Source organism: Malaclemys terrapin, chromosome 19 (genome assembly GCF_027887155.1).
Source record: "Malaclemys terrapin pileata isolate rMalTer1 chromosome 19, rMalTer1.hap1, whole genome shotgun sequence".
Classification (NCBI taxonomy): Eukaryota; Metazoa; Chordata; order Testudines; family Emydidae; genus Malaclemys; species Malaclemys terrapin.
The window spans coordinates 7,802,899-8,033,628 of NC_071523.1; the positions used below are offsets into that span (position 1 = coordinate 7,802,899).

The 230,730-nt window shown below is 45.3% G+C and overlaps 5 protein-coding genes across 6 annotated transcripts; 2 read left to right on the plus strand and 3 right to left on the minus strand.

Annotated features, from left to right (window-relative positions):
* Positions 1-36,717: 36,717 nt before the first annotated feature.
* Positions 36,718-159,134, minus strand: UBR4 (ubiquitin protein ligase E3 component n-recognin 4). Its single transcript, XM_054009407.1, has 106 exons — positions 158,979-159,134; positions 152,967-153,064; positions 152,262-152,365; positions 151,194-151,323; positions 150,927-151,066; positions 150,137-150,239; positions 149,243-149,384; positions 148,942-149,066; positions 147,962-148,086; positions 147,556-147,615; positions 147,251-147,441; positions 146,279-146,378; positions 146,058-146,195; positions 145,390-145,507; positions 144,768-144,955; positions 139,571-139,730; positions 139,341-139,426; positions 137,553-137,722; positions 136,426-136,708; positions 135,623-135,755; positions 134,994-135,073; positions 133,860-133,988; positions 132,413-132,595; positions 131,806-131,928; positions 131,464-131,693; positions 130,682-130,806; positions 129,821-129,918; positions 129,056-129,213; positions 128,123-128,332; positions 125,814-125,915; positions 124,292-124,392; positions 123,392-123,590; positions 122,835-123,023; positions 122,410-122,473; positions 117,774-117,965; positions 116,604-116,674; positions 116,324-116,471; positions 115,572-115,799; positions 114,976-115,146; positions 111,380-111,562; positions 110,884-111,042; positions 110,082-110,234; positions 109,179-109,406; positions 108,184-108,341; positions 106,776-106,947; positions 106,198-106,399; positions 105,014-105,177; positions 104,157-104,373; positions 103,551-103,767; positions 100,498-100,561; positions 99,875-100,009; positions 99,063-99,237; positions 97,714-97,854; positions 97,158-97,279; positions 95,608-95,719; positions 93,328-93,458; positions 93,008-93,185; positions 91,909-92,013; positions 90,861-90,998; positions 90,193-90,367; positions 89,212-89,308; positions 88,621-88,728; positions 88,047-88,163; positions 86,688-86,897; positions 85,710-85,859; positions 84,496-84,723; positions 84,287-84,365; positions 83,041-83,277; positions 81,355-81,523; positions 79,654-79,798; positions 78,726-78,811; positions 78,396-78,483; positions 78,058-78,251; positions 74,926-75,165; positions 73,827-73,965; positions 72,617-72,742; positions 71,812-71,940; positions 70,797-71,140; positions 69,903-69,993; positions 69,407-69,491; positions 68,805-68,932; positions 67,837-67,966; positions 66,511-66,668; positions 65,563-65,672; positions 64,304-64,445; positions 62,778-62,859; positions 61,667-61,840; positions 60,968-61,089; positions 60,335-60,532; positions 60,128-60,208; positions 57,610-57,697; positions 56,750-56,877; positions 56,143-56,250; positions 55,545-55,664; positions 54,521-54,711; positions 54,101-54,274; positions 53,349-53,448; positions 52,492-52,710; positions 51,821-51,934; positions 50,472-50,614; positions 49,676-49,801; positions 48,574-48,768; positions 46,294-46,518; positions 40,372-40,462; positions 39,270-39,432; positions 36,718-37,917 (listed from the first exon to the last, which is right to left on the minus strand). The coding sequence occupies exons 1-106, from the start codon at positions 159,113-159,115 to the stop codon at positions 37,853-37,855; spliced, it is 15,498 nt and encodes a 5,165-aa protein (XP_053865382.1). The 5' UTR covers positions 159,116-159,134; the 3' UTR covers positions 36,718-37,852.
* Positions 159,135-160,832: 1,698 nt separating this feature from the next.
* EMC1 (ER membrane protein complex subunit 1) lies at positions 160,833-186,618 on the minus strand. The gene is made up of 23 exons (XM_054009153.1): positions 186,477-186,618; positions 183,042-183,166; positions 182,407-182,472; positions 181,788-181,881; positions 180,044-180,172; positions 178,718-178,844; positions 178,039-178,188; positions 177,559-177,726; positions 176,294-176,365; positions 174,191-174,244; positions 173,228-173,350; positions 172,102-172,198; positions 171,099-171,215; positions 168,990-169,189; positions 168,621-168,770; positions 167,920-168,081; positions 166,882-167,001; positions 166,027-166,164; positions 164,747-164,920; positions 164,354-164,564; positions 163,798-163,882; positions 163,079-163,208; positions 160,833-162,408 (listed from the first exon to the last, which is right to left on the minus strand). Exons 1-23 carry the CDS (start codon positions 186,560-186,562, stop codon positions 162,229-162,231), a joined length of 2,958 nt encoding a protein of 985 aa, XP_053865128.1. The 5' UTR covers positions 186,563-186,618; the 3' UTR covers positions 160,833-162,228.
* A 223-nt stretch (positions 186,619-186,841) lies between these two features.
* Positions 186,842-197,831, plus strand: MRTO4 (MRT4 homolog, ribosome maturation factor). Its single transcript, XM_054009203.1, has 8 exons — positions 186,842-186,950; positions 188,308-188,366; positions 190,843-190,946; positions 191,437-191,518; positions 193,416-193,483; positions 195,602-195,753; positions 196,575-196,651; positions 197,395-197,831. Exons 1-8 carry the CDS (start codon positions 186,923-186,925, stop codon positions 197,548-197,550), a joined length of 726 nt encoding a protein of 241 aa, XP_053865178.1. The 5' UTR covers positions 186,842-186,922; the 3' UTR covers positions 197,551-197,831.
* Positions 197,832-200,159: 2,328 nt separating this feature from the next.
* AKR7A2 (aldo-keto reductase family 7 member A2) lies at positions 200,160-209,574 on the minus strand. Its single transcript, XM_054009202.1, has 7 exons — positions 209,280-209,574; positions 206,735-206,922; positions 206,067-206,171; positions 204,142-204,238; positions 203,229-203,328; positions 201,411-201,540; positions 200,160-200,777 (listed from the first exon to the last, which is right to left on the minus strand). The coding sequence occupies exons 1-7, from the start codon at positions 209,563-209,565 to the stop codon at positions 200,616-200,618; spliced, it is 1,068 nt and encodes a 355-aa protein (XP_053865177.1). The 5' UTR covers positions 209,566-209,574; the 3' UTR covers positions 200,160-200,615.
* A 2,115-nt stretch (positions 209,575-211,689) lies between these two features.
* Positions 211,690-230,403, plus strand: SLC66A1 (solute carrier family 66 member 1). 2 transcript variants are annotated; one of them, XM_054009489.1, is made up of 10 exons: positions 211,690-211,801; positions 213,426-213,518; positions 216,611-216,872; positions 222,220-222,349; positions 223,595-223,682; positions 227,691-227,842; positions 228,154-228,246; positions 228,964-229,149; positions 229,693-229,826; positions 230,069-230,403. In XM_054009489.1, exons 3-9 carry the CDS (start codon positions 216,703-216,705, stop codon positions 229,789-229,791), a joined length of 918 nt encoding a protein of 305 aa, XP_053865464.1. In that variant the 5' UTR covers positions 211,690-211,801; positions 213,426-213,518; positions 216,611-216,702; the 3' UTR covers positions 229,792-229,826; positions 230,069-230,403. The 2 variants fall into 2 exon arrangements, with proteins under 2 accessions (XP_053865464.1, XP_053865463.1); XM_054009488.1 differs by having other exon boundaries at positions 229,693-230,403.
* The last annotated feature ends 327 nt before the right edge of the window (positions 230,404-230,730 follow it).

Genomic DNA, 230,730 nt, shown 5'->3' on the forward strand with positions numbered 1-230,730 from the left:
ACTGACTGACTGGGGCCGGCGACGCGGGGCGGGACTCGGCATCGGCCCCCGCGCGAGACACCGCCCCGCCCCCTTTCCACCGTCGCCCCGCCCCCTTCCTCTTCTGCCGCGCACGCACGCCCCGGGCAACGCCGTCTTTTCCGACACGGCCCCGCCCCTAGAGTGGTAGCCCCGCCCACACGCGATGGCTCCTCCCCTCCCCGTGCCTTTCCATGTGCGCGCGCTAACTGTCTCCCACTTCCCTGCCCCAGGGGCACGTCCCAGCTGGCCGCTTCCTGGGAGCGGGGTGGCTTGAGCCGGGTTTCCCCGTGATCCCGTGGAGAAGCTGCACTGTAACCCCCTGCCCACAGCCTAGGCTGCGCATGGCTCGGGTACACAGCCGGTTGGGGTTCACCAGGGGCAACCAGCCCCTGCTTTAAAGAGGAGGGTCCAGAGCTAAGGCGTTCCCATTGGTTCTGCTTGTGAACAGCTGAGGGGAACACTGACCATGCCCTTGATCCCATTCAAGCCTGACATCCATTGAGGAAGCCATCAGTGAGGAACCATCAAACACCCCTGCCCCAGGAGACCTCTAGCCTGCTGAGCACCCACTATCACTCTTGGCTAGAAAGATGTTACTATGATTTCCCTACCTACAGGGGCTGCCCTTATAGTTGGCTAGAGGTACATCTCCACCTCATGTGGAAGTGGGGATCAGGCCACTATGTTCCTCCCACTCAAAGGTGGCTGATGTGAATCCCAGGGGAATCAGGGATGCTGGAACAATTTGTTCAGTGGGGATGCTGAGAGCCATTGAACCAAACTGCCTCAATCACTAATTAAATACGAGAGAGGGGGCTGAGCAACCTAGGTATTGTGAAGCCTGCATGGGATTCAGGCCCTTGAAAAGCCTCTTGTTTTCCTTGTGCTTTCCTGCCCTGCTTGTAAGGTTCACTAGAAACAGCTAGAGTTTCCCTGGCAGATGTAAACAGAGCTTCAATAACTAGGCTTTGATTCTGCCTAGTGCATAATTAAAATCCAGGCAGCCTATTCTTCTAGCTGCAAAAACTGGCCTTGCTTATGAAATAAACATTTCCCCCATTATTTGCCTTCTGCAGTGCCAGCATGCAGTTGTATTAGTAATTGTCTCCCTTGCGCTTGGTCTTATGCTATAAGAATGCTTAACAGGACATGGATTTTTTTATGGTACTTCATTGTTACAATTTTGAAGTAGGAGGAGTGTTTGGAATTATCACACACTAATATATTCTAATAATACACATTGAATTGCTATTTATTGCTTTAATTTAGTCCCAGTATTTGCTGTTTTGTGGCATTGCCTTCCGGACCCAATTTTGGAGTAGACATTAGGGCGCACCTGCCTAGATTAACAATAGGAATGGCATGTTTGCTTTCAAATTGGCCACTGACATGATCCTGTTCCCAATAAAGTTAATGGGACCTTTTGCCTCTGAGGCCAGAAAAATGCTTCATGCTGCAAATAGACCGCATTGGGAGTTGCCAGTGGTCAGGAGGCATTCAGCATTTCACATAATCATGCCCCGGAAGGGTTGGTTTACATAAGTCACATAATAGGACTGTGGTCTATGAAAGATTTATCATACTTCTCTATTTAAGTGTTAGACTTGTTACAATTATTTAATTAATAAGATTAGATTATATAATGACATATTTAGTTAATATTTGTATAATACTTTGGAGTGGGAAGCCTTATTTGCCAACTAATATTGATATTATACTATTACAATTATGTTATTATTAAATAAACATTCCCTACTGCTGCAGATCTGTTATCTCCAGATGATCATCTGAGCTGCTCAAAAATCAGAGGGATATTGTTTATACATGTAGTACCATAGGTGTGCATGACACTTTACAGGAAAGTAAAAACCTTAGGAGCCAGGTTTTGATTTCACACTAGTGTCAATTTGGATTTATTTAATTAACTTTAACAGAGTTAGCAATCTTAATCCAGATTTACTCCATTGTAAATAAAAGCAGATTTTTAGCTTGGTTTACCTATTTATTTTTACTTAATTTAAGACAAATTTGGTGGCAATATTAATATTTTTATTCAGCTTCTTGATTATGAAAAATATATTGCACTAAAGAACTACGTATATAAATTATAGTTTCTTTATGTGATAGGAAAGGTATGTTTCAAATATTACACTTTCAAAAGCTCTTAAACAAAATATTTTCTTTGAGAAATCAAATCACGTATCATGTTGACAAGAAGACATGCTGGGTGAGAGGTTTCAAAATAAAACACATCCTCTCAGGTGGACAGACACACTCACATACATGCAGTTTTGCCTCATGCCTCACAATGCACCTTAGGCGTGCAAACATTTGTCACAAAATAAGACTTGTTCTGTCTGTTTGCTTAAATAATGATTTAGGGTGGATATGCTAAATCTGCAATATTGGGGAAGGGCTGCATGGCTGCTCTATGACCTTGCAAGTAGGGAGAAGGATTCGAGTCCCTTCCAAACTCACACAGACCTCACAGTGCACAACCTCACAATACACAGGGAAGGCAGCATGGCTTAGTCAGTGCATCGAACACTGAACTGGGATTCGTGAGAAATCCTGTCCCTAATGAAATCAATGGGAGTGTTCCCATTGACTTCAGTGGGGCTAGGGTTTGCAAACAGGTTGCTTTACAAACCAAAATTTGAGACAGCTTCTTTATTTATTACAGCGGAAGCTATTTAAATTCTATGGCTCAACCAATGACTGTTTATAAAGCACTTTCAGATCCTCAATGGGAAGGCGTTCTAGAAGTGCAGTGTTGTTATTGTTATTATTCCACGTTTTCTCTGCAGCTGGCCTCATGCTCTGGAAAAAAAAATGTGACGTCGTTTTGTGGGTCTGATTGCGCTGGGTGGAGGCACTGTGTTAAAGAGATGGCTCAAAGAAACACTTTAACATGATTATCTCTCATCAAATATAAAACCCAGTTAATGTATGTTGAAGTCTTGTTCATTTTTGAGGCTACAATAAAACACCTTTCACCATTTGATATTTAAACTACCCTTAGCTAGAACTAATGATGTTGAGTAGCTGTGAACCCATCAAACTAAATTATCTTTGTATTTGATTTTTTTTATTCGTATGGTTATTTTCTGTGTTATAATCTAGAGCTGATGATCCCCTCCATAGGGGGGTTGAAAGGAGCCAAAAATCCATTGCTACGGTCAACATTTTGTTGGAAGGAGGAGGGTTGAGCCAATGTGACAGCCCCCAGCTCTTCTCTCTAAACTCATTGAAGTCAGTCGATGCAAATTCCAGGAGTATGGGGCTCTGTGGTTGCAGGAGGACATGGCTGTGTAAATGAAGCTGGAGAAGAGCCACTCTCCATCGCAACATCAAACCTGTGGGGATATTGCCCCTGTAAGATAATGCTCACCCTGTTGGCATTATGTTAGTGAACTTCCACACTGTGCTGTGAAATGGGGGATGATTGTCCCAGGCATAAGTGGGAAGTCTGAAGAAACCATACTGAGGTCCTAAGGGATAGCACAGACATATGAGGCTTCCCCATTAATGTCTTGGTCCTCCATAGATGTTCAAAGATCTGGAAATAAATATTAGAAGATTTGCAGGTTCAGAGGTTCCTCTCCATTTGATGGGGAGGCAACACTACCACCACCACGGTGTAGCAAAATCTCCAAAGCTTCTGACTGACTTGTGGCCCTCCTGTGCATTTTCCCCATGATCTGGGCTCTAATCTCTAGTACTTCTGGGTGCTCTTCAGTTGCCAATTTGTGTGAATGCAGGAGACAGCATGGGAGCTTCTTGTCGTCATACCTCTGAGGTATTTCAGGAGGACAATGTATGTTAGGGGACAACAAGCAAAGGGAATAGCTCACCAAGGAACTTTTCCACCCTCAGCATATATTGCACTGTAAATTTGCTACAATTGTTACAAAATGTGAGGATTTAGTAAAGCTGCAAGTGATAAGTTTCGGGTTATTAGCAGGGACAATCAAAACCCATTAATTCAGAAGATTGAGGCTTTTCTCAGTGATCTGGGTAATTCCCCAGAATCTAAGCTTTCATTACAGAAGAAGGAGTTTTTAGCTTTCTGCATATCTAAGGGCTGAATTTGACCCTTTGAGAAATACATAGCTACCTCCCAACTTCCTCCCAGGTCTCCTCCATGCTATCTGTGAAGATTGTGGTGTACACTGTACTAGAGAGAGAGAAGTGATCTCCGGAGAAAATGTAGTCAGCAAAACACCCCTGTGAACAGCCTAGGAAATTCCTATTGAAAACTGACATTTTTTTTAAGGAGGCAGGAAACCATTAGACAGCAAGAATGTCCCCATGTTTGGGAGGGTGGCAAAATGAATAACTAATCAATGTAATTAATGGTGATCTTTGGTACCTGTCCTGTGAGATTATGTGCACTATTGCAGTTTATTTGGCACATTTACGAGGCAACCATCACTGTAGGTCTGGGTGAACAGACGTACGGGGCCTGGATCCAAAACCCATTGAGTCACCGAATATCTTTCCGTTGACTTTAGTGGACTTTGGATCAGGCCCTTCCTGCATAATGTCACGTCTTGTAACAGACGACAGCCCAGTACGTGGACAATCACTGGATGTACCGTAGAACAATTCAACAGGAGGATGGGATGCCTTCCCCAAACAGTAACAGTGTTCATGTAAGATGCGGCTCACAAATTGGACCTGGTTCCCAACCGCTCTTTATCTAGCAAGCTCAATTCAAAGGGTCTTGGAGGCAGAGAGACAATTAAGCCCATTCAGTAAGAGGGTAGTATTAAACTGCAGCTAACTGGGCTACTGTTTCATTTTGTCTCCTGAAAGTGAATCATTTGGAATTAATGACCCTAGGAACAATTAATTAGGATTAGGTTCAGATTCTTCCGAGAAACAGAAAGCTTTGTTCCATAAGGATTTGCGCAACCACAGAGCTAACTCGCTGCCACAGAATTTCTGTCAAGCAGCCACAGTTAGCGAGGGGCTCTTCTCTAAATGCTCTTTGCAGTGCAGAATTAGCAGCTCACGGAATACCCCATTACTGCCCAGGACATTCCTATAGGGATTCCATTAATTCTTTCGGTTAGAAGGATCTCCACTGCCTGACAATAGCAGATTTAAATAGTGGTGTTCTGAGCAGCATTTATTTAACTGGAGAGAGAGGAAAATAAATCGGAAAGAGTTTTGCTTTTAAATAACTATCTAGCTGTAGCGGTGCGTATCTAAAAAGTAAATAAAAATAAAATAATAATAATTAATACAAAGCCAGTCATACGACAGTTGTTTTATTCAAAGAAGGATGTGGTCCGGTGGTTCCAACAGGGCCTGGCACTCAAGACTCCTGGCTTTTCATTACCCTACACCACAGAGTGATATCATTTTAACTCACTTTGCCCTGGTCGTGGCGGCACAAGGTGCAGTGCCATGGACAATCAGATCCCTCAGTCCTATATCTGATGTTGCCACTGACTTGCTGCTCTATCTTTAGTGTGCCACTTTCCCTTTCTGTACCTCAGTTTCTCCAGCTGTAAAATGGAGCTAATATTTACCTGCTTCACAGGACATTGTGGGGCTTCTTTCAAACAGCTTTGCAGGACACTAATAATGACATATAATACTTTGTGTTTACCCAGCACATCAGAGACACTTTAGAAATGATCATCAAAGCTCTCGTCACCCTCTGTAGGGAACAGGAGATAATTACACTAATTGTACAGATGGGGAAACTGAGGCACACAGTGAGGAAAGTGACTTGCTTAAAATTACAAAGTGGCCGAGCTGGGAACAGAGCCCAGGAGTCCTGTACTAATTACTAATGGACACTCCTTTAAGTGTATGTAATTATATATCACAGTACTGCAGCATTAGTTAGTATTTATGTATTTCAATCCCTAAAGCTCTTAGTGCTAAAGACACAGACAAAAATTCCATTGGATTAACATCCATTAAACTCTCCAGTTCACCCTCTCAGAAATGTTCCCCCTCTGCTCCATCCCATATCTGCAAATATGTCACCTCCACCACATATTAGGTTCTCCCTCCCAAATCCAGTCCGTAGATCAGTCGTCTCACCCTCTCAAGAGAAAGCCAGGAAGAACACACAGGCCTTGAAAGGCAACAAGTCCAGGCTCTGCCAGATCAAGGGGATGAGATAGAAATAAGTGCCAGTGCTGAGGGCCCTTCACTGAAAAGGTCCTCCCATTTAACCCTGAGCCCAGCAGTTTGGGCATCTCAACTGATCACAACTGTCATGGTATTACACTAAGAAAGAAGCGGGCTCTGAAGAAATCACAACTCAAACCTGCCTGTTCTGTGTACTGTACATGCCTCCGGGAGTTAGCATAAAAATCAGCTCCTAAAAATAAGATACTGAGCTATCAGAACCTGCCAATGGGCATGGTTCACTTTCCTGGGCTCCTCAGTTGCGCCCAGGTAATTCTGAAGATCGCACTGGATATAGGAACTCACAAAGGAAGTGTGAGGCTTAGAAAAGTGTTGCCCCTCTAGAAAGAAGGGCTCAGTGAGTCATGCTCCTCTTCTGTCCTTTTGGTTCCCAGTGGTGTTAACCAATCATTTCACTGCTGGTGGGGTGATGTCATGGACTAATTAAAAAAAACGTTTATGGCAACTTTTCTCTTTGTTCCCCTCTCCTTTCATAAGAACGGCCATACTGGGTCAGACTAAAGGTCCATCTAGCCCAGTATCCTGTCTTTTGACAGTGGCCAATGCCAGGTGACCGAGAGGGAATGAACAGAACAGGTAATCATCAAGTGATCCATCCCCAGTTGCCATTCCTAGCTTCTGGCAAACAGAGGCTAGGGACACCATCCCTGTCCATCCTGGCTAATAGCCATTGATGGACCTATCTTAAATGAATCTATCTAGTTCTTTTTTGAACCCTGTTATAGTCTTGGCCTTCACAACATCCTCTGGCAAGGAGTTCCACAGGTCGACTGTGCATTGTGTGAAAAAATACTTCCTTTGGTTTGTTTTAAACCTGCTACCTATAAACTTCATTTGGTGACCCCCTAGTTCTTGTGTTATGAGAAGGCATAAATAACACTTCCTTATCTACTTTCTCCACACCAGTCATGATTTTATAGACCTCTATCATATCCCCCTTAATCGACTTTTTTCCAAACTGAAAAGTCCCAGTCTTATTAATCTCTCCTCATATGGCAGCCATTCCATACCCCTAATCATTTTTGTTGCCCTTTTCTGAACCTTTTCCCATTCCAATATATCTTTTTTGAGATGGGGTGACCACATCTGCACGCGGTATTCAAGATGTGGATGTACCATGGATTTAGGTAGAGGCCATATGATATTTTCTGTCTTATTATCTATCCCTTTCTTAATTATTCCCAGCATTCTGTTAGCTTTTTTGACTGCCACCGCACATTGAGTGGATGTTTTCAGAGAACTATCCACAGTGACTTCAAGATCTCTTTCTTGAGTTGTAATAGCTAATTTAGACCCCATTATTTTATATGTATAGTTGGGATTATGTTTTCCAGTGTGCATTACTTCGCATTTATCAACACGGAATTTCATCTACCATTTTGTTGCCTGGTCATCCAGTTTTGTGAGATCCATTTGTAGCTCTTCACAGTCTGCTTGGCACTTAACTATCTTGAGTAGTTTTGTATCATCTGCAAATTTTGCCACCTCACTGTTTACCCATTTTTCCAGATCATTTATGAATATGTTGAATAGGACTGGCCCCATTACAGACCCCTGGGGGACTCCATTATTTACCTCACTCCATTCTGAAAACTGACCATTTATTCCTACCCTTTGTTTCCTATCTTTTAACCAGTTACTGATTCATGAGTGGACCTTTCCTCTTATCCCATGACAACTTACTTTGCTTAAGAGCCTTTGGTGAGGGACTTTGTCAAAGGCTTTCTGAAAATCTAAGTACACTATATCCACTGGATCTCCCTTGTTCACATGCTCGTTGACCCCCTCAAAGAATTCTAGTAGATTGGTGAGGCATGATTTCCCTTTACAAAAACCATGTTGACTCTTCCCCAACAAATTATAAGAGGTGTAGCCGTGTTAGTCTGTATCCACAAAAACAACGAGGAGTCCGGTGGCACCTTAAAGACTAACAGATTTATTTGGGCATAAGCTTTCCACCGGACTCCTCATTGTTTTTCCAACAAATTATGTTAATCTATGTGTCTGACAATTTTATTCTTTACTATAGTTTCAACCAGTTTGCCTGGTACTGAAGTCAGGCTTACCAGCCTATAACAGCCAGAATCACCTCTGGATCCCTTTTTAAAAATTGGCATCATATTAGCTATCCTCCAGTCATTTGGTACAGAAGCTGATTTAAATGATAGGTTACAAACTACAGTTAGTAGTTCTGCAATTTCACATTTGAGTTCTTTCAGAATTCTTGGCTGAATACCATCTGGTCCTAGTGACTTATTACTGTTTAGTTTATCAATTTGTTCCAAAACCTCCCTCTAATGACACCTCAATCTGGGACAATTCCTCAGATTTGTCACCTAAATAGAATGGCTCATCCTCAGCCGTGAAGACCGATACAAAGAATTCATTTCCTTTTTCCACAATGGCCTTATCGTCCTTGAGTGCTGCTTTAGCATTTTGATCGTCCAGTGGTCCCACTGGTTGTTTAGCAGGCTTCTGATGTATGTAAAAAAAAATTTGCAATTACTTTTTGAGTCTTTGGCTAGCTGATCTTCAAATTCTTTTTTAGCCTTCCTAATTATATTTTTATACTTCATTTGCCAGAGTTTATGCTCCTTTCTTTTTTCCTCACTAGGATTTAACTTCCACTTTTTAAAGGATGCCTTTTTACCTTTCACTACTTCTTTTACTTTGTTGTTTAGCCATGGTGGCCCTTTTTTGGTTCTCTTACTATGTTTTTTAATTTGGGGTGTGCCTTTAAGTTGAGCCTTTATTATGGTGTCTTTTAAAAGTTTCCATGCAGCTTGAAGGGTTTTCACTTTTGGCGCTGTACCTTTTAATTTCTGTTTATCTAACTGCCTCATTTTTGTGTAGTTCCCCTTTCTGAAATTAAATGCTACCGCGTTGGGCTGCTGTGGTGTTTCCCCCGCCACAGGGATATTACATTTAATTATATTACGGTCACTATTACCAAGCGGTCCAGCTATATTCACCTCTTGGACCAGATCCTGTGCTCCACTTAGGACTAAATCAAGAATTGTCTGTCCTCTTGTGGGTTCCAAGACTAGCTGCTCCAAGAAGGTGTCAAGAAACTATATCTCTGCATCCCATCCTGAGGTGGCATGTACCCAGTCAATATGGGGATAGTTGAAATCCCCCATTATTATTGGGGTTTTTATTTGTATAGCCTCTGTAATCTCCCTGAGCATTTCACAGTCACTATCACGATTCCAGTCTGGTAGTCAGTAATATATCCCTCCTGCTATATTCTTATTATTCGAGCATGGAATTACTATCCATAGAGATTCTATGGTACAGTTTGGTTCATTTAAGATTTTCACTTCATTTGATTCTACGCTTTCTTTCACATATAGTGCCACTCCCCCACCAGCACAACCTGTTCTGTCCTGCCGATGTATTTTGTACCCTGGAATTACTGTGTCCCATTGATTATCCTGATTCCACCAAGTTTCTGTGATGCCTATTACATCAATATCCTCATTTAATACTAGGCACTAGTTCACCCATCTTATTATTTAGACTTCTAGAATTTGTATATAAGCACTTTGAAAACTTGTCACTTTTTACCTGTCTGTCATTACATGATGTAATTGAATGGAACTCTTTTTCATTTGACTGTTTCTTATCAGCTCTTACCTGTATTTTATCATCTTCTATCCTCTCCTCCTTACTAGGACATAGAGAATCTCCATTAATAGAGCCTCCTCTAAGGGATGTCTCTGTCTGAACCACGTGTTCCTCCGCACCTGTTGGCTTTCCCCCTGCCTTTAGTTCAAAAACTGCTCTACGACCTTTTCATTTTAAGTGCCAGCAATCTGGTTCTGTTTTGGTTTAGGTGGAGCCCATCCTTCCCCTTTCTCAGAAGTTTCCCCAGTTCCTAATAAATCTAAACCCCTCCTCCCTACACCATCATCTCATCCACGCATTGAGACTCTGCAGTTCTGCCTGTCTACCTGGTCCTGCGGGTGGAACTGGAAGCGTTTCAAAGAATGCTACCATAGAGGTCCTGGACTTCAATCTCTTACCTAGCAGCCTAAATTTGGCCTCCAGGACCTCTCTCCTGTCCTTCCCTATGTCATTGGTACCTACATGTACCATGACCACCAGCTCCTCCCCAGTACTACACATAAGTCTATCTAGATGTCTCTAGAGATCCACAACCTTCGCACCAGGCAGGGAAGTCACCATGCGGTTCTCCCAGTCATCGCAAACCCAGCTCTCTATGTTTCTAATGATCAAATCCCCCATAACTATTACCTGCCTCTTCCTAATAACTAGAGTTCCCTCCACAGGAGAGGTATCCTCAGTGCGAGAGGATACCACGACATCATCTTGTAGAAGGGTCCCAACTATAGGATCATTTTATAAATAAATAAAGATATCCTATTTCCTAGAACTGGAAGGGACCTTGAAAGGCCATTGAATCCAGCCCCCAACCTTCACTAGCAGGACCAAGTACTGATTTTGCCCCAGATCCCTAACTGGCCCCCTCAAGGATTGAACTCACAACCGTGGGTTTAGCAGGCCACTGCTCAAACCACTGAGCTATCCCTCCCCCCTAAAGTTTGCCTCTGCTTCAGTTGGATGTTCTCCTTCCCTGAGACTTTCATCCTCTTCAACAGCACAGAGGCTGTCAGACCAGGTGTGGGACCATTCTACTGTGTCCCGAAAAGTCTCATCTATGTCCCTCTCTGTCTCCCTTAGCTCCTCCGGCTCAGCCACTCTAGTCTCCAAAGCCCATACACGGTCTCTGAGGGCCAAGAGCTCCTTGCACTGAATCCACACAGACACCACCTGCCCACAGGGTGGTCAGCACCTCTCTCAGGAAGAGGCCCTATCATTATGATTTGCATATAGTAACAACTAGAGGTACCAGCTGAGATCAGGGACTCCTTTGAGCTAGCCACTGGTCAAAGACAGAGAGAGACAGTCCCTGCAGGCCTTGAACAGTTTACAATATAAATAGACAAGACAGAAAAATGGTGGGAGAGGAAACAGAGGCAAAGAGAGGTGACATGTTTTGTCCAAAACTACATAGTGGCTTGCCGTTCTGCTAAATCCAGGCCTCCTCCAACCCCAGCAGCCTGATCCCGCCTTCACCTGCCCCCGATGCAAAGCAGGAGGCACTAAGGAGCAAAGAATGAGGAAAGAAACTGATGGGCATGTGGGAAGATGGACAAGAATATGCCTGTTACAGAACATGGCCATGGTGACTTCATGAGTGACTCAGACTCTGAAGAAGCAATGTGGTTATTTCACTAGGACAAGTGGGTTGCTTCTCTGTGCTTTACAGGATAATTTAACAGGCAAGGTGTGCTTCAGAGGGGAAAGGAAAGGGCAGATTAGTCACAATCACTGCTTGCCTTATAAGGGATACAGTCAGACTGTCTCAAAAATTCCTGTGGAGATCACATCATCACATTAAAAAAATACTTGGCGCCTTTAACCAAGCTATTACTATTGATAATTCAGAAAGAATGAATTACATCATCAATAGTTTATTTCATAATTGTTTGTTGTGTTGGTAACTATCTCCAGGAGGATGTAGTATGGGGAGTGTGCAGGTACAACTAGTTAGTTTGTTCCTACGGTTTCCTTTTTGCCCATATATGATATTTCTCCCACCAAAAATATGAATTTTAAGTGGGTTTGCCCTTATATTTTCCACTGGTTAAATGCAAATTGTGTCTAGGTGTGAAATTTACACAGGTAAAGTTATTGTCTTAAAAATGTCAGCTTCTTACTGAGCAGATACCTTCCCCATGTGTGTTCAGTGCGTGATCTGCTCAGCTTTCTGGGGGGGAAGTTGTTTTGTGAAGTATTTGGTTTTCGCTCACGTTAGCACTGCAGAACCAAACACAGCTATGGACACGCATGAGCAGGATTCAACTTTGTGCTCAGAATTCTGCCCTCAGTTACACCTCCACCTCCTTAGTGATGATGAAGGGCTTATACAGATGTGAAGGCCAGATCAAGCCCCATTGACTTAAACAAGAGTCGCTCCACTGAATTTAATGGGAGTTGTATTGGGCCCTAAGGAGTGCAGAATTTGATGTGCAGAATCGCTATTACTGGTGGTAATACACAAGCCCAACAGAACCAGGGGCACTGGCACAATTTGTACAGAGCCATTGTACCCGAACTGTAAACCCTGTATATAATGGAAACCACTTCAAGCCACAGGGGTGCTGCAGCGCCCCTCGCACCTCTAGTTCCATCACCTCTGGACAGAACACAGCTTGGCCTTCAAAACCCAGGTTTCTGTTTGAACTCGAACAATGTTCTACAATTATTTTGGTCATGACTCAATCATAGATTTGGCTGGTGCTTTAATAAAAGTGAGTCATCTAGCAAGAGGTAGTGCTTCTTTAGAGGGGTCCAACATGATTTCTTCCTCCTTGAATTCCTTTTTGAATACCTGATCCTAAGAAGTGCTGAGTACCCATTAACTCTGGTTTCCTCTTGGGAAATACTGACCCAGATAGGGATACAGGGAATATACACTACTGACCTGTGGATGAAATCCAGACCTCAGCTCACAATTCTTCAAATCCTTGTGCATTTAGCTTAGGTGTAGACTAGAGAAGGTGCCACACATTTAAAGTGAAGTTAGAAGATGTCCAACAAAAGAACAGGAGTACTTGTGGCACCTTAGAGACTAACACATTTACTTTGAGCAGAAGCTTTCGTGGGCTACAGCCCGCTTCATCAGATGCATAGAATGGAACATATAGTAAGAAGATATATATATACAGAGAACATGAAAAGGTGGGAGTTGCCCTACCAACTCTAAGAGGCTAATTAATTAAGATGAGCTATTATCAGCAGGAGGAAAAAAAAACTGATGTGGTGATAATCAAGATGGCCCATATCAGACAGTTGACAAAAAGGTGTGTCAACTGTCTGAAATGGGCCATCTTGATTATCACTACAAAAGTTTTTTTTCTCCTGCTGATAATAGCTCATCTTAATTAATTAGCCTCTTACGGTTGGTAGGGCAACTTCCACCTTTTCATGTTCTCTGTGTGTATATATATATCTTCTTATTATATGTTCCATTCTATGCATCTGATGAAGTGGGCTGTAGCTCACGAAAGCTTATGCTCAAATAAATTTGTTAGTCTCTAAGGTGCCACAAGTACCCCTGTTCTTTTTGCGGATACAGACTAACACGGCTGCTACTCTGAAACCCAACAAAAGAATGTTGCCATACATCAGTGACTGTTGAACTGTTAAATGATTCTGTATTCCTAAGAGCATTGATCTCAGACTGGGTTGGTCTTATTCCTGGTGCATTTTAGATTTCAGTGGCATCTCTATATCCTTTGAGATGTGTGAAGCGATGATAACATTCTGGAAACAGAAGCACCTGGAATAGACCCAAGCAGATGCTTGGGTGAGTTCAGTAGGAAAGGATTCTGCAGGTAAGAGAGAAGGTGTCACTGACTGTGCAACAGCCACTAATTACAATGGTTGAGACACATTTCTGTGCAATAATATTTCCTTGGAGTCTTCCTTAATATTAATTGTTTCTTTAGTAACCAATTATTTATGTTTGTAGAGAGTGGATACAGATGAATACCCTAGCAATATTAGTTACAATGAGGCTATATAGGTCACTGCACAGGTATGCGTTTGGGACACAGGCAATTACTTCAGCAATTTCTCATTTATAATGGTGGGAAGTTAGATCACTAATTCAGCACACGTCTCTATCATTTGAGTCTCATCACGGTTAAGTTTTTCTCTTACCCTAAATAAAGTAAAATATTGGTCTGATGAGTTTGTGTAACCACTGGATAATTAATGTCTTGGGGTTGATCTACTTTGACCAGATTTCTTCCTTGTCTTTCCTACAATTTTTTTAACTGAAGTTGAGCTTAAAGATGCTTTCAGCTGCAGTTGAAACCCAGAACTACGGTGAGCCTTGAGCTCAGTGGGCTGATCAGATGTATTTTTAGCTCCCTTTTAAGTCCCTATTTCAGCAATTGTTAGCTGGGCAGTTTGATTTTGGGGGGCTTATTTTGCAGATTTTTCAGCTGATTTGAAGCTGGATTTGATTTAAAGGTGCCAAATCCTGAGCTTCTCACTTGGCTTTTACTCTGACAAAACTCCATGGCCCATGATGAATGAGGGTCACCCGGTGGGGGGAAAAAATGTCCAGTTGCTTGGGCATTAGCCTGGGACATAGGAGACCCAAATTCAAATGCCTGTTCCGACACAGACTTCCCGTGTGACCTTGGGCAAGTCACTCTCTGGGCAAGTCTGCGTCAATGTAGAGCCACCACAGTAAGGACATCACGTTTGCATGTCCACACGACGCTCCTTGTGTCGGTGGTGCATGTCCTCGCCAGGAGCACTTGCACCGATTCAACAGTCAGTGTGGGGCATTGTGGGACTGCTTCTGAATGGATGGAAGCAGTCGATGTAAGCAATTCAATGTCTACACTGACACCGCATCAGCCTAACGACATCGACCTAAGCGCTACGCCTCTTGCGGACATGGAGTTATTAAGTCGGTGTAGTGGGAGAGTTACATTGGTGAAGCTATATTGTTGCGTAGATGCTTACAGAGTTAGATCGACGTAAGGCAGCTTATGTTGACCTAACTCTGTAGTGTAGACCAGGCGTGTGATTAATTCAGACATAAGCAGAAGAATCTGGAGAGAACTGATAGGTCAAAGTCTTTCTTGAGGACTGCCACGCTAGTCAAGATTTCTGAACACTTGCTACCAGTGCTTGGATAAGTGAACTGGGAGCTAATACTGTAGCCATTCATTGCTCTCTAGTTCTGCTTTTCTAGACCAGATGCATGATAGCCTCGGATTGTTTGGTTCTTCCCACTGCACCAGATCCATATGAAACCAAATATCCCTCACCCTTTCATTCTAGGGACCCGCATGCCCCACTTTGTGAATCCTTATTTAATCAGTTCATCCCTCCTCCAGCTGGCAGGAGGCACTTGTACAAAGTACTGTCATAACAGCTTTCTCACCCCCGGAGATCACGTTTTGTTTTTTTGCAATGTGCTTTGTGAACCCACTTACGGTCACTCGCAAGTCCTGCACCACAAAGCAGTGGCTGCGCCAAACGGGACTGCTTGGGCTTGACATCAAAAGCAGCAAACTTGTTAACTAGAAGAAACTTGTTCACGGGATTTATCCCATTTTAGGCTAAATTGGCTGCTCAGAATGCATAACACAGAAAAGCCGAATTGAAATGTTGTGTCAGCAAAGTGAGTCCATTAGCTGCAGCTGTTGGCGTGACTCTCTTTGGTATGTTCTAATACCTCGGTGTGTTTCTTAGCAGGGAGAGGTCTTTGGGTGGAGTGTTCTGAAAGATACACACCCAGTCTTCAATTATTCTAAACCCGCACTACAGGTGATGGCCCATAGCAGGTAGACTCTTCTATTGTGCCAGCGCATAATCTCAGAACTGCTTACAACATACAAAACATCAACAGGCTGAACCCAGGGAGGAACAAAGTGTGTCAGGGAAATAGAGAGAAATATATTTGACGGGGATCTGAATTGTTTAGACTGTTGTTTTTGTCAGCAAATGTGGGAAAGTATTAAGGAGTTGGATTCATCATATTTGATCGTTTAAAAAGAAATGATTAAACATGGATTGTTATGAGTTACTTCTCATAAGAGATTAAATATGTGAAACATTGCTCTAGAGTTTCTTGAGACATTCAAATGTTTATGTTCTAGACCAAGGTGATAGGTGTTTTAGTAATATCTAAGAAGATAGATAATAAAATGTCTCTCTTAAGGTCTGAAAGCTAGATTTGTCACACTTACAAGGTTGTATAGTATCTGACTCTACAAGAAGTCCCACTAGTTAGGTTCAGTAATACCTCACTTCATGAGCAGACCCGCTGAAATCTACAGGATTACTTGTCCAATAGGGTAATACTCAAACTGAGAACAGATAGCACAATTTGGTCCTGAATCCTGAATACACATAAGGAATCAAATCTGAAGGCACTAATAAGTTAGATCATTAGACCCATATTGCCAAATACTTTCTGGGAATACTAAGGAAGGAAAAATATGTTCACAAATCAATCTTTCACCCGGGGGATGGCGGAGGGGGGGTAAGCTTTTGATAGTGAGGTTGATTCTATCTTTTATTGAGTGCTTAGTGCTAACAACTAACCCGCCAAGATATAACCAATCCCCCTGGCTCGCTCTCTCTCTGGAGCACAGAACCATCAATGGCCTAGGGCAGGGTTCTCAAACTTCATTGCACCAAGACCCCCTTCTGACAACAAAAATTACTGCACAACCGCAGGACAGGGGACCGAAGCCTGAGCCCACGCGAGCCCCGCCAAAGTCAGAATCCCACCATCTCGGGCAGGGGGACCAAAGCCCAAAGTGGGGCCTGTAACTTGTGCCCCACTATCCAGGGATGAAGCCCTTGGGCCCAGGCTTTGGCCCTGGGCGGTGGCGGGACTCAGGCTTCAGCTTCTACCCCACCAAGTCTAATGCCACCCCTGATGACCCCATTAAAACGGGGTCATGACCCACTTTGGGGGCCTGACCTACAGTTTGAGAACCGCTGGCCTAGAGACTTGATGGCTGACCCAATGGTTGCGACACCATCAATGACAAACCAGAAGAGAAAACATGTAATTAAAATTAAGCATAAAAGCAGTGAAAGACTAGTAGGCTGAATATAAGCCTGGGAACTATGAGCTCCTGAGTTCTAGTCCTGACTCTACCATTCATTTGCTACATGGCCTTGGGCAAGTCACTTAACGATTTCAAACCTCTGAGGAATTGAGCCCCAGCACTAGGCCCTTAATCTTCCCATTTCCCAATCTGCTAAGGAGGGATAATATTTACCTCAGAGGGATGTTGCAAGGGTTATTTTGTTAATTTACCCGGCACTTTGAAAACGACAGCACTAAGAATTATTATTAATCATCATAAAAAAAGATTTCAACATCTAAATGCTTCAAGCTCAACATATACAACAATAAACTGCTTCCTGGTCTCCCATTTCATCCCACTTCAGTCCACCTAAAATGTTGTCGTGCTTCCCACTTCAATCACGTCATATCCCTCTACAATCTCCCTCCCTCCTTCCCGCATTATCGTCAAGCTCTTTGCATCCTGCCTTTATGGTGGCTCTCACCCCTTATTGCTCTCCCCATTTTCCCTTTGCGTAACCCAATCCACACACCTACACCACTCCCTGTGTACTACTGCTGGCCCAAGGCTGGCCATCCGATATGATTTGTTGTATATGTTATAGCACGTTTAATTTTTGTGTCCCTAAAATATTCAGCTGGAGCGACAATTCCATTTACTAATAGGGCTGAAAGGAATTGCTCAGAGATCTCATAGGGAAAGAAGACAGTTAAGAAGTCAGTTCAGAGCCTAAAAGCGACTTCTCCAACAGGGATGTGAGCTTGGAGACAACCTGCCCCAGGAGAGTTTGCAAGGTACCAAAGTATTTAGCTTGTACAGACAAACAATTCATGAACAAGCATGGCTGTAATTTTAGTGTGTGTGGGGATAGCCCCCCTACAAATTTCACGTGGAGAGGGGATAACACTTTTCCTCCCCACAGCTTGCAGGCCCCCACTTGGGGGGAGGCAGGGCCGGCGCAACCCATTAGGCGATCTAGGTGGTCGCCTAGGGCGCTAACATTTGGGGGGCGGCGACCGCGGCAGCCAGATCTTCGGCCGCCCCAGTCGTGGTCGGTATTTCGGGGGCGGGACCTTCCGCCAACTCTGTCGGGGGCGGGATTTCGGGGGCGGGACCTTCCGCCGACTCTGTTGGGGGCGGGATTTCGGGGGCGGGACCTTCTGCCGCCTAGGGTGGCAAAGAAGCTGGCGGTGCTCCTGGGGGGAGAGCAGGCACCAGGCCGGCTGCAGTTCAACATGCTCCTGCTCCAGCACCTGTGCAGGGGATGATCAGCAGGGATCCTAGTTTTCGGTGATAACCCCCCAAAATTCTCCCATCAAAATCCACGTTTTGTCCATGATAAAAATGAAACGTTGAACTTTAGTTTCCCGAACCACACTATACAGTGGAACCCCGTTTATCTGATCTAACTGCGACCGGGGCCAGATCGGATAATCTAAAATTCGGATAATCCAGAGAATGGGCAAAGAGCGTCAGGTCCAAGCAGCAGGGCTGGGGCTGTCAGTCCTGGCTGGTAGGGCTTAAGGGGCTTTGGCCTGACAGGCCCGGGTGATGGGACTGCTATCCCGAGCCCTGCAGCCCCGGCTCAGGCTATCAGCCCCCGTTCGGTTAACAGGGAGAGCCGGATAATGGAGGCTCGGCCAAACAAGGGTTTATTGTACCTGTTGGGTTTTTTTTTCCACAAAATGTGAAAACCCAAATTCCGCGTTTTTCCGTGGCAAATGGAGTTCTAGGCTCCCTGCTGATCAGCGAGGGGGCAGATGCAGATGCAGCCTCTTACCGCAAGGGACTGCTCCAATTCCCAGCTCCTGGAGCCCACACGCAGGCAGGGACGGGCCAGTGGGGCCCAGCCCGTGGGGCGGGAGCTGAGCCCACTCCAGGAGGGAGGCGGGTCTGCCCAGCAGCAGCTCCATCCCCTGCTGGAGGCTCAGGTATGAGGAGGGGGGACTTTGGGCGCCAGTGGGGAGAAATAGCACTTGGGGAGCGACGAATGAAGGATGTGTTGGGGGAGGGGTAAGGGAGATTGAGGGGTGGGGAGGAGGAGGAGGGTTAAAGGAGGTTGAGGGCTGGATGGGGCACGGGGTGGCACGTGGGGAGGTGAAGGAGGGCTAAAGGAGCAGGAGGGGTGGGTCTGAGAGAGGTTGAGGGGTCATTTGGGGCAGTGAGCGGGGTGTGGGGAGAGCTGAGGGAGAGGTGGGGTTAAGGGAAAAGGAGGGGTCATTTGGGGAGGAAGTGGGGTGTGTGGGGAACTGAGGGAGGCAGTGGGACTAAGGGAAATGGAGGAGTTATTTGGGGCAGGGAGTGGGGTGTGGGGGGAGCTGAGGGAGGGGTGAGGTTAAGGGGAATGGAGGAGTCATTTGGGGCAGGGATAGGGTGTGGGGGAAGCTGAGGGAGGGGCGGGGTTAAGGGAAAAGGAGGGGTCATTTGGGGAGGAAGTGGGGTGTGTGGGGAGCTAAGGGAGGCAGTGGGGCTAAGGGAAATGGAGGAGTCATTTGGGGCAGGGAGTAGGGTGTGGGGGGAGCTGAGGGAGGGGTGGAGTTAAGGGAAATGGAGGAGTCATTTGGGGCAGGGAGTGGGGTGTGGGGGGAGCTGAGGGAGGGGTGGAGTTAAGGGAAATGAAGGAGTCATTGGGGCAGGGAGTGGAGTGTGGGGGGAGCTGAGGGAGGGGTGAGGTTAAGGGGAATGGAGGAGTCATTTGGGGAGGAAGTGGGGTGTATGGGGAACTAAGGGAGGGGTGAGGTTAAGGGGAATGGAGGAGTCATTTGGGGCAGGGAGTGGGGTGAGCTGAGGGAGGCAGTGGGGCTAAGGGAAATGGAGGAGTTATTTGGGGCAGGGAGTGGGGTTGGAAGGGATGTGAGGAGAGTGAAGGGAAGTTTGGGGGTGGGGGTTGGGAAGGGTGTTTAATGGGAAGTGGTTGGGTGGGAAGGAAAAATGAGGTGAGCTTGCTTGGAAAAGGGATAGAAATTGGAAATTTGGAAGGAGAGGTGAGATAGGGAATGTTTGGGGAGGGGGGAGGTGGTTGGAGCCTTGTTTTGGGGGGGCAGTGTAGGAGCTAAATGTTGTTATAACTTGTACGGGGGGCCTCGGGGCTCATGGCACTATGGGGGTCTCCGTCCTCCCTCAACTTTGCTGGCAAAATCATTCCCTTGTGTTTATGTTAAATAACTCTGCCTTTCATTCGAAAAAGTTAGTGATGGGAAAACTCGCTGATCAAAGCAATTTGGATGAATGTTTGGAATTTTCACAACCTTGTGCTGAATTAATAAAGAAACGTCACTCCAGCCGTGAAGCTGCTGACACTCCTCTCTCGTTTGCTAGTGTAACAAATAGCTACGTTGCTAGGGCTTGTTTAATGAATTTCCTTTTAGCGTGTGTCGCAACCTCTAATTTTTATGTGCCTTGATATGAAGAACTTCATGCAATTTATATTTTAAAAAATATTCTTCCTTCCCCACAATCAAAAGAATCCTTTGAAATGGGCCAGTTCCTTTCACTATACCCACCTGCAAATTAGGAAGAAAAAGAAAAGCTGACACATAGAGAGAGAGAGAGAGAGAGAGACAAGGGGACAGTGCATCTCTCACTTGGGAAACACCATTCTGACCGTGCATTAAGATTTGAAGCTAGCCTGTGCGTGAGGTAACGTGCAAACATGCTAACGAAGACTTCTGAGACCTGAACACAAGGCCAGAGAGAGAGCGTGGCCAGTGGCTAGAGTTCCAGAGGAGAAGTTGCCACAGGCCAGGGAATAACATACACTGATCCTGGATGCTGCTGAATTTGCCGGCCCTCCACTAGGAAAATGTGTACTAGTTCCCCGCGGTTACTAACAACAGTTCAGCTCCACTGGTATTAGCAATGTTGGGAGTCCTAAATGTAGACAGCCCACTGGTTGCAGGTACCAGTTTAAGAACGGTGTCTATTTAGCCTTCCTCCTGCAGGGTCCCTCCTGTGCCTGGAACTCCATTTCTGATCTGGTAGACCATGCTCGCCCCCTCTCCTGCAAATCCTGCCTGGCAAAATCTTCCTCTGTCAGCAAACCCTACACCAACCCTCAGCACCACCCTGTGTTTTTTCTCACCCATTGATTTCCTGGTGCATTATCTGGGTGTAGCCTTATTAATGTTGTAGTTTCATTTTTGCACATAAACAGTATGTAGGGAGGGCCTGTGTCTCTTCTTTGTTCTTTATAGTACTGAGCTCCCAGTCAGTTCTCAATAAAGAAGCATTTTACTCTCTTTGCACTTGCCGTAGGAAAAAGGAACCACAATATCTTCTAAAGGAAATCAGATTGCTTCCAATCTAAGATTTTACCCTCATTGTTCCTTTTGTACGTTCTTACATCTCCAAAACATAAACAAAGGTCACCATTGAAAGTCCATATGGAAACTGCTTGCAGCTGTCATTAAATTCTCTCACTGCTTTCTTTGTTGCAACAAAAGCCATCGTCTTTTTTGTGGAGGAGTTATGCCAAGTGAGGTAAAGCTCTTGTGTCATGAAGATCAGATTCTCTCTAATAATTAGTCCACTTTATAACCTTGGAGAGTCTAAGAACTCTCCAATTTTTTATGTGAACTTTATCTTTCATGCCATCTGTTTACCTTATTTTTTTAATTGCAACAACTAGTCCAGGCAGGATATGAGAGTTCCCTCAAACTGCAACCACTCCGAATTCTCTTCTACAAGGTTAAAGTCAATGGCATCAAGTTCTGCTCTCACTTACTCTGATGTAAATCTATAGTAACTCTGCTGACCTCAACAAAGTTACTCTGAATTCACACCGGTGTCCACGAGAGCAGAATTTGGCTCAATAATTCTAAATTGGTTCTGACGCCTAGTTGCTAGGAGTTGGGATGTTTTTCCAACATCAGCAGTGAATTCACTAGCATTAAATGTCCAGGCTTTCTGTGTGAGCAGATCATGAATTTAGGATCTGTGAGATGAGGTAAAACCTGCTATGTGGGACTGTTGGTTTTGGCGGTGAGCTGCTGCACAAAAGGGACTGAATGAAAACTCAATAATACTTCTGATTTAGAAGTTCACATTACTTTTAATTTTACTAGGGAAGGAAATACACAAGATCCCACAAATGGGGTTTAAGGTGATGGTGTGTTCCCAAAAGGAAGATCTGCTTTCTTGCAGTGTGAAACCTCCTTAAATTCCTTACTGCTCAGAGGGAGGTGGGGAAGAGGCTTAGGAGGGGCTTATATAAGTATTCTGTATCATTTCCCCCACCCAGTATAAGTGGAAAGCTAGGAAACAAGGAACATTTCTGATTGATAACTCACTTCTCCTCCCTCCAGCCCCAGGGCTCACTAGGAAAAAAGAAATGAGAAGAACATCTTCTTTTACCAGACAGGAGATTTTGTGCTTCAGGTTATTGTGTGTTTTTGTAGATGATGCCGATTTAATGTGCTAACATCACCCTGGCGTCTCTTGAAGTTCTCAGACCCACATCAAGGGCAGGGAGGAGAGGGTGGCGTATGTGTTAGGAAAAACATGATGGAATCGGGGGTGGGGGGGTGGGAGGGAGAGAGGAGGTTATAATTCCCTGTTTGGCTTTGAGACCTGTAGAAACAGTGGCTGCATGTGCGTAAAACTGCTGAACAGCAGATTATCCTCGCTAGTAAAATGTTAATAAGACATTAGGAGAATACAAAACGTTTTAAGATGTCACAAATAAAGGTGACAGCTAGAGTTTGTACATTCACTGTGAGGCTGGCGAGGTTGATTTAAACATCAGAATTTGGGGCTGTTTAGTCTTTTGATAACTTACATAGTGCTGGCCATCCATTCATGTTCATAGTCCCTTACAAAGAAGAGCCATTGTCATCTCCATTTGACAGAGGGAAAACTGAGGTACAGAGACATGAAGTGCGCCTTGGAACAGGTCAGTGGGAGAGTAAGAAATAGAATCCAGGTCCCCTGACTCCCAGTCCCTCTCCAAAGGACCACACTGTCTCTGTAACAGCCCTACGATGGTGCTCCAGCGCACGCTCGTTCTGCTGGCCTTGGTTCTAGCCCTGTTGCTGGGAAGGTGGCTAGCCTACTGCTCCTGGCTCTCACTCATGTTAGTATGCATCACCTGGTCTTGGTGTGTGTAGGGGAAACATACCACCTTCTCTTCCCCACTATGTCCAGTCTCTGGGGGACATTTCTGCCCCTAACTTTGCTCAGTAGCAGAAGCTGGGGGATGGGGAGCGTCATTAATATGCAAGCAATAAAAAAAATGTTTTGCCTTCGGGAAAAATGGAACCTGGAACATTCAGAACCAAACTTAGCAGCACTCCAGCCCGAGGGGCACTTGCTTCTCTGTCCCATGGCATGGTATTGTACAGGGGCAAAAGATTACCAATGGAGGCTGGCACAATGGTAACCGCACTCCTGCTAGTACCACAGCTATCTGAGTAGGCATCTGGTGGTAGTATTGCAGAAGCAGAAGTGTTAACTAGCTAGCAGAGGACCTCACCCCCGCTGATTGAACTAACCTCGTTATCTCCAGACTGATTCTGGCCTGCATATTTATACCTGCCTCTGGAAATTTCCATTACATGTGTCTGACGAAGAGGGTATTCACCCACGAAAGCTTATGCTCCAATACATCTGTTAGTCTTAAAGGTGCCACAGGACCCTCTGTTGCTTTTTACTGATATCACAGTTCTGCTGGGCCGAGGGAGTGCACTGACCTAATGCAGTAACCTTTAATCAAGAGATTGCGGTTCATCTCGTAGCTTATATTATGACTGAAAATGGGTTCAGTGGGTTTGTTCAAGTCTCTCATAAGACCACCACACAACTTGGCACGATAAGCTGTCCGTGCTCTATAGAGGGCCTGGTCTGGAACAGGGTTGTAGTTAGAGCCGTCCCTAGCCATTTTGGTGCCCTATGCAGCCCCACCGTGGGGGGCTGTGTGGGGCCCCAGTCCTCCGCGGGGGGGCATTGTTCTTAGGGATCCACAGGGGGTGGGGTGGGCTGGCCCCAGGCCTCCATGGGGAGGGAGGGGAGCTGGCCCCTTCCTGAGAGAAGTGGAGTGACCCGGCCCCAGCCTGCTCTGCTCCCCTGGCTCCCAGGATTGGGGGCAGTGGGGACCTGCCCCCCAGCACTTACAGGCCGCACGGCTGGGAGCCAGAGCAATGGAGTAGGCTGGGGACAGGTCACTCTACATACCACCACCGGGGAGTGAAGGGAGCCAGACCCCTCCTGCAGTCCTCAGGGGAAGGGCTGGCTGGAGTGGGGGCAGGGTTGGGGTGGACCGGGGGTGGGAAAAGGCGGGGCTGGGGCAGAGCACAGGTGGAGGCTTTGGGGAAGGGATGGAGTCAGGGGGCTGGGGAGGGGCAGGGGTGGGAAGAGGCGGGGCTGGGGCAGAGCAGGGGCGGGGGCCATATGGAAGAGGCAGAGCAGGGGTTGAAGCAGCAAGCAACTGCGTAGGGCAGCAGGACATTTGGTGCCCCAAATGTCCTGGTGCTCCAAATGTCCTGGTGCCCTATGCAGCTGCACACTTTGCGTACGGGTAGGGACGGCCCTGGTTGTAGGTCAGAAGAATTGCTGGAGCTGTGTGAGGACTGGGGTAGCTTGCACAGTGTGCCTCTGAAGTACTGAAACGGCTGTTCCTCTGGTACAACAGCGTCAGCAGAGTTCAGCAACCTAGTTATTTCAGGTGTCCAGGACATTTTCTATACAGGGTGTTAAACTGTCCCAGTGTAAAATGGATCTCACACGACCACATCTCTAGGACTGTCATGAGGCTCAATTATTGTTTCCATAACATTTTAACCTTTCCCGATGAATGGTGCTGTATAAACACAAAGCCTCATTATGAGTGCAGTAACAGATAGGGATATATTTTCATTTTCATCCCAGCTGTAAACACTTGCATGGAAGGCAAAAGGGAACTTGAGTTAAAAGGAGGCATTAGTTGCGATGCAATTTGATTGCATTTCCATTAGCAATAAAATGCACCAGGGTATCCAGGGCCGGCTCCAGGCACCAGCCCACCAAGCTTGTGCTTGGGGCGGCACCTGGAGGGGGGCGGTGCGGTGCTCCGGCTGCCGGGGAGAGCGGAGCCCCGGCTGGGTTCTCCGGCCTCCCCCCGGCACTCTGGCCGCCGGGGAGAGCTGAGCCCCGGCCGGCACTCCGCCTTCCCCCCGGTGCTCTGGCCACGGGGGAGAGCGGAGCTGCAGTGGGCTCGCCGCCCTCTTCCCGGCGCTCTGGCCACCGGGGAGAGTGGAGCCGTGGCGGGCTCGCCGCCCTCTTCCCGGCGCTCTGGCCACCGGGGAGAGCGGAGCCCTGGCCGGGCTCTCCGCCCTCCTCCCAGGGCTCCGGCCGCCAGCGGAGCCGCGGCAGGCTCGCCGCCCTCCCCCCGGCACTCTGGTCGGTCAGGGAGTGCGGCCTGCGACCGGGCTCGGTGCCCTCCCCTGCCACACTGGGGGGGAGGGGAGGCGCCGGGAGGCTTTATTGCCTGGGGCGGCAAAAAAGCCAGAGCCGGCCCTGAGGATATCTGTAATGGGCCAAATTCTGCTATCCATTTTTGCAACCCCATTGGAGGCAATTGTGGTTAAAATGATGGTTTAAAATACAAGAGATCTGTGTTCCTTGTCTGGCTCTTTTATACTCTTCCTTTGTGACCTTGCTCAAGTCACAAACTCTCTGTGCCCCAGGTCCAGATGTGTCCGATGAGAACAGCTGGCTCGTCTGTTTAGACAGTACACTGTTCAGGGCAGGGACTGTCTCTTACGCTGTGTATGTACAGTACCCAACACAACAGAGTCCTTTTCTCAGTGGGGGCCCCGAGAGGCAACTGCCAGGAAGATTGCATAGATTAGGAAATTTTGACATAGAATACTATTCGTTTGGGTTTATATAATTCTCTCTTTGCTGCAGAAAACATAAGACCAAACGAATAGGTCTTTTCCATCTCTAGCTTCTCTGAGTACTGTCGCAAGTGTCTCTTGTATTGACTTGATTTGGGATCATGTTCGTGTAGCTTAGATATGAAAAAACAATAACATTGTAATGGTAAAATTCACCTTTTAGAAGCACAGAGCAGGACTTGGTTTAGCATCCAGCTCTCCCTGTGTGTAGCTGACCACTGCTATTAATGGGAAATCCACAGGAGAAAGGAGGGTAGATTATCAAAAGTGGAGTCTGGCCCCCTGGATCCAAAAGGTAATTTTTTCGTAGTTTGAATTTTGACTTGAACTTGGTGTCTGTCTGTTGGGAGCCCCTCTAGGTACAGAACTGTAGGGTATTTAGATTGTCTACTGGGGAGTAGCAATGACAGACTCAGCCCCACCAGAATTTGACCCTGTGGTTCTGGGGAGGATTATTATTCCAAATTCTGTGCTTAGATCTTAAGCCAGTTCCCTTAGCTCATGCTCTCTCTCACCCATTCTTTATCTGGCAGCAATTTCCCTTTGGGGATGTGTTGCTGCGTTTGTAAATGTCTTGGCGTCTCTTTTGTGTGAACAGCAGGCAGGTAATAGCTCTTTGCATAAGAGAATAGGAGAAAAGTTAGAAGAGGTTTTTTAAAAATATTATATTCTGGGCAGTGGAGAGCAAACCTTTCCACCAGTCACTTTAAAATCTCAGCATCATCTTGGCCTTTATCAGGACCAATACAGTTGGCAATGACATGAATGTAAAAGTGTAAAACTTACTTCCTGCAAGGAGGTACCCATTTCCCATGACATAAGACATCCTCTCACCTGTTTCCCCTTCATCTGGACTCTACCTACGCACACCCTCTTCCCACTATGCAACTCCCCCATTAAAGGATCAATAAATGTCTCCTTCTCTAGGGCTAGGGTGTGCAAAGTCAGGTGAAAGCCAGACAGGGAATTTTCAGAACAGAAGAAAGGAAGGTTTTCATAGGGAAAAGAGCCAGGCCTGTTAGAGTGGCCTAGATGCTTGCCTAGAACAACAGAGGAAAGGGAGCTCACACGGAAGTCCTAGATACTTGGTTCAGGGAGAGAGTGCTCAGAAACGAACCATGCACAAGGCTTGGGGACCAAGCAGGAGCGAAGGATGTAGTGCGGGCGGCAGGATATCCTTCCTAGGTCAAACGGAAGATAAAAAGACACACCAGTGCTGTTTTCCAAGACAATCTCCATACAATAAAGCCAGAACCATTCAAAGACAAAGAGGTGCAGAAATTTCCACACATTTTAACATTTTGGGATAAATGTTAATCTAGGTAGCGAGCCTCTAACACAAACACCCTGATTTCCTTTAGGAAACCAAGAAGGGACTCTATGTTTAACCCTACACTTTAATGAAAGGAAGCAAAGTGGATTTAGCAGGCACTTCCTCACTCTGTTGAACAAGAACAAACAACATTGTTCTGCTGTTTGTTTATTACAAGTGGTGAGAATGTGACCTTTTCACCATGAAAGAAAGGGTGCTGTTTTAGTTCTTGATATTTGACCTGAGCAGCAGACAACAGCATGACAGGTTCTTAGAGTCAGAACTTCTACCAGCTCCAATTCTTTGACTCAAAATATTGATCCTCTGCAGACCTTATCCAGGATGGAGATGTCTCCTAGTCTCAGCACAGCATTCTTGCTTGCCTGGGTTTTATAATCTTGATTCAGGGTGTTTCCCAGTGTTTAATCTCAGGGCTATCTCCTCATCAGAGCTGTAAGCATTTTCCAACATGCCTCCCATTTAGCATACATGCCTTCAAAGCAAGATGCTACCAGTTAGTAACATTAACAAGGTCTAGCAAGCTGTGGGCAGATAGGTAATTGAAATTTATTGTGGCAAGCAGTGCACATTAGCGCCCGAAGCAAGGATGAACAAACAGAGCACGTGTGGAGAAATGAGGGCAAGCCGGAGAACATGGCATTTGACTTGAAAGGGAAATCATGATGAAGTGCCTTTTCTTTGAATCTGTTTACACACCTTGTGAATTCTCTGTTTTGTCTTTTCCAAACCTTATTGAAGAGGTTCTTGTTATTCTAAACCATCATCCTTCAAGACACAAACCAACCTCTGACTGTGGGGGTAAGAGGAACCTTCTCCTGTGGGAAAGGCTATTTCCAAATGATCCATTATGCAGTTTCTTGCATCTGCACCAGGCCACTGATTGAGGCAGGATACTGGGCTATGCAGACCACTGGTTTCAGTTATGTTCCTGTTGCACAAGGAGTCAATACGGCCCGATAATCTGCCAGTGAAGCATTTTAAAAATTGTCCTACTGACCGCATCTGAGATTAGGGGATAAGGATAAATAGTTTTACTCCCCCGTACATTCTTGGTAAGACAAAGTGGTACATTCATACGATATGATTTTATAAAAGATACTTTAAAATAATTCAACACGGTTACTTCCAAGCCAAATATCACGTTTTCTCTTTGCCCTTGTGTTCTCTTAATCATCCATGCTTACGGCAAGAATGTGCATTTTCTGCTGTAAAGAGGCTTGGCTACCTATCAACACAGAGAAGCATGTACAGACCAATGTGACTTTGTAATCTAGACTCAGGCATGTGTCATAAACATGATACACTTTGGAGACGGCTTTCTAAAGAGGGTCTTTCCAGATACGCCTGGAACTTGCTTGAAAAGAACTGGGAAAACTTCATCTCTGAACTCGGTGGCTTTTAGGATAGATGTTCTAAACAAACAACTCTAATTTAAATATGAAAGTTGGAGGCAACCTAAAAGGCTGGACTCAACAATACACCATACTTTGGTCTGGTGGTAGCAAGGGGTGCTGCAGTTTAGCTGAGGTGCATTAGGTCTCTCTAGGGAAATTTATACAGCCAGTAGCTCTATGGTGCCATACTAGAACCAGTTCCTCAGTTCGATGAGGACCAGATCAGATGCCCTAAAAATGTTTGTTTTTTCTCTTCCGCCAAGAGGAGCATAATTCAGAAGTGGGAGTCAGAAGTTCTGCTCCTGATTCTGCCACTTAGTGGTTGACTTTAGGAAGTCACTTCACTTTGTGCTGACTGTGTCTTCCATCTGCAAAATGGGGAAGGTATCTATTTTACCTCCTGAGGGGTCATGAGACTTAGTTATTGTTTTTTAAGCACTTTGAGATCCTTCACAGAAAGCCACTATTGGACTGCAAAGTAGTGTATTACTCCCTCAGTCCATGAACGCAACAGCAGGAAGACACCACAAAATGGTAAACAAGAAACATTTTGAATTATTTGGTTCATCTACATTCTTTGTCAAAGGGATTATGCCTGCCAGTCTTGCTAAAAGAACAGAACAGAAGTAAAGCACAGAGTTATCAGACACATAGATGAACACAATATGAGAAGTGGGTTGTAGCCCATGAAAGCTTATGCTCTAATAAATTTGTTAGTCTCTAAGGTGCCACAAGTACTCCTGTTCTTTTTGAGGATACAGACTAACACGGCTGCTACCCTGAAACCTGACAATATTTTGGGGAAGAGTCACCGTGATTTGTGTGAAGGGAAATCATACCTCACCGATCTATTAGAATTCTTTGAGAGGGTCAACAAGCATGTGGATAAGTCAAAACAGTGTCCTAGGACTTTCAGAAAGCCTTTGACAAGGTCTCACACCAAAGGCTCTTAAGCAAAGTAAGCAGTTATACGATAACAGGGAGGGTCGACTCCTGGATCAGTAACTGGTTAAAAGATAGGAGACAAAGGGTAGGTATAATGGTCAGTTTTCACAACAGAAAGATGTAAATAGTGGGGTCTACCAAGGATCTGTACTGCTGTTCAACATATTAATAAATTATCTGGAAAAGAGGGTAAACGGTGAGGTGGCAAAGGTCCCAGACAATACAAAATTACTCAAGATAGTTGAGTTCACAGTTGACTGTGAAGAGTTACAAAGGGATCTCAAAAAACTGGGTGAATGGATAACAAAATAGCAGATGAAATTCAAATGTTGATAAATGCAAAGTAGTGCATGTTGGAAAATATAATCCCAACTATGCATACAAAATGATGGGTTCTAAATTAGCAGTTACCACTCAAGAAGTATCTAAATCTTGGACTCATTGTGGATAGTTCTCTGAAAACATAGATTCAATGTGCAGCGACAGTCAAAAAACCTAACAATGTTAGATCCATCAGGAAAGGGATAGATAAGACAGAAAAATGTTATGTCACTGTATAAATCCATGGTACGCCCACAGCTTGAATTGTGTGTGCAGTTCTGGTCGCTCCATCTCAAAAAAATTATACGAGAACTGGAGAAGGTACAGAGAAGGGCAACACAAGTGATTAGTGATATGGAACAGCTTCCATTGAGGCGAGATTAAAAAGACTGGGACTGTTCATTTTTGAAAAGAAATGACTAAGGTGTGTGTGTGGGGGGATATAATTGAGATCTATAAACTCATGAATGGTGTGGAGAAAGTGAATAGGGAAGTGTTATTTACCACTTCACATAGCACAAAAACCAAGGGTCACCCAATTAAATTAATAGGCAACAGGTTTAAAATATAAGGAAGTACTTCTTCACACAAGGCCCAGTCAACCCATTGCCAAGCACTATTGTGAAGGCCAAAAATATAACTGAGTTCAAAAAAAGAATTAGATAAATTCATGGAGGATAGATCCATCAATGGCTATTAGCCAAGATGCCCAGGGATGCAACCCCATGTTCCGGGTGTCCCTAAACCTCTGACTGCCAGGAGCTGGAACTGGACGACGGGAAATGGATCACTCAATAATTGCCCTGTTCTGTTCATTCCCTCTGGAGCATCTGTGTTGGCCACTGTTGGAAGACAGGATACTGGGATAGATGGACCATTACTCTGATCCAGCATGGGCTATTCTTATGTTCTTAAGACAGTGAACAGGTTCCACGACTGTGCAGAATTGTCTTTATATCCATGCCAGTAGTCTAATTAAAATGATATGGAAACTAGCTGTATTTGCACATGAGGAGATGTTGAAAAACATATATAATTAGCAAGAACTTCTAGTGGTGGCTGTAATTGTGTTAGAGAATTGAATGATTTTATTGTTTTATAATAGTGAAAGGAGAAAGATGGTGGGTTGCGTTAAGCCTTTAGAACAAGGACGGTCTTTTGTCTTATTGGTGCCCTGCTCCAACTAGGGCCTTTGGGCGATACTGCAGTATAAACACAGTAGTAATAAACCACAAGTGGTGGATAAGAGATGATTTTAAAGGAAGTGTGATATAAACTGAAGGGCAAGAAGCCAAATCTGTTACCTTCCAGATCAGGGTGTTGAAGCATTCTAGGAGGTGCAAGAGGAGATGGGTCCTATTAAAGATTACGAACAACAGGGATAATTGAGGATCTTAATCTGCTGCAGGCCAATGGGAATAGTAAATAGATGACAAAAGGAAGGGAATTCTGTAAGGGATCCATTTTTATATCAGATGATGCTAGCACAGAGATTGCAGAGTTGTCAGGCTATTCTGGCTATAAAGGGCCCTGGCCCTGTGAGCTACTCACATAACAAGAGCCATAACTTTTTACCGTAGCAGTTTGGATCATTAAACGCTTATAGCCACTATAACCATGAACAGGTTGTAATGGAGGAAGGGAGACACACAGATCAGCATAAGCAGAGATACCATACACGTTATATGATATATAGAGAGACCAAATGGTGGAAGAAGTGCTCAGATAAAATGGTGACAAGTGCCTGTATAAGAATCTAGATAAATGAATCTAAGTAGGGGGAAAAATGGACAGAGGTTCATTCTGGCAGCCGCAATTGTGGATGACGTCACTTTCTGCACAAGACAACAGTACCATTCATTTTTGTGTGGCTGAAGGCAGAGAAGTGGTTCTGATCATTCAGCGTAGGCAATGGAGCAATGCTACGGCCACCAAACAGAACTCAAAGCACCGTCGGAGCAGGGAAGTCCTGTGCTTGAAATACTGAAGAGCAAACTGCGGTTTGCCTCAGGAGGAGGAAGGCGGCCGCCTGTTTATTTTGGTGGAGACAAAACAACGTTCTAAACTGCATCTGGGCTTTCCAAAGGAGCCAACAGGGATTTGAATTTCAATAAATTGGGTGGCTGACTCCCTTTGGCTCCTTTGGAAAGCCCACCCAAAGCGCTTAACAAAAAAAACAGAGGCAGATAGAACATCTGGTTCATTAATGAAGGAAAATCAGCCATTGCAAGGAGACTGCATCATTTCAAGCCATATTGTAACTGAGACAAACCACTGCTATATTTCTTCCTGGAGCTCCCCTCAAGTTTACATTAATTGCTTGTTCTTCCAAAACCTAAATGATTGAGCCGCTTGTTCTCCTGGCCCCTTTGTTATATAACAATTGGAAAATCTTGTGGTGAACAAGGTGTACTGTTAAACCCCTTCAAGCAGTCCAGCAAAGCTGTGGTGGGAGGTTTCTGCCAATATAAACACATAGGCATGCTAGGCAAGTATATGAGATGTGTTCACATGGCTCTGAGGGTGCTGGTTCACGTTTATCTCCTTGTCTTTTTGCTGGCCCACAAGGCAGTGCCTCCGCATCTTTTTGAAAGTGACCCAGCTGTAGCTAGAGGAACTGGAGGAAGAGATAGATTAAAGGGATTTTGTTTGTATTATGGTAGCACCTACAGCCCCAGCCAAAGGACCCACCGAGCTTGGTACCGGGCACACTCAAAGCTTACATTCTAAATAGGTAAGACAGAGAAATGGAGGATTATTTTTCCCATTTTACAGATGGGAAACTGAGGCACAAAGATTCAGTGACTTGCCCAAGCGGTAGTTTGTATGGCATAGCTGGGATTTAACCCCCCATCTCCTGAGTCCCCTTAATGTGTTGTCTATTAAAGATGAATTCTTTGCCTTTATTGCACTGGAAACTCAGAACCTTTGTAAGGTATTTAAGTTCACGATGTATATGTTTATGCTCAGCAGTAGCAGTTTCAGTGTTTGTTTGAAAATACTCTAGGCAACTAGACAGACAAAACAGAGAGATGAAACTGTGAGATGCACATTTCTAAGAGGAAATACTAACGTGCAACGGGGCAGGGAGGATATAGCGGCAGTAAGGTGTGTGCTTCTAGTCACCACGATGTTTGTTTTCTAAAAAACATGTAGGTACAACAGAGAAACAAAAAGGAGGATTTCAGTGTGCAGAGCCTAGGGAAAAGATCTGCATGTCTGACTCCAGGAAGACAAGAGAACGCCAGACCACTCTCCAAGGTAAGTGTAAGAAAACTATTGTGAACCACAAGGAGCCACAATTAAGCTAAGGAAAAGTCAAGAAGTCGAGGGTGCAATTTCTTTGCAAAACATCAACAGTTAGTATTCTGGAATAGAAATAACATGACTGAAGTAGCAAAGCTGTTTATAACAACTGGAGCAAATGCAGAGCGCAAATACTAACATGAGAGGAGGGGATTTGGGCCAATGAGATCCCTGCTACACTAAAATCCAGATGGCGCTATTACTAGACACACCATACACCGTGTTCAGCTCCTGTAGCATTACCAGAAACGTACCAGAGCAATTACTCACAAAAGGATTGAAACTTTGTTGGAGGGAAAGCCTTTGAGAAGCTGATGGATTTCAGCCTCATCAGTGAGAGTGTTGTCATGATCTGATTATAAACTCCAGGACTTCTAAAGTTTCCTTGTCTGCAAGGGTGGGAAGAAGGGAAAGAAATAAGTTTTTAGAGTTCTCAAACTGCTGGCATATGAACAGGAACTCCTCTTAAAATTGCTAATGAAGACAAAGTAATAAAAAGTCACATTCTATTGGCAGCTGGAAACCTTGTTGCTAGGTCTTTTCAAATGAGCAACTTTCAGGTTCTTGATTGTTCACATGGTTTGGTTTTAATACGAGTCACAGAATCATTTGCTGCAATTGCAAAATCCAGCGTTGCAACTTCAGCAAAGGCAACAAGTTAATTCAGTTTAACGGGACTTTCCCAGTAGAGCAGGTGCGAAAGAAGAGAATATTGATGTTAATGGAGTAGGGACTGTGTCTTTGTTCTCGCTGTGAGGCACTATTTATAAATGTTAAATAATAAGCAAATCTGCTTGGCTTGTCCGATTGCAACCATGTCAGATCTGTGTCTTGGGGGAAGTGCTTGTCTCATAGATGCAGAAATGAAGCAGATCTCACAGGTCACACAGTTCATCCCAGATCAGCCAGTGAAGCATTGTTCACTGTTGCATGTTGACTCATGTATTATCCAGTCATTTTAGATGTCCCAAGCAATGGGGCATCCACCACTTCACAACTCTTCTATACCTTCAATTTCACTATCAGGATTGTCCCCCCTGATATTCAGACTAAATTCTCTTCGTTCCATCCTGTTATTCCTAGCTGTAGCCCTTCTTTCCTGTCCGAAATAACTCCTTTCTCTCCTTGGTGTCTGGCCCCCTTTAACATTTGTACAGTCATTAGGTCTTGTCCCAAGTCATCAATCAAGAATAAACAGGCTTGGTGAAGTCAGTTGCATCAGCCCCCAGTTGCTCTTTTCTGAAATTCCTCTCATTTGTCAATATCTTATCATGGTTCCCAGAACTGAACACTAAATTCTAAGGATGGCTCCACTCTTATGTCCCTGCCAGTAACTGTGCTATCCCATTGGGGGCCCTAAGCTGGAATATCCCCCCGCCCGACCACCACATAGTAATTAATAGGGGGCCCCCTTGAGCTGCTCGGGGCCCTAAACAATTGCTTAGTCTGTTTATGCCTAGCAGTGGCTCTGGCCCCTGCCCTATGAGTCAGGTGCATGTGTAACTAAAATGACGTTGGGCGTTACTGCTGCCAGAATGCACTGCAAACTCATGTCTTAGGTGACAGTGGAAAGCAAATTAGTCTTTTAGCACCACTGTCTTTCAGATTAGTTTTCTTTACACGTGGTAGCTAGAATTTTTCCAAGCTGATTTTTTTTGCACATTTCTAAATCTTCTAGCTCCTTTTATCGCCTCGCTGGTGGTCAGTCCCTCCCAATTTATTATGCTCTGTAGATGTGGTCAACACACTGGTTACTCTCTCTAAGATATTTAAGTAAGACCAGATCAATTATCACTCTTAGTTGTAGACTTCGCCACAATTTGAGATGTGTCATCACAGACTGGATTCTATGCCCGCTGTCCAGTCATAATCCCGCCTTTGGGACATTGTGATTTATACACATGGCAAAAGTTGCTCTGGTTTAAAAATAAAATATAATTAAACCAGTGCAAAATTCTACATAGATACTTTTTTGTTGAGTGGTTTATTGCGATTTACTTTAAATTGCTAAAGAACCTATTTAAGCGGCATCAAGAGAATCCAAAATAAAGGTCTACAGAGGATTTTGGTCTTGTTTAACTATATCACCTTAAACACACACCTTTAATTAAACCAGTGCAAGTTTGCGTGTGGACAAGGCCTATCACATATCAATACTGACAGAGAACCTTTAATCCCAAGCATTACTGTTATGTGGCAGGAAAAACAAAAGAAAAATGCCATGGTAAATGGGTAGGAGCTGGTAATATATTTGGAAGATTTATTTTTTTGTTGTTGATGGACGCATTATTTTTAAGCAGCAGCAGTGCCCGGCGGGCTAACTCTGCATAGATGAAAAGGAAACGTGATGCGTCTACCACAGAACCATGTGAAAATACATAATGAGCAGGTAGAGCACCAACTCTGTTTACACTGGCAATTCACCCCCAAGCTTCGCTAAACCACAAGAAGAGTACACCTTGTTCAGGGCAAAATCTGCCAAACATTATACAACGAAGACACAGACAAATAAAACCGTAGTCCATTTACAGATGGAAAGCTCGGGAAATTAGGCTGTGGGCTCTATTTATTGCTGGAGGGCAAAAATGGAATGGAAAAGAATATGGCTTTTTGATAACATTACAGCACGACATGTGGCAACGGCAAGCAGTGGTTAATTTCCTTCATAGCATTGTCAAATGATAAACAATGTTTTGTAGCGGTTACATTTTAATAATGAGCTCGGCTAATAAATAGGCTCCTTTTTTGTGAGGTGAGCGGTCTAAATGCAGTAGTAACACTGACATTATTTTTGTACCTGGTTCCTTAGATGCCATGACGACTGGCACGTTAGAATCACAGAAAGCCGAAGCTGACGTGAACAGCAGCACAGATTTGGGTTCTTGATACAAGCTGAGTCTTGCTTTCTACAAGTTACTCTCACACACTTTCTCATGAATTTCTTAATTATGCTGGCGTGAAAGTTCCTTTCCTTTCACAAGAAATTGGACTTTAGCAGCATCTGACTCCTGACGGCAATACACAGGGGTGCATCTGAAGCAGTACTGAACCATACTGGTGCTGGAGTTGTACTAGATTTTTTTTTTTTGTATTAGATTTGACAGTAAAAGCAGACTGGAGACTGTGAAGTCTGTCCTTGTAAATGCTCTGCAAAGAAGAGGAGATTCTTATCTGTGGTCTAGTGCTTCCCCAGCGGTTAATCTCCTCAACTGCACAGAACTATTACACTGCACTAGCCTTGTTAACAGGGAGCTATGTTGAGACAGACTTCCTTAGAATACTTCATTCTCCACCCTTGCCATCAGTGCCTTACAGAGCAAGGAAGATCTATAGATAGATGGAGCTTAATTTATCCCTCTGAAACCTCCCTTGCATTTCTCTTGAGATATTTTGCCTTGATTTATTCTTAGTAAACAACCCCACTGTTCCGTTGGCTATTCTGTACTCCAACCCCACCCCCATGAATCTAATCCGACAATTGGAACTGGACTGAGCACCCAGAGATACCTCCTATGGAGGTGGGTGAGAACGCAGTGTTCTGCCACCCATCTTCTTATCAATACATGCCCCAGGCTAATAATGGCATCAGATGGTCTGCTCAGTTATTCAGTCTCTGAACTACTGCTGACTGGTCACCCAATGCTAAGGTATGGGACTGAGTCTGATTCGCTGAAATTCAAGTTCATACAGAGACAGAAGGCTGGGGAAAGCTTTATTGGATTCCAGGTTAACCAGACTGAAGCTGGTTACACGACAGCAGAGATGATGGCAAAGGGACGTTACCAGCATGCATAACTTGCTGAGAAGAGCCAAGGCTGTGTTCAAAGAGACTGATGCCTGGATTCAAGCTAGGGTACACACCACAGAAGCCTGATACCATTAAAAGGACTGGCAGCCATCTTGACAGGCCTACTTTGTTCATTCCCCACATGGTTCTCAAAGGAATCAAAACTTTATCAGATACTAAGGAACAGGTTTTAATTGCAAAAATGTCCCATTTCCTCAACTCTATCCCCTGTAGAGGTGAGATCTCCCTGTATGGCAAATTACCCAACCCACTAGTGTGCATTCTTGTTTTGAAGACAGCCCTAGAGTGAATGGAATCTAGAAAGACCTCAGTACACAAAACATGCATCAATCATTTATAATATTAAATCCCAGCAGACTCAATGAAAGAAGAAACACACAAGGCGTTAAGAGAAATCACTGCAGTGGTGAAAGCGATCCTCTCTTCAGAATAACGATGAGGGAATCGCATAACATGCCGTCCTTGCATTCCATAGACCTCAAACACCCCAAAAAGAAAAAATCTGTTTTATACTGTATGAAAAACGAGTCAGTAAATGTAGCGTCACAAACTGAGTCCTTGACCACTACGACTCTGTTGGTTTTTACATGCTCCTCATCCACGCTATGGGCTGAAAAGAGAAACAGCACTAAACCCGAGTGAACTGCAATAACAAAGGAGCTCTGGTGTTTAGGCTGTCACTGCCTGGTTAAATTACTAGTCAAACCCACCTTGACCTTTTGTGTTTAATTTATTTAATTTCAAAGAGGTGCACACTAAAAAGTGTTAAGATTCACTGGCTGGGATTCCTCAGTCTGTACAAGTTCCTTCGATCGCCTAGAATACACAAGGCTTTATATATAGAAGCACTGAAATACCAGATAAAACAAGAAGCCTAAATGCCAAATCACTCCAAGAAAAAAAAAAAAGTGTCGAAAATAAAAAAAATGCAGCACTACTTGGGGGAGGGAAAGACTGCACAAGGAGGAACACAGAGATGGAAGGCAAGCTGCTGTAGATCTTTGCAAGTTGCTTCTCTGGGCTCAGGGAATGGAGTTCAAAAGATCCTTGAGGAAGCTGTCAGGGTCGTTGATTTCTGATAATAGTCCTGAAAAAAACAGCACGGATAAGATAGTCAGGAGCTGCCTGCCCTTCTGAATCACCAGGCATCTTTTGCCATCAGGACACCTAGCGCTGGATTCCGAAGGCAGGCAAGCTACAACTCATCACAGACCAGCCACTCAGAAAACTGTTTGAAAGCAGATCTATGCCAGGCTGAGATCTGTGAACAGCAGACCCATGTCAATCACGTTGGCTAACAGACTCACAAGGCCTGAAAAGACCAGTCAGTGCCAACCCCTAATGTAGACAAGCAAAGCTGCTATTTGCACCAATGACTGGGACTGATGGTTAAACTGGGGATTTCAGTCATGGCCTCATTTTAGGTGCACCGAATTCAGTCTGGTGCTTAACTTCACAACCTACCTACAGAAGTGATGTACAAATGCCAGGAAATATTGGCACTACACATACATTTAGAAGCTGATGCAGAAGAGTGGGGGAGCAGCGGTAGCACAGATAGTGCAGTCAAAAAGTTATTTGAGGATAGTGGCATCTTCTGCTAAGAGGCTCGCTGATGAGTAATAATGACTGCTAACTAGTAAGGACAGGAGTAGGGCAGGATAAAATGATTAAGAGTAGCTCTCCAGTAGGTGAGTTTTTCTGGTTTCCTGGAGATATGGATCCTGTGGAAGTGGTACCCTATCAAATACTTACAGACTTATAAAAACTAGGGAGAATCCTACAAAATATAAACCAACTTCAACAGCAGCAAGATGCCCCTGTTAATACGGAAGGGTAAGACCTAGAATAGAATAGGTGTCCAAAACCCCAGCTGCTGCCTTGTGGAAGACCACTCTACGTTAAACAATTCCACTCCTATGGCTTGTTTTACATTTTGTTTGTTCCTTATGTTTAAATGAATACAGGAACATTGTTGCTTAGAAGTTCATCTGTTCCTGTTAATTCCTCCGCAATCCTCTTTTGAAACTGGAATCATCTGCTGTAGTAATTGTGTCATTACAAATTCAATTGTGGAAGCAGCAGCAGCATATATATCCTACAACATTCTTCACTGGCAGATCTCAAAGCCCTTTACAAAGACAAGTCTCATTTATCTCCATTTTGCAGATGGGGAAATGGCAGAAGGTTAATTTTTAGGAAACAAGTGTATTTCACCCACACATCCCTACAGAGGTGAATGCAGATTGCAGAGAGAAACAGAAGACTCTCCAAAATGAATGCTTTTCCAAGTGACCTACGAGGCACCAGGTGCTCTAAGGTCCCGTCATTTCCCCCCACCTCCCACACACACATTTCTATAAGCAAGTTACATAAATTACATATTTCCAGTCATGAGTTACACAAAAACAACCTTTAAAAGGCAAAGTTAATACTGACCAGCCACATCCAAAAATTCAGAAAAGGTTTCAACTGGCATAAACTCCTCCTGGAAAGTTTTCAGGGCCTTGTCTGCAGCTTCATGTATTGGCATATCATTGTGTCGGATAAATTCAGCCAGAGAGTAGGACCAGCCTCCCTCTGTGTTACTGGTAGGCACCTTCTACAAGGAGGAGAAAAGGGACAAGTCAGTTTGTTTTAGCCTGTACAATAATGAACCCGTTAGAAAACGGACAGACAAGGTGGGTGTGGGAACATCTTTTATTGGACTAACTTCTGATGGTGAACGAGACAAGCTTTCGAGTTCTACAGAGCTCAGATTCAGGTCTGGGAAAGGTACTCAGAATGTCACAGCTAAATACATGGTCAAACAGTGCTGTGAGTTCAATAACCTGATGCCTCATGTTAAAAATGTTAGTTCATTCTGAAGCCTTGCCTTTGGGCCGAGATTTCCTGTCTCCTGTAAACAGGCCACACAGGAAAGGTGCCTAATACTCAGATTTTTCTATTCTTCTCTTATAGAGTTTTAAAAAGCACCCGAGAGTTTTCCTTCTCCTCCTCACCCTAATTAAAGGTCTGCTTCCTTTGGGGAGAGAGCTATATGTTAACTGGGCTTTGCTTTTACACTTTTCAAAAGAAGAGTGCCTCTTATCAATCCCTCTCTATCCCTTCTGAGTAGGGTCAGACATCCCAAGCAGTGTCCGAGGCCAGGACTTCCTTCCCACCCCAGCAACTAAGGCTATTCCAGCCATTTGCTCTAGTGCAGAATTGGAAACAATGCCTGAACAGAAGACAGAAAAACAGGAAGAGAAACAGGGGGTGGTGGGAGGGGGAAGAGAGAGAAGGGCTGTAAATCATAAGGCCTTACTACTTCAGTTGAACAACAGCTGGGGAGAGGGGTGATCACAGATGGACAGACATTGTACCACCCCTCCTGTTCCCATGAGCAAGCAGAGTCTGAAATTTAGAAGGGATTTAAAGCCCGGCCTACCCTTCAAAGGAACAGAGCAGACTGATTTTAACAGCATCCATAAAAACAAACCAAAAAACAAACCAAAAAAACCCAAACAAACCAACAACCTTGATTCCAGACAGACCTTACCTTGAACATGTTGTAAATGAGATCTACTAGGGCCCAGAAGAGAAGGCCAGAGCGATATGCTGAATACTCCTTCACTGCTTTATCTGTCAGTCTTGGAAGAAAATGAAATCAAGCTCTGAGTTAATCACTTTACTCTGCTCTGTAACTCATTTGATGAATAGCATAAATGCTCTAACAGCCAAAAGCCTATCAATAATACAGATGGGAAATGGTTTTGTGAATAAGCACTGTTCTGTGCTTTAGCATGTGGAACAAACATTTGCATTACCATGCCGGTCTAGGCTTAGACCTCTGTGCACTGTGATTCACAGCACTTGTAAATTGCTTTACAAGCTGTAACTAAACTCTGAGGTTTCCACTCCCTTTCACAGAAGTGGAAAATGGGCACGAGGGAGAAACACTCCCCCAAAGCCACAGAGCAAGTCAGTGGCAGAGCTGGAAAAAGAATTAATCAATCTCCAGTCTCCACTTCAATGCTCATTCTCCTTCAACCATGCTGCCCCTCTTATTCAGTGGTTCTGATACAATGAATAATTATGGTAGTTGTGCTTGAACCTTATCAGCAGGCAGTCTACATCCTTTACATAGCTAAAGAGCCTGACACTCAGCTGTAGTTTTGACTGGAATATCTGCCACCTTTTAAAAACTCAAACTAAGAGCAGCGTATTAACACCAGAGGGGCTTGACCCTGGTCAGTTTTAAGCCAGTTAAAATGACTCTTAACTTGACACTTGTAATTAATTGTTTTCAATGTATTATATTTACAGTGCTAGAGCTGCGCCTGAATCCCCCACCAAGTTTTGACCGTCTCCTGTCACTTGTGAAAGATTCAGACATGTTAAGAACACCTGGAGTGACTAACCATACAGAGGGAAAGAGGGAGAGGGACTGTATATAAAGTGCTGTCAAATGACCACAGGAAAAAATGTCTAGTTACGTAGTCTGGCAGGTATTCCAGACAAGTGAGAGTTGAACGGAGTCCTTCAAAGACACTGAACATTTAGAATAACACTTTGACTGATGGATAGACATCTGGAAGCCTGTGGAGGTGGCCAAATCCAGGGTTCAAGCTGAATCCATACTGTGTCTGTTTAGCTGTCTCAGAAAGGGACACATTCCATGCAAAGATGTACTCAGTAATAAAGTGTTGCTGAAAAACTCCAGTGAAATATTTCCATTTCTGTCAGATTACATCACACTCCCTGGCCCCCCAAAGGAGAAAAACCCACCAGTGAATGTGGGAATTTCCATCTCTGGTCAGACTCTGACTCTCTAGTATTGTCCCAAGAGTCCTCCTAAACTTGCTTTCAACACTCCAGTAACTGGAGGAGTGCTATATACTGTTAAGAGGGGGGAAAAGACAGGGATTGTCTTAGCTAAGAGGAAAAATTAAGCTAATCACCAATAGCCCCTGGCAAGGTGGGACGTATTGCCAACACTCCTAATGGATTTGGAATTCTCTTGCATAATTTGTATACGTACATCTGCCTTATTTCATCACATACTGATCCTGTTTGTCACTTTAAAGTTTAGAGACATCTCCCTCCCCGAACTGTACAGATTTACAAACAGTTCATCTGCCACTGCTGTGGATCAACAAGAGACAAAAGGGCATCCTCAGATTACGTACACAGCTAAAGTCCACCAAAGGTATAGGTCTCGCTTCATACACGGAGATTGTTTTATAAGCCATGTGTGTGTCAAAGAGACCTTCCCTCTCCTTATACCGTGTGCTTCGTAGGTGGGAGCCTGCTTGTGCGGCTAGACTCAATTATTTAAAGAAAAACCAATTAGTAAAGGTGACTAAATTTCCACGGGAAGAAGAGCAACTTAGAGTGAGGCTAATTCTGGATTCCCAAATAGTGTTGAGACAGAATTTCTTTTTATTTCAATGGTTTTGATATAATTGGACTCTGTTCCTTTAATTGAAAACTAAAAGGCCCTTGTGGGTTAAGTCTATGTGGCTGCCATCTGGAATGGCTACTCAATACAATAGCTGCTATATTTGCATTAACGTAAGCTGGTTCAGGCTCATCAGCTACGCATGGATTTCCAGCTGCAAGTTAGACATTAGCCGTTTGGAAGCCTCACTTCTTTCATGAATATTTTACAAAGGTTAAAGTCAGGAGCATGGAAAAAAATCCAAAAGATCCCGCCACTACCACCCCTCCAAATTTCACACAGATCCATACTGCGAATCATGTGTTTATAGGGTTATTCTTGCTAAAACTCTTGGTTCAGTAATAACCTAACACACGAGGCCCACTAGTCGAATCTTTTCCTGGGATTGGACTAAAGGCTAAAATTTTCTAAAGTGCCTCATTGTCTGTACTGATTCTTTTAGCATTATCAGCAACCTCTGAGCCTCAATCAGGGGTGTCAATAGGAGATGCACGTGCTCATCACCTCTGAGGATCAGGTCCTTTGGTACCATTGACAATTAAATTGTGACCCTTGTAGCTCCTGGACGGGAATGGGTTAGAGTGGTTCCTAATTTTTCTCTGGCTGGACATGGATGATATTGTTGGGCAATGGCTTAAGGGACTTGCGAACGCTCTCACGTGGGATATGGTGGGTTTCTGGTTTTGCCCTCACTATATGCGACAGTGAGATGCCTTCCATCAGCCCCAGAGAGCGATCCCAGTTGGCTTTCCCTGTATGTGACTGAAACGTAATCAGAACAAAGTGATGCTGAGCAGCTGGAGGAAACAACCAGCCAGAGGAGGTGGCACAGGTGATACTTGCTCTTACTTAAGTGGGTGGTGCATGTACCTTTGTTACTAAGAATTGCCATCAAGTGACCCCACTAGATCCTCAGTTGCTTCTAGATGCTGCTGTTTGTGCAGTAGCAAAGTGCTTTTCTCCCCATCTTCACTTGGAAAGGAGACTGCATCCTGGCCCGTTACACATGCCATTGTCCCCTCCAGATTAGATTGTTCAATTGTGCTCTGTATGGTGTTATTCTTAAAAAGTACCCAGGAACTTCAGCTAGTGCAAAATGCAGCAGCCTGCTTATTGTGCTTTGTCCTACACACGGAGCACATACACTCTGCTCCAGAAACTGCACTGGCTTCCAGTTAGGTTTAGCATAAAATGTAAGGTGCTGGTTTTAACTTAAAAATCATATTAGTGCATTAAAGGCCACCATATCTCCATGTTCCATCCCAACAGCTAAGGTTAGCTAGGACCCTCAAGCAAAAAGTCCCTAGGTTTGTCTATCTGAGGGGTTGAGTGTAATCAGTTGAATACTCTGAAATTCTCTCCCAAACAAAGGGGAAGAGAGAGCTCTTGCATAAGCCTTGACCTGAATGCTATCCTGTCACTGAGGCTTTTCGGCAGGGTAGATGGATGTAGAATTCTTGCTATTCCCATTTCAAGATGCTTGTTTTGTATATAGTCTCAGAAATATTTGACAGGTGCACTAAACACACTGGAAAAAGGGGGGAAAAAAAAAAGTTACTTTCTCCGTGGGTTTTCAGCAGCATTAAACCAATGAGACACCCATATCAATTCACTGCAGGACTTTGCTTTTTCTAGACTCTTTTGTAGACTGGGTGAAAGCCTGCAGTTTTCACACAGTCTTAGTTGTAAGGTGGTTGTGCTGAAGGCAGCCTGCCAGAGAACGTCTCCTACAGTAAGGCTGTGTCTACACTGCCACTTTTAGTACTAAAATTTTAGTTGTTCAGGGGTGTGAAACCCCCCCAAGAGACAAAAGTTTTAGCGCTGAAAAGCGCCAGTACAGACTGTGCTTTATTGCTGGGAGCTGTGCTCCCGGCGATAAAGCTACCACCGCTCACTCAGGGTGTTTTTGTTTTTTGTTTTAAATCGCCAGGAAAGCTCTCCCCGGCGATAACACGTGTCTACACTGCCCGCGTCACAGCACTGCCACGGCTGCGCTGTAACGTGGGCAGTGTAGACATACCCTTAACCTACTTTTCAAGAACTCCAGAGCAGAAGTGGTGGAAATGGATAGTGGGCATGAATCAAGGGCAGATTTAGCATGAACAACAGAAACAAAGAAATCAATACTGTGGACTAATGTCTAGTCCAGAAGACAAGGCTAGACGACCACTTCAATGCTATTCAAATGACTCAAACACACTCTTTAGAGGTCTGCTGTGTTGTGTGCTGCTGCACCTAAATGACTTTTACCAGGCATGTGATTATGGGACAGACTACTGGAAGAATGACTGATCAGTCATCTTAATGGACATTTCCCAAAATAGAATCACTTTATTCTTAATTATGAATTATTATTTAGAATGACACCTTTGGAAATTGCAATCTGAATGCCCTCGGCCCCCCTTCTTGGAAGCAAACAGTTTTTCGTCCACCAAGCAGGGGCAGTCGTTTGTTGTTATAGTATTGCTCAAATGCTTGATTGCTAATATTGTGTGTGTGGGGGGGAGGAGGGATAGAGAAGAGGGGGAGTTGTTAAAGGAAGCCTAATTTGCTTTTGTGGTGTGGTTTCAGGAGAGAAGTTAGATCAATTTTTGAGCCTTCTAAACTTGTCAGGATCACTTGAATGCTTCACTGACCTGATCTTTCATGTTCTGGTTATAGTTATCTATAGGTTTGGACCACGTCAGTTAAGTGAACTACAGCTGACAGTTTCTTAAATTGCAGTTCAACAAGTTAAACTGAACGGCTTCCTTTAGGAGAGAAGGAAATAAAAGATGAGTCCTTGGATTTTAAACCTTCTTTTAATTCCTTCACACAGCCTTCTTAGCAGATTTTCTCTGATAAAACAGCCAAGTGTTACCACCTCAGCACCCAACACCACCCACTAATTAGCCAGCACCATTGCATAAAGCAACAATGCTGTCTCATTGATTGTAACTTCCCAGTTCTCATCTACTTGATTCTCCTCTCATTGAGATTATCCTAGAAATAGATAAATTCTTTGGGATTGAATACGTAAAGCAGGTTATACTATTAAAAGCAATCTCCCTGGGAAAAATCTGTGTGTACTAATCTAACCTATTGGTACCAGGACCAATTCTGACCATAGGGAAGAGAGCAGAAGAAACTCCATATGCATAAATGCATCATAACTAGTGCATATATGTGCCTGCCTCCATCCACACGGATTTAAATACAAACATATATAGAAAAGGTTCATCTGGACTATTCCAAAAAATAAATATTCCTTTGTTTAGCACCAGACTAGAGCTGTCAAAATTAAAAAAATGAATCACAATTAATCATAGTAAAAAAAGAGAAACAAAAAGTCGAAGCATGAAAGGGCATACCAATGTTTAGCATATCTGGCCTGTAAATACCTTGCAACGCCAGCTACAGTGCCTGTTCTCACTTTCAGGTGACATAGTAAAAATAAGCAGTGGGCAGCAGTATCTCCCATAAATGTAAACAAACTTGTTTGTCTTCGTGATTGGCTGAACAAGAAATAGGACTGAGTGGACTTGTAGGTTCTAAAGTTTTACACTGTTTTGTTTTTAAGTGCAGTTATGTAAAAAAAAAATTCTACATTTCAACTGCACTTTCATGATAAAGAGTTTCCACTACATGTATGAGGTGAATTGAAAAATACCATTTCTTTTGTTTATCTTTTGTATAGTGCAAATATTTGTAATAAAAAATATCAAGTGAGCACTGCACACTTTGTATTCTGTGTTGCAGATACTGAAATCAATACATTTGAAAATATAGAAAACATCCAAAAATATTTATACATTTATATTGGCATTCTATTACTGTTTAAAAGTGTGGCTAAAACGGCAATTAATTTTTTAAATCAAGTTAATTTGTTTTGAGTTAATCGCTTGAGTTAACTGTGACTAACTGACAGCCCTACACCAGACATGTTGCTAGCAGCTCAAACAACTAGGACGGTAACACCACTAAGTTACTGGGCAGCTTCTGAGTGAATGGAAGGGTGGCAAAGGGGTGAGGATTACTGACCTGCTGGCTCCCCCTGGTGACACCACACGTGCATGTGCAATAACCAGCAGCCTCCTGAGGATCTCGACCCGCATGGCTTTCCACTTCTCTGGGGGCAAGATGTGTAGTGCCAGAACTGTGTAGTAATGGGGCCCATCCACCTCAAAGGCACTCTCCACCCATTTCTCCTTGGGATGCTCCATAAAACTCTGGAGGTTCTTTTCCTCTCTGGAAGTTGCTCGGGTTCTGGAATACAAGGGAAGAGTGAACAACTAGCCCTGGCAGCATGCTCTGTTACGTACAACCCAGTACTCGACAAAGCACTTCGAGATGTGTGTGTGTGTATGAAGCACTACACAACCAACCAACATTTTATTTCCTAACTGGAATCCGTTTCCCCCCAAATGTCTCCTTTGTCTCAGATTTTCCAAACACACACTTAGTGGTTGCAGACTAGCTTTTCCCTCCAGCAGTACAAAACAGCAGAAAGGTTCCCAAGGCAACCCATCTCTCTCTCGCCACTAGAGGGCAATGTTTATTAAAAAATCCCTTCCCTTTTGGGGGTATGGGGGAAGAATCAGATGCCAGCCACTTCAGCCAGAAGAGCTAAAATAACCAATCCCACAGGCAGCACTTAACCCCACTTAACCATAGATTTTTCCATGGCTAGATCTTTGTATCAGTTTGTGCTATTTATCCCGCCCTATAAGGGTAAGATATAGGCCAACCTGAGTTAAGAGATTCGTGGGCCCTGTACCCAGTGATCATAAAATGCCACAACCCAATGCACTGACTTGATGAGAATGAGGCTGCCTGCTAGGTATTACCCAGCATTTTGAAATTAATAACAAACCCCTATAATCAAATGAGTGATAAATCAGTATCCCCAGCAGATATGAATTGTCTGTAGGTTGTCAATGGTATGTGCATTTCTCATTGGCTGCATTCTGTAGGTGATCTTAGTTGGTCAGCAACTGCAGGACTGTTAAACGCTGCTTTTAAAAGAATCATTTCAGCAGGCTGTATAACACATTCTTATACAGCAAGGCTCTCAAATGCTGCTGAGCAGAGCTAGAGGATTACATAATTAACTCAATTTGTCTTCACACAAGGGAATTGGAGGAAAAAAACAATGGAGTGTGGAGAAAAAGATATTAAAAGCAATACACAAATTGTGTCACTGCCCAAGTGTTGACTGCTCCAGGGATAGACAGGCTGTGGTTCCATTGCATTTGATTTGGAGTGACTCTGGAATAAAGGGCTTAGATTCTAAGATGCCTTATCCAATTAATATCATCTCCTTTGCTACTGAAATAGGACAACTATGGACCTTACTTTTGTGCACCATTACCTCAAGCCCATTTGTTGAGAGACACTTTAGATGCTGGCTGTCTACATGTGTGTGCAGTTAGACATACTGACAGCTCAAACGGGGCTTGGAATTTAACTTTTGTAAAAATAAGCTTTTATATAAACTAAAATCAATAGAAATGTTTCTATTTTGTTTTTAAATTCCAACAGAGCAGACCATGTAGACATATAAACATTTCACTAAAGTATCAGCAACTCAAACCACAGTGCTAGCGTTTGAGAACTTGGAAGCAAAACAGACTAGTTTATTATCCAAGATCAGAGGTAAAAGGAAGGCAAGTTGTGAAAAATTTAAGTAGATTTACATTTTTCACAAACACAGGTGAGGGAATCGCTGGGGGGTTTTCACCAAAAATATGACAACCTCACAATATCCCTTTAATCTCTAATAAACCCTTTAACTCTGTCCAACGTAGAGATAATTATTGCACACAGAACGGAATTTGCTTTTGTTAAATCAGTCTCCAAATTACATGATCACAAGCTGCTGTGTTTTCTGTAAAACACAGCTGTAACAACCCGCCATAAGGATTTAATTAATTTTCTTTTAAACCTTTGATGTGGTTTCCCACCTTTCCCATCACCTCCCTTGTAAACCAGATAGTATGCACTGTAGCACTAACACATCCTGCATGTAAGGCTCAGGGTCAAGGTTTCTCCTGTTCACTGCTCCAGTGTCAACTTGGAATGCAACCGTGTAGCATTTCATACTCCAGAACTGCACCACTACTACTGAGAGATTTATCTCCTTTCCCTCTGCCATCTTTCCCTGTTCCCAACAAGCTGGTTAAGGCTTCCATCTCCCAAATACCCAACAGGAGACTCCACCGGCAGCTGTGCATCCATTTATCATTTGGAGACCTGCCCTTGGAGATTCAGTCTGTCGCTAACAGGAGGAAAGATAGCTAAGACACACAAAGAGATACTGACGTGTTAAGGACATAAAGCACAGTGTGAATTATATATGGAATGAGGTGTATGTTGCTCTCCCTTCCTCCTCCTCCGGTGTCCACACTGAATGACTGCTCCATAGCGAAACGGAGAAATAGTAGCTTAATGTCATGGACGTTGAGCTGGTAGGTGGGTTCCCGCTGCCCTGTGCACTCCTGGAGGTATGTGTTGTGTCTGGAGAAAAACAGTAATAGATTATATTGCATATGTATTCACTCCTTTGGGAATGCAGGTCAAAATTTGACTCCCACACTGCAAACAAGTCAGAGCTCAGAATTAAAATGCAAATACCATCCCCTTTGGCTTAACCCTGCAGAAAAGGGAGCTTTTTCATCTCTCTCGGGCAAATCCAATTCAGTGTGGGTTTCCTGAGCATGAGCGTCAGCACCACTTCCCCACTGCAAGGCCCTGGGATGCGGTTCCTTGGCTGACATGGTCTAGAAGTACAACTGATTCTAATATCTAGCACAACATTACAAATACAAAGGATAGGACTAGATGGCTTAGGGAATTGGTAATAGGATAGGACTGCTAGCAATTCAGCCCAATTGCAAGTACTAAACTGCCTTAAAAATACAATGTAGAGTGGAGATTCAACAAAGCCAAAACACAAAGGTCAATAAACACTCAGTAATTCAGTGAGAGCGCTGTGTACAGCTTCTTTGCAGCTATCACTAACACACCACTGCGTGGAGATGGGTTCTTTTTGGGAGAGAGGTACAAAAATCTCCAGCAACAAGGAGTTCATTTCTTAGATACCAACCCTGCAATGCCAGCAATCAGGGCTTACTAACCATTAGGGTTGCTATAATGAGGATTATAATTTTGGGCTCAGCTAGTGGTGGATGTGTTTTTCATGTTTCTACCTTACCAGTCTGTGCAAGACAGCACAACAAGTTACAATACGTCACTGATAGACAGACGGTGGTGTAGACTCTGGCGATCAGTAATGGGCTCCTAGTTGTTTGTAGCACTGGAAACTCCATTTGGAGCTTACAGTCAAACTTGTTAACATGTAGTAACTCCCCAGCTCATCTATTTTGAATACAAACCACCACTAAGAGTAATATTCTATACTCACCTTGCTAAGCAGGTTGCAAAAGCAGACTCTGGTACACGGGGCCCCCACACTGGTAGAAGACCATTGCACTTGGTGTTGGCATTTTGTAGAGCTGCACTCTCCCATTCTTCCCGGCCACGAGCCAGTCTGTATTGACAAAGAGGTTATACACAGAGGGGTTACAATTATTTAAGCTTTTACCTAACACCACCAGCACCCCACTCTCCTGGATCTTATACAGTGCTCTTCATCCATAGAGCTCAAAATGCTTTACAAAGGAGATCAGTATCATTATCCCCATTTTACAGATAGGGAAACTGAGGCACAAAAAGGGAACATGAATCACCCAAGATCACCCAGCAGGCCAGTGGCTAAGCTGGGACTAGAACCCAGACCTCAGAGTTCTAATCCAGCACTGGCCACGCTGCCTCCCATTACTCTAAGCATCAGGGGGTATCTGTTGGTCTTTAAGGTGCCACCAGACTCCTTGCTATTACTCTAAGCAGTAAATGAAAAGGGTGGCACTCCATACTTGCTTAGTTCCATCAACACCCTTTATAAACGGTGCTTTCCAACTTCACAGCACCATGCACTGATTTTAGTTAATGTTTGAAATTACCGTACTAAGGAGGCCATAATAAAATTGGAGGACAGCAGCTGCTGGATGGATGATGGAACAATGATCTCTGGATAAGCATGTTCATGCGGAGTTGCATTTTGTATTGGGTTGGACATTGAAGGGACATTAAATGCATATACAAAGCACCATGATCGGTAACTACCAGCCCAATGGCCCCAGAGACTGATCAGCCCTCACCTCACCGCTGCGAGATGACAATCGTAATGGACAATGTTGAAATGAGAGACCGTGCTGTATCCTTGCTGCTTTCGGGGCTTGTTCTCAAACTCTTCAAGGGCGACCCGCTTGGTGAAAGTGTAAATACCCAGAACCTTGGTCGGCTGTAACAAACCAAAGCTTTATTAGAGATGAATCAAGTCCTACTTGAGTTGTCAAAAAATTGCAGATGAGTTGCGGGCAAGCCATGGAAAATTGTGGAAAAGTAATAATGGACCTTATTATTTGTGGTGATAAAGTCCATTATTACTTTTCCGCTATTTTCTGCTGTCGGCTGTCTGGGATCGAGAGTGGGGCAGGGGCCCCCGCTGTCAACTGCCCAGGGCTGACAGCAGAGGCTCCTGCTCTTAGCCCCAGGACAGCCAGGACTCCTACTGTCAGGCCCCCATGGTGGGGCTCCTGCTTTCAAAACTGTGGTGGAAGCTTAATATTGCGGGAATCTGCCATTTTTGCAGTATTGCAAGTTACGTAGGCCCTTAGAGATGAAATATTGGCACCTGCAAGCATTTAGTGGTTTGCCACTCATTCAAGAGTTAACTGGCCCATATCTATAGGAAGGTATTAGGGTCAAACAAGCTTTTCCCAAGCATCCACTCACCAATTCACGTTTCCTACCTAGGAAGGGGAATCATGGAGACAATTAAGAAGTTAGGACTACATTATAAATTGGAGACAGAAGCCTCTTGGCAAAACATGCTCCTAGCAGAAGAGATGGGTGCAGATTACATTCTGCTGAGCCTATATCACTCCAGCTAAGAGCAGAGACTTCTAACCTGCACTTTATACTGAAAATAGAAGCAAACCACAGAAGATACGCAACATTAAAATCCATTATTAAGACTTGCACCAAGGTAAGTGAATGACCTAGGTGGGACCCTTCACTAAGGGTTAGCTATGGTTTCAAAGAGTTTTTTGTATTTGCATTTTTTGTACTATTCCCCTCCACGGCACCTGTGCAGGAGGGATTGTTACCAAAGCTGGGTCCTACACGAGATCTTCAGGAGCCTAACTCCTTACTGGAAATAAACATCTCATCCCCTTTTCCTTCAGAATTAGATACACAGGAGCTAAGCTTTGCAGGGACAACCAGCTCAGTTTCATGTAGATGGTGAGGGGAAGCCAGAGAAGAGATTTAATGAGCACCAGCCTCATTGCCAAAGTTCAGCAGAGAACTACTGATCCCAGGAACAAAACCTGAGATCACCTGGCCCTACAGTGTCACAGCATCAAGTCTCTGTCAGGCACCAGGGCGCAGACTGGTGATTTTCCTGATGTCACATGAGGGCTTTCCTGCTGCTGTTCTGCTGTACCTGGAACTTGTATCCTTCCCTGCAGATGCAGCAGGTCAGTCCTGGTTCTTCTATCAGCTCTTCCATCTGTTTGAGGAGTGCAGTCTTTGTCACCACCTGGCCCTTTTCATTAGTCTGAAAGAGAGAACAAGTCAAACATACTAGGAGAATAAAACCAGCGAGGAATTTATATTTGCTGAAGACCAGAGCATCTTAGTTCCTGGAAGCAGAGAACATTGGAACACAGAATGCTGCTCAACTATCACAGGCGTCTGAGCAGAATTGGGAAACTCCCATAATCTTGCTACTGATTCAGTCAGATTTATAATATTTTTGGACCTCAGAGATTTCCTGCAGTTCTATATTACAAAAGGCAACCACCAGCGCATGGAAAGCTGTTATATAATGAACACTAGGTGACAAGATTATGGTCAATGGACTCTTGCAGGCATAACATTGCTATAGTTGGAGCTCCCAAACTGCTAGCATCAGAGAGTGAAAGGATTTCCCACCCTGAGACAAGTAAATGACCTTCCCTCTTCCAAAAGTCATGCAAAGACCATGTGGCTGGAGCTCTGGTCACTCAATATTTGTCTTTCACTTAAAAAAAAATTCTTCTGGCATTTTTAGCAAGACAGGAATACGACATCCACCATAGACCATTGGAATCCATTACAGCGTATAGGCATTACCGTCATTCCCAGAGTGCCTAAGGCTTTTTGCCTCATTGCCATAGCCATGCGCTTCTTCTCCGCACGGGTCTCCTTTCGGGCTGCATCGATCTTCTTGTTCACCTCTGGATGTTCCCTTAGTGCCTCCAGCAGGTTCTCCGCTAACGTTCCAATACCTTCGTCACTGGACACTTGCTCCAATTTGTGCAGGTTTGTAATAGAATCTGTACCTATTAGTACCTGTTAGAGATTAAAATATAGCAGCTTCTTCAGGAAAAATGTGAGCAAGACCCAAACTATTTCATCTAACCCAGCCTGCAGCAGTCACTGATTGACTAGTTAGAGCTTTAGGCCACACCAAGTGTTTTAAGGGGAGTAGTTCACTGCAATGCTACAGGCGCCCAAGACTGGTGTCTCACAGTCTTCCACAATGCACCTGTATCATGCCCTAAAACTGCATACCAAGGCTACATATATTGAGTAACCAAGAGCTAAAAGGAGTTTATCATATAAGCTACTGAAGTGAAGCCCATAAAACACCTAGACTATGGGAAACCCATCACAGCCATAGTCTATAGTTCTACCTTGCACTTCAAAGGAACTGGAAAATTTAACAGAAAACAACGATCTTGAGCTAAAGAGAACCAGAGAGTACTTAGTCAGAATCTCTCTACTTCAATGGGCATTAGTTCTTTCCATAGTTATTTCAATTCTTCTTTCCAGACTAATGGATCAACTGGGTATGAGAACAACATTGCTCTCCAAACTCAACCACAGTACTACTATGAAAAGATTGATCTAGCTACAGACACCATATAAGCTCTCAGATACAAGCCAGCCACCTGCTTCCTGATCCGTTTCCAAGACTATCTCCTTACCTGTGTGGCAGGGTGTTGTGTGGCGAGCCCTCGAAGGAGCCTCAGGATGAAAGGAAGTGCTGGACGAGATAAAAATTTCTTCCATATGTCTGCATCCAAACTACACAGAGAAGGCGAAAATGTACAGCAGCTGAAAGATAATCGCCAGCACCGAAAGGTATCTAGCTTCCAGCCAACAGCCAGCTTGCACTACACAGGCTGTTAGGAAAGATGGCCACCTTTCCCTCATCCCCTCCACGCAAACAGATCATAAACTTACAACCAGAAGGGCTACTTTGTTCCCTCCTGTCTGAGCTCAAATATTTAGTTTAAATTTTAGATCTTTATTTATAAAACCTTCATGTGGTAACTGAAATGACATTCACACTCCCTCCTCCACACTGCACACACTATCAGCCAGCTCCTCGTTCAGTTGTTAGCTTCAGGTTTTGTTTTAGGCCCATGAGATGACCCTCAGTGTGAGCGCTCTGCTTTAGGGTGATGGATAAGATTCAGCCGGGAAATGAGGCCAATTGGTGCATCTGAGTAACCAAGCTTAGAGCTGGTAGAGACTTTAGGTCATCTAATCCACACGTGCCACCACTGTAGTTCTGTCCCCTCAAGAGTTCGTTCACCAGGGATTCATCGAGCCTAAATCTTTCCAGGGATGGAAGTCCTAACCCTCCCCTTGGAAGACCATGCCATTTGGTGATGATGAAATGAGATAAGGATACACATGGTTACCACACAACACACCACAAAGTTACCCTTACTTCTTTGCACTGGGAATATGCTTTTTCATGTAGTCGAGTGCATTCTGGGTAATCCCTTTCTGGAGGATGAGATCTTTCAGCTGATGCCCATTGCTGTTATTCTTTATGCCAGCTGCTATTTTACAGAAACAGTCCAGGAAAACTTTATCATCTCCACTGTGTTCCTCATCGTACCTGAGTGAGGAGAGGAAACAGCAGTGAATTCAGGCCTCTCCCCTAAGGACCCAGCAGATATACTGGTTCACTCTGCAGATCAACACACACACACATCAGCCCAGATAAGCTCTCCAGAACTCCCACCCGCCAACCAGACTCCTCTTCTCCTGCAAATATCCATTCGACTAACGGGAGCATCAAGGATGCTGATTTATTAAGAATTTTAATTTAATTGGTGCTCTTTGCTGATGTCACAGAACGTACTTGTCAAAGTTACAGTAGGGCTTGAATCGATCAACCAGGATCTGCATTTTCTCCATTTCCCCAAAGGACAGATAAGGGATGATGCGTAACAGGCCTTGCAAAACACTGGGATTGGAGCGGACAAAAGTGCTGTTAATCTGGTCCAGCAGCATTACCAGCTGATCCTTGTCACCAGTAAGGAGGAGGTTACCCTGCAAAAAGGAGAATGATTTATGTTAATCTATAGGCTTCAGGAAAGTCCTCCTATTCCAGTGGTTTACTGACTGTTCCCTATCCGGAGGAAATCAGAGCTTCTGGATCTCAGTAAGACAGCGTGATACAGAACAAAGACAGCAACAGTAGAAGTCTCGTGGTCACGGAGAAGCTGCATTTTTAGCACATTTCCAGGTGTCTAATGGAACAGCTGTATCAACCCATCTAATCAATACCTGGCTTTCTGCAACTGCTGTTAAAATGTTTTCGGGTCGAAACAATCTAACCCTAGCCCAAAAGAGGTCTGACTCAAGCAATAGTAGTTCCAACAGAGCCACTGGGCTAATGGTACCCTCAGGAGATGGAGAGAAGCCCCATTTCTGTGTTTCTGGTGTAACCACATAGTTCACATTAAGAACAGAAGTACTTGTGGCACCTTAGAGACTAACAAATTTGTTAATAGTTCACATTGCCAGTTATTCAGAAAACCAAGTGTGGTTTCAGAGTTCATAAAAAGGCACTCTAAAAGACAAGGCAGATTCACCTCTTTCCATGTTAGCTGATCCACCCACTCTGAGCCAACACACCCCTACAATGCAAAAGAGTTTGGTAGGAATCTTGCAACGCTTTTGGTTCAATGTTGCTCTTCCTCCTTCTGTCCCCAACACAATCTTTTACAAAGGCTGAATCTGCCAAGTACTGTCGTGTCTGATGGCACGGCTTAGACTCCTTGTAGAGACCGTGGAAGGTCTGTACCACTGAACAAGACATTTACAAGCCTTGGATGCCAGTCAGTATTTCCCTCTCCATGGCACCCAGAATAAACACTCACCTTGTCCTCACTCAGTGGTTCTGCATTAGACTCATCCAATATGATCTCCATGATGCTAAGTACCTGCTCCGCCACTGCTGCTCCTCCACTGTCCTTGCTCTCCTGCTCAGCTACCAGGGCCTGCACCGAAGATGACATTAGTCACTACAGCACCAACTGCTATCACTAATAGATGACAGAGGGAAAATAGGGCTGATGGTCCTTAGCTTAGACCAGCACGGAGAGGATATTTAAGCTCTCTTTTGGTTGCTATGAGGCAAGTATGACTGAAATTTTGGATATCTTAAATATAACTGAGCAGATGAAAATTTTTCAGAAGTCCTGGTAAATTTGTGCAAGAGGATCCTATTCATTACTGAGGAAGGACACCAATGTGAGGTCAGCTAAGGTGTGGATAAAAAGGTTGTGTTACCTGGAACGCTACACTCCAGATAACTCCGCTAATCACCTAAAGTGTGTATGGTCTCCATACTAACTCCGAATTTGTGTTCTTGATGCCACCATCAAACTACACTGATAGCTTTGGGCATGATTTACCATCCAGCAAAAGGTGAGCCACAGGTACCAAAATCCACCGTAGGCCAGAATTCCTCCTTACCAAATTCAGAGTTCCCAGCATGACATTCAAAGTGTTCATCTCAGGTTTGACCAGTTGCTGACGGTTCACTTTCACTTTCACACAGTAGCTGAACAGTTTTAGCAGCACCTTCAAAGAAACAGAGACTGTAATCCACAAGATATCCATGAAAGGGCTGGCAGGATGTAAGCGAACTTAAAAGCTCCAAACAATCTAGTTAACTTTCCAAAATCCCTTGGAAAGCACAAGATGTGACCTCTCCAAAAAAATTCACCCCAAGAAGAAGATGGTGATTTTCCAGTAAGATTCTCTAATATATAAAACAGTCATGCTAACAACCTGGGGCCTGATCCTGCAAACTACTCAGTGCCCTCAACTCCCACAGACTTCAAAGGCTTATTCCGAAGAAGTGTTAACAGAGGGGATTAAAAGGGGACAAGGAGAAAGAAGGAAACTGCTATAATTTTACTCGACAAAGATTAGTGAATTTAAACTCTGCTGCAATATGTGAGCTGCTGTACAGGACTGCAGTTGGTAGGCAGCTATTCTAAAAGAGGGAGCTTTCTTGACTGCTTGTGGATTTACTCTACCACACACAGTCTCTTTGCCATGAGTTGCTCAGACTCACTGTCAAGAGATGTCGGCCTTGTTTGAAATCCTTGATTCCAGTCAGTCGGTTCAGCATGCACTCCAGGCCTCCACACTGCGCCATCACACCAGCCATTTTATAAACCTCTTCCTCATCCTCCTCTTCATCTACAGGAAAAAAAGATTATGACAGAAGGGAGGCAGCAACAGCAACAGGACTATACAACTGCCCATAAGAAGAGAGGCATTGAAGTAAAAATGGAGATTAAGCAATTGCCAATGCCAACTACGGTCAAAGTTAAGCAGCTGGGCCAAATCGGAGAAAAATAACCAGGAGCAAAAATATTAAAGAAGGATTTTGACACACAAGTTCCTTCCATGTCTAACACGAAGTCTAAAGCTCTAAAGTGCTGCTGGCCGCAAGCTCCGGTGTACCAACTAACTTCAGAACTGAAGGTCAATATAAACAGTTGCTCTAATCTCAGAGACGTCTGAAGTCAGAGAAAAGATAGTCTTGTCATTAAAGCACTGGACTGAGTTTGATTCCAAACAGTGCCACAAATTTCCTGTGAGATCTTGGGCAAATGGCTTAATCTCTCTGCATCTCTATAAAATGGAAATGATACTTTCTGAACTCAGAGGGGGATTGTGAGGATAAATTCATTCATGTTTATGTCGTGCTCAGATACTACAATGAGGGGGGCTATATAATTATCCACATTGATATTATAAGATAGTGTTGATTATTTAATCTATTCCTGGCACAGGAGGTAAATATAGCAAAAGAATTGTTTGTCAGTCAAATATAAGCTCAGTGCTGTAAGGTTAATGGTGCCATACTTCCGTAGTGAGCCCCACACTCCAAATCTAATTCCAGTTTCTAAGGAACAAATACATTACCTGTAGTGGAGTCCAGCGACTCAATGAATTCTTCAGTCGCATCTCCTAGCAACCCTCGCATGCGGTAAATGATCCTCATTGGCTCCCCCTGGGGAGAAGAATTAGACAAGTGTCATGTTTGCTATGCTGGTGTCTCTGAAAATGCCCAGTAGTCCAATGATGTTTCCTTTAGAGGGGATGACAGACATTTAAGCTTCAGTTTCCTTTCACCCCAAAGCAGAAGATAATGCAGGGAAATTTTTGCAATGGCTCATTTCTCCACTTTTTAATCTTTCTAGAGTCTCTCCAAAACCCCATCTTCATCAAACCCCACTAAACCATCATTTAGTCTAGTCTGTTTCCTAATAAGGCCCATTACCAAACTGTGTGTCTAATTAACAGTTCTCCCTCTTACATCACCTGCCTTCATGACAGATTCCTTTAGTAATAGGCTGCACTGTGGTATCACATCAGTGAAAGACATAGCCAAGAAAAAGGGGGGAGGTGAGACATGTATGTCCTCAGAGAGGGTACCTGCTCTATAATCAATCTTTTCGGCTGATTCCATGGCACAACCCTGGAAAAGACTGGTAAATAAGTTGGATGGGGTGTTGCCCAATAAATCAGCGAGAAAGAGAGGCTAATTGGACTGGTGTTTTTAAACAGACAAACCTCCCAGCAATGGGAAATGAAGGAGAAAAGAGTAAATGGCATTTTGATGAGCTTTAAGTAAAAAAGGGTATTGGGAAGTGTGCAAACACCGTAAAGGACTAGCTGTCCCCTTCCTGCGGGAAGCGAGTCAGGTAGCAGGATGCATTTCCAGCCAGAAACACTGGCTGAGTGTGTATCACTGAACTTATCATTTTAACACTATAGGTCTGAATACAAAGAAGGAAAAAACCCGTAGCTTTGGGAACAGGAGACCTTGAGAGAAAAAACCTGTCAGAGAGCACACTAAGCCTAATGTGGAATAAGCAGTGCTTAATGTCATAGCAAATACATAAGCACAGGGAAAGCCCTGGGGGAAGATCTACTCAAAGGCCATGCTAGAGACCAGCAATTAACACCACAGGGGCCCTGGTAAAATGGCAGATGAACAAAAAAAGCTAGTGAGAGAGACAAGGGAAACAAAACAGGCCTGAGGTTAGCTTCTTGTGAGCCTGTCTATTTCCTAGGGAATGCAAGATGGAGCTCCAGAAGTGCTTTGGAGCAATGCACACAAAGGAAGACAGATGAAAGCTGTTAGTGACAGTAATGCTGAACAAACTCAGCCTTTCACATCCAGCAGTGCATCCTGGGAAAGCAATACACTGGCTACAGAAGAACATCGCACACAAACAGCACTTCCAAATGCTGAATACATAAAAGGAGTCTGAGGGGAGCACATGGAATATTCAGCCTTGCTTTTTTGGGCAGCTCACATGCACCCTGAAGACCAGAACTCACTTCCCCAACCGGTGCTGCTGCTTAATGGAAAAAGGTGACTATCAACTGGCTTCAGGCTTGATTTTGCACCACAAAGGTTTTTACTCACAAGCCTGATCAGAGGTGCTGCCCCAAATGAACAGCACTAGACTGCATATGAGCTAGGCACTGGTATTATTTCAAAGAAAACAGGATTTATTTGAACCTGCCGCAGCAGCATTGTGAAATGAAACACTGAGATCAGAAAGTGAAAACGACCAGTAAAGTTTTCTTGTCCGAGGTGAGCAAGATGCAAAGAGTAAACTGGGCATAAACAAGAAATAGAAAATAAGATTTAAAAAATCCTCCGTCAGCCTTAATCATCTCCAGTCCTATTAGCAGGAGCGGTAAGGCACACATTTTCTGCATGCAAGATGTACACTGACAGCTTCCTTTTTAGTGCTATCCACTAAACTAAACCCTCACAAACAAGGCAGACACCTCTCGACAGGTGCCCAAGGTGTCACAGTAGGCTGACTGCAGAATGGAAATAGAACAAACTCCTTCCTGCTGTGACAGCTTGGGTAAGTCCCTTAAACTCATTGTCTTTTTTCTGCAGAACTAAAATGGGGCAATACCTACCATCACCTCAAAGACACATTGTAAGGATTAACGTCTTAAGTTCTTGGAGATCCTTAAATGAAAGGCACGAGCAGTATAAAATACTATTGATATCAGATACTCTTCCTCCACAGACATTGAAATGCAGAATAATAGAGCAATCTGGTGTCCCAGGCGATACATATATCAAGCTGCCACATGCAGATGGAGTGTGAAGTGAAAGGCCGGGACATAAAATGCAGCTGTTTTTTAACAGAAGGGTCAGAAGAGTCCTTGTCTGAGAAGCCAGCTCAGATTTCTGCAAATGCATAAGCACAACACAGTCACTATTCTTAGCTGAGTCAGTGTTATGTGCTTCTAAGCCACCAGCATTGCAGGGATGAGTAACAGAGGCGCTTTCCAGCTCCCAAATGAGTGCATGGAGAGATCTTGAGCAACGAGGCACCAGAGGCAAAAGCTGACCCCATCTGGTATGGTTTTATAAAACACAGAGCAGGGGGCCACAAGCACATACCTCATTGGTGGGGCACCAGACCTTCTTGTAGACCTCAGCCACAGGAAGATCCAAGCTGATGATCTTATTGTTCACCAGAAGCTGAAAGGGGGGAAATAAAAAAATCTGAGCACAAGCTCACACCACATCACTGATGCTGATCACCAGCCTGACCAGAAACCTGCTCCCATGTTTCTCAGCACGTGGTCAGCAGTTGTGCATTCTCACCTCCATTCCACTGTCATCCTCTAATAGAGCCACCAGGTCGCAGTCCTGACAGATTTTGTTCTTGATGTCCCTCATGAGCGGCCCAATGCCAGGCTCATTACTGCTGTAGGGGTTCCCTGGCATCCTTCCCTGCAAGAAATCTTCCTGCTGGGGATCTTTCTCCAGCGTTACAAAGAACTCAGTCACTTCATTTTCTTCCTTAAGAGCAAAAGCAAAGGGAGAGTGGGTGAAGATTTCCCTAAACATGTCTTTCATCCTCATAACCGTTACCAGGATTTTCTCTAAGACAGTAGAATCACTAGCTCCCCCTGCTGTACCTACAGACCTCAGAGGAGACCTGATAATACCAGATCATCTTCTGTAAGCAAATTCCTCACTGCACACTAAGGCCAAGCCTCAGGCTTCTCACCTGCTCAGCACTGGTACAGGAACCCAGCACTGGTATGAGGTCCCAGAGTGGGGACAGCACACTAGTACAATTCTACACTGGTTAACGTCAAACCAAAAATCAGTGGAGTCAGCACAGCGTTGGGATCTGTTCTGCTGAAGTGTAAACAACTACTTTGACAAGCTTGTTTCATTCTGAGGACATATACAAGACCTGCAAATGACTGCAGGTGTCTGCTCACTTACTGGATAGATAATACTGCAAAGTCTCTCAAAGATGAAGACAGGAGTCCTATAGTCATCAAGGCTGTAGCGTTTAGCAGTTTCAATACACACTGCCATAAATGCCTTTGTTTCAGATTCTGTGCCTGCAAAGAGAAGGGAGTGTTTCATATTAATCTAATTTTTCAGTGGGCTCCGTTTAGCCCAACACATACATCACCTCCTCTTGCAGTAAGTAGCACACTTCAAGGCTACCTCTCTTCTGAAAAGTATCTGTTTAACATTGCTGGGGAAATCGCTATGGGTTCATGGTAACCAGGAAACCTCTTTGCACACTAGCGCCAAGAGAAAATGATCCTTTCATAACAAAGCATGAAATTCCTGGGAACTAATAAAGGTCTCTTCCAGGCATTTTCTTTAAAGTTTCCCTATGGCCAGGAATGGCAAGGGGTTCTACTTGCTAGGTTTATTACATGATGAAGGGAGGGGAGGCGAGAGAACCATTGACCTACATTAGTGTTTGTAATCCCATGGCTAGTATATATCATGCCATAGTTTTGAAATGTTGTACGATGTGCTTTAAAACCAACATGATGTGGTGGCCAAAGTCATGAAAATCCCTGTTGTGGGGTCCTTGAAGTTGTTCCTTTGTGGGGCTGCACTACAGGTCTTGTCTTCTCAGGTGATCTATCGTCAGGATTCCTGGAACCCAGTTGTGTCTACCTGTTGTCATATCCTCCAGCATCTCCAGCAGCATGTCCTGGGTCTCATCAATTAGCTTCGTTCTCTGCACCACCAGCTTCCTCAGGCAGAGATAGCCATTCAGGACTGTGCCCACCAGACGGCTCTTGAAGTGTCGTTTGATGGACTCCACTTCCACAAAGGAAGAGAGAAGCCCTACGAAAACAGGAGAGATTCAGGAACCAGGAGACTCTATTTGCTTTGTTAGCTACGTATTACACATGGCCAGCAAATCTAGAACTATCCTGTGAAGGGAACAAGAAAATGAAATATCCTGCAGTGACTCCTGATATCCAGTCTGTTACTTACCCAACCTACTCCTATATAAGCCAAAAGATTTAGGGTGAAAAGACGGGCCCATTTTTGGGATGGGGATGGCTTGTATGCTCAGGGCCGGCTCCAGGCACCAGCCCACCAAGCATGTGCTTGGGGCGGCACCTGGAGGGAGGCCGCCCTCCCCCCCGGCGCTCTGGCCGGTCGGGGAGAGCGGAGCCCCGGCCGGGCTCGCCGCCCTCCCCCCGGCGCTCTGGCCGGTCGGGGAGAGCGGAGCCCCGGCCGGGCTCGCCGCCCTCCCCCCGGCGCTCTGGCCGGTCGGGGAGAGCGGAGCCCCGGCCGGGCTCGCCGCCCTCCCCCCGGCGCTCTGGCTGGTCGGGGAGAGCAGGCCCGCGGCCGGGCTCGCCGCCCTCCCCTGCTGCGATCCCCGCCGGGGGCGGCGGGAGGTGTTTTGCCTGGGGCTGCAAAAAAGCCAGAGCCGGCCCTGTGTATGCTAGACCAAATATGATCAGAGAAGAGGAGAGGAATGGGAGCAATCAATCTCCCAAGTGTGGGGCTTATAACTTCCTCACTGAACTCCACTTGTGGGATTGGGGGCTCTTTTCTCCAGCCTAGGGAGTGTGTCTGAGGAGGGACTGGCAGTTCCACAGTGGCTCTTTTCTCTTGGCTACTCCCCTGGCCTCTTATGTTTAAGCCAGCTCTGATGATATTTACACCTACATTGGGGAACAGTTTGAAACCGCTACATGCTTTTGAAATGCAGTGAACCATGCTGCAGATCTTAATATGTGACCATTATATGGGGGGTGCAACTAGGTACCTGTGAGGCTCTTCAAGGCATATCCCTGCTGCAGGTCAGTGCTGAGTGTGGCTTCCTCCAGGGCAAGTAAACGAGCTATTTCCTAAAAAGAACAAACACCATCTACATGACAAAGCAGCAAAGCAAACTACAGGTGCCAGGAATGACCGGCTGATGCATGCTCGGCAGACTCAAAGCAAAAACACCATGTTTCTAATGGACACAATAGAGGACTGGGGCTGGCTATGTAAAAGCCAGAACTGCAGACCAAAGTAAGACGACAATCTGTCCACTGGTGCCCAAGCTGTATTCCTATTCTCATCCACTTACTCATCTCATTTCTATTACACATCTCTCTGTTGGTCAATCATCGCATCGCCATTGCTCAATACAAATGATGTGATGTCAGGATGCACCTGGTATGCTCCGTTGCACAGCAGGGGCATTGTACATAACTGTGCCTGTAACATTTTATTCAGCCTCTTCAGGTTCCGGTAGGGTTTGCTGTGGGCTAGGATTGGATTTCACTGCAATAAACTTGAGTATCAAGGGCTGCTGAAACCCAACGACTTGAAAACTGTAACGTAAAAACATTCCCTCCAATCAGCCCATAGTTCATGCTGGAGGAACTGGAGCAGACCTAATGCTTCTGCTCCGCGGTCACTATTTGCTCTCTGAGCCCGCCCAGTCCGTCAGCCAGGACATGGTGTTTGGGCACAGAGCTGCTGCCGAGTCAACGGACCAGACGTTTTTGCTCCTCGGCACAGTTGCCTGTGGAATACTTAAATAAAGGGAAGTGGCCAGCTCACATCAAGGCACGGAGCAGCTGGGGTTAAGAATTACTATAAGCCACTGCTGCCCATAGTGATGGGCGTCAGCTCAGAAATACCAACTTTATACAACTGATCCCACAGGGAGGAAAGAGAAATTCGGAATCATGCACAAAAGCAAACGGGTGCAGCTCTTAGAGCGCAGAAACCAGGCGAGGAGACTGACATTGTAGGGCTTGAGGGGAGCTGCAAGGTTCACAGGTGCCGACTTCCCTGCTTTCTCCTGGGTGCTCGACCCCCTCACTCTGCCCCTGCCCCCACTCCACCCCTTCCATGCAGCCCCGCCTTCTCCCACCCCACCCCCATTCCAACCCCTTTCCCAAAGTCCCCGCCCCAACTCCGCCCCTCCCTGCCCTATTCCAACTCCTTCCCCAAATCGCCACCCCAGCCCCGCCTCCTCCCCTGAGCATGACACATTCCCGCTCCTCCCCCTCCCTCCCAGCACGCTGCCAAACAGCTGTTTGGTGGCGGCCGGGGGGGGAGGGGGAAGCACGGGAAGATAGGCAGAGGAGCGGGAATGCAATGCATTTGGGGGGGAGGAGGAGGTGGTGGTGGGGTAGGGGATGAGGAGAGCTTGGCTGCCAGTGGGTGCTGAGCACCCACTAATTTTTCCCTGTGGGTATTCCAGCCCCGGAGCACCCAGAGTCGGCGCCTATGGCAAGGTTGGCACCAGCTTCCTCGTACTATTTACTTGGCTTCCTTCTTACAGATCTGTACCTTAGTGATGAGGTTGCCGACGTAGGGCAGAACGCCTCTTGCTGCCAGGTACACCTTCCAGTGGGCGGGCTTGATGAGTTTCTGATACAAAGCCAGGTACTCGGCAGCACACTCTCCAGCAATGCTCAGCTCATCCAAGTAGCTAACACAGGGAAACAGAAGTTAACTGCTTCCTAGTGACAAGAAGCACTCAGAACTTAAGGATGGTGCAGCAACCTGGGAAATAGCTATAATTTTTTTTTATAAATATGGTGTATGCCTTTGAGTGTTAACTTGCCAGGGAGTTAGCTCAAAAGGGGTTGTTAAAGGAACCAAATAAGAATGGTAAAATAATGGCCTAGATAAGGAACATCCCAATAAATACTCCAAACAAAAGCCAGTTTTATAGCTGTGAAGAAGCAACTCCTCAACTCCAGCCCTGGTGACAGAGCTGTTTTGCCAAGGCTGGGAAGAGAGAGATCAAAGGGAACACCAAACCATTAGAGGACCAGAAAAGGTTGGTGCTTGAGTGGACAGAGAGGCTGCCCAGAGAGTGTCAGTGGAAGCTGACAGGCTGGCAAAGGAACACACAGATAGAGAGAGCATGCTGTGAGCAGGACGGTCTGTTTGTCCCAGAGATGGGGATTAGCTGAGGGGAACTTACAAAACCTGGCAAGGATCAATTACGGTGCAAGACTTATCAATTTTACCCATTGCCCTGTGCACATTCTACCTCTGGGGGAAAAGAACAAATAATGCTTTGTTTTGAAGACTGTTTCTAAGTCATTTTTATCAATGTCCCAGTCACAGACCCTAGGAATGAAAGGGCTTACAGGTGTCCAACGCAGCTGAGCTGGTCACATTAACATGGATGGGGAATGGCCCAGAGGACCCAGACCGAGAGTGGCTGGACTATGTGGTTCCACCCACAGCGAGGATCAGGAAGCTAGGCCTGTCACCTAAGGGGTGCAGCACTTGAGAGGAACCGAAAGGGATCTCAGGCATGGTTCACCTTGTAACTGTGATAGATGGTAGGGAAACAAGGTAGGAGAAGAGCTGTAAGGAGGTTGCCTTTCCCCATTTGTGCTTTTTCTCCCCAATACCAGTTCTATCAGTGTTAAGTGCTGCTCCTGTAAAGCAGTAAATGCCCAGGGGAGCCGTACTCTAGCAATTGTGGTGCGAATTCTTAAAGGAGTGATGTGCAAGTTTTAGTGGGGATCAGAGAAATCAAATTATGTGATTCACTGTGGCGCTACAAAGCTAAGCACCTTGTGAGATACCTGGTAAGGAGATCGAGGACCTGCTGCTTCCGGCTGGGGATGGTAGCCAGAGCTTCCACAATAGTGCATGCAGCCTGCCTGGCAGCTTGGGTTGCAGGAGTAAACAGTACCTAAGGTGGGGAAATTAAAACACATGATGTCATTGGATGTGGATAGGTAAACCAGTGACAGTCACTAAAATGAGACCAACATGGGGGCAACTGGTGGCCTAGCAGTAGTGCTCTGTATTGCCATGCCAGAGACCTAGAGATTGTTGACATGGACACTTACTTCACAGCAAGCTGTGGTGTAAAAATCTACACTGTTTCAAAGCAGAGTAGCTCAAAGCGCACTAGAGAACTTTTGGTGCGTGGCAGCAGCATCCACATGGACACTTTGTGTGTAGCAGGCTGGTACAGAGTAGATTTGCACCCCAGCTTGCTGGGAACGAAGCGTTTTTGCAGACAAGCCTTTAGATGTGATTGGACAGGACAAAGTCAGTGGTGATCACAAGGTCACTCAAAGGTCCAGAGAGTTTTAAAAGAAGGCAGAAAGCTGGGAGTTATGTTTTTAAATGGCATTTCCATGGACCCAGCCCTAGGGGTATAAATACCATCCCACTCTGTCAGTCAGCAGGAAGGGCAATGTAGAGACCTTGTCCTGTCCCAGCTCCAACTGGTTCCTGCCCTTCCTGTTCATTCTTGAAAGCTTTCCCCTTAATCCCAACCTGCTATAAAGGAGTCCTTAAAGGGGCAACACCCCTTTTCTTTCAGCTATCCGACAAGGACCCCACTCGCATAAAAGTTGCAGTGGGCACAGCGTCTCCAAACCACAGCTCCTTTGACACCTCATGGTTTGCTTGAAGAGACACTACCAACAACCAGTTGTAGAGCTGGGAGATAAAAACCATCAATGATTGAGAATGCTACAATTCTTGGGTTGTGCACTGGATGCCTCCAGGATGTTTACCTGTCGCAACCAGTTGTTATGTCCCAGTTTGAGATCCAGAGGGCAGGTTCTCTTCCCATGTCGGCTCATGAACTGTTTCCATTTCCAAACATACTTTTCTGACAAGTAGAGCTGGCGAAGCTCAGTTCTGCTGGGAGCTTTCCCATTGGCTTCTGTACCTACAATATCAACACAGCTTAAGGGAACTGTCAGCTCCCATTCCCTATGAACACACCTTGTGCAAAGGAGCTCTAAGAGTTCCCTTTCCCTGTGAATACAACCCCCTGCTTTGAGGAAATAGAGGATTCCATGTAGCTCTGTTTTTTTTTCCTGCTGGAACCCTCCAAACCCCTCTAGGAGCACCGGGAATCCTCCTGTGCTCCCTTCCGCTGCCATTTTCAAACCTCCACTGGGCCAACCTTCCTTCTGGCCAAGAAATGCAACACATGACTTCCTTGGGTACTGCTCTCAAGTTGGCTGTGAGGATTGCTGTAGTACTTCCCTCCTGATGTTCCCAGAGAATATGCCCACTGCCACTGCAGCACTGCTGTGTCAGGTCTGAAGGAGTCCGGAACTCCAATTCCTCTCATGCTACTGCAATGTGCTGACACCAAGGCACAGAGTTGGCCCTTTAAGTACCCAAGTTGCATTAATGTATTATTTCTATAGTACATAGGTGTGCATAGCACTTTATACCCAAATCAACAAAGAGGCATGAATCCTCCAAGTGAGAGTAAAGAAGATCCATACACCAGGTGAGTCCTGCATATTATAATCATACTGTACAGTGATAATCACGTTGGTAAACTGGGAACTGCTCAGCCCATGAGCCTTGAGATTTTATAATTTATATTACGAAGGGATGGAGTTTTCAGAATTAATGATGTACAGACAATTATTCATCACAACAGCCCTATAAGGGAGGTGGTAGCAACCAATTCTATAGACTGCCTACTGAGGCAGAGAGAGATTAAGTGCCTTGCCCAAGACCACAAAGTTAGTCAGTGGCAGAGCCTGAAGTAGCACTCAGTCCTGGGGGCCCAACCCTGTATTCCCACCATTAGACCATATGGCCTCCAATGTCTGATTTTATTCCAAGAACTCTCTCGGCCACAGGGGTCGAGCCACAGGCCTAGCAGCTCCTCAGAGATGGCAGCGCTGAGTCTGCCCATTCTGCAGCTGAAGTAGAAGTGCAGAGATTATATCAGTTGTGAACAAGAGGGAAGGAGACAGGCAGCAGTTTTAGGACCCGCTAACTAGGTCAGCACTCAAACCTGGACACATACAAATGTTCTTTGCACAATTTCACTCCCTTTAGAAAAGATAAGTAAAAGGACAGGACTCTACCTCTAGCAGGGAGGCACTTTTTCCAGGCCTCATATGATGCTTTAGGGTCCCTCTTGAGCCAGAGCTGAGCCTGGGCATGGATCTCATTGCTGTAAGGTTTAACAGTGGTGAGCGCATCGACTGGGATGTCCTAGGAAGCAAAGGGAAAGCCTCAAGTCTGTAAAAAGCAACAGAGGGTCCTGTGGCACCTTTAAGACTAACAGAAAGTCTGCGACAGCCTCAAAAAGCAAATTTTGTTCCCGAGACAAACGATTCCTATGGCAGAACAATCAGACATGCCTGCACAATGGATAGGTAAACAGAGCTCTCCACAGAAGAAGAGGCAACTATACCAGCAAGGTTTGCTCTATGTAATCAGAACACTAGTTTCAATTATGTAAGTTTAGACCACTTTACTTCAGTGCAAATGATACTGAGCTATCTGTGTACATCCCCTGCTTTTTGTCCATGACACTGATGACCTATCATTTAAATGAGGATGCTTTATTCTAATATAAAAGGTTGATACTGTTATGGAGTTCCGTATCCCACGTCTGACATCGGACAATCCAAGTCAGACACCAGGGTCGTGACCCATTCACAACTGGAGCATGTGTCACACAGAGAAGTTGATCAATTTTTTGTCAAAACTTGTTAGAGCGCTACATGTACAAATGTTCGGTTGAGATAAACATCAATAGATGTACTTGCTTCAAAAAAGCTAGGTAAGGTCCTGTAAGAACCTGTATAAAGTAACAGTCACTGCCTTGAGGGCCCTCTTTCTATGCATCTTAAAGCTGTGCAGGAGAAAGTGGACAGACCCTTAGATATATCCACCCGTCACTGGATTCCAATGCATGTGGTCTTGTGCTTCTAGAGCAGCAGTGACCAGGAACTGGAAACCTGTACATACGGTATTTTTTTCCTGACACACTACTATGTCTCAGATTTCAGTCTCTTTGCTCAGTCCGAAGTGTCAAGGGAGGTACCTTGTTTTTCTTGCTGGTTGGAGCAGGCGGTTTGATCAGTTTTTGTAGAATTCGCAGACACATTAGGGTGATGTTCTCAACAACCACAGGAGTTTTAATGTTCACTGCCATCAAGAAGAGGCTGAGAGCTGAAAGGAGGACACAGAGATTAATGCCGTTAATGAGTATGCAGTAAGGCTAAGGGTATGTCTACACTAACTGCCAGATCGGTGGGCAGCGATCAATCCAGCAGGGATCGATTTATTGCATCTAGTCTAGAAGAGGTACTATTGCCATACACACAAATCAAGAGTCTTCAACAGAAGGCAAGATCTCATATCCTGGGTTGATCTATCACATTCTAATGAAGAGAAATGTGCCCGTGATAGGGAAAAGATCCCACTTCCCTTTGCCTCTAGTTCTACCCTCTCCATGTTCTCCTCCCAGCACTCCTGTTGTATATACTGCCCCCATAAAGCCTACAGCTGACTCCCCCACCACTGACCCCACTTACCAGCTCATCTGTGCTAGGATTACTACACTGTATCAGGAATTTCCCATTTCCACAGACACCTAACTCATGCTTTTTAAATTAAACCCCCTTACTAGTTGTTTGAACGTACCACAGCGCAGACGCAGCTCCCAGCAGCTATCTTCCTTAGAGATGGAATCTGTTAGCAGTAACATTTCATACTGGAGGCTGCTAGCCTGCAACGGAAAAATGTACAAAGCTTTACGAAGGCTTGAGGACAGAGTACAGTCCTTGCTGTTTCTTCAATATCTGGAAGCTGGGGTTCGAAGTACATTAATTTTGGTGATCTCAACTCAAAGCCTCTATCTCAGATGACTGGCAACCTGTTTGAGAGAGGCCCAGGATGGAGTGCTAAAAGTGAAGACTGAGATGTATTGGCAGTGCTGAGCAGGGAAGCTAGCCCACCATCACGTCGTGTGATGCTTGACTTCAGCCTGTGCCACAGTGCCTACCAAGACAGAAATGCCCTCCTGACTACGGATTGATTGGAAACACCATTTTACAGAAATCAATTATTAGAATCAAAAGGCCACTGGAGAGGGGCAGGGGAGAAAGAAGAGAAATAGTAAAATACTGGAGTTCCTCACCAGATCAGGGTTTGCCCAGTGTCCTTTCAGAGCTGCAGAAACCTTCCCAATGATTAGGTCATTCATTTGTTGTGTGGCCTCTGGATTGTCTCTGATTTCAGAAGCGAAGTAAATGCTATTAAACACTGCTTGCAGACATTTCTCAGATACACAAAGCGCCTCTCATTTCAGTCTGGTTCATCTAAAATTTATAGCAAGCCTCTCCAACCAGCACTTTTCTGACTAAGACCACAACTTGATAAATCAACTTCTACAGAGGAGGAAACTGAGGCACAGACATACTAATGTCCAACTTTCAAAGTAATTTATTTAGGATGCAAAAACTTGGGAGACCCTGTTCCCGATTTTCTGAACTGCTGAGCCTCCAAAACTCCTGCTGAAATGCTGAGCGCCTTCTAAAAACCACGTTTAGGCTCTCTCAAACTGAGGCACTCAAAAACTGTGGCTACTTTTGAAAACGTTGACCTACAGAAAGTCCGTGTAAATGGCAGAAATCGAGTTCAGGATAGCCAACTCCCATTCCACTAGGAACAATCTTATTACAAGTAGGAATGTGTGTGAACACTCACATACACCACCACAAGTCCAGAGCTTCCCAGAGCTCAGCTGTTAAACACAAATGTTTGTTTGAAGTGGAATGCTTATGGAAAAGCTGGATGGGCAAGCCCTAAATCCTTTACAATGCCAATCCGCGCTCAAAGTGATTGAGCCACAGTTAACATTGCAGTGGGAGAGCTCAACTGGTCTTTGGGTGAAACTGTGTTAACTACAGCAGGTGTCAATATCATTAATTATATGGCTACTTCAAATGATTTTCTGTTAGTGCATCTACCTCACTAAAACTGGAACCAACAAGTATGAAGCGCCCTAAGCAGATGCAGAACCGAGTCTAACCTGGTCAGAAGGCACATCAGCTGACGGACCTCCTCCCGCATCGTGGCAGCACCTCGGCGCAAGTTGTAATCAAACAGCTCTCGGATAAGGCCCTGGGACACAAGAATGTGCCTGATGGCAGAGTTGGTTGCCAGGGCCCGGAGCAGCGTTATGCAGTGCTCAGTGACGGCTGAAGCACAGCCATAACATTTTGTTGAAGATGTGTGGCCACAGCCTAAGACAGACAAAGCACGATATTGGCTGGCAGTAAATGTAGGCTGGACAGTGGTTCGGGATGATTTGGTTGCTGCCTCTCTCTGCTGGAGATCATATTCCAGGAGCTCCTTTCTAGAAGCAAAAACTTTCTGTAAACATACAAAAGAGAAAGAGGAGAAATTAAAACTGTGCAGGATTTAACCCCTCCTAAACTAACTTTTAAATGTCATATTTCAATGGAACTAAATGCAAAATGGTGAAGAAAAAGGAGAAGCAGCATATGATCATGATTTTTTAATTTATCCAGGTCTCAAGTTATGGTCACTTAATATATTTCATATAGAGACATTTTTATCCAAAGATCTCAACATACTTTAAAACGAGTAATTTATAAACCTCACACGGCACTTACGAGGTAGGTAATTTTTACCCCCATCTGACAGAAGGGGAAAGCAGAGAGGCAAAGTGACCTGGACAAAGTCACCACACATCAGTGGCAGAACTAGCAAGACAACTGAGGAATCCTGACTCCCAGGCACCTCCTCTAACCAGTAGACAACGCTCTCCCCATTACAAGCATTATGTTGTTTAAGGGTTTGGTCTGCAGTGCCTGAGAATTAACAGCTGTCGTAGCGTTTAGGAAAGATAGCTCGTGAGTTCACTGAAAATCTGCTACATTTCTTCTGCAGTGCAACCCTTATTGTTACTACGGGGGTCAATTTAGAACAGCCACAGCTCGCTTTGCATTTTTTAGATCAATTGTTTGAAGCAATTTAGGACGCTGGGTTGCCCAGATTCACAACGAAGTGAATATTCATACCTGAATGATCTTGGAGAGTTCATCAAAAGAATTCTTGCAGTCACCACAGTACTCCTGCGCTAGCTGTAGTATGTACCTGTTCACACTAGCTGAGGAGGAGCTGATCCCACCACTGCTACCGGAGTCCTCCTGAAACACAGGGAGCAGGGGAAAATAACCAGCAAGTTTACAGCAACAAGTAGTCAACGGGAGGACTATTCAAACATTAAGCTTTCTACTACGAAAACCTGCTTGAAAGGAGAGGCCCCTTTGCCATTCTCTGCAGTAACTTTGTAATATACTAATCAGGCAAGAGGAAGATTCTTCAAAACAGGCAAGACTAAACACACACAATGACACACTCTGGAAAATACCAGAGAGACTCATGTACCTGTAGACCACACACTACAGTACTGGCTAGTTTACCGACACGCAACTGGCTTGGCAAGCTGCTTCATATAAGCCTGGAGTGTGAAACCAGAATGACAGTTTCAGTTACAGAAGAACTGCATCCGAAGAAGTGGGCTGTAGTCCACGAAAGCTTATGCTCTAATAAATTTGTTAGTCTCTAAGGTGCCACAAGTACTCCTGTTCTAGTTACAGAAGAGGATGGGTTAGATAAAGGCAGTCTAAGAGCAAAGTCTATGGATTCACAGGACTCGATCTAGCCCTAGCAAAAACACATTCACTTCATTCCCTTCCATCACAATCCTGATCGAAATAATGCTGCTTTCTGGTACGCAGCATTAAGGTCAGTGTCTTATTAAGCCTGGTCTTGGCTAAGGTCAGCTGTGCCTTATTCTGGGATTTGTCTATCCCACATTACCTGTGGCTTTTCGGGAGCAGCCTCGTTTACTTTACACAGCAGGTTTTCCAGCTGCGGTCGGTGTCCCATCAGCTGATGATACACTCTGTCAGCCTTATCCAGAAGAGTGTTGATATTTGTTACTGCCTTAGAAGAAAGAAAGAAAAAAAAATTGATGTCACTTGCATTCAGAGAAGATTTTTATTTATGGTGGGTGTAACTTTAAATAGTGTTACACCCACCAGCAGAAACAGCTGTTGATTCGTCCATCATTTCTGCCTCTCAGTGTCTCTGAGAGGCAGTGCTACCTACAAGGCTTTCGGTATATGGGCTCCTGGAAGTCATCATGGCCACAAGTCAGAGCCTAAGCGCACAATATCTAGTTAGACAAACTTAAATTTGTGCATGTGGAAAACAGTATAGAACCAGGATTGTTTGTACTTTCTCCCACGCTGCCCCTCACAGTTGGGGGGGTTCGCCATAAACATCTGTGAAGCTACCTCGTTAACTTCCTTGAGAAACCTCCTTAAACTCTCCTTTGCCATGATGGCTACAAAAACCTTGCCATTCGTTAGGATGCTGGGGTGCAGATACCACTGCCTCCCATGCTGACCAATATTGGCTCGTTGCTTCCTTGTACTCCCCGCCTCTGTTGTCTCTTGTCTTATACTTAGATTGCAAGCGCTTTGGGGCAGAGACTGTCCTTTTGTTCCATGCTTGTACAGAACCTAGCACAATGGGGCCCTGGTCCATGACTGGGGCTCCTACGCACTACCCTAATAGAAACAACAAATAATAATACTGTAATCAAACACCCCTCTCACCACAGAGCCCTACATACATGGAACCGATGGATGCTACATACATGGCACTGGATGGTTGCTTTGCCAAGTGAAGGAAAGCCATTGGCTACTACTTTTTTAGAGTTGCCTGCCTGATGCAGCAAGACACCTCTAAGTGAGACATTGCGCTTTACATCCCCAGAAATGCTGGAGATGGGAAGGGGATCCTGTACAAGGCTCAGTGTCAAAGCAAACTTACCTCCATGATCAATGCCACGTCCTGCATTAGCCACTAAGGAGTGACATAAGGTACTCCCCCCTCCCTTCCAGGCACTAAGCACACTGCCTCTGTAACGCTCCCAGGTGGGATACCACCTCTGACGTCACTAGATTGTTGGCAAGTCTAAGGGATATTGTGTGTGTTGTGAAACTACTTGTACTAGTCTCACCTTCTTCCGATCCTCTTCATTTTCTATTGGATCCACTGCACAGCAAGGCTTGGCATAAAGCATGAAGTCAAAGCGAGCGTATTTACAGAACCCACAGGCATTGCAGAGGAAAGGATCCTTCTCATCATAATTAATGGATCTGAAAAGCAAATCAGAAGAATTAAAGGGGGGCAATAAAACTGTTTTATTGGAGTGCGTGTGTGAATGACAGTGGGGAAGGCTTTAACTTCTCTGTGTGCACGCACACTCTCTCGCACAAATGAGATGGATGGGCATTAAAACACCCAAGCTGCCACAATACCCATTGGTAGCCTCACAAATACCCGACCACTTGAAGCACATAGGGTGCGTTTTAACAACAAAATTTTGTCTTCATGTCCCGCTGTAAGGTAGTGTAGTGTGGCTGTGAGCGATCAGTATATATACACCAACAGGATCCCTCCTAATGAATTTGCAAAGCACCTTGGATCCTTCAGAGTTGGGAGGAGACACAGACTGGCTGGACAAGGAGACGGGACAAAGAGCCACCAGGAGGGGAGGGTACGGGACAAGGAGTTGAGGGAGACAGAAGGAAATTAATAATTCTATAGTCAGAGCAGGGTTTGAACAGTGGCAGTAAATAAGACCTGCGGCCAGACTGCAAACAATGAGGCTAAAACAAAACATTGAGTAGCTAGCTGCTCATTCAGCGAGCACCATCCATCCTGCGAAATGATTGAGACACAGGTCGTGTGGGAAAAAAACAAAACAGTATGTGATCATTAGTCTATATCATAATGCATATCAACAAAGGCATCAAATTAAGATTCCCTGGGCAACCTCAATTCCGCCATTTCCTAATTTCGGAGGGCTTGACTTTGCAATTTTTTTTTTTTAAATGTAGCTTTTTTGGATGTTATATTTGGTTTCTGTTATTTGGCTACATTCACATTATATCCCTGAAAGCCTGTTTTATACTTGTGGACTATTTGATTCTGATTAAACTACATGAATGTGCAGTTTTATTCAACAGGAGGCTGTTTGCTAAGCATCTGACATGGTACACAGTGCTAGGGGCCCTACAAATTACTGGCTCTGGCTGGAGGAATTATAACCTCACCTGCACTTGTGGCACTGGTACACATTCTCGCCACAGTTCCCACACACCCCAGGGTTGGCTGGGACAGATGCGCTGCACCGAGGGCACTGCAGGGTTTCTGTGGAGGCCTGGTAATTCTCATAGAAATCTGCAAATTCAATCATCAAGTTTGAAGCCACAATGGGCAGCGGCAAATCAATCTTCACCTCTGTCTGGCCTGGGGTCAGCTGTACTTTTTTGGCTTTGTGCCAACGGGCAGGCCTGGGAAGGAGAGGAAGAAACATTAATTTAACAGAACAGTAACCTCCAAAGACAACCATCTCAACTCAAAATCTATTTTAATCAGCACGAATGGAGAGCAGTTCTAGGAGTCATTTTCTTAGCTTGTATATTGATATATGTAATGTAGCCAGAAATGCACTTTAAGCCGTTACCCTCTTCATAGCAAGAGTCTGTTTAGGATTAAAGAGCTATTGAGGTCTCATGGAAAAAACAATTTTACAGACATTTTTTCTAGGGATTTTCACCTCTTTATTAGTAAAGTCATCGGTATGAAAACAGGATATTTATTTCTAAAGATCTCATCTGCTCCTACTCCTTATTCCCAACCTGAAGTTAGAAACCTCTCTTTGTGACATCAATCCTCTCCTAGGCAGCCACTTGTGATGTCACTGAGGATTAGAAATTCAAATAAGCAGCAGGATAGATTAATTCCTAAACCAAAAATCTGATTCTGGCAAGAACGTCTCAAGAAAGAAGAAAAGAAGTACATAAGAGAAATGGGCTAGACTGTGTAACATGTTAAAAAAGAGCATTTTTCTGGTGTTTAAAGCAGGGTATGGGAGTCAGGTGATCTGGGTTCTATTTTTAGCTCTACTAATGCCTATTGTGTGGCCTCGGGCCACTCACTCAACCTCTTTGTACTGCAGTTGCCCCATCTGTAAAAGAGGTAACCCTACCTCATTAATGAATTAAACAGTCACACCACTGATGTTGGTAAGGGCCTTTAATGTTTTTGGAGGGACGGAGACATTCAAAGTATAAGCTTCCATGACATGTCAGTGGCTTTAATATCTATCTTCAAAAAGCAAGCAAGTTATTTGCTTAAATTGTATCTGTGCGCACAAATTTTGCAGGCACAAATCAGACCTTAGGTTTTGAAATACCTAGAATTTGGATGGTCTCTTTGGTGCTTTAGAAAACAAAGATCCCAGTGCAGTCCCACTCAATGGTGCAACTGAGGCAGAGGTGAATAATACTCTCAGAAGGAATGCAAACACAAGAAGCCAGACAGACAAAATCAGCCAAGTAGTGGAATGGCCAGGAACATGACTTGAATCTGTTAATCTCAGCAGAAGCTGGGGCATTAAATTCAGGGGCCTACAGTTAGAATGCTTTATATCTGCTCACAGAACGATGATTACAGGGTTAGCAGCTTTGGGCTGTATAAGTAGGGGCATTGCCAGCAGATCGAGGAACGTGATCGTTCCCCTTTATTCGACAATGGTGAGGCCTCATCTGGAATACTGTGTCCAGTTTTGGTCCCCACACTACAAGAAGGATGTGGAAAAATTGGAAAGAGTCCAGCGGAGGGCAACAAAAATGATTAGGGGTCTGGAGCACATGACTTATGAGGAGAGGCTGAGAGAACTGGGATTGTTTAGTCTCCAGAAGAGAAGAATGAGGGGGGATTTGATAGCAGCCTTCAACTACCTGAAGGGGGGTTCCAAAGAGGATGGAGCTCGGCTGTTCTCAGTGGTGGCAGATGACAGAACAAGGAGCAATGGTCTCAAGCTGCAGTGGGGGAGGTCCAGGTTGGATATCAGGAAAAACTATTTCACTAGGAGGGTGGTGAAACACTGGAATGCGTTACCTAGGGAGGTGGTGGAGTCTCCTTCCTTGGAGGTTTTTAAGGCCCGGCTTGACAAAGCCCTGGCTGGGATGATTTAGCTGGGAATTGGTCCTGCTTTGAGCAGGGGGTTGGACTAGATGACCTCTTGAGGTCCCTTCCAACTCTGATATTCTATGATTCTATGATGTGATCAGAATCCAGGACTGTCACATATGTATATAACAAAGGGCTGCAAGATGATAGATTGGAGACATGCAGGGGTAGTAACCAAGCCAGATCAGGGGCACTTAGGCATTTTGAATTCCTCAACTAGATCAGGAAATAGTATCAGGGGGTAGCCGTGTTAGTCTGTATCTACAAAAACAACAAGGAGTCTGGTGGCACCTTAAAGACTAACAGATTTATTTGGGCATAAGATTTCGTGAGTAAAAACCTCACTTCTTCGGATGCATCCGAAGAAGTGAGGTTTTTACTCACGAAAGCTTATGCCCAAATAAATCTGTTAGTCTTTAAGGTGCCACCAGACTCCTTGTTGTTTTTATCAGGAAATAGAGACTTTCAGCACAGAGGAACTAAAAGATGATTCTCTGTAAGTCAGCTCAAGGACACAATCTTGTTACAACTTCAGTTTGTAAGACATCAGGATGCCTGGACAAGGCTAATTTCTACATTCTCAAATCTGTTATTTTATATGATGTGCCAAAAAAAAGAGCTTACTATAAACAGGGGTGAATAAGCTGGTTATCTCAGATTCATCAAGAGACTACTCTGTGTCAGTGAAGGCATTCTCTATTCAAAAATCCCAAGGAAAACACAGGGGTAGTTAGTACGCAGCAAGAATCTCCCTCTCTAGATCTCTCTCACAAGAATCATCTGCTCAGTGCATAGCCAGATTCTTCAATGGGACGCTATCAAACTCTTCAGTAGTGAACAGGATTTTAACCAATATTCATTATCCACATTTTCACTTCAGCTTCATTCCCAGCCCACATTACACTGTCCTGGGCACAGCAATTTTAATGCCAACAGACTTTCCACTCAGGAATCAAACACTACAGGAGTTTTACAGCCATGGCCATCACTAATCCTCTTCTCCCCACCCTCCAAAAGGGACCAGGGAGTTTCATCAAGTACACATCCTGATCAGTGCGCCTTAGGTGAGGAGCTGGAAGGTGAAATGAAATCCTCTAATTCAGGGAAGTGACATATCCTATGCCAGGAAGCAATCAGCACCATATCAAACTTGTATTTTGGCCAAGAAAAATATCCTGACACCACTGCCAAACCCGAGAAATACATACTTGTTTTTCAGCTCCACTATGGCCTGCACTGTCCTGTTGTTGTAATAGAGGTTGATAGTCCGGACCATTTTGGTCCTTTTCAGATCTCCTATCTTCACTGTCACTTTGCTAATAGTGTGGCTGCCAATCAGCTTCACCACCTGCTGGGTAGTGGTGTACCGTGTGTCCACCTTGATGGAAGACAGCTTGATGTACTGGGAAGAGAAACAAAAGTGCTATTAAAATCTTCAGCCAACACAACCGGATCCCAATGAATGGAGAAACAAAGCAATTTAGATGGCTATAAAGGCTGGGATCTCTACAGTCTGAAGGGAAGACAAACAGCACTGAGCACTTACACAGAAGGGAACTTCTGGATTGTTGCAGACAAGACAAGGATCACTCTCCAAATAATAGCCATCAAATTCCACCAGACCAGACAGCGTGCTGGATAGAGAAAACATTAAAAATATCTGTACTTTGGCATTCATTCTGCTTTAAACACAAGTCATTCAGAGAAGCAGAACAGATTTAGTTTGAGTGTTTTCTTAAGACCAGCTGCAACAAGTCTGTGATTTCAGCTGCGGCCCTACCCCATCACTATTTTAACAAAAGAAGTTTACACTCCCTTGTGGAGTGCAGCTGCAAAGTTCTTGTAATATGCTGGAGGAAAGACAGGAAGAACTCACTTGTAAATGTTGGAATTAGGATGGTTGGTAAGGATGTGGTTTTGGGTCCGGAGGATCTCAACAGCCTTTTGGGAGTATTCCTTCAACTGAAATACAGTTACACAAAGGAGAGAAGGTGGGAAGAAATATCTTTTATTGGACCAACATCAGCTGGTGAAGAGATAAGTTAAACAAGCGACTCGGGCAAGTAATATCTTTTCTGCACCTTCCAATTTAAAGCAAGTTTATGATTTTTAACAGCACAAAGGCCATACAGCCTCCCTCCCTATTGCCTGTTAGTTCCACAGCGGATGCATGCTCTATACCCACGAGAAGCAGACTTTTCACTGATACTAAAATTAGACTTCTACTGCAGTGATGATGCAACCCTTGGCTAACAAATGAGATTACTGTCAAATGTCTGTGGAATGCTCTCACCTCTTGTGCATATAAACACACAATTATCAGAGCAGCCCACGATACCACAGGCCCCTGATAAACCATACCACTTGCCCTTCTTTTAGTTCAACACTAATGACTACAATGTACTTCTTAGGGTTGAAGCAGATTGATACCTATAAATTAGAGCTGGTTAGGAAATTATTTTCTTCTGTGAAAAATAAACAAAAAACCTTTTGTTTTCCTCTTGTCAAAAAAATTTCTTCCAAGTTTTTCAGATTTCATTGAGAAAATGTTTTTCAGGTTTTATTTTATTTTACTTTATTTTTTTAAAGAAACCCCATTTTGGGGGAAATTAAAATGAAGTTTTGATGAAAATTTCAACACAGAAGTTTTCCATCAAAAAATGTTTCAACAGCAAATATGATCAGTTCTACCATTAAAGTTACTCTTAACCCTTGAAAAGGGCCACACATTTAGAAAGAAAGAAAAAAAAAAAAAGAAGTGGGGGAGAGGCCCTCACTTCAGCTGTTCCAGAGTGACACCATACCTTTTTCTCAGTCTGTTGTGTTTTCAGAGAGAAGTATCCCAAGAGATCCACAAACTGGGCAGCCTTCCTTCCATAGGCTGGGAGTTCTGGCCATATTGACCACATGAGATCTAACAGCAGCTCTTGCTGAGACTTGTTAGAGTTCCTGAAGGACAAATTACAAATCAAATCAGTTTCTGGAGATGAGTTTAGATATGCTTTTCGTACCCAGCTCTCATCGGAGTTACCCCGGTGAGAAATATACCGCTGTCAGTCTAGGCTGCTGCAAAGTACACACAACAAAATCACCTATGTTGTTTAATCACTCCTCTTCTCTCCACTGAACTAAGTCTAGCATCCTGCTGAATGGTCCTGTGACAACTAACCATAGAGGATTCAGCCCACAGAATTTTGCCCTATGCATAAATAAGAACATAAGAGTGGCCATACTGGGTCCATCTAGCCCAGTATCCTGTCTTCCGACAGTGGCCAGTGCCAGGTGCCCCCCAGGGAATGAACAGAACAGGGAATCATCAAGTGATCCATCCCCTGTTGCTCCTTCCCAGCTTCTGGAAAACAGAGGCTAGGGCAGAGGTGGGCAAACTATGGCCTGCGGGCCACATCCGGCCTGCTGGACCATCCTGCCTGGCCCTTAAGTTCCTGGCTGGGGAGGCTAGCCAGCCCCCCTCCCCTGCAGCCACGCAGGCAGCGCGGCTTGCACCTGCCCACCTCCCAGGCTTTCCAATAAGCCAGTCCTGCTGCTCTGAGTGGCATGGTAAGGGGGTGGGGAGAGGCAGGGTTGGATAAAGGGCAGGAGGTCCCGGGGGGCAGTCAGGGAGCAGTTGGATGGGGTGGAGGTTCTGAAGGGGGCAGTCAGGGAGCAGGAAGTGGGAGGGGGTGGGGGCCAGGCTGTTTGGGGAGGCACAGCCTTCCCTACCCGGCCCTCCATACAGTTTTGCAACCCTGATGTAGCCCTTGGGCCAAAAAGTTTGCCCACCCCTGGGCTAGGGACAGCATTCCCGCCCATCCTGGCTAATAGCCATTGATGGAACTATCCTCCATGAATTTATCTAGTTCTTTTTTTAACCCTGTTATGGTCTTGGACTTCACAACATCCTCTGGCAAGGAGTTCCACAGGTTGACTGTGCATTGTGTGAAGAAACACTTCCTTTTATTTGTTTTAAACCTGCTGCCTATTAATTTCATGATTTCAATGATATGTGCATCACTTGATAACAATGATAGTCTGCACCTCTCTAGAAGAAAGAAAGTGATCCTCTCATGATTTCCAAGTTGTACAGAACGGAACAGACAGCCCAGACTCCACACAGTAGAAACTGAACGTTCCCTTTGGGTTATGATCAAAATCCATAGCAGTGAATGAGCCATAAGTGCAGTTAACTGCAAAAATGGTGGAAACGGATCCTCAAGATGATGCTGTCAGCCTGAAGGCTCAAAAGCCCATTCTGCAGATGAACTGAGCACCAAGACTTCAGACAAATAAGCACTTTGTTGTCTGTCCATCTTAGTCTGTAAACTCCTTTGGATAGTCTATTTTGTGACTTGCACAGTGCTGAACACAGACTCAAGAGCACAACTCAAGTGCTAGAAAGCAGTGATTGACAAGTCTGTGCACTGTAATTCACCACACAATTTTATCTGCTACAAAGGATCCATCTATGAGAAAAACTGTGGCTTTGAATAGGCCCTTTAAACACACACCTGTAGATGTGGAGTGCCAGGCAGTGTGCCTGCCACCGCACCGAGGAGGAGTTGGACTCCAGCAAAAAGCAGCGCAGGAACTGAATAAGGGTTTCCTTATCAGCAAATTTATTCAGCTGGTTCACCAGAGCTGTGCAGAGCTGGTCTTCTTGGCTGCCAGCGCTCTCACCTGGAGAACAGCAAATGGCACAAGTCAAAAGAGCACAGGAAACGAGATGGATCAAATGCATCACAAGTGTGGCAGATGTATCTGTTTCATGGATGGCATGGCAGAAGAGAGAGACACACAACCCCGGCTGACAACTGTGTGAACTGTAAGTGTTCATTGACAGAAAACAAGTTTCTGGGTTGGGACTACAGTAGAACCTAAGAGTTACAAAACACCATAGTTACAAACTGACCAGTCAGTCAACCACACACCTCATTTGGAACCGGAAGTACACAATCAGGCAGCAGCAGACACAAAAAAACAAATGCAGTACAGTGCTGTGTTAAACGTAAACTACAAAAAAAAAAAAAAAAAAAAAAAAAAAAAAATATATAAAGGGAAAGCAACATTCTTCTTCTGCCGAGTAAAGTTTCACAGCTGTATTAAGTCAATGTTCAGTTGTAAACTTTTGAAAGAACAACCACAGTGTTTTGTTCAGAGTTACGAACAATCTCCATTTCCCAGGTGTTCGTAACTGAGGTTCTACTGTAGTTCTGAATGAGTGTGCCCTACATCTTTTATTCTAGAAAATGGAAGCTAGCATCTGTGACTAATGAAAGCGGTAAACATCTGAAAGGCTTGCCAGGGAGTTTTGGAAATGTACTATATTCCCAGGAGGATCCATACCAGCAGCCAGAATGGCTCTCCGAAGGGCTTTCCCTACCATAAGGGAGCCCGTAGAGTTGGAGGCTTCCTAGGTAATGATATGATGCAGAGCACTGGAGTGTTACACAGTGGAGAGCTGGGGGACTTGGAGCTGCAGGTTCAATACTTACAGGAACTTACTTTAAATGTATTTTCCCATGCACACAAGCGAGGAGGTGAGGGATAGGCCCTAAGAGGGCCCCCCAAATCATTCGCAGTCCGTGAGTGGGGAAAAGTTTGAGCACAGACACATAGGAGCTGCTGCTTAGGGGCTGAGTGTGCAGCCCCAGTAGCTGCTTCAGCTCTCACCAGTGCCACCTAGGGAGTTTGCATGGTAAGAATTGTGATATATTATGATCCCCATTAGAATTACAGACCCAGCCAATTTATTAAGCATTTGTGAAGCGTCTGTGAGCTCCTCAGCACTTCAAATTTATTTCAGCACCAATTTTAAGGAAGCTTGGCTCCATTCCTGACCCATTCCACTAAACATGCAAACTACAACAAAATTGGCCATGTGTCCGTAAGTGTTTCTTCTGCTCTGCACACGTGGGGCTCTGACAAGAGCTGTGCATGTCTCAGAGCCAGGGACAAATGCATTTCTATTACCAGGAGCCCTACAGAACAGGATAGTGGTACAAAGAAACTAACAGCTTGGAGGAGGGATAGCTCAGGGGTTTGAGCATTGGCCTGCTAAACCCAGGGTTGTGAGTTCAATCCTGGAGGGGGCCATTTAGGGCAAAAATCTGTCTGGGGATCGGTCCTGCTTTGAGCAGGGGGATGGACAGGATGACCTGAGGTCCCTTCCAACCCTGATATTTTATGATTCACACCTTCTCGTTCTTTTTCCTTTTCTTCCTTCTTGCTCTTTTTGGTGGAGGACTTGCTCTGCGTTGCTGGCTGCCCAGTGCCTGCTGGAGCTGACGTAGAAGAGGTGCTGGATGATCCAGAGGATGAAGTCACAGACAGCACTTTACTGCCGCACAAAGCACAGGACAGGAGCTGCAGAAGAACTGGTGACACTCCCTCGTCTACCAGAAAACTGACTTGTAGGAGAAAATAGAGAACAGCTGCGGAGGAAGGAGAGGAAAAAGCTTAACTCTGAATAAAATAAGTTAAAACCTCCCCAAAAGTAGAGCCCTGCAAATCCGTGGGTATCCGCTTCATATCCATGGACCATTTTGTGGACAGCGCAGATGCAAGAGCTCTGACTGTTAAGAGCCAGGCGGGCAGCTATGAGGAATGTGGAGGGGACCCTCCACCTGCCCTGGGTGAGGGTCTGAGGGGCAAGGACACTGAGCGGGGGGGACTGAGGAAAAGGGACACTGGGTGGGGGGGCTGCTTGGGCCCCTTCACAGGGCAGGTGGGGGGGTGAGGTGCAGCTCCCCGCCCAGCTCTTACCATGGCTGGGGTGCGGCTCCAAGAGCGCCCCCCTCCCCCGCCACCTCCCTGGCCAGAGGCGGGTCAGGAAGAGCTGTGTTGGCAGCTGTGTGGAGTCTGGGTCCCTCCACCTGCCCTGGGTGGGGGGGTCTGTGGGGCAGGGACAGTGGGCGAGGGATATGGGGGCAAGGACATGGGCCGGAGGCTACTCAGGCCCCCTGCCTAGTGCAGGTGGAGGGACCCAGGCTCCCCACAGCTGGCCGCAGGGGTGGCTCTCAAAGCCGCAGCCCAGCCCCAGTACAAGCCAGGCAGGCAGCCACGGCAGCCCCTCCACCTGCCCTGGGCAGGGAGCCCCAGCAGCCCTCGGGCAGCTCCACAGGTTGGTCTGTCACTCTCACACACGCAATGCCATGTCTCTTGCTCCCCAGTCCAGTGCTCTTCCACTAGAGCCCACTGTCTACTTCATTTCTTTTTACTTTCTCTAGCCACAGAACAGAAGCTACCAACAAACACTGATAATTAGTGTTAGCAACAAATCCTGGGCAACCCCAAGCTCTTCTTTATCCCTTCCAGCTCCCCCTGTGCTGAATGTCAAAACAGACACACTCTTTCAGCACAGAGCTAAGAAACCCTGGATCAAATCTAAGCTTACTACGAACTGCCTCCGTTCTCTAAAATACTGTCGCGGAGAAAACTCACAATCATCTTTAATGCAGAATTTCTGCCAGTTCACTGTTCGCTGCGTTGCGATCTCTGCACAAGCCTTCAAGTGTTCCATCTGAAATGCAGAGTAGCATGGGATTTAGCAGCAAGTCAACTCTTCTGCTGATGTCACCTTTTTGAAATGCAGCATGCCTCTCTCACTATATGCACATACGTTTTATCCACTGAAACACAATTCTCCTTACCAGGCTGATCAGTGTATCATACTGCAGAGCAGAGCCTGAACTTGCAGTGACCACACTTGCCCGCAGATAAATCCCTTGTTCTTCCAGGAGTTTTTTGATACCGCGAACATGAGAATCCAAAGTGTGCAGGTCTCGGAGCTGGCGGTACTTCTCCTTTGATCCACAGATGAAGAGAAGGAGTTTGCGGACTTGGCGGCGTACAAACGGAGTCTGCTGGATCATCAGGTACTAGACAAAGCATTCAACATGAGTGCTGTGAAATCAATAGTTGACCTATGTCATCACAGCAATCACAAGATCTCAAGGTGGGTCAAGCTAACATGAATATTATTTCCACAGGTAAAGAGGAAATGGAAATGCATTTAGCAGCTTCTCAGTTGGGGGAGGGGACAGCTCAGTGGTTTGAGCCTTGGACTGCTAAACCCAGGGTTGAGAGTTCAATCTTTGAGGGGGCCCATTTAGGGATCTGGGGCAAAAATCTGTCTGGGGATTGGTCCTGCTTTGAGCAGGGGTTGGACTAGATGACCTCCTAAGGTCCCTTCCAACCCTGACATTCTATGATTCTAAGGTACTGGGACCATCAACTCAACAAGTCTCAGGCAGAAGAGAAGTTGCACAGCAATGCTATGTAGTACTGGAGCTAGCGTTTATGAAACGATATCCTGCAGGGTCATTCCATGGCATAGTTATCCAAGCGACCTATGAGCTCCGGTTAAAGGCCTGAACAAGCCTTACTGAATTAACAGCTGCACTACAGGTTATGACAAATGTAGGAGGATGTGTGGCTGCTTGGGGAAATAGGTATGTGTGTACGTGTCTGGGGGGAACCCACAAATCTAAGCTGCCCGTTGAAATAAATGCACACCCCAAACCCATAATTTGTTCTAAACAACATCAGTGAAGTACTAGCAACACATTTTCACGCTAAACCACTATCTAGCAGAAGGCTCTTGATTCTAGACCAACAGTGTTGAATTATGGATAGTAACGGCAACACTGTCTGTGGAGCATGCGCTCCCATAGCTGCTTGTTTGTATAGACATATACAGTATTGAGGCGCTAGCCCTCGTACATGGGGGAGCAGGAGAAGGCTCTCAGATCAGTCACACCAAAGTTAGGGCTCTCCCAGGGAGGATACCATTATTTACTTCCTTTTCTTACCACCCAGAAATCCTACATCCCACTTCCAGGAGCACCATATGCTCCTCACCTACCTCAGACAGGAAGTAGAACCAGGAATGATCGAAGATGGGTGGTGGGATCCGGGAGTTTGTGTCAGCAATTTTCTTGATTTGATAAGGTAAGCGCAGCACCATCTCGGTCAGAAGCTGAGTATAGGCCTCAAAAACATCTGCTGCATGACCCTGAAGTGGAGAAATTCAGTGGGTTAGCTAGGATATGGAGCATGAGCACAGAACACTCCCATCTTCCAAGCATGGTAAGTTTGGTGGGGGGAGGGGGGAGAGGATTGCTTTTTTCCCCTATAATCAGAATGATCCTTATTGCTATTTCATTTATTCTCAATTGCACCTTTACAGCTAACATGAAAACCCTTGATTGGCAGATGAACACAAAACCAGCAAGCCCCTATGGTGAGTGTAATAAAATGTAGTGGTTATGGTGCAACAGGTCTCCCTGCCCTTAAAAATTTTAATGTTCTGTCCTTCAAACCAGAAAGCATTCTATCGTTTAATTATACTTCCATTCTACTGCACCTATGCATAAATCAAAGCCTTTGATGCCAGTGGAAGTTTACAATAAAGACACCATGGTGGTTAAACAAGTCTAGAATTTAGCTTGTAAATCATGACTGCAATTGGGCAAACACCTGCAAGGCATCCTTGCCATAGTAAACAGCAATGGTTTGTGGATCTTTGCCTGCCAAGCAAAAAAATTCACCCCACAGAGTAGTATCCCTTCAGAAAGATTCATGTTTAAACAACAGACAATGACAGCAGCTCCAAAGAATTGCATGGCTCAGGAATGCAACAACAAACATGGCTCTAGTGTCAGAGAGCATCAAGCAGTCCCAGATGTCAGTAAGGACTCAGGAGGACAAATTTTGAATCGATGGAGAGAGACAACAGCAGGCCAGATGCTAGATACTCCTACAGCAGTTTAGTAAGGAAGAGCTCCATGCCGGTGGTTAGATGTTGATACAGGTTATGATGGCGGCATGGTGCGGAACTCACCTTCACGTATTGCCGGAGAAAGAAGGGGCCCATGTCAGGTGGAGAAGAGGTAGTGTGGGGTTTCAGCAGCTGGCTGGTGGCTACTGGCTCCTCATCATTCTGCTGGCTTTTCCAGTATTCCAGCAGAGACTTCAGAACGTGCAGACAGTAATCAACTGCGCCAGAGCTCAGCAATGCTGCAGCAGTGGCGCTGGAAATGAGGGAAGAGGACTGACAGGGGAATAAAAAGGTTACTCCACTCCTAAGAAGCAGCTGTTTCAGTAAAGCAGACAAAGTCATTAGCACCAAACAGCCATTTGCAGACATTATAGGGGTAAGAGGGCAGATTTTGCTGAAACTTTATGGGCAGTTTTCATGTTTGGGGTTTGAGTTTCTTTTAAAAGAAAAAAAAAAAAATCAACTGAAATATTTACAGACTCTTTTGAACAAGCGCTTAGTAAAGAAAAACAAACACAATCTCCTCCTAAGTCTAATCTCCCCTCGACACATGTGCCAGAGGCCACTGAGCTGTGGATTAGAAGACTAGTTGTTTTTTTTTCTTTTATGGGATTTCTATTTGTTTATCTGGGATTTGGCCAGCTGGGGGTGAGCGCCGCTAAAGAAAGAGTCGCGGCTGCAGATGCCGCTCAGAGGCTCTGCCCCACCCAGGTATTACTCCACCTGCATTCTGCAAGATGATGAGCTTTGATTTCTGTGGGAAGCTCAAGTGAATAACAAAGGCTAGAGAAAAAGCGACTGTAAATAAAACTATTAAAGCAGCCCTGTAAATCCAAACAAACCCCACAGCTCATAAGCTCATTAAAATTTGATGCAGTTCAGACTAAATTTTTAACCTCTATGCTTTTTTATTAATCTCCTTCCCACCACACATACTGTTTTTATGCCTTATTACCGTACCTTTTAGCAACAAATATCTAAGGAATCCTCTTAGTGACTTTTACGTTGACACAGCAGCATATTGCTTTCCAATAATCACGTTACAAATCCCCTTTAACTCCTTCAGTGCCAAGGTGGTTTAAGTAAACTCCGCTAGGCCGTTTTAAGAAATACCTTTCTCTGCTGCCTCTATTCCAAATCAACAATGGACTAACTCAACTACTGCCACTGGAACAAGCTTATCTAGTCTCACTGTCCTGCTGGCTTCCCCTCTAACTCCTGCTGGGTCTTTTTCCATGATGGCCAAGTTGCAGCAACATTGTACACTCCCCACAAGGATGCACCAAAGCACATCCAGTCATCCTGAGTTCCAGAATATCCATTCCAGAGAGTCGTCCCCCGCCCCCAGCCACTCTTCGCCTGGTGAAGGGCGGGAACTCCTGAAGGTATATATAAAGAAAGTTTAAAGGTGCCAGATTGTACCTCACAAATGGAAGATTTGGATCCTGACTTGGTCCTGGACATGAACACGCTAAGCAGCCTCATTACCACCAAGTGCACTTCGTTCAGGGCAGAACGTTCATTCTTCTTAGACACATCCTGCAGAGAGAGATCGGTCACTTTACACAGCTGCATTCCAACTCTAAGATCCTGGGAACTTGTTTATAAATGACACCTTGGCAACAATGGATGTTAGTGTAAATGCCCGGGGTGCTGATGGCAGCACAGACCCCGAAGTATACAGTTATACTGAATAAAACTTGGATGTTCCTGATCACTGCCAAAGACAGGTCTAAGAGTCTGAATAAAAAGGTAACAATTTAGAACTACATTTTATATCGACTTACTGATACCAGCCCTATCAGCGGAGAGTTATACTCCAATACCATTTTCCTCCTCACAAAGTAAAGCAAGTGACATCAAATGTCTGAACAAGTCTATTTAAAACAAACCCGTTGCTCCCTGGACAACTCCTCTGCCTCAAATGCCCCTTAATGGGATGGGTCCCAACCCATAAGCTCTAGCAAGCTGCAAGTGTTTGCTCATATCACCCTACCTTTTTATCCATGCCCAGTTCTGCGATGAGTTGGGACAGAAGGTTATCTAGAGCACCCTTGTCCTTCTCATCTTCACCATCTAGATCTGTTGTGAGCATCAGAATAACCTGGAAACACAGAAATTGGAGAGGCAGTGAAGTCAGGCTCCATTATCACCGTGCGAGAGATGGACTATCTCCATACAACACTCCACAGAGGAATCCCAGATTCCAATACTCTCTCCTTCCATGAATCATGCTTATACCATCACATCTGATTATTAACATTTGGTATGGTCAGCAAAGACCGTATCGGTCTAAGCGACTAAGGATACTCAAAGTGGTTTTAGCCATATTGGTAAGAGAAAAGGAATGCTGAAGGGGAGCAACAGAGTATAAATCTAGCAGAAACTCATAGGGACAGAACACTGCCTGTGAGACTCAATGGTATGAAGAATGGTCTACAAGATCGAACGAGATAGGCCTTGTAATATGATTTGGTTGGTGGGGTGAGGAAGATGGAAAATGTATGCAGAATTTTGTTGAAAAAATTGTTAGATATTTGTTAACCACCAAACAACAGGGTCTCTTGATCTTTCCTCAGTAAGCTACCTGCATGTAAGGAATGGCACGGACTCCTCCAACATTACGCAGCTGGGGTAAGGTCTGCAACAGCCTCTCCAACAGCATCAAACGGACCATGTGCAGTCTAGAGAGTTAGATATCAAGAATCAGACATGAAGCAATTAAGTGTCAGACACTCTGTAATAAAAATGAAACCCAAAAGCATTATAAATGGGATACCCTGATATGTCAGCAAAAATTCACTTCCTGACAAGTTTGAGCTGACCAAATTAGAAAGGCCAAATCACAGATGCCAGAGAGGCCTTTTACAGGCAAGTAATGTCAAAGGCAAAATCAACTCTGGCATCAGAGAAATAATTAAATTAGTACTTTGTTTTAGAGTGCTTTTCCCAGCACAATTAACTGCAGAATGAAACTGACCAGGGACATATGTCACAAGTCCATTCCAATCTGCAGAGGGCACCCCTTGGAAAGTGGTTGATCATCGGTTGCCAGGTCAAAGAAGAAGGGGAAAACCAATGAGAAACTGCAGTGAGATTGTTGCAGACTGCGTTTTTTTGTTTTTGTTTTTTTTTTTTTTTTTTTTAAGTATAGCGCATGCTTGACAGACACTATCCTGGGCAGCCTACATTATGTTTCCCCACTGAATGTCAGATGTTACCAAGATTTAAGTTTTAGTGAGTGGCTCACTAGACGTATGTGTCTAAAACATTCAGATTGTTCATCCCTGCAAGTATAACTCCTCAGTCAAAGTCTCATGGGACACACAAGTGACAAGGCAGAATGACAGATGCATGGATGCAAACAATGGCTTGCTCTATGCACAATAATTGTTGGAGACCAGTGAGATGGACTTTTGGCCTCTGATCTTTATCACAGCTGTTCATTATTCTCTATGGATTTATAGTATCTCCTAGGCCCATTTCCCCCCCATGAAAATGTATCATCAGTGGCACGTGAGTGGGTCCCCTCTGACCCATTTCTCCATGGGAAAATAAAGCTTCATACCTATTGCTGGTGTGGACATCGCCTTCAGCTTCTCCTTCGCCTTCTCCTTCTGAACCATCCCCTTCCTGCTGCCCTGTGGTGGTACTGATGGCACCAGTGCTTGAGCTGACACTGCCTGGCCCAGCTGGATGGCCCTCCGCTGTAGTGTCACCATACGCGCTGCTGCGGCCAGACACTGAAGAAGGAAAGGTGACATGAGCACAACTGAACACAATCTCCACTATGCCTCATAGCAAACTGCAAAGCTGAATGACCATTTGGGATAATCATTCTTTGGATTCAGGAAGGGGGAAAGGTGTCCGTGGGTATCGTCAAAGGCCAAAAAAGAGCTTTATTTCTGTACAAATTATTTTAACACCACATAGCAACTGTGTGTGTGAATGGGCAATTTTTATTATACAGGTTTCACCCAAAGTAAGAGCTTAAATGAAATGGAGTCAATACAGGAAACTTATTAAATCAATCCTGCATATGTAGTTTGTAAAGCACATTGAGATGAACATTAAGATAGTCCACATACCCTTAGCATGCACTAAAGAATTGCTCCTTTTTGCCAAACAATATTCTCGTCTCTCTCATATACTGTTATAAAATAACTACAGTGCAATCATCTAAATAGTGCCCAAAACATGTAGGCACTGGCCAAATAAGTCCCTGAGTGTTATTACCACTGTGTTCGCCAGCCACTGAATCCACTGCACTGCCACCACTCTCAGAGCCCACACTGCCGCCATGGTCAGCTGGTGAAGTCCGAAGAGTAGAGCCATCGGTTGCCGCTGTGCTGCCTTCATCATCAGATGCTGGAGCTATGAGAGTAACGAGAGCTGTTACAAGTAAAAACACCGTCTTTATACAACTCTAAAAGAGCATGCTCTAGAGAAAAGCCAAGAGCGACTCCTCAGGTTTCTGAAACCAACTATAATAGTAGTGCTCTCGATACTTAAGATTAGAAGCAAATTCTGCTCTGCTTCTTAGGTTAGAAACCGTGGGCCAATTTTTCTCCAGGGACCACAGACTAGCCTCCATCACTGTACAATCATCCCTCTGCTTGGGCACTGCTTTAAATCCAATATCCGCATGCACAAGTGAGGATTATTTGCACGGTTAATGAATGGTATCAACTATCATCTGTTAGAACAAGTGGTAGTGCTCAAAAAAGGGTGTGCATGAGCTTTTGTTCACAAACAACGGAGAATAGGCTCTTGAAAGGGTTGCCCTGCGGTTGGAGATAGATCAAAAAGGGTTAAAGAAATATACTGTGTTCACGATCCTTAAACCTTCCTAATTTAAAAAAAAAATAAAAATCTGGAAAGCCTAATAATTTGAGCTGCTGATGTGCCATATCAGACCTGCCATTATACCTTTTAAGTGTAAGTATCCAAACTGAGCAGAGGTGCTCTTCCAGAAGTGAAAAATTCACAAGAGCTCTAAAGCAGAATGCTAACTGAATCTAACTGATCTCTTGGCTTTCACCGACAATCTACATTTTAGCTGTGCGACCTGGGAAGCAGGCTGCTGGAAAAGTTTCCTCCTGAACTCCAGATTTCTGGGGCTGATTGTTCATTTTTAAAGCAAAGAACCCAATGATGGTGACTGCTTGGCAAAACTGTATTCCAAATGACTAAGTGACCTGCAGGAGGTACTGCAGTGCAGGCAGTATTGCTATAGGGTTCAAGATGCCCTCAGAGAGTTTAATATCTTCTTGTGAACAGTTACCTGATGCTGTGGTGTCAGAGAGAGTTCCAGCATCAAGAGATGAAGAACTGGGGGCTTGGCCAGACAGTCCCAGGCTCTGTAGTCCAAGTGCACTGCTGCTGCTCCCTGTGAGAGGTGAACACACAACACCGACTGTCAATAAATCCCTGAACTGTCTACACAGTGCCTTAGTCAACACAAGTTAGGGTGTAAATTATGGAGTACCAGTGTGACACGCGCTAACTACACTGTGTGGACCCTGCTGGTGTGCACGGAAAGTTCCCAAGTGCAGGTGAGTGTAATATTGTTTTGAAATAGCATTAGATGTACATGCCCTAGGGAATAGCAGAGTCCACATGGGCCCGTTAGTGCACGCCATGCTGGTGCTCATTAGAATTTACAGGCCAGCTGGTGCAGACTAAGGCATCAGGTAGACAAGTTTTCAGTATGACTAAGCCTTCTGCTTTGAATACCTTCAAGGTAACACACAATGGACAAAACTTTAAGCTGGTTTACATTTATCCCCAATGTCCTGATTCCATCTTGCTGGCTTTGCTCTGCACAAGCCCCTCAGCCAACTGTTCCCCAGTCATCTAAGTATTTTTTCTCATGCCAGCTCTTCTACTTGATGCAGTCTGCCTATCTCCTATGCCAGTTGGCCACCCACTACTCATTCAAATCCCTCCTTAGAGAACACTTCCTCCACAAAGGCTCTTTGTGATAACTTGGCAATGATAGAAATGTATGTGAACAAAAGCTAAAAATATACATAACCAACATCTGCCCCACCCCTTAAGAGTAGTATTGCCTCTCATGGCTTAATAGGTCTCATCTGCTCCAGTTCCAATCCACTGCACCCGATGGTCATTTGGGAGTGGAAGGATGATCTCGTTTTTAAGGCACGGGACTGGGAGTCAGGAGATCTTGGTTCAATTCCAACTTTGCCTCAAATTTCTTATGCAGCCTCAGACAAGTCAGGTAGGCTGAGATTTTCCAAAAGGGTCCTAGGGAATTAAGTGCCCATCTCAAATAGGGAATTCAATGCAAGATTGGTTTCTAAATCCCCAAGGCCCTTTGAAACTGGGATTCCAATCTGTCTCAGATAACATGCACATCTTACCTTGCTGGTCTTGTTGCAGGCTCAGGGCAATGGCTAGTTCCACCATTGTTTCATCATCTGCATCTGGAGGAATGTCCAGCATGGGTGGGAATCCCTCTGCTCCAGCCAGGAGAGCCTCCAGAGGAGAAGGGTTGCCATTATTCACATTTTCAGAAGTCTCCAGCACCATTGACTCAGACTAAGGAGAAGGAACACAGACAGAGCTTCTACCAGATCACCCCCATCCAATGGAGTGCTTGGGGTTGAACAACCGCAATTAAACTAAACCTAAGTACTTTTCAAAAATAAAGACTCCAAACAAAAAAAAACTCTGGGCTCACCACCATCTCAAAGTCCCCGTGATCCACCTCGCTTTGCTCCTGGCTCTCTTGTCGAATATGCTCGCCATTTGCTATCCCAGAGCTCTGCATTTTGTCTTCTGCATCGTCGTCGTCGTCATCGTCCTTATCTCCTGGGCCACAAAAATACCATTCACAAACACACCCTTTCCTCATCCCTTTCTCTCCACTCTAATGTGCGGCGCAGTGGGCAATGCTGACCAACACACCAGTGCTGTCTGTAATGGCAGAGTTCTGCACAGCTATGTGGGAGACCCAGGGTATTTTCCCACTCTCTTGCTCTGCTGGCTGGCAAAGACTGGGACAACTGTAACTGAGGTAGAATGCTCCACACCTGAGTGCTTCTAAGCTGCACACCCTCTATGTAAGGAGCACCACTGATGGGACTCCATAGGGACTTTCGTACAGTCATCCTCGGTTGTGAGGGGAGGCAAACAAAGCCTCAAGGTGAGGGAATGCAAAGATTCATCTTCAGGGATGCAGAGGACCCCCCAGGAACAGAGGGAGAACAGGGGAAAGCTCTAGAATGCAAAAAAAAAACCCTCTCACAATGCCACTGTTCTTAGGTCACTCAATTATAAAGTGACTAACAGGCTGGCTTGGGGAAGTCAGGAGTAAGAGACTCAGGTTTTGTTTCACCCTCAAAATGAAAAAGCTAAGTCCTTGCAGGTGCAGGGTATCATAAAAAGGAACAACTCAAGTTGCTCTGTAGCAACTCCCTGGCCAATCCTGGAGGAAGCCATTTCCAGCTTTCCTCAGCCAGGATGATCAGCACAATACAGTGCTTTTGGGGTGGAAGAGAAGAAAAAAAATTGTTTACAGGAAAAGCTCTGTGCAGGATCCTACAATGTAAACAGGTTGATCATTAACCTTCTCCTGCTTTAACTGTATAGTAACAGTCCTTAGGAATCCATCTAAGAAAACTTCAGATTTTGGAGGATGCTGAGGGAAGAAGAGAACACAAAGCTGAGGGAAGAAGAGAACACTTCCAAAACCCCTCTTGTGCCACCCCTGCCCCCCGCCTACATTTTGGGAAATTATTATTCTTGCATACGGGAGAGGAAACCCACATGGATGGGCCAGGGGACTGATAATGGGGGGAAAAAAAAAAAAAAAGAGTCTTACATCAAGTTCAAACCCATCCAGGTTGGCAGTGACTAATTGTTCAAATCACTGTTTCTTGGCCTACATCAGGGATGGAGAACCTCCTGCCCGAGGCTTCTTTTCATCCGGCCTACAGTAAGTCTCTGCACCACGGGCCAGACACCCTGAGCCTCAGCGCCACCCCCATGGCGGCATGTCCCTGCAGCCCCTAGGCACAAGTGCGATCAGGGAAGCTCCGCGTGCTGCCCCCGCCCCCAGTGCCAGCTCTGCAGCTCCCATCGGCCGTGAACCGCGGCCAATGGGAGCGGCAGGCGCAGGCAGAGCCACCTGGCCCCTCAGGGAGCAGAGCAGCATGGAGCCAGGGCAGGCAGGGAGCTGTGTGTGGTCCCTGACTGATTTTTGATGTGCGTCAATGGCCCCTGATAGAAAAAAGGTTCCCCACCCCTGGCTACATGAAATAAATTGGCTGTCTGGGTGGTCACTGTTCTAGTCTCAGCAGACATACCAAGAACTGGATGGGTAGATAATGCACACTCTTTACACAGATGTGGCTACTCCAAAACAGGGCAGAGGTACAATGGTGGGAAGGAAACCTGCATTGTCCTCCATTTAGCCATAGATCAGATACTTCCATCTCTACTGTGGCACCTTCCACCAGCCATTAAGTTCTAAAAATATTTCTCTCTTGGATGGAGACCTGATTGGCTAATTTTAGCCTGGAGCAAAAGTTTACAGCCAACTTTTAAACCTATGAAAGTACAGACAGAAACATTGATACAGTCTGCACTATCGCAGTCTAGACTGGATAAACAGTGTGGAACTATATATAAAGTGGGGGCATTACACACAGCATTACATTATGTAGCGTTACACAAGATGCCAATTTGAGAAATCAGGTTTGTGTAGCGTGACCAGATGTCCTGATTTTATAGGGACAGTCCCGATTTTTGGGTCTTTTTCTTATATATGCTCCTATTACTCCCCACCCCCGTACCGATTTTTCACGTTTGCTGTCTGGTCACCTAGGTTTGTGGGTTGTTTTTAAAGGACTGGATTTTCCCCTTGCTAAGGGTGAGCTCATATCACATGATCTTATATGAACTTTTGTGCATAAGGTGGCCCAGATTAGTCAGAAGCAGAGAGGAAGGTTATGCGTACCCATGGGGGTGTTGCTGCGAGGAGAAGATGGCAGCGTCACGTGTCTCCGCTTGTTCCTCGGCCTCAGCACGCGAATTAAAGCTTGTTTACAGGAAAAGCTCACTGCAGGATCCTGCAATGTAAACAGATTGATCATTAACCTTCTCCTGCTTTACCTGTATATTAACGGTCCTTATGAATCCATCTAAGAAATACCCAGCTGACTCTCTATTAGTCATCATGCAAACATATAGCACAGCTATTGTCTTCCCCGTTATAACACTTTTTACTGTTCCCTAAGGCAACTATGATCATCTATCCCATGCTACCACATGGCAAGCATACAGTATATACTCTCCCCCTCTCTACAACCTCTATTCTTCACCATTAATTTCTACCCCTTTAGAATACCAATCTCTGGCACAACTGAGGCCAATAGTACAGGCGATCTAGTCCCACTACTCCTTGTTGTAAATGCATAGGATGTTTTCACAATGTATCTGCCTCCTGCTCGTAAGCACATTTCCTCAGCAGTCAGTTTTGTGGTTTGAGCATCGGGTCAAACATTCTTTCTGCTCATGCACATATTATGTTGTACTTTTTTCTACCAACTTTGAGCTTACAATGTCTCGATTTCATCACCGGGAATGTAATGAGTGACAACTTTACACTGGCAGCTGAACTGGTATCAAATCTCTATCAGGTGTCTTTCAGCCCTCTCCTGCCCCAATATATGCAAAGGACAATACTGTTGGATATCAGATGGTTGCTTTTAGAAAACTGGGAATTCACAGGTTGACCAAGGACATACTATAAAAAGGGTCTTGAGTAATTCATGATTCCTGCGTTAGAGTTTTATCACAAATCAGGTACCAACATCTAAAAGTTTCATTTATTAATAAAGCATCTAGCCCTTAAGGTTGCGAAGATGACCTTAAAAACATGAAAGGAGTAAAAAAGCAACACTGTCTGAATTTGCAGTGTGAGAAACAATAGCTCCTCTGAGCTTCTATGAACTGCCCCACTCCTTTCAATGGTGTTGGTTATGACATATAATGGGTACTGATTAAAATGTCATCACTTATCTATTTCACTGCTGATCATAGCCAAAACAGCTAGTGTGCTTAAACCACCTCTCACACCTTTCCAGGAGCCAAAAGCCCCCGCTGCCAAAGACTTCAGCTTCTTTCCTGCCAGTTTCCATAAAGTCAGTTGTGTCCTCAACAAAATTAAGTCAATGACAAAATAAAACAAATTGAATGTAATATAAAATTAAATAAAACCAGGGATACTGCATTGATTGCATTATGCATAGTTACATTTAGTTCAACAAAAACCTCCATTTTATAATGTATCTGAGATTGCCAGAGGATATCCAGAGGTGCAGAATCTAGGGGCATGACTATAGAAGTTAACTGCAGAAGTTGCTACAGAGTACATGGGGCTTTGACCACACAGCCTCCACCACGCAAACTGCTAGCCTTCTCGTACCACCCTGCCTGCGTTAGGCTGTCCTCACACTGTCAGTGGTACAGGAGAAACCAGCATACAATGACAGCAAGATTACGTACAGGACAGAGTAACATTTGCATGTAGATCTTGGACGCTGTGTTGATACAATCCAGTTCACATGTGCAGTATCCATGGATAATGTCCACCAGAGCATTGACCGTGGCTTCAACATGCGTCAGACCTAAATAGGAACAAGAGTGCAGGATTGTGAATTACTATTTAGACTAAGCTCTTCAGGAAGGGCCCTTTTGTTTATACCTGTCTGTAAACAGACTCGCACACTGTTGGCATTAGAAAAAACAACATGAAGACCAAAAGAAGTTTATACAGACAAGTTCCCTAAAAGTATAAAACCATAATTACTTGGCAAACATTCCACCACCACCAAAAACTTCCATCCTTGTGGCGAGGTATATAAGCCATCACTTCTTATGCTTTTTGTATTTGTACAAGATAGAAAAGCATTAGATCGGCATTTATTCATATCATTTAACCGGGAAATATGCAAGCAAATATGAAACCATTTTTTCCCTTTACTAGCGTCATTTCAGATGGGCTGCTTCAAAAATACCCAAGCTTCACTTTGGCAAACGACAAGGTTCAGCTTTAACATACCCGGTAAGCAGGCAGGAGCCAGGAAGACATTTTTGGGTTTTGATGCATGTAGCTTCCAAAAATGGTTGACCAGGTGGGTGATAAAACTCCACCCATCTCCTTCAGTGGGTTTCTGGGCTTCCCGTCCTTCTTCACCTCCCTCTGTGAAGGGACAAAAGTAACCATCAGAACCACGCAGACTCACAAAGCAGGATTTTGGTCACAAAGTCAGGAAGCTTGTAATGCTCACACCACTGTTTTATGCAAGGGGGGAATGCAAAAAATTAATTTAAATCTGGAACTCACGTCATGAGCTTAAAGCGGTGCCTGTCTTTTTCGATACTGATGTATAATGCTCTAAATAGCCTGAGACCCAATTATCTGAGAAATTGCATCTTCCCCACCTCCTCACTTCCCAGCTATCTGTCAGGGGATACAATGTCTTCTGGACATCTCTCACTGTCAGAGTTCAGCCTTAAGCTTACCATCACTAGTGGCAGGGAAGGGGAAGAGAGTTTGTTAGCAAGCAAGGCACCACGGAGTTAAGTTGATATTGACTGCTACTGAAAGGCAGCCAATGCCTTGATCAGGAGAGCTACCAAATGTCCAATGAATGTTATTCTCATAGACCTGTCCCTGCCATTTCTACTTGATTTAAAAAAAAAAAATTTGTTAAAGGGACCCCATTTAAAGCCCCAACTCTCCCATCCTCAACAATCCCAGTAGCTGCTAGGGGCTGGGGAGGAGCGGGAGATGGTCAGACTTTTGCCTCCCCCAGGTCGGTAACAGTGGGCTTTTGTCAGTCTCAACTGACCCCTTTAAAACCTTTGTGCTGGATCTAGTCTGGGACACTTGCCACCAGCACCACTCTATGACATGTTTCTGAATTAGAGACCCACGCAATGACTACCCAACTTCTATGTAGAACAGATGGCAGCAGACCCCCAGAAGTATGGGAGAGAGAATATACAACACATGAGCCTTTACATCTCAGTGAGTTGAAGTCTCTTTGGTTACTCATGCACCATGGAGGATAAAATGCATATGGGAACTGCTAGCCCTTATATAAAGTAGCTGTACAAGCAAAACATAAAATATACACAACTATCCAAAGCGGGGAGGGATAGCTCAGTGGTTTGAGCATTGGCCTGCTAAACCCAGGGTTGTGAGTTCAATCCTTGAGGGGGCCACTTAGGGATCTGGGCCAAAATCAGTACTTGGTCCTGCTAGTGAAGGCAGGGGGCTGGACTTGATGACCTTTCAAGGTCCCTTTCAGTTCTAGGAGATAATAAAAAATAAATAATAATAATAATAATAATAAAAGGGAAAGTTCAATAAAGACAAAAATAGAAATTCAATGGTTTATTCACCTGTTTCCGTCTGTGGCAACTTTGACTCCGTGAAATGGACCAGGTTGTTTGGCCTCATAATAGCGATGGATCGAGCAGTGATCACCAACCTCTGAAACACTTCAGGGTCCAGGTCCTTCCCTTCTTTGCTGGAGGAGCTCAAATACTGGATGGCTTTACTCAGCAAGGCCTGATCCTGCAAAGCAAGGATTATTAAAGACAAACAAGGGAACAGCAGCAGCAAAGGTCTAAAGAGCTAGTGTGGGAGGGAGTAGATGGGACAATTTAGCCTTCACTAAAAAGCGAACTCCCTGTTAACTCTTCACCACCATCACATGCGTCAGCAGCAGTAGAAGTCACTCAGCGACAAACAAATTCCACTTGGAGAATGGATTTTCATTTCTCTATATCACTTAAAAGGGTATCGATTCACAGCTGTTAACTGGGTTAGACGATGCAGTAGTCTACATTTTTGTGGTATGACTAGATTTTTCAGGTCTAACCATGATTTACCTGGTATTGTTCTATAGTATTTGATTCAAACCTGGTTGCCCTGCAGACATCAGACCTATAGGACATAATTTGCAGTCTAACTTCAGCATGTCCCAAGATACCCATGTGTTTCCCCCCCAGATTAACTGTTACTCTTTATTTAAAATATGGATTCGCACCCAAATCTTCAAAGTGTCATGAATACAAAACTCTCTGATGGAAATAAAGACCAGGCAGGCGGGCACATGTTGCCTGGAATAGATGTCCTTTGGGTGCACCTCGTACGTCAGCCATGCCACTGGGTAGTTACAGCAGGCTTGGAAAACCCTCCAACAGCTTACCTTGTGGTTATGGTATGCCGAGCGGCTGGTGTGAAGGCTAGCCAGGAGACTCTTGGTTTGCTGCTGGACGCTGGAGGGAGCGGGCATTGAGAGTAATATGGTAGCCAGTTCCTGAGCTGCAGCCTTGCTCTTTTCCTGTTCCCGGGGACAGATAAAAAGCCTTCAGTAAATTTACCACTGAAAGTGCTATGGGCATGCAAGTCCGACTTCTCAATCACTCCTGCTTAATGCTTCTTGCATTACCTCCCCCTCCCAGGAATGCAGGTTTCCTCCTTGATTCAATATTGCTTTTACATGAGGCTACCTTTATTATTTAGACAGCATTTTAGGTTTATACATCAGAAAGTTCCTCTTTGGTTTGCTGGGCTCCCACCCTGCTGTATTCACAAACCAGGTCACTGTGCGGCACGAAAATTCCCACCAGCAATAAACGCAAATGCCAATTGTCATTTAAAACTAGTTTCAAATGCTTTTCACTAACTCAAGTTTCAGATCTCTGCTCTGAGCAAAACGGATGCGGCTCTCTTCTGGTATCAGGCCCCTAGGGCTGCAGGAGCTGCTGCTGATCTCTCTCCTCCTCCCCCGTCTTTGAAAGCTCAAGATGTATTCAGAAAGTTACTTGCCTTCTCGTTGACTGGTCCTACAGCAAAGCAGCTTTCCAGTGCTTCTAAAGAACTCACTACTAGCCTGAAGGAAGAAAGGAAAGCAGGCTTGAGTACAGCAACCCTTCTCTCTCCTTAGCACTTTGCTTTATGCAGGCTACAGTCATGAGTAGCTCAGAAACCGCTAACGAATGCCAAGTACAAAATCAAAGCATGATAAAACCTGCCACAGGCACCATGCATATCATTTCATTGTGTTACAGACCAGAGTTAAACCTGGCTCACGCTCACAGACAAACTTAGGACTGCTTTAATAATCCACAGCTGAAAGACAGGGGCTTTTCTCTACCAAAGAGGATAAAACATTTCCTTATGCTGCCTGCAGCAGGGATAACTTGGATTGTCTTGACAGTACCAATTCACCATGGCCCACAGACGTATATGACTGCAGATCAAGGGTTGGTATGACACATGAGAAAAGTCGGTTATGCTTTTTCTAAGGGAGCAAGATTCTACAGAAGTTCCCCGACTTATGCAAGCGTTCTGTTCCGGAACGCCTAGCGTAAGTCGAATTTTGCGTAAGTCGGGAACGTATCTCCGAGAATTACGCAAAAAGAAAAAAAAAGCTTACAGAACTTTTCCCGTAAGTCCAGATTTCCGTAAGTCGGGTTTGCGTAACCCGGGGAGCATCTGTACTCACTTGCTATTTTCACAGAGGGTACTCATTCCAATTTAGAGTTTCATCCCAAATGCTCCAGCAGTACAATTAGATGAACTAGGTATGCACCTAGGTATGTCCAAAACATGAGTTACAAAAGAGACCCAAATCCAAGAGCCTTCAGTCGACCACTTTTGACCCTAGGCAAGGCATATTAGTAAAATGCTCGCCCACAGGGAAAGTCTTATTCAGGACTTGCAGTCTTGTGCCAATTCTCCCTTGTCGCCCTCCTCTCTGCCTCGCAATGAAACTGTCCGAAATGCTCAACTGACACATCGAAAGGAGCACCGCAACACAGCCGGAGAGAGCAACACAGAACAGAGTAACAGGGGCCAAGCTACACAGATCAGGAGGGGAAAGGGAAGAGGAGAGACAGCCTAAAGAACAAGGAGAGAGAGCAGAACATAAGATTAAAAACTGGGTAGAAGAAATAATCTAAGGACTGGGCAAGTTCTCTGGTCACTTGTTTGACAGTTAAACAACTGAACAGTTTATTTCTCCTCATACACCCACAAAACCAGTGGGGAAATAGAAGGGGAAAAAGAGAGGCACAAGGAGGGACAAAGTGAGCTGAGGAGTGTCAACAAGCAACAGTTATACTGTATGCAGCACAAATTCTCAATCCACCACGCCTTTACATTGTGCTAAATCTTCTGCCATGCAATGACCAGAATGTAAAGAAGCAAATGTCACTTAAAAAAAAATAAACAGTCAACAAAAGCCACACCATGTGTTCTGTCTCTGACACACACTCATTCGTGCTGAGAAAAGGATGGCATACTAACCGGTCCAGGATGGTTAGGGACTCAGTTTCAGAACTTTTGGGGAGCAAAGAAAAAGAAAAAAAAAAAAATGTGTGAAGCTCACAGAAAACTACCTAGAACACATTCTAAGCAAAAGGCAAATTAAATGGGGAGTCAGGAAGCTGGGAGAGCGATATATACAGTCATTCCAAGCAGGACTCCTATTTGGGCAGCACACCACTTCCCTAACAGCAAAACAAATTAAAGGAGATCGAGGCCATCTAGCACAGAGAAGCCAAGCACATTGGTTAAAAGCACTACTGAAGGCTAGGTTAAGGATATAGCGTCTAGACACCCAACTTCTCCATCGGAAACTGCCTCTTGCCTGCAACAGTGGTTCCTAACAAGGGGTCCACAACCCTTTTTTGGGGTCACCAGGCAGCTGGGAATTTTATAGTTCATAAAGTGGATGCAAGAAAAATACTTTATTTGATCAGTCTAGCTTTAAGTTTTATGAAAACATAGTCCCACTGCTCAAGTTTCCATTGAGAGGGAGACACCTGGTGGAGACAGGGCAGCAGAGGAGAGAAAAGAAAGAAAGAAAGATCTAGCCTAAAGAAAAAGAAGCACTGATAATGGGGTAGATTTTCAAAGGTGACTTTCAACGGGACTTAAGTGCCTATGGCCTTTGAAAATTTCCTCCGAAGAGCCACTTAACCTCTGTGCATCTCCAATGAAGTCAGTCAAGTTACACCAGCAATGAATTTGGCTAGTTTTTAAGTCATATTAGTTTCTCTCTGCACTGAGTCATCTGATCTATCTTTATTTTACTTTCCTGCCTTCTGTCTCCACTAGTTTCCTGGCTACACACAGTCTCTGCTGCATGGACTCTAAGACCCTGAGGCGGGAGTGTAGAAGAAAAGAAAAGAAAGCAACAGAAATTCTCTGTCCTCTACCAAATACACCCCCAACTCCTGTTCATGGTATGTTCCACACCTGGATATTGTATGAGTCCCAGGACAGGCTCTCATGCAATAGCTAGTATTATAATAGCTGGACTGCAAGACTGAAAAGTTTGGGAATCCCTGGCCTATGAGGAAGTTGCCACACAAGTAGTTGCTACAGAGAAAGAAGAGAGGAGAACATATGTAGGGCAAGGTCACACAGAAACTAAAAAGAGGAATGAAGAGAAAGCTCCTCAGAAGTGAGCTTAGGTTCAAAGAGCCTCTAACTTTTGTGATCTTTGGTGGCTGTAAAAGGATCCCAGATTTAAATAAGAAAAGGTGGCAAGAAGGCAGAAGCCATCTGAGGCTGCTTGAGGTTGCTGCAGACAGACTCAATTGGTAATGTGAAGGAGAATGCATGGAGCTCCATCCTCAACTCCACATGGGAGATTAGAGGGGAGCAGCAGGAAACCATTTTGGAAGAGTTGCACATTGACTCTTTGGTGGCATGACAGAATTGTCACGTTATATGAAAATGAGGAACACTTCATTACCAGTATAAAAGCTCCCAGCTAAGAATGCCACTCAAGTGCATCCAGGGCACCAGTATAACTAGTAACTTTTAAAGGCAAATAAAAACAATAGATATAGATATAGATAGATAGATACCTCTCCAGGACAGTCCCACTGGCAGCAGCAGGGGTAGCAGACTCCAAGTCTCCCGTACCATTTCCTTGATTCAGGTTCGGGGGACAAACGTTGCTCACTGAGGCAGATGGGAAATCCTCTGGGGGCTCATCAGGCCAGCCAAACTGCTCTTTGGTCTTGCCATAAATTTTGACAGCATCCATCATTGTGACTCCAGCAGGATCCACAGAGGCCCCAACTGCAACGAGCAAGAGAGATTTTACAGGTTCCTTCTCTTTGATACCAACAAGCAAGTAGAGAGGGTTTACATACAATTTACCCAGCACTCATCCGTTCTGAAACATAGCTTTGTCTTATTTTCTAATGTCTTTTCCTCCATGCTATCTCAGCACAGAATCCTTGTAACTTAACTAGAGATGCTGCACGTGCCCTCTGCAATGGGGTGCTGGACCCACTATAAAATAGCTACTTTACAGAAGCCCAGAATGATTAGAACCGTGGCTACGCCCCTGTAAAACTAATTCCTGGTGGAACCTCTGCCCACTAACAGCTGAAGTGCAACAGCCCCCAGACACCCCCAGTTAGCTTGCAGGTAGTTAAAGCATGCAACCAAGACCAAAGACTTACTGAAGATGGTTAATTTTTTGTCAGCTTGCAGGGCTTCCTCCCGTGTGAAAGGAAAATCAAACCAACGAGCCCTGGTCATGTTCAACTGCATGGTGCGGCCAAAGATCTCCAGGTAGGAGGGAGCTCGCTCAATTGCCTGAGTGCCAATCTGGATCCTCATGCCTGTCATCACCATTGTGCTGTTGTTGTTAGTGACTTCGATGGTAAAGCCACCAGGCTGCGGGAGACAATCCGTACTGAGGAAGGGAAAGCTGAAGATGGGTATTTCTAATCACGAGCACCCTGGAATGGGAAGGCCTATGCACCATCTCACTGCAATGCCGGTGGCCTGCTTACACCATGACAGGAACAGAATGTTTCCTGGGAATTGTCTTCTTTCACTACCTAACTTCAGTAGCAACCCCGTGGACCTGCTGGGAAGGACTGGGTACAACAGCAGATAAATGGGGCTCAAAGGCCGACTTATTTGGGAAGAGGGATGCTCTGTGCTGGAGAGAAGAATGGAGCCAGAGAGAAAAATAGCAGTCAAGGAAAGAAAAGGCCCAAAACAACAAAAATAGTGAAAAAGAGAGGGACAGTTGAGGTACAGAACTAAAGCTCCTAGTGGCAAATGACTGGCTGCAAGTTTGATGCCAAGCTGGCTCTTAGAGGACTCAGATTGGGTGACCAACCAAAATTTGTATTCAAACATCCTCCAGTCGCTGATGGGGTTCATTAGCCCAGCAGTCTCCAGGATTGGCAGAGGGTCATTCGAACGAGAATGTACACTTTTTATAAAACAACTGCTCGTGAAGAGCACACCAGCCTTATGACAGAATTATGGAAATACTTGAGAGCTCCCAAAGCATCTGATTTACCTTGGTGTTGGCCACATACATGCCAGTGGAGTTGAGCCGGTGCTTTATCTGCTGGGCATTATAAACCTGCAAGAGATCATTGCCTCCAAACTCCACATCTGTGAGCTGCTGGTTGTGTTCAAAGAAGTCAATGGGAAAGTTCACTTGACTGGAGGTGCGAGTCGCTGAAAGAGAGGATACCAATGGCTAAAAAAAGACACACACACAGGTAAAGCTAGAGTGCTCCATCTGCAGACTGACTGCACATCTCTTGGGAATGCGCTAGCTTTCGAATTAGTTATGCATTGATCAGATACATATGCCATGCCATGAATAAGAGCAGCTTTCCTAGGGAAAGGTCCTCTTACTCAGCTTATCTGCAGCTCAAACAAATGAGATTAGTGCTGAAAGATTAAAATCATCCCATGCTAACCCCATAACACCCAACCCTGGTGTTTACTAGTAAGGTGATTACCAGAGCCAAGTGCCTATGTGATGCTATCCTATTTTCAGTAGTGACCCTTGTATAACAGGTTAACAGACACTGGGGAATTTTTTAAAAAATATGAATCTAGTGCTGGCAAAAGGTTCTGAATTGGGAGTCTTGAAGACTGAAGTTCTCTTTACAGAACAGGTATAGCATAGGCAGTGGCAGCATGCACTTCCCCATATTACCCCACCAACATGCTTCAATGCTGGCCTCTAGCAAAGAGGGGGTTAATCCAATCTGCATGCTCATTCAGTCCTTGGTTTTTTGAGAAGCCGACAAAGCGGCCAGCTGTAGCAGTGACTGTGTGATGTGGATGTGTGTCCGCTAGGGACAAGACAGACTCAAACCACCACCAGGTGGTAATGAATTCTGCTCAATATCAACCCAGCCTAGCTTCAAACCAGTAATTTAGAAATGAAAGGTTCCATTATTCCATTACTAACTCCCTTAGCCACCCAGGCCCCCATTGGCTATCATCTTTATGAAGAGAGATGTCCTACTTCTGAAGGATGGGCAAGGACATTTGAAAAGTTATGTAAGATAGGGTTCTCATGAAGGGGAAGTTAAATGGAAAATTTTGATGGAGTTGCTTGGGACTTCATCTGGATTGCGAAGGATCCTATTTCTGGGGAGAAGGTGACAGACCCTGTATTTATTCCATTGTTAATTTCTTTACTGGCAACTTAGACATGATATGAAATGAAAGCAGACTTACTGATAGCAGCTGCCTTGCGTTTGCGAACTGGCTTCATGATGCTGATGACACTGCTAGGCTGGAGGGAGGGCTGGAGCCAATAAGAAGTATTCTCCACATTTGCCATGTATATTCTCAGGCTGCCGTCCTCACACAGAAGGATCATGGTGGTCCTCTGCTGCTCATTGCAGGCCGTGTGACGAATGGCCACCATGTCCTGGATCTGAAACAGGTTACACACCAGCAAATGAAAGGCCCAGAGAAGCTGTTGTCTCAGAGAACAAGCTTGTCGCCTAAGTGTCACACAAGTATCAGGGATAGCAGGTACTCAAGCCAACAGAGGCTACAACAGAGCAAGAGATTCAATGGCTTTGCAGGGAAAATGAAGAGTAAACAGAGGTTGAACACACCTTAAAAACATGGGTGGGTTTGGGGAAAGTCAGTTTGTGTATTGAAACAATACTTTCAAGTGCAGTGTTGGTGGCTATTACCAGGATGACTTTGCTGTAAGACATCACTGCAAGGGAACCCTGGAAGAAGTGGCAGCAATAGACACACAGGAAAGTCAATTTGAAGGGCAAAAGATAGGGAATACTCACCTTGGCTTTAGCTGGCAAGGTTTTAATCTCCTGGATGAGGAAGGTATCTGGCTTCACCATGACCACCAGAGGAATGCCTGTGGTCTGCTGAACACAGCACACCAACCCAGGATGGTTCATCACCTCAGACCATTGGCACAGTGCTGGGGAGGTCTTGCTCCCACCATTTGAACTGCAAGAGAGAAAGGCCAAGCTCACATGACCTCAAGAAGCAGCTGCAAGGGTGGGGTCAAGCTAAATAAAATTCTCATTCCAGCTAGCACGACAAGTAACATCACCGTCTGAGGATCTCAAAGCACTTGGTTAATTAAGCCACCTCAGAAAATCCCTGGGAGGTACATCAGTATTATTCCCATTTTACAGATGGGGAAACTGAAGTGCAAAAAGTTGCACAGCTGAGTCAGTGGCAGCATGGAGAGCCCAGAAGTCCTGACACCCAGCCCTATTCTTTAACATCTTTCCCCATTCATTTGGTATATAAAATTCTAGTGACACTACCATAAAAACAGGAAAATTACTCTTGAACCAGATTTGAAGTATCTTTTTATCAGGCTGGCAGGGGAGTGATAGCAAAACACCACATTACTTGTCAGCACATCCTAGCAGACAGAATAGAAGAGCACTGGTCTCAGAGCAAAGCATCTGTGTTAGTGGCTACAGTGCTCCATGCTCTACCGTGGCCATGTGATGAATACAAAGGAAACAGACAAGCACAGGAAAATGCTCCCCAAGAACATAATCCTCCCTGAGATCTAACTCTCAGAGGTGAAAGCCCCTGTGCAAAATGACCAAGCGAGGTGTGATTGGAGTGAGGGAGATGTTGGGACCTGGGAAACAGAATGCAAGATATCTGCCTCATGCTAAGCTAGTGAGACTCTGTGGCCTGAATGCCCAGCTCTGATTGTCAGAACAGATGATAGAAGAACTTTCTTCTTGACATTTTTATAGCATAAGAGATTGGTTTCCCTCAGGGCAGCCTGAAAATAAGACTTTATATGCACAATGCTCAGGGTCCACTGCAGTGCTGGTGCCAAATAGAAACAAAGGCTTCCTGCTCCGCAGCTTCTGCTAGGGTGGATAATCCCATCCGTTCCAGTTGCTGCACCACTGGAAGCTCTGCACTCAGACAGTAAGATTGCTCCGAAGGCACCTCTGTGCTGTGAAATCCTAGTGAGCAAAACAAACATACACCCCACTGCAAAAGCAACTGGGTTTGGTTTCAGTCTCACTGTTCTACAAGCAGAGAGGGTAGAAACAGGAGGTGACATATAAAGCGGTAAGATGCAACAACTGCAGGAAGGTTCTCTACATAAAGTCTTGGGCAGTGGGAGCTGGGTTCTTTCACTGGGAACAGCCACTGCAGCTAAGAAGAAACAGAAATTGGAGGGGGGCAGCCCCTCAGTCCCACCTCTTTATGTTGATCGGGAAAAGCCGCTGTACCTCCAGACTAGCCCTGCTAATCGTGGCAGCAAAAGATTTGCCTTGACAGTAACTGAAGAAAAGCATCTGAAGGACATGGGAATAATACACAGACACGCCGCCTCCTGCCACCTGGCCATTGCTATCCTGTAGGGACAAGGAAAAAACAAACACATATCTTCAGAGCGCTAGAGTGGTCAGGCTTTTAAATTCCTGAACAAGTACAATATTTCAACATCTGCCCTTCCACCTATCACATAACACAGCAAAGGTCTTTTGAGAATGCAACCTTCGATGACATTACCACCAAGCTGCACACCGTGAGATACTCCAAGCGCCTTTGAACAAGATACCGAGATTGCACACCCACAGGCACCCAGTAGTGCACGAGACAGCACCTGTGTGAGAGAATGTTGCATGCCAACCCCTCTTCATCTCCAGCTCCCAGAAGCGCTTTCTTCTTGGCTTGTAGTTCCTCATTTCCCCATTTCATAGTGTACTGGGGTAGTGAGGCTGAATGGAGGTTGGAAATATTTTAAACTAGCCAGCCTGGGTGGTGCACACCAGGCCCACAGTAGTGTTGACACCGAACAGAAACAAAGGCTTGCGTCTCTGCAGACCCTGCATAAGAGTGGACGATCCCATCCATTCTAGCTACTCCACCATTAGCAGTGCATCGTACTGACAGTAATGCTGCTCCGTAACCATCTTCCTGCTGTGAAATCCTGCTGGGCATAACTTCAGATCCAACCATGGAAAACATGCTCAATTTTCTAGATGACTGAATCAACGGGTTTAATTTCAACCTTCCCCCTCAACCACCACCCTCCAAATGGTGTCAGAATCAGTGTCAGAATTTCTCTCTCTCTCCGCAGAAAAAAGTGCAACCTCATTGATCTAGATCAGGCAAAGAAAAGGAAACTGCTGCTTCTTACCGTCAGGAGCAGAGGGAGAGAAAAAGTTAGTAGGGAAAGCCACCATTACCTTCAAGTCTTCATGGTTGACTTCAAGCACATTGGTAACATAGAATGGTCCATGCTGGGCACTGCTTGCCTCCTCCATGAGCTGAGTATAGATGTACCCAGCAGAAGACATGATGACTATGATGTTCTTTCCCTCCTCATTGAACAGAAAAGTGACATCCCTGATCTTGGAGCTTGGCAAAAGGAAATAGAACGTTGGGCTCAAAGCATCTACGGAAAGGTCATAGATCTGTGGGAGAAGAGGGGAGGGAATTAGCAGCGAGCCCACAGAACAGCTCTTCCTAATAGAGCATAAACACAGACAAACTAGTCCTACAATGGTGCAGATCCTGGAGGGCAGATTATTCAGGTACCATAATATGGAGATAAAGATAATCTCAGATCTATGAATGATCTCTTTCTTCTGTGTTTGTCAGGTTAGGAAGAGGGGAAAATGTTGGCCCCCGTCTTCAAAAATGACCTTCACTTTTGAGTGTCCAACTTTAAGACAATCAAGGCCAGATTTTAAGAAGTATCAGCCCCCACAACTGAAATCAAAGGGAGCTGCAGGTGTTCAGTACCTCGGGGGCAAGGGGGAGGCGGGGGCGAATAAATAAAATCTTAAATACTTCAAGTTGGGCACCCTACGTAAGAGGTCACTTATGAAAAGGTGGCCTTTGTTTTTGTGTTTCTGTGAACAGTCTATTACTAACAGTGGTGAATAGCAATACGTATTAGAAAACTAGAGATAACAGTAATGCCCTTCCTAGAACTCAAATTTTCCTAGTAAATTAAGAGCACTGTGTTATTCTGACACACTGCTGACTCTGGAGACCACCAGAGCCCCACGTCAGTTCCACGGGAAATGCAAAGCAATGCACAGCACCAACTCAATCAGGGATCACCCCACAGGTTGTGACCATACCTTCACAAAGTCTGCAGTCACAATGGCAAGTTCTGTCTGAGATCCTGGCAGCCACACAGCCTTAATGATGAAGTTTCCTGTTGCTAGCTGGGGGTGGAGGACCAAGTGATCGGAAACAGATCCGGAGCTGCTGAATGTTAGCACATGGCAGTCCTGGGACAAGAAAATATATTTAATACTTGACATCTTTTATTTTCTGCAAAAACAGATTCAAGGGCCATCAATCCTGCCACTGACCTCTCCCTAGCCCCAAACACAAATAATGGATTCATATAGGAAGAAATCAAGCATCCCTGTTTTTAGGGTGAATGACTTTGCAAGCGAACTGTGCCTCTTCTGTTTTTTTTTCCAAATATTTGAGACTACTGGTTTCTTAGGTGGTATATTTCTTTAATTGTGGAAATTGTGCAGAGATTTGAAAAAATACAAAATGATCACCCATTGCTCAGTACTAGAAGTGGCTGCAGATTAAGATTAAGCACATCCATTTCAGTGATGTTTTAGTTACACGAAGACTCTTTTTGGCTTCTGTAGCACAAAGGACAGTCGGCCTACGTGTCATCTGAGGAAGTGTTTTATTTGGGCAGTATCAAGAATGGTTTAAAATAATAAATAGGATCGACATAGTAAATGAAGCTGCAGCTAAAACTCGCAGCAGGTGATTCAAGAACTAGAATTAGTGACATCCACAATGACTTCGGATCTTTGCTAGCCAATCAGAACTCTACAACCCATCTCCTAGGGAGAGAGGAGCACAGCTTGGTTTGAGGGAAAGGAACTCTCTTGCTTGTCAGACTCTTACCTTCAGCCCACACACAGCTAGATAGTCCTCTTTGCAGGGATTCCCTGTTAGGCTCAGTACAGTAAAGGGAACTGGTGCCGATGCAAGGCGGGTAAGGGTTAATTTCCTTTTGCTGGAGTCCGCTTGTTTAAGCAATGCTGAGAGTTGTAACACTGTAATCTACAAAATAATGAAATCAAGTCAATTTTCTAATGTTGGTATCACAAACAGAAATTATAAAGACCTAGCTTCTTATAGGACTCTATCAATGTATTGTCTCAGCATCTCTGCAGCAAGAAGCAAGATTTTTGTTCCCTAAAATATGAAACAATTGAAGTAATCACTCAGGGAGGTTTTTCCAAACAAGCCTAGTCATTTACAGAGTCCTTGAGTCTGACCGTAGGAAGTCTGCTTGATTCTTTGGTCATTATGGAACATTTTAAATCTTTTTTATCTTACTTTAAAATGCACGTTAGGTTGTTGCGCCATTGGAGCACATCTCCTTCTCAGCACTCACCTTGCCCTTTTCGTGGCTCACCGCTAGGTGCTGGCGGCGCCCATGCGGGGAGGACAGCACGCACATCGCCACCCGCCTCAGCACATGAGCGCTGATCAGCTGTCGGATTGTCTGCCCCTGGTCGCCGCTGTAGTTCATTCGGACATTCTCAAAAGCACCTTCTTGAGAGCCAAGAGTTGGGACCTGAGCCATTGTGGAGCACAAAGAACACACAGAAGTAGAGACAAATGGCAGAGATTGAACAACTGTAATAGTTTCATTTAGACTCACAGAATTTAAGGCCAGAAGGTACCATCATGATCACCTAATCTGACTCACTGCAAACTGCAGGCCACAGAACCTCGCCCACCCACTCCTGTAATAGGCCCATGTGACTGTACCTTCATGAAGGTACCGCTGGCTGAGTTACTGAAGTCCTCAGATCTTGATTTAAAGACTTCAAGTTATAGAGTATCCACCATTTACTTTAGCTTAAACCTGCAAGTGACCTATGCCCCACGCTGCAGAGGAAGGTGAAAAACCACCAGGGTTCTCTGTCAGTCTGACCCAGGGAAAATTCCTTCCCAACCCCAAATATGGCGATCAGTTAAACCCTGAGCCCATGGATAAGACTCAGCAGCCAGACACCTGGGAAAGAATTCGCTATAGTAACTCAGAGCCCTCCCCCTCTAGTGTCCCGTCTCCAGCTGTTGGGAGATATTTGCTAATAGCAGTCGCGGATGGGCCATGTGCCATCGTAGGCCATCTCATACCATCTCCTCCATAAACACTGACGAAGCTCAATCTCAAAACAAGCTAGGTTTTTCGCCTCCACTACTCCCTTTGGAAGGCTGCTCCAGAACTTCACTCCTCTGGTGGTTAGAAACCCTTATCAAATTTCAAGTATATATTTACCGATGGTCAGTTTCTATCCATTTGTTCTTGTGCCAACATTGGCCTTTAACTTAAATAACTCCTTTCCTTCCCTGGTGTTTGCTCTTTCTAAATACATCAGAAGGATAATGATCTCCCCCCATATTCTTCATTTTGTTAGGTTAAACAAGCCAAGCTCCTTAAATCTCCTCTCATAAGGTAGCTTCTCCATTCCACTGATCACCTAGCAGCCCTTCTCTGCACCTCTTCCAGTTTGAATTAATTTTTTTTAAACATGGGAGACCAGATTTGCACAGTTTTCCAGATGAGGTCCCACCAGTGTCTTGTATAATGGTGATAACACTTCCCTATCTCTCGTGAAAATACCTCACCTGATGCACCCTAGGATTGCATTAGCCTTTTTCACGGCCTCATCACATTGGCAGCTCATAGTCATCTTGTGACTGACCAATACAAACGGGTCTCTCTCATCCTTTGTTGCTTCCAACTGATATATCCCCAGCTTATAGCAATAGTTCTTGTTGTCTAAGTGCATGACCTTGCACTATGCACTATTAAGTTTCATTCCATTTCTATTACTCCAGTTTTCAAGGTTGTAAAAATTTTACAAACATAAGAGACCATACCGGGTCAGACCAATGGTCTATCTAGCCCAGTATCCTGTCTTCCGACAGAGACCAATACCAGAGGCTTCAGAGGGAATGAACAGAACAGGCAATCATCAAGTGATCCATCCCCGGTTGTCCACTCCCAGCTTCTGGCAAATCGAGGCTAGGGACACTCAGAGCATGGGGTTCCATCCCTGACCATCTTGGCTAATAGCCACTGATGGACCTATCCACCATGAACTTATCTAGTTCTTTTTTAACCCAATTACAGTTTTGCCCTTTATAACATCCCCTGGCAAGGAGTTCCACAGGTTGTGTGAAGAAGCATTTCCTTTTGTTTTAAACCTGCTGCCTACAAATTTCATTCGGTGACCCCTGGTTCTTGTGTTGTGTAAAAGGGTAAATAACACTTCCTTATACACTTTCTCCACACTAGTCATGATTTTCTAGACCTCTATCATATCCCCTCTTACTCATCTCTTTTCCAAGCTGAAAAGTCCCAGTCTTATTAATCTCTCCTCATATAGAATCTGTTCCATACCCCTAATAATTTTTGTTGCCTTTTCCAATTCCAATATATTTTTTCTGAGATGTGACAACCACATCTGCATGCAATATTCAAGATGTGGGCGTACCATGCATTTATGTAGAGGCAATATGATATTTTCTGTCTTATTATCAATCCCTTTCTTAATGATTCCCAACATTCTGTTTGCTTTTTTGACTGCCACTCCACATTGAGCAGACGTTTTCAGAGAACTATCCACAATGACTCCAAGATCTCTTTCTTGAGTGGTAACAGCTAATTTAGACCCTATCATTGTATATGTATAGCTGGGATTATGTTTGCCAATGTGCATTACTTGGTATTTATCAACACTGAATTTCATCTGCCATTCTGTTGCCCAGTCACCCAATTTTGTTTGATTGTTTGTAACTCTTCACAGTCTGCTTTGGACTTCAATATCTTGAGTAATTTTGCATCCCCTGCAAATTTTGCCACATCACTGTTTACCCTTTTTCCAGATCATTTATGAATATGCTGAACAGCACTGGTCCCAGTACATACCCCGGGGGACTCCACTTCTTATCTCTCTCCACTCTGAAAACTGACTATTTATTCCTACTCTTTGTTTTCTGTCTTTTAACCAGCCACTGATCCATGAGTGGACCTTCCATGTTATCGCGTGACTGCTTGTATGATATTCTGGTCCTCCTCTGTTTTGGCTATACCTCCCAACTTTGTGACATCCACAAATTTTATTAGCGCACTCCCACTTTGTGCGCCAAGGTCATAAGTGAAAATGTTAAATAAGATCCGTCGCAAGACCGGTCCCTGAGGAATCTCTGAAGTTACTTCACTAATAACCTCCCTCCAGCCTGACAATTTACTTTCAGGATGACCCGGCCTCCCCTTGAACTAGTTTCTTTATCCATCTTTCTAAACTCTCATTAATCCCCATCTTCTCCAATTTAACAAATAGTTTCCTGTGTGAAAATGTATCAAATGCTTTATTGAAATCCAGGTAGATTAAATCTACTGCATTTCCTTTGTCTAGAAAATCAGTTACCTTCTCAAAGAACGAGATCAGGTTGGTCTGGCAACAATCTACCTTTTGTACAACCGTGCTGTATTTTATCCCAATTACCATTTACCTCTATGTCCTTAACTACTCCCTCTTTAAAAAATTGTTCTAAGACCTTGCATACAACTGAGGTCACGCTAACAGGCCTGCAGTTTCCCAGATCACATTTTTCCCCCCCTTTCTTAAACCTAGGTACTATATTTTCAATTCTCCAGTCATAGGGTGCAACCTCCATGTTTACAGATTCATTAAAAATCCTTGCTGCTGGGCTGACAATTTCATGTGTCAGTCCCTTAAATATTCTTGGATGGAGAAGATCCAGGCTCCCCAGTTTGGTCCTATTAAGCTGACTGAATTTGACTTCCACCTCGGTTGTGGTAATTTCTACTTCCATGCCCTTGTTCCCACTGGCCACCCTCCCACTGCCCCCAAGCTGCTCATTACCCTTATTAAAAACCAAGGCAAAAGTGATCCCTCCCCTTGGCCCAAAAGCAAGCATTTGAATTAGCAAATCAGCCAGTAATCATACCATCAACTGATCGGTCATTTCCACTGTCTTGTCCAAAGTGTGCAGTTCATTCAGAGCCTGCTGCGCTCGGCTGCTGCTGCCCATGGCTGAAGCTTGCTGGAAGTTGATCTGAATGGCATCCATTAGGAAGCTCAGCATATCCAACACCAGAGGAGCAAAGGAGAAGTTGGCCTACAAGAAACAGATGTGGCAAGTAAAGCACAAGACATACCCATGAAACCTCCATAGCAGCAGCATTTCACAGGCCAGGTAAGTCTTTGAAAAGCAGTTACAGCACCGTTATCCTAATAGACAAGTTACCTGATTCTCAGTTGTCTAACTACCAGTACAGCCCACTCCACAACCACTCTGTACCAAACTCGACTGTTTCTTACCGGCATTAGACACAAAAATCCAGTGTTAACTCTCAACACAGAACATATTCCCTACACTAATACTGTACTGGCATAACACTAAATCAAAAAGGTAAAAGTCTCTAAGTTAGAAGCGCTGGCTACTGTAAAGAAAGCTTTATTCTAGGAGAACAAAGAATCCTGAAGAACTACTACACAGAGGGATTCTGATGGTTGAATGAGATTTCAACGTGACAACAATACCTGGGATTGCAATTCCTCTCGACAGCCCTCAACATTTCGACACAGGCTGCTCTTCTTGGGTTTCTCTTCATCAGGGCCTTTCCCATCATTGATGGTGACCTTGGATTTATCTGCAGGGGAGCTGCTCGCATGGCGGATGACACTCTCAGGCACTCTGGGCTCACTCTGGAATGCAGACTCCTTCATGGTAGAGCTTATGCCACTGCTGGGAGTTCTCTTCACCAAAGCCTGGGAAAGACAAAGCACTATTGAGGGCCCAATCCAGTTTCCATTTAAGTCAATGACAAAAACTCCCAGTGATTTCAATTGAAGCAAAATTAATTCCTTAGAGTACATTTTCAGAGAGATAAGACAGCAATAACCCTGTACCCTACATGTCACTTTCCTTTTAGACGTTGTATTAGACAGGAAGTAACATTGTTGGCAGCTGGTGGGAAACATCAAAAGAGCAGAGATCTGGTAAGTGGGCAACATGAAGTTGACCTACAAACCACAAGTTAGTTATGTAGGTTCAAAGTCTTAATTAGTATTAAGAGATCTGCCAATATAGATCCTTTTGGTAAAGGGGGTGAAATCATTAAGTAGAAAGCTGCAAATTACAGGGGAGTGATGAAGCTTATTCTAAAGTAGACCCCTCCCATATATTGATATCACAGAATAACTATTGTGCAATATAAGACTTTGCAAAGCCAAACTTAGGCAACCTGTAATAGTTGCAGGACAGTTTAAATTTAGCCATGAAGATCCTTTACCAGGCAACTGCCATCTTCCTTCGCTCCACAGTCACAGAAGAATGAACCATATTTGGCGTAAGAAATCTCATGGTCCTTGTGACAAACTTTAGCACAAACCGTGCAAACACCAACCCCATCCACCATCTTACAAGTGTGACAGTGGTACCTGTACAAAAGAAACCAAACAGGTTAGAAACTATAGCCCCTCAGATTTAGCATATCATCTCTTCCCCAATTCTGAATGGCCAGTAAACCCAGGCTGATATTCTGTATAAAGGAAGACCTGGAGGGCTCTTACCAGTGTTGGTTCATGAATTCTTTCTGTGTGATGGTGAAGGTGCAGAGTTTGTTGCAGAGAGAATCTTCATCCTGTTTAGGAAGGAAGATCATTTAGTCAGTGCATTACATATCTACCTACCTACTCTGGAGTCGCTTGATACAAAGGAAACCCATTCTCTGATAAATTAGCATTTGAAAACAGTGAGTTTTACCATCATCTAAAACAGCAGGCACCAAACAAAATCACTTCATTTTACATCCAAGAAATATTGGACAATAATTAAAATAAGATATCGGGGTCTGAATTTAAAGGAATAAATTACTGATAGCAGCTTTAATCTTAAAGAGACATCTAAAAGCCTACCCCAGTTAAACTGGGTATTAATGTAACAGAGTCAGAGAACCAGCTATATAAGACCAACATCTTACTCAACATTTCTGCTCTCCGTCTTCAGCTCATCTCTGCTTGCTTTACTGACAAAAAAGTCTTTACCTTTGTCAACACTGAAAAACTAATCTATCTACACCAGAACGAGCTGGATTTTCTTCCGTTTTATGTAGCTACCTTCTAATTGCAAAATCTTTATTGCGGACAATGATTTGAGAGAGGACACAGATGGGCTTTCAGATCCCAGGTTAAGATTGTCCAACATGAAATTATACTCTCTATAAGTCAAAACACAATATTTTTCTACATTTGATCTGGAAGCTGTACATATAAATCTAGAAGGCTATTGTGACTCTCACCACTAATCTACATAATAAGATTACAGGATTGTCATTCTGGAGCCTAGAAGTTGAGTCAATGTGAAGCAATGGAAACCGCTACAAGCATGGTTTAGAGCTCTTTTGATTAAGAATATCACAAGATTCAATCATCACTGGGATTCATCGTCTGTCACTCTCCAATCTTTAAGAGACATTTTGAACTTTACAGATTACACTCGTAAGGTGTATAGCTACAGTAAGGCATGTATCTATGCCATGCCGTGAGTGCTAGACCACTGTGATATCAGAGGTAACTCAACCAATCACAACCCGTACTCTACAGCTAATTTGCATGCAACAATTTAATTGGTTGTATAAGGGATACTGTGGAGATGATGGATTACTTAGTCCAGCTGCCACAACCATGCAACAGCATCGGCTTTCAGCTACTAGTTGTGAACATCACACTATGAGAACTTACTGAGTCTTCAGCTTGAGAATCTTCCTCTTCCACTGCCAGCTCTTCCACCCAGTCTGAATCCACCTCGATAGCCCGTTCCTCTCCATCAACAGAAAGATGACTGGGTCCTTGGCCGCTGGTCTGGCTCAGAGCATTAGTGACATCAGCCAGATAAGAGACAATGTGGCATGTACACTCCAGTATAGTAACATGCTGAAAGCAAAAGTTTAATATGAAAAAAAGAGAAGGAATACTTAAATCTTCCTGCATCTATTTTTAAATGAGCACAAATGTGAAAATATCTCCAATTCTTAATGACACAGATTGTAAGGATTTGTGTTACACTCAGAAATTCTACCACAGAACATAACTGATTTGGGATTTGCAAGGTGGTTTGTGGTATTGGTACAGTATGGAGACAGGACGTTTTCTCTAAAATGTTTAAGAAGATCTCTCAAGGGTGGGAGGCCTGAGAGGCTCTGATTTGTGGGCATGCATATTGCACTAGCTACCCTATCCAGTTCTTGTGAGCTGGTAGGATACTAGAACTACCAAATACAAGTAGGTCTCAACCTCATGCCAGATGACAAGAACAGAATGGACAGTGGAGAGTAGATGACATCTTCAGTTCACTGATGAATCACCTTTGTTAGCAAAATGCCCAGAAAAGATCCTGGGATTTTATCCGCTTGCAGCATTTGCACTAGAGGTATTAATCTTCAGTTTCAGGGAGACATTAAAACAATAATTATATATAGTCCAAAAAGGGCAGATTGTAAGGCAGATTTGAGCCTGAATCTACAGTGTATGCCTATTCACTACCATGTGTAAAAGGAAAATCAGAGAATTTCCCAGGTGAAGATTTAGCTTTTACAAGGTACCAAACACTTATCCAAACAACAATACATTTACTAATGGTAACTAATTATTTTAACCTGTCCCAGTTCCCTGAATAATGAAAATCACTAACAGCTTGTCTACAATAGAAAGTTTTGCCACTATACTGATATAGTTAAAGTGGCAATGTCCTCTTCCTCCAGTTTGAGCAGGGTCTCAATGCGTGGATGAGACAACGGTGTGGGGAGGAGAGGTTTAGATTTATTAGGAACTGGGGAAAGTTTTGGGAAAGGGGGAGCCTATACAGGAAGGATGGGCTCCACCTAAACCAAAACAGAACCAGATTGCTGGCACTTAAAATTAAAAAGGTCATACAGCAGTTTTTATACTAAGGGCTAGGGGAAAGCCGACAGGTGCGGAGGAGCACATGGTTTGGACAGAGGCATCCCTTAAGGGAGAATCTATTACTGGAAATTCTCTATGTCCTAGTAAGGAGGAGAGAATGGAAGATAAAATATGGGTAGGATCTGATGAAACAGTCATATGAAAAAGAGTCCCATTCAGTAACATCACGTAATGGCAGACAGCTAAGAAGTGACAATTTTTTTTAAGTGCTTATATACAAATGCTACAAGTCTAAATAAGAAGATGGGTGAACTAGAGTGCCTCATATTAAATGAGGAGATTGATATAATAGGCAACACAGAAACGTGGTGGAATGAGGATAATCAGTGGGACACAGTAATACCAGGGTACAAAATATATCGGCAGGACAGAACAGGTCATGCTGGTGGGGGAGTGGCACTATATGTGAAAGAAAGCGTAGAATCAAATGAAGTAAAAATCTTTAATGAACCAAACTGTACCATAAAATCCCTATGGGACAGTACTTCCAAGCTTGAATAATAAGAATATAGCAGTAGAAATATACTACCGACCACCTGACCAGGACGTGATAGTGACTGAAATGCTCAGGGAGATTACAGAGATTATAAAAATAAAAAAACTCAAACTAATAATGGGGGATTTCAACTATCCCCATATTGACTGGGTACATGTCACCCCAGGATGGGATGCAGAGATAAAGTTTCTTGACACCTTAAATGACTGCTTCTTGGAGCAGCTAGTCTTGGAACCCACAAGAGGAGAGGCAATTCTTGATTTAGTCCTAAATGGAGCACAGGATCTGGTCCAAGAGGTGAATATAGCTGAACCGCTTGGTAATAGTGACCATAATATAATTAAAGGTAATATCCCTGTGGCGGGGGAAACACCACAGCAGCCCAACATGGTAGCATTGACTTTCAGAAAGGGGAACTACATAAAAATGAGAAAGTTAGATAAACAGAAATTAAAAGGTACAGCGCCAAAAGTGAAATCCCTGCAAGTTGCATGGAAACTTTTAAAAGACACTATAATAGAGGCTCAACTTAAATGTATACCCCAAATTAAAAAACATAGAAAGAAAACCAAAAAAGATCCACCATGGCTAAACAACAAAGTAAAAAGAAGGAGTGAGAGGCAAAAAGGCATCCTTTAAAAAGTGGAAGTTAAATCCTAGTGAGGAGAATAGAAAGGAGCATAAACTCTGGCAAATGAAGTGTAAAAATGTAATTAGGAAAGCCAAACAAGAATTTGAAGAACAGCTAGCCAGAGACTCAAAAAGGAATAGCAAAAAAATGTTTAAGTACAACAGAAGCAAGAAGTCTGCTAAACAACCAGTGTGGCTACTGGACGATCGAGATGCTAAAGGAGCACTCAAAGATGACAAGGCCATTGCGGAAAAAGGAAATGAATTCTTTGCATCGGTCTTCACGGCTGAGGATGTGAGGGAGATTCCCAAACCTAAGCCATTCTTTTTAGGTAACAAATCTGAGGAACTGTCCCAAATTGAGGTGTCATTAGAGGAGGTTTTGGAACAAACTGATAAACTCAACAGTAATAAGTCACCAGGACTAGATGGTATTCACCCAAGAATTCTGAAGGAACTCAAATGGGAAATTGCAGAACCGCTAACTGTGGTATGTAACCTATCATTTAAATCAGCTTCTGTACCAGATGACTGGTGGATAGCTAATATGACGCCAATTTTTAAAAAAGGCTCCAGAGGCGATCCCGGCAATTACGAGCCGGTAAGCCTAACTTCAGTACCGGGCAAACTGATTGAAACTATACTAAAGAATAAAATTGTCAGACATATAGATGAACATAATTTGTTGGAGAAGAGTCAACGTGGTTTTTGTAAAGGGAAATCATGCCTCACCAATCTACTAGAATTCTTTGAGGGGGTCAAAAAACATGTGGACCAAGGGGATCCAGTGGATATAGTGTACTTAGATTTTCAGAAAGCCTTTGACAAGTCCCACACCAAAGGCTCTTAAGCAAAGTAAGCTGTCATGGGATAAGAGGGAAGGTCCTCTCATGGATCAGTAAGTGGTTAAAAGATAGCAAACAAAGAGTAGGAATAAATGGTCAGTTTTCAAAATGGAGAGGGGTAAATAATGGTGTTCCCCAGGGGTCTGTATTGGGACCAGTCCTATTCAACATATTTATAAATGATCTGGAAAGAGAGGTAAACTGAGGTGGAAAAATTTACAGATACAAAACTACTCAAGATATTCAAGTGCAAAGCCGACTGTGAAGGGTTAAAAAGGGATCTCACAAAATTGGGTGACTGGGCAACAAAATAGCAGATGAAATTCAGTGTTGATAAATGCCAAGTAATGCACATTGGAAAACATAATCCCAACTATACATACAAAACGATGGGGTCTAACTTAGTTGTTACCACTCAAGAAAGAGATCTTGGGAGTTACTATGGATAATTCTCTGAAAACATCCGCTCAACGTACAGTGGCAGTCAAAAAAGCTAACAATGTTAGAAGCCATTAAGAAAGGGATTGATAATAAGAAAATAGCATAATGCCTCTTTATAAATCCATGGTATGCCTACATCTTGAATACTGTGTGCAGATGTGGTCGCCCCATCTTAAAAAAAGATATATTGGAACTGGAAAAGATCCAGAAAAGGGCAACAAAAATGATTAGGGGTATGGAACAGCTTCCTTATGAGGAGAGATTAACAAGACTGGGACTTTTCAGCTTGGAAAAGAGACGACTAGGGGAGATATAGAGGTCTATAAAATCATGACTGGTGTGGAGAAAGTAAATACGGAAATGTTATTTACTCCTTCTCAGAACACCAGAACTAGGGGGTCACCACATGAAATTAATATGAGTAGGTTTAAAACAAACAAAAGGAAGTATTTCTTCACACAACACAGTCAGCCTATGGAACTCCTTTACCAGAGACTGTTGTGAAGGCCAAGACTATAGCAAGGCTCAAAAAAGAACTAAATACTGTACATTTATGGAGAATAGGTCCATCAATGGCTATTAGCCAGACGCCTAGTCTGCCAAAAGCTGGGATTGGGCAACAGGGGATGGATAACTTGATGATTACCTGTTCTGTTCTTTCCCTCTGGGGCACCTGGCATTGGCTGCTGTTGGAAGACAGGATACTTGGCTGGATGGACCTTTGGTCTGACCCAATATGGCCGTTCTTTTGAATGCAGTTATACCGGTATAAAAGTGCTTATACTGGTAAAGCTTATTCTGGTTCAGGAAGGAAAATAAGCTACACTGCTATAAGGCACCTTTATACTGATATAAAGATGAGGCTTATGATAGTATAACTATATGGGGGGGGGGAGGGAGGGGGAGAATAAACTTCCCTAACACTTATACCAGTATAACTTTTCTCATGCAGATGAGGGCTCAGACCAAACACTGAGGATTGAGAACTGCCTGTGTTTCTTACCTTTCCATGCATGACATTAGCATTCATTTTTTCTATAACGTTCTTTTGAGACAGGTATTTCTTGCTATAGGATAAAGGAAAGTTAAAAAAAGATAGTTATAGAACCAGCTCTTAAAAGTTATCAATTTAATCCTCACTGATTATGATCCCAAGTATTTAGTTTGTTAGTTTTACAACAGCATTACGTAAATCATTAAGGTAGTGGCCACTAAATCATCAAGAGGAAAAGGGAAGGACCTCCATGGTTCCAATACAAGTCTCCATAAAGGCACTTATCCCAACTACCACATATTCCAACAGGTGGCATTCTGAACTATGGGGCAACCACACAGCACCCATTCGCCCTCCCCTCTCCACTATCAAACTCCCAAGAAGTCCAACACATGAAGATAATTAATCACCAACACAGGTCTCATTCTTCTTACCATCTGCCCAGCCAATCGACTGCCGCACTGTGAAGCTGGAGATGTCCAGCACCTTGCCCAGCACTGGCCAGAGTTGCCATCACAACCATGAGCTCAGGGAAGCCTGTTCCATCACCATTGGCCAACATTTCCGTTGCCATTGGTATAAGGGTACTCAGCAGAACAGTGCACACGCCTTCTCCGACTTGGCTAATCAACAAGAAGAAAGTTTGAGATGCATTAAATCACCCATCTACACCAGTTTAAGCTGAACTTTTTTGAGGGTATCTAAGCAGTATATTAGTCAGCACCAGACAGGTGCAAATTCTAACATGCACTAGTGTGTCGCGCATTAACTGCCCCATATGGGCCCTGCTGGCACACACTAAAAGTTCCCTAGGGTATGTTAATGTAGTCCCGTTTCAAATAGTACTACATTAATGTAAACTAGAGAACAATAGCAAGACAATGCCCTTACAGCACGAGAGATCAGCAGTATTTAACAGACTAGAAGGTGTCTATGGAATATGTATTTTACATTATATACTCTTGATAAGTCACATAAGATTGTTCTCTACCTGTTTTCCCGAACAATATATGTAGTCAGAAGTTGCAGCAGCTGCCTGTTCTCTTGAACAACATCCAATTGATCTGAATCTTTAGGTGGTGACATGGTCATCCTGGTTAACCAGGCCTGTAGGCGTACAGGCTCAACACAGGCCAACTGGGCCAAGGAGCCACATAGTCGCAACAGACTGGGGTTAGGGCTCTTCTCAGCTAGGAGACAGAATTATCAGTGGTTGATATTGCGGCTGTAAATTGAACATGCCTGACGACAATTTTCCTTCTATTATTAAAAGCAAAATTCACTGGATTCCCTAAAGTGCATGCAATTGGAGACAGTCCCACAGCTATCCCTGTTACTATCATCATTCTAATTCTATTCCTCCATTCGTTCCCCCCAGACACTTATTCTCTCTCTCATACACTGGGGGTAACTAAATCAAGCATGACATAGAAGTGAATTGTGTAATTTTCCAGCTTGTGGTCATCTCTAGCTGTTCATATGCATATTGAAGATATTGCCAGACAGTCCCCTCGTGCCTGCTCCTCCAGAGAGCTAAGCAGTCTGCTTAACAAACATTCACCTTCAAAAGAGGGATTGCTGAAATACTAGTTAACTCAGAATAAGCTTTTACTACACACCAAAAGGGCAAATAGTTAAGAAACAATGTGCACCGTGGGAGGCTGCCAAGGGAGGGACAGGGACAGAACTGAAAACTGAAGCTAGAGAGGAGGAGGGGACAGAAGACAACAAAACACTAAAGATGACTGGGAATGGGTACACGTAGTCTTCAGTATCTCCCAAAATTTTTTCTTTCAAGCATTTTCATACTGCAGGTCAATTTATGTAGAACAAGAAAAAATGTTAAATGGACATCAAAGTTCTAATGCGGAGATTAAACACAGTCACTTACTCAACTGGAAGAGTTTGGTGAAGAATTTCAGAACTCTGTTACAGAATTTTGCGGAGAGATTTTCATTGGCTGTTGCCATCATGATCTGGACCAGTTCTCCACTAATTGAGCGAGAGAAAACAAATCATCAGGTCAAACCTTTCAAAAATGCACTCATCTCTTTTCTTCACTGTTATTTATATCATCTTAGATGCCAGGGCAGAAACAGTTCATATGCTGCAGAGTACTTGGTGGGGGAGAAGAGGGGGAGGAGGAGACACGGACGGACAGACAGACACCTAAACAAGACAAAACTCTAAACCCTGCACCCAGCACAGTAAGGATGGAGTACTGCAGGCAGCGACCTTCCATTCTTAAAATTCCATTCTGAGTTTCACCAGAAAAGAATGACAACAAAAACCATGGTGATGGGTTGTCCATGAAGAAGCAAAGCAATTACACTCCAAAGGGAAATATCAAACAAGTGCCAACACGACTTCCCTTCAATGTTTATTAGAGCCACACGGAGTCATGCTGTAGTCAGTCAGCTTAAAATTAAGGCTACTTAACAGAAGAGCCTAGTTTAAAAAATGCTTGCAGCTGTGAGGTTGAAGCAATTTCAGCCTGCTGGTAAAATAATCACATCTTTTGCATATTGTCCTCTCCTCCACTCTCTGAGGTACTAACTCCTGGTTAGGAGCACAACATTAACATGCTTTTTCAATCTGGCTGTATACAATGCTTTCAGAGCAATGCCATCAGAGCCTTAGCTCCAAATTCAGAGAGGTATGCAAACCTCAGGAGCTCACAGAACATGAGCAATCTGGTAACAAACCAGGGTTCTGTCACAAAAGGGGCAAAGCTGATTTCAACATCTTCTGTCATCATCTTCTTGCTTACTCTTTTCTCATTTATCTCCCATCCCAACAGTGCACACAAATCAAGCCAACTCCCCCATCATGCTACTTTAGCTTGGGCTGAACAAAACAAAGTAGAGAGCATGTAAAGGATGTCAATCAGCTTTGCAACTGAAATTAACTCTCCCCCTGTTCATCACTTCCTACACTCTTGCCGTGCTCTGCTGTCTTACATCCGCACTACCTTGTCTGCATACTCCAAGACAGGAAAAAGGCATTCTTCAGGAGACCAAGCCAATGCTATCCTGGGGTAGCACTGAGAGAACAGGTGCTACTTTACAAGTAGAACTGACAGGCAAATTAATACAGCCTCTCTCAAGAGGTCCTTTATGCTGCCTCTGACAAAACGGATGTATCCAAAGACTCACACAACCAGACACTGAAATGACGACTAACAGAACATTTTATCTGCAGCGTCAAAGCAGAACAACTCTCTCTCTCTCACTTGGGAATCTTTTCACACTTACAAAATCCCACATCTCTCCAAAGGGCAACATGTTCCTTGTGCAGATTATATGAACTTCGCACTTTCCTGTACAGAAGCAACAGCATTCCACAAAGGCTAAGTGTGACAAGACAAGGATTAACAGAGGAGAAAACAAGTCTGCAATACTCCATCACCTCACCTCTCCGAGAAGAATTCCTCCATGGCTTTCCGGGCCTGGCTGCTCTCCAGCTGCTTCTCCAGATGCTGCAAACACTCCTCCAAAATTGACTCATCTAGGCCACTGTGGATCAAAGATTAAGTATAAAGAAAGGTGCACTACCTGCTCAGTCTTATCTGTTTATTATTATCTGTCAAATATAGGATCAGAAACTATATGTGAAAATGATGGTTTGAAAATTTATAAATAAAGTAAAAAATTGATTAAGCCTAAACTGATCATGCCTCAGTTTCCCTCCTTAGGTGGGCTCAACTCCAAGATGTCTCATTGTCACATTTGGTGTTGCAATCTAAGACTCTGGGTACTAACAAGGCACAGATGGTTGTAGGGAGGCCCTAGCCAGGGCATTGGAAAACATCCAGATAAGAAAGTAGGCTCTCAGAATGGAGCACTACATTAAACAGTTTATAATCTCCTTTGGGGAGGAGGATTTAATAGAAAAGCCTTAGTCAAGGAAGAACCTTGGGACATGGTTCAGGAGACCTTTGAGAGTAACGTAGTAAACAACAAAAACATATAAAAACTCCCATAAAAAGGAAGTGTGTATTGAAGAATTATATGTAATGGTCTTGTGTCTGCAGGACACAAAAGGGGTTAAGAAATCCTTCAAACAGTTAAAAGTACAGACTAAAGAGGCTGCAGACCATGACCAAGTGACAGTCACAACAAACTAGCAAGCAGTTAACTTTGCAGAGGGCACTGACCCACTCGCCCCATCCACCTCTTCGGGAAGAGGATGATTCAGACGCTTACTGGAAAAGAGACAAAGTGAAACTTCATGGATTCACAAAGCACCAGTAATCTTTAAAGGAACTGTGGGTTGTTGTACTTAACTAAATGATGTGAAAATTTAAATGTGTTATAAATAAGTAGTTAATCTGATTTGTTGTTTTAACTGGTTTTATACACTATATAACATACGCTGTATGTTCTGTGCCACATCACCTTATTTAAAATTGTATTTTTGTTTTAACTTATTTGGGGCTTTATTTCTGTTGCAACAAAAATTAAGTTTGTGCATAATTAGAATACACACACTTTTGTGATCACACACTACTGATTCCAAAGTTTTTCCCTTGCTTTCTGGAAATACATCCTGTAGCAAATATTCTCACATTGCATGCAAAAGCCAATAACATTTTCATTCTCTAACAGGAAGTGTAGAAGATAACCTTCTGAGTTTCTTCCATCCACAGGGAATCAATGTTAAAAAGATGAAATCTCATTATACATAATGTTTTTACCTCTGAGTTAGCTGGTAACAGTACCTGTTCTCCAAGGTTATTATGCCTGTTGACTTACAGAGGGAGAACCAGACGGGAAAAGCCTTAAATCTATTTGGTTTGCAATGAGAAAGCTGGCATTAATCAGCCTAATTTAATAGCCAGATGCAAACAAACAATAAGGAAAAATTTACCAAGTGATTCTGATTAGCACCTCTAGCCTTGATCTCATGCTTCCTGTACAACTCCTATTTGTCTAGTAACAGCCACAAATTATCCACATTCAAATATTCAGCACTGATGAGTACTCAGCTGGAGTACTATGTCCAATTCTGGATGCCACATGTCAGGAAAGATGGGGGAAAATTGGACAGAGTCCAGAGGAGAGCAACAAAAATGATAAGAGGTTTAGAAAACCTGACCTATGAGGAAAGCTTAAAAAAACTGGGCATGTTTAGACTAAGGGGGGACCAGATAGTCTTCAAATACATTATGGTCAACTATAAGGAAGACAGTGATCAGAAGAAGTAATGGGCTTGATCTGCAAGAAAGGAGATTTAGGTTAGATACTGGGGGGGGAAAATAACTAAGGGTAGGTAAGATCTGGAAGAGGCTTCCACAGGAAGTTGTGGAATCATCATCATTGGAGGTTTTTAAGAACAGGTTGAACAAACACTTGTCAGGAATGGTCTAGGTTTACTTGTACAGCCCCCTTCGCTGAGGCAGGACTCAATGACATCTCAAGTTCCCTTCCAGCTCTACATTTCTATGATTCTATGTGATCCAACACTCAATTCAGGTCGATTATCAAATCCACACTGCTTGTTCAGATAGATATTGCGCTATTTAAAGTTTCTGTCACTTGGATAAAATGTTGTTAGGTTTTAATCAGCAACTACAGTAGCATAGTACAGAAAAGAATAAGCTAAGATGTGGCCTTTCCATAGCACAAATAAAAACATTGAACAACAAATGGATCAGGATAATCCTGTCCATCTGGCTTGGCAGGTCTCACAATGAAGGGATACATCGTACGTGATTTGATACCTATTGGGGTCGGAGTGATTAGCCAGTATGTTATAACATCCTGTGATCAACTTCTCATAGACACGAGCCAGGAATTCATCAGACTCCGCAGGGCCCAGGATCCTTTCTAGGGAGTTGCTGCTGATCTCTGCCACACTCTCCATGCTGGTCTCCAACAGAAGGGGCAACAAGGTATGAATAACTTGTGGTGGATTCAGTTCATCTGACCAGCTTGAAGGGAGAAGAGAAACAGCAAAAACATTTCCATTAGTACACCAGTAAAAGATCTACACAATGAAATAGCTTAGCAGGCACAGAGCTGGGAAACTGATCTAGAGGGAAGACTAGGTACATGTTAAGTACAAAGCCCTTTTCAAATAGTTGGGTATAATTCAGTTGTCCTGGCTATTCTCTCTTAACAAAACAGTTCTCCTCGCCAAAACTATATTTGAGTCACTATGGTATACAAGTATCTGCAATGTTTTCCTAGGTAGTCACTGCATCGTTTAGTATGTCCGCTAGACATTAGTGCAGTATCAGAACCCTGTTCTGTGCTTTGGGATACCTAGAGAATAAAAGTCACCATAGAAGAACTGTTTGTTGTTCTCCTTTCCAGTTATGCATTAATATTTCTAAGAGGACACACCTGGTGATCACAATCTAAAAAGCTATCCACACTGCTTCCATTGTTCTCCCCATTTCGTGGGATGTGTGTTTATTCTGTGCCCCCATTCTACAAGAAGAACGGGCTAAGAATTCCCTCTAGGGAGAAAACTGGCTTCTAGAGATCCAAGGCCGAGTGGGTGGTTATTTTTCACTCGTATAGTTCCTGGTCTCAAATTCAGAAAAACACTGTCCTTTACCCAACTTTTTTCTCAACAAACAGGAATGGTCAGTTGCAAGTCATGTTCAAAAGAACAGGCAAAACCAGACTGAACAAAAATGTTCACTTACACTATGAGGTCCCCAGTGAGTCTGACCAAGGAGAGGAGGGTATGCTTTAAGGAGGCTGCAAGGGGTAGAGTCTGGCTACAGAGTGTGCCCAGATGGGCAGCCTGAACAGCACTGATGTAGCTCTCTGCTGGGATTGTGTCATTCGCAAAGGCATTGCGCTAAAAAGAATCAGAACACATGTTCAGTCAGGATGAATACATACCACAGAAAGCACAATCTGGTGCCTAAAAAATGAGCATATATGAATTAACACAGTGTGTCATGCAGTCTTCTAGCTGAAGTTCACCTTTTGGGTTTTTAACCCCCCTACATTGTTGCCCTCATAGCTGCAGGATGGTAGAATTGCAGTCTGCAGAAGTTGACAGTGCAGCCTATGGTCACCATCATTTTAATATGGATGTGTGACCCAGGGAGACTTTACGCACCAACATGCAATCCTCCATATTGAACTAAGCAGCAGGGCTGTTCTGATGGTGAACTGGAACTTGTTAATTTCCACTGGCCAAATCTCTATATTAAAAGGGAAGGATGCAGTAAATCTGCTCCCTTTGTAGGAAAATTTGCAGCTCTTGGTTGTGCAAAATTTGGATACCTTTGCAATAGCAGATGACTCATGTCTAGCATGAGAAAGACTATTTCCCTACTGCCAGATGTTTAGCTGTTACAGTTTAATGAAAGTAGAACAAAAAAAATATAGTAGACAACTTTCCCACCAAGTTACATAGTTAAGACTATTTCAGGGCCGTTACATAGGACTGGACTCACCCATGAACCAATGTTTGGAAACTCATTAGTGTGAATATTGTTCCAGGATTCACACAAAGCCTGCACTGCTGATGGCAAGTTCTGTACAAGTGTTGGACCTGCAATCAAATGAGACAGTAAAAATAAGGTATTTCACAGGGGCTGACAGGGAAGCTGGAATGCAGTAAGGCCCTGTTTAAAAAAACAGAATGTTTCCAACTGAATTAGGTAAGTTAACTTTGATGGGAAAGTGGATAGCTAGGTTTGTCGGAACTGTAATTCTGGTGGTGAGACTGGTTTCACATTCTTCTACAATCAGTCACGTTGGTCTTAAGAAAATAAAGCCTGCACTACCCTCCACAGCCTCGGGCAACTCAGTTATGCAACAGACGGTTCCTCCAGTGAAAAGATGTTATTTCAACAGTATTAACTTGTCAAAATGCTTTAATCAAGTGGGTAACCAGTAACAATCCCTCCTGTGAGGAATTCTGAAAGTTTCACTTGCTACACAGTATACCGCCTATTCCATAAGTGAACACATTCAAGCAGTGAGAATCCAGGGAAATTCAAAGGACAGCTATGCCAGCAGAGTGCCAACACAGCTGCAAAGCCATTTTAATGCTGGCTGGACTTAACCTAGTTATTGTTTTCATGATTTCCCCCCCGACTGCTGCACTACTACCACTTCTGAATCAAGAGGTGTAAGAACCTGACTGAACTACACAGAATCAATACCCCAGTCTGTGAGGTGATGGATGGGGGGCGGCAGGGGAGTGAACCTTTTACCAGCACGGCTTTGAAGCTGAACCTTTACAATATTGTATCAAAAAAGTCTCCCTTAAACAAATTTTGGAACACCGCTAAACTCCACAAGGGCCTTACCCAGAGTATTTGATTTGCAGCGGCTAGATCCAATAGCCAGGACAGCAGCATATCCCCGAAGCTTCTCTTCAGAAGGTTTGATCTCAGTGGACCCCTCTTCCGAGAGGCTCTGCAGTAAGTAAGATCTGCGTTGGGGGTAGAAAGGACTCATTTCAGCTGACAGCTCTGCATTTCGGAACTCACATGCCAATACAGTGACAGATGGGAAGGCAAACTTCAAGAACCAACCCTCTGAATTGTTATCCCATAAATCCTACAATACCATTCCACGAGTTCTGGGCTTTTAAGCGCCTTTAAGTCACTTACCAATAGAAGTGGCTGCTCGGGGGGGGGAAGGAGGGGAACTGCTTAACTTTCACTTTCTTCTGCACAGGAGCCAAATGCAGTTTAAAAGGCGCTGGACTCTCACTGAACAATTAAACCACCTCACTTCCAAGTCATCCTGACAGTCACAAGAATAACTCACTGAAATAACCCTGTGCTGCTCTCTCTCTTTCAGGGTGTTAGGAAGAGATTTCACCTTCAGAGATAAAGCTGTTTTGCAGCTTGTAGGAAAGGCTTGAAAGATCAGATAGTAGATTACTTGAAAAAGAATAATAAAACCTATGGATTTTAGACAGTTTACTGATTTAACATGGTACCTTCTATGTGATATAAGATAGAGCCATCATTCTGGACTATAAAAAAAGAACACTACAGGGATGGGGAGCTAACACAAAATGAAGAGCCAAGTACAGAAAAGAAAACAATATCCCTCTAGAGGGGCTACGTCAGCAGCATACCTGGTGAATGTAGCATAAGTGTCAATAAGCTGTAGCGTAGCAGGCAGCAGATTCTTGGTTATCTCAGATGATTTGTGGGGGTCGGTTTCTGCAGCTAGTTTGGAAAAATGCTCATCTAGAGAAACTTGGATCTTGGAAATTGCAGCATCAAGGGTATAAATAGACTGCAAGCTGGGAACCTCATGTAGCTGGAGAATTGTGGTACAGTCGATCCCACAGAAAGAGGAAATCTTAAAATAGAATGACATTTAAAATAGAAATGACATTTACAACAGCAATGTGCCACACAAAGATCAATGCTCCACACCTGCTTATATGTATCCAGTATTCATACCAACTTACCTGTCTAGCAAAGTACTCCTCTGCTATTTCCACATCATATTTCACTGAGCTGCACTTGGTAGATGCCAATTCAATGAGAGAAGCAGCATGTTCCGCTTTCATGCCCTGTTTGATAAGGTGATCCTGTATGTATTGCAGAGAAAGATTTAGCATCACATTTAAAGGAATATAGAAGGGCTGTGGAATTTACCAATTTATGAACCACCACCATGTTAGGATATTTGTGGGGGTTTTTTTAAACCCCCATTTCCTGCCACCATGCAAACATTACAATTCCCATATGCAGTGAACCAGGCAGAGATTAAAATGATCATTGTTCATCTTAGAAACACCCGCTAATGTTGTTTAATATGATAAAAAGAAGCGATAAAACAAGACCAAGAACTGGTTTAATTCCCTCAGCTTCCCTTGGGGAGATGAAAACTACTTTTGATACACCTAGCACAGTTTATATTTCCCTCCTCTTTAAGCTCTGACACACAATTGCTACAATTTCATTTCTTACTCCTGACACAGATCATTACAGCTCTGGAATTCGTGCTGTTGTGTTAAATACTCATAATGTGACAAAAACCCTACATTGTAAATTCTAAAGAAAGGACTGTACCTTGATCCAGCTGACATAGGAGCTGATACGTAAGCGGGAAGACCAGCGCAAAGTGTGCAGGATATCACATTCACTCATCTCCGGTGTGTTCATGGCCAGCTGATTCAAGTAGTTTTTGGATGGAGGCAAAATCCCCAATATCCGCCACAGTATCAAGAAATAGTATTGAAGCGCACAGGCCTCCTAAACAAAGACAGGGGAGGATACAGCACGAAGCAAACATTTACAATCAACCTGCTTCAGCTGTGATCCTATGAAGGGCTCCTAAATGTGTCTGCATGTGGAGGTAGTATCCCAGAGATAAGAGCGAGTGGACCATACTTCCATTTCATGCTGGTTTTGTGGCACAACTTTTCTTATCTCACCTAATTCCCTGTCAAGGGGCATAAAATTCTCATCTAATCACATTCCACCCAGACCTTATGAATGCATTTGGGAGGTATGGTGATCCAGAAGTTCATTATACATTTTAAAAGAAACTTAGCATTATGTATTATTTACCACTAAATAAAACCAGGAAAGGGCCAACTTTGAGAACCATCTCACAGCCAGCAGCTTGACTTTCTCAAACCTAGGACATTTTGCACAATTTATATGTTTCGGCTAAAGTGAAAACTGAAATATTAATCTAAAACGTTACATTTCAAGTGTCACCAACTAGCTTACTGCTTTACCAACACAAACAAAAATCACTCAAGTTCTTCCCCATTCTACTATAACCACAATAAATCCAACTAATGCACTTCAGGCCAAAAGACGAAAGATCCACATTATTCCTTTAGGCAGCTGGAAAACCTTGAAGCAGACCCTGAATTATAAGCTAGACACAGGAGTGCATCTTGTTATTGACTGTCACAGGATGGGATGGCCCTTAAAGGGAGGTGGGCTTAACCCTACCTATAACTAATTAGCTACCATCCAGGTGAGGTCGGGGATCAGAAGATTGATAGCCTGCAGGTCACCTGGTCTTCAGATAAAAGGCCAGCAAGCAGCTCAGTTAAGGGAGAGAGACCTGCAGGGAATAGGAAGGCCGCTGCAGGAGACCCAGAATCAGGAGAAAGGATCTGGAAGGGGAATCTTCACACCAATGAGGCAAGGGATCTGCCGCATGGGGAGGCGCAGAAGCTTTACGAGGAACAGACTGTAAGACAGGCCAGGCAACAGGACCTAATGAATCTGTTTTGGTTTGAATAAACTCCTCCCTGAAGGAAGGGACTGAATTTCTGCCATCACTGGGAGCACGTTACTTGATGCACCGGCTGGTGAGGAGTTGGCCCAGAAGCTTACACTGATAAAATATAAGACAACTGTTTACCAGGAAATGTAAAGCTCCAAAATCCAATTTAGTAACTATTGCCCGGATTCTCTGTATAAAATGCAGCGGCACAGAGCCACTCTCTTTTCTCAGCAGGGAGAATGTTATAGCAACACATACATATGCCCTTACCAGTGCAGTGACGTTTTTGTTTTCCTTCCTCCTGAGGGTATCAAACTGGGATCCAGCTGCAAGTAGTGAGGTCAGGGCTGCATAAAGCTCATCATACTTCATTGTCCTAGAGAACAGGACCTCACAAACCTATTGAAAAAGCCAAGTCAGAATTGTTTCCTCCTTGGTTGCACAGCTTCCCATCCACAGCCAGTTCAGATCCTCTCCCTAATATTGTAAAAATATCACACACACTCCCAGCAAAATAACCCCGGAGAAGGTGTGTCAATCTGCTTTTCCCAGTCAGAGTCTTAAAGATGCTTTAGATGTGTGCAAGAAAGGAACACATTTTGGATGTACAAACAGAAACTTTGGTGTACATGGTAAACTGCCCCATCCAACAATATGTTATCTTCTCTTTAGAGCTGCAGAAATAAGAGCTCTAGTGAGCAAAGACAGCAGGTGTAAAAAAGCCTGGGGCAAACTGATGCGGAGACAACTCCACAGCCAGACACACTTCTATAAGCAGCACTGAGAGGTAACTTAAATATGATGGAGCGCTTGGTATTGGCACATCTGACAGAATCAAGCTACTACAGAGACAGAAAAGTTCTCCGCTCTTTTCAGTCACAATTTACTTCTATGCAACACAGGTGGACTTTACATATTCCACTGGGCAAATCGCTGCAAGAATATATGGGCTTGGTGAGCTGGGATTATTTCACCAAATATCTGCTTTCAAGTTAGAATCTGTACACTGTTTAACTATAAAGCAGGGATTGGCAACCTTTGGCACGCGGCTCACCAGCGTAAGCACCCTGGCAGACCGGTTTGTTTACCTGCCACGTCCGCAGGTTCGGCCGATCGCGGCTCCCACTGGCCGCGGTTCGCCATCCCAGGCCAATGGGGGCTGCGGGAAGAAGGATGTGCTGGCCGCCGCTTCCCACAGCCCCCATTGGTCTGGAGCAGCGAACTGCGGACAGTGGGAGCCGCGATCGGCCAAACCTGCAGACGCGGCAGGTAAACAAACTGGCCTGGCCCGCCAGGGTGCTTACCCTGGCGAGCCGCGTGCCAAAGGTTGCCGATCCCTGCTATAAAGTATTCAAACCCTAACGTAATACAGGCTCAGAGAAAGTCTAACAAAATTCCAGGTACCATGTTATCTAGGCGGTTCAGGTCATCTTCCGATGCTTCTGGTGACAGGATGCAGTAGAATCTGGGCTGTGGAACTGCATCTGGGACACAGATACCAAAGGTATAATTCAAAGTTAAATTTTAACAATTGAAGAGACTAACCATACTGCTGGTATATCATCATTGGTAATTTTTCTTCCTCAAAGATAACAAGTCACTTGGAGAGTAAAAATCTGCTAAATAGACTGTCTATATGTTACATATATACCCATAAAAGGGTGCACAGATTAACTGATTGATGCATGTCTAGCGATTGAGTACTTTTTCCAGTTTTAAAATAAACAAAAACTGTAACCTATTCCTAAATCTATATAGCACATGAGTAAGGCATTTTTGTTCAATAAGAAATGGCTGGGCAATGCTAGAGGTCTGCAGGTTTCCTCCATCTCCCCTTCTGTGTAAAATTACAAGTAATTTATTCATAACAAGCCTAGTATTTAGTCTAATGTGTCTTAAACCACACTCCAAAGTTGCTGAAAGGGACTTCTCTGACTTTGCTCTGCAGCACCACATGCTGGAGCGCTCATTTATTATGCAACCACAACCCCACGGCGAGGAGTAAAATTTTACTGAACAACTTCCCTTCTGACCTGATGAGCAGTGTTTGGTCCAGTTTTCTTCCACTTCTTTAAATCCATGATATAGAGGGACAGAGATTCTTCTACTACTATCCTGGGATCCACTCACCCAGCCAAAGGGTTGGGTTAGCAGATTATACTGTACCTATGTAAAAAACACAGAAAACAACTGGTTATAAGAAAAATATACAATCCCCTGCACTAAAACACACGAACTTTCCCAACTTGTGAGGAGTCAGAGATAGCACTGAGCACACAGTTGGAGACTGTTTCATACTTTTCAGTCAGTGGAGTAAGACTACTGTCAAGATACTAAGGAGATACTCCAGAGAATAGTCTGCAAAACACTGCCATCTCATTAATGTGGAACAGTGCCAAAGACTGAAACAATGCAACAGAGATGAGCTAAACTCAAAGAACTTTACCTGAAGGGTATATGAGAATACATGCAATAGTAAAAAGGCACTTTTAGGCCTCTATTCTTATTAGAAAAAAAGCAGGTTTACTGCTCTGGGCTTTGCTCTACTAGTAACCCATGCTGCCCAAAATGTATTCACTTATAACAGTAGTTATGCCTAAGTACAAAGCCACATAACACGCCACCCAAATCAGCTGCTGGAAATTAACAGCTCCAATTGTGTCGCTAACTGAATGTAACCTTGCATGCTGTTAGTGAAATCAGAACAAGGAGTTACTGGAAATGCCAAAAGGGAGACACACGGGAACAGGAATACAACAAGTAGACTACCTGGTTTAGGTCATTGCTGAGTGATTATTTGATTAAACACTGGAAACATGCATCCTCAATCTCTTACCTGCTCAAACAGGTATACAGGAACTTTGGAATACTGATGAAGCAGGTAGTCGAACACCAGTAGAAGGCGAGCCAGAATAAGGGGCACAGACCGCAGCTGGGAGTCCATGTTCACAGTCAGTTCCAGGATGGTCTGGATACAGAGGGTCAAGATAGACCTCCGGCCTTTCTCTGAGAAGTTGTGGAAAATAAGCAACAGCAGCTGGAGGTGCTCAACATTCAGATCTTCTGTGTCATTAGGAAGAGTTCCCTGCAGAGCATTTTGTTTCAGTGTGCCCACAAACCTGCCAGCAACAGGAAAGAGGTTCAGTAAGAAGTTTTTTCTTTTAAAGAGTGATCCATAGATCACACTATTGCAAGGGGACTTTCACTTAAGCAAGCTAGCTGATTAAGATGCACATTTTAATAATGAATTCTTTCTACTTGATCAAGCAGTGCAACTAGAGTCTTGTTTATGACTTCAGTCTTACTATGCGAATATTGCGATTTCACAAATTAACCGTAATTTCACTGAAGGATGCATTAAAGTGAGACCGTGGAAGAGACTTTATGCCCTATATAAACACAAACAGCAAAGAACTTTTGAAGAGAAATATAACAAGCTAAAAAAGAGAAAGATGTGCTTTTGCCCAAGCAGGAAAGGCTATAAGTCAGCCAAACCACACCAGACTATTGTACAGTTTCACATTTAAAGACAAGTACATAGGGATCAAGGTTTGGCAGAAAGGAACTCACATACCACAAAGATGGGCTTGGTATGAGGCACCAAAATAATGTGATTGCCTTTTCTTTTTAAAATCAGTGCTGCTGGAGCCATTCTATACTCCACTCATCCAGGTCTTGATACTTTAATAAGTGTTCCACTCCCTATTTTCATCCAGGGGCTGAATCTTCCCGTCTAAGACATTTTTGAAGAACTCTATCTTTCCCACCTCTCCCAAAACAAATCAACTGGATCTTCCAAGCTTCACATCCTTCCTCTCTAGGATTTTCCTATTTTTTTAGGACAAAATGTCTGATCGTTGGATTAATCTGTCCAGAAGAAAATACGATCTCCTAGGGAATTAGTGGTCATGGGAGCGAGCAGGTCACTTATTTTTAGTCATGATATATATAACATTTTCTTACCTCTCCCAAACTTTAAGGCATTCTGGGACGTCAGGGTCTCCCTGAGCACTGGCTTTGTGCTGCCAGATAAGGAGAAGCCGAGACAGCACAGACAGACTCTGAGGATGGATGTACAGAGGCCATGGTCCTTCAGAGAAAGGGGCTATTCCCAGCTGCTGTAGAAGTGTGTTCTGGCACAAGACAACAGATACACAGTTGAGAGGAAAGCCTTACATGTTGCTTTAAGTAACTACAAGACTTCAACGATCCAAAGGTGATAATAAATGATAGGGCTCTAAGTGGATATATATAGGGTTAATGCTGTGGTATTTCACCTCTGTAAAGTTACATTATTTGGCACATGCACTAAGTAAAATATGGCATAGGTACTAAGTGAAGTTACGCTGAGGGGCTTTTTTTTTTTTTTTTTTTTTTTTTTAAAAGCTTCCATCTACACTATAGGGGACTTCTGTTACATAAAAATGTCTAGGAAAAAATAGCAAGAGTCTTGCTCACTTATGAGACCCACTACTGGCAGAAGAGACGGTGCTTTGGCAGTATGGTAGACAGACTTGCAGAATCTATAGTTACTCTGCCTGACATTAATCATGGATCCTATTTCATTGTCAAAAGCTAAAACTCAGGTATCCTTAAGACTGGGGGGATGTGGAGAGAAAAAAAAAAAACAAAAAATACAACCAAAGGAGAATGGACTGATCTTGTTTTTGTGGCACAATAAAAGGTAACATATGGACATGTGAAAGGAGAGATTTCACCTGAAACCACTGATCTGAAGCTCTTTAAACTCTAATTATGCCTATTAAGTATGCCAAGCACCAATGCAAGAGGTTAACTAGCACCAATACAGTCTCTGGAAGGCCCTTCACGCACTACCTCTTTATTTGCCAGACTGTGTTCAAGTTCTATTTTCCATCCCACTCTCTAAAGTGCCATGTCTCCAGTAAATTCTAACCAGAACCGGAGAGGTGATCCCCACTCCTACACTCCATTTCTACTGAGTGCAGTTATGCTCGCTCTCTGTTCACGTGTGAAAAACGTAGATTTCAAAAAAATACTCTATAGGGGGAAAATAGTCAAAAAAAGGCATAGGGATTTGATACACTACTGAAACAGATTTACAAACCCTCTTATAGCATTAAGCTTGGTCAGTACGTGTCCTGACAAAGGAACCTAGAGGCCACAAGGTTAGTATATGAAAGCAAAAAGAAATCAATCATAAAAAGCCAAGCAGGAAATTCCTACAGTAAAATGCACATTCAGAAACAATTCTTCAAAACTAACAGCATCCTAGACATGGAGAATTATTCAGTTTTCCCTTTAAACATCTCCGGAGTTCATAGAATCATAGAATCATAGATTATAGGACTGGAAGGGACCTCGAGAGGTCATCGAGTCCAGTCCCCTGCCCGCATGGCAGGACCAAATACTGTCTAGACCATCCCTGATAGACATTTATCTAACCTACTCTTAAATATCTCCAGAGACGGAGATTCCACGACCTCCCTAGGCAATTTGTTCCAGTGTCTTAACCAGTTAAGGAGACTAATTCAAACCCCCTTACAAATGAGTCTTGATGCAGACTGCTGCTCTCCAACGGTGTTCATTCTGGGGACTACTCCGTAGAAAAAGAATCGCCTCAAGAAGCATCTCCTCTGCCAGCCCCACAATATCCCATTGCTTGGTGTTCGAAAGGGGCTCTGTAGTCAGAAGCACTGATGTACTAACCTAGGACGTATTCTCCATGTAAATTCAACACCAGACACAAATGCTTTAATTTTACATCCTAACCTGCAAGGTAGGGGACTGTAGGTCCGAGGTCACCAAGGAATGGTTGAAGTGATACAATGCAGCAGCAAATTCCTCATCTGATGTGCCTGCAACACAAACGAGATTATGTCAATTACTACTACAGCTCTACTTGGAGAATCATGATCCCAACACTGAACAAAGAAAACCCATGTTAAGTAGAACTCCCCCATCCTAGACGTTCCCTGAGTAAATAAGTTCTGCTCACTCACCCTTCAGCCCATCTTTGTCCACTTCCTTGATGATGCTAGCCAGCGTGGCCATGTGTTGCTCTGAAAGAGAGACGCTCAGGTAGTTGCGAATGAAGTTGTTCCTGGAGTTCAGCATGGAGGAAGTAATGAAGTTCAGAATATTGGAAGCCAGGCTTAAAAACTAGAAGGAAAAAAGAGAAATACATTTATCTTAGAAACACCAAAATCCAATGGGGGTCAAAGAAACACTAAACAAAAAACTCATTGCTAGATATGTTAGATAATTCACCACCCAGCTACACTCTTCCTCCATTACAAGCCAATAATTAGAGTTCAGATTTACTTCTCTCTTCTCATTACAACTGGATTGCTGTACAGTCACTCTGCTTGTCTGCCATTACACAGTTTCTAGTATTCAAGACAAGCCCACTGGGATGAGTGGGCGGGGCATTCATACAGGCCAGAGCTTTATAAAGCAGCGCACAAGCGACCAGGGAGCTTTGCGACCAGGGGCTGCTAACAGGGAGTTTCACAAGGGAGTTTGGAAGGGGAGCAGGAAGGGGGTGAGGGTCCCTTGCCAGTTCCATCTGTTTTCTCTTGATTCCCCTTAATACCTATAAAGCAACTACATTCATAACTTTTTGCTTAAACAACCCTTTCAGCTGACAGGGGGCTGCAGACGGGAGTTTGACAGAGGGAGGCTTACGATGGTTAGGAAGACCCGCAACACCTGTGCCAGCACTGCTGCTGTCTCCTCCACCTGTGCCTGTAGCCAGACAGAGTGCCTAAGCATGGATGCCTCTATCCAGATCCTGGTGTGGTTTTGCGAAGACTGTAACTTGCAATTTCCACTTGCTGATATCCAGGCTGGGGGGACCATCCAATGTGAGAGGTGCCTGCTGGTGGAATCTCTCAGGCAGCAGGTGGGAGAGCTACAGGAGGAGGTGGCTAGGTTGAGGAGCATCCGTATCCACGAGCAATTCCTCGACAGTGTCCATGTGGAGACAGCTGAGGTAGCTGTCCCAGTACACAGGACTGCTGATACACCACTGGTGGAGGAGGAGATGGCTCAGGGTGGACACTGGCAACTGGTTACTTCTGGCAGCAGGCAGTGCTCCACCCTTGCTCCGAACCCTCCTGCCGTGGTTATAGGTAACCGTTATGCTCTTCTCGATACAGGAAAGAAGGAATCACTCCCTACAGTAAAGGAGGAGAAGCCTCGTACCCCTAAGGCTGGAGAGTCTGCTGCCACCACTGCGAATAGGAAACGTAGGGTAGTGGTGGTCGGAGACTCTCTGCTGAGGGGGACGGAGGCGCCCATCTGTCGCCCTGACATTTCATCTCGGGAGGTATGCTGCCTGCCGGGGGCCCGTATCCGAGACGTTACGGAGGCATTGTCGAGGATTATCCGGCCCTCTGACTACTACCCCATGCTACTCATCCATGTGGGCACAAATGATACTGCGCGGTGTGACACTGAGCGGATCAAGAGTGACTACAGGGCTCTGGGAGTACGGGTGAAGGAGTTTGGAGCGCAGGTGGTATTCTCTTCAATTCTTCCTGTCAAAGGTAGGGGCCCGGGCAGAGACAGATGCATCATGGAGGTGAATGCCTGGCTGCGAAGATGGTGTCGCCAGGAGGGCTTTGGCTTCCTAGACCACGGGATGCTATTTGAGGAAGGACTGCTAGGCAGAGATGGCGTTCACCTTTCGAGGAGAGGAAAGACCCTATTCGGACACAGACTGGCTAACCTAGTGAGGAGGGCTTTAAACTAGGTTCGACGGGGACAGGTGAGCAAAGCCCACAGGTAAGTGGGGAACATGGAGACCCGGGAGATGGGTCGGAAACAAGAGGGAGTGTGGGCTATACTGGCAGAGAGAAAGGAGAGTCAGGACAAAACTGGGAGGAAAGATCAAACCAGTATCTTAGATGCCTATATACAAATGCGAGAAGTATGGGGAATAAGCAGGAAGAACTGGAAGTGCTAATAAATAAATACAACTATGACATTGTTGGCATCACTGAAACTTGGTGGGATAATACACATGATTGGAATGTTGGTGTGGATGGGTACAGCTTGCTCAGGAAGGATAGACAGGGGAAAAAGGGAGGAGGTGTTGCCTTATGTATTAAAAATGTACACACTTGGACTGAGGTAGAGATGGACATAGGAGACAGAAGTGTTGAGAGTCTCTGGGTTAGGCTTAAAGGGGCAAAAAACAAGGGAGATGTCATGCTAGGAGTCTACTACAGGCCACCTAACCAGGTGGAAGAGGTGGATGAGGCTTTTTTCAAGCAACTAACAAAATCATCCAAAGCCCAAGATTTGGTGGTGATGGGGGACTTCAACTATCCGGATATATGTTGGGAAAATAACACAGCGGGGCACAGACTATCCAACAAATTCTTGGACTGCATTGGAGACAACTTTTTATTTCAGAAGGTTGAAAAAGCTACTGGGGGGAAGCTGTTCTAGACTTGATTTTAACAAATAGGGAGGAACTCGTTGAGAATGTGAAAGTAGAAGGCAGCCTGGGTGAAAGTGATCATGAAATCATAGAGTTTGCAATTCTAACGAAGGGTAGAAGGGAGAACAGCAAAATAGAGACAATGGATTTCAGGAAGGCAGATTTTGGGAAGCTCAGAGAGCTGATAGGTAAGGTCCCATGGGAATCAAGACTGAGGGGAAAAACAACTGAGGAGAGTTGGCAGTTTTTCAAAGGGACACTATTAAGGGCCCAAAAGCAAGCTATTCCGCTGGTTAGGAAAGATAGAAAATGTGGCAAAAGACCACCTTGGCTTAACCACGAAATAAAAAGGAGTCATATAAAAAATGGAAACTAGGACAGATTACAAAGGATGAATATAGGCAAACAACACAGGAATGCAGGGGCAAGATTAGAAAGGCAAAGGCACAAAATGAGCTCAAACTAGCTACGGGAATAAAAGGAAACAAGAAGACTTTTTATCAATACATTAGAAGCAAGAGGAAGACCAAAGACAGGGTAGGCCCACTGCTTAGTGAAGAGGGAGAAACAGTAACAGGAAACTTGGAAATGGCAGAGATCCTTAATGACTTCTTTGTTTCGGTCTTCACCGAGAAGTCTGAAGCAATGCCTAACATAGTGAATGCTAATGGGAAGGGGGTAGGCTTAGCGGATAAAATAAAAAAAGAACAAGTTAAAAATCACTTAGAAAAGTTAGATGCCTGCAAGTCACCCGGGCCTGATGAAATGCATCCTAGAATACTCAAGGAGCTAATAGAGGAGGTATCTGAGCCTCTAGCTATTATCTTTGGAAAGTCATGGGAGACGGGAGAGATTCCAGAAGACTGGAAAAGGGCAAATATAGTGCCCATCTATAAAAAGGGAAATAAAAACAACCCAGGTAACTACAGACCGGTTAGTTTAACTTCTGTGCCAGGGAAGATAATGGAGCAAGTAATTAAGGAAATCATCTGCAAACACTTGGAAGGTGGTAAGGTGATAGGGAACAGCCAGCATGGATTTGTGAAGAACAAATCGTGTCAAACCAATCTGATAGCTTTCTTTGATAGAATAACGAGCCTTGTGGATAAGGGTGAAGCGGTGGATGTGGTATACCTAGACTTTAGTAAGGCATTTGATACGGTCTCGCATCATATACTTATCGATAAACTAGGCAAATACAAATTAGATGGGGCTACTATAAGGTGGGTGCATAACTGGCTGGATAACCGTACTCAGAGAGTTGTTATTAATGGTTCCCAATCCTGCTGGAAAGGCGTAACGAGTGGGGTTCCGCAGGGGTCTGTTTTGGGACCGGCTCTGTTCAATATCTTCATCAACGACTTAGATATTGGCATAGAAAGTACGCTTATTAAGTTTGCGGATGATACCAAACTGGGAGGGATTGCAACTACTTTGGAGGACAGGGTCATAATTCAAAATGATCTGGACAAATTGGAGAAATGGTCTGAGTTAAACAGGATGAAGTTTAACAAAGACAAATGCAAAGTGCTCCACTTAGGAAGGAAAAATCAATTTCACACATACAGAATGGGAAAAGACTGTCTAGGAAGGAGTACGGCAGAAAGGGATCTAGGGGTTATAGTGGACCACAAGCTAAATATGAGTCAACAGTGTGATGCTGTTGCAAAAAAAGCAAACATGATTCTGGGATGCATTAACAGGTGTGTTGTGAGCAAGACACGAGAAGTCATTCTTCCGCTCTACTCTGCTCTGGTTAGGCCTCAGCTGGAGTATTGTGTCCAGTTCTGGGCGCCGCATTTTAAAAAAGATGTGGAGAAATTGGAAAGGGTCCAAAGAAGAGCAACAAGAATGATTAAAGGTCTTGAGAACATGACCTATGAAGGAAGGCTGAAAGAACTGGGTTTGTTTAGTTTGGAGAAGAGAAGACTGAGAGGGGACATGATAGCAGTTTTCAGATATCTAAAAGGGTGTCATGAGGAGGAGGGAGAGAACTTGTTCACCTTAGCCTCTAAGGATAGAACCAGAAACAATGGGTTTAAACTGCAGCAAGGGAGGTCTAGGTTGGACATTAGGAAAAAGTTCCTAACTGTCAGGGTGGTTAAACACTGGAACAAATTGCCTAGGGAGGTTGTGGAATCTCCGTCTCTGGAGATATTTAAGAGTAGGTTAGATAAATGTCTATCAGGGATGGTCTAGACAGTATTTGGTCCTGCCATGCGGGCAGGGGACTGGACTCGATGACCTCTCGAGGTCCCTTCCAGTCCTAGAATCTATGAATCTATGAGTGGTTCTCTCATTCAGCCGCTATCATTTCATATAGCTGTCTAAAGAGCTTGCAAATCCATTATCTTTCTCAACAGCAGCATTCATTTTCACCATTACCCAAAGGAATGGTTTGTCTGACAAAGTGCTGTTAACATTTCTATTTATAATTTTGCCCTCATATTCCCTCACCCCCTCCAACCTAAATCGATGATATCTTCATTATTCTCTCCCTTGACAATAGCAATTTTTTATACGCATCTCCAGATAGAGGAATGCAAACAGCTCCTTCTGAAGCCAAAGTCTTTGGCAACCAGACCCACAGCCATTCACCCTCTACCCCAGCTTGCCAGTGAGACTCAATCAGCAATATAATAAAATGCCTGGATTTAAATTGCTAAGTGCCAGACTAACAAATCTCTTTGGCCACTGTTCAGTGCTACATCTCACTAATTACATAACTCATCACGGAGATCACAGCATACCAATTCTGGGTCCTTCCGGCTGGCCAGGATGTTCCCATTCTCCCCAGTAGTCTGTTTGTTGGGGCTTTTCACTCTAGGGGAGCTTTCCAGGGGAGGTGGGGGAGGTGGCGGCGGGGGGGCCACTTTCTCTTTACTTGGAGAAATCGTTTCTTCAAACCATTGCCCAAGGATGGGTTCGCTGTCATCATCTAATAAAGAGTACATGGGAAACAATGATACAGATGCAAGTGGCATTGCTTCTACAAGCTAGTTCACTAAGGAGCCCAGTAAAGGGCAATACCAGCGGCCCTACAACTTCACCATCTCTTTCAGTCACGAGGCCAATGAGCTCTATCTTCATTCAGCAGGGACTCACTTATGAAGGGGGAAAATTCTCAGTCTTCCCTGAAGTCCCAGATACTGCCAACCCAGTAATGCTGGGGGAGGGGGGAGCGGACTTCAGTACCTACAGAGCATAGCTGGTATTTTGTTTTGCCCACTGACTCTAACAAAGGAGTTTAATTCTTAAGCACCACAGTGTAATCCAGTCCTGGGAGATAAAAGCTTAGTGCACAGGCTTCCAGGATGTTGAAAAATAGAAAGTGTAAGATCTAGAGTTAAGATGCTTGCTGAAAACTATTACCCTGGCTGCTGTCCTCTTCGGTGCTGCTGAAGTCATCCTCATAGTACGTATTAGAATCAGTCGAGGCACTCGCATCGCTGCTCACGGAACCCTTTCTCTGACGTTGCAAGATGCAAGCCTTAAAAGAACAGCAGGACAAGTTAAACCACAAGATCAAAACTTGAAAGTACAATAGATAAGAACAGACTTGCTTTCAAATCCTCAACATTTATTTTTTCATTCCCTTCTACTATAGTTCTGCTCAAATTGCTGACTGGCATTTCTAACAAGACTTTCTTCTAAGTTACATCCATCATTTTCTGGGGTAGCTAACGCAGAGCCCACACAAAGATTCCAAGGTACATTTCACATAACTGTCTAAACATGAAGACTCCCCTTCTGTACACAGGATCCTTATTTTCTCTCCCGGGAGAGAATGGTCATGAATAAATATTTAGCTCACTGAGACCATCTGAGAACAGAGTCTGTCAGTCACATCCTCTCCTATTCTATAAAATGGGAGACATCCAATTCCTTGATGATTACTTATAAATGTTGCAAGTTAACACAGTTCTAAGTTCTTCTACTTAGCATGTTAGTTGATACCTGCAAGAGGAACTTTCCTCGCAGCTCTCGCTGTTTAACTGAGAGAAGTTCCACAACAGAATTATCAAAGTGCCATCTCCTACCTTTCTATAAGAAGTGGAGAGCAAAGTCAGTAGCAGATTAGTGAGTGGTACGGAATCGATCAGACGTTGAATTCTCTGAATTGATGTGCTCTGAGCCATGACATTCAGCACTGCTGGGGGACCATCAGTCTCCCATCCCTAGGGGACAGCATCAAAGGACGGTTCAAAGTATGTTCCAAAGAAGAAGACTATTTAAGAAAATCAGTGTGCCACCTTCTCACCTTGTGTAGTGCCTCCACCTGCAGATCTTGAAAGAGGGATGTTAAGAGTTTGATGGCATGATTTGCTAACACCACTGAAAGAACACCAAACCCCTGATGTCTGCAGAAAAAAGAAAAGGTCTTAATATTAATATTTTAATCACTACTCTAATGCTATTGACTTGTCTTCTATAGGAACTGCCAAAGAATTACCAACTCAATCCCTCCATTTTATATCACTGTGTCACCTCTGAGGTCTTTAAACTAGACTGTATCAAATATTCTGAACTCTTAGAGTATCAGCAACATTGCCTGATGCTTATATCAATTACATTTACGTCTCATTTGCAATACCGGCCAGATCAAGTGTATACAATTTAAATTTGTACAATAAGGGGAATAGGATAATTAATGTTAGCATTTAGTTCAAGTGAAAATAATAAATTCACTTGAAAATATTCTTCCACCTGAGGGCAAGGCTTACACATTCCTACCACCCCACAACTGCATCTGCTACTTTAGAGTCATGAATTGATTGGGGGAGAGGAGGCTCACTGAAGAGTGCCAAACCCTACTAGACAGAAATCTAGGCTCTGCTCACCCCATGGTACACAATGCCTCATCTAGTCCAATACAAGATATATCCCCTCTTCCCCCTCCCGCCCCCCGAAAATACCTGGCGCTAAGCCTGAAGTGGAATCTTCATACTTCTTTACAGATTAAAAAAACCTCCTCTTACTAAGTACTAGCTAAAAAAGAGGCACAATATCATTTGTGAAAAATTAAAGCAATTTCTCAGTCATCTCACTCAGTTTAAACTGAAAGGAAGAAAACTGGAGAAATATGAAGGGGTTGATTATGAAGGTGGGGTGGGTGGGGGCAGGAAGTCTCTTCAAGAAGACAATCAGACTCAGAGGTAACAGTCACGGTGTAACAGAAAAATATCATAGTGATGTGCTTAAACTGATTAACTTAGTGGAGGTATTCACATACCCTTTCCCAGGTCCCAACTTGGGAGACCCAACTCCCTCTTTGGTACGAGCAATAATGTCTCTGACTCGAAGAGCAGCCAATGGGTCTTTCTCCTTTCCTTTATCGGCCAGGGCGGTGGGGTTGAGGTTCAAGATGAGGAAGAGGCTGTTGAGCAAACACCAGGCCCCAAGCAGCTGGAAATTCTGATAATGCTAGCATTCGAACAGTGAAAAAAAACAGACAAAACAATGTAAATCCAACTGACCAAATGCACCACCACCAAAGTTATAACAAAGAGAAAGTTCCCGATGGGATGGGATTATTACCTCTCCCCCTGCACGGCGCGAGTTGCTGATGGCTTGACCAATCATTTCATATATTTCAAGCTGTAAGTAAAACCAAAAATCTTTGTAATCTTGCAGTGTTCTTTTAGACAAGTCACTAAACCATTCCACGCACTACTCAAACACCCTTCTCTGAAACTCCACAGTAAACCTCCCCACCGCAAACTCTCAGATATTACTAGCTTATATTGGTATCAATCTTTCTTCAGGTGTCAGCAAGTCCTGTGCCAGGGACCAAGAGAAGCTCAAACAATTAAAAAAGATAGGCACTTCCATGCATAAGACCTAAACGGAGTTTCCCCCAGTCCTTTGCATTGTGGACAAAAATAAAGTGAAAACAAGACAACTGCTCTCCCTTAAGCATTTGCATTCCACACCATCAACTTACACATTTCTGTACAATGGTGGCAGCATCATTTTCATAATCATCTTCTTTAGAACTTGTGGATCCAGTTCGTACCTGCTGGGTGCTGCCTACGTGCAGGATTGCCATGCATGTTGCCACACTCACACCTGATGAAAGAAGAGGGCAAAGGACCACATTACAGTTAAGAGCTGATCTTGGAAATCTATATTCCTGTTCACTTACACTACAGTCAGCAGTGCAGAAACTACACATGGAGTTGACTAGGCCAGGAATATTCACCATTCCAGTTGGAAGAAGAGAGGATATTTTCAGTTACCCTAAAACAACAAAGTTACATACAACCTAATACTCAGGAGGGAATCTGATGTAGCAGAAATTATTAATAGAGAAAACTTTACACACTGATTACACAAAAGGGCTGAATTCTGGGTATAACTAGCAAATCTAAAGGATAAACTCTGGGAAACATTCTAAGTCCTGAATAACAAAGCAAAGCAGAAAAGGTGAAAGATGACAACTAAGGAAGTGTTTCATTACTGAACTTGTGCATCCCAAGAGCAGGTTTGCAAGGACTGCCAACATTACCTAATGCGCCCTCAGTCACAGAAACGCTGCATTGGCACTGTCCATGGACATTTTGGTGACATGACAACAATTTCCTGCTTAACCTGAACACAATACTACTGACTCAGCCTTCAGATTTACAAAAAGGAAAGGGCACACTTGGTTCCTACTGCTATAGGCTGGGAATTCTGTGTTACAGAGGCAAACCCCTGGGAATTCAGCATGCCTCTTGCTCCATCCAATCAAGGTCAGCCTTCAAAGAGTGTCCTTTTGAGTCCTCCCTCAGCACGAAGGGAGGAGGTCATTGTTTGGGTCTCAGAGGTGCAGGTTACAAAGCAGGGAAAATGCAGAGCTACTTAGGGCTCCAGGGAGAGTGGGGAGAGATAAAAGACTTTTGATCTCTAGAAACATGATGCTACCAAAGGACATTAACTCACCTGCATAAAGGCAGCTGAGGGCAAGAACCGTCACATCCTGCAGCCGTGTGGGAGTCAGGGGCTCCAACACAGGGAGAGACAAAGTATCCAATGCCATGGTCACATCTATCACCAGCGAATGAAACCTATAACAATCATTGAAATGAGTTAAGAAAAGCACAGTACACTCTGGAGAGGACTTTCTGGCATCAAATGTTTAACAGAAGAGAGACAGTGGCCAGTACTGAATCCCTTGTCCATTCGCACTCTCATATATAACAGACCCAATATTAACGAAGGAAGAAGAATTGAAATCTCTTACCCATTGCGGACTGCAGTGGCATCTGCTACAGTGGCTGGCATAATAAAAAACGAGTTGGCCGACACTGCATCCTGAAATCGATTTATGTATCGCAAAAAGTAAGGGAGGTTCAGACACACTCGCAGCAACTTTTCAGAGCCACCTATCAGACATAAATCAGAGAAAAAACGGGCCGTTGTTTTACCTTTGTTGTTCCACTGGGTGGCTTTAAAACTAGAATTAAGGTGACAGAGTGGATGAGTCACTGGCTTAAATCAGTAGGGATAAAATTTTCCCCATATTTCACCTGTGGCATTATCTGTAAAATGAATGCAGTTGCAATTTGTTGTGAGGAAATATAGGGATGGCACCACAGATTAGGTAATTGGGATAGAGAGACTTAATTTAAAATCTCGTTTAAATACACCACAGGATAGCAGCCAAAAAAGTAACAGAAAATGTTTGTGTGGCTATGTGGAAGGTCTCATGCTCATCTCGTGTGGTACATTAGACCTAACTTATGCAGCAGTGACTCCCAACCCCATCACTCATGCCCAGACAGTATGCCATCCCTTGTCATTTTACACTGCCTTTTCTATGTATCATTGTTATTTGCATGTAAGTGAAATCATCATCTGCATCCTGTTCCTAACAAACAAGTATCCACATCACAGCCACCATCTTTATTGGCAATCTCCATACAAAGCACTCATGCAGGATGAACTCAACCTCCGCCCATAGAGCTAGTTCCTTCAGGTTAGGCATGGCAGGGTGTGATATAGGGCAGGCTTGCACTATCGTTACCCATGTTGCATCTCTGCAGTAGAGGACTTCAGGCTCCAGGGATCACATTCTGGGACCTTCCAAGAACACTTTTTTTTTATTATTATTATTAAATTAAAAGCTCATTCTTACCAAGCTCTTGCAGGCTGGCTACATTCTGAGCAATGAATATACTTTTGGTCTTCGCCGCAGAAGCTTGATCTGTAGATGTCTGATTATCACTTTCTCCTTCCACCTAACAAACAAGCAGATGTTAAATACAGCAGTGGTTCTCAACCAGGGGTTCAAGGCCCCGTGGGGGGCCACAAGCAGTTTCAGGGGGTCCGCCAAGCAGGGCCAGCATTAGACAAGCTGGGGCCCAGGGCAGAAAGCCAAAGCCCCAGCAAATGGGATGGAAGTCCAGGACCCCGAGCCCCACCACCTGGGGCTGAAGCCTGAGCAACGTAGCTTTGTGGCGTGGGTCCCCAGGCAATTGCTGTGATTGCTACCCCAACCCCGGCCCTGGCTTTTATATGCAGAAAACCAGTTGTGGCACAGTTGGACCTTGGAGAACTCCTGAAATACAGGACAACCAGCATCTGTAAATGGGGTGTTACTGCAGGTCTCTTTATGGGAACGAAACTGATCTACAACACAACTCAACAAGGAGCCACACCTACAAAGATGTTAGCTTTCCATACTGTGATAAATCAACCACCAAAAAATTTACCATACTTTCCTCCACCTCGTTGCCACTCACCCACATGCAAATGAGATTTAACCAGTGCAGAAGAGCTTCATCTGAGTATATATATATATATATATATATATATATATATATATTAAAAGCTCCCTGTTCATCTCCTGTAGCCTTCTGCCCATCCCTATGCTCACACAATAGTATTAGGAACATAGCACTTCTATTCTAAGGCTGTTTGTTCACCTGGGTGTCTGGAACAAGAGATGGTGATGCTGTCACTCTAGGGTTAAAAACTGATGTCAGTTGATTCAGGAAGTTCATCTGCACCTCTTTCTGTCGCAGTTCAGGGTTCACTGGAGAGGCCAACTCTTTCTGATCCTCCACTGCAGGTGCAGAAGAAGAGGGTCATTCCACATGTCAAGGGTAGGGAGAGTGCAGTGCTTTGTATACCTAAGGGAAGTACTGCACTGAAACAACAAGCATGTGCTAAGATTACATTGAAGCACTTACCATCCGAGAGGGTTTTGATGGTCTGAGGCAGCTTGGCTGATTTCATCATTGCTGTGAAAGTAATAATTTCAGTTCTGTCCAGGCGGCTGCAGCCAGTGCAGAGCCCCTTTATCAGCAGAATCAGGTGTTTCTACAAAAAGAAGGACACCAAATCAAATCCAAATGCTCTTGTTCTCTATTTTTCCCTCAACACTGATGCCCTCTGGGGCACCTGGCATTGGCCCCCGTCAGAAGACAGGATATTGGGGTAGATGCACCTTTGGTCTGACCCAGTATGGCCGTTCTTATGTTCTCCTCACAGGCCAAAGCTGATCTCTCATCTAGGAGCATGGAAGGCAAAGAACAGCAGATGAGACAGCGTCCGGGACTTGAATCCTCTCCTTGCTACGGAACAGCACTTGGAGAAGCAACCTTTCCGATAGTGCACTCAGGCTCAGAACAAGTAAGTGATCACACTGTGTCTGAGCCTCAGAAGCCAATTTACCTTTAGGGTTTTAATTGATTGTGAAACTCTGCAACCTGTTTTCTTTTTGTGGAAGAGAAAAATTCTCCCTAGGAGAGGAACACATGACCAGAGAGGAGTTTGTTTCTTACACAAGAAGAACAAATGAGTTGGCAATGCAGAAGCGTCTCTCGAGATCACAATATTAAAGCAAAGCAGAATGGATGTTCAGAGTTCTATTTAATCACAAATCTGCAAGCAATGCTCATCTTAATGCCTGCACACAGGAATTCTGGAAAAAGAAGGCATTAACAAGGAAGATCCAGTAGGTTACAAGTACCATGTGTGGCAGGCGGGCAAGGGAAGGTGGATTAGGTCACTTTCCGTCCCTGCAGAAGCGTTTCCTGTCTCTCTCCTTTTTCCTTCACCCCCCACAACCCTTACCCAACTGAGGATGCGGCAACAAGATGATGTTACAAGTTATACCCTTTTAGGGCACTAAATCTTAAATATTTCTAAAATAACTTTGAATCCTGCACTGGAGCAGACACTAAGAAGGAAGAAGCCATGCACCCTTTCTCTGATACAGTTCTGCTTTCAGTCTCAAAATCCATCCTTTGACTCACCTGTGAAACAGCACATGCCTCATCTGGGTTTTCAAGTCGCAGCAGTGAGAATTCGATCAGAACTTTACAAGCAGCTGCCACGGACTGCAGCTGGTTCCTGGGGACTACAAAAATAAAAGGCTTGTATCATTTAACCCCACCTTCTGAGAGTTCAACCACTGCAATACGTTCTTAACGATACCGAAGAAAACAGTACGCGAGAGAAGAGAGGGTCTGATCCCAATACTCTTATAAATAGCACCTCACTCCACAATTAGTCCCAGTAACTTCAACAGAACCACTTGCAGAGTAAAATCTTCTATCAATACAGTATATTTCTTTATTAGACAATAACATACAAGGAACATCTGTAAAGCAAGAATAATTATCTATACTGGTGTAAGGGCCATCATAGATACAAGGGATACTATAATAGTATTTGCTATTTTGCATTACAATGACAGTAAAAGGCTTCAACGAATAATGAGAAAAGTCATAAAGCCAAGAGTTCACCATTAGTTTTGTATTAGATTTCACTTACAATGCCTAGATTCTTAGGTCTGTGCTTCCCCCACACTTGTAAACAGGCTGCCGGAACAATGGCTGGCAAGTGCCAGACCCACAAACTCTTCATTAACATCCGATTCAGAAAACAGACTTGAAGCAAGTACCAAAAGAATTACATCCCTGTCACTAGACAAGAAATAGGACATGCTGAACACTTACTTAGGCCACACACTGTAGTGATGTAATGAGTGGAGAGCGCAACAAAGGAGGAGTAGAAGGGCTCATATTGTTTGTCATGGTGCAGGATTTCAGATTCACTGCAATAAGAAAACATAGCAGGAAAGCAAGTCAGTTGTATAAAATACTAGTGAATGTTTGAGTGCTTTGAAAATGTGACGTATTTATTAATACATGGAAGGCAAGATGATTTAAATTCCAAATATATATTCAAAATAAAATGTGGAATAAAACTATTTTTCTCTGAGCAATGCAGCATCTCTGCTCTTCCCTGTGTGCAAGGAGCTCTCTGACATCATCCATCTGGACTTCTGCATAAACAGTGAAGAGGAAAATACCAAGGTCAAAATCCACTGTGGATCTGAGAAGAGAATTCTGATGCAATAAACATTTTGCCCTTATGCCTTCAAGAATTTGGCACATTTTGCCTTTACTCCCAAGATTCCCTTCTATTACTTTTTAACAGAGGCTCATTCTCATCTTAGCTGCCTATAAGTTTTGTACTGTTGGCCAGGGTTTGCAAGTACGGGAGGCATTAACATTCATTCTCTGTCAGAGCACAGAACCGACCGGAGCACAGGCAATTCTGCAGACTGGAGGGTTCAAAACAGTCAGCTATAGTGACAAATATAGCAACATATTTTGTGAAGAGAAGAAAGGAAGGGAAATTTTGGCAGAGCTGCCACACATTTGGAGAAAAATACATTTGCTGGAATCTGTCCCAGAGGCAAAGACATGTGGCCTCCAAGATTCATTTATGATTTTTTTGTGCTCCCCACATAAATCAATATCAATGCTGGAAACAAACTGTTCACCTCCAGTGAAGGAAATAATGTCAGCTCAAATGTCGGACTAAAAACAGTAAAATCAAAAGCCACCCCTATGTGCATGAAAGCTCTTTAAAAATAATTGCAGATTAGTTTTTTGCTTGACCGTCAGGGAGAATGAAGACGACTTAACCACAGAACAGATATAGATGGGCAGTGGCAGTTCAAGCTTCACACACTGCCCCACTGATGTGCCTCATGGATAGGCCCCCTTGGAATGAGAAGGTAGCTGTGTCTTAAGAGCTAATTCAATCCTCAGTTTTTCCTGTGACTGACATAGTGGTGCCTATTGTGGTGACATTGTGTGGTGTGGATCTCTGTCCACTAGCTAATGAATCATATCACACGAGCCATCAGATGGTAGTAACTGTCATTCAGTACCAACTAGATTTGAACTAGTAATTTAGGCTGAAAGACTTGCCCATTGGTCATAGAAAAATGTGGTGATGTGGTTTGACGGCCTACCGGAGACACTTTGCAGTAACAAATGAGATACTTCAGTTCAAACCCTGGAATCTGCCTAAATTCAGCAGAGGCAGGGGAAGCAGCTAGAATAGTTTCTAAACTTTCTGGCCAGGGCAAGACTTGCATTGGTTATAAATATAATCTGTTGCCCTCCTGAAAGGGGGAAGAATTCTCCCATCGCTATAGGATTATTATTTAATCATTTATACTCCTGTGCCATCTAGAGACCTCAACTGAGCGGCTGATATCCGGACTCTAATATGGTGACTTGCACAGACACATAGTAAGATACAGTCCTGCCCCAAGAAGCTTACGACTGAAGACAAAAGGCAAGAGAATGAAAGCATTTTTCTCATTTCACAGACAGGGGAACTGAGGCAGAGAGAAATTAAGTGACCTGCCCATGATAATACTGAGTCTGCAGAAGAGGCAGCACTGAACCTAGGTCACCTGAGTCACAGTCCAGTGTCTTAACCACAAGACTATCCTTCCTCTCGGTACATTGTTTTTCTTCAATTTCTGTGCCTGCCTGCCTGCTGTCTGACTGCATGATTGACTTTATCCTGTCCAGTTACCACTGCTTTGGAAGCAGACAAAGATCCAAGAGCAGTTAGAGTGCCCTGGCGCTCAGCTAACATTTTCATGACAGTGTCTCTGGACCCTGTTGAGTTCCATGACTGTTCAGTGGCAGACCATGCAGCACTATGAAACTGACAAAGAATGATTTCCCTAACCCCCCTGATCAGATATGTAATAAATCAAATAGAGACAGTGAGGGAAATGCTGGAATGAGGTCTGAGTGGAGGAAAAACTCTCAACCTATTACAATAAATTTATGGAAAACAAGTGGAAGATACCTTTCCAGTTTCCTGACTAATCCCATTGGATGATCTGCCTCTCCCAATATTCAGCTGAAGAATCCCTATCTTAGTTTTCTGCCTCCCTAGAGTTTAGGCATTTGAAACAGAAACTCTCCCCACTTCCAAAGTGAATCTAGAAGTACTCCTACAGCTTGGTCTTAAATCCCTGGAAACATGAGAGGAAGTTTAATACTCTTTCATACTGTCTACATGCCTGGTTATATGCTCCAGTGATTTCCACAGCACCACATTTATTATTTATCAGTACTCTGCAGCTATTTATTTTTAGGAAGTTCTTGTCAGCCAGCCACTTAGGAACAAACACTTTGCCACACCAGATCGAAACAATGAACCCTCAGGTTTGGTATCCTGTCTCCAGCAGGCAAAATACATCACGCTCTTATGTTACCTGCACACTGGTGTAATCTTAAACATCCAGGAGGAGCAGACAAGGAACAATTCCCTGCTGACCTGTGCAGTGATCAGTTAATGACCTGTCTTTTCTATTTTCCAGTCACATTTTGCCATCTTATTGTGAAACTTATCGGAAATAGAGTAAACTGTGCTACATTCCCTCTCTGAGGGATGAAGATAGCAGGTCTGTAGCTCTGAATTCAAAACTATTTTCTTTAACTTTTACATAGGCAAGAGCAATCAGTAAGATTCTAGGGGCTTCATTTGATGATATTCAGTTAGCAAAAAAAAAAAAAAAAAAAAAAACAAGAACACCCCACTGATTTTCTAAGGTTCACCCCTTCCTACTTCTTGCCAGTATTTTACTCTCATGTTATAAACCTAATTCAGATGCAAGAACAACAACGCCTACTAATACCAATTGAAATTGTATGTGGATGTAGGGTAGCATAAAGCTCTTAGTTTTTAATAATTTGGAAGTTCTCAGTACAATTTATTCCTGTAATTTAGGAATCAGACAGCTTCACCATAAATCCAAAGAATCTAGAGGCTTGAAAATAAACCTCTCCAACATCCATATTCTCACGTGTTCAGATTCACTAGTAGGTTTTGCTCTTCCACCTCTTTGTGCAGAATCGTAAATTAGCAGCAACATCCATACATGATGTATTTAAAGAGAACAAGCAAGAACAATCTGGGATCCAACAATTTGGCAGCTAATCTCAGCTATTACTGATCTGTTGTGTAAGGCAAATTGTGTGATTACTAATCCCCCCAGGGTTACCTGAGGCCACAGGCAGAGGAACTAGAATGCAGGGAAATGAAATGTAGGACATTTCGATTTGAAGATGAGATCTGTTTTTTTTAATTATGAAAAGAGCAGTCACATAGTCAATAAGTAATTGATATTATCAGCAGGTCTGTTTTTGTAAATAATGAAACAGCAAAAATATTCAACTGTGTATCTTATGTTGGGGCACAAATGTTTGTTAGATTATATTAAACATTCTTCACCATAATGAAATCTTATTTCACACACAATCAGAACCCTATGAAACACCTATATAAACACAGATTGGAATCTTGGTTAATATTCCAGTAGCACCCAGAGACTCTAATCATCAGCAGGGCCCCATTGTGCTGTTTGGACTTGAGCCAGTGTCTGTTGACTTTGGTGGTTCAGGATCAGGCCCTTTACGTACAATAGTTATCACTAGGGCCTCCCTCTCGAAGAGGAATAGACGGACTCAAAAAAAGTTGTCTTAATGTGTGAACATCCCCCCCAAGTCTGTCCCGTTTGACTCAAAGAAACTTTTTTGTATACATACTGGATTCCAAGTTGATGGCGCAATTTCACATCATTAATTTCATAATTTGAAGTTAATTGTACAATATTTAAGCAAGAGGGCCCAAACTTACTAGCTGCCAAACATATGTCATTATGAAAACTCCTCCATTAAACTGTTAATGCCTAAACCTAAGAACCAAAAGCAGCAGTTCTCAGGAAAATAGATCACATCCTATTTTTGAAAGTTATTTCAAAGTGTTTAAAATACATGCACTCTATTTATTCGGACTGCATTACATTATGCTTATCATGATAACAACTGTGCACCTCATGGATGTCATGAATTACACCCGCTGATACACCCATTAAAAAATTCGACAGTATCTTTTTGAAAATAACTTCTACCATGTCTAAAAGTTGAGCCTGGTTTAAAATATTATCATATGCATTATCTTCTGTTTTCTTTCTCAGTTAAGGGTCCTCAAATCCATAGGGTTACGTCGCACCACAGTGGGGCCACAGTCTGAAACAAGAGGTCCAATCTTACAAAGCACAGAGTGCCCTCAACTCCCATAAGCTTCAGTGAGTCTGGAGTCAAGTATCAGGGGGTAGCCGTGTTAGTCTGTACCTACAAAAACAACAAGGAGTCTGGTGGCACCTTAAAGACTAACAGATTTATTTGGGCATAAGCTTTCGTGGGTAAAAACCTCACTTCTTCAGATGCATAGAGTGAAAGTGCAGTGATGAATTTGCCTACTCGACAGCTGAGATCCACAAGAGAAAGGCTATGCTAGGGAAGCCTTCAAAAGCAGGATTTGCAGGAAGGTTCTTGAATAGCATAAACACATATGCAGGTTTCTAGGTGAACCATCATATACATACATGAAAAAGCTTCCTGCTCTAGGGGTCTACTGTTTGGGGTATTTTGTCTGATTTGGCAAAACAATGTTTCATTGTAACTGTTTTCCTAATGTGTCAAGTTTGGGATTGTTTTGTTTTGTTTTTTGCTTCCTAACAGGCAATATATTTCTCTGTAACTGAAAATAGTGTGGTGGTATTCATACTTAAAGTTTATGCTATACAAGAACTATTTAATAAACCATCAGTCATAACTTTAGAAAATATTCCTAATGGCAAATACACTATGCACTCAAAATGAGACACCTCCAGCTTCTGGGAAAGACAGACCAGATCAGAATCTTGCCTTTGAGTAAAACTTCCACCTCCGTATTTCTTAAAAATAGTTTCAGTGACAGAACCTAAATCCAAACCCATTTAATCTAAATGAGATGAAGATCTAGTACACCATTATCCAAGGACCTCAATAGTTTACATTATGCAGCATATAAGACCATAACACATTTTAAACCAGAGAAATATGAAGACAGAACAGTCTAAAAATATGTCAAGGGTATAACTGCCAAGGATAAGGCAGAGCTCATCTTTTTTACAAGACACCAATTAGCTCCAGAAAATGGGGAAAAGGGAGATGAACCCTATCCACTTGTGAGCTCCCGAGGGCAACAATCTGAGAAGCCCAGACTCTCAGAAGTTGGGAAGAGGCAGGGTGCTAGTGATCCTACCAGGGGGTTCCCCCCTGGACACTGCTTGGAGTTCCATTTTCCATCGTAGCCTCGGGCTAGCGGCCGCTGGATACATTTCAGCCCCACCCCATCCCTGCCAGGAATAGGGAAAGTGCTGACCCCTTCCCCTGCCCCTTCCTGCTGGGGGCGCCCGCCAGTCTAGCCCTCCCCAGGCCTCCCAGAGGAGCCATTGCTGTCACCGGGGCCGCTGCCCACAGCCGCAGGACACCGCGCCGGGTCAGTTTCAGTCTGGGGCCGCAGGAGAAAGCGCTGAGCTGCCGCCGAGCGGTGCCTGCCTGCAGGCTCGGGGCTCTGCTCAGACCAGCGAGGCAGCGCTGGAGGGGCTCGGCCCTGAGCCGCCCCCCCCCCCAAGCCGGCGGGGGCACAGGCGGAAAGGGGGGGGCTGCCATGGGGTGGGGGAGGGTCGGCACCAGGCAGGGCGGGGCGGGAGGGACAGGCGCGGCGCGGCGCTGCTGGGGGCCCCTCTCCGACCCCGCCAGGTCCCCGCCCTCGGAGACGGGAGAAGCGGAGCGACACCCCCGCTGCCCCGGCCCCACCTCTCGATGACCGAGGCCAGCAGCTGCGGCAGCTCCCTCATCTCGAAGGCCGAGTAGGAGGCGGAGAGCAGCGGCCGCACCGCCACCTCCCAACCCGGCTCCCCCGGGGTCTCCGCTCCGCCACCCGACGCCGCCATCTTGTTGCCGCCTCCTCGGTTGGGGGGGGAGGGGAAGAGAGACCGGAAACGCTTCTGCGGGGACGGGAAGTGACCTGATCCACCCTCCCTGGCCTGCGCGCGACGCACGGTACTCCGGCTTAGCCGTATGACGTACACAGACGAGGGGGCGGGGCCCGAGAGGCGCGTCGCTGAGGCGCGTGCGCAGATGAGTCAGCAACATTTGGGCACATGCGCAGGAGACTATTTTCGTCCCCGCAAGCTGCGCATGTGCAGCAGGTGTATCAATTCAGACGCCTGTGCTCAGCTGTGCAGGTGTCAAGAGGCTGCGGGGAGGAGGCGGAGGCAGCGGCCCGTAAACGGGTCAAGGTGGCCGGGGCAGGCGTGTTGGGCTCTCACTCCTCCCCCACCCACTGCACCCAACCCTCTGCCAGAGCTTGGGAGTGAAGCCAGGAGTCCTGTCTCCCTAACCAGTGCCCCCTTCTGTCCTAGGCCTGGCTGTCAGCTCGCTGCTGCTGGGTCAGTCCCAGGCACTGGTGCACATGCACCGGTACTGCTACTCCAAGTGTCTCAACCTACCCAGCTGTAACTCCTTCCCCGTTCGCTTTCACTCTACCTAGTTCGTCTTTTAGCACACAGTCTAATCAAAGGGCAGAGCACAGCTCTGTTTGGGGTTATTTAAAGTGTAACACTTGGGCAAGGTTTCAGATATCACCGAGAGATGGGTGCTGTTAACAAAAGTAGGTACGGGCAGTTCCTCCCTCTTAGCATTTGTAAAACAGGTATAAAGAAGCTACTTTCTGAGCAATTAGAAAGAAACCAAACAAAACAGGAGTAAAAGGTGAAGACATACTAGCTCCTTGTCTTGGTCTTTAAGGCCCCTTGCCACATAGCCCTGCTCTCTGGCGTAGGGATTGTCTTCCTTAATGCTTCTCTGAACAGTGCCTCCTACAATGGGGCTCTTATCCTTGGTTGGTGTTCCAAGGCATTACAGTAATACAAACAGTGATCTGAACTATAACACCAAACATCCTTTTGTTTGTATTCAGAAGATATGTGATGAGCTGTGTCCTCACCAACTGTAGTTTTCTTTTGTCTCCTAGAGTGTAAACTTCCTTGTGGCAGGCATTATGTTTTCTTTCGCATTCTTTTCAGTACTAAGCACATTTATTTTTACATTGTTTTCATGAGGCAAGAGTACTCCTACTGGTTCAAGCAGGTACCACTGAGTCAGGACTGCTGAGTTCTACTCTCACACAGCTAGTAACATGCTAGGTGCCTCAAGCTATTCATAAAGTCTCCGAGCCTCAGTCTCCCTTCTTTAAAATTGGTAAGGCTAATTAGCTGCTGCGTGGGTGTATTGTGACCTCTAATTTACTAATCCTTAAAGTAATGAGATTCTCAGATGAAAGGTAAAGGATCTGGAATATTAATTAGTTGCAAGTTTTTAAAAGAAGTTAGAGGATAATTTGTTTTTTTTTTGGTTTTCATTTTGTTTGTTATGCAGTGCTCAAAAGAGAGGTACGTCCCACTACCTATGTCCAGACTTACCTGGTAGACACTGACATTATGTGCAGTGGGGTAGAGGCCATCACCACTACCCCTTGTTTACACTTAAGTGATTTAACAAGTGTCTTTGCATTTTTTGAATGGAGAAAAGGAGAAATACTTAACTTACAAGTAAACTACAGATACCAATCAAAAAGCTCTAACAGAAAATTCAAACATGCTTATAATACTTATTTGATACTGATCAAATTACTTTTATTTAGATAACCTGCTCTCCACTACGTAGAAATGACCTCATATTCCTCATCCTTTCTGCCCACACTCTTTCACACAAAACAACTGTGGACCAGTTTCACAGTTAAAAACAAGATCTAGTTTGTTACAGTATCTGGTTATCTGATCACATCTCATCCAAACATAAATCAGTAAGGCTTCCAAGGCAACAAAGCCCTTTGCTTCATGTGCCAAGTTGCAACCATTTCAGTACACAGGAGGTTCAGAACCAATGTTAGCACTTTATGTCCCAAAGAGTTACAAATAATTGTAAAAACTTATTCCAATTTAAAATTAGATACTGAATATTACTACATACCAAGAATGAACATCCTTGATACATAGAGGGAAAACAAATTGCAGGCTTCTTTACTCCTAAATCACAATATTTTTAAACCTAGTTTCAAGTTGTCACTTAGCTGTTTGGCAAAATAGCATAAAAGGTGGGATGTTTTTAGGTGCAACTTCACAGCATCTCTCAGGTTTGCTAAACCCTTCGAAATATTTACTTTTTTACCAGAGAAAAAAAACTTTCCCAGAAATATCCAATTGATGAGGTCTGTGTTGTGCAACCATTTGAAAGATTAAAAAGCAGAAAAGGACCATACAGTGCAGTCACAATAAATAAAGAATATGGAGACCTTAAGTAAGCATCATCTGTCCCTGAACTCCTTCCCCATTGCTATAATTTACTTAAAAGGTTTGGTCAATCAGTCCTGAATTTGCATGCCTCATTTTGTGAATATTCTCTTGGCTAATTTACGAACATCCCCCCTTCCCATGCCCCCTATGTACAGCAGCTTGCATTTACAAAACCTAGCTTTCCAATCAGAGCTGTGGTGAATCTAGGATTCTCCTCCAAGATTTCAGTAATGGTTGGTGTAGGGAAGAGGCAGGCCATCAACTGGTCTCAAAGTGCACCCCAGAAGTGGGGGAGAAATACATCTTTAGTATTTTGATATCAATCTTAGCTAAAGGTGGGGAAGGTTTTTCATGGAAAGTGATGTGATCATCTTAGCGCTTTGAAGAAAAAAAAAAAAACGTAGAAGGTTTTTTCACACTGATTCAATGAAGTCCTGGACAGATGGATGTTACTTTGTAGTCAATTCCTTGCCATTGGGTAGAATTCTTCCCAGGTGAAGCATATTTTTCTTCCACTGGCAGCTCCTCCCATCAATGTTTCCAGCAGAAATGTGATATAAATACTTGCCTCCATCACAACAGTACAATTTATAACATATAATTAAACCCAGTTGTGGTGTGCACTCCAGCAGATGATCAGCTACTCAGAATCCCAGCCAGCCTGTTCACCAGCCTCACCGGTTCCCTCAGTGTTCCCTTCGCCCATGTGCTTACCGCCATGCACGATTCAGCAGCTTCACCTGAGCAAGTCTCTTTGTAATCATAGTGGCAAAAACTAGTCCAAAAAGGACACTACTTATCAGCACATAGTCATAGTCATCTTTCAGAACATCAAACTGCTTGGATGGGTAGACTCTGGTTTGGAAGATGTCCAGGCCATATGCAACAACCTAAAGAAGTGAGACCACCAGTTGTTACGGCAGCTTCAAGCAGAAATCCAGATACATTAATAAAAGATAAGGCTACGATTTTGTCACTGAGGTCGTGGAAGTCACGGAATCTATGACTTCAGCCCCAGCAGCTGGGAGCTGCAGGGTTTCACCGCCTCCCGCAGGGGCAGGGAGTTGTAAGGTACCTCTGCCGCCTGAGGCAGTGTGCCCCCACAGCTCCCCAGCTGCCGCAATGGGGAAGTGGGGGTCCCCCACAGCTCCACAGGCGCCGGGAGGGACAGGTGGACCCTAGAGCTCTTAGCCCCCATGGGTGGTGGGGGGCCCCAGAGCTCCCAGCCACCCCGAAGCTGCCCAGTCCCTTCTCATTTTATCATGGATATTTTTAAGTAAAAGTTAGAGACAGGTCACAGGCTTCCATGAATTAGTCTTTATTGCCTGTGACCTGTCCCTGACTTTAACTAAAACCATTCATGACAAAATCTTAGTCCTAGTAAGAGGCCCATCCCTATGGTTCTGATCAAGCAAAGCACAGTTCAGGAAATCATTAACCAATGATTTATAATAAGGCTTGAAGTTACATACCTTCCCTGAAAGGGGGTGTGATGGCATACTTTTGTATCCCCCATCATGCTTTACAAAAAAAAAAAAAAAAACCCTAACCTAGACTCACCAGGCATGTGGACTCTAAGCCAGAGGGGGCAGTGTAAATCCCTCTCATTCTGGATATGGTTTGATTGTAGTTGATGAACCTCTCAGCATGGATCTGGACATCTGGGGAATATGGAATCAAATTTTCTTCCCTGAAAGGCATTTGAGAGATATCAAAACCCAACCAAACACAGCACAGTGGGTAAATCCCTAAGCAGCCTGTTATCTGGAACTCAAGTCTGGTGATACAACATTAGAATCTTTATACAGATAATTTAGTCATTCACACATGGTGCTTGGTAAAGGCTGTTAGGAAGAGGGAGACAAACCGGTAGCTCAGAACATGCTGTAATTAGGGTAGTGTCCATCTCCTTCTAAAGTCTGAGACACAACCCAACCAGGTTCAAGGCCATAGGAATAAATCAGTTAAAGTATCACTCTAAAAACCATAGATAATTTTGTAGAATACTAGTCACTAGTATGATGCTAACAGGTGCTTTTTGATAGCCCTCTGGACTACTGTGTTACAGACTAATTTATTCACACCTGGACTGGCAGTAAAGCAGTCCAATGGCCAATGAAGACAACAGCCTCTCTAAATTTAGAGTAAGAATTACTCAGAATCTGGCCAGACAGAACTGATAAATTAATCTACTCCAGACTAAAGCATTAAAACACCCAGCCTTCCCCCTTCTGGCAGGTGCCTGGGAAGGGGGATTACTGCCACAGCGTTTTGCTTACCTGCTTTGTTCTGTAGGGATCTCTGGGCGTCGAGGATCCAGCAGACCCTTTGGAAGGGAAAGAATTGCCCCAGAGGGAAGCCCAACTGCACATTCAAAAAAAAAATCATCTCTTAGAAATGACCATTTCTGACCGCACTCTCTGATGGCTAATCCAATAGTCCTCCTGAGGCATGCCAGAGAGAGCTTTCCGAGTCCACTCCTCAGGGATGAGGGAGGGTGTGTGGAAGCAAGCAGAGGGCTAGGCTGAATACTGTTGTTGGTCTAAAGGCAGTTCATGAGTGAAAGGCGAAGGCCCAGCCCATGCAGACAGCAGCAATGTCTGAATGCACACAGGAGAGAGTAGCATGCACCACGATTTACGTCAAGGGAAGGGCGGTAGCTGCACTGTTTCTTCAAATCACAGGCTAACTTTAAAAATATACTTTTCTCTAATGCAACCCCTGGGACCGTCATGGCTGATGATTGCCCTAGATACTGTAGCGACCTTTTCTTGAATACAAAATTTGACACACATGTAACCCAAGCCCTCCACCCTGCCCTAACCCAGTTCTTACTGAGCAAGTGACGGCTGGTGATGCCACGTTCAGTGATGGTGGCCTCCATGGCACTGATGGCAGATGGGAAGATATAAGCCTGCTGGAGGACCTGAGGCAACAGTGGGCGGTCAAGGGAACTGAAGGCTGTGGCGTTATACTGCTCCGTCCCTTCGTACAGCTCTAGCACAGTGAACTCATTCCGGCGTGCCTTAGTATTCCAATACTGGTACTGAGACAAGAGGGGAAGAAACTGTTCAAGAGGACAGAGCAGAATGCTCCAGCACAAGTCAATTCACACAGAGGGTAGCTGGACAGTCACTGGCGTGGAGTCAGGGAGCGTTCCCTGGGCAGCATAGGCAGTTGCCTCCAGATCTCAAATCTAAAGGATTACAAGCAATAACTTTTCCTTACCACCACCCAGTTCTCTGAGTGGACAATGTGGACGGGTCCCTTTGCTTTCTTCTGCACCGAAGAGTGGATGATCCGGCCTGTGACTCCATCAATCAGATAGATTCCAATGAAGGTGCGTTCATGGTGCGTATCCGTGCTCTCCGTTACCACTGCCAGCAGGTTAGGGTTCAAAGACTATAACAAGGACAAAGAAAGAGATGTGGGGAAGCCCCTAGTTTATAACCATTGTGCCAGTGGCAATCTGTGCAGATTAGCCCAGATCTATGTAGCCAAAGATGGAGGCAACAAGATGTCTGTTAACAGCACAAATCATCAGGACAGATTTATAATCAGTCGCAGCTGTCACGATACCCCCATGGTCGTCTGAAAACATTTATAGAGGAAAATTTCCTCTGCCAAAATTCAGCTTCTCCTGTCTTCCAGTAAAGTTTAGAGCCACTGATGTGTATGCAGAAACTTGCACCAATTGTCCCATCTTGGGTCAGGACTCAGGACCAGCAGTGCTAGAAATGGGCTTTGAATTGTTCCCCAATCAGAAGAGAAAAGAACAAAAGTTTATCAGACACTTGTTTTAAAATCTTCCCCAAAGGCAAGTGCATTGATATGCAATACTTCACTTGCAATATCGCCCACCCGGACAGGCAGCTCCCCCAACTTGGGATGCTCCACCTGTTCTTCCTGGGATGCAGTTCTACAAGAATGCAGCAGCCAGCGATATCCTCCTGGAGACCACGCTCACCGGTTCTGTTACTCACTTGGTCTCTGCTTACCTAGGGTCATTAATCTCAGTCCACTTCCAAACCAATCTCTCAGCTGGACGCTCATAACACCACTGCCCGGCTAGAATTGTTTGACGGAGGACCACCACCATTGGGAAGCATGAGAGGACCATAGCAAATCCAGGATTAGTTCCTGGACAAGTGTGAATGCATCCCAGGATGGACATTAAGACCCATTATTTTTCCCCACCCCTTCTCCCCCTTTCTCTTGACCTCAACATTGGTCTAAAAAAAGGATCAGGAAGATAATAAATAGCAAGTTAGACTTGTTACCTTTGTTGCTAATATATGGGCTACTCTATAAGGCAGACAGCTCAAGACGACAGCACATCTGGCAAAAACATCTTTCCAACCAGTTTAAGTGTTGCTTTTAAAACACGCTTAGTGTCTGCAAGCCTAGGAGGTGGGAATCAGCTCCCTGATGATTCCATGCCAAGTTCCATGGAAACCTTAGCATACAGCTCACAGCCACCAAAGCTCAGCTAACAAGGTCTGCAGTACCTTATAGAGGACGCTGCGATCACCCATCACACGGCCTTGGGAGTGTACATGCTCATTTGATCTCTTCCCCTTCACAATCACTATTCTCTGCACTTCAGTTGGGATGGTCATCTGCCAGCTCTCCTCTGTTGTCAGATCCTACAGCGGAGTCAAGATCCAAAATAAGGTTTCCTGACCCTCTGAAAGACACAATCTCCATTTACAGGACATAGGGAGATTCCCCCTAGAATAGAGTAGTGCACTGGGGGGGAGCACCAGGGCTTCAGCCCCAGGCTTCACCTAGCTTCAGCCCCATGGGGGGGCCCCCGGAGCTCAGGGTTTCAGCAGTGGGGCCCCACAGCCCCCCTGAAAGGGTTCATGGAGCCCCAGGGAGCCACGGACCCCCAGTTGAGAACCGCTGATTTAGAGGATCAGGGAACAGGTGTCAACACTTTTTACTAGAGGAAGAGCACATGCTTTCTCTGCCCATTGTCTAGGGCAGCCAAGCTAGTTCTCAGAATAGGCAATAGAGTCTTGGGGAGCTGGGTGGGAAGGATTACTTGAACTACTGTGCGCTCATCTCATCTCAGCTCCGAAGTGCATCTTAACAGGGAAATACTGTATGGGAGAACTGCTCCCTCTTATGGAATCTCACCAAACTGCAGATGCAGACCTGTCAGGATTCTTCAGTAAAGACTATTTATAACTATGAGTTTACAAACATTTTAGGAAGCTTTTGAGAACTGGCAGAAGTCTATACCCAGCTCTACTTCTTATACATCAAACCCAAATCATGACAGCAAAGATCCACCATACATACATTCATCTGCGGGATGAACATGTCACTTCTTACATAGCATAGAGCATCTTCTGTACCTTTAGCAGCCGGAAACCAGAGAGTTTGCCCTGTTCAGCATCCACTATATAAAAAAAGATGGAGTGGGCTATTTCCTCTAACTGGCGGAGGATGTTTTTAGTTGCTGGGAAAGCTGTAACCTGGGAAGATAAAGAAGAGTTTAAACAAAGACATTAGTTATCATCAATGTTTAGTCTCACATATATAAGTATGCTAGTCCAGTTAACCTTACTGGGCCCAATTTACTATAGATGTAAATTCCACTGATTTAATTAAGGATGAATTTGGCTAAACAAGGGCAGAGGCACCCTGGGTAATAGGGAAGCTAACACTACCCTTCCCTGTTCAATAAATGACTTATATTTTTGCCTGGCAAGCATATAAGCCATTTACCATCCACATAAAGAGGTCCATAGGGAATCTGCACTGGGGAGGGGACGGTGGCCCGTGTTTGAAACACAGCTTCCTGGTCTGTAAGCCAGCGACTTGCTCTATTTTACCTCTGCACCGGGAGGCCAAAAAGAGGGGTAGAGTCAATTTAGTGCAGATTGAAAATTTAGCGTTTGTTTTAAAAACCATGGGGGGTTTCAAATGCGAACGTGACTAAATAGGTTCTCGTGACTCTCTTTCAATTGCAATGAAAATAGTCAGGTTTGGGATGCAGCTCTTGCCTGTACTATTAGAGGACCAAATAAAACAAATGGCACTATGCCACCCAGTGCACAAGAGCCAGGAGAGAGTTACACTGACTAGAGCCAAGAGTGCAGACGACGACCTTGGTTTCATGGTACAAGCGGAATGAAATGGAAGAGGTAAACAAAGTGCAAGAACAACAAAGAGCAAGTTAGATTTTAAAGTTTCTATGTTAATCTAATGGAGTTATTAGTGACAAAGAGAAGGAAATGGCTTTAAATGTGTGTTTTATCTTGATGAAGTCCCTTGAAGTCAGTCTCATTCCCTTTGTGGACTATGACTTGACAACGTTCTTATTTCTTGCCTTGATGGGGGAGATATTTATCCTGCAGATGGAGATAGTTTTGCCCTAGGAACAAAATTACCTTGTATTCATCATCAATCAGAAGTAGCACTTTGGCATAATCTTGATCCATGACGGGCAGAAGCAAAGACTGAAGAATTGGACGCTTCAGAACAGGGGGAGCCACCTGACTCCACTTCCCAAAGATGGGGTTAAAGACATAGAGAGAGCTCATTTTGGTCTCCTGAAACAGACAACAGGATGGGAAACTAGTTAGGGCAAACACAGAGAAGGGTGGTTGTTCTTCTAGCATATGAAGTTACCTGCTGTCTTGGTTTATATTTGGATTTAACTGTCTACACCTCCTTTCTCCCTTCACTGTGCTCCTTACCCTACAGATGAATACGCTGTGCACTCAAATCACCTCATCTCTGCTGATCCCATAGTGTTCACATAAGATGTATAAAATTCTAATGAGATCCTATCATGGCCTGTCCAGAATGTCACCAAAATAAGTAAGAGTGTTTTTATTTTCTGTGGAGTATATACTGTCGTGTGACCAGCAGAAGGAAAGCCTTTCCTATTTAACTAGCCTACACAGGCCTTGATTTTCTACTTCATGTAGTGGACAAAGCAATTGGGTGAATGATTTTTTTTTTTGGTCATCGTTTAAAGCATTTAAAAAGCAAATCTAAACATTTTAACACGGTGGATTTTTCACTATGGGGAGGTAAAACCCATCCGAGGTGTGTGTGTGTGTGTGTGTGTGTGTGAGGGACTCACCTTGTCCTTAACAAGCAGCGTACACTGTGGGGGGTGGGGGAAGTGGGCCGTTGTTCTCTGGACCATCAGTTTAAAGGAAGAGCCAGGCCTCACGTTCTGTAGGTATTGCTTCCATAGGATGGTGCCAGAGCTGCTTTCAATACCAAAGAGCTGAAGCAAAGAGACAAAAAGAAAAGCCAATGTAAGTAACAGCGTGTCTTTCACACCTACATGTTGCATTCCGCTTTGGGTTCCCTCCTCCACTACAAGACACTCTGCTGGTCTCCTGACACCTTTCCTACCACAGCCTCAGCACTGAATCCCCCCTCACCATTGCCAGGACGACATGCTCCATTTCCAGGAATGGCTTCCAGTCCCTGGCCTCCTCACCTTTCCTGCGGCAGTGACCATCACCATCATTTTCTGTAGGTTGAACTCATCTCTCGCCAAGTTGTCGATATTGATCTCATTCTTAATCTGGCTCCGTGGCTTCCTGGCGTCATAGAACATCTTCCAGAGATGTGCAGTCCAGGCCTGCAGCAGGATGAGCTGGGAGGAGAGGCGCTTCAGAAACATCCCCAGCAACCCGTCTGCAAACAAGTCAGTGACAACGGTTAGCGCAACAAGCAGTGGTGCACTGCAGGGGAAATATACACACAGCACAGCAAATCAGACCACTGCCTCAGTCTGTAAAAGTCACGTGCTGCCACACATGTATATATTAGTTAAGAAAATTCTGCCTCACCTTTCATGACACCTGGATCAGATTATATCCCATGACCATCATAGAAGCTCCTTCACCTACCAAGCCCCTAAATACACACTGCCATATCCCACTTCAGCAGGCACTCTGCTCGCCTCAAATCCAGCTTTCCTGCAAGCTGCAACACTACCATGTGCAGTCTCTCTTCCCTATCACTCCAGCAAGTGCCCAACTAAAACGAACTAGTGTACTTGGTCTTATGCCTCCTGCTTTCACTTCTCGCGTAACAGAGGAGCCATCTTTACAGAGAAGCACCCAAATCTTGGCAACTGAAGTCTGAATTGACTTCCTGTTAGGAGCCATGGCCTATGCTTAATCTATCTCTTCTCTGAGAAAGAAACCAAACAGGAAGGACAAAGATCCACCAGCAAAGGCTGTCACAAAAGAGAGGAAAGGAACTGCATGTGATTCTTTGGGTTACCTTGAATGGCTGGATCCGGATGGCAAGAAAGACAATAAAGGCAATTATATTTCAGTCTTCAGGGTAAGACAATACAGAATAATAATAATTGAACAGAAGCATTTTGGTAAGAGTGGGCAAGCTGGCTGTAAATTCCCTATCACTCTGTGTCTGTTATACGCAGAGGGATATGGAAAAATCTATTAGTAGAGCTTTTATGTGTGATTTCATTTTAGAAGGAGGATGCAAAAGTTAGAGACTACCCCAAAACCTGGAAGTCAAGTTTATTTTAGTTCATTTGGGTCATACTGTCTGCACAAGAAATCTGGAATGAGAGCTCACAGCTTTGGGGAGAGGAATATTGAAACTATACAAGCATGAAAAACAAAAAAACAAAGAAACATAAAATAGACCCCTGCAGAAGTTCAACTCTATACGTAGTGGGGCCTGAGTTCCCTGTAAGCTGCGCGGCCGCGCAGCAGCCTATTTAGCACCGTGCAGGCACTCAGGGAACCCACCCAGCTGGGACCTGCTGCAGCCAGGACAGGGGTGCCCCTCCCTCGGCCCCAGTCCCAGACCTGCCACAGCCGGGGGAGGGACGGGCCAAACCCTGCCACGGCCCCCCGGTGCTAATTGGTCCAAATCCTCACACCAACTCAGGCACTGTTTGGTTCGTATTCTCATGCCTTATGGCAGAGAGGGTTCTGATTGGTTTAGAGCCATGAAGGAGCGCAGACTATCAGGCACCTCCTGCTGGTCTGGCATGCCCACTCCAGGACGCTATGTGTGCTGGGACTTGTAGTCTGCGCTGGCCCACATGCCCTGGCCCCGGAGAGAAGGCTTTGTGATTGGCTCTTGTTGGTCGATGAAAGGTTGTTGCTAAGGTAGAGGCGCCAGTGGGTGGGCTGGCCTCCCCTCCTCCGACCCGAACCTAGCCCCGGAGGTGCCATGGTGGGGAGAGGCACCTCTCCCCCGCAGCCTAGGTGCCGCTGCAAGAAGTGGGCTGGTGGGGGAGTCCTCTTTCCCCACCATAGCCCTGGAGCACCATCCTACACCCCAAAATCCTCATCCCCGACCCCACCCCAGAGCCCGCACCCCCTTCACCAGCCCAGAGCCCCTGAGCTCCGGTCCCACCCCAGAGCCCGCACTCCAACCCAAGCCCTCTCCCACACTCCGAACCTCTCGGCCCCACCTCCACCACATGAATTTTGTTATGTGCACTGATATGAAGGTGACGTGTCACACCTCACCTCCATATTGGTGCACATAACAAAATTCATTCCACACATGGGTGAGAAAAATTAGAGGGAACCCTGAGTGAGGTCCTGGCTATTACCTGCTTTCTTTCCGAATTCCCCTTCCAACTCAGCCTGGGCACCCGTCAGAGGTAGATCCACCATCTCCAAGCTTACCACTTCGGCCAACGACTCCTCCCTGCTCCACAGAACTTTTCCTAGAGAGATGCAAAGAAAAGGCAACCTAGGCTGATTCAAAGAAAAGAGCAAATGCATTTCCTGATCTGTGCTGCGTTCGTTCCTGAGAGCAATCGGGAGACAGGAAGATCTTACAAATCCAGTCCCTTGAAATGGATTGAGAGCTATATCCCCAACACTTGGGACTGAAGGATCTTCTGTTTGGTCTTCACAAAAGTAAACAGCTGTTTAATAAATCGCAAAATGCCACATTTCTGAAGCAATTTGGATATTGATATTTACTGTCTACTACTACAACAAACACACTGGTATTTAATCATTAACAAACCCCCCCCCTCACTTTATTAAACTAGAGACAGTGTTGAAAGAACACACCTGGGACTTGAGCATTGAAGGGCTTGCAAAAGGGTTGGAGTCATCAAAAACAAAAAAGTTTAAAAAACAACAACAAAAAACATGAAGTTCAATCTCTAACATTCTTGCAAGACCTCAAAGACTCAAGCAACAGAAATGGACTCTTAACCCCACCCTAAAGTTTAACACCATATTTTGTCTGAGGAATTTCCCTTCTTTTCAAAAAGGCATCGAGGAATAGCTGCTACAGGTCCCTGTCCTGCAATAAGTTCTGTGTGGGCAGAACCCTGAAACCCTGCAGAGCCTCGCGAAAGCCAACAGGCTGTTGCTTCAACAAAGCACATCGCAGGATCAGATTCTCAGCTCTGGTAGTGAAGGAAAATTCAAGTTGTGGGGGTGAGGGATATTCCTGGTCTTCTCACTTCTCTATGGGATTTAGCTCAGGAAAGAATCTGCTTGGCTGGACACAATTGCCCCTGAATGTGCACTATTGAAGGTGCCAAGAGAGGATACACTAGACAGGGGTAACCAGCCAATCTGGTTCCAATTTACCTGGCTGCTGGAGGAACATGAGCATGTGATCTTCTGTTTGCACCAGCGCTCGGTAACCCACAGAGTCATCTTTCTTCAAAAAGACCTGGATATAGAGCTGGAAAAGGGAGACAAGGAAAGAGGAGATGATCAGGATTATAACCTCCTGCCCTAGACAAGCAAAATGCAATTCAAAGGTGAGAAAAGAGGAAAGGATTTAAGATCACTGTTACATTTAAAGTCCTAAAGCAGTGGTTCTCAACACGCAGGCCACTTGCGGCCCAATCAGCACACACTACAGCCCATGTGACATCCTCAGGGCCATACAGGTAGTATAGATGTTGTGTGGCTGCAGCCCACATAACAGAGAGCTGCATATGCACCCCAGAATGGTAAATAGGTTGAGTACCACTATTCTAAAGCAACAAATAGATGAGGTGCTACCTTCAGGGGTACACTTCTCACAAACCTAGAGGCAGACTAGAGTCTGGTTTCATACAGCAACTCTCGTACTTCAGGTATCTTAAAGCACTGAGTTAGACATCAGCAGTGCCAAGACCACACTGGCAAATGCAGCAGCTATTTTGTGCTTGCAGTATTATTCTATGATGTCAAGCCCTCCCCTGCTATATGAGGTTCTGCCCAATCCACCCTTGCCCTGCCCTTAAAGCCAGGCTCTATAAACCCAGGGATACGCAATGCCACCATATCTGGATCAAAAACATCATGGGTGACATGTGGTGATCTTCTCACTACCAGCAACCCCTTCAGATCACCCAAAGAGCTCTGACCAGCTCTGCCAGTCAGAAAAGGCTGTCATAAGTGAAGCACTTTTCATCTATAGATCTTGTGTTTTACAAAGGTGGGTAAATTTCACTAACCCCCTTTTACAGCTGGGGAAACAGACACAGAAAGATGAAGCGACTTGGCCACGGTCAAACAGCAGTTTGTGGTAGAGGCACGTAGAAGCCAAATCTCCTTGACTCCCAAACTAGTATCCTTCCCAACCTTAAATCAGGGGCTTGTCTGTTTGGCTGCAGCAAAAAGTTTGATAAGCCTCAAGATACAGCCAAGCCTGATGTAAAGAGAAACTCCATGCGCCCATCTCTGACCACTTTCAACGACAGGAGAGAGGCTCCTAACTTACCTGCTCGGGCCTGGCACCGCTCTGCTCTAAGCTGAAGGTAATCGTGGTATCCAGCAGTCTTTGCCCAGTTTCAACCAAATACAGGTTAATATTGTAGGTGTTGTTGGGGCAGGCTAAGAATTCCTAGAGCATTATAAAAGACAAACTGACTTAAACACACATAATCTACTTACACTGCGCTTTTCATCACAAATGATTCCAAAGTGCTATATTTACAAGGCTCAATTCACCCACCACAGAAATGCAGGCATTTCTGGAGCACAGCCCAACAGCTGCTTAACAGAACACAAACAGCACACCAGTTTGGGACAGAGAACAAATTCTAGGTGACATTTCCATCTGCACGTGCTTCCATGGAGTAACTACTGTAATTCTGAGCCCATTTGGACAGAACACAGCAGGGGTCTATGATGCCTTTTTTTCGAAGATCTCAAAGCACTTTACGAACAATTATTTGAGTGTCAGCACCCCTGCAGGGTAGATGGTATAGCACACATTAAACTGCAGGGTAAACTGAGGCACAGAGACTACACAACTTTCACAAGATCACACAGAAAGTCAATGATAGATCTGGGAATAGAGATCAGGAGTCCTGGCTCCCAATGCCCTGTTTCAAATACCAGACAGCTCTCTCTCCTAACTACACAGAGGCACTGTTTCTGAAATAAATTTTGACGTTCAAAAAGCAGTTTTCCATTTTGAGGTGGGGAAAAGGGTGTCTACAGATCTTTCATTTAATGCTGTGAGAGGGTAGCATGTTCATCCAGTTCCCTACAGTTTCAGGAACTGAATAGTTTTAAGATGCTTTTGGATAAAGTTTCATGGAGCTGATGCAAAAATATGATTCCCCAGAGTAATAGTCTGTCCCACTCCACCATTCAGCCTTCCAAACCCAAGAGAAGGGAATAGCTGGTTAATTGCAAAGACTGCCTACAATTCCTGACAAGCGGCTCCTTTCCATACCTGTCTATGGGAATGTCCGAAAGTGCTGTCTGCCTTATCAGGAGTTCTAGATTTCTGCAATGAGCATGGGAACAGAAAGAGAACTAGTGAGCATGACAAAGGCATGGAAAACATAAGAACATTAAGTGTCTAACAGGAACAAGTTCTGCCTCCCTGCTCAGAGCTGCAAACGACAAGTGGTATTGAAAAACCAAGTGGTGAGCTCGGTACTTCCTCTCACAAGACTTTAGAACCTCAGAGTTACAAACACCTGGGGAATGGAGGTTGTACGTAACCCTGGACAAAAAGTTATTGTTCTTTCTAAAGTTTACAGCTGTACATTGACTTAATACAACTTTGAAAAACTTTACTACGCAAAAGAAAAATGCTGCTTTTAACAATCTTAATTTAAATGAAACAAGCACAGTTTCCTTACCTTGTCAATTTTTTAAAATTTCTCTTTGTTTTAGTAATTTACATTTAACACAATACTGTCCTGTATTTGCTTTTTTGTTTGTTTGTTTCTGCTGCTGCCTGATTGCATACTTGTGGGTCCAAACGAGGGGTGTGGTTGACTGGTCAGTTCATAACTCGAGTGTTTGTAAGTCTGAAGTTCTACTGTATATGGAAACTGTCAAGTCAAACGTGGCCCAAAATGTAGGTGGTGTGAAAATACCTTACACAAAACCTAAGACCAATTAAAATATGTCATGATTTTTTCCCCTCTCTATCCCAATGGATTTTTAAAAACTCCGCTGTAGCATCTGCAACACAGATTTTGCACCATGCTAAAAGGATGGTGGGTAGGGAGGGAGGAGATGGTGCACGCATGGAGGGAAGCTGTATCATGGAGCAATCTGATGCCACTATCGGTTTCTTCAGAATAGAAGTTCTCTTGTTTTATGTTTCTAGCCCTTTGGGTTGTGATGATAACCTTCCAAATGAGACCTGAAGTAGTGTTGTTTACCTGTCTCTGCAGACAAGCAGCCTGCTTCATTAGCTCAGAGAGGCTGAAATGACCATATTCATTACAGCAGGGTATTAGCTCTGAAGCCAATAATCACTATTGTTTAATTCATGCTTTTGGCAGGAATATCCAGCTACCCGAAGGCTGTCAGCAGAGTCTGTGGAGTGCTTTCCCCGCACCTTATCTCATCCCCTAGTGCTAAGCACAGGAGAACCTGAAAATGAAAGTGACTGGGAAATTGACTAAACGGAGTTGAAACAGACTCGGATCTTTCATTCCTCTCAGCTTGAAAAATGAAGAACAAATAGCATCGGTTCCAAAAAGAAAATGGATTTTGTTTTAATTCTTCCATTTTTAATAATCTCTGGTCTTAGTGAGAAATGGGTGAGGGCATTTGGTTATTAAAATAGTGCAAAAGGTAGGATTTTGTTTTTTAAAATGATAGTGTCTAGTCACCCATCACCATATCAGCTAGTCAGCAGACTTTCCTTCCCAACACTAAGGTATTTATTTCGCTAAGGGCTTGTCTACACAGGGTGGTAAAGCGCATTAGAGGGATGTGATTTGCAGAGCACTCTAATGTGCTGTGTTCCAACTGCCCACGTAGACCCTGCTGGTGCAAACTAAAAAGTATTTAGTTTGCGTTAACGTAGTAGTGACTATGTTAACACAAACCTAGGCACCTTTTAGGTCATGCCAGCAGGGACTACACAGGGTAGTTAGAGTGAAGCACGTTGGAGCCCTCTTCCTCTAATGTGCTTTGTCGCGTAGCATAGACAATCCTTAAGAGTCATCTCGCTCTGTATATTCATTGCGCCACGGTCCAGCTTGGGTTTGCTCGGCACTCAGCAGCTCTACAGACGCTTTCATACGGATAGTCACAACAGATGAAATCTTGGCCCCATTGAAGTCAATAGATGTTTTACCATCGACTTCCATGGAGACTGAATCAGAATTACCGGCCTGGGCCTCTTGTGCCCTAAGGTGTTTAAGTCCAGGTGGTATATTCAGTCTGACAGTGGTAGAACACTGCTCTTCGGTGGCCCCTCAAAACCTTTATAACAGTAAAAAAGCAATACAAACTAACTAACTAAAAAACCCCACACATTTTTACAACTAGAAGCATATCTGAAATTTCCATTGTGCAACTGACTAACCATTTCATTCCTGCAGGTCAGGACAGAAGCCACTGTCTTCTCCCCAGTTGTTGCAAAGTTCACCAAAGCTGCCTGAAAAACAAGGGGGTGGGGGGGGGGAGATAAGAACACGTTTGTGCAGAGGACTTAATTCTCATTTGGTTTGGAACAATTTCAGCCAAATTTAAATTAAAAAAATAATTTTTAATTAATGGAGATATCCCATCTCCTAGAACTGGAAGGGACCTTGAAAGATCATTGAGTCCAGCCCCCTGCCTTCACTAGCAGGACCAAGTACTGATTTTGCCCCAGATCCCCAAGTGGTCCCCTCAAGGATTGAACTCACAACCCTGGATTTAGCAGGCCAATGCTCAAACTACTGAACTATCCCTCCCCCGCCAACAGGTCAGTTCATTTTCAGCATACCAAGCAATTCTGACAGATTGAAGGACTCTGGTAAGTTTCACTACAAGGAAGCGAAGCAACCTCTGGTACAACCACTGAAGAGAAGGTTCACGCTGGGGTCCAGTAACCTTTAGCATTTTATCATTGACCAGTCAGAAGCCTGACAAAATTCCAGGCGCTGCCACGGAGGTGATCTCACCTGTGGTGGTGATGATTTTCACACTAGCATGCTTTGCCTGAGTCTTCGGAGTTGAGGACTAACAGGTTTCCCACCCATAACAGTAACACCATTAAATGTGAAAGATGAAACTCAGGAGCATAAGAGATGGAAAGCTACCATCAAAGTCAAAGAAAGGAAGAAAAGGACCACCTTTTCCCCATTAGGTTTTTTCCATCGCTAATTTCTAGAAACCTATTAGATCACTGAGCCCATCCCCAACTGGCCAGTCTCTTGTAGACAATACTGCACTGAATCTGAAATGGTCATTTCAAATATTTCTGGTCCACTAGAACTACCACCAGCAGTATTAAATGTCCTAGAACCACTGGTCATTGAGGTGCTTTCTAGCAGCAAACCACCTCTTGACTCAGCACAGACCCTGCATTAGTAAACTCACACCTTGGTGAGAATTGTCAGAAACTGGATCCTCCTGAACTGATGTTACATAGTTTAACTGCTGCCGTACATAGGTTCAACCAATGCTACAGAAAGTATGATTGACACCTGAGCTTCAGCAGCTTGTTCAGAATGCTTAGTGCATACTTGATGGAGGTTCTGGTTTTACTGATGGATGGAGCCAGCCAAACAGTCAATCCTCTGAATTTCTGCTGTAGTTCATCTCTTCTATTCAGAGATCTGCAGCTAGGTTCATTCTGTTTACCTGCTGGAAGTCCCGGACGAGGCTTAGCAGCCCGTTTCTGTACTGCAGCAGTGTGAAGTGACTTGGAGCCAGCTGCAGGAAGAACTGAGCCCGTGAAGCACTGGCAGGATTGGGCTTAGTGGACAAAATCCTGGGCTGGAAATGTTCAGCAAATTCTAGGTCAAGGGCCTGAAAAGAGGAACAAGCAAACATGGCAAGATGGAAACTTATTACACAATTCGATCAAACACATCCCTTTCCTCACTAACAATACAACCTGTATGAAGCGTTAGTCCATATCTGATTGAACATGAAGCCATAGTGCGGAGGTCTGGGATGCAGGATGGATTACTTCCCATGATACGACAAAAAACAAGATTTAAAGAGCTAAAATCATCACCCCATAAGCAACCATTACATGGAAGCGATGTGATCTCCCTTTCCCTCCTCCAAATTAGTCTGATGTCCACTTACATGCAAGACTATTTCAGGATCACTCACCTGCAGTGGGATCTGCTTCATTTCTTGCTCAGTCTCCAGGGATAAAGCATAGAGCGACTGTGTGTCAGAGTCAGCACACACCAGCACTGCCTCGCCCACCACACAACAGGCACCACTTAGGCTCTTCATCCAGGGGGCTGCCACTCTTAGCTGCAGGGCAATAAAGGGAGAGAGGCAGCAGTTGGAAAACCCCACAAAGAAATTCCAGAAAGAGCTTTGATTGTGTCTGTTTGCAAGGGGCCTGTATCTTGCCAGCCAGTGTGTGATATCAAAGGCTTAATGTTACATTTCACTTCTAAACTTAGTCACACTAACAAAGGCCTGTGTGAAAAGCAGGAGAATCCCATTTATCAATGAACAGTGGCTCTTCCCCATGGGATACCCATAAAGCCAGGATTTTGTAACCTTGGGTAAACTGCCATCCATCCGGAGATTACCCGGGTTGATCTCAACTTTACTATGTTCTGCAAGCCCTGTGTCTGGGAGATGCAGTTGTGAAGTCTCCTTCCAGGCCCATGAGACATCCCATGGAGACAGGATGACATTTTGACCTATGTGCCAGCAATGCAATTAACTTCCCTAGACATCACATTACATTTATCCAGATGGGAGCTTTTGTTAAATTGGATCCACACTAGAGCCAACCTGGTGACGAGCTGACACCATGCATCAATTCTACCTGTTTTGTAATTTCGCCATCTTCTACGCTGAAGGTTACAATGTTCAAATGGCTTCGAGGAACAACTCCAAGTGCACGTACTACCCCGGTTCCATACGAATACACCAGCTGGTACTGGGTCCGCTCACTGCAAGAGGAGAAGCAGCAATGAATCATCTTCTCCAATAGTTGCCCAGAGCTACCTGTAAAGCCCCCTGCTCTAGGAGCCTATTCAATGTCATCCCGGGTCTCACAAGGAAAGACTGGGTGCATCGCCCAACAGGAGAATTGTTGCCCATCAACACAAATGTTTTAGGGACTCCTCCCCTTCAGCCATCACCTCCTGCAGTTAAGCACATTGAAAACCCAGAGACAGTATTGACGAAGACGACTTATTGGGTCATTTTGTCCATCCTCCCCTTAGCCTTCTCAGGCCAGTGGAGGATAGTAGGTGTCTCAGGCAACAGGACTTCCTCCACTTCCCTTGGGAGGCTATTTCACAGATTCACCATTAGAAAGTTTTTCCCCTATCAACTCCACCTCCTCCCTTCAGGTAACCTAGTTTCATCCTCCCTCTCCCACTAGCCTCAGTCACTGGAATATGGTCAGGTCTCATTTAGCGATCACTGTTTAGCCTAGTTATAACTATTCAGTCGTTTTAATCTTCCTTCAGAAGTCAATCACATTAGAACATTCCTGTATATTACAAGAGGACTCCCACACCTGGGTGGGCCCCTGTTTTCTGACTGGAAGCTGCTACTAATAGCACAAACTGGATTGTTCAGGTTAATATGCTTAGTTTATTCGTAGATTGCTTTTTCTCCATAAGAGATGTCGCCTCCTGACCTATTTTGTTCCACTAACCTAAAGGTTTGTCTACACATGGACTACTTCAGGAATAGCTTCTGCTCTTTAAATTCACACCCTATCTTAATCTGAATTGGCTTGGAAGTGTAGACGAGCCCTAAGATACCATATGATCACTTTATCACAAGTCCATGTTAGTACCATACAGTGCATAAATCACAATGCTGTCAGTTGGTCTGTAATTTGCCTGCACTAAAATCAGTAAATAGAAATGGATGTGCTCCTGTCTTTATGCACAAGAAGACCCTCTTCCCTCCCTCCCCCCCCCCCCAATTACCCAAATAGTGCTCATATTTTCTCTTTCATACAGTGCAGTGCAAGGTCCCCCTCCCAAAGAGTCTATATTCTCATAGGTGCAGGAAATGGATGCAACCTCCCCCCCATGAGATACTATGCACAACATTTTCAGAAGCAAAAGGGTCCTCTCCCCCTTAAGACAAGTTTGAGAGTCAGTGATCTATCCTTGGTTTGGATTTGTACCTTTCTGGTAAATGCTCCACCCATTTCTGATGGCCGTTGGAGAGGTAATGAAGAGAAAGGGCAGCCTTCTTCAGGACGGCCAAATATTTCACTGTGTCCTGGAACCCCACCAAACTAGCCATCTGGAAACTAAGCACAGGTCAGAGACAGAGGGTGAGACGGTAATACTTATAGAGACTTTACCCAGTTTGTGGAGTCATAGCAACACTAGAATTATAGACAACAGCCCTGCTCTTCTCCACCCTGGTAGCTGGCACAACACACACATTTTTCTTAAAAATAGCTACTCTTACCTAGATATAGTTAATATTGTGCGACCAAACCACCATAACAGTTGGCACTAACTGGAGCTCTAACTGCTGATCACCGCGGAGAGGGCAAGGATGGGACTGAAGACCAACCATCCCATCAAGCCAAAGTGGCGTCTCCAGGTCTAGAATGTTGCACACTGACAGGGGAAGCTTATGTATAAGTAAAGGATTTCGATCTTCCACCTCCAATAAATGTAGACTATGTACAAACCCCCTGCCCCCACTTCAGCATTGCAAAATAATCATGAAAATGTATCAATCCAGATACAAAATGTAACCCACTATTCACTTCAAGCAAGTGAGAATTTTGCATGGTTATAGGATATAGCATTAGTCCTACTTGTGATAAATGACTGCAAAATTCAGCATCTCTACAATATTCCCACAAGGGTTACTTTATGACCCTCATAGCTACAGTAACTCCTCACTTAAGTCACCCCGGTTAACGCTGTTTCATTGTTACGTTGCTGATCAATTAGAGAACATGCTCGTTTATAGTTGTGCAATGCTCCCTGATAATGTTGTTTGGCAGCTTTGTCCACAGCTTGCAGAAAGAGCAGCATTGGAGCTAGTGGTGGGGGCTTGGAACCAGGGTGGACTGGCAGCCCCCCATCAGCTGCCCGCTCCCCTAAGTTCCCAGTGCGGCAGCCACCCAGCAGGCTAGCAATTGCCAGGCAGTTCAGCTGTCCCTCCCCCCACTGCCGTGTGCTGCTCCTGCCCTCTGCCTTGGAGTTGCTCCCAGGAACCTCCTGCTTGCTGTGCAAGGGGCTAATGTCAGGGTGTCCCTCTCCCCATCACTACTTTACCCATTTCCACAGAGACACAAACAGGGCTCAGGATGGAGGGAGCTTGCTGGCAGCAGCTGCTGTCTCAACTTGCTGATCTACTTAAAAAGGCAATGTACCTAGAGTGGGGTAAGCCTACTTAAAGGGGCAATGCGCTTGTGCGTCTTTATCTCTCTCTGCCATGCTATCTCCCCTCCCTCCATTCGTGCTGCCTTGTAGAGTGTGAGGCTACATTGAGGGCTCAGCCAAGTGCTAGTTCATCATTTACCATTCTGCTTCTAGAAAATATCCCACCCTCTTCCACCCTCAGACTTCACCACCATTGAGCTTCACAATCATCATTGCTGTGTAAGTATTAAATTGTTTGTTTAAAACTTGTACTGTGTATATGTGTATATATATAAAATATAGTCTTGTCTGGTGAAAAATATTTCCCTGGAACCTAACCCCCCTATTTACATCAATTCTTAGGGGAAATTGGATTCGCTTAACATCGTTTCGCTTAAAGTAGAATTTTTCAGGAACAGAACTACAATGTTAAGCGAGGAGTTATGTAATTGACATTGTCCCTAAAACACAACTACACACAAAGAAGGCAAATTGCCCTCTCCAAAGGGTATAGCGGCAAGCCCGCTGAAGATTTCCCACCTGCCAGTGTCCAGTGATGTCTCCCAGTTCAGCCCTCCAATGTTTGTCTCCCAGGAACGCAAAATGCGCCCGCCATTAGACAGAGTGATGGCATCTGGCCGGGAGGAGAGAATAACAAATCAAATATTTTTATATTGGTTTCTTTATTCAATTCCCTGCTCATCCTCCAGGTTACTTGCTCTTCCATTGTTATGGATAGAACATTAAATATCAACCACGGCCCAGAAGACACCTGGTCTGCTTCATAGTCAGGAAAGTCATTTTATTTGTATAATGTGCAGAGGATTTCAGGTTTTATGGTTCACTTATACTCTTAGCACTAGGAGTCCAGAATTCCTAATGTCATGCACAGACACAAAAGAATCTTTGTGTAGCCGTGATCCTGATAGCACCAAGTGGTAAATTAAACAAAGCAGATAAGCAGGAAATTATCCTCATGCGACTAGAAGAGAACAGGCCATGGAGTAAATGACACAATCTTTAACCCTGCACCTGTATCCACTACAGGCTCACCATGACTATTAGCTCTAGGAAATTTAGCCCTCTGTCCAAACTTGGCTGGATGTCTGTAATGGGAATGACCACTCATCACACAGGAAAGGCTAAATGCTTTGCTTACCCTGTCCATGAATCAGCATGGCATCTACTGCTCCTTCAGGAGTCCCCTTGTCCACATGACGCCACACTGAAAGGAACAAGGAGTAAAGTGGGAATGATTTTTTTCCCTGGGGTATTTCATGCAGAAGAAAGGTATCAACTGGCAGTGCCACAGACTGACATCCTCTATCTAACCACAGGCCAAGTACAGTATAGATCGTGCCAATGCAAGCTTCCTCAAAACGGCCCTTCCAATGTGCCTCAAATCTTATCCAGCAAGACCACCTCTAGGGACGAGAGAGGAATTCAGTCTTCATGCCCCATTCAGTTCTTGGTCCCACTGTATTGGTCAAGAACAGACTAGTCATGCCAGCACCTAACAAGTTTATACTCGAAAGTAGGAAACGAAGCCACTAAGAATGAAAAAAAAAGAAATAAAATTGATAAGAATATTTTTAAAAATTCCTTGTCTCCAGGGAAAATAAAGTCATGTCTTGTTAACCACCCCGCAACCCTTAAAATGAACTGTGCCAAAAGTTAGCTTTGCTGTAAGCAAGAGTAACTTTTAATGTATACCAGGGCTCAATTTTGGTCCCGTGTGCCTTGGTTCCCACACAAATAGCAGATTCCCGAGTCATAAAACAACAGTTCACTCACCGATTTCTCCATTCCTGGAATTCAAAGCAGCCATCACATGCTTCTCAGTAGCCACAATAAGCTTCTTGGAGCCCTGTGAAGCTTCCAAGGAAGAAAACTTGAGTTTTCCCACATACTGCTGCCTCCTAAGGAACAGGAAAATCAAAGGTGGTGTGAAAAAAAAGAACCCTTTCCACTTAACCGTCTGAAAAATGGGGAAAGGGGGATTCAAATTAACACAGGTGGACAGAACACAAACAACATGGTGGCACTAGCTGCAACTGTTAAGGGCTGACAGAGGGCAACCACAACACTACTATAATCCTTCTTTTGAGGGGGAAGGGGAGTTCAATGTAAATGAAGAGAGAAATTGAGTCTAAACGAGCAAGAAAGGAATTTTGTGAGATTTTAGAGCTCAATGTCAAATCTGCTTCTAGGAAATTCACACAAAGAAAACAAAGTGTCTAATATTCTACATTCATTAACAAGAACTGAAAAAGATGAACTGTTGCACTGCAGTATAACCAGTCTCATTCTTGCATCTTCACTACATACCACCAAAGCAAACAATGTATTATTATCAATGAAAAGAGCTGCCATGTGCTGCTTCTATTAAGACGGCCCCTTGCAAAAAGGGGGTCACTGGTCTTCAAAGCTCTTTTGGGGCCATATTAAATTCTTCCCTGAGCTCTCTCCATATTGGGTAGCATCAACGGATTTCTACCATCTGACCCACAAACATGCAACTGAGAAGAGACATGTAATAAATGTTTATTAATAATATCTAGCTCTTATACAGCACTTTGCATCAGTAGACCTCAAAGCCCGAAGGATATAAGCATCCCTATCCCCACTTTACAGATGGGGAAACTGAGGCATAGGATCGATTACATGATTTACTCAAGATCACTCAGCAGGCCAGTGACAGCCAGAATTAGAACCCAGGTCTCCTGAATCCCCATCCATTGCTTTACTCAGTAGGTCACATCAGAATTGGATAACTTTGCTGGAGAACGTGTTTTAGGACACCATGGATGTGAAATGAGCACTTTGAAAGAGACTGGAAATAAATGTCAATCTCTGACAACCTGCAAGAACCCATCTTTACAATATCCAAAATGGGACTGGATATTTATATGGATATCAAGAATATCCAGAGTCGTCATAATTAATAAAAACAAACATTAAGAACATAAGAACGGCCATACTGGGTCAGGCCAAAGATCCATCTAGCCCAGTATCCTGTCTTCCGACAGTAGCCAATGCCAGGTGCCCCAGAGAGAATGAAAGGAACAGGTAATCATCAAGCAATCCAGCCCGTCACCCATTCCCAGCTTTTAGTAAACAGAAGCTAGGGACGCCATTGATGGACCTATCCTCCATTAACTTATCTAGTTCTTTTTTGAACCCTGTTAGTCTTGGCCTTCACAACATCCTCTGGCAAGGAGTTCCACGGGTTGACTGTGTGTCGTGTGAAAAAATACTTCCTTTTGTTTGTTTTAAACCTGCTGCCTATTAATTTCATTTGGTGACCCCTAGTTCTTGTGTTGTGAGGAGTAAATAACACTTCCTTATTTACTTTCTCCACACCCATCATGATTTTATAGACCTCTATCATATCCCCCTTTGTTGTCTCTTTTCCAAGGTGAAAAGTCCCAGTCTTATTAATCTCTCCTCATATGGCAGCCATTCCATACCTCTAATCATTTTTATTACCCTTTTCTGAACCTTTTTTCAATTCCAATATATGTTTTTTGAGATGGGACGACCACATCTGCATGCAGTATTCAACATGTGGGTGTACCATGGATTATACAGAGACAATATATTTTCTATTTTATTATCTACCCCTTTCTTTGACTGCCACTGCACATTGAGTGGATGTTTTCAGAGAACTATCCACAATGACTCCAAGATCTCTTTCTTGAGTGGTAACAGCTAATTTAGGCCCCATCATTTCGGGAGAGGGATAGCTCAGTGGTTTGAGCATTAGCCTGCTAAACCCAGGGTTGTGAGTTCAATCCTTGAGGGGACCATTTAGGGATCTGGGGCAAAAATCTGTCTGGGGATTGGCCCTGCTTTGAGCAGGGGGTTGGACTACATGACCTCCTAAAGTCCCTGCCAATCCTGATATTCTATGATATATATAGTTGGGATTATGTTTTCTAATGTGCATTACTTTGCATTTATCAACACTGAATTTCATCTGCCATTTTGTTGCCCAGTCACCCAGTTCTGAGAGATCCTTTTGTAGCTCTTCGCAGTCTGCCTGGGACTTAGCTATCTTGAGTAGTTTTGTATCATTCTGGAAGGGATGTTAAGCCTCAAGGTTCATGTCTGCCTGCTGCACGGTTCATACTCCTTCCTACAAAACTGGCCACTGTCAGAGACAAGACTTTGAACTAGATGGACTTTGGGTGTGAGTCAATATGGCAATTCCTATAGTCCTGTGTCTTTAGGTTGAAAACCACTGCTGTGCTCTTCCTCCCCAGTGAGATGAGAAGCAGAAATCGACATCCTCAGCTATCCCTTAGAGAAAAGGGAGACAGGGAGCAGCTTCCTGAGGCAAAGGGCGCTAAATCCTAGACAGTAGGACTAATACCTGGTCAGCTAATGCACTTTTCCGATGGCCAGTGCAGGCCTGTTCCCTACAGATGTTTCTGTAGCTGGGGCTCTCACACGGCCCTGGCAAGGTTGGGGGACGCGTTCTCCCCCAGAGATACCAGCGCCCGTGACAGTGACGCAGGCAAGCCAGCTCGGGGCCAGGGGCAGAGCTCAGCTCCCAGCAGGCTCTTGCTCATCTCCCGAAACTCAGCTCAGCTGCAGCAGTTCTACCCACTTCAAACCCAGTCTGGCAGCTGGGTCGGACTCGGGCTAAAATAGGGCAACGCTCAGTACTTGTTTCTCCTCAGCTCACCCCAGGGATGGGCAGGAGATACCCGGACACAGCCCCTCTTGCCCAAGAGAACAGTGGAGTGATGGCAGCTGCCCAGCACCCCACCCCAAGGAGTTGTGGGGGGGATTCCCAGCCCCCCCAAGGGGCAGTGGGGGGGATGCCCAGACCCAGGGGACAGTGTGTGGGGGGGGAAGATCCCCAGACCTCCACCCCAGGGGACGGTGGGGGGGATGCCCAGCCCAAGGGGACAGTGTGTGTGTGTGGGAGATCCCTAGACCCCCACCCCAGGGGACAGTGGGGGGCATGCCCAGACCCAGGGGACGGTGGGGGGGGAGAGATCCCCAGAAGGCGGGGGGGATGCCCAGGGGACGGGGGGATCCCCAGACCCCCACCCCAGGGGACAGTGGGGGGATGCCCAGACCCAGAGGACGGTGGGGGGGGGAGATCCCCAGACCCCCACCCCAGGAGGCAGGGGGGGATGCCCAAGGGACGGGGGGATGCCCAGACCCCCACCCCAGGGGCGGGGGGATTAAATACCCGGATGTGGCCCCAGCACCCACCAGTCGAACTTGCCCACTTGATCCTCGTAGACCGCGGCCGCCAGGGGAGCCAGGAGCAGCAGCCACGGCCAAGCACCGGCCGTCATGGTCCGAGCCCGGAAGCTGCTCCGAGGCCGAGCCTATCCCGACAGGCAGCGCGCCGCCGTCACAGAACCGCCGCGAGGCGGGGCCTCGCCCGCAGGGGCTGCCCTTTGGGCGCCTGAGTGAGAGAAAAAAATCCTCTCCCGCGCAGGGTCAGCCATTTGTGTTGGAGCTAACGGCGGCGTAGGGGGCAGCCTCCTCGCGGAAAGGGGCGCGCGGGGCCGGCAGTGGCGGAAGGGATTACCCCAGCGAGGGCAGCTCTGGTCAGGCACCTCCTCGGGCACCTCCAGGGGGTTCCTATCCCGGCAGCCCTCGCGGCGCACGGGGTCCTTGGCGCGCTCAGCTGGGGCAGCAACGTGCGAGCCATGCCTAAATCCAAGCGGGACAAGAAGAGTGAGTGACCCCCTCACCGCCCCCCCTCCCCCTCCCCCTCCCCTCGCGCTGTCCGCCCGGCGCCCCTGTGCAGGCGGGAGGCTGGGCCCGGCAGGGCCGCTCGCGTTTCGGTGGCCGCTTCCCTGCCCCGCCGAGGTGGGGCCCCCGGTGGGGTCTGTTCCACCCTCGGCAACGCCGTGATACTGCGGCGCGGGAGCCGCCGGGGGCTCGTGGATGTCTCTCCCGCGGCTCCGTGCAGCACGTGGTATAAAAACACTGATTTAATTAACAGCCGCTGTTACTATGGTAGTAAACCCAGTGTGGAACACTTGGCCGGGCAGTTTGCTGTACGAGTTTTTTATACACACACACACACAAAACAACGAATTCACACTCCTGTGGCTCTTTTGGGTAATGTTGGTTGTTTGGCTACTGAGCCACTGAGGTCTGAGTATGGGGGTAGCCGTGTTAGTCCGTATCCACCAAAACAAGGAGGAGTCCGGCAGCACCTTCAAGACTAACAGATTTATTTGGGCATAAGCTTTTGTGTGTAAAACACTCACTTCTTCAGATGCATGGAGTGAAAATTACAGATACAGGCATAAATATATATTGGCATATGAAGAGAAGGGAGTTACCTTCACTACAAAAGCAATTTTCCCTCTCGTGGTAGTGACACCTCCTTCTCAGGTATTGGGAGTGGACCACATCCACCCTGACTGGATTGGCCTTGTCAACACTGGTTCTCCATTTGTAAGGTAACTCCCTTCTCTTCATGTGCCAGTATATATATTTATGCCTGTATCTGTAATTTTCACTCCATGCATCTGAAGAAGTGGGTTTTTTACCCATGAAAACTTATGCCCAAATAAATCTGTTAGTCTTTAAGGTGCCACCAGACTCCTCATTGTTACTGAGATTGGGGGTGGGGGAGTTGTGTGCCGACATTAGGCAGAATAGGCTGTGTTAGTTGGTCTGGGAATTATAGAACCAATTTGGCAGCCTCAGTAACACTGTATACTTTCTATTCATGAGTTCCTTGCCTCTTACCTGGGATGATGCAAATATCTGGCGATGTGCTGTTGCATGTCAGTGTAATATGAAACCCTGAAATGTTTTATTTCAATGATGGTTTGTAGCTCATGGTTTTAATTAGTAAAGGAAACCCTGATCCTACAACCATGTGGGCGCTCCCAGCAAAGCATCAGTGCTAGAAGGTTGCACATGGTCTTCTAGAAATGAGTCAAAAGTCTTTGAGTTCATTAAAGCTGATGTCCAGAGTGTATTTGGCAGCCACATTTCTGTGCTTTTTAATTGTACTTTACATAAGCAGTGTCCAAGTTATCAATAATGCTGAAGCTCTTCTTTTTCCTTTCAGTTTCCCTAACAAAAACCACAAAGAAAGGTTTAGAAGTCAAACAGAGTTTAATAGAAGAGGTAAGTAAGAACATACGTCATAAGGTGCTGCATTTAGTTTTCCATTCTATATCGGAGAAAAACAGATATGATCTTTCCCTTCTGTAGCATTTCCTCCTGTGAGGCTCTTAATATAATTTACACAGACTAAGTCTCACTACATGCTTTACAGATGTGGGGAAACTGAGGCACACAGAGGCAATTTGACTAGACCCCAGAAATAAAGAAAAGAAGCACTTTGAGAATGGTCAACTGTTGTGTCAGATGAATTCATTAAAGATCTGTTAAATTTCTTATAAAAAAAAATTACTGTGCATACAGTAAAACTTCCTTAGGACTTAAGCTGAGTGCCACAAAGGTCATAAAAGACTTCGTCGTGCTGTCTGTGTAGTGGGTCATACAATTGACCAACTACATTACTGAGGCTTCTTCGTCTCTTCAGGTATTGGCTTCTATCAGGGGCAGGACAGTAGGCTTAATGGTTGAGTTGTGTACTGCACGTTAGCGGTCGAGGTAGTCACTACAAACCGCATCCTGAACGACAGCCAAGGCCATCCATGTAAATCAGATGATGACATTCTCTCTCTGTGTCCTGAACCATCCTCCAGCTGTCGCTTGTTCAGAGCTGGTTGATCTGGCAGTCACTGTGGTTCCGGATCCAGACATTTGTACTCATGCACGAACATTGGATGAAGTGAAGTGTGCCATCTCTAAACTGAAACACGGACACGCAGACGGTGCTGATGGCATTCCCTCAGAGCTGCTAAAATGTGCTATTGATCCTCTAGCTGACTCACTTCTGGCCATCTTTCGTCTGGTGTGAAGAACTGGAACCCTGCCAACCGCCTGGAAGGACGGCATTGTGACCTAACTCCATAAGGGCAAGGGACCATGCAATGAATGTAAGAACTACAGGCTCATCACCTTGCTCTCCATTACAGGGAAGGTGTTTGCACATGTTTTCCTGGCACGCCTGGAGCCTTTGCTACATTGGAAGCGTTGTCCCCAGCAGTCAGGCTTTACGAGGAACAGATCCACATTAGACGCCATTTTGGTCCTTCGCTTATTGTCAGAAATACATTGTGAGTTCAAGAAGCACCTGCACATAGCATATGTTGATTTTAAGGCTGCATTTGATTCAGTAGACCGTGTCGCGTTATGGAAGGCCTTAAAGGGCATAGGTGTCCCTACCACTTTGCTGGACTTGATTAGAGAGCTTCTTAATGGAACCACTGCCCATGTTCGTCTGGGGAACCGGATGTCAGTGCCTTTTAAATCGGTATCTGGTGTTGGGCAGGGTTGCATTCTGGCCCCTGCACTCTTTTGTCGGGCAATGGATTTCATAATGCAGCATTCCGTCAGGTCCATAGGCATTGAGATCGGTGATATCTCACTCACAGACCTTGACTACGCTGATGACGTTGTTCTTTTCATACAGAGTCCCAACAGGTTTTGTGAGGCACTCCAGCATATGGAGGAGGAGTTAGCTAAAATTGATTTCCATGTTTCATGGTCAAAGACAAAACTGCAAAATCTAAGACCAGGTCCACCTGCAACTCCAATCTCTTTGAACAATGAAACTGTTGAATCAGTTTCCAGCTTTTGCGATCTGGGTTCTATACTTATCAGCTCCTCCAATTCGCACATGGAGGTTCTCCATCAGATTGGCATCGCAGCATCTGCCATAGGCCATTTACAACGGATATGGAATCAACATCATCTTAGTATGACAACCAAGTTCAGGATTTATTCGAGCTGCATCCTTCCCACAGTGTTGTACAGCTGCGAAACATGGACGCGCTGCCGCGCAGACTGGGCAAAGCTGGAGGCTTTCCACACAATGTCAACGTCATAGATTGGGCATAAAGTGGAATGACTTCATCTGTAAAGCAGATGTTTATGGTCATTCGGGTCTACGGACTACTGGGCCATTGTCCGCAGGCGGCACCTTACGCTTTTTGGGCATGTCTCAAAGATGCCACAAGACGTTCCAGCAAACGCTGTTCTCCAGGTGGCTTGTAACATCCGGGATAAAATTCCACCAACTGAGGGGTGCAGGCGGCCCAGAGGCAGACCCCTTATTACATGGGTTCATCGAGTCTGTTCTGATGTTAGACTCTCAGGCTGTCAAGCCTTCGCGGTTGCGCAGGAACAGGCCAAATGATGAACGATGGCTATAGCCAACTGGCTAAGCGTTGGGGAGAGAGAGAGAGAGAGATTAGCAAATACTGTGTTTGTTTTATAATTTATTTTAATGTACAAAAAAGTTGATTACAGTTGATTAGTTCAAATAGAGAATCTCACATCAAAATCATAGTTGTTAGTTCCATGGAGTGCCTGATATTGCTGGGGAGCTAGAGATGTTGCCATGAATAGAATTTTTGAACAATCCTTCCGTCCCATCTTCTGTGTTTAAGCTGTTGCAGAAACGCATTGGTATGCAATGGGGATTTCTCTGATGTTTGCCATAACTGCTCAACATCTTGTTTTCCTATAGTTGCGGAAATGTGTGGACACCTACAAATACCTCTTTATCTTCTCTGTTGCCAACATGAGAAACAACAAGCTGAAGGATATCAGAAGTGCCTGGAAGCACAGCAGGTGAGCAGTAGTCTCCGAGATTGCTTCCGCTCATGGCTACTGATCATGAATATTGTGTTATAGGTGTATACATATCTTAGATTACTGTACTTAGTTCTGTGGGAGGGGGAGGTAACTGCTAGAATTGCTCTATGAATTTTCTTCTCTTCCACCCCTCAAGAGGTTAGTTTCCAGCTTGGGGCTCGTGGCTGCAGTCCTGGGGTTAACTCTAGGATTTAAAAAGCGGCAGTGTTCCATGGCAGCTTTCAGGCACTGGCATGTAGAGCTAAAGTGCTGCAATGCCTATCACCGTCCATCTCTCCTGTTTGGGGCAGAACAGTAACTTTTCTAATTCTTAGGTTACAAAAGAGAAGTTTCGGGATCCCCTTCCCAGCCCTTAAAAAGGGAGAGGCTGCGACTCCCCGATTGAGAACCCGTCTTCATCCCTGATTCAATTCTGCAGATGTATTGAGCCCATCATGATGGATTCTTTTCCTGTTTTTTCTAATAGGATTTTCTTTGGGAAAAACAAAGTTATGATGGTGGCACTGGGACGGGGGCCTGCTGATGAGTACAAGGAGAACTTACACCAGGTATGTTCTGATTTCCATAGCTTTTGCATGTTTTGGAAGTAAGCCTTATTTTCTGTACATCTCAAGAGAAAATAAAGAATTGCTTTGGAGAGCCAGAATGGATCAATACTCTCCCATCTGCAGTAAATGGGATTCAAATACTTAGATCGGGGTCTCAAAGTCCCGGCCCGAGAACCTCCCCACTGCGGCCCATGGAAACTTTTTAAAAAGTTCTTTCATCCGGCCCTCAAGGCTGCCGGCTGGGGGTGGGAGGGAGCGGGCAGGAGAGATTCACATGCCCCTCCCCCCAACGTTGCTCCATCCTGCTGCTCCTGGGACCCTCCCAGGAGTTGCACTCGGCAACGTGTCATTCACCTCGGGCAGCTCGGCTCCCTGCAAGCGGTTCCCTATCCCTGCGGAGGAGAGACCCATACAGCCATGCTACCAGCTGTCTGCTGCAGGCACCGCCCCCGCAGCTCCCATTGGCTGGGGGAGAGAGACAGAGATAGCATCACTAGTCCGCCATGGAGGCGGCATCATTAGTTGCCGGGCAGAGTCAGTTGGGGCGGCATGAGGCCAAGGGAGCGAGGGAAAAGGGTGGGAAATGGGCTGGGAGGTGGCGGGAATACCATCTTCAATGATATTATTGGCCATTGGGAGGATTTGAGGACTGGCACTGGCCCTAAGGTAAATTGAGTTTGAGACCCTTGATTTAGATTGTCAGCTCTTTGGGGGCAGGGACCATTTTTCTGCTCTGTGTTTGTACAGCACCTAGCACAAAGGGGTCCTGGTCCACGACTGGGGCACCTAAGCACTACCACAATGATGATGATAAAGCCAGTCCTTCACTGATATGTAGATCTTTAGGCAAGTTGCCTTTGACATCAGTCCCATTTCCAGTGTGGGCACCCTTTTGACTCTTGTGGTGGTTAGCTTCACGTCAGTGTAGCTTTGTTCACCATAGGTTCTTCCACTACAGTAAGAAATTTGTCCTTTTAATCAGTTCACCAAAGGAAGGGTGCACGAGGATGTTGCAGCATTTCCCTTCTCCTTCCAGCGTGTTGGGGAGTGAGGGGTAAAATCACCGTGCCTTGCTCACAAGATACCTATTGGGGACGTTCCTTGTTAGTAGTAGAGCAACTCAATCCTGAAGGTCTGGGTTGCAGGTACAAGTGGCATCTCTCAGCCAATACTGCTTAATCTTCTTGCTGTGGAGGCAGAATTGTTGGGAGAGCTCAAAGGACCTCCACCAGTAGATGTGTCTTCAAATCTTTTTAGCCCCTCACTGAAGGAGGACTGCAGCCAGTATGTGAACAGTCTGAATTCATCCATCCAAGCTTTAAAAATAATTTGGAGCCTCAGCCCTACGGAATTCTTACTACAGTTTGAAAACTAAACTCAGATACTAAGAGCTCTCACAGGAGTCCAAAAATTCTCTGTTTAATTCATTTTTCTTCTTCAGCAATTCTATGACTAGATCATAGTGACTTTTCAAATGGGATTTCTCTGACTTTTTCTCATGAAACATCTGAGAATCTTGATCTTAATTCTTTCTTAGGCCACAGTGATTCATACCCTTTTCCACCTCACACAATCTAAACTCCTTTCTCCAGAGTTTACATCTGGAATGTCCTGCCAAGCCACTGCTTCCTTCAGCCACAGAACAAGTTTCACGTCAGGAGGAAAAGTCTCCTGAAATAGACTTGCCATCTACATCCGGTCCTTCTTAATTTAGTCTTCCTCACAGCACCAAAGGGCTGCAAGACACGTTGCAGCTGATTAATCAAGATCTGCAAATCTTAAGGGTTGGGTCCTCTGAATTATCTGGGCTTCCTGAGTAAACTCCTTGCTATTAGGGGGCTTCAGCACGGCCCAGGTTAAGTGCTCTGTTGAATTCCACATACTGCTTATCTTCCAGGTCAGCAAACACCTAAGAGGTGAAGTCGGTCTCCTGTTCACCAATCGTACCAAAGAAGATGTGAACGAGTAAGTATCTGTGGAGGTAACAAAGGGGCTTCGGTCTAATGGCACACTTGCCACCAGTGTTGCATCTTCACTGAGAAAGAACTGAAGTTCATACTGAGCCTCTTCTCCCTCGCTGAAACAGAAGCCGCTATTGGCAGCAATTCTCTTGCTCTCCTTGATGCTGGTCTCATGACAATGTTCAGCTTAAAATGCTTCTATGCATACCTCCCTTTGGAGTTGCGATGGGAAAGGCAGGGGGAAGTTATAGCAGGTTATGCCATGATTGAAAAGGGAATGGGAGGTGCTACACTCTGACGCACATGGCTGCTTTCTTGGAGATGTTGAACTAGGCTTGTCCATTGGAACTTGGGTAACCTCCATAAGAGTAAAATCTAATGCCACAGGGTGAGCAACTGCTTAAGCAATCTCCTGCCCACCACCCCACAAACACAGCTGACTGGACTTTTCCTTTCCTGAATCTCATGCTCTAACACAGGGATCAACAACCTTTAGCACGTGGCCCGCCAGGGTAAGCCTCCTGGTGGGCCGGGCCAGTTTGTTTACCTGCCTCGTCCACAGGTTCGGCCGATCGCGGTTCCCACTGGCCACGGTTCGCCGTCCCAGGCCAATGGGGGCTGCGGGAAGTGTGCGGGCCAAGGGATGTGTTGGCCACTGCTTCCCACAGCCCCCATTGGCCTGGAGTGGCGAACTGCGGCCAGTGGGAGCCGTGATCTGCCGAATCAGCGGACATGGCAGGTAAACAAACCAGCCTGGCCCGCAAGGGGGCTTACCCTGGCGAACCAAGTGCCAAAGGTTGCCGATCCCTGCTCTAACATAACTTGCACTTACCTGTAAAGTTAGTGTGGGGTCAAACAGCTGCAAAGCTTTCCAGAGTCCCCAAGAGTTACCTACACACATGGACACAAGTACAAATCACCTTCTGGTATTGCTGGCCTGTGCAGGAGAGAGAGTGTGGAAGCAGTAGAACATCTGTTGGTAAGTTGGCCTGTCATCCGTCTCATAGACTCATAGACTTTAAGGTCAGAAGGGACCATTATGATCATCTGGTCTGACCCCCTGCATGCTGCAGGCCGCAAAACTGTCCCCACCCTTTCCCTGACTCTGCTGATGAAGTCCCCAAAACCTGTGTCTTAGTGACTTCAATTGGCAGAGAACCCTCCTGCTAGAGATCCCTGCCCCATGCTGCGGAGGAAGGCGAAAAACCTCCAGGGCCTCAGCCAATCTACCCTGGAGGAAAATTCCTTCCCGACCCCAAACATGGCGATCAGCAAGACCCTGAGCATGTAGGCAAGAGTCTCCAGCCTAACCCTTGTTAACCATTATACTGTTTGCCTACCGTTGCTTGGTATTCCTCAGCTAATATGCTTCACCATTAAACCATTCCCTCCATAAACTTGTCTAACTTAATCTTAAAACCAGACAGGTCCCTCGCCCCCACCGATTCCCTCGGAAGGCCATTCCAATATTTCACCCCTCTGACGGTCAGAAACCTTCGTCTAATTTCAAGCCTAAACTTCCCCACGGCCAGTTTATATCCATTTGTTCTTGTGTCCACATTAGTACTAAGCTGGAATAATTCCTCTCCCTCCCTTGTATTTATCCGTCTGGTATATTTAAAGAGAGCAATCATATCCCCCCTCAACCTCCGTTTTGTCAGACTAAACAATCGGAGCTCCTCCAGTCTCCTTTCGAGCTCCTCCAGTGGACCCAGGCTATTTAGAGGAATTTTGCTCGGGGAGGAGGTAATTGTAAACCTAGCTTGAAAAGGATGCATTTCTTTAATGAGGTAGCAGGGAAAACGGCAACCCTGCCGACATGTAGAGCTTTTCCACCATCAACAGAACAGTCATAACCTCAGTCACTCTCTTTTCCCCCTGCAAAAAAAAAAAAAAAACAACTCTGGGCTTTATTACTGCTGATCTGTTGTACATGGAAGGTATTTGGATACTGCAGTGATGGGCAGTAGTACAAAACCCATAGATGCTGATTTCACAATGTCCGCACCTGTTGGGGTAGGATAGATGAGTTCCAAGGCTGACCCATCCCAAATGAGGTTTATTCTACAGCTGGAGATTTCTTGAATAAGTAATACTCTTGTTTCCTTCCCCCCTCTCCCAGATGGTTCTCTCAGTTCAAAGAGGTGGACTTTGCCCGTGCAGGTAACAAGGCAACATTCACAGTGAGCCTGGACACAGGGCCCCTGGAGCAGTTTCCCCACTCAATGGAGCCTCAATTACGGCAGCTGGGATTGCCAACGGCTTTGAAAAAAGGTATGTGAGCTGGCTGGGGCATCTGATCATAATTCCCTCTCTGCCTCTAAAATATTCCAGACTTACTGGCTTTTATTTAATAAATGTTGGTAACCTCTTGATCAGCATATATTCAGAAAGGCCTGGTAGGGAGAGTGTTAGATGATGGAAGCAGAAGTCAGAGCATATGTTCAGCAGGGAACATCTAATATTAAAATCCCCTTCCTCCTCCTATGGTTGGCACTGGAATTGTTTATTCTATATCATAATATTCTTGTCTCTAAGAACTGGTCAGGATAAGCCAAGCACCTGCTGAAAGCCCCATCTCCTATATGCCTGGGTTTTTCAAATCAGTCAGCTGGGCTTGACCTGCAGGTCACAAGGATTTCTCACAGAGAATGTAATTTATTTACTTCATTATATGCCTTGGTAAAGCCACAGGCAGTCGTGTGAAGTCTCCTGTTGTTTCTGTCAAAGGAATCAGCCTGAATTAGTAATTGCATGAAAATGGGGGAGCCGTGGGGACTCAGCATTTGGGAGAGGACTGGTATGAAGCAAACACCTGCTAAGAGATTAGTCGCTGAAGTGGGTTTACACTGCATATCAATTTCAACGACTGATACATGCCTTACGTTATGTTACATTTCCTCACAGAACTGTCTGCCTAGGTAAAAATCAAACCCATTTATTGTGCTCCCGCGTTGAAGCTTCATTACTCTCTGCTGCCAGCACTAGAGAACCAGGCTGGGAGCTCTGATTACCACAGCAGCTCCAGTGTGCTCTAACCTCATGTGGTATTCATCCCCCTGACTGGATCCCCTTCTTCCTCCCTGTTCCTGCAGGAGTCGTGACCCTGCTTTCCGATTACGAAGTCTGCAAGGAAGGGGATGTTCTGACCCCTGAACAGGCTCGTGTCTTGGTGAGTAACGTATTAGCAGCAGTTATGCAGCTGTAGTTCACAGGCAGCCACTATTTCCATCCAGTAACAAGTCCCGTGGAGCTTTCATGACATTACAAACCAGTGTGGCCAGTAAATTTAATTCAGTGTATGAGACCATTTGTGCTCAAATCAAGTAACTCCAGTTCTGGCTATTAACAATAATGCAAAGCTGCTGTTGATTAGAGTTGTAATATGCATCCGTACGAGCTGTTTTGGCTGCTAAGCAGTACTTGACTGGGGATTAATGACCAGCTGGAAGAACAGCCCAAGATGCAAATGAAGGAGTCCAGCTGATCACTTGAGAAATACCCTGTGCTGAGACAGGTATTGGTTAATTCTAAGAACACGCGGAGAAATGACCAGGATGATGGATGATAGACCCGGTATTGCTAAAAGAATTAAATGCCTTGCATGTTGAGATTTGAATCCTGCCTTTGCATTCTAGTTTTATACCGTGCATTTTGAAACCAGCAGTAAAATCATAGCTGCCTGAGAGTGGCATGGACTGAGGAAGGGATCCAGCTAATCGAGCTTGAAGGGAAAAGTTTGCATTAAAATAGCTTCATGCTTTTGGTCTATCTCACGTTGAACAACTTATCCTTGTATTAAAATGCACCCTTCGACGCTTGCTTACATCCCCCGTTTTGGCATAATCCACTTTAAAGATGTTACTTACTGCTAGCTCTCACATTATGAGTGACAAGTTCCTGTCTCCCTTTCAGAAACTCTTTGGCTATGAGATGGCAGAGTTTAAAGTGACCATCAAGTGCATGTGGCATTCTGAGACTGGAGACTTTCAGCAGTTGGTGAAAGAGACAGAAGAAACCTCAGAGATGGAGGAAGAGGAGGACGATGACGATGAAGAAAATGACAATTAACTGAAAAACCCGCTATAGGACATTAGAGACAGTTCGTTCTATTTCAAGAATAGTCCACTGAAGCCCATGGGTACTCTCCCTCAGGTGCAGCAGGACAAAGTTGATCAACCCACAGACTTGCTATTTATCAAAGATGATGCAAATGGTTTATATATAAAATTAAGTAGAAATTTGGGATTCCTGCCTGTGCCGCCTCTGACCGCCTCTTTAAGCATCCCTGGGCTAGGAGGAAATGTGCAGAACCTGAAAGCAGGCTAAAGTAAAACCCTTTCCACTCTGTGCTTATTGTTCAAACTTGAGCCGTATCTTTGCAAATTTACTTCACTGCCCCATCCTTCCTCTCTACAGAAAATTGCTTTTCAACTGCTCACTTTGCATTAGAAATGACAGTTGTATGGAGTCAAGTTGCATTTAAATGGTTGCTTTCTAAAGGAGAAGGTGCTAATTCATATTGCCTAGGATGCCTAGAAGGTTGGGGTTTGTTTTAATTCTACAACTAAGAGTACAATCTGGACTTTATTCCTTTGAGAGCAAATACTGACTAAATTACCCCTGAAGCCAAAGGATGCCTCTACCATCTTTTAGTAAGTTCCTTCTGTCTTCACTGAGCCTGTTTAACAGTGCATCACCAGAATGACTGCAGCTTTCCTCAGGCAGGGCATATTTCTCAGTGTAGAATGGTAACAGAGCGGCCGTTTTCAACCTCTTTTCACTTGCAGGCTCCTACAGAATTTCAAGTGGAGGTGCAGACCCCTTTTGAAATCTTAGGCAGTCTGTAGCCCCACCCCAGGATCTGCAGACCACAGGCTGAAAACCCCTGTTCTGTGGTAATGCCAATCTTTTGCAGAACCCCTAGATATAGTCTGCAGACTCCAGGGGTCTGTGGACTACAGGTTGAAAACCACTGCAATATAAAAATTATCTTCATTCCAATTTCTAGTATAGAATACCTCTGATTTTCCTGTAACTGATTCTTGGCCTAGCACCTCCAAGGGAATGAGTAATTTTTTTAAAGGGGAAAGAGTCCTAAATGTTATACTTTAAATGTTGGTGTAACTAACCTCTGAAGTAGAGCTGCTCTGACAGTGAGGAGTATGCGTGTACAATACTCAATCTAGAAGCAGGCAAAAATCCTGTAGTTAAGACTTTAGGATGCAGAACTGAGGTTGCAACTACATGACTGAGACAGAAGGGGGGGCATTGTGGTGGTAAAGCAGTCACAGGACCAGTTGTAATTAGTGCCTCTGGCACTTGCAAGAGTCTAGATCAGTGGTCTCCAACCTTTTTAAGCACAAGATCACTTTTTGAATTTAAGTGCAACCCAGGATCTACCTCAAAGAAAATGTAGAAATAACAGTAATCACACAAACACCCTTCCCCTCTCACTCCATCCTTGCTCACCCTCACTGGGCTGGGGCCAAGGGGTCCAGAGTGTGGGAGGAACTCCAGACTGAGCCTGAGGCAGGGGGTTGGGTGCAAGAAGGGGCTCAGGGCTGCGTAGGAGCTTGGGGTGCAAGAGGGGCTGCAGGCTCTGGGAGGGAGGTTGGGTGCAGAGCCTCAGGGCAAAAGCAGGGGGTTGGAGTGCAGGAGTTTGGCCAGCATGTCCAGCAATAGCTCCTCAGGAGAAGGGGAGGTGGCTCAGCGCCCTGCCCGTGTGTGCAGGCACCACCCCCACTGCTCCCATTGGCTGTGGTTCCCCATCCCCAGCCAATGGGAGCTGCAGGCAAGGGCAGTATGCAGGCACCCTCCCTCCCCCCCAGGACTACTGCCAGGAGCAGTGTGGGGCCAGGGTAGGCAAGGAGCCTGCCTTAGCCCCACTGCCCTGCAGGACTGTTAGCAGCCAATCTCCCGGTTTGGCAACCCTAGACTGAGATCAACTGTCAAAGGCTCCACCATCAACCAGTTGATCAAAATCTACCGGTTGGTGACCACTGGTCTAGACTGAACCACAACTTTAGGTTACACACAGCCTGTAGAAAATTCCACCGGAGGTAAGACTAGGGTTGTCAGCCCTCCAGGATTGTTCTGGAGCCTCCAGGAATGAAAGATTAATCTTCAATTAAAGATTGTCATGTGATGAAACCTCCAGGAATACCCAACCAAAATTAGCAACCCTAGGACTGGTCTTGTGTATGACGTCCACCAAGTGGGTTATCTTGAACAGAATTGAGGAAGTTACGTAGCTAGACTGGAGTAAACAAAGTGCTATTTAAACAGTTACTTAATGGGCAGGATAGTTCCCATTCTTGAGCCAAACTACATTAAGGTTATTCCTGCAGTTCTACTATTTAACAAAACGTGTTTTAGAAAGCCTGCACCTGGGCTGAAATCTTGATGGCTTAAGACAGTTTCAGAAGGCCTAGTCTGCGCTTTGAAGTTCCTCTCTCAACTTTAGAGAGGTTTATTTTCACAGCTCTTGCCTTGGAAACAGAGCAAGTAACTGGGCTAAAGTCCCTTCATGAGTGAACAGCACAAGCAAAATTGGAACCTGCACCCTTCCTAAAGGAACTCCATCGCTTTAAGCACAACTATCCTTGTAACTGCTACTGTGATTGGGTTTAGCTGTTATTAAAACAGCTTTAAGCAGAAATTCAAAACAAAACCCAAAATTCAATTAAACAGGCATGGCCTGAGTTAGAAAATGCTTTATTCTGACAGCTGATTGAAGACAAATATCCACATTCCTGCTTGGAGACTTCACGAATTACATCACTGAATCACAACACTATTTTGTGTGATCAGGTGAAAATAGGAGCTGCCCTATTAAGGGACATTCTCGACAATTATGGCTTTTAGTTTTGTTTAAGGAAAATCCCGACACCTTATGGCTTGGACACCATGTGCAGTTACCATTAAATCAGCATAGAAACAGTGAGGCTTGTGATTGTACGAAGCGCTTCAACTCTAGTGCAAGGAAACCCCAACGTGGCACCCATACGTTCACTACCTGGAACCTGTGATCCCAGGGTGAAGTTTCCTCTGAAATGCTTTAGGAGGAGTTAGGAGGTCTCAGATGCCAGGATACTTGGTTACCATCCCCACACTAAATTTGTTACCCCCATTTTCTAGCGGAAGTAGTTGGGACAGTCATGTGCCACTAGGTGCCAGGCTTTATCAAATGCTTCCACCACAGCTGGGAGCAGAGGGCCCTCTTCACTGCACATGAGATTCTGCTGCAGCTGATCCATGTTGGACATCCCAATGATCACTGCATCTCCAAGGGCACCCTGCAATGGAAAGGGAGGAGTTACCTTATAGGAAAACCAGCTTGCCTCCCATCTTGTAACAAACATCAGACTTCAGCTCTGTTTGTCTTTCAGCTGAATGTTGCTCTTTGGCAACTCCTGGATATTTGGGGAAATATGTCGTAACTGCAGTCCTGTTAACAAGGCCAGAACTCAATGTGCTGTCACTGACTCCAAGTCTTGCCAACCCCTCAAAGGCTGCCAATTCATGCTCTGTGGGTGGCCAGAGGGATGTTTTGAGGGAGGAAGAGAAAATAACCATTAATTTCCTGGCCAAATGAAAAGCCAGTTTATCACCTCATGAGGAAGTGGCTGGCTGAGAAAAGTCAAAACTAGAGCATCTGGCATTTAACATCTACCACTTTCCTTCAGGCCATGGAGACAAAATACAGAAGGAAGTGTGGAGCCGATTCACTCCTATACTCTGCTGTGTGTAACGGCCTGGCATTGGAAGACCAAAGCAATGTTTCAAAAAGAACAGAGCAGTAGGGTCTGAATGGATTAAAAGACAGATTTCACTGTTGATGTACTGCAACTGGAAAAACCAAAGAAATCCAGTTGCAGAGTTCCGGTTCTGTTGGACATACCACCCGTCTGTTAAAGTCAAGCAATTACCTGAAGTTTGGAGTGGTTGTACATCCAGCGTAAAGCAGCTGAAGTTAGGCTGGGGGGGTTAGAGCCATAAGCCTCCCCTAATGCTTTCTCTACTAGGGCAATGGCTTGGAAATGGTGCTCCTTCCAGTATCTGCAGCAAAGGAGACATTAATGGAGCATTCATTTTACTAACTCAACTATCTCTGGCCTCTTCTTATGACTCAGACATGGCTCCATACTGCAGGCAAGAGAACGAAGGGGCATTCCTACCTCGAACAGGTCCAAGACCAGTGCCTGGACTATTGCATGTACCCAACGCAGCCCTCATGGCCTATGCTATCCAAACAGGTTTTGGGTGATCCAAAAGGTAACCTCTCTTAGAGATCAGGGATGCTGCAGTCACTGTTTAACAAGCATAATGTTGCCTGTTGAGGCTTTGGACTCAATAACTTATATTTCACTGGTGTAGAATTGATTTTATTTTTTGAAGAGAGCTAGTATAAAAGATTGTGTAGATACAGCAAACAAGTTCACAACAGCCAGCTCATGCCCCTGCATCCTTTCCAGATACCAGACCATTGGTGTACTAAGGATGCACTAGATGGTAGATGGCTAGCTAGAAAAACCTGACTACCTTTTGTTGTTCTTGTAGGCCTTTCATCAAGAGCTGAAAGCACTTTGCAAACATTCAGCTTCAGCCTCCTATATGGGAGCTCGATATCCCCCATTTCACAAACGGGGAGACAGCTATTTAAGTGATTTTTGGAGAGCCACAGAACAAGTTGGTGGCAAAGCTGGGACTAGAGCAGTAGTTCTCAACCAGGGGTCTGGGGCCCTCTAGGGGTCAGGGAGCAGGTTTCAGGGGGTCCGCCAAGTAGAGGCATTAGACTCACTGCGGCCCTCGGCAGAAAGCCGAAGTCCCGCTGCATGGGGCTGAAGCCGAAGCCTGAGCAATGTGGCTTCACGGGGGCTCCTGTGGCATGGGGCCCCAGGCAGCTGTCCTGCTTGCTTCCCCCTGACACTGGCCCCGGCTTTTATATGCAGAAAAACAGTTATTGTGGCACAGATGGGCTGCGGAGTTTTTATAACATGTTTGGGGGGGGGGGAGAGAGAGAGTAAGGGGGCTCAGAAAGAAAAAGGTTGAGAACCCCTGAGCTAGACTATAGAAAGCACCCCTACTCAGTCCTCTGCTGTAATAAAGCCACCAGACTTGTTCTCTTTATGATCATTAAACCATCCCTCTAGTTAACAAATTCCCACCACCTGAGTGCTGCAGGGGAGTGCCAAAGCACCACTGTACAGGGACAGTGTAAGAGTTGCTCAGCAATAACTGAGGGAGATCACCTGCCCATGGGCATAATCACTGAACAGACTTTAGTCATTTGTATTTTCTCCTGCATCTTCGCTTGGTGATTCCTCTAGGCTGAATCAAAGGTAACGTTCTAGCCCAGGGATCCTCAACCTTTTTCTTTCCGAGCCCCCCTCCCCCTCCAACATGCTATAAAAACTCCACAGCCCCCCCCCGTGCCACAACAACTGTTTTTCAGCATATAAAAGCCAAGGCCAGCATTAGACGCTAGCAATCGGGGCAGCAGCCGGGGGACCCACACCACAGGGAGCCCTGCAAAGTTTAGTTGCTCAGGCTTTGGCGTCAGTCCCAGATGGCAGGGCTTCATCTTTCTGCCCTGGGCCCCAGCAAGTCTAATGCCGGCCCTGCTTGGCGGACCCCCTGAAACCAGCTGGCAGCCCGCCAATGGGCCCCAGACCCCCGGTTGAGAACCACTGTTCTACCCTCAGGAGAGGTCCGTCTCTCTGCCATTCTACCATCTGGAAACTTACCTGTCCCTGTAGGCCTGGGCCCAATCATTTCCAAAAAACCTGCCAGTCGGTTGGCCCGTGTCTTTATCATCATACTTGTACTTCCCTGTCAGCAGCCCTCCTGCAGGGGTTCAATGACATGCTATTGTTAGTGGCCAGGATTTTGTGGTGGATGGAATTGTACAGCCTGCAAAAAGTACTGTAGCCCATGACCTCCTACAGCTCTGTACACAAGGCCTCTCCTGCAGCCCAGGCATAAACCACAGCAAGGGAGAGGGCAAGAAGAAGTGAAACGTAGGGTGTAAAAACTCCACCTATTCAGCTCTGACCCGCAGCACAAGCCCTTTGTAGGGAAGGGGCCCTCTGCCCTAGTAAGAGCCCTGGTGAGGCAAGAGGGACTCTTGGCATCAAGACACTTGAGTCATTACAGCTGTCATTTTACTTCGTGTAAATCTCGCTTCTGAATCTAGTGCTGGGGAAAGGTGCCAGCTTGGCAGCCCTGAAAATAGATGAACACAGCCTGGGTAGCCTCTGCCTTGGCCTGCAAAGGGTCAGCTTTCATGGCCCCATTCAATCCTTCATCTCTGCTGACACACAGACTGTTTGTAAGGGTGGCATACAGAGATACAGGGATACAGACATACAGGTAAACTAGGAAATGGATTGAGATGAACTCATTCAAGGGTGACTTACAGGTGGAGGGCTCTATAGCTCATTATCTGTCCCCTGCGCTACCCAGTCACCCCAACACCACCATTGTTATTCACTTCTAAGCCCACTGTTAGTGGTGGCAGTTTGGCTGAAGTGGAGGGAGCCCTATTCAGAGGGGGGCAGGCCAATATCCAGTCTATTTTTGTTCTATTTGGTTCAGTTCTCTCCCCCACCACCACCCCATTTAGCAGACCCTTCCTCCTCACCCTTGCCCAGCTCATACCAGCCAAAGGATTGTAGGCATAGAACCGCATTCCATAGTGTCTAAGGCACGGCAACAGCTCAGTTTCCACTTGGCGAGTGGTTACATTGTACATGCCCTGTAACAAAAAAGAGCACTTAGAACTTCAGAGTAGGGCCTGGCTAGCTTATGGCATGCTAATGCAAGAGGAAGGGCTCCCTATTCGATGGTAAGAATCCAGAAGGCCAATAACGATCAAGACGTGTTGCCATCTGATGGCTATTTGGCCAACTATGTGAAGTGGCTCAATCCCGTTCCTAGTGGATTGTTAACACTGTTGGCACCATTTACCTACACTCCTGACGTGCCCGTCACTGCCCTGCCACTGATCACCATGGGTGCCTGAGTGAACTGCAGCATCAAAGCTACACGCAGATTTTAACTTCCCACAACCAACTGGACATGATTTAGTAATGACAACTTCAAAGCCACATGTCTGCAGGGCAAATTAACTAACATTCAGAAAAATGAACAGGAGTACTTGTGGTACCTTAGCGACTAACACATTTATTTGAGCATAAGCTTTCGTGGGCTACAGCCCACTTCATCAGATGCATGTAGTGGAAAATACAGTAGGAAAACACAGAGAGAGAGAGAGAGAGAGAACATGAAACAATGGGCCATTACACAAAGTAAAACTATTTCTCCATGCTTATTTTTTCTCTGCTACAGTTCCTCCTATCTCCTTGTCAATTACTGGAAATGGGCCATTTTCATTACCACTACAAACAGTTCTTTTTCTCTCCTGCTAATAAAAGCTCACCTTAACTGATCACTCTCCTTATAGTGTGTATGGTAACACCCATTATTTCATGTTCTCTGTGTGTATATATCTTCCTACTGTATTTTCCACTACATGCATCTGATGAAGTGGGCTGTAGCCCACGAAAGCTTATGCTCAAATAAATGTGTTAGTCGCTAAGGTGCCACAAGTCCTCCTGTTCTTTTTGCGGATACAGATTAACACGGCTCCTACTCTGAAACCTGCCATTCAGAAAAATGTGGTTCTGCTTTTCCTTTCACCTTGCCTTGTCTACAACTATCCAGAGATAAAACCAAGTGCTCTGGATCTGGGCTCATGGCATTAGCAAGACTGTGCCTTTTGTATAGACAGGCATCTGCCCATGGTAACCCCTTCCAAACATCCTGAAGAAATGTGTGTCCCAGCAGCAAGTTCCTTTGCAGCAGTTATTTAACCATCATCGCATAAGCACAGACTGACTCCCATTTAGCTCCATGATGTATTTGCATTGCATTCAAATCAAAAGTGCAAAATTCCAGTGGAGCTGGAATAGCCCTTTTCCTCCTCCTCCATGGATACATTTTGTGTCATATGGAAGGAGTCAGAACAGAGTCCCCAGGTCACAACAGATTGGTGCCTGCTAAAGAACAGATTTCCTGGATCATTGTATGGTACTGATAAACATTACATTGTCAATTTCACATCCCAGATATTGCTGGAACAAATGACAGACACGTATACTCTTAATTACGTCTGAGTAGTGACCTCACTTTGCTTTCTAATTGCACTTGTCCAAAAAGGTCTTATCAGACTAAATGAAACATCTTTTTGTTCAGTGTTTGTACAGTAACTAGCACAATATGGTCCCAGTCTGAGACGGGGGCTCCTAGAAACTACCACAATAAAGCGACGGGTTCCCTGGACTCTTGCAACAAGAATAAAAGTTAAAGTTTGTGAATTTTGACTTGCTTGGGCTTTCCAAGCCACTCAGTGAGATTCTACAGCTCCAATTTTCCCAGGAGCTGCCCTCAGTGGTGAAGCTTCATGACATCGTCCTGGAGATGGAGTAGTCCCCACCTGAACAGCCCTGGGACAGGCCCCTCTAGCTCCAGGTTGGGTAAAGCTGCAGAAGTCTGGTAGACCATATTAAATTTGCAACCCTCACCTGATACACAGTTGGAAGCACCCAGTTGTTGTACTTGCAGATGGTACAGATTTCTGCCACTTCCCAAGCTGCATAGTTCGACAGACCAAGCTCCTTAAACTTCCCCTGTAGAGGAATAGAGAGAGTATTTAATCCCAGTCTCTTGCAGAGTGTATTTACACACACAGTTTAAGATTAACAGAGTGAAACGGAGTGTCAACTGATTTTAGTCCCTAAATTAGATTCCCTTTTTTGATCACCTCCTTCTCCAAATGGGGATGAGTTACGAGACCCAAAGGGAATAAAAATGTTTCCCTTGTTTTGTTTGAATTAGAAGGCCTGGATTTACACCCTTTAAAAATTCATTTCCCTACCTGTTAATGCTAAACGCAGCACAGGACCAATTTACAGCAGGAGGCAAAAATCAGAAATCCTAAAGCCTGTTAGAACTTAGGAGATCTTATTTATAGTACTAAATGAATCACCTGGAGATACTATATTTTACCAGCTGTTTAGACCTTACACAGGCCATTGCTTTTTCTCCTCCCTGCCTGGTGCAGCTCTGCCCTCTCACCACTGTACTCACACTACCCCCTGCAATGGAAAGCAGGAGAAGACACAAGTAAACCTAGATAAAACAAAACAAAAACCAAGTGGACAAAGTCACAGGTTTGGGCCTCTGCCTTTACCTCCTTGTACAGCTCATTGCAGGCATGTAGTGTCTGTTCCACAGGGGTGTTGTGGTCAGGGGCATGGAGATAGAACAAGTCTACGCTCTTCATCTGTAACCTCTCAAGCGATGTCTCCAGTTGAGACCTGACACACTCAGGCTTCAGAGTCTTCCCCTCCCATGGATTGGCTTTGGTTGCCATCTTCACTAAGACAGAGACAGAACCAGATTGAAAATAACCAATTTTGTATTTCATCTTTAGTAATCAGGTGAAGGAAGGATGGGGATAAGGAGGGGCACAAACCACTTAAAATCCATGCATAACATGGTACAAGCTTACAGAAGCCCCAGGCAAGACTGGTAACATCTGCAAACGGCAGTACACAAAGGGAAAGCCAAATTAATAGGGTTACAGAATTGCTAATGCTTATCTAAATATCCACATAAGGGAACATGTAAAATCCTAGAGGCCCAATCCAGCAACCTACACAAACTCTCTCGTTATTCTTCTTCGAAGGGCTGGGTGGTCACAGTGGCTGTAACAGTTGTTTTCCCCTTACCCCTGTTCACTTGATGTATAGAGCATAACTGATTTATTTCAGAGTCAGTTCAACGGATCCCCGCTTCCCCACAATGGAGCACAAAATTAATCTGTAGTTTTAGATTGTATACTCTCCAGACTAGGGACTATGTCTTCATGTATATATGTACAGCATCTAGTACAATGATCCTAAATGTGGCCCCTGAGTACTACTGGAATACAGATATTGTATAATAACGACCACTATTCTGTGCCCAAATATGGCTGCGCAAAGTTAGGCACCTAAATCTTGTCCAAGCCAAATGCATAAAGTAAACAGCATCAGTGGTGATGAGATTTTAAAGGGATTTCTCCCTGCAAACATGAAAGTGTTCCAGTAACACAGATGAGAAGTTGTTTGGAGAGAGACAGTTTTTATAAGACCTTCAAAGTGAACTCTGTCACCACCACCACCACCACCTCACGCAGAGCACATCGAGCACGAGACTCCTGAGTGCAAAGGGCAAAATAAAGCCCACACATAAGGGAAAGGGCAATCGAACAAGTGACACCTGGGCTCCAGATACCTGGGGAGCCTGACAACACTGAGTGCTTTGGGGTTCCCCAAGGTGTGCAGCTCCCTAAACGCCAGTCAGTGCTGTGCCCTTTGGCGGAGGGGCCAAGGAGTGGGATGAAGGAGGGAGACAGTATGTGCACAGAGACAGGCCTAGGTGTTTGGCAGTTCCCAATGCTCTGACTAAAACAAGGAGTCCACTGGCCCCTTAAAGACTAACAGATTTATTTAGGCATAAACTTTCGTGGGTAAGAAACCCACTTCTTCAGATGCAAGGAGTGAAAATTGCAAATACAGGCATAAATCTATATTGGCACATGAAGAGAAGGGAGTATTGGGTTCTCCACTCGTAAGGTAACTCCCTTCTCTTCATGTGCCAATATATATTTATGCCTATATCTCTAATTTTCACTCCATGCATCTGAAGAAGTGGGTTTTTTAACCCACGAAAGTTTATGCCCAAATAAATCTGTTAGTCTTTAAGGTGCCTCCGGACGCCTCTTTTTTGTGGATACAGACTAACACGGCTACCCCTTGATACTTAATGTCCTGACTGTTACCCCCACCACACACACACACACACACCCCTAGGCTCCTGGGAGCCGATCTCTCTACCCAACACCTCATATTTGCTGCCCCAGCAGGGTCCCTGCTCCCCTCAGCATGTGAGAGTGGGAGACCCTAGATTGTACCCCCCTGGGGAGCAGCCCAGGTAAAGGAAATGGGATTCCACCCGCTTCCCCTGGAATGTGGGGAGTCCAAGCTCCCTGCTCCACTGACTGCCCATTGGAGGGGGGGGGGGTAGAGAGGTATCCAGCAGGGGCAGCTCCTGCTCCCGCAGTTACCCCCCCCCACATACGCACCTCTGCACACACACCCCATGACCAGCCCTCCAGCCCCTCTTACAGCTCCCCCGTGCCCGCCTCTCCAACCCCCCACCTTTTCTTACTCCCTCCCCCATGCCATGCCCCACCCCCAGCTCCCCAGACCCTCTTACCCCACCACCCTGCCTTCTCTTACCCCCTCATCTATCCAAAGCCCCAGCCCTCTCTTACCCCCTCCTCCCCTATAGCCCACCTCTGTGCCCAGCTCCCCAGACCCTCTTACCCCACCACCCCGCCCTCTTACCCCCTCCCCATCTCTCCAAAGCCCCCGCCCTCTCTTACCCCCTCCCCCACCCCAACCCCATGCCCAGCTCCCCAGACCCTTACACCACCCCCGCCCTCTTACCCCCTCCCCTATGCCCCGCCCCTTCCCCCTCTCCCCCATGTCCAGCTCCCCCCGCCCTGACCCCCTACCCCATGCCCTCTGACCCCCTCCCCCGTGTCTCGCCCCCCATGCCCAGCTTCCCCCACACTCTCTCACCCCCTCCCCCATGCCCCGCCCCCCACCTCTCCCCCCGCCCAGTGACCCCCTCCCCCATGCCCCGCCCCCCGGCCCAGCTCGCCCCGCCCTCTGACCCCCCCGTACCTGCGGGCCCGTGGCCGCCCGCCAGCAGCGCCCCCAGGATGCGCTCGGACGCGCCCCCCCCGTACAGATGGGCCGTGTCCAGCTCCCGGTGCCCCCGCTCCAGGAAGGCCCGCAGCAGCGCCCCGCTCGCCTCCTGGTCCGTGCGGCGCCCGAACTCCATGGTGCCCAGCACCGAGGCCGGGCGCTGGGCCGGGCCGCCCGGGCTTCGCGCCGACTGGGCCATGGCGGAGCGACCGTGCCGGAGCGGCCGGACAGCGACCTTCGCTCGCCGTAGCGCTAGGAGCATCCTACTGCGCATGCGCCTCTGCGCCCGCCCTAGGGAACATGGGGAAAGGACTCACTGCGCCGCCGGGCGCTAGGGACCGTCTCCAAATTCCCACCCGAGTGACAGGTTGTTAGTCACTAGAAAGGAGCGGGGCCGGCTCATTGTGAACCGATACGTCCCCCTGCCTAATCGGTGGCTTCTATCTTGTGTTCCCAATAGCTCCGTTTTTTTAAAACGTCTCTGTCCCTGGTGATTGCAAAGGAAACGTCCCCTATATAAAGTGAGTGTGAACGGATGCTGTGATGTTTGCCTGAGTCTGCAGGCAGCCTGAAACAAAGGAGAGAGGCGTGAACTGCCGCAGGCACCCCAATGGGGGCTTTAGCCCCAAACGCTAACAAAGACTATGTCTTCTCTGCAAAAAGGTGTGTTTTTACAGGCTCTGGAGTTGGGGGCTGGGATGAGGAAACCAAAAGTTTTTTCTCTAGCAGCTGCCAGGGGATGGAACTTCACATTTATCAGACACCTGTACACCAGTGGCTGATACAACAAAAAGAGCCCCAAATGGGTCTAGGGCCAGCACCCTGGTAGTAAACCGAGCACCCTTCCCCTCCCAGCACTTAGAGGTGGTGGGGCAGGGCTCCTCGCCAGGGTGTTGTCCCTGGACCTGTTTGATCCCCCCTCCCCCCATCACATTTCATATTTATGGCTAGTTAATAGGTTTGGTCCCCCTGCTCAGAGCAGGTCTAGATGACACATGGTAAAAAAAGTAAGGGCCTAGTGCTCTCACTGTTCCTATCATTGGTAGAGCTGCACTGATGTTAGAGCAAATGGGGAAGAATTAAATAAAAAACTACATGCACGCAGACAAGACCCCCAATGTGCCTAGTTCAAATCCTTTTAGTCCCAAAGGGACCCCTTTTAGGATACTAGTGGGGGAGGGGAGAGAACTAGTCTTTCCCTAGATAGCATGGTGGGAGGGAAAAGGGATGAGTCCCTGGATTTTTCTTCCTGGGCCGTTACTGTCCCCAGGAAGGTTGGTGGGTCTAGGCCTGAGGACCTGGAGTTTATTACATCCAGGGGTGGATTGTGTGCTTGCAATGGTGGCACTATTGCCCTAGGAGCAGGTATATGTGCTGTGGGGATGTGGGTTATTGCCCCCTGGAGGTAGGTTACCACCTGGCCAGCAGTTGACCAGCATGTCTTGTTTTTTTATGGATTTGCCAGTTGCCAGAAAATTAATTAAATCTACCAGATTTTTTTTACGTGGGTTTAAAGATTTGCAGTATTATCACAATACGCTGAGATAGCTAATGTTAAAAGTTTCTGTGTCTAGCTAAAGATGCTGGCTGCAATGTTCCCATTTCTGCAGTTTAAACATAGAATATAGAATATCAGAGTTGGAAGGGACCTCTGGAGGTATCTAGTCCAACCCCCTACTCAAAGCAGGACCAATCCCCAGACAGATTTTTGCCCCAGATCCCTAAATGGCCCCCTCAAGGATTGAATTCACAACCCTGGGTTTAGCAGGCCAATGCTCAAACCAGGGCCGCCCAGAGGATTCAGGGGGCCTGGGGTCTTCGGCGGCGGGTCCCGGAGCAGAAGGACCCCCACCGCTGAGCTGCGGCCGAAGACCAGGAGCGGAAGAAGCTCCGGGGGCCCGGACCCCGCGAGAGTTTTCCGGGGCCCCCGGAGCGAGTGAAGGCCCTGCTCCAGGGGCCCTGAAAAACTCTTGTGGGGGCCCCTGCGGGGTCTGGGGCCAATTGCCCCACTTGCCACCCCCCCTCTGGGTGGCCCTGGCCCTGGGGGTGCGGGTTATTGCCCCTGGAGGGGTAACTGCACACGGGGGGCTATTGCCCCAGGGGGGAATCTTTGTGCCTTGGGGGTGCGGGTTATTTCCCCTGGGGGGGGTAACTGCACACGGGGGGGCTATTGCCCCAGGGGGGGATCCTTGTGCCCTGGGGGTGCGGGTTATTGCCCCTGGAGGGCACAGGTATTTTGGGGGGTAACTGCACATGGGGGCGTTGCCCTGGGGGGTATGTGCCCCGGGGATCCCGGCCGGGCGGGGCGGACGGGCTGCGAGCCGGCCCGGGATTGCGGGAAGAGAAGCCGGCGGGTCACGTGACCGAGCCTTACAAAGCGCCTGGGGCCGGCGGGGGGCAGGAGCCGCGGCCCGGGGCAGGCGCTGGCGGGCCGGGACAGCGCATCGGGGCCCGGGCTCCGCTCTCCCAGCGCCGCCGAGAAGCCCGGAGCCGCAGCGGTGAGAGGGGCCCGGGCCCCGCCAGCCGGAGGGGGGGGGGTATCTCCGAGGGCCGGGGGGGCCCCTGAAGGGGGGCTGGGGGTGCAGAGGGATGGGGCGGGGTTGGGGGCACTGCAGCCGTACGGGGGCGCACGGGGATGGGGGCGGAGGCGGAGGGGGCGACGCTGGGGGCTCGGGGTGGTGGGAGACGCTGCACAACCCCCAGATCTTGCCCCACAAAGGACCCGTCCCTCGCCCCTGCCCCCGCGCGGAGTCTGGCTCCTGTGGCGCCCGCGCTCCGCTCCCCGCAGCCCCCGGGAAAGCTGTAGTTTGCATTTCTCCCTTTCCTTCTCCGGCCGGCTCCCGACCCCAGCGAGCACGAGTTCCGGGAATAACCCTGCCCGCTTCTGCCTCCGACTGCTTTAGAGGGGGGGCAATGGTAATGTCATTATCCCCACGCTACAGATGGGGGGGGAAACTGAGGCACGGGACGTGGTTGGCTCAAGGTCAGTCAGTGACCGTGCACAGGGACAAGAACCAGGTCCCCCGATGCCTTGTCCGCTGGACTATGCTGCCTATTGCATACTGATCAGGAGGAAACTCAAGAGAACTATCAAGGGTGTCCCAGGGAAGAGCCCCCTTGTCTCTCTTCACCCCCTTTCCAGGGTTCATTGGATGGTCTCTTCCCCTGTGACATGGTCGAGTTGGCCTTGGCACCTGGCAATGCGGAGGCACAGTAGATTGAAGTGGGCGAGGGAGGGAGAGCTTTCACCACACTAGGCAGAGAGAAGGAGAAGCAGCTATGAGGGAGCATTGTTATCCCAAGCCAGGGAGAGGCTCAAAAAGTGCAGTGTATCTCCCACCCTGCTCCTCCTTACTTCAACCCCTGGACATCATGTGATCTCCAACTGCCCTCATGTCTGGTTAAAATTGGCATTGTGGGTTATTTTCAAATGTCCTGCTAGCTACAGTGCAGAACAGTCAGAACTGGGCTCTAACTCAGAATGCTGATCCTGAAATGTTGAATTCAATGGAAAGTCCTGGAAAACCAAATAAATACACTTTTCCTGTGTTAACAGTAGTTTATCCTTCCCACCCGTGATGGGGAACCATCTCCTGCAGAGAGAACTGATGATCTAGCAGGACTTCAGCCGCTATCAACCCATATCCCAACATAATGATGTTTCTCATAGGCCCCTAAACTGACATTTGTGGGCCTGTGACAGTTGGGAAATGGGATGCACTATAGTATGATTCTTCCCCCCCCCCCCCCCCCAAATTCCAGGATGGGTGATGAGCCCTCTGTCCCTTTGTGCAAAACTCCAATATGGCATGCGCATTTTGCCTATCTGCAGAATCTCTTACACTGGTATTTCTGCCCTGGACCTGCTTTACTAGGAAATACCTAGTGTTCCTGGAAGCATGTGGCACAAGTGTAGATGGGAGAAGACCGCTCAGAAGGAACAGGATAAGAGATTTCCACCATTATGGGAAGGCCAGAATGATTTGAACCTCCTTTCCCAATTTATTAGTATTTAATAACCCCTCTTTGCCCCTCCCTGCCCCCTCATCTACACCAGAATTTTATTGAATGAAAAATTAATCTAGAAATACAATCAATTGCTATGTTTCATTTTGCTTTAAGGTTACTATTTCCTGTTACTGCGAGGTGATTGTGGTTTGGAAGCTTATTGGGCAGTTCTGAATCATCAGAGACATGATGCTGTTGAAGTTTCAGGTATGATTGTATGTTGGGAGGGGACATATTGTGCCAGTGCAGAGGCTGCCCTTGCAGTCTAGATGAGATCCAAGTCTGATTAGACCCCACAGAGCTGTGCTCAAATGGAGAAGTGATTAAACTGTTGCATTGTAGGCAGTACACGTCTGTCAGTACCAGTTGGTACCTTCCCTTAGCAGTTACTATTTTTTCCTCTTACAGCTGAATGTCAGCTTGATAGATCAAGTGTAGGCCTGGGACTTAAGAGATCTAGCTTCTGTGACTGATTGGCTTTGAATAAGCCCCTGAGACGTGGTTTCAGTTTTCCCATCTGTAAAATGGGAATAGCAATCTCACAGGTATTTTTGAGGTTAAATTTATTTTTTGTAAAGTGCTTTGAGCTTGTCTGATGGAAGCAGAGTAAGGTATCATTATTATTAAGTGGGTCACTGGCACATAATGATCAGCTGCTATGCGATCTCCCGCTCACGGGGTGTAATTTAAGTCTTCTGTGTGTGTGTTTTTTGTAAAGCATTACAAACACCATGCTAAACGAGCTGGTGAGGTACCTCAGCTGTGTATGAAATGGAGACCTTGTGGTTAGTCATCCAGGCTTACAAAGGGTAGCTAAAGTGCAAGTTTCAGCTGCTGTACTTCAAGGAACAACTTTGGGGGTCTGTAACAGAGCCCTGTTTGGCTTGGGCATAGTGGTAATAAGAAATGGAAACTTTTCTGACCAGCATCTGCAGCTGAGTAGAGTTGACAATGCACAAATGTATTGGCACCAACTTCACCTGAGCTCATGTCTGGACATGAGTTAAATCTCTAAACTCTGAACAAAGATCCTTTCACACAGGTATTTTGGCTAGAGAAGTCATTGTCTCTGTCCTCCTTGGGTGATGTGTAGCTAAAGCTTTGGGGGCATCTGAGTTTATTAATGTAGGCTAGCTACATGCACTGAGATATGCTGGGGAGTTAGTGGAAGAAAAGAGTTCCAACGGAAATGTCTCAGAATCCGTAGTTGTGCAATTTTCACCTTCCCCTGTTGCTTTTGGGGGTGCAGGAGCAATTTCTGTGTGATCTGATGCACAATAGGGATCAACTCTCCACAGAGTATGTGATAACAATATACAGTAAAAGCTGTTTTATCCAGCACTTCACCAACTGGAAAGCTCTATAAACCAGCATTTCTGATAGTCATTGAAATTCTGGTTTATAGTCCGGTTGGTGTGGGGCCAGCAGTTTGACACGCGGGAGGTGTGGAGAGCAGGCTCTGGGAGGGAGTTTGGGTGCAGGAGGGGATTTGGGGCAGGAGCGGGTGCAGGGTACCAGATCCAGGGAGTACTCATCTCAGGCAGCTCCCCGCAAGCCCCACCTGTCCCGGCTGCTCCAAGGTGGAGGCGCGGCAAGTGGCTCCATAAGCTGCCCCGAGTGCTAGCTCTACAGCTCCCATTGGCTGGGAACCACAGCCAATGGGAGCTGCAGGGCAGCACCTGCAGACGGAGGCGGTGCCGCCTGCCGTGCCTCCGCCTAGGAGCAACCAGGACAGGTCGCCGCTTGCGGGAAGCTGCCAGAGGTGAGCGCCCCCCTGGATCTGGCACCCTGCACCCCAACCTGCTGCCCTGAGTCCCCTCCTGCATCCAAACTCCCTCCCTCTTAGTTAACTGACATTTTCACTTACCAGTACCCCCGCTCCCATTCCTCCCAACATGCCGGATAAAACAGCTTTTCCTGTCCATAGCTTGTGAATTGTCCCCAGTTGGGTTACACGTGTCCTCTGGATGACTTCTTGCATGTGCTGCTCTCAGGGGATGCTATGGACAGCAGTGAATTTGAACGTCAGTTCAGAACTACAGGTGCTCCTGCTCCATGCTAAGCAACGCTCTCTTCGTGTTGAGGCAGATACCTCAGCCAAGGCTGGAATAACGTGACTTATTGAACAGCCAGTAGTTTTCTCCCAGCCATGGCTAAACCAGTGGACCTCCGTGGGGAATTTTAATTAAGTCAGAGGTTCTCTCACCCTTCCTTCTGATCATCTGGCCTGGCACTGTGGGTCTTCTGGGGTCTTCTCCCTCTTACAGTGCAGTGAAGAGATGGTCTGCCTTGGATGGGGCCTTTCAGAGGGAACCAAGTGGCATGGGAGGGTAGGGGAGAAGAGGGAAACATCTCTGGTTCTAGTTCAAACTCTCCATTATCCATTTGTCTGACTGAAGGCTGCCCCTTTACTGACAAACCACCTGAGTTTTCCATAGACAGATCTTGCCCCTGGCCATGCCACTGCTGATGTCACGCCAGTGCCAGCACTGTGTCTCTGCAGAGCCAGTGGATGTCCAAACAGCAGGCCCAATTCTCTTCTTGCTTATCCTGGTCTAACTCGGCTGGCTTCAGTGGGGTTACCCCTTCCAGAGCCCACAGTGAGAAGAGGATCAGAGCTGATATTTCAATGAAGAGAAGGCAATTCAGGTGTTCTGATTTGTGGCAGTTTGATAATGAGACTCTCTAGCAGGAGTTTCTGCACAGCCAATCAACCAGGCTAGCCTGACAGATGAGCAGGTATCTGATTCGGTTTTAAACAAACAAACCCAGCCCTTTGCTTTTGCTTTTCTCTGCACTGACTCTTTGGAAGGAAAATAAATGAGGTCATAGGGAGTAGGAGGAAGAAATAAATATTCTGTAGCTGCAAAAGAGGCCCTCTTGCTGCATCTCTTATTCAGTCATTACTGATGAACCCAGGTGACCGGGGCCAGATCTACTTCCTACAGTCACCTGACTCTCCTCAAAATCAGTTTTAAAGGCCCACTCTTGAGCATTTGCTTTGGTGAGAAGCACAAGCTGAGCAAGGGGATGTGTGTCATAATCCCGTGTGTTACTGGGAAGACCTGCCACGTAGCCCTTACATAGTGAACTTAGTGCTGGCTTGACCGTTCTGGAGACTGGTCTGCTGATAAAGGAATTCAGTCTGGGATTACCTTTCCGCAGAGGCCCATTAGATAGTAACTGTTGAATTGCAAGGTGAGCCAGCTATAAACCAACAAACTAGAGCTCTAAGGAGCCATCTGGTCCGTTGTTGTTAATAATACAGGCTCTTTCCTTCTCTCCATCTATTCCAACAGGTTCAGTGTCTGGCTCTGGATAAAGATATCCCTCCTGCTGTCTGACCGCTGCAGCCTCCTCCCTCAAGGGCTGGCCCCTTGCTGATGGGGCTATGGACTCTCGGCTTTGGCAAGGTTCCCTAGGAGGGAATTTCTCAGACTGTCCCAATGGCTCCCAATGGGTGTGGGATGTGTTCAGTGAGTGTGCCCAGGATATCCGGGACTTCGCCAGTATTGCGTTGGGTCTGTTTTCCATCTTCTGCTTTGCAGGAGCTTCCTTCCCGTAAGTAAAACCCTTCTGCTGCCAGGCCAGGTGCATGTCCTGGATGCCCAGTGGAGGGGATTCTAGATCTGGCTGGTGTTTTTCCTTCTCCATTTGTGATGGCTTCCAAAACATAAAGCCACGAGCCTTCACTGGAGATCTTGAGCACAGCCACTTGACTTGACTGGCCTTGGCTTTAAAGGGCTGGGTTTAAAATGGGGAGAGGGCTAGTGGAGAAGGAATAGTAGTTCAATTTACAGCTTCAACTTTGTCATCCACACAAAACAAGGCGTAGTTTGTTGCTAGTGCTGCTGTGTGCTGTTAAACAACTGTAGTGTTCCATCCACAAGGTAGGTGCATCTCAGTGGTGGAAGTGTATAGTTTGATCCTGAAGGAGCCCAAAGTGTTATGCAAAATTGTTAAAAGGACAGACGGTAAATTGGATGACACAAGAAAAATGCAGATGCTCTGAGAGCTTTTTCCATTTCTAAATGTACAGTAAGGTGGTTTCACAATTAGAGATGCAGTTACTCTAATGGAACTTCTGCTTATGCATAAATTGTGGTTAGCAAATAGCAGATCAGCAGGGTCGTCTTCCCACCCACCCACACACACCAGAGTGACATGCAGATCATGTGTACACAAGAACCTCTGAGGCAAGCAGTCTGGAGAGGCTGAGCTCAGCAGTCTCTTGGAAGATGAGTTTTGTCCACAGCCCACATGGAATGGGAAGGTATGGGTATGGCTGGACTGCTATTAGGGCTAACCCACGGTGACTGTTCCTAAACCAGGAAGTGACTCATTCTTAAGCTTAGGAATGCAATCCATCTGCATACAATTGAGTAGCATGTCTGTATCACTCCTGCTGTCCTAGACACCCCTGTAAAAGGCACAACAGTCAGATTTGGAAGTGGGTCAAGGCTGGGTGCTCGCTGTAACTGGAAGGCATGTGTCACTAGCTGGTTAAACCCAGTCTATCTGGCCATCAGCTCCCAGCTACAATGTCAGTGATAAACTACCTGCTTGGCCCAATTGGACTAGGGTGGGTAGTGATTGACTAAGCTAAATAATAGCTAGTGACTCATGGAAAGCAAGCTCTCATTCTCTGCCCTCGTAAGGCAGGATCTCCAGGAAGGAGTTGATGGTTCTGTCTCCCACAATAGTTTAGTTCTTGTTTTTCAGGGGGGAGTTTTCTGCCCACCTGCAGGAGCAACTCTTCTCACTGCTTTCACATGTAGGTTGGTTTTTTTTGCCTCCGTTCTATCCATTCTATGAAGAGTCTGTGGCAGGTGCTAGGTAGGGCAGAGCTAGCATCTTCAGTTTTGAAGATCCAGGCAAATATCTCCCCATGTCTGCTAGGCACATGGATAATGAACCGGCTTACAAAACCCAAATCCATAATGGGTGAGATGCTACTGTTGCCAATTAATTTATCCAGGACTATCAACACCCTCTATCCATTTTCACCTCCTAAGCCTCCCCCCATCCTCTCAAAAGCTGGGAAGTGGGGAAATGCCATCAGCACCTGGCACAATGGTATCTGATCACTCTGTCCCAGCATGTAGACTTCATCCCCTCTTCTCCAAAGGTAGGTCCCCCTGTCTTTAGAGAGACCAGGTTGTTCCTGGCCCCTATAGCACTGGTGCAGCCCCAGCTCAGGCCAGCTGTCACTCTTTCAGGGGCTTGGAGGAGGTCGGGTCAGATCCTGGGGTGATGCCAGCATCCTGGGCTAACAACTGCCCAGTGGAATCCATTCACCTCCCAAACCATTTTAAAGCTGTACTCTCCCTGCCCCAGGCCTGTTCTTTGGCTGCAAAACCTAACTAAGTGGGCGGCTGCCTATCTGCACTCAGCGCAGGACACCTAACATCTTATTCAAGACAAAAACTGCCTAGGGAGGCAGCAGTAGTTAGACTTGACATAGGGCAAATAAGCCCAAGTCTTTCCATTGCTGTTACCCAGTGGAATGAAGTGTGGAGACTCCGAAAGTGATAGATGCTCCTCAAAGCATGGACTGAGCCAGGAGTGAACAGGGCATAACCCTCCCAGGAGCATTGGTGTCTGCTCCAGACCAATAGAGAGAGCGTGGCACAGAGAGAGAGAAGTGAGTTGTTTGGACAATGACATCGAAGCTATTGGAAGACATGCAAGGGATCCGATCTAGGCTCTGCCATGCCAACATCTAAGTCCCTGTTAAAGATCTGCTTTGGTCAGACTGCATATAGTGAATCAAGTTCACTTCTATATAAATTGCTTATTTCCTTTTTCCCAACCTCTGATGGTGAGCAGATTCAGAGCAGGGAGCACTCTTGGTCAGGGTTCCCTCTAATTTTTCCCGCACATGTGCGGAATGAATTTTGTTATGTGCACCAATATGGAGGTGAGGTGTGACAAAATTCATGGGGTGGGGCCAAGGAGTTTGGAGTGTGGGAGGGGGCTCAGGGCTGGGGCAGAGGGTTGGGGTACAGAGGTTTGAGGATGGCAGCTGGGGGTGCAAGCTCTGGGGTGAGGTTGGGATAAGGGGCTCAGGTGCCCCTCCCCTGGTCGTGACAGGTCTGGGTTTGGGCTGCCCCTCCCCCGGCTGCGGTAGGTCCCAGCCGGGTGGGTTCCCTGAGTCCCTGCGTGGCCACGCAGCTTATAAGGAACTTAGCTCTTGGTAACGTTTGGAAAGTGCCTAGCATGTTACTTCAAATAAATAACTCTTCAATCGGCATAAAATACCATGTGAAGCAGGGATATGCGCATAACACAACACAATTTAGATTTACAATAAAGTGGTCTAGCATTTTCCATCTCTAAAGCCCTTTGCACAAATAGAGGGTGACAACCTGTTTCGAGGGGGTGGGAGACAAACTGGGATGCCTCTATCCTAATCATCCGTGCTGCTTCTAAACGAACCAAGGAGCTGTCTAAACTAGACGTTGAAGAGCTCAGGGCTCTTCTCGTATAAGTAGGAGTTTGCCCCAGTGTCCTGCCCCTTTCCCCTTATTGCCCAGTGTGCTGCATACATACCTAGCTGCATTTCGCAGGGGTTGTAGTAAGTTTGGAGTGACGGGGGCTATGTTCGCCCAGCTCAGGGAACGTTCAGTTACCTGCTGCTCCGAAGTCAGCCAGAAGAAGGCGCTTATGGCATGGGTTTAAAAATAGAGGCTCAGCCCATTGAGGGGCTGTTTGGGGAACAGCGGCAGGGATCTCTTGTTAGAGGTGAACAGCCCATCAACCCAGCTAAAGGGTGAACAAAGCTGCACTGAAAACTAGCAGGGTTGCTTAACACCTGGGGCTGCCTAGTGGAGGGGAAAAGTTCTTGCTGCAACTTTCACTGTAGTGCCTGTTATCTGACTTTAATATTTCTGTCTGGGTAGATTTGAGGGGATGGGGACAGGCTGTCTTCTACAGTGGGCCTGAAAACCTGCCTCTTGCACACCGGGGTTTCTTTCACTTCCCCCTGCCCCCTTGCAGCCACACCCTGGGATGCCTACCTTGAGTGACTTCCAGTTTCCATTGCCAAATGAACTCCTGAACCCACGGGGATTTGGCTGAATCAGCAGATTGTCAGCCAGACCTACTGAGCTGATATCTTACCCAGAGAAGAGTGAGCAGGAACCATGCTCTTGTCTGATGTGCATTGCCGGGCTCCTATCAGAATCCCCAAGGAGGAGAAGCCTTTCCTATGTGCTGTGGGGCAGCTTAACAGGAAGCAGTGTATCCTCAGGGCCAGCCCAGGAGGGTTCCCGCTGGGGGGTTGAACGGCAAATCACCTGTGGCTGCTGCTGGAGGTAGGGGATGGGGATACTGAGAATCGGACTGAGCAGGCTTTTTGCTGGCAGTGAACAATAGCTCTTCATCTCACAATAGGCTGATGCAGGGCAACCTGCTTTTTGAGACGGTTGCCTATGATGGGAAGCTGTGGCACCTTGTACTTTCCCCCTGCTGCGAAGCATGGTAAACCTGCTCTCCATGCTGACTCAGAAAGGGGGAGTGGCCGTGGAGGTGTAGCCCCCATCCCTTCTCTACATGCTGGCTTTGAAATTCGATCCGACCCAGAGCAGCGTTGTTGTGCCTGGCTCGGTAAACTGAGACACAGAGACTTGTTCAAGATCATACAACGAACTGGTGGCAATGCCAAGAATAGAAGCAGAGTTCTAGCTCTCAGGCTATTGTTCTAACCACTAGCCAGGGGTCGGCAACCTTTCAGCAGTGGGGTGCCGAGTCTTCATTTAGTCACCCTAATTTAAGGTTCCGCGTGCCAGTCGTACATTTGAACGTTTTTAGAAGGTCTCTTTCTATAAGTCGATAATATAGAACTAAACTATTGTTGTATGTAAAGTAAATAAGGTCTTTTAAAAGTTTAAGAGGCTTCATTTAAAATTAAAATGCAGAGCCACCCGGACCGCTGGCCAGGACCCGGGCAGTGTGAGTGCCACTGAAAATCAGCTCACGTGCTGCCTTTGGCGAGCGTGCCATAGGTTGCCTACCCCTGCACTAGACTGAACATTTCCCTTGTGAAAGTGAGAGGTGGATAACGCTATGCACAGTGCAGGCAGGTGATGTGCAAGCGTCCCCCACACAACTCTGCCAATCCTCCTCCAGTGTGACTTGTATTACCCCGGATAAGCTCTGACAGCCCTGCTGTTGCTGTCTGGTAGACAGCAGAGTGGCAGACAGCAGTCATGGGCTATGTGACTACGGTGGTTCTGCTCTGGATTTCCCACAGCACAAAGGTGATGGTATTTAACTTGGAGTGGAGAGAGTGAACTTTTGGATTAAGGCAGTTGATCTAAGAGACTCTCCATACCCTCCTTCCCTTCCCATGTCAGCCCTCATTAAGAGTTGTGCCCTCTGGGGTTAGAGCAGCACTCACTGACCTGCCTTTGGTTGGTAGATCAGCAAAGCCAGCTTTCCACAGCCTCGACAAGGTCCTGATTAGGGGCACAAAGGGAAAAAATAGCAGTACTAGTACCTCCAATGATGTGGGGTTTCAAGGTTGTGCATTCTTGATCTACGTGACTTCCTGTAATGTGGGCTGTGGCAGTGATGGGAGGGAACCCACTGAAAGCTCTCCTTGCAGCTCTTCCTCCTGGTCAACCCACAGGTGGGTCGGTGCCTTTGGGCTTGTCTACGTGAGGAAACTTACCAGCAGAACTGTACCGTAAAGCTATACTGCAATAGTTTTGCTGATAAATTTCCCTGTGTAGAGAAGCCCTTAGCCTGGTGCCGGTTTGTACTCCTTTGCTGAGTTTAAAAACTAACATAGCATCCAGATCATCGGGGGGGTCCCACATTCAAGGAACCTCTGCCCTCTGTTCCCACTGGGGGTACTGCTGAATTGATTGTGTAGTGCTGACTCTCTCTCTCTCTCTTTCCTCAGCCAATATTACCAGGCCTGTAAAACAGGTAACATGGACCAGGCTCTCTCCATATACTTCCTGCTGGGATGGCTAGGAGGAGATTCCTTAAATCTAATAGGCTCTTTCCTGGCCAATCAGTTGCCACTACAGGTAATGATTTAGGTTTTTCTATGTGATTTGAGTTTGGCTGGCAAGGATTAGTGTCCGGATTCTCTGTGTGGGTGGAGGGGAGGAAGTGGGCTGTAGTCCACGAAAGCTTATGCTCTAATAAATTTGTTAGTCTCTAAGGTGCCACAAGTACTCCTGTTCTTTTTCCCTAGCCAATGCTCTGTGTGTGTGTTGGGGGGTGGAGGGGGAGTGAATGAAGTTAGAACACTTATTAAAAGAATGGTTTCAGAGTAGCAGCTGTGTTAGTCTGTATCCGCAAAAAGAACAGGAGTACTTGTGGCACCTTAGAGACTAACAAATGACTTTGCTTGCTGTCCTATCCCTTTTTTATAGGGCAAGATTGTTACAATAACTAGAGATGGGCCTGAGCCATGCAGTTGGGATCTGGAGCCAAAACTCTCCAACGTGCAGGCGTGTCTGGCTCAGGGCTTTTGCTTTGTACCCTTCTCCCTGTCTGATCAGTAAAGATCGCCTTCTGATTGATAGAGCAGATTTGACCCAGGTTAGAGGCTGGTGTGCAGTCTGGGACTCTGGGTCTAAGCTCTGCCAGCATCTTGCTCTATCCAGCATTACAGGCAGCTAAGATCAGCTGACTGACTTTCAAATTAACTTCTTGAGCGCATGGGCAAGAAACGTCTCTTGCCCTATGGACTCTCTGAAGGATGCACTGAACCAAAGAGAAGCCCCTGAGTTTCTGGAGGTTGTCTAGGTCATGGTTGTGGTCTGAGGGAAGGAGGTTTTGCTCTGTAAGACCAAGAGATGTCCCAATGTCATGCACAGTCTATCTCTCTCTCTGATTCATTTTCTTACAGGAGGCAAGGCTACTTGGTGAAAATCCAGGGCAGGGCATCTTTTCTCCTGCTAGATCAGGGTGGTGAAAGTGCAGCCCCAGAGTTCTACATTATCCCCATTTTACAGATGGGGGATAGTGATCCTGACCTTCTTTATAAAGTGCTTTGAGCTCTACTGATAAGTGCTGTGTAAGAGACCAGGATTATAACCGTTACATTCTAGCTTCCCTCATTCTGGATGTGGCCTGTGGAGACAATAAGAGCCAGTGTGCAATGCCTCTGGCTGGATCAAGGGAGGGCCTTGTAGCTGCCATTAGATGATCCTCTGTAATCAGACTGAGGAAAGCTGCTTAGTTGAATAGTCTGGAATCCATCTGTGGATGAGCTAAGGGAGGCAGTTCCGTCGTATGACTGACGATTGTGTTTCCTCCTGCAGGTTTACACTGCCATTTACTACGTGCTGGCAGACCTGGTCATGTTGTCTCTCTACCTCTACTACAAAGTCAAGAACCAGAGCAGAGGCCGTGAGTTGATAGTTACGAACCCGATCCGGCAACACTTGCATTTGCAAAATTTAACTTCGAAAGCTGCTTCCTCCTGCAGTAATAACGATGGCTGTGGGAGGAGCTCAGACAGCAGCCTGCTGGGCTTAAACATCTTTCCTGCTCATCCGTGAGAGCAGAGCAGGGGTATGGTGGCGAAGGACCCCTCAGGGTAGCAGTACATGAAGTTACACTGTTACAACTGTTAGCAATAGGAGGGCCCTCTTTCTCACCGGGACGAGCATCTGACTTCTCTCATGAGATTAAGAAGCCAAAACGTTCCCAAAGGGCTCCATGCTAGAGCCAGATTAAAATCCCCTAAGCACTAATGTATTGAGACAGGAATACTGTAAACTAGTGTAAAAAAAAAAAAAAAAAAAAAAAAAAAATGACTGGCAACTAGACTAGCAAGTGAAACCATTTACTGGGTTCAAGGCTTGCACCCTAGCCTGTGAACATGGAAATCCCTGTGGAGCCTAGGGCAGTGGTTCTCAACCGGATGCCTGCAGGCCACTTGCTGCCCAATCAGCACACAGCTGTGGCCCATATGATACCATCAGGGCCATACAGATTGTGTGTGTGTGTATATATATAACTGTGGACGCAGCCCACGTAACACACAGAGAGCTGCCTATGCAACCCACAATGGTAAATAGGTTGAGAACCCCTGGCCTAGGGCAGGGGTTCTCAACCTTTTTCTTTCTGAGGCCCCTCCCAACAAGCTAGAGAAACTCCACAGTCCACCTGTGTCACAACAACTGTTTTTCTGTATATAAAAGCCAGGGCCGGCATTAGGGGGCACCAAGCAGGGAAACTGCCCATGGCCCCATGCCACAGGGGCCCCACAAAGCTACATTGCTCAGGCTTTGGCTTCCACCACAGGTGGCAGGGATCAGGACCCTGGGCTTCAGCCCCATACAGTGGGACTTCAGCTTTCTGCCCTGGGACCCAGTGAGTCTAATGCTTGGCGGACCCCCTGAAACGTGCTCATGGCCCCCAAGGGTGCCCCGGACTCCTTCTTGAGAACCACTGGCCTAGGGCATTTCCTGCAGTATTAATGGCCATCAGCTGTGCTTTGGGTCCTCCGCTAATCCCCAGGCACTACGCTGCGTTTTGATAAGTATTCAGTGTTTGAGCACAAGTAGAACTTCTCCATAGGACTTGTTTACAGGAGAGTTAGACCAGGGGTTCTCAAACTGGGGGTCAGGACCCCTCAGCAGGTCATGTTATATCATGGGGGGGGGGTGTCACAAGCTGTCCGCCTCCACCCCAAGCCCCACTTTGCCTCCAGCATTTATAATAGTGTTTAAATATAAAAATGTGTTTTTACTTTATAAGGTGGGTCACACTCGGGGGCTTGCTGTGTGAAAGGGGTCACCAGTACAAAAGTATGAGACCCACTGCACAAGCCTGTAGGGACAAAAATCAGGCTAGGGCACAAAACGCTTTACACCTAGCAAAGGACAGAAAAGGCAAGAAGAGGTTCTATACATACATTAGGAGCAGGAGGAAGACCAAGGAAACTGTAGGTCTTCTATTTAGTGTGGAAGGAGAGCTAATAACTACTGACCTCAGGAAGGTTGAGGTGTCTGATGCCTATTTTGTTTGTCTTCGCTAAAAAGATTCATGGTCATTTAGATACTCAACACAATTCATATTAACAACAAAGGGGAAGGAACACAAGCCAAAATAGGGAAAGACCTTAATATTCTTTAACTTGTTAAGTTAGATGCCTTCAAGTTAGCAGGGCCTGATGAAATTCATCCTAGGTACTTGAGGAACTAGCTGAAGCATTGGTATCCCTTAACTTTGGAACCTTATCCATCCATGAGTTCTGAAAGAACTCGAGAAGGGCAAACATGGCATCTGTCTTTTAAAAAAGGAAACAAAGAGAACCTGGGGAATTGTAAACCAGTCAGCCAAACTTCAATAGCTGGAAGGATCGTGGAACAAATAATCAGTTTGTAAGCACCTAGAGGATAATGGAATTAGAAGGAATAGCCAGCACAGATTTGTCAAGAACAAATAATGCCACACTAACCTAACTTCCTCCTTTGACAAGGTTATTGGATGGTGGCAGGGGGGAAGCAATAGATGTGAGATAGCCTTACTAAACATCAAGATTTTGATAGTCCCACATGATGTTCTCTTAAGAAAACTAGGGAAATGTGATCTAGATGAAATTAATACAAGGTGGGTGCACAACTGGTTGAAAGGCGCTACTTATCAATGGTTTGGTGTCAAACTGGGAGGGCGAAGCTAGTGAGGTCCTGCAGGGGCCAGTCCTAGGTCTGGCATTAGTCAATATTTTCATTAATGACATGGATAATGGCGTGGAGACTGTGCTATAAAATGTGCACATGACACCACGCTGGGAGGGGTTGCAAGCACTTTGGAGGACAAGATTAGAATTCAAAATGACCTTGACAAATTTGGTCTGAAATCAACAAGATGTACTTCACTTAGGAAGGAAAAATCATAACTTATAACTACAAAATGGGGAATAAATGGCTAGGTAGTTGTACTGCTGAAAAGAATCTGGAGGTATACTGGATCTCAAATTGAATTTGAGTCAATATGTGGTGCAATAGCAAAAAAGGCTAATATCATTCTGGGGTGTATTAACAGGTGGTGTATGCAAGACATGGGGGGTAATGTATCACTCTGCTTGGCAGTGGTGAGGTCTCAGCTGGAGTACTGTGTCCAGTTCAGGGTACCATGCTTAAGGTATGGACAAATGGGAGAGTCTAATCTCCTTTTAAAATCTTCTCCTGACAAGTTGTGAACCCAACATGACAGCACTGTGATAAAGCCGGAGAGGCAGAAAGAAAAGTGCCGCTAGACTTGTTTATGTCACAAGAGCTGTGCAGAATCGGGGCCTTAAGTATGTGCTCTTGAGTGGTATTAAGACAGAAAAACCTTAAAGGGTTTTTTTTTACTCTTGGCAGTGTTCCTTTTAAGAAGGCTAAGCCCAGAACTATTTCCTTTTTCATAGTTAATGAATTGGACTTATCACCATGAGATAGCAAATGTGGTTTTTTTTTTAATCTCTCTGAAGTTACTTGGTACTAACTATACGACCGCAGACTTGAAACAGAGAGTATCAGAGGGGTAGCCGTGTTAGTCTGAATCTGTAAAAAGCAACAGAGGGTCCTGTGGCACCTTTAAGACTAACAGAAGTCTTGGGAGCATAAGCTTTCGTGGGTAAGAACCTCACTTCTTTAGATGCAAGACTGAAGAAGTGAGGTTCTTACCCACGAAAGCTTATGCTCCCAATACTTCTGTTAGTCTTAAAGGTGCCACAGGGCCCTCTGTTGCTTGAAACAGAGAGTGTGCCTACAGTGAGGCTGGAGGCATGACTTCCTGCTTAGACAAATGTAGCCACACTATTCAATAGAAGTGTAGGAGGGGCTATGCGCTGTTTGCTTAGGGTTTCAGACAGGATCCTAGTTGCGGTGGCTAGCCTGTTCTGCTGCCAGGCTCAATCAGAGCTAGTGTGAGGTCTCTCTCGTCAAGCCAGAAGCTACGTCTTCCGGCTCCAGTGCAGACATACCCACAATGAAACAATATAGATTTTTAGAATTCCTTTTATTCTACAGTTTTTCCTTTCTTCACCAGGAGGTCTTGTAATGGCAAAAGGAGGGACCTTTACTCTAACTTTTGATTAATCAAATATCTGCACGGAAGGCAGGTGCTGCTAACCTGTGATGTGTTTAAATGTCTGCCACATGCATTGCATAGCCCCTCCCCAGTGTCAGCATGTGAGGAATGGAACTTGGTTATGGAAGGCCTGCCTTCAAGAGAAATCTGAACCTGCCACTGTGGAACTGTTGCCTCCCTCTTCTGTGGGATGGCCCTGGCCCTGGTTTTTCTGGAGGTGATGGGATGCAGATTTAACCGGAATCCAGGTTGCCTCACGTAGTGTCACGGACACACTCGTGCCCGTTCTTTGGTGGCACTTTGTAACTCACCTCTGCTTTCTCTTTCCAGTCTCTGCTCCAATTAACGCAGCCTTTGCCTTCGTTTTTCTGGGAACGGTGTCAGCAACATCCTTGCTGGGCAGAGCTGGCTCCACAGTTGAAACAGTGACATTTAAAGGGAGGACTCTTCTGTCTGCCACCATGGATGCAGCTGGATGCGAGGTGAGCCCCTTTCAGTATATGGGGACAGGGAGGAGGCTGAGGATTTGTGGGGAAAGATGAATAATCCATTTGAAAGGGGAATGTCCCACAGAGAGGGAGAGCTGGCAACCTTGTCATGTGACAGTTTCAGCCAATAGCTAGCCAGGCCACTCAAAAGAACTATTGACCAGGTGGAAAGACAACAGTGCATATGTGGGTTTGGCCAGTCATGTGACCTCACTTTGCCACCAGATGCCTGTAAATCCAAGGATACAGTTCTGCATGTGCCTTGTACAATGCATAACAGTTTGGTGTTTTGTCTTGCCATGCAGCCTTTCACCAAGAAGGAAATCATTGGCTTCACTGTTGGCTCTATCTCTTCCTTGTTGTATCTGTTCTCCCGAGTGCCCCAGATCTACACTAATGTAAGTGCCCCATTGGAGGTGGGGATGGGATCCAACCCGCCGCTGGGGCTATCTTCCCCTGGGGAAGGTGAAAGGAGCTCCCCTTCTGCTGAGATTCCAGAGCTGGGAGTAGGGGAGTGTCCTTTATCCCTAAGGGCTGCTGATGCAAGAAGCAGAGGGCTCTAGGCCACTAACCAGCTGTCTTTCCAGAACCTTCTCATAGGCCATCTCTCTGTATTTTTCACATTGGGTCCTGATTAATTTAACCTCTTGACTTCCATGCAACAGCTGTTTCTCCCCTTCTGGTTAAAATGTAAATATCCCATTACATGTGAAGGTGGGACTCTAATTTTGCTTAATATTTTACAACTGGAGCTGGACGACTACTGGTATTGAGCCCACTCTATCATTTAGGACTCCTGTTCTGGTGGGTCTTTGTGGGGAGGGGTGCTGGCCAATTCTCTGGGATACAATTCCCATTTTAATTTTCCCTGCTCTTCTTGAAGCATCTACTAGGGTCACAGCAGAGCATGGTCAAGTGACCCTAAGCATGCCAACACGGTCTAAGAAGCTTGTCCTTCAAACAGTGGATACCAGCACTCAATAAGCTTAGTCATCTTCTAGATCCTCCTCCCTTTGCATATCACCTGGGAATCCATGCCTGGTATATCTAGAGTATTTCTGCTAGCAGGGAAGTCTTTATTCTCCAGCCCCTTCTAATATGGCTTCCTCTTCCAGTTCAAGAGGAAAACTACTGAAGGACTGTCATACTTTCTTTTCGCTTTGGTGATGCTGGGGAACTCGCTGTATGGAATAAGTGTGCTTCTGAAGAACCCAGACCCAGGGCAAGCCGAAGGCAACTACATCATTCATCACCTCCCCTGGCTGATTGGCAGCCTGGGGGTCCTGTCTCTTGATGTGATTGTATCCTCTTTTGGTAATGCTCTCTGTCCCACTCCTCCAAGTTTCTGTGGGGTTGCCAGCTCCAGTTATTTCTAATGCTCTGCACAAATAGCCCTTAAAAAGCTGGTCTCTTCTGGGAGGGTGGGTGGGCAGGCCTGTTCAGAGGCAGATTTTTGCTGATGCTGTTACACAGCCAACCCGTGCTTTGCAGCTCAAGTCTTTCCCCCTGTGTTACAGTGATCTCTTACAACAACGTTGGAACAATACATGCTTAGTATAGTTCCTAGCATGAAGGGTCCCTGACCCTCATTTGGGGCCTCTGGTCACTACCCTAATGCAATAAAATATAGTCCTTTTCTGTAGCTCTCAAAGAGCTTTACAAATGAGGTAACCCTGATTACCTCCATCTTACAATGGTAACCATGCACCTGTTGCCATAGAAAGTACCAGCCGACCTCTATTTTTCCCCCCCCCGGCACTAACGGCTTTCTCCCTAGGCAGAGTTACCTCATTTCTCCTATCTAGACCTGGCTGTAAAGGAAATAAGACTTAACACCTCCTCAGATCTCCTTCCAGTTCCTTGCCTATCGGAAGAGAAGACCTCACGCTTCTGATGAGAGAGAGGCCCTGCTTGGCAAGCAAGATGAATCCCTTGACAGCTGACAAAGGAACTGTCCCCAAGCAAGAATGGGATACTGGTGAGAACTCTGGCTTCAAACTCTGGCACAGCGAGTTGCCCTCAGAGGCTGTAAGCCAGTGTGCAGTATGATGCTTCCTGCGGAAAGTGCTTGGCCACCTGGCAGAGGACTTTCGTGGTAGATCTCAGCTGCTTGTAGTGATGACTTAAAAGGGATGAAATATTGTGAATTTCTGTACCTGGATCATAGTCACTTTTTAAAAACGAGCTGAATTTGATTCCACTTTCCTTCCTCCCCTCCAGAAGGCTGCCCTGAGTCATCTGCATCAGACATTACTAGCAAGAATGAAAAATCTCTAGGGGATGGAGGGGAGATGAGGCTGTCGCCTTTCCTGTTTTAAGCCAATGAACACAAATGCTGTGAGTGGCTGCCATTTAACTTCACCTTTAAGGGTTTATCCATGGTGGCTCCCTTTGCCTATATGAATAATGTTACACCTTCTGGCAGCTGAGGCCGGGAGTGAGGCCAGTGCTGGGGTTGGGGAGAAGCGTTTTAATACACGTGTGTGTGTATAAATATTTTATCTAAATATTTTGGCAGCCAACTTTCTAGAAAAATAAATCTTTGTCCAACATGCCTCCCTTGGTTTTTATTTTCTTGACTCCCACGGACACTTCAGTTTTGGCTTGTCTCCATTCTCTCCCATTTGTACAATTACTCTTTAAAATGGTCTTGTGGTGTGACTACCCCCTACCCATAGCCATTCACTTTCCCCTTGTGAACTTGCATTTGGTCCTGGCTGTAAGTTTGTTTCACATCCATTCTTGCTCTAGAGGGAAGCTTTTCCCCTTCATTTCTAAAGCAGATATGCTGGCAGGGACTACCTTAGCTGTCTGCCAAGTAAGATGGATGGTATATCCCCACATACCTCTGTTTTCAGTATTAGCTGTCCACTGAGAACTGC

Bases quoted from the DNA above. Each gene is read 5' to 3' on its own strand.
- EMC1 (XM_054009153.1), bottom strand. From the start codon at position 186,562: ATGACGGCCGGTGCTTGGCCGTGGCTGCTGCTCCTGGCTCCCCTGGCG. The intron at 169,190-171,098 runs GTAATAGCCAGG...ACTTGTTTGCAG, and splicing joins GGAATTCGGAAAGAAAGCAG to ACGGGTTGCTGGGGATGTTT. The intron at 168,771-168,989 runs GTGAGGAGGCCA...TCTTTGCTTCAG, and splicing joins TGGTCACTGCCGCAGGAAAG to CTCTTTGGTATTGAAAGCAG.
- AKR7A2 (XM_054009202.1), bottom strand. From the start codon at position 209,565: ATGCTCCTAGCGCTACGGCGAGCGAAGGTCGCTGTCCGGCCGCTCCGG. The intron at 206,923-209,279 runs GTACGGGGGGGT...TCTCTGTCTTAG, and splicing joins GGGCGGCCACGGGCCCGCAG to TGAAGATGGCAACCAAAGCC. The intron at 206,172-206,734 runs GTAAAGGCAGAG...ATTCCTCTACAG, and splicing joins GCAATGAGCTGTACAAGGAG to GGGAAGTTTAAGGAGCTTGG.
- UBR4 (XM_054009407.1), bottom strand. From the start codon at position 159,115: ATGGCGGCGTCGGGTGGCGGAGCGGAGACCCCGGGGGAGCCGGGTTGG. The intron at 131,929-132,412 runs GTACAGTCCTTT...CAATACATACAG, and splicing joins CCTATGTCAGCTGGATCAAG to GATCACCTTATCAAACAGGG. The intron at 81,524-83,040 runs GTGTGAATCATA...GCTGTTCTCCAG, and splicing joins AAAGGAAAAAGAACGAGAAG to GTGAGAGCGCTGGCAGCCAA.
- SLC66A1 (XM_054009488.1), top strand. From the start codon at position 216,703: ATGGACTCTCGGCTTTGGCAAGGTTCCCTAGGAGGGAATTTCTCAGAC. The intron at 223,683-227,690 runs GTGAGTTGATAG...TTCTCTTTCCAG, and splicing joins CAAGAACCAGAGCAGAGGCC to TCTCTGCTCCAATTAACGCA. The intron at 227,843-228,153 runs GTGAGCCCCTTT...CTTGCCATGCAG, and splicing joins TGGATGCAGCTGGATGCGAG to CCTTTCACCAAGAAGGAAAT.
- MRTO4 (XM_054009203.1), top strand. From the start codon at position 186,923: ATGCCTAAATCCAAGCGGGACAAGAAGA. The intron at 188,367-190,842 runs GTAAGTAAGAAC...GTTTTCCTATAG, and splicing joins AACAGAGTTTAATAGAAGAG to TTGCGGAAATGTGTGGACAC. The intron at 195,754-196,574 runs GTATGTGAGCTG...CTGTTCCTGCAG, and splicing joins GCCAACGGCTTTGAAAAAAG to GAGTCGTGACCCTGCTTTCC.